Source organism: Rana temporaria, chromosome 3, assembly GCF_905171775.1.
Source record: "Rana temporaria chromosome 3, aRanTem1.1, whole genome shotgun sequence".
In the NCBI taxonomy this organism is placed as follows: Eukaryota; Metazoa; Chordata; class Amphibia; order Anura; family Ranidae; genus Rana; species Rana temporaria.
Genome location: NC_053491.1, coordinates 304,559,785 through 304,848,142, shown reverse-complemented (window position 1 = coordinate 304,848,142; position 288,358 = coordinate 304,559,785). Strand labels below are relative to the sequence as shown.

At 45.7% G+C, this 288,358-nt stretch overlaps 1 protein-coding gene across 1 annotated transcript; it reads right to left on the bottom strand.

The window, feature by feature from the left end:
* Window positions 1-55,864: 55,864 nt before the first annotated feature.
* On the bottom strand, window positions 55,865-265,906 carry LOC120932431 (ubiquitin-conjugating enzyme E2 B). Its single transcript, XM_040344783.1, has 6 exons — window positions 265,682-265,906; window positions 189,311-189,391; window positions 187,510-187,535; window positions 80,343-80,432; window positions 65,250-65,338; window positions 55,865-57,559 (listed from the first exon to the last, which is right to left on the bottom strand). The coding sequence occupies exons 1-6, from the start codon at window positions 265,723-265,725 to the stop codon at window positions 57,431-57,433; spliced, it is 459 nt and encodes a 152-aa protein (XP_040200717.1). The 5' UTR covers window positions 265,726-265,906; the 3' UTR covers window positions 55,865-57,430.
* Window positions 265,907-288,358: the final 22,452 nt, after the last annotated feature.

Sequence of the window (288,358 nt, the reverse complement as noted above, 5' to 3'; positions counted from 1 at the left end):
GACGCCAATTTTGTTTGGCAGCCACCTAGCACGACCGCATAATTGTCAGTTAAAGCGACGCAGTGCCGAATCGCAAAAAGTGCTCTGGTCTTTGACCAGCAATATGGTCCGGGGCTTAAGTGGTTAATTAGCCATACAGGCTATTTAAACTTCTGGCTGACAGAATCAACAGACTTGTGATTTCTCCCTTACATGGTAGGTTGTTTTGATCCCTTCACTGAAGCACTCAGCTTTTTTGAATTTTACTACTACATATTTACTATCACCACTCTATCTTTTTTGTCTTCCATAGACAGGAAGCCATTAGTCTGATATCTTGTCACTCCTATCAGTGGGAGTTCTCGCAGTCACACTGAGCACATCCAGCTCCTGCCATTTGTTGTTTGGTGCCTTGTTACCTCAGAGCTTACCATCTGTCCCACCATGTAACAACTACAGTGCAGGCCAATTCCATCCCTGTCAGGTCCCACTCATGGTTCATTGGTGACCGGCTCATGCAAGTGAGGATCAGCTTTCCATGCCTATTTTTTGTATTTGCATGGATGTTCTATTCTATAGGTTTATCAATGTTAAAATTGTACTATTATACTAATGTCTAAATATGTTAATTTTATAGACGTATGTATGCTTTAGATCAGTGTTTCTCAACTCCAGTCCTCAGGGCGCACCAACAGGTCATGTTTTCAGGATTTCCCTCAGATGAAACTGCTGTGGTAATTACTAAGGCAGTGAAACCTGTGCAAAATAATGGAAAGCCTGAAAACAAGACCTGTTGGTGCGCCTTGAGGACTGGAGTTGAGAAACACTGCTTTAGATGAAATTCAGCTTATGAAGAAGGACCTAGGGGTCTGAAACATGTCAGGCGTCATCTCCTACAGCTACGTGCAATAGCCCTTCATACCAGAGGGCATTTACATTTATGCCTGTATTTTTGTACTGCAATTGATCTTACTTTTTTCTACTGTATCAATTATCAAATGTTTCTAATAAACAATACTTTTTAAATACTCACCTGGTCTGTCCTAAAAATCCTGAGGGGTTATGCTGTGCCTATGAGAACTAGGTTTGTTTTTTCGCTCATTGGATTGACCAGACCAGGCCATACACACAATGTTAATCTTCTATCTTTTAGTATATACCCACCAAGTACTAAGTTATATTTTGCTCAATTTATTTCCATTTTCTTCTGGAGTTTTGGTTGATATTATGTCTCTATTATTTAAAAAACACCTATGATAAAAACTATAGACCCTTAATTTATTTGTAAGTGGGCAAACTTACAAAATCTGTAGGGGATCAAAAAATTATTTTCCCTACTGTAAATGTTAGTATCCAGTTATATTATGTAAATTTAGGAAAGAATCCAGTCCTTTTTAAAAGCAATCTACTAAGCTGGTCAGAACAAGCTCTTGAGGGAGTCTAATCCACATTTTCACAGCTCTTACTGTGAAGAAATATTTCCATATTGGGAGATTGAATCTATTTTCCTCCAGACGTAAAGAATAACTCAATACCAAGTTCACTATATGGACCACCTATGCATTTATACATGTTGATCATATTCTCCACCCCCCCCCCCCCTTTAATCTCCTCTTCTCAATAGAAAATAAATTCAGTTCCTCTAATCTTTCCTCATAGCTGACAAAAACAGTCTGGCAACAGGAAAATAGGACATATGTTGCACTGGGAACCTTGTGAATGTCCCGCAAGAGCCCAAAAGCAGCTGTATGGGTGAACACTCCAGGAGGGGTGTGAATACAAAAAAAAAAATTCAGGTGCAAACACAATTGGAAGCGCTGATCGGACAAACAATCAAAAAGCTCAATGAGATAAAATCATGTGCCGATTTAATAATGACATGCTTAGATGAACAATTATCTAAAAATCTCCTTGCATAGATGGAATGACTGCAAAGCGTGCTCCTCACTGTGACAGTACCTTGTGCAACAGTTGGTGGTGGACTGGCAATGGCAAAACCTTCATGTGTTCCTGGATGTCACTAGAAGGGAAGCCAGTGTGTGCAGAGCCAGATGGACAATATGAGGCCTCGATCGAATCCCCAATGGTATGTGGCAGGATGGTGGAACAGCCACAGAACAAGGAAGGGACTGAAAGACCTCTGGAACAACCACTGACTGGAGCTGCGCTAATCACAGGCAGGGAGACATATTCCCAATGCTCGGCTGCAGAGATCGGGAAATGTTTCCCTGCCTGTGGTTAGCGCAGCGCTGTGCAGACTTCCTGGCGGGCTCTGCACGTGCACTGTGTGAACACGCCGGAGCTCATCTCTACATCCAAGAGTGACGTCTTATGATCGGGGAACACAGGTCCAAAACAAGGCTTGAATCACAAAGGGTGGAGAGAATGCCGAGGAGAATGTAGAGGATAGCTGTTGTCAATGCGTATCGGGGCGTGGCCCTTCTTCAGGTCAACTCATTGCGGCTCCAGCCACTCACAGTGTCGGAGCCTCATGGCTGGAAGAAATACAGAGGGGAAAATGTCAGCTCCCGCTGCAGAGGGGAAAATGTCAGCTCCCGCTGCATTGACCGGGATGCAATGTGGGGGCTTTGTTCTAAGGTATTTCATAATCTGCTAGTATGCGGTGCATACTAGCTCATTATGCCTTTGCCTTTTCCCTCCGTTCGCAGGTATACAACTGCTTTAAAGTGGTTGTAAAATCCTATAATCCACTCTATTACAGTATTGTATAATGTACATTGTGTGTGTTTCTGTCTTCTGTCTTTCCCGCACACTGGGGCAGCTTCAAGGTCGCCCGACTCTGAAGCCGCCCCGCACAGAGCGACTTCATCGTGGCTTGCAAATGACTCCTTTAATAGAAGTTATTGCAAGCAACTCAGAAATCGCCACCAAGTAGTGCAGAAACTTTTTTCTAATTCAGAGCGACTTGAGACTTGGCCCCAGTCAGGAAACTGTGCAGGCCAGTCAAGTTCCTCCACCCCAAACTCACTCATCCCTGTCTTTATAGACCTTGCTTTGTGCACTGGTCCAAATCATTTGGTGGAGGGGGGATTATGCTGTGGGATTGTTTTTAACCAGTTCCCGACCCCCGCATGTACATATACGTCCACAATATGGCACGTACAGGCACATGGGCGTACATGTACGTCCCCGCCTTACCCGGGTTCGGGGGTCCGATCGGGACCCCCTCCGGTACATGCGAGGGCCGGGAACGGTGTACGGGAGGTCCGGGAGGAGGGGGCGGCTATTGGTTTCCAGCCGTCCCCTCTCGATCTCCCTCGGCGAATCAGCTTCCACCTGAGCCCTCCCTGCCTGTGTAACTGTAAACACAGGCAGGGAGGAAGTGACGTTTTCTCCCCTCTGGCGGTCTTTTCGTCCGGTTCCAGAGGAGAGAAGACGTCAGTACTGTGAGTTGCACCAACAGCACACTGACACAGCACACATAGGTACATACCCCCCCCCCCCGATCACCCCCCCCAGCACCCCCAGATCACCCCCTGTCACAGTGTCACTGATTGCAGTGATCATTTATTTTCTGATCACTGCTTTTAGTGTCAGTGTGACAGAAAAAAGTGTCAGGGCAGTTAGGTTTAGGCCCCTTTAGGTCCAGGGTAGCCCCCTACCCCCCCCCCAATAAAGGTTTAACCCCTGATTGCCCCTAGAGTTAACCCTTTCACCCCTATTGCCAGTGTCACTAAGCGATCGGTTTCTGATCGCTGTATTAGTGTCACTGTTGCCGCTAGGCAGTTAGTTTTTTTTTAGGTTCGCCGCCAGGTTTATATAGCGTTAGGTACCCCCATAAATAAAGGTTTTAACCCCTGATTGCCCCTAGAGTTAACCCTTTCACCCCTATTGCCAGTGTCACTAAGCGATCGGTTTCTGATCGCTGTATTAGTGTCACTGTTGCCGCTAGGCAGTTAGTTTTTTTTGAGGTTCGCCGCCAGGTTTATATAGCGTTAGGTACCCCCATAAATAAAGGTTTTAACCCCTGATTGCCCCTAGAGTTAACCCTTTCACCACTGATCACTGTATAAGTGTCACTGGTGACGTGGTTAGCCAGTTAGTTATTTAGTTATTTTAGGTTCGCCACCAGGTTTTTAGAAAGCGTCAGGTACCCCCATATATTACCGAATAAAGGTTTTAACCCCCTGATTGCCCCCTAGTTAACCCTTTCACCAGTGATCACCGTATAAAAGTGTTACGGTTGACGCTGGTTGGTTAGTTTGCTGTTTATAGCATCAGAGCACCCGCCGTATATAACCCAATAGGTTTAACCCCCTGATCACCCGGCGGGTGATATAAATTTAATTTTAGCGCCAGTCTGGGTCTGCGTCGCCCCAGGCAGCGTTAGGTTAGAGCCAGTACCGCTTACACCCACTCGCTAAGCATACACCCCCCTTAGTGGTATAGGATCTGAACGGATCGATACCTGATCTGATCAGATCTATACTAGCGTACCCAGCAGTTTAGGGTACCCAAAAACGCATTGTTAGCGGAATCAGCCCAGATACCCGCTAGCACCTGCGTTTTCCCCCTCTGCCCAGCCCAACCCACCCAAGTGCAGTATCGATTGATCACTGTCACTTACAAAACACAAGACACATAACTGCAGCGTTCGCAGAGACAGGCCTGATCCCTGCGATCGCTTACAGTTTTTTTTTAAGCGTTTTCTACGTTTGCTTTTCTACAGATCAGGTGCTTTTTTTACCTGTGAATCCTTACCATTGTACCACTAAATTTAGAGTCCAAAATGGCAAACCGAAGGTACAATGATAAGCAGGCCTTGGAGTTCATGTGCATGTCAGATAGTGAAGAGGAGGAGGTCACGCATCTGACAGATTCTGGCTCAGAATACGAACCCGTTTACGACAGCGGCTCCATGTCAGATAGCTCGCACGACGAAGTTGAGGTCCCTGCTAAGGCCAGGCGTACCCGATCCCATTCTGATGTTGTTGAGCAGCAAGAACCGCAGGACCCTCGTATGGAGCAGAGATCCAGTACTAGCGCGGCTATTCCTTCTGGTGGATTGGCAAGCACCAGCGGCCTAGTACACCCTGGTCGTTTATCCAGCACTGCAGTAACACTTGGTGACGTGGCGAGTCCCATAAGTGCAGTTCAAGCTGGCGATGTGGCAAGCACAAGTAGTGTCCCGCTGCCACCAAGAAGAAGACAGAGACAGGCCCGTCGTGCCCATAGTGCCCTTCCTGTAGAATTTGCCTATCCTGATTGGGTCCCCACCACTTCTACAGCACCTGTACTTCCCCCATTCACTGGCCAACCCGGTATTCAGGTGGATACAGCGAACTTTACGTCACTTGATTTTTATTCGCTGTATTTCACGGAAGATCTCTATAGATCTATTGTGGACCAGACTAATTTATATGCTGGTACCTACATCGCCGCTAACCCCCAGTCTCGCCTTGCCAAAGAATGGAAACCTCTCGAGGTTTCCGAATTTAAGACCTTTCTGGGCCTTACCCTCAACATGGGCATACACAAATTTCCGTCATTGCGGATGTATTGGTCCACACATCCCATCGACCATATGCCCGTTTTCTCTGCTCACATGGCCAGGAAACGATACGAGGCGATCCTGCGGTTCCTGCATTTCAGTGACAATGCACTTTGTCGTCCACGTGGAGACCCTGAATTTGACCGGCTCTACAAAATTCGGCCCCTCGTAAACCATTTCAACGAACGTTTTGCAGCCTTGTTTAATCCCCAGCAGGTTGTATGCGTTGATGAGTCCCTGATTAAATTTGCTGGCCGCTTGTCTTTCAAACAGTACCTTCCCAGCAAGCGTGCCAGATACGGGGTCAAGCTCTATAAGCTCTGTGACAGGGCCACAGGCTACACATGGAGCTTTAGGGTTTACGAGGGAAAAGATAGTCAGGTAGAGCCGGAAGGATGCCCAGATTACATGGGGAGCGCTGGCAAGATTGTTTGGGACTTGGTGTCACCCTTATTCGGAAAGGGGTACCATTTGTATGTGGACAATTTTTACAGCAGCGTGCCACTTTTTAGCCACTTATTTGATCAACAGATTGGAGCATGTGGCACCGTGCGACCTAATCGCCGGGGCTTCCCCCAGCGGCTTGTAGATGCCCGTATTAGGCCGGGGGCGAGAGCCTGCTGCAGATGTAAAAATTTGCTCGCTGTGAAGTGGCGGGACAATAGGAATGTTTTCGTTCTTACCACCCTTCACGCAGACACGACAGTCCAAATTCATACGGCGACTGGTGTTGTGGAGAAACCCCTCTGTGTCCACGAATATAACCTTAATATGGGAGGGGTGGACCTCAACGACCAGTTAATGGCGCCGTATCATATTGCCTGTAAGACGAGACGCTGGTACAAAAAAGTGTCTCTACATTTATTTCAATTGGCTCTACTGAATGCTCATGTCGTATACAGAGCTTCAGGACGGAATGAATCCTTCCTTCAATTCCAGAGGGATATCATCACAGAACTCCTGTATCCAGGCGGTACTGTACCTCACCAGCCCCTACCAAATGCAGTAAGCCGACTGCATGAGAGGCATTTTTCTTATGTCCTCGAGAGTACCCCTACCCAACGAGCCCCCCAAAGAAAATGTCGTGTCTGTACCAAGCGCGGATTTAGGCGTGACACCCGTTATTTTTGTCCCAAATGTCCTGCCAATCCTGGTCTTTGTATTGGTGAATGTTTTGAACGCTTCCACACACACGTTAATTATTAGTGTAGGGTGAAACATTTCACAGGCTAGGCTCACTTACACAGGGTCTCCCAAGATGCCATCGCATTTTGAGAGACCCAAACCTGGAACCGAAAAGTTGAAGTTACAGTTCACAGTTACAAAAAAAAGTGTTAAAAAAAAAATAAAAAAAAGTAAAAAATAAAAACACACAAAAAAATATAAAATAAAAAAACCAAAAATAGTTGTCGTTTTATTGTTCTCTCCCTCTCTATTCTCTCTCTATTGTTCTGCTCTTTTTTACTGTATTCTATTCTGCAAAGTTTTATTGTTGTTATGTTTTTTCATGCTTGCTTTTCAGGTATGTAATTTATTTTACTGTTTTCAGGTACGCCATTCAGCTGTTGCGCGGACTTATTTATCTTGACAGCAACAGCGTTTGCTCCCACGATATATAAAGCCGCGACTCCAGTGCTGTAGGAGGTGATTTCACCACCACAGTTAAAAAAAAGAGCATATATGCCGAAGCATGGGGGCAGCAGGGGCGGAGGAGCGATTTTGCTCCTAATGCCGCGTACATACGGTTGACATTCCTACGGAGGCTTTCCCGTGGAAAAGTCTGACCATGTGTACACGGCATAGAAAAGTCCGACCGTGTGTACGCGGCATAGAAAAGTTCGACCGTACGCGGGATAACTTTTTTGCGGGAGGATGCCCCTATGCTTCGGCATATATATATTTTAGGCACAGGTTGCGTTAAAAAATGTTTTATTTTTTACTATGTTTTTTTATAGGTATTTGCTTTGCAGGTATGGTATGATCTTACTGTTATACTGGAATGTTACTTTGTTTTAATGTTAACCATCATTTGCTTAGCAGGTACGCCATTCAGTTGCAGTGCGGATTTATTTAGCGTGACAGCAACAGCGTTTGCTCCCACGATATATAAAGCCGCGACTCCAATGCTGTAGGAGGTGATTTCACCACTACAGTTCAAAAAAGAGCATATATGCCGGAGCATGGGGGCATTAGGGGCGGAGGAGCGATTTTGCTCCTAATGCCGCGTACATACGGTTGACATTCCTACGGAGGCTTTCCTGTGGAAAAGTCTGACCATGTGTACACGGCATAGAAAAGTCCGACCGTGTGTACGCGGCATAGAAAAGTCCGACCGTACGCGGCATAACTTTTTTGCGGGAGGATGCCCCCATGCTTCGGCATATATAAATGGTGCATGTATGCCCATCATTAGAAGTGGGTGGATGAAGGGAGGTATTCTAATGGTGGGCATACCCACCGATCAATCTTTTTTTTGTTCAGCCAACAGGCTGCATGAAAAAAAAAAAGATTACAATACATGTCCAACAAGAACCATCAACGTACTGGTATGTTGCTGGACTTTGAATGGTTATACCAGAATGATGCCTGCGGGTTTAGGCATCATCTTGGTATCATTCTTTTCAGCCAGCGGTCGGCTTTCATGTAAAAGCAGTCCTAGCGGCTAATTAGCCTCTAGACTGCTTTTACATTCAGTGGGAGGGAATGTCCCCCCCCAGATATAAACGGCGCCATTGAGAATATGGGAAAGCATTTTATCACACCGATCTTGGTGTGGTCAGATGCTTTGAGGGCAGAGGAAAGATCTAGGGTCTAATAGACCCCATTTAAAAAAAAAAAGAGTACCTGTCACTAACTATTGCTATCATAAGGGATATTTACATTCCCTGAGATAACAATAAAAATGGTAAAAAAATAAATAAATGGAAGGAACAGTTAACAAATAAAATAAAAAAAGCGAAATAAATATATAAAAAAATAAAAAAAAGCATCCCTGTCCCCCCCTGCTCTTGCGCAAAGGCGAACGCAAGCGTCGGTCTGGAGTCATATGTAAACAGCAATTGCACATGCATGTGAGGTATCACCGCGAAGGGCAGATCGAGGGCAGTCATTTTAGCAGTAGACCTACTCTGTAAATCTAATGTGGTAACCTGTAAAGGCTTTTAGCAAAAAAACAAAAGAACAAAAGCTGGACAGCCGCACTCCAAAATTTTCTTTAAAAGAGATGTCTTTATTTTCAACTGTGCATACAGTCACTGCAAGCCCACAAAAATCAGTATGGCCAACGTTTCACACTGGCGTCAGTGCTTAGTCATGGCTAAGCACTGACGCCAGTGTGAAACGTTGGCCATACTGATTTTTGTGGGCTTGCAGTGACTGTATGCACAGTTGAAAATAAAGACATCTCTTTTAAAGAAAATTTTGGAGTGCGGCTGTCCAGCTTTTGTTCTTTTGTTTTTTTGCTATTACCGCATTGCCAGCACCCTGGTGGTTCAACAACCCCTGATCATCACGAGGCTCACCTGGAGCGGTGAGAATTCTGTCTGTGTGTAAAGGCTTTTAAAGGCTTTTAAAAATGTATGTAGTTTGTCGCCACTGCGCGTTTGTGCGCAATTTTAAAGTATGTCGTGTTTGGTATCCATGTACTCGGCCTAAGATCATAATTTTTATTTCATCAATAATTTGGGCAATATAGTGTGTTTTAGTGCTTTAAAATAAAAAAAAGTGTATTTTTTCCCCAAAAAATGCGTTTGAAAAAACGCTGCGCAAATACTGTGTGGAAATTTTTTTTGCAACACCCACCATTTTAATCTGTAGGGCCTTTGCTTTAAAAAATATATAATGTTTGGGGGTTCAACTTAACTTTCTTGCAAAAAAATAATATGTTTTTATGTAAACAAACAGTGTCAGAAAGGGCTTTTTCTTCAAGTGGTTAGAAGAGTGGGTGATGTGTGACATAAGCTTCTAATTGTTGTGCATAAAATGCCAGGACAATTGAAAACCCCCCCAAATGACCCCATTTTGGAAAGTAGACACCCCAAGCTATTTGCTGAGAGGCATCTTAAGTCCATGGAATATTTTAGATTTTGACCCAAGTTGCGGGAAATATAAATATATATATATATATATATTTTTGCGCAAAGTTGTCACTAAATGATATATTGCTCAAACATGCCATGGGCATATGTGGAATTACACCCCAAAATGCATTCTGCTGCTTCTCCTGAGTACGGGGATACCACATGTGTGAGACTTTTTGGGAGCCTAGCCGCGTACGGGACCCCAAAAACCAATCACGGCCTTCAGGCTTTCTAAGGGTGTAAATTTTTGATTTCACTCCTCACTACCTATCACAGTTTCGAAGGCCATAAAATGCCAAAATAGCACAAAAAAACCCCAAATGACCCCATTTTGGAAAGAAGACACCCCAAGGAAACTGCTGAGAGGCATGTTGAGTCCATTGATTTTTTTTTTTTTTTGTCCAAAGTGATTGAATAATGAGAAAAAAAAAAAAAAAAAAAAAATTTGTCACTAAATGATATATTGCTCACACATGCCATGGTTATATGTGGAGTTGCACCCTAAAATACATTCTGCTGCTTCTCCTGAGTACGGGGATACCACATGTTTGGGACTTTTTGGGAGCCTAGCCGCGTAAGGGACCCCGAAAACCAAGCACCGCCTTTAGCATTTCTAAGGGCGCAAATTTTTGATTTCACTCCTCACTACCTATCACAGTTTCGAAGGCCATAAAATGCCAAAATAGCACAAAAACCCCCCAAATGACCCCATTTTGGAAAGTAGACACCCCAGGCTATTTGCTGAGAGGCATGTTGAGTCCATGGAATATTTAATTTTTTTGCCCCAAGTGATTGAATCATGACCAAAAAAAATTAAAAAAAAAAATGTACAAAACATTGTCACTAAATGATATATTTCTCACACATGCCATGGTTATATGTGGAATTGCACCCCAAAATACATTCTGCTGCTTCTCCTGAGTACGGGGATACCACATGTGTGGGACTTTTTGGGAGCCTAGCCGCGTATGAGACCCCGAAAACCAAGCACCGCCTTCAAGATTTCTAAGGACATAAATTTTTGATTTCACTCACACAAATCTTGAAGGCAGTGCTTGGTTTTCGGGGCCCCGTACGCGGCTAGGCTCCCAAAAAGTCCCACACATGTGGTATCCCCGTACTCAGGAGAAGCAGCAGAATGTATTTTGGGGTGCAATTCCACATATAACCGTGGCATGTGTGAGAAATATATCATTTAGTGACAACGTTTTGTAATTTTTTTTTTTTGGTCATTATTCAGTGACTTGTGGCAAAAAAATTAAATATTCCATGGACTCAACATCCCTCTCAGCAAATAGCTTGGGGTGTCTACTTTCCAAAATGGGGTCATTTGGGGGGGTTTTGTGCTGTTTTGGCATTTTATTGCCTTCAAAACTGTGATAGGTAGTGAGGAGTGAAATCAAAAATGTATGCCCTTAGAAATCCTGAAGGCGGTGATTGGTTTTCGGGGTCCCGTACGCGGCTAGGCTCCCAAAAAGTCCCACACATGTGGTATCCCCGTACTCAGGAGAAGCAGCAGAATGTATTTTGGGGTGCAATTCCACATATGCCCATGGCATATGTGAGAAATATATCATTTAGTGACAACGTTTTGTAAAATTTTTTTTTTTTTGGTCATTATTCAATCACTTGGGGCCATAAAATTAAATATTCCATGGACTCAACATGCCTCTCAGCAAATAGCTTGGGGTGTCTTCTTTCCAAAATGGGGTCATTTGGGGGGGTTGTGTGACATCTTGGCATTTTATGGCCTTCAAAACTGTGATAGGTAGTGATAGGTAGTGAGGAGTGAAATCAAAAATGTATGCCCTTAGAAATCTTGAAGGTGGTGATTGGTTTTCGGGGTCCCGTACGCGGCTAGGCTCACAAAAAGTCCCACATATGTGGTATCCCCGTACTCGGGAGAAGCAGCAGAATGTATTTTGGGGTGCAATTCCACATATAACTATGGCATGTGTGAGCAATATATCATTTAGTGACAACTTTGTGCAAAAAAAAATCAGTTTGTCATATTCCCGCAACTTGTGTCAAAATATAAAATATTCCATGGACTCGACATGCCTCTCAGCAAATAGCTTAGGGTGTCTACTTTCCAAAATGGGGTCATTTGGTTTTTTTTTTTGCTATTTTGGCATTTTATGGCCTTCGAAACCTTGATAGGTAGTGAGGAGTGAAATCAAAAATTTGTGCCCTTAGAAATGCTGAAGGCGGTGCTTGGGTTTTGGGGCCCCGTATGCGGCTAGGCTCCCAAAAAGTCCCACACATGTGGTATCCCCGTACTCAGGAGAAGCAGCAGAATGTATTTTGGGGTGCAATTCCACATATAACCATGGCATGTGTGAGAAATATATCATTTAGTGACAACTTTTTGTAAAGATTTTTTTTTTCGTCATTATTCAATCACTTGGGACAAAAAAATTAAATATTCAATGGACTCAACATGCCTCTCAGCAGTTTCCTTGGGGTGTCTACTTTCCAAAATGGGGTCATTTGGGGGGGTTTTGTACTGCCCTGCCATTTTAGCACCTCAAGAAATGAGATAGGCAGTCATAAAATAAAAGCTGTGTAAATTCCAGAAAATGTACCCTAGTTTGTAGACGCTATAACTTTTGCGAAAACCAATAAATATACGCTTATTGTGATTTTTTTTACTAAAGACATGTGGCTGAATACATTTTGGCCTAAATGTTTGACTAAAATTTAGTTTATTCAATATTTTTTACTTTTTGTTATAAGAAAAATCATTTTTTTTCAAAATTTACGGTCTTTTTGCGTTTATATCGCAAAAAATAAAAATCGCAGAGGCGATCAAATACCATCAAAATAAAGCTCTATTTGTGGGAAGAAAAGGACGCAAGTTTCGTTTCGGTACAACATTGCATGACCGCGCAATTACCAGTTAAAGCAGCGCATTGCCAAATTGTAAAAACACCTTGGGTCTTTAGACAGCGTATTGGTCTGGGGCTTAAGTGGTTAAGGGGTTGGCCTTGGCCCCTTTGTTTCAGTGAAATGAACTCTTAAGGCGTCAGCATACCAAGACATTTTGGACAATTTCATGCTCCCAACTTTGTGGGAACAGTTTGGGGATGGCCCCTTCCTGTTTCAACATGACTGTGCACCATACAAGATTCACAAAGACATGGATGAGTGAGTTTGAGGTGGAGAAACTTGACTGGCCTGCACAGAGTCCTAACCTTAACCCAACAGAACACCTTTGGCATGAATAAGAGTGGAGATTGCAAGCCTACCCTTCTAGTCCACATCAGTGCCTGACCTCAAAAACGTGCTTCTGGAAGAATGGTCAAATATTCCTATAGACACACTCCTAAACATAGTGGAAAGCCTTGCTAGAAGAGTTGATACTGTTATACCTGCAAAGGGTGGGCCAACTAAATATTGAACCCTACGGACATAGGCTCGATTCACATCTATGCATGCTGCTTGTGAGCGTTTCTGCAGTGCTTTTTGTGGTGCTTGCCACGTTTTTGGACACGCATTAGTGGGAATAGAGCCTAATGCCGCGTACACACGATCATTTTTCGTCATGAAAAAAAAAAAAGACGTTTTCAGCATGTAGAAAAAACTTTGTTTTTCCAACTTCATCATTAAAACGACGTTGCCCACACACCATCATTTTTAAAAAATGCCCTAGCAAAGCGCGGTGACGTACAACACGTACAACGGCACTATAAAGGGGAAGTTCCATTCGCCTTTGGGCTGCTTTAGCTCATTCCGTGAAGGTAAAAGACAATTTGCGATTTTCTGTCTGTTACAGCGTGATGAATGTGCTTACTCCATTATGAATGGTAGTTTTACCAAATTGAGCGCTCCCGTCTCATAACTTGCTTCTGAGAATGCAGGGTTTTTAACGTCGTTTTAGCCCACACACGATCATTTTTTACAACCTGAAAAACGACATTGTTTAAAACGATGTTAAAAAATGCAGCATGTTCGAAAAAAATTTTTTTTCGTTTTTTAGAACCTGAAAAATGATGTGAAGCCCACACACGATCATTTTAAATGACATTTTTTAAAAACAAAATTTTTTTCATGCTGAAAAATGATCGTGTGTACACGGCATAAGACTGGGATGCCATTAAAGTTCATGTGCGTGTAAAGGCAGGAGCCCCTATACTTTTGGTAATGTGTGTGCATATGTATGTACAGTATGTGTGTATATATATATATATAAAAATGACAACAATCAAAAAAAGAAACACTTTTTAATCAGAGTAGAGCATCAATTAAACTCATGGGATTTTGATCTGATCGGTTAAGTAGCAGAGGGGGTTGTAAATTCATTAAACAAAAGCAGCAGAAAATGGCTAATAACAGGTGCACTAGATGGGCAACACTGAGATGACCTCCAAAACAGGAATGGTATTATAGGTGGAGGCCACTGACATTTTTTTCTCTACTCATCTTTTCTGACTGTTTTTCACTAGTTTTGCATTTGGCTAGGGTCGGTGTCACTACTGGTAGCATGAGGCAATAACTGGATCCTATAGAAGTTGCAAAGGCAATCCAACTCCTCCAGGATGGCACATCAATACGTACCATCGCCAGAAGGTTTGCTGTGTCTCCCAGCACACAGTCTCAAGAGCATGGACTGTACCTAAAATGGAAAACTATATCATATACTTACAGTATATTTTCCTTTACTGGTGCCAATCTATGGCAACATACTGTACATATGGTGGGGTAGCCCTGCCTACTTCAGTCCATGGGATCAGTGCATTGCCATAAACTGTTGACACCCAGACAACAGTTCATCCTCTCTACAACGCTAGGAATGAACTGGGTGGGCTTAGTATTCTGCCATGGATTGGCACCAGAAAGGTAAAATGATGGCTGTTTGATACAATTTTCTTTTTTAGACCCCATTTTCTTGAATGTCAATAAAAAAATACACCATTGCAGCTTACATGTGGTAGACCAATAACTTGCTAAGCCCACAACAGTAAAATCAGTAAAGCATGCTAGTTACACTCACAGTCGAATCTAAGGGGTTAATCCTCTGCATTGTGTAAAAATACTGTTTGATCCTGCCTTTCCTGTTCCTCCCATTTTTCCCCAGTCCATCTTCTGATGAAACAGAGGCTAGTGAACAAGCTGCACATGCTCCGTTTTGTGTGTATTGCTAGAGAGGTTTTATTTCTTAGGAAGGTGCATCAGCACAGGGCCAATCAGCACTGTCCAGACAGAGGGCCAGGGGTACTGCAGCCTCATAGCACAATCAGGGCTACAAGCTTTAACCAGACACTGATAGTGGCGCTTTACCATAGTATTCGGACGCTAGCGGGGCGCTTTTAACCCCTAACAGCCTAAAAAGGGTTAAAACCGCCTGCAAAGCGCCATTGCAGCAGGGCTTTGCCGGTGCTGCCCATTGATTTCAATGTGCAGGGGTGCTGTAGGAGCGGTGTATACACTGCTCCTACAGCGCCTCAAAGATGCGGTTAGCAGGATTTTTTTGAGCGTCCTATCAACGCACTGCTCCAGTGTGAAAGCCCTTGGACTTTCACACTGGAATGAGAGAAGAGGCTCTTTCAAGGTGCTTTGCAGGAGCTATTTTTAGCTCTATAGCACCTGCAAAGAGCCTCAGTGTGAAAGTAGCCTCTGACTGCTATATACTGCTGATGAGAAAAGGTATTTAGCAGTTTATATTTACTAATGAGTTTGCAGATACAGGCGTGCTGCCATGCAATCTTAACTTTACTGATTTTGCATCTTTAAGCTAACAGCCTTTGAAAAACATTTTCTCCACTCTTCTGCCTGCTCCCATCTCCTGGTAATCAGCTCACTTCACCCATTTCCAAAAAGGCTCCGTGGAGTGTTTGCCCAAACCTAAGATGGCCACTGGGGCAGTGTTGGCCCAAATTCAAGATGAACATGGTGTGAGAGTTATTCAAAATCATGCTTATTCCATGAAATGTAGACACTTCAGTTTTTCCTTACACAATGGTGACTGGAAAGTTGTATGGTTGCAGACCATCCGAGAGGAGATGTAACGCACAACTTCTGACGTCATTAACAGACAAACTTCAAACAATGGAAAACATGCAATACTTTACTTGGAAATGCAGTGCTACAACTCCATGGATCCACTCACATTTTGGGAGGCAGGCTAGGAAAATTTCAGACAAGGGGAGTACATCCGAGGAAGATGGCTCTGGTTGTACTGCTGTATGTGGGAATATTTAGCCCCAATTTTTCACACCAAAAATCCATAGAAGGGGTTCCCTATTGGAACCTTAAATATTCATGGTCAGGAGAGGCTGAACCTGATAAAACAACCCCCCAAAAGGTGGTAGGTAAGGATTTTTTCTCTTTAAACTGGTTGTGATTTTCACAAGGACAAAAAAGGGAAGGGGCAGTTGTGTGGACATCAACACAGGCTGACAGGCAGCAAGAGCGTGAGGCTAAATTCACACTGTTCGGTGCAGGTGTGAACAGGCCCACAGTTTCCTTTCAAAACACATTAAACTGCAGCACATACATGTAAAGCTGCCACATGGAAAACAATGGAATGTCTACTTGTAATGCATTTTGCGGAATAAAATTTAAATGCTCCATGAAAAGCGTTAACAAACCACAATGCTTAGCTGTTGCACTGGCAGGGCGTCAGGAAAAGTTTCTTTGGAGCGCATTGTCAACGGTGAGCTCCTAATGCGCTCCTGCCCATTGAAATCAATGGGCAGTGCTGCCGTACCGCCGGTAAAACGCCACTGTAGCGGTGGTTTGCAGGCGGTTTTAACACTTTTTCGGCGCAAATCCGACGGTAAAGCGCCGCTAAAAATAGCGGCGTTTTACCGCCGACGCTGGGGGCGGGACAGTGTGAAAGGGGCCCTTATATTGGCTTTCTATACCACATATAATACCAATTCCGCAGTGCTGTCTTATTATTAAATCAAATATCGCTCAGTGAAAATACCTTGTACAAATACACTTATACACTCACATTTAACAACTTCTAAACAGGGCACTTATACCTCTACCTGTCCAGACCAAATTTGAATGACACACTTTAAATGACAATTACTCATGCAACACTGTACCCAAACAAAATTTTTATAATTGTTTTTCACACAAACAGAGCTTTCTTTTGGTGGTAATCACCATTGGGTTTTTTATTTTTTAAGTAAAAAAAGAGCAAAACTTTTTTGTTCTTATTATAAAACTTTGCAAATAAGTAATTTTTGTTCATAAATTCGGGCAACAATTTATACTGCTACATATGTTTGGTAAAAAAATAACTCAAATTTGTGTATATTATTTGGTCTGTGTGAAAGTTAGTCTACAAGCTACAGTGCAAATCATTAAAAATTGATGACACCTGATGTACTGACGATCTATGTCATTTATTGAGGCCCTGAAATATCAGGACAGTACAAATACACCCCCCCCCAAATTGACCCCTTTTTGGAAAGTAGACAGTCCAAGGTATTTAGTAAGAGGCATGGTGAGTTTTTTGAAGTTGTAATTTTCCCCCCACAATTCTTGGGAAAATTAAGAAATATATAATAGGATTTTTTGTACTCACCGTAAAATCCTTTTCTCTGTCGTCCATGGACGGACACAGCCTTCTCAAGTCTTGACAAGTGGGTTATGTTCATAGGAGAGGAGTAGGCAGAACATGTTAGATATTTAAATACATGTTACTTTAACAGAGTTGAACAGCCCCACCCAGGTGGCGGTCCCTCCGGACATAACCCTCGTCCCTGCAGCATGCAGCCTCAGTTCGTAACAAGCAGTACAAACCTAAAAAGGAGGGGTGGGTGCTGTTTCCGTCCATGGACGACAGAAAAAAGGATTTTATGGCGAGTACAAAAAAAATCAATTTTCTCTTATCAGGCAGTGTCAAAAAACGAGGGGTGGGAACAGTATCAGTAAAAACAAACAACTTCACCCCAAACAAGCAGAGCTCCTCAACTGAGGAGGTGCAACTATAAACAGTCACCTGCAAAACCTTGCGGCCGAAGGAAGCATATTAAGATGCACTCCCATCAACCTTGTAAAATTTGGGAAAGGAACGGACGACCAGGTCGCTGCCTTACACACCTGTGAGACAGACGCTTGATGTCGGAAAGCCCAGGAAGCACCAATTTCCCTGGTCGAGTGTGCCGTGACCGAAACGAAGCCGTAGCAGACAGGTACACCCGCAGAGCACGTACCACGTCCAAGGTAGGTAGCGCAACCTCCTTAGGATGTGCCGGCCAAGGACACAAGGATGGAAGTACAATGTCCTTGTTAAGGTGAAAGGCCGAAACCACCTTCGGAAAAAAGGAAGGTTGCAGGCGCCTTATCCTTATGGAGGACCAAGTATGGCAACCTGCAAGACAAGGCCGCCAACTCAGAAACACATCTGACAGTAATGGCCACCAAAAAGGCCACCTTCTGCGATAGTGTCAGAGGAGGAATCTCTCTGATGTTTTCAAAAGGAAGGTCCTGAAGAACCGAGAGCACCAAAATTCAAATCCCATGGAGGAAGAGGTGGTTTAAGAGGAGGAAGTAGATGACGAACCCCCTGCACAAAAGGTACCCACCAGAGAATGAGCCGCCAAAGGCCGCTGACAGAACACAGCCAAGGCTGAAATCTGTCCCTTAATGGTGCTTAAGGCAAGTTTCTGATATACTCCACGCTGTAAAAACAGCAGGACCCTAGAAACCGAATACGTCCGTGGATGCCACCCCATCTCTTTACACAAAGATGTAGACCTTCCAGGTGCGATGGTAGATCTTCCTAGAAGAAGACTTCCGTGCCCTCAATACAGTTGAGATGACCGAGTCGAAAAGACCTCGGTCCCTCAAAACCTGGCTTTCAATAGCAATGCTGTTAAAGCCAGCGGCTGTAAAGCAGGATGAAGTATGGGACCTTGAGACAGAAGGTCCTCCCGCATCGGCAGCCGCCAGGGTTTATCCGCCACCAGGCGTACGAGATCGGCATACCAAGGACGCCGGGGGTAATCTGGAGTGATTAGAATAATTGGTATCCCTTCGGCCTCCACTCTGCGGAGCACACGAGGAAGCAACTTCGATGAGGGAAAGGCATAAATTAGCTGATACTGACCCCACGGAGCCACCAACGCGTCTGCCCAGGGATCTCTGAACCTGGCCACGAACCTCGACACTTTGCGGTTGAGGCGAGAGGCAAGGACATCCACCGCCGTGGCGTTGTCCGACTGGATCCTGATTGGGCGACCTTGCAATCAGGACATTGATCAGCAGACGGGATTCTTCTAGAGTCCATCGACCCTGGGCCGACTGGACCCCCCCCAGACGCCCCCCAACCCATGAGTCTGGCGTCTGTTGTAATCACCGTCCCCTGGAAGAAACGACTTCCCGGACCGAAGAGCTGGGGATCTCAGCCACCAATTCAGAGTGACCTAGTCAGGTGGGTTACCTGAATCTGAAGATCCAGAGACGATGGAGATTTGTTCCATTTGGACAGGATCTCCTCCTGCAATACTTGAGTGTGGAACTGGGCATGCGGTACAGCCTCAAAGGAGGCTACCATCAGACCCAGGACTCACATGCAAAAACGGAGAGACGACCATTTGTGGGATGCCAACAGCTTCACCACAGACTGAAGAGTCTGCAATTTTTCCAGGGGAAGAAAGACTCTTGCCTCCGAGGAGTCCAGAATCAACCCTAGGTACTCCAAACGCTAGTACCAGGACTGACTTCTGAATGTTTAACATCCACCCGAAATCTTGGAGGGTCTGGCAGGCTATAGACACATCCACCTCTAATTCTGAGCCAGAAGCTGCTCTCAGAAGAAGTAGCCCACAATGGCAATGCCTCGCTGTCTCAGCAAAGCTAGGATCGGTGCGAGCACCTTGGTGAAAACTCTTGGTGCCAACGATAGTCCAAAAGGAAGGGCCACAAAGTGACAGTTGTCTTTCCCTATCGCAAAGCGCAGAAATCACTGGTGACTTGTGCAAATTGGGACCTGCAAGTATGCGTCCTTGACGCCAGAAAGTCCCCCGGATGGAGTGCAGCTACCACCGAGCGAATGTATTCCATGCGGAACTTCCTTACTCTCACAAAAGCATTCAGGGCTTTGAGGTCCAAGATTGGATGGACCCCGTCCTACTTCGGGACCACAAACAGATTAGAATAACAATTCTGAAACCTCTCGTCCTGCGAAACAGGTAAAATTAGCCCGCAACTTAGCAAGTCTCGCACTGCCCCCAATAGGGCAGACCGATGATCCGGAAGGAGAGGGAGACTTGAGGGAAATAATCTGTTTGGTGGATAGAAAAGAAACTCGATCTTGTACCTGGAAGAGACCTCCTCGCAGACCCACTGGTCGGAAAAAAGGGAGGTCCACCGAGCTGTGAACCTACGAAGCCGCCCCCCACCTGTGAGTCGGGCGGGGGAAAAACCTCATGTAGTGGCAGGTTTGGATGCCAGTTTGTTCAGCTTACGTACCCAGGGATGTTTCTGTCCCCCTGCTGAGCCTTTGACGGCCTGGGAGGGTTTACCCGTGGACCCCGACTGATGAAAATACCTCTTCTGAGTGGGAAACGAAATACCCAGCTTACGGCGCAGCTCCTTACCCTTGGTGGACTGAGGGAGGAGAGTGCTCTTACCCCCAGTGACATCCTTAATAATGTCGTCCAGTGAGGTACCAGAAAGCCTCCCACCCTTGAAGGGTAAATCTGCCAGAGCTCTTTTGGATGCGCGGCCAGCAGACTGTAAGGGGCGTCCGCCGCTTATCGCCGTTGCGTTCCACACTGGAACGCATCCGGCAACCACGCGATGACGTAGCTGTGGGCGCCGCTGCGTTCCACGCTGGAACGCGGAAGTGCCGAGCGGAGCGTGCGGCTCCTCCCACCCGCACTTCCTCATACCTTCAAAAGCAGACTTGGGGGAGATGCACGGCGTTCACTTATTGCAGTCCGTGAGCCTGTTATCTCCAGCTCCACGCTTCCACATATCAACTACCCTTCTGTGGAGGGATCCACCCTGACAGCCTGCACCTCCCTGGAGACCCAGTGAAGCGGACCCATACCAGAGCAGCTCTGCCAGGAGATCCAGCTATCTTCCAGGAATCGGATAAGTACCCCTGAATACATATATTACTTGCATATGACTTCTTAATTCACTTCCATGAATACCCTGGATACTTAAAAGGATTACTAAAGGAAACATTTTTTTTTTAGCTAAATAGCTTCCTTTACCTTACTGCAGTCCTGGTTTCATGTCCTCATTGTTCCTTTTTGCTTTGAAGTTGCTGTAATTCTGCTGTGATCTCCACACTTCCTGCTTGTCTGGCTCCTTATGAAAAATCTCATGGCAGCTTTTCACTGTGGTGTGTCTAAAACTCCTCAGAACCAATCAGATTCATTTTAAAAACAAAACACTGCCCTGGATTTGTTTGTTTTTGTTCTGTGGGTCTCTTTACTTCACAGAAACATGAAACCAGTTTAAAAACGAAAGTGAAACTAGAGGCACATTATATGATTGAATTTAATCTATTTTTAATCATTTTTAAAAGGAATCAGTTAACTTTTATGGGCCATATTCTCAGAAGAGTTACGACGGAGTATCTCAGGATACTCTGTCGTATCTCTGTTTTTTGACCCGCGTATCTATGCGAGTGATTCCTAGAATCATTTTCGTATGGATACGCTGAAGATCCGACAGGTGTAAGTCACTTACACTGTCGGATCTTAAATGTAATTCGCCGCCGGCCGCTATGTGGCGTTTACGTTCAGGTCTCATGTGTTTATACAAATGAGCCTGATACGCCGATTCCCGAACGAATTCGCTTCGCGTAGCTGTCGCTTACGTCGTTTGCGTAAGCGTAAACTTACCCCTGCTATATGTGGGGTACGTTTACGCAAGTCCGCCGTATCCATGTTAAGTATGGCGTCGGGTCCGTGTTGTCTTTTCTCGTCGGGTACGTCGTTTTCGTAAGTCGTTCTTGAATACGACTTTACGTCAATGACGCACACGTCGGCGTCATTGACGTTTTCCGTCCAGAACTGGAGCATGCGCACTGGGCTATTTTAAGCCCGGCGCATGCGCAGTTCGAACAACACGGGGGCGCGCTTAATTTAAATACAAGCCGCCCCCTTGGAATTACACGGGGCCAATTACACTACGCCGCCGCAAACTACGGAGCAAGTGTTTGGGGAATACAGCACTTGCTCCTGTAAGTTGGGGCGGGGTAGTGTAAATAGCTTACGCGACGCCCGCCGCAAATGTAGGAGAATATGGCCCAGAGTCTCTATACCCTGTAAACAGTCATTTCAGCAAAAAAATTGTTTTCCTTTAGTGACCCTTTAAGCTTCTTGCATGTGATTTGCCTTACTTTCATACTGCACATAAGTACCCTGGATGCATACATTATCAGCTGTCTTTAACTTACTTTCATAATTGGAGATAAGTATTGTGGATTCATACTACTATCATGTGACTTTTGATTTACTTTCATGAATACCCCGGATGCATAAGCTACGTGCATGTGACTTGCTTTACTTCATACTGGACATATTACCCTGAATGCATAAATTACTTATGAATCTTTAAATTAGCCTTTTGTTGCATAAATATCACGCCTGCAGGCACAAATAGTTTGGCCCGGATTCACAAAGCACTTACGCCGACGTATCTCCAGATACGCCGCGTAAGTGTAAGTATGCGCCGGCGTATCTATGCGTCGTGCCCATAAACTGACATACGCCTGAAAATAGGCTTCATCCGACCGACGTAACTTTCCTACGCCGTCGTATCGTGGGCGCATATTTACGCTGGGCGCATTTGCTGCTCCCATTGATTTTCTATGCACATATGCAAATAAGGGATAAGGGAGATACGCCGATTCACGAACGTAGTTGCGCCCGGCGCATAATATACGTGGTTTGCGTAAGTCGTACGTCTGGCGTAAAGTTATTCCCCATATAGGAGGCGCAACTCAGGCAAAGGTATGGACCAGGGAACACAAGCCGTCGCATCTTTTGTCGTTTACGTTGTACGTGAATATGACTAGGCATAGGTTACGTTCACATCGTAGGCAGTGATTCGACGTATCTTAGGCAGTTGTTTCAATGTTATTCTGAGCATGCGCACTGGGATGCGGCCACGGGACGGCACATGCGCCGTTCATTTTAAGTACTTCTATGACGCTTGGCCCATCATTTGCATGGGGTCACGCCTCATTAGCATGGCTCATGCTTACGCCGAGGAAACCCAGCGTATCTTTAACAGCGAGTGGGAGCAAGTGCCTTGTGAATCCAGTGCTTGCCTCTGTGCGCTGCGCTGGCGTAGCATAAAAGAGATACGCTACGGCGGCATAAATATGCGCCAATGTATGTGAATCCGGGCCTTTGTGTCCCGATTTTAACCTAGTGGATGCAGGTATGCAGTAATACCTTGTGGCCTACCTTCTAAAACAATCCCTCTCTAGATTGACAGATGATGTAATGAACTCTTTGCTTAAGATTAAGAGTGACACCTGGGGGTACACTACTGAGTGTCATACTATACAGAGAAATGCACCACTTCCACTAATGCCACCTATTTCTCCGCAGTTGTGGTTCTCACATTCGTTCACTGCAGGTCGTGACATAATAAGGGAAACTAATCATGAACCCAGCGGAGCTAGCAATACATGTTGTCGCTCTCACACAAAAAGTAGATACCCTCGCTCAGAACATACAGACTCTCCAATTGGAGAACCAAACTCTGCGGGACTTAGTCGCTTAGAATGCAAATGTAAATTGTGAAGGTCCTGAACCTAAGGTCAATCCCCCTGAACCCTTCAGCGGTGACCGAAAGACCTACAGAGAATAAATCTATGCATGCAAACTAATGTTCGACTTGCGCCCACGCACGTACCCCAACGACAGAACCAAGGTACTCACCCTTATATCCTACTTAAGCGGAGAACCCTGTGCTTGGGCGAACACCTATATAGAGAAAGAGGACCCAGTCCTGGATTCTTACCCACATTTCTTGGCAGCTCTCTCTCCTTTATGAAGATTTTAGCAAACAACTGACTGCTGAAAATGCAATCAGAAATCTCAAACAAGAAAGACGACCGGTTGAGGACTTCTTCATAGCGGAATTTCAGAGATGGGCTCGCGAGACCAAGTGGAACGATGTTAGCCTCCGCAACCAATTTCGCCTCGGTCTCTCTGAACCACTGAAGGATGAGCTGGCCAGAGTAGATCTCCCTCAATGACATCATACAACGATCTATCACCATAGATCAAATATAAATAGAGGGCGCTAGGCCCATATACAATAAGTATAGTGCCGTGTTCCAGTGTCTAGTTACCAATAATATTGCAACATAAAAACACAAGAAATTTATATAAATGAGTCCCAACAATTGCAGCCAAAAGCTGCACTTGAAACCACGCGAGTGAATTCAAATATGATCAAAAAATATATAAATCAAATAAAACAGTAAACAAAGTCCAATAGTAATGATGATTCTGTGAAAGAAGAAATGCCACCACCGCTTCAATATAATTATCAATTCCACCCAAGGTGCTTTGGATAAGGTTTGCTCTTACCAGAGCTCGTTGACCCCTTTAACGAAAAAGATGGTCAACTGAGCTTATGCAGGATTGTGCCTGCAACACATGGAGATATGGACAGACCACTTTGCAAATCCAGGAACCTCACACGGGATTGTATGTAAAAGAAGAGAGGCCAGATAGCCAAATAGCGTGATACCGTTTTAATTAAAATTTTAAAATATACATAAAAATCAGCCAAATGGCTCCTTACATTGGGGGGTGCCCACCCGGCACTGAGGCTGCGGACCTGTCGCCGCTCAAAGCGGCTTTTAAGTGGGATTCGCTGGAGAATGGAAGCCGCCGCTCACATGTATATCCAAACGATCTCTCCAACAGTCCAAAGCACGGGGGGTACGTCACGTGACCAGGCTGCCTCCGACGTACGTTTCGTTATGTTAACGTCATCAGGGGGGCGTGCCTGGTCACGTGACGTACCCCCCGTGCTTTGGACTGTTGGAGAGATCGTTTGGATATACATGTGAGCGGCGGCTTCCATTCTCCAGCGAATCCCACTTAAAAGCCGCTTTGAGCGGTGACAGGTCCGCAGCCTCAGTGCCGGGTGGGCACCCCCCAATGTAAGGAGCCATTTGGCTGATTTTTATGTATATTTTAAAATTTTAATTAAAACGGTATCACGCTATTTGGCTATCTGGCCTCTCTTCTTTTACATACAATCCCGTGTGAGGTTCCTGGATTTGCAAAGTGGTCTGTCCATATCTCCATGTGTTGCAGGCACAATCCTGCATAAGCTCAGTTGACCATCTTTTTCGTTAAAGGGGTCAACGAGCTCTGGTAAGAGCAAACCTTATCCAAAGCACCTTGGGTGGAATTGATAATTATATTGAAGCGGTGGTGGCATTTCTTCTTTCACAGAATCATCATTACTATTGGACTTTGTTTACTGTTTTATTTGATTTATATATTTTTTGATCATATTTGAATTCACTCGCGTGGTTTCAAGTGCAGCTTTTGGCTGCAATTGTTGGGACTCATTTATATAAATTTCTTGTGTTTTTATGTTGCAATATTATTGGTAACTAGACACTGGAACACGGCACTATACTTATTGTATATGGGCCTAGCGCCCTCTATTTATATTTTATCATGTCCACATATTACTTGTGTTATTGAGGAGCAGCTTATTATTTATTTATATACACTTTCAATATTTGTATATATTTACAAATATTTATATATAATTTTAATTTTTCTTTATATATATTAGTCAGGCGCGGAATTTCACTTTACATATCACCATAGATCGTAGGTTAAGAGAGAGACGTGTAAAAAAGAGAAGGATGAGACAGAGGTCTCAAATAATGTCTTTGAGGGAGAATCAGCAACAGGGTCAAATGGAATGGTTACAAAAACTTTATTGATGAATACATAAGAAAGAGACGTGCTGAACGTCAATCAGGACCCTCAGGAGTCATACCTACACCCCAAAGGGTGAGTCTCCCTTCTCTTGTTGAACGTATGGAGATCGGGACCGTGTGGGGTCCACTTACCCCAACAGAGAGGGCCAGGCGGCGTTCCTTGAATCTTTGTCTTTACTGTGCCTCGCCGGACCATACATTGCTGATGTGTTCAGTAAGAAGAATGCGGAGACATTGCCTAAGAAGAATGCGGAGACATTGCCTCCTCATAGGACATATGATTGTCCCATTGAACTATTGCCAGGAAGCCCCATACCTACGGGGAGGATTTACTCACTCACTTTCACAACCCGAACTCCAACATTTGAAAAAATATTTGGAGGAGGACAATCTCAAAAAAGGGTTCATTAAACCCTCAACATCTCCAGCGAGTGCTGGAATGTTTTTTGTGAGGAAAGAGAATGCCAGTTTGAGACCCATAATAGATTATCAGGCCTAGAATAAAGTCACAGTGAAGAACCGGTACCCTTTGCCACTCATTCCTCAGCTCATTGAAAGATTACAATCCACTTGTGTCTTCACCAAGCTAGATCTTAGAGGCGCTTATAATTTGATTTGTATTAAAACCGGGGATGAATAGAAGACTGCGTTTCGCACACGTTACAGGCTATACAGAATATTCAGTGATGCCCTTCGGCTTGTGCAATGCCCCAGCAACTTTTCAAAGCTTTGTGAATTACATCTTCCGAGATTTCCTGGAAATATGCATAGTTGTATACCTAGATGATATATTTATCTGTTCAGACGATTTATCAGAACACAGGAAATATGTCAGATGGGTACTCTCAAGACTCAGAGCCCATTCGCTCTACGCCAAACTTGAAAAATATGTCTTTGAATAGACCACCATCTCCTTCCTTGGGTTTATCATCTCTTCAAAAGGCATACACATGGACCAATCCAAGATAGCATGTATCCTGTGTTGGCCTACTCCTACCTCCAGAAGGGCGGTTCAAAGTTTCTTGGGGTTCGCCAACTTTTATAGAAAATTTATAAAGAACTTCTCTTCAGTAGTGAAACCCCTCACCCAACTTACTAGCTCCACAGTATGGTTTATGTGGTCAAACGATGCCCAAAAGGCATTCGAGGAATTAAAACTCAGATTTATCTCTGCCCCTATTCTCCAGCTTCCTAATCCGGATTATGATTTCGTATTAAGGGCCAGATTCACAAAGAGATACGACGGTGTATCTACAGATACACCATCGTATCTCTGACGTAAACTGGTCCTATCTATGCGCCTGATTCATAGAATCAGTTACGCATAGATAGGGCTAGATCCGACAGTGTTACAATGTGTTACACTGTCGGATCTTTTTTTCAATTTAAAAATGGCGCCGCTGATTTACGATAAATAATATGTAAATCAGCGAGATACGCAAATTCACGAACGTACGCGGACCCGTCGCAGTGTTCTTACGTCGTTTCCGTAGCGGTTTTCCGTTGTATACTTACCCCTTCTTTTATCAGGCGCAGCCAATGTTAAGTATAGCCGACGTTCCCGCGTCGAATTAAAAAATTTTAACGTCGTTTGCGTAAGTCGTTCTCGAATACGGACGGACGTCGTTTACGTAAGCGTCGCAACCACTGACGTCCTAGCGACGTCAGTGGGAGCAATGCACGCCGGGAAATTTTGCGGACGGCGCCTGCGCATTTAAACCGGCGCGGGAACGCGCCTAATTTAAATAGTACACTCCCCTAGCCGCGGAATTTGAATTCCGCCGGGGGATTTAGGATCCGCCGTCGCAAGTTTGGAGGTAAGTTGTTTGTGAATTAGCCACTTGCCTCCTAAACTTGCGGGAGCGGATCTTAATTCACGTAGAACGAGCGGATCTATAGATCCGCTGCGCTACGTGAATCTGGCCCTAGAAGTTGACGCCTGGGCAGATAGACGTGAGGACGTAACGTCGCTCACGGAGGGAGGGGCTGGAGAGTGTCAGCTGGCCAGGCTGGGTGGGTGATGCTGGGAGGCTGCGACGGACCCGCTGTGAGTGAGGCGCGGGGGAAGCCGTGAATGACACCTCCGTCGGCGTATCAGCAGCGGAACCCGGAGCCATCCATGCTGCATCACGGTGGATCGGGAAGGACAGTACACGGCGGCTGGTAGAGGTCAAGTACCGCCCCTCCCCCCCCGTGTACCCACACATCGAGCCCTTCTATACTATTGCAATGGAGTGAACAACGCTGTGTGGATCTCTCGCGGTGCGCTACGGGGCCCCCCCCTGACCCACCGCAGCAACGAATAGAAGCTCACCCAAGCTGGAAGGGTAGCAGGTGGGGAGGTGAGTAGTAGGAGCGGCTACAGATTGATCGGTGGAATCCCCCCGGAACAAGTGAGTAAGCCTCGTAGCAGCTAAGAGTTCTATCCAACAAGAGGAGCAGAAAACAGAGGTACTAGAAGAGAACCAGAGTGGTGTGATAACAAATACTCCTGTTTCTATGCCATCTTATATGTCTCCCCGATAAATGCAAAGTGAACGATGTTGGGGGCCTATAGTAAGCAAAGAGGAAAATAATCCCTGTGATACATTTGCCTATATGTCTCAGTGTACTGCTCCCTGCTAGCCATATGGGTTAGAGGTAGAAAGGAATTTCATGTGTGATTCATTCCTCTGACAGGTTATTGACGTGCTAATGTCCCCTCACTATTCTAAAGGTTAATTGATCTATTGTGTTGTGTAAAGAAGATCTGTGTTTACCCTTAAAAGATGTGTATTGTATCATCAGGCTAAATGATTAGAGAAGTAGTATGTTAATTATTCTGATTGCTTCAGTGTATTAATTAACTCCCCTGATGTCTTTATCTAAAGAAACGTGTCTGCATGGTCGGCTCCGACTTGTCTCCTATAATCTGTATGGGAAACCCCACTGTGTGAGGGGGGCGTTCCTAACAGGCTGTAACCACATATAAGCTGAGTTTTTGTGTCAATAAAGTGTCTTGGTTCCAGCATCCAGTCTTGACTCATGTGTGGGGAATCCTGTGATGTTCTTGTATGGAGAGGAGGGAATGCTTGACGGGGATATCATACCGATACCGTCACAATTGGTTGGTAGCAGCGGGATCTTCCCTTCTATTCCCCTTTACACCCGGATTCCAAGCAGACACTGGAAGAACTACTGGAAGTTCGTGGAAGGATTGCTAGCAACAAAACCAAGCGGGTCATCATAGCAGAATTAATGGAGCTAGACCAGGAGAACGGGATTGCAGCAACGCCAGCAGTACAAGAGATGGATACACCAGTGATTCAGGAGGAGTCACCAACCAACAAGCTAATGAGAGAGAAGCTAGCGTGGTTCGGCCCGAACCCAACGCCGGATGTGGTTCTGAAAGTGATGGACCTGATAGCGGAGGAGGCCAAACAAATAAGAGACGCAGAGCTACAGTTAAAACTGGCAGCAGTCCAACAAGCAGCCGCACCTTCTACGAACAGTGAGTACAGCACAGCAGACGCAAGGAAGATTCCGTGTAGCGCTTTTAAAGCTTTTGATGAAAAGGACTGTGAGATTGATAACTACCTGGCGGATTTTGAGCGACAATGTAACCTGCACCGAATAGCTAGAAGAGAGTGGGTTGCAATATTGTCAGGCAAACTGTCAGGCAAAGCTTCTGATGCTTTCCGGACCGTGCCAGATCAGGATATCCATAGCTACGCCCGGGTTAAAGAAGCGCTCCTGGCTCGTTATGCAGTAACCCCAGAGTCCCACCGACAGAAGTTGAGGGACTCACGCAAAACCACGAAAGACTCTTACGCAGAATGGGCATGCCAGCTGTCCCTGTCGGCCTCTAACTGGGTTAACAGCAGCCAGGCCACCACCGCAGAGGACATTTTGCAACTAATGCTCCTGGAGCAATTTTACAATCACATCCAGACGGATGTCAAAGATTGGGTGAGAGATCGCAGGCCCATGACTCTACCAGAGGCCGGGAAGTTGGCGGATGAATATGCGGATACTCGCAAGACAAACCAGGTCACACCACGGGTACAACCTCCACAACCAACGGCGCCCTCACACCCACCAGCCGCTAGATACCAACCTCCTAACAGACCGATGACATATAGCCCTCGCTACCCACGCCAGGAGGACAACGAACAACGCTGCTTCCGGTGCAAACAGTTGGGTCACTTCAAGCAGAATTGCCCCATGAACGACAACACCAGGTCAAATTGGTCTCAACCGGGGTACCGCCCACCAGCAGCAGCCCATTGTGTAGACTCGGCTTGGGATCCCCAGGAGCTGGGTCAGGAAGAACCATTGGGCACCCCTTACGAAGCCCTCATGGTACAATCTGTTATTACGGACAACAGGGAACACCATTGTCAGCTGGTCATGGGCGACCGCCATGAGCCGGAGGGGCCTTGGAGGGAGCTGGGCAGAAAGAGGCACCGCCAGCTACCCTCCAAGAAGAAGAGGTCCTGGAAGTCATATAACCAGCGGACCTGGGAGGAGAAGAAGCGACTGGAGGAGATGGAATCGCAGCGGGCGCCCCAGATGCGGGCCGAGATGTTCGCCAAGGGCCCACCGGTGGCCCCTTACACCACCACCCAGTTCCTGATGATGAAGGACCACGTGGAGAGCCTGCAGGACATGAGCAAGCAGGATCTGATCCGTGAGTACATAGAGCTGGAGGAGTGCATAAGCCGCATGGAGGAGGAGAACAACCACCTGAGGTCACAGCGGGCTGACCCCCCCAGGCTCCATGAACTGGAGATGGAGCTGGAGAAGCTCAAAGAGGAGAACCGGCGGCTGCGGAGGGAGCAGGGGGTGGCTGACCTTATGGGGCTCTGAGTCCCCTCTCCCCCCCCCCCCCCGGACTCTGAGCACCAGTGCTACAGCATTTCAACAAATATAACTTTTTCTTTTTTTTATGAATCTCCTGTGATCGTCACTTCAGAGCCACAACCTGCCCCTCCCATAGCGGGACACCTAGACGGCGGCGCACAGACCCATTCGCTGTCTTCACACTGACTTCTGGTGACTTTGCAGATCGCACAAAGACTTGGGGACTAACCGGCGTGTGATCTGACGACCCGGTGACATACCTGAGTCTGAAGCAGTTGCCAAGGGAGGTCAGTCATGCCAAACGGAGTTACCCTCAGACTAAAAGCTCTGAACCCGTCAACCCTACTGGACCAGGGAAGGTCCAACCGGATTTGCCGGAGCAGGGAGCAAAAGGGGGGCCATTGTGATACATTTGCCTATATGTCTCAGTGTACTGCTCCCTGCTAGCCATATGGGTTAGAGGTAGAAAGGAATTTCATGTGTGATTCATTCCTCTGACAGGTTATTGACGTGCTAATGTCCCCTCACTATTCTAAAGGTTAATTGATCTATTGTGTTGTGTAAAGCAGATCTGTGTTTACCCTTAAAAGATGTGTATTGTATCATCAGGCTAAATGATTAGAGAAGTAGTATGTTAATTATTCTGATTGCTTCAGTGTATTAATTAACTCCCCTGATGTCTTTATCTAAAGAAACGTGTCTGCATGGTCGGCTCCGACTTGTCTCCTATAATATGTATGGGAAACCCCACTGTGTGAGGGGGGCGTTCCTAACAGGCTGTAACCACATATAAGCTGAGTTTTTGTGTCAATAAAGTGTCTTGGTTCCAGCATCCAGTCTTGACTCATGTGTGGGGAATCCTGTGATGTTCTTGTATGGAGAGGAGGGAATGCTTGACGGGGATATCATACCGATACCGTCACAATCCCCATGTGTATATATGCAGTGTGTGAATATGAACTGTGCAGCTAAAGTTCTCTCAGGGGAGATCTAATGTGCAAATCGCTATTTGAAACAAATAATAATACTGATGCAGCTATCCAATGGAATGTCTAAAAGTTCTGGTTAAAAGGACTGCCGTCGAAGTACTGTAAGGGGTGTCGAAGAAGTTCGTCAATTTAGCGGGTATATACTTACATACACGGAGAGTGGAATAAAACCACATTATCTTCTCTACGGAAGGGGACAATTACATAGCTCTTTATTCTCAGTGGAGTGTATATTAGTACCGTCATAAATCATACGCTAAAAGGTACAATAGCATCCCATTATATAACACCACATAACTAAGCCTGTTCCACAGGAATTTGTAGTCCCTGGTGTGTTTTTTTTCTTTTTTTTGTTGTTCCTGTGAGGAATACTGGAAATCCACCCCCTCGGTTTGGGACTGCTCCCCCCAGGACCCCCCTGTCAGTAACATACGTCGCACACTATACTGATGGTCTATCAGGGTGGGACGTAGAGAGAGCAGTGTGTTTTTTTTTTTTAGCCCCCCCACTTTGTGCGACAGCTAAAAACAGGGGGCTGTGAGGGTGGAGCGGCTCAGTTAGAGCAGTTAAGAACAGCTTTATACAGCTTCATAAAAAAAAACTCAAACTGGGGAAGAGAATCAGAGCAGTGAAAAACACCATGAACAGAACGACGAGTAGACCCAGAAAGGGGAACGCCCCAAAAAGTGCAGCGTCGAGTTCCATTAAACAGTATATGACACAAGAGGACAGTTTAAAAAACCCCGGTCTGGTGAAACAAGAACAGGAGAAAAAAGGATAAGAAAGTAGATAATAAAAAAAGACCGTAACCCCAAAAATAGTGGAAACACCGGACGTATTGAGGGAAGAAGTAACCACGGAAAACGAATCAGAGATAAGCAGGATGGAAGATCAGTGAATAGATGCACATATTCCAACAAAAGGGGAAATGTCCGAGATGCTAATGCGACTTGAAAAAGCGATTAAAGGTGAAATCCACACATTAAAGCGGTTGTAAACCTGCGATTAATAATTTTTTGCACCGCATATTAGCTCATTATGAAATACTTACCTCGGAACAAGGTGAGAGGATTTTACCTGGTCCACACCGAGCGAGATGTCCTCTTGACTCGGCGTGTTTTCCGGGTATCGCCGATCCAGCGCTGTGATCGGCTGCAGCGGCGATAACGTCACTCCCGCGCATGCGCGCGGGAGACTTCAATTCGGCAAGGTCCGGCGGCTGCCGGTCCTTTAGCCGAGGATCCCCGCTGCGCATTGCGGGGGGAATATCTCCTAAACCGTACAGGTTTAGGAGATATTCTTTATACCTACAGGTAAGCCTTATTATAGGCTTACCTGTAGGTAAAAGTAAAAAATGTGGGTTTACAACCACTTTAAGAACGGACCTAGGACATCTACTAACTAGAGTGGAGGTGATAGAGGAGAGGTCGGACAAACAGGACCAGGAGTCAAACAAATTAAGGGAACAAGTCGCACAGATACAACTAAACCAGAGAAATATTCTATACAGGTTGGAAGACCAGGAGAACAGAAACAGAAGACAAAACCTGAGAATCCGATCGATCCCAGAGGCAATGGGGGAAGATTTGAGAAAAACTATGAATGAAATATTTCTCCCTTTGTTGATAAGAGCTCCAGAGGAATCGCTAAAGATCGAGAGGGTTCATCGAGTAGGAAAACCCAATAACGGGGAAGCAGCCAGGCCGAGAGACGTAATAGTGAGGTTCCGTTTCTACGAGGAGAAAGCAGAGATTTGGCGTAAACTTAGGTGTCAGCCCCCCATGGAATATGAAGGGTCTGTATTACAAATATTCACAGACCTGGCTCCAGAAACACTCGCTAGACGTCGGTCCCTGAAACCACTACTGAAGTTGCTGAGACCGCAAAACAAAGTATAACTGGGGGTTCCCGGCCTGCCTAATAGGCATGAAAGAGGGGAGATCAGCAAGGTTAAGGTTCCCCGAAGATCTTATAGGTTTCTGCAATAAGCTTTATATACTGGTTCCAGAGTTGCCGGAATGAGTCTAGTGGGGGGGAGCGGGGGGGGGGGGGGTGAGGAGACGGAGATTAGGGGTGGTGGCGTTCTTTTCTGTATCTTTTTTCTCTTTTTCTTCCGTTTCTGGTCCCTTTTTGCCCCCCCCCTTTACTTTTTCTTTCCTTCCCTCCCCTCGGGGGGGGGCGGAGGAGATTGGGGAGCACAGACGGGGTGTCCAGCCTCCCAGACAGGGCCCGGCCGGCCCCTCCCTCCGAAGTTTCGGGGGGGAGGGAAGGCATGATCGGAGTCCCACCTCAGGGATAGTGAACCAGTGGACCATAGATAGTTCAGAGGCCATCAGAGGCCAAGAGGGATAAGGGGGAGGATGGGGGAAGTGGGGGGGGAGGGGGTAGGTGGGAGGGGGGAGGGAAGGGAGGGGGAGGGCGGGTGCAACCTCACTGTGTTTGTAAGAAATGAAATGAAACCTTCCTGGGCCGACGGGGGAAGAAGGCATGGAACAAAAAGAGAGGAAGGGAAAAAGAGTAAAGAGAGGCGGTGATGTCAGTAATTAAGTTTATGTCTTACAACGTCAGAGGTCTTAATACCCCCACTAAGAGGCATACGTTATTAAGAGAGCTTAGTAGGAACAGAGCGGAGGTAGTATTCCTGCAGGAAACTCATTTGACCATGGAATCCAACGTTAAAATATATTCCTCAGATTTTCCGACATGGTACTATGGGGATACCATTTCAAAACATGCAAGGGGCGTAGCAATTGGATTTGCAAAGGAGTGCGTTTTACACTGGAGGATAGGATGATGGACGTGGAGGGCAGATTTATTTTTCTGAATGGGAGGTTAGGGGAGATGGAGTGTACCATGGCGAATATTTACGCCCCCAATGCGAACCAAACCAAATATTTTGGTGAGATTCTAGGGAAGTTGAAGGATTTCAAGGCAGGAAAGGTAATTTTGATGGGCGATTTGAACTTCTGCTTAGAGCCTGAAGTGGATAGTAATTCCCAGGTACGGGGGATAAACAATGCTCAGCTAAAAAAGATAAAAAAAACAATGCATAGAAGCCAGATGGTAGACATATGGAGAATACTACACCCAAAACAGCGGGATTATACGTTCTACTCCCCCGTACATGGGATGTACTCCCGAATCGACTACATTATGGTAGAACACACCATGTTGGAAATGATAGAGGATTCAAGCATAGGAATTGCCTCACTGTCGGGCCATGCACCTGTGACCATGACTATGCGTATCCCCGGTCATCAAAGGCCAGATTATACTTGGAGATTGAATGAAAAATTTATACTAGATGAAGAAAGCCTTGCAAGGGTGAAAAGTGAGTTGAATTATTACTTTAGGACAAACGATACAGAAGGAGTCTCAAAATCAACCCTGTGGGAAGCGCATAAAGCTTTTATCAGAGGGATTTTGATCTCCGAGGGGGCCAGGAAGAAAAAAGAAAGAGGTAGCAAAATTAATAATCTGATCAAGGAAATACATAAAATTGAACAAAAGCATAAAAAACAGGTGAAGCATCAGGAGTTATACCATGATTTAGTCAGGAAAAGAGATGAATTAAAAGAACTTATGGAACAAGAGACCAGAAGGAGCTAAATGTGATCGCAAAAGAAAGGTATCTATGGGGAAATAAATCCAGTAAACATCTAGCTAGAATGGTCCAGAAAAAGAAAGCCAGAAACTACATAGATAAAATTAAAAACGAGAAGGGGGGAGGTGGTTCACTCAACAAAGGACATAACAGAAACCTTTAAAAAGTATTACGATGGGTTGTACTCTTTAGAGCAAAAGAAGTGGCGTAAGGGAGACAAAAAAAACTAAATAAAAGAGTATCTAAATGGTGCAAGCCTACCGATTATAGGATTGAGTGTAGGAGAGACCCTGGAGAGTCCAATAACAGAGAAAGCAATTAGCAGAGCTTTGGGGGACTCGCCCCCCGGCAAAAGCCCGGGCCCAGATGGGTTCACAATGCTCTACTTTAAAAAATGTAAGGATATATTGATTCCCATACTGTGTCAGTACTACAATGGTCTAGGGAGTGAATATGAAATGAGTAGGGATGCCCTAGCAGCCACAATCATTGTAATTCCGAAGGAGGGGAAAGATGACAAGCTTTGCTCCGGGTACAGGCTGATCTCGCTGCTTAACGCGGACACCAAGTTGTTTGCTAAGGTTTTAGCAGAAAGGTTGAAAGGATTGATGAACACACTGGTCCATCCGGACCAGGTGGGATTTATCCCAGGAAGAGAGGGGAGGGACAACGGGGTAAGAGCCCTGCTACTCCTTAGAAAGATGAAAGAGGAGGGGTCCCCAGGGCTACTCCTGTCGATCGACGCAGAAAGGGCGTTTGACAGGGTAGACTGGGGACTCATGACTCAAACATTGGAAGCCATGGGCTTTGGGCCCAGGCTTTTAAATTGGATTAAAACACTGTACCACCTTCCAACAGCAAGGATTAAAATCAATGGTAAACTCTCCCAAGCATTTACAATGAAAAATGGTACGAGACAGGGTTGTCCCCTGTCGCCCCTTCTATTTGTATTGTCCTTAGGGCCCCTCCTGTCCAGCATCCGTAATAGCCCAGACGTGAAAGGGATTAAAGTCGACGAAGAAGAGCATAAGTTATCCGCGTTTGCCGATGATGTCTTATTTTATATTACTAACCCCAGAACGACAATCTCGACTTTATTAAAAATACTGAAACAGTACGGCAAGATTTCGAACTTTAAAATAAATGTCACTAAGACGGTTATCCTAAATGTAAATATTAGCAAGTCAGAGGAAAGATTTCTAAGGACAGAGTTCAGGTTTCCGTGGCAGAAGGAACTCAAGTACTTGGGAATCAAACTAGCGAATTCATCCAAAAAAGTGTATGAAATTAACTATATCCCCCTTCTGGACGAAATTAAAATAGAAATAAAAAGCGTAATCAATAGACCAATCTCTTGGATAGGCCAAATTAATTTCCTGAAAATGGTTCTCCTCCCTAAAATTTTATACAAATTTCAGATGTTACCGATCGCATTGCCGAAACCCTACTTTAGAATTCTTAAAAGCTTGTTAATGAATTATATATGGTATTAAAACAACAAAAAAAACACGGGGGTCTTGCGGTCCCGGACATTAGAAAATACTATGAAGCTGTGGTGCTGTCTAGGGTTGTGGAGTGGGCCAGAGTCAACCTAGAAAAAAGATAGGTTAAGTTAGAAAATGCACTGTCGAAGGTTAAATTGGGGAGTATTATTTGGAACCCCCCTCAGTTTCGGGCACTGGAAGAGAACACACACACGAAGTAACAAGGAATGCACAAAAATTTTTGGACACATTACACAAATATATTGACAAGGATTACAATTCACCTCTTATTGAGCTAAAGGACAATGAATATTTTGCACCAGGAAAAACACAGTAGAATGGACACAGAATTGGATAAAAAAGGATAGAGCACAGTTAAGGGACATAATAAAAAAAGGGAAATTACTAACACTACAGGAGCTCAAATCCAACGAAGAGTTAATGGTAATTGATGAATGGAGATACCGTCAGCTAAACCACTTTGTCCAAAAGCTCCCACAACCATTGAGGTCAGGGGACCAGCTCTCCGTACTGGAGAGACTATGTACCTCAGAGAACCATAAGGGTACTATTTCAAGGCTCTATAAGATATTACTAGCAGTGAGGGAGCGGGAGATGCCTCCATTCATCACAAAATGGGAACAGGGGTTAGGGTCACAAAAGGATAAACTCACACTTGGGAAAATGTTGGGGCTGACTCACTCCTCAGCCGTGGACAATAGGACCGCAGAAACCAACTACAAGTGTTTAACGGGCTGGTATATAACACCAGACAAACTGAGTAAATATAAAGAGGGCCAGTCAGCTGACTGCTGGCGGGGCTGCAGGTCCCTGGGTACTATGGCCCACCTATGGTGGGAATGCCCTAAAGTTAAAAAGTACTGGGAAAAAATCTTAGGATTCATAAAAGATATCACCAGCAAGGAAATAAAGAATGACCCATGGATGGTACTTTTTCATGGAGGTGGGGAAGCGGTAAAGCCTTACAAGGGTTCTCTGGTTCCACATCTCCTAAATGCAGCCAAAAGGCTGATTCCCAAAAAATGGCAGGAGGTGGAAAGCCCATCTTTTTGGGAGTGGATAGATGCGGTGGAGGAAACGCATAATATGGAAGGCCTAAGGAACAGCTTAGAGGAAGGCAAAATAGCCCATAAAGAAAAGTGGGAACAGTTTAGGACATTTAAGAAATCGTGGAGCTATGCAGAAAATCTGAGGGTATAGATCCAACAGGAGCCAAGGCAGGAAGGTAACAAAGATGGTCGTAAGTGCAGCAACGGTGAGGAAGCAAGGGGACGAAGGGTGGGAGGGGAGCGGGGTAAAATGGATTTGTAGTCTCTCTGTGAATTCCTTCCAGTAAAAGGTAACATTCCTTGTATTGAATTTTGTGCTGTAAAATTTTCGATTGGAAGGAGAAAAAGAAGTGCAATGGCAAAAAAAATAAAAAATGTGAACTAATGTACACCACAAATGACGCGAAACCATTGTAGAGACGCTATAAGCATCCCAAACGTGAGCAAGTCTCGTGTCATCTGTTTTGGTGGAGTCTGATGTGAAAAAAATAAAGTTGACGCCTCCCAGAGTGCTTTGGGGGCAATACTCTCCCAACGCCATTCTCCAGACACGCCACTCCATCCTGTAGCATTTTTCTCAAAGACCTTAAATCCAGCACAATGTAATAACCCTATTGACGAAAAAGAATTACTTGCAATCAAATGCGCCTTAGAGAATTGGCGTCACCTATTGGAAGGGACTGCAAACCCCATAATAATTTACACTGACCATCGTAACTTGCAATACCTCCAAGTCCAATAAAACCCTCTCCTCGAGACAGGTGCGGTGGAGTCTTTTTTTTTTTTAACAGATTTGATTTCTTGATCACCTATAGACCAGGTGAAAAAAATGGCAAGGCTGATTCTCTCTCACGACTCTCAGAACCCACAGAACAACTCTCTTCTCCATCTTCTCTCATTCCGTCTCATAAGATTATGATTGCCAACCTTAATCTAAAACAACTACTCAAACAAAAGTTTAAATGCGGGAAACACCACTATTCCTCATGGCTTGACTCAAGACGAAGAGGGATTCTTCTACAGGGAGGCTCAACTCCATACCTCCTTCCATGACCATCCACATATTGAAAACTCTACATGATGCCCCTCTAGTGGGACATCCCGGAATAGAAAAGACGACCGACCTTATTCAACGCCACTTCTGGTGGCCCAAGATGGCATCTACTATAAAAAAAAAAAAAAAAACAGTACGTCACAACCTGTGAGGTCTGTGCAAGGTCTAAGCACGAGAGAAGACCCCCGTATGGGTTACTGATGTCTTTACCTATCCCTAACAAACCTTGGGAAGCAGTTTCCCTTGATTTTATCGTTGACTTACCTCCTTCCAACGGTTACAACACGATCATGGTAACAATCGATATGCTTACAAAAATGGCCCATTTTGTTCCGCTCCAAAAATTACATAAAAATCAGAAAAAACAGTGCAAGCCTTGCTTGGCCACGTCATCAAACTACATGCAGAAGGAGAAGACAACGATTACAGTACTTGATTAGATGGAAAGGTTAGGAATGCAAGATGATTTTTTTGTTTTAAAAAAAACAAAAATAAGTACAAAAAGAGCAAATAATCGCTACTGTAAGGGATTCATTTTTTTACTGTGGGACAGTGAAAGTAATATTTACAGTAGCGATTTGTCTTTTTTGTACTATAAAGGGCTAATTTTAGTTTTTTTTAACCCCATTATGTTACTGGCCGATTAATCGATTATGAAAAATAGGATTTTTGTACTCACCGTAAAATCTATTTCTCTGAGTTCATGGACGGACACAGCAGCCTTTGACCTTAGGGTTATATTCACTTCCTTCCAGGAGAGTTAGGCAGAAAAAAAGCACTTCAGTGCAGCTCCTCCCAGGGGGCGTGGTTCCCCGGGTATAACCCACACCCTGCTCTAGCAGCCTCAGTTTGTAACAAGCAGTACAAACAAAAGGAGGGGTGGGTGCTGTGTCCGTCCATGAACTCAGAGAAATGGATTTTACGGCGAGTACAAAAATCCTATTTTCTCTTCCGTTCATGGACGGACACAGCAGCCTTTGACCTTAGGGACGTCCCCCAGCAGTGTCAAAAAATTCGAGGGGTGGGAAATCAACACAGCAAACCAGGTTACACCCCAAACAAAACCGGAGTTACTCAACGGAGGAACTCCAATCTTAAACTGCCGCCTGTAACACCTTGCGGCCGAAGGAGGCATCAGAAGATGCACTCACATCCACCTTGTAAAACTTTGAAAAAGTGTGGACCGACGACCAGGTCGCTGCCTTACACACCTGTAACACAGAGGCTTGATGCCGGAAAGCCCAAGAGGCACCGATCGCCCTGATCGAATGCGCCATAACCCGAAAGGGGAGGCGCCCGCCCCTTCAGAGCATAGGCCTGAATCACAACCTGTCGGATCCACCTAGAAATGGTGGCCGACGAGACCGCCAGGCCTTTTTTAGGACCAGCCACCGGCACGAACAGTGAGTCCGACTTCCGGAACGGAGCCGTAGCAGACAAGTACACTCGTAGGGCCCGAACCACATCCAGGGAATGTAAAGTAGCCTCCTTCTGTTTTTTCGGCTGAGGACATAAGGATGGAAGAACAATGTCCTCATTAATGTGAAAAGCCGAAACGACCTTTTGGAGAAAAGACGGCTGAGGCCGCAGCACCACCTTATCCCTATGGATGACCAAGTAGGGAGCCTTGCAAGACAAGGCCGCCAGTTCAGACACCCGTCTGATCGATATAATTGCTACCAGAAAAACCACCTTTTGTGACAAGGGGATCTTCCGAATGTCCTCAAAGAGAGCATCCCGAAGCAAACAAAAGGACTAAATACAAGTCTCATGGGGTAGTGGATGGCGCACCGGAGGGGCCACATACAAACGTACGCACCAAATAGTGCGACGCCAAGGGTCGCTGAAAGCAAACAGCCAGAGCCGAAATCTGACTCTTAACCGTACTTAAGGCGAGAGCCTGATCCACTGCCCGCTGTAAAAACAGCAGAATCCTGGACACCACGTATGTACGAGGGTGCCATTTCATCTCCTCACACATAGAGATGTAGGCCTTCCACGTACGATGGTAAATCCTACGTGGAGTAGACTTCCGTGCACGCAGCATGGAAGAGACCACCGAGCCCGATAGGCCTCGGTCTTTCAGTTCCTGGCTCACAACAGCCACGCAGTCAAAGCCAGCGACTGTAAAGCAGGGTGGAAGATCGGACCCATGCGACAGAAGATCTACTCTCAGGGGTAGACGCCAGGGGGCGTCTGCCACCAGACGCACCAGGTCCGCGGACCAGGAGCGGCCAATCTGGGGCAATCAGGATCGTTGGAATCCCTCCGGCTTCCACTCTGCGCAGCAAGCAAGCGAGGAAGAAGCTTCAGAGGAGGGAAGGCGTATATTAGGCGATAGCGACCCCAAGGTGCCACCAACGCGTCTGATGCGTCCGCCCACAGGTCTCTTGACCTGGCCACGAACCGTGGCACCTTCAGATTGAGACGGGACGCTAGAAGGTTCACGGCTGGAGTGCCCCACTTTTGGCACAGACTCTGAAACACCTCCGGGTGGAGTGACCACTCTCCTTGGTCTAGTGTTTGGCGACTTAGGAAGTCGGCTTGCCAATTCTGTACACCCGGAATGTACACGGCCAACAGACCTGGAACGGACCTCTCGACCCACCGAAGGATGTGCGTGACCTCCATCGCTGCAGCTGAACTCTGTGTGTCCCCCTGATGATTGACGTACGCCACGGCCATGGCGTTGTCAGACTGGATCCTGACCGGTTGGCCCTGCAGATCCAGGGACCACCTGGCAAGGCACAGCTTGATTGCTCGGAGCTTCAGTATATTGATTGGCAGGCGGGACTCCTCCTGAGTCCAGCGCCCCTGGGCAGACTGGGTGCCCCAAACGCCCCACCCCCAACCGGAGAGGATGGCATCCGTCGTGACCACAGTCCAGTGGCATGGCAGAAACGACTTCCCGGTCTGAAGCACCGGAGACGCCAGCCACCACACCAGGGAAGACTTGACCAGTTGACTAGTCCCAGGTATTCCAGTCCCTGAGACAGAACTAACACTGACTTCCGGATATTCAGAAGCCAGCCGAACTCTTGGAGAGTCTGACACAAGATAGACACATCCTCTTCCAATTCTGAGCCTGAAGAAGCTCGCAGGAGAAGGTCGTCCAGATATCCCATGATAGCGATCCCCCGCTGTCTCAGCAGGGCCAGTTTCGGGGGGAGGACCTTGGTGAAAACCCGTGGTGCCGATGCCAAGCCAAACGGGAGGGTCACAAATTGAAAATGGTCCTCCCCGACCGCAAAGTGCAGAAACCTCTGGTGCTTTGTGCATATGGGAACACGTAGGTACGCGTCCATGATGTCCAAGGACGCCAGGAAGTCCCTCTAAAGGAGTGCTGCTATTACCGAGCGAATCGACTCCATCCTGAAATTATGCACCTTGACAAAACAATTGAGGGCCTTGAGGTCCAGGATTGGACGGACCCTTCTTGGGTACTACGAACAGATTGGAGTAAAACCCCTGAAACCGTTCCAACGAGGGAACTGGTACAATCACTCCCCTCACCAGAAGATCCTGGACAGCCCCTGACAGAGCCTGCCGGCGAACCGGAGGAAGCTGGAGGTAGGAAGGAAAAAATCTGTTTGGTGGACAAGAGAGAAACACTATCTTGTACCCCGAGGAAACTACTTCGCAAACCCAACAGTCGGAGAGAATAGACCTCCACCGAGCCGTGAACTTGTGAAGCCAGCCCCCTACCCGAGACACGGGCAGGGGGAAGATCTTCATGCGGAAGCAGGTTTGTCCGCAGGCTTGCGGTACCAGGTGCGCTTCTGCCCTGCAGCGGGGGACTTAGCACATTGAAAACTTTTTCCTGCCGCACTCGGCAGGCAAAAAAAACGATTGGGGGTAGTAAAGGAGGGCCCTTGCTTACGGCCAGGCTCCTTGCCCTTCCCAGACTGTGGGAGCAGTGTGCTCTTACCACCTGTGGCATCCTTAATGATGTCATCCAGGGACGCCCCAAAAAGCCGTTCACCCTTAAAGGGCAAATCCACCAAGGCCTTCTTGGAGGATTGGTCCGCAGACCACCATGTCAGCCACACAAGGTGGTGTAGTACCACCGCATAGGCGGAGACTCTGGAAAGCAAGGGAAGCATATCCAGGGCCGACTCACAGACAAATTTTAGACCCTGAACCAATTGTTCAGCCAGGCCCTTGCAGGTCTCGGAAGCATCCTGCTCCTCCAGCTTCTGCAGCAACAACTTTGTCCGTTCAGTCAGTGTCTGCGACACCAGAGACCCGGCCACAACCGGTCTCACAGCCGAACCCACTGCCTCCACCCTCCCATCAGTGGGGTCCGTAAAAGCGGGAGCCCCTTTCACAGGCAATGTGGTGGCTTTACTCAGTCTGGACACGGGAGTGTCCACTGATGGAGGAGAGACTCCTCAAAGGGATAAAGGACCGCAAATATTTTAGGAACAGCAAAAAAACTTTCTGTGGCGTGTCCAATCCATACATAGCAATTGCTCCAAACATGGAATACAGGGAAATACTCTAGCGGTGCTAGGCGGTTTTGCGGAACCCAAAAGGGACCGGCACATACGGTGCCCCCGCCATCCTCAAGTTTATGAGTATCACCGCAGAAATAAGACAAATCCCCTATCATGTACTGACCCTGGGGCAGAGTCATCCTCACAGTCCGTGTGGGTTAAGCCTGCATCGTCTGACATGACAGACCAGATCTGTGTCAGCGATATCCCCAGAAGCAGGCTCAGGGAGGGGGCGCTTTTGTACCCCCCTTCTGCCGACATTGCCTCAACAGATGCGGCAGGGGCAGGGGGATTAAAGTAAAATTCAAGGAATTGCTAGGGCAGAAACATGTTACCCCACCGCTGTGTACTGCAAGGCAGAACACCACACCGGTCACCTCCCGGCTGTAAAAATAGAAGGGGAAGCCTCCCAGGGACTCACCACCCCACCCGGTTGCAGAGAGAGCTGAAAACCCTAGGTGTGCTCTGATGTGCTGGCTGTGCTGCGTCTGTCACCTCCGGGAAGATTCGCGGCGTTTTGCAGCGCTAAAACTGACACAAGAGGCCAAGACATTTCCAAGATGGCCGCCGTCTGAGGTAAAAAAAAAATCACCAGCGGGCTACAGGAAAATGGCCGCCGAGCTATATAAAATCGCGACCACGGCAAAATGGCGGCTGTGGCACAGTTTAAATTCCACAGTGATGCACCAAACACCGCACACTACACAGCAGCACCTCCCAGAGTAAAAAACACAGCCCCCGCTATACACACAGGCCCCGGTGGTAATAAAGAGACCCCAGAAGGCCCCCCCTCACAGCCGCTACCCAAAATGGGGAAGGAGGGAGAGGAAATAAGCGAGAGAGGAAAGCAGAGTGAACCCTCAGTCGACCTCCCAGGGGAAAACACCAGCCATACCACCTTACCTGAGCAAGGGGCCACTACTTACCCGTCCTGCGACCACCGGCTGGAGGTATCCCAGACAGAACCAACGTCCACTAACGGCATGGCTGTCGGCCAGACACACTGTGACAAAGCCATAGAGACCGGTCATATGTGTGTCCTGGAACATGAAGTTCCCCGGCCGCCCCTAGAGCAATGGGGCCTGTCGTGGACGACCCAAAGCTGAGCTGAGGGCCGGCACACGCTCGAAGGCCGAACATGGGGGGACTACAAGAGTCAAGACCCAGCCTGTCACCCAGTCGGCTGTTGATAGAAGAATAACAGGATTCAAAAATGCAGGAACAAAACAATAAAAAGCGACAGAGTACAGGACTCTAGAGGGCCTGTCCTCTCCTGACGTTAGGCAGAGAAAAAAACTGAGGCTGCTAGAGCAGGGTGTGGGTTATACCCGGGGAACCACGCCCCCTGGGAGGAGCTGTACTGAGGAAAGTGTTGTTAACACTTAAAGTGCTTTTTTTCTGCCTAACTCTCCTGGAAGGAAGCCGATATAACCCTAAGGTCAAAGGCTGCTGTGTCCGTCCATTAACGGAAGAGAAATTGTAATCGATTAATTTCATAATCGATTAGTTGTCGATTAATCGATTAGTTGTTTCGGCCCTACGCTACACAATACTCTACTCACAGACCAATACACTATACACTACACTACATACTGACCGCTACACAATACTCTACCCACAGACCAATACACTATACACTACACACAATACACTACATACTGACCGCTACACAATACTCTACCCACAGACCAAAACACAATACACTACACACAATACACTACATACAGACCAATACACAATACACTACATACTGACCGCTACACAATACACTACATACTGACCGCTACACAATACACTACCCACAGACCAATATACAATACACTACACACACTACATATGGACCGCTACACAATACTCTACCCACAGACCAATACACTATACCAGGGATATGCAATTAGCGGACCTCCAGCTGTTGCAGAACTACAAATCCCATGAGGCATAGCAAGATTCTGACAGCCACAAGCATGACACCCAGAGGCAGAGGCATGATGGGACTTGTAGTTTTGCAACAGCTGGAGGTCCGCTAATTGCATATCACTGCACTATACACTACATACTGACCGCTACACAATACTCTACCCACAGACCAGAAAGAGAGTGGATACCCTGCACTGCCAGGTGTGCGTAAATGGTAGCTGCTGACACGGCTTATTCAAAAAAGCAAAACAACCAAAAAAATACGTATGTGTAGCGCTAAAATTAATAAATGAATATCAAAATACCAAAAAATGTGTATAGTAAAAAATAAAACACATATAACATTAATAAATGTTAGACACAAATTGTGAAACATGTGAGACTCCTCTGTAGCGAGGGGTGACAACAGTGCCAACTGGCACGTGAACTGATGCACCTAAGGTGGTATCAAACATAAAAACAAAGTCCAACAAAAACTCCTAAGTGTGATGATCCGAGGTATGTAGCAAAGTTCATCAACATCCACAAGTCATTCAAGTGAAAAGGTGAATAAATAGAAAAAGCGTGACTCCTTTAACGTGACAATCCCATCACCGGAAAAAGTGCAGGCTTACCGGAACTTGTTGACCACTGGTGGCATATGCCAAAAGAGGTCAGTCATGGCTTTATATGACGATTGTCAAACAGCAATCCTTGGCAGGAAGCGTAGGTCCAACTGGTGGGTAGGTTCTTATATGGAATAGGTCCCCAGGAGTAAGCCGGAAGCTATACTGATGTTGGTATCCCAAAACCAATTGGCTCAGTGTGTTAGTGGTGCATAGAGAAAAATAAAGAGAAGTGGCCACATAGCGCAACTCCGTATAAAAGAAAAAATACATGTTTATTCACAGCTAACAAACTTACATTTGGCTGGAAGTAAAAGAGCTCTTGCATGTAAATGGGGCGACAGTGGAGTCCTCCCGACGCGTTTCGTGGTCAAAAGCACATCGTCAGACGATGTGCTTTTGACCAATACTCCAAGGAATTTAATAGTGTTCACTCGCTGGAGTGGTAGCTGCGCCTGTAGCTCGGGGGAGGGAAAACTATCCATAGGCAATATTTGGGATTTCTCCCAATTAATTTTAAGGCCAGAGAACTGACCAAAGTGTTCGATCGTATGTAATGCCTTCCGGAGAGATGTGGTAGAGTCGGCCAGGTATAGCAGCGTGTCGCCTGCGTATAAGCTTATTTTTTCAGTCAGGGAACCAAGGCAAAGACCCTGGATCTTGGGGTCCTCGCTAATGGAGATTGCAAGGGGCTCCGCCACCAGGGCGTAGAGGAGTGGAGACAGTGGACAGCCCTGCCTAGTGCCCCAGGATAAGTTAAACGTCTGGGAGGCCCTCCCGTTGGCCACCACCCTACCCCTGGGTGCCAGATATAATAATTGAACCCACATGATAAAGTTAGGTCCAAAACCAAAGCTACGGAGGCATCCCCAAAGATACCGCCACTCCACTGAGTCAAAGGCCTTGGTGGCGTCCAAAGCCAGTCCAACGTTAGCATGTGTCGCCTGCAAGTTAATATACAATTTTCCGAGGTTGAATAAGGTGTTACGCCCCGGCATGAATCCAGCTTGGTCAGTGTGGATCAGGCTTAGAATCATTTGGTTAAGGCAGAGGGAAAGTACTTTAGCCAGGATCTTTATGTCTACCTGAAGGAGTGATATGGGTCTATAAGATTCCGGGAGGCCTGGGTCCCTGCCCGGTTTAGGTATGAGGATAATGACCGCCTCGCCCATCGATGGGGGTAGGGTGAAGTTGTCGAATAAATGATTGAAAAGGGACAATAACTTGGGGGCAAGTATCTCGCTGTATTGGGCATAAAATTCTTTGGGTAACCCATCTGAACCCGGGGCCTTGGATCTGGCAAAGCTCGCAATCGCTGTGGTTATTTCGTCAAGTGTAAGAGGTGCATCTAGCATAGCCATTTGAGTGTCATTCAGCTGTGGAAAGGTGATTTCTGCCAGTAGATCCTCCAATTGAGCTTCAGTGGTGAAATCCTGGGACATATAAAGTTGAGAAAAGAAGTCCCTAAATTTGGAAGTGACAGCCTGGGGTTCCATAATCTTTTCCCCGTTCGAACCAGTGAGGGAAATGACCGTAGGGGGTCTATCCTCACTATGTGCTAGATAGGCCAACAGTTTCCCCGCTCTCTCCCCATGTTCATACAGTTTTTGTCTGGCAAAAAAAAGTTTTTTCCTGGCCGTCTCGTGCTGTAGCTGATTGACCACCCTGGTTTGTAACCCGAGTTGGACAGCCCCAGCAGAGGTGCTCGCCATATATCCCTGTTCAGAGGAGGACAGATCCCGCATTGCCCCGTCCAGTGCAGCCGACGAATTGGCCTTCAGCCTGTTAATACAGGAGGTCAGTCAGGCGTGCGTGTAATTTAAAGGCTTCCCATACTATATCTGGGGATGCAGATCCGTCATTCTCCGAAAAGTAGGTTCTCCAACTGTTACCAAGTTCATCATCCTCCGACAGCAGGGTGAGCCAAAACGGATTCAGGCGCCACGTACGGGGTGGTCTGTCTAATGGGACGGAGAGGCTAATCCAATATGGGCTATGGTCAGAGTAATCTGGGGGCAAATTCTGCTCCCAGTAATCTTGGGGCAAGGGTATTAGAAATAAATATAAATTCTATACGGGACAAAGTGTTATGGGTAGCTGAGAAACAGGAGTAAGCTCAGGTGAGCAGAAATTTAAAACGCCAGGTGTCAGTGAGAATAACGGAAAAGCTAAGTCTGGAGAATCTAGTGTGGGCCGGAGCTGTAGTAGGTAATGGTAAGGGCAACAGTTTGTCCAATGTAGGGTTCAGCGTAGCGTTAAAATCCCCCAGCCACACCGCCTGAATCGAAGGATGACGAATCATATATAGCAAGCCCTCTGTAACTATAGTAGAGCTAAATGGTGGAGGTACATAGAATTCCATCAGTAGGAAAGGTTCACCATACAATTTAACCGAGAGAAAGACATATCGCCCCTGTGGGTCAGACTGGACATCGCATAGCTCAAAATGTACCGTCTTGGCAATCAAGACTGAGACTCCGCGAGCATTGGAGGAGTGGGATGAATGATAGGCCCACCCGATCCATGGCCGGCAAAGTGCCATCTGGAGCCGACCCTCAACGTGTGTCTCCACCAACACCACAACGTCGGCACGTTGTTTTTTGAGAAATGAGAAAACTGTGGATCTCTTTACCTTGTTCCCAAGCCCACGCACATTCCAAGTGAGCAGTTTTATCGATGCCATAATACAAACATTAAAACATATCGTGGAACAGTAGCATTACATGAACACAAGATTTGCCGTCTATGCAGTATCAATGTTAGCATGCATTTTGTTGCATTGCATTCCATCAAGTAAAAACTAACCTCCCCCCTCTGCATCTTCCCCAACTGATGCGGGTATGTGCCCAAAACCCCAAAAAAAGAAACAACCGATAGCAGGTAAAACCAAAATGTCCTGCTGTTACGTGAAAGATCTGCAGCAATCGGTGTGAAAGATACAAGGCCCGCAAATAAAGAGGAACAGGCTCTTCCTGTACTGTGAACCAGAAGCACAGAGCGGGGTCGATAATATCCAAAGTTCTGCAATCACATAATAGAGGGATGCGTGTTCCGGTTGCTGAGGGGCAAAAATTCGCTGTGTTAGGAGTGTAGGACTGATTGTGCTCCGCAATTACAGTCTCCAGGGTAGTTACATGTATCAACCAGTCAACAGGGGCCCTGAGTATGGGAGACCCCCTTTGCAGGTTACAATTGAAAGAGGAGTAAAGCATGGGAAGGCAAAGGGGGGTCCCAGGAGGTCCTCTGGGAATGACAGGTATGATAGGTGAGGAGCTGAGGAGGTGAGGAGGTAAGGATAGGAGGTGAGGATAGGTAAGGAGCAATAGGGCATGTGCCGCAGGCAGTAAGGAGGAGACAACAAAAGGGGTAACATACCAGGGTTTGGTGTATTCGCAGACTCCCGTGGCAGCGTGTAATCTGCGGGTGATGGTGACGATCAACAGTGCCGATAAACATGCTCGGTCAGGTCACTCGACCGCCCTTGCGGAGGGCTCTGGACGCTCCAACCAGGCAAGGGCTTCCCCAGGATCCTCAAAGAAGAACACACGGCCGTCCCTTTCAACTCTAAGACGAGCTGGAAATAGCATAGGAGTATTTAAGAGGTTGTATCCTCTTCGCCTCCATGAAGCCCTGGCGGCGGCACTGCACCTCGGCAGAAAAGTCAGGGAAGATAGCGATCTTGACGTTTCCAAAGGTGGATGTTACCTTTTTCCCTGGCCATTCGCATCGCTGCATCTCTGTCCTTGTATTTCAAGAATTTCGCTATAAACGTGCGGGGGGGGGGGAGCCCCCTGAGGAGGAGGTCTGGCAGGCATACGATGGGCCCTCTCCACTGCCAGAGTGGGAGAGAGGGCCTCGCGGCCATAGGTGCCAATAAGAAGTTGCTCCAAGAAGGTGGTAGGTAGGTAGGTGGTAGGGCAAAGGCCCTCAGCTTCCTCTGGGAGCCCGATGAAACAGAGATTGCACCTCCGGAGCCTATTTTCCATGTCATCTTGCTTGCTTAGAATCTGATTGATTTGAAGCTGCATTTGATCCGAGCTGACCTGGAGTGGCACAATGGCGGGTTTCGGGTGTTGTGACACGCTCACAAAGTTTTTGGAAGTCATGTCGCATGAGTGAAAGGTCCACCTTGACCACCTCTATTTGCGCTGTCAGGGACGTCCGGCAGTACGTGATTGCCTCGAGCACTTTAGCTGTGTCACCTCCCGGAGCGGCCTGCGCAATGCATGGGGCCCCACCATCTCTCCCAGCACTCTCCTCCTCCTGGCGGCGATACTGGTCCAATTTCGCCAGGGTGGCCTTTGGCGTTTTTGGCGGAGTCATGACAGGTATTCGCTGTGATCCCTCCCCACTCTGAAGCACACAGGTCTGGCTATTCTGGAGGGTAGAGAGCTGTAGGGCAGGTAGGCCGAGAAGAATCACTAGTCGGCAGGCCGGGTGAAGCAAGATGGCTGCTGACTCCCAGCACTCTCCCAAACGCTGTGGCCGTACGGTCAGAGGCTGATGGGTCCTCCTCTGCGGGTGTGCGGGGTCCTCAGGGGGTCCCAGTGGGTCCCTGCAGGGTGTTACCTGGGAGCAGGAGGGCCCGGAAGCAGTACAGGCGGCAGGCCGGGTGAAGCAAGATGGCCACCGACTTTCAGCACTAGGCCGAAGCCGCGGCCTTTCAAAAATGCTGTGGCCGGGTGGTCAGAGGCTGCGGGTGTGCGGGGTCCTCAGGGGGTCTCTGTGGGTCCTTGGAGGATAATACCTGGAAGCAGGGAGGGCCGGGAGGCAGCACAGGTGGCAGGCTGGGTGGAGCAAGATGGCCGCGGACCTCCACAACTAGGCTGAAGCAGCGGACTTTCCTGAATGGCGCACCCGCGATCGGGATCGTGGCTCCGCGGATGCCACTGTACGATCCGAAGCCGGGGGATTTGCGGCCACAGGGGTGCAGGGTCCTCAGGGGGTCCCGCCAGGCAGGTTCAGGATGGCGCTGGAGCTCAGGATGTGTAGAAAAAGGAGTATTTGGACGGAGCTCAATGCCTGCACGTCCTACTCCATGCTATGTCAGGCCACGCCCCACTATCATGTGAATTTTGATTTACTTTCATGAATACCACGGATGCATAAGCTACGTGCATGTGACTTGCTTTACTTCATACTGGACATATTACCCTGCATGCATAAATTACTTGGATGAATCTTTAAGTTAGCCTTTTGTTGCATAAATATCACGCCTGCATGCACAAATAGTTTGTGTCCTGATTTTAACCTAGTGGTTGCGGGTATGCAGTAATACCTTGTGGCCTACCTTCTAAAAAGATCCCTCTCTAGATTGACAGATGATGTAATTAACTCTAAACTCTTCGCTTAAGATTAAGAGTGACGCCTGCGGTGCACTACTGAGTGTCATACTATACAGAGAAATGCACCACTTCCACTAATGATACCCATTTCTCTGCAGGTGTGGTTCACACTCGTTCACTGCAGGTCGTGACACAGACCAGCATTTCAGCATAAAACCACCCCCGAAACAGAGTCTCTGGATATCAAGGGGGCTGCATCCAATGTAGCATCACAGACATATACAAGGCCCTGGACCAACTGGTCAGCCAGTCTAATAAATTTGTGAGTGAGCTGGTGCTCCTCCACAGTCTGGTGCAAAACCTTTGCCCATTCAGTGAGTGTCCGGGACACCAAGGTTGCAGCCACAATAGACCGCAATGCAGACCCCAGCATGGTAAACATGAAGCAGGGTCAATGCCTCGGACCTCCTATCACTATGGTCTTCGAAGGCAGGGGTCCCTTCTATAGGGAGAGTGGTCACCTTATTTAACCGGGCAACCGGGGGGTCAACCACCGGAGGAGAAGCCCATTTCTTCAAAAGGCTGTCCTCAAAAGGGTAACAGACCGCTAGGCGCTGAGGAACCACAAAAGACTTCTGCGGCTTTTCCCATTCCTTATCAATGAACTTGTCAAAAAAGGACACATAAAAAGGAAAAACCTTCACAGAGTGGTCCGACTTGTGGGACCCAAAAGATTGAACCCTCAGTGGATGCCTCAGCTGCACTATCCAGCTTAAGGGAGTCCCTTACAGCACTGATAAGCGCACTGACAAGTGCCCTGTCCTGTACTGACCCAAGTGAGGAGTCTTCCTCACAAGGAAGGTCCTGGTCCACGTCCTCTGACAACCCAGAACCAAGGTCCTGTGCCGCAGCCAGGCCTGGGTCTGAGTCAGAGCATTCCCCAGGAGATGGCGGGGGCGCTTTGTACCCCCCTTACGCCGCTTCCACCCTGGCAACAAATGTTTCCAGGACTGCCGACAAAGTGTCCATGGGAACCCCAGGTGCAGGGGCACCAGCTGCCACCTCAGGCATGTTTGGGGAAGAAGGGCCAGATACTGACTCCATAACCACAGACAGCTCTCAGGGACCTATTCAAACCTGAAAAAGCCCACCCTCCTTGCTGCTCTGACCAGGGGGGGTTACCGACGGGACTCACCAACCCAGCAAGAGACTGTTTAGCGCCACTTCCGCCTTCTGTACACAGCGTGTGCTGTGAGGAAAAAACTGTGAGGTAAAAAGTCTGAGGAGATGTGTGCTGCGCGCCGTTCAGAGCTAGCGCTAGAGGCCAAAACCCCACACTAAAATGGCCGCCGGATGCCTCAGAGATAACAGGGCACGGCCACAGTAAAATGGCCAACCACAAAAGCAAGCTGCGCCATAGCGTGACCACAACAAAATGGTCACCGATGGGAATTTCCAATGCAAAAAGCAGACTGCAAAATAAATGGCACTGGCGCCGCCAAAATGGCGGCAAAATGCCGCAATGTGGATGAGAAGGCCGCAAGTGGGCCTCCCTAAGGCAAAGCACACCCCCACAGCTATAAAAGGGCCCAGACACCCCACAGTCCCCCAGTGGGAAAAAGAAGCCCCCCACAGGTCCACCCCGGTAGCAGCGGAAGAGCAGCTGAGGGAAACATGACTTACCCATCCATGCGAGGACCCGCTGGCGCATTCCAGACAGGCATACAACCGCGTTGGAGTAGCTGTCGGCCCGGTCCACTGTGAGTGAGACAACACGACAGCCCAGTCATGTGTGGACCCTGGAGCAAAAAACCCATTGGCCACCCCAGGAGTCATGGGGTATGTCGTGGCAGACCCAGCCCTTAGCAATGGTGTGCTCACGCTTGCTGGTGGGACTGAGGAGACTACAAGGATCTATATATCCAGCCTGTCACCCAGCCGGCAGTTGATAAAAAAAATGCCCATATTTGAGATTCTTCTAAGAAAATAAAATAAAACGAAAAATGTATTCAGGGCGCTGGGCCCAAAGGGAGCCACGTCCTTCTCCTTTGCTAGGCAGAAAAAAAACTGAGGCTGCATGGAGGAGGGTTATTTCTGGAGAGACCGCCCCCTGGGCAGGGCTGTTCAACTCTGTTAAAGTAACATGTATTTAAATATCCAACATGTTCTGCCCAGTCCTCTCCTATGAACAGGAACATAACCCAATTGTCAAGACCTGAGAAGGCTGTGTCCGTCCATGGACGATAAGAGAAATATATTTTTTTTAACACAAAATTGTCATAAATAAGTTATTTCTCGCACACAGCATAAGCATACTTCCAATTACACCCCAAAATACATTATGCTACTCCTCCTGAGTATGGCAATACCACATGTTTGAAACTTTTACACAGCCTGGCCACATATAGAGGCCCAACGTGCAGGGAGCACCATCAGGCAGTCGTTCTAGGAGCATAAATTACACATCTAATTTCATTTCTACCTATCACACTTTTGAAGGTCCAGGATCACCAGTACAGTGGAATTACCCACAAAATTACCCCATTTAATCTATGAGGCATTATGAGTCTTTTGAACATGTCATTTCCTTTCCAAAAGTTTTTGGAAAGCATGGAAAGAAAACTTTTTTTTTTCTACACAAAGTTGTCAATTTAAGATTTTTCTAACACATAGCATGTACATAGCAAAAATTACACGCAAATAAGTAGAAACAAAGTATCTTTTGGTTCTTTTATCAAAAGGAAAGAACTCCAGCGTGCAGATGAAGGAAGTTTAACCATTTAAAACCAAAACTTTTCTGACATTTGTTGCCAACAAGTAAAAATCATTATTTTCTGCTAGATTTTTTTTTAGCAGAGACCCTAGAGAATAAAATGGTGGTTGTTGCAATATTTTATGTCATGCCATATTTGTGCAGCAGTTTTCAAACGCAATTAAAAAAAAAAATTACACTTTAGTGAACAAAAAAAAACGAACTAAAAACAGTAAAGTTAGCCCAATTTTTTTGTATAATGTGAAAGATGTTACACTGCGAGAATAGTGGTCTTTATTCTAAGCAAAAAAATTGTGATTCTCATTTTAGCCAGAATGGTGCAGCTCTACTGACAACCTATCAAACTGTTGAAGGTGCTGGTGCACCAGGACAATGGAATCACCCACTAAATTACCCCTTTTTGAAAAGCAAATACCCCAACGTATATTCTATGAGGCATGAGCTGGCGACAGGTACTCTGATGGGTCAACATTATTTAGGGGGCAATCGGGCACTGTAATGTGTTTATTTCCCCAGATCTCCTCCTCACACACTGAAGAGGAGAAACTGGAAACGACACTACAGCCGTTTGCTGACATTTGTGACCTGCTGTGATTGAACACAGCCAGTCACGTGGTAAAGAGCCCATTTCATGGGCTCTTTACCCCGATCATGGATGGGCTGTGCCTGAGGGACACGCCTCATCCTCGATCACTGCGGGCCCTGGGGGCCCGCAGGAGCGGTGAGGATTGAAGGACATCATATGGCATCCACCCGGAGAAAGGAGATGTTCCTGCCGGGGGTCATATTATTATGGCCCGGTATGGAAGTGGTTAAAAAGTACCAGAGGGTGCCTGATTTGCTGGGCAGAACATGTTTGGTGGGACTTCCGGTGACATCATTTCCAGCACGTGGAACGCCTAGGTCTTACAGCGATTCTGTCAATTTTTAAATGTGAGTGTAGATTTACAATTCTTTTTTAAATAAAACGATATTACACTATAGGGGTTCCCCCCTCTTTGTCCCCTGGTTTTACAACTAAGGCATACAAGTCCAAAGGAGGAGTACAAGGACCACTGGGAGAGGAGAAAACAAAAGGAGGAGAGGCTGATCTTTGCTGTCAAACACCCAGGAGGGTTTTATCCACAAGTGTACTGAAAAGCATAAGGTCAACATTACCTGGTGAGTGTGTGGAAGTATAGAGTTTTGCATGAAAAAATTAAAAAAGTTAATTGAGCACTTTATATTGGAGGAAAATAATTTGTGATGAACTAATGATGATTAAGGGATAATAGGCTTATACAGTAATCATTTTTGGGTTTTGTATTGAGATATTTATACAAGGTATTTGCACAGAGTGACATTTGTTTTAAAAATAAGACAGCGCTGTTGAAAAGGTATTACAGATTTGTATAAATGGCTGAGAGGCAGAGTTGTGCGAGAATTGGGAATTTTATTGGTTGAACTTGAAGGACTTGTATCTTTCAACCTGACTAACTAATGCAGCAGAGATAATGACAAATGGTGTAAATCCTATAGTTTGTGCTTTGCTCAGCTTGCACATTTGTCCTGGCAGTTAAAGCTGATACTGGACAATAACCCAAAAACTGTAAAAGACTTGGTCTACTGGAAGAAAGGCAATAGAAACTATTGTAAAGACGAGTACCTTGATAACTGTGAAAGGTAATTAATACCAATCATGGAAAAAAAAACTGAATTAAAAAACATTTGCCCTGAAATGTGCCACAAAACAAAATTTACATGGTCTGATAAAAGTCCAAACATTCAAATGAAGAGATCTTTCACCAAGCCAGCAGATCCTCTCAATGCATGGAAATCGTCACATGCCACCACCTTTACCAAAATGAACACTCACCAGACCATAAGCTGTAATGAATACACCAATCACAGATCTTCCCAGGATATATGTGCACCAATTCTGGAATAGCCTCCTTTTAGCAGCAGCAACATTTGGTTCCCATTAGAATGAATAAAACTCACCAAGGAGCCGACGAGGACCAGTGATAGTGTAGTATTTTTATTAAAATTGGATTTATACACAATGCCGGATAAAATTCAGTGATTTTGGGGGAAAAAAACACAAGGAATTTGCATTGAAAGCCACTGCCGACCTGGGTCGTGCTGAATTGGTAGAAGATCTCTTAATTTAAATGTCTTTGGCCTCTTAGTTATAATAGACTTTATTTGTGACACGTTTCAGAGCACATGCTTTAATTCACATATTTGTTTTTAGAGCTGCAATATTTGATTTGATTTGTAGGTTTGGGTATATCAAACTGTATGCCAGCAGCTTGTTTTCACAGTGCAGATTAATGAATGCAATAGGTTTATGGAAATAAAAAACAAAAAACGATACTTGGCCTGCTTAAATATACCTTTCAGAATTAGGTCCAGCATTTGTATGCACACTTTCACCTGCAGTCTGCAAAATTAGATAATTACCCTAATATGTAAAATAATCTAGGTGACAGTGCCTACTTTAACACATCCTAAAAGGTAAACTAAACTCACCATCTGTGTTCCCTCGCCACTGAAACAGGGCTTCCAGGTATGGGGGAGATAACAGTGTGCAAGCCTGAGTGGCCAATCGCCAGGCCTAAGCACTTTCACGTGTAGTCAAGAATGTCATGCACCCATGCAGATAAAATTTGTAAAAATAAATATATCTATATGGATGTATATATCTATATATATGAAAAAGAGGACGTTACACCTAAAGAAAGGGCATACATCATTTAAAACTTGTATGGCCTTAAAGCACAACACAGTCCACACTACATGCTTTTCCTCTGGAGATGCAACATCTGTAAGCTCCCTTGCCACTGCCAACATCTTTGTCCAGTGATCTTGTGACTTTGGCATTTTCAGAAATCTTGATGGGCCAGCCAGAGATGATGCAACTTCTGTGCATGCAGATAGACATTTATCCTGAAATAAATGCATGATTGCACACAGAGTTTAGTGTACAAACTTTCTGGCTGGATTCACACTGGTTCCATAGCACAGCAGGGGTCCGGTGCATGCCGGTTCACCGTTTCAAGTCCAATTTCAGCCCAAATTTTGGGCTAAATTCGGACCTAAACCCGACCAAAAAAGGCACCCGTTTTTTCAGCAAATCGCACCGGACCTGCTGCAGAGATATGTGAACCCACTACATAGAGAGCCAGTCACATTCTCCTGCTATGCGAATTGGATGCGAAGAAAACCGCATCCAATTCACATTCGCATAGGTGTGAACCCAGCCTCAAGAGACATGCCAACAGGAAGCTTTTATTGCATAACAAATATACAGGCTCTCAAATAAAAGCTTTCTTGCTAGCATTTTTCTTCCAACTAAAGTTCTTTAACACAAAACTATTAAGAAAGATATCCAGACACAAATTATTATATATACACATCTGAACTCTATTGTAAGTTATTAATAATAAAAAAGTGCTCTTCTGCTATTAAAAAAAAGAAAAGGAAAAAAAGGTCACAAAACTGAAGCATTAATTTTTTGGGGAGAAAAAGATAGATTTACAAAACTTGTATTTCCATGGAAACTCCATGCCAATGTTATACATCAAGAAAAAGAAAAAATACAAACCGGATATATTACAAATGTAGCAATAACTTAATTTTTAAACCATGCACAAAACATGCAGTAAAAAATACACTAGAGATACACAAGCTTTTTCAGTTTCCAAACATGAGCAACAATGGAGGAAACTTGCAGAATTCAGTGTCTGCCATCAACATATTTAAAACTTTTAATCTTGTGGCATTTGTAGTACCTCCATTTCTGTCTCTTATAAAATTATATTGTACATGAAAAAGGTGATGAACGGAATATTAGGAATCGTTCCAGCTTTGCTCAACAATAGCAGACACTCTTTTTTCATACTCGCGTTTGTTTTCCTGATAAAGTTGTGCGGCTTGACTGTTCGCAGGGCTATTAGGATTTGGTTCATCAAGAAGAGACTAAAGAAAAATAAAAATAAATTATGAGTAGACATGCAGACTATATCAACATAGGTAGAACTGAACAGGAATTGGTCATTTTAACGTAGGTAGAACTGAACAGTAATTGGTCATTTTATTCTACTGATAAAAAAAAAAACACAAATATAATTCTACCTTTTGTCCCAAGTTCCAAGCAAAAAAATAGCCATACTGGTGTGTGTCCTAGTATGCGACACCCCTGTGCATACAGCTTTATATCTACCGTGCGATAGGCACTGTTGCCTTCAACTGCTAGTCTCGCAAGATTTAGGGTGGTGGAGGGTGCGCGGGTGTCCCGCGATTTGTCCCGTTTACATTCATAGGCGAAATCGCAACGATTCTGGGCAGCAGGATGTGAGCGGAACCTAAAAAAAGGCCTGGGATCTTTCCTTAACCACTTCAGCACTGGAAAGATTTACCCCGTTAAGGACCAGGCCATTTTTTTGCGATACAGCACTGCGACGATTTAACGGACAATTGTCGTGCAACGTTGTACCAAGCCCCAAAAAAAAAAAAAGACTGACAGTTTAAAAAAAAAAAAAAGTGTATAAATATGTTTTTACTTTCTGCTATTATACATATCCTAAAAACAAAACAAAAACAAAGATACACAACACATTTATTCATCAGTTATTCATGTGTTCTGCTACATATTTTTTAGTTATATATTACATGCATACCATAAATCTTTCCCATAGTTTGTAGACATTATAACTTTTGCGCAAACCAATCAATATACGCTTATTGCAAAAAAAAGTACCAAAAATATGTAGAAGAATATATATTGGCCTAAACTGATGATTTTTTTTTTAAAAACATTTTTGGGGATATTATAGCAAAAAGGTAATACTGTTTTGATTTGTTTCAAAATTATCACTTTTTTGTTTATAACGCAAAAAAAAACTAAAAAAGTAGGAGGTGATCAAATACACCATCAAAAGCTCTACTTGTGAAAAAAAAAATGAAAAATATGAAAATTTTGTTTGGATACAGCATTGCATGATTGCGCAATTGTCAATTAAAGCGATGCAGTGCCAAATTGTAAAAAATGCTATGGTCAAAAACCTACGCTGGACATACCGGTAACGGTATTTCTACGAACCTTCCAGAACGACACACCTTAGAGATGAGGGCTCCTCCCTACAGAAAACACAATCAATTGACAGCTTGTTATAAGTCCCCACCCTTCCCCTTGATCCACAGTTTGTAATAAAGTAATCTTGAACCAGTTCACAAGAAGAATCCACATTAAGTACTCACCACATAGTGTTCAGCTAATTTTTCCCTCCACATAGGGCGGGACGTAGGCCTGCCGTCCTGGAACGTTCGTAGAAATACAGTTACCGGCAAGTCCAACGTAGGTTTTCTCCTATCACCTTCCAGGATGGCACACCTGAGAGGATAATCAAGTAAACACAGGCCTACCTTCAGGGTGGGACCACAGCTTGTAGGACCTTCTGGCCGAAGGCCAAGTCTTGCTCTGACAACACTTCCACACGGTAGTGCTTCAGGAATGTATCCTGACTGGACCAGGTGGCTGCACTGCGGATTTGTTCTCAGGAGGCCCCTGCTTTTTCAGCCCATAAAGTTGCTAGTGACCTGGTTAAATGGGCCTTAAAGTGGTTGTAAACCCTTTAAAAAAAAAAAACCAAACACACACACACACACAAACTAAAAACCTGCAAGACAAAAAGGCATAATGTGCTAGTATGCATAGCATACTAGCTCATTATGTATTACTTACCTTTGATTGGACCCCCATGCAGCTGTCATTGACCCCCCATCCGGCCGCGGACATCTCTCCCGGAGCTTACATCCGGGTTTTACGGCTCTGGCGCTGTGATTGGCAGGAGCCGCGATGACGTCACTCCGGCGCATGGGAGCTGCCGGTAATGGCACAGCTACCTGAAGCAGCGGCACGACGTGCCATTGCTTCAGTGCGCATGTGTCGATCGCTTCGGCACATGCAGACACAGGGCAGGTTTAGGAGATATCCAGGGTAGCTACAGGTAAGGCTTAATATAGGCTTAGCTGTAGCATAAAGTTAGAAATATGGGTTTACAACCACTTTAACCTTTGCTGGAACTCCAGAACTCTCATAAGCCATGAAGATAGCTCCCCTGATCCATCTGGAGACTGAGGCATTAGAAGCCTGAAGTCTCTTCCTTGGCCCAGCGTACAAAACTAGTAGGCGATTGGCTCTCCTAAACTCTTTTGATCTCCTAAACTCTTTTGTTCTATGTAAATAGGTAATTACATCCAGACAATGAAATTTATTTTCTTTGCTGTCTTTTTGTGATAAACCAAAAAATCTGAATGTTATATCTTGCATCCTATAAAATAGGGATTCCTTTGGTAGATGCAAAAGGGTCTGGCCTGAGGGTGACTATCTGACGACTATCTGGCTGTATCAATAAGAAGGGTTCCTTCATGGACAGCCCTTGCAAGTCCCCAACCCTCCTGGCCATGGTAATTGCTAACAGAAATTATATTTTTAAGGTTAGAAACTTAAAGGGAACCTCCTCTATAGGATCAAATGGGTGTCTAGATAAGGCCTCCAACACCCTTGTCAAGTCCCATGGTGGGAAACTGTCTTTGGAAAACGGGGAAACTCTTTCCCTGGCCACCAAAAAACATTTATTGAGGTCTTCCTTTGCCAGTCTTGTATCAAGATAGACCGAGAGGGCCGCTATCTGAACCCGAAGGGTGCTGACCGCTAGGCCCTTGTCTACTCCATCCTGGAGAAACTCCAGAATAACCGGAACAGTGGTGGAGGTCATCTGTTTTTCTTTTTGCACAGGAACAGAAAATCTTCCAAATTTTTGAGTACCGTAAATCATTTTAGTCACTGGACTCTGCTCAGGAGGGAACTAATTACGGTCTCTTTCTCAGGCCGTCAGCTGGAAAAATTGCGGCCTTGGGTGTAGTACTGGCCCCTGTCTGAGAAGATCCGGCCTGTTCGGGAGCTTCCATTGCTTTGCCACTGCCATGGATCTTAAGCTTGTGAACCAAGCTTTCCTTGGCCACAAGGGTGCCATCAGGAGGAGCTGGCCTGGGGACTGGCTGAATCAGTGCTAGGGGTGGGAAGGCATATGCCAACCTGCACTGTCAGATCAGGGCATCTAAATATTCTGACTCCCTCTCTTGGGAAATCGAGAAATAGCTCTTTACCTTCCTGTTTTGCCGGTTGGCGAACAGATCCATTTCCGGATTTCCGAAGCGCTGCACCAGGGTTTGAAATACCTTGGGGTTCAGTTCTCATTCCCCCTGCCTTATCGGTTAACGGCTGAGGAGGTCCGCCTCAGTGTTGCTTGTCCCCTTTATGTGGACAGCTAAAATGGAGAGAACTCTTCCCTCGGCCCAGTCCATGATCTCCTTGGATAATTCTAGAAGGGGTCTGGACCTGGTGCATCCCTGGTGACTCAAGTAGGCTTGAATCTCCTTGCGCATGATGCTTTCTTGAAAGGCTTTCAGGGCCTCCCCTTAGAAGGAAACACATACACACTATTGGTATAATGTTCAGCGCTAAACCATCTTATGAAAAAGATTAAAGGCATGCATCCAGATGCTGATACATGAAGGTGCAACCATGTGAATGGTGAGTGGATTGAAAGTTCTGGGGGGTGGGGGTGAACCCCTAAAAATTAGTCTCTAAAAAAGTCTCTAAATGGAAACTGTACAGGGAACAAGGCTGCTTCAGGCGTGGGCGGGGGAACCTGATCACTGTGAACAAAAGGAAAGCAAAAGGAGGAGAGAGAAGCACCAAGCCAATCCTTTTAAACAGCTTAGGAATATATTCAGTATACAAGTATAAAACACTAAAAACTTGCATGAAAAATGTTGGAGCACTTGCAGAGTGCTAGAGCGGGTGGGAACTTCCACATGCAGTGTCACAGGAGGGCTGCCGGAAAGTCTCTATTGAGGGAGCCAAGAGCTGTGTGTTATCCGCAGCTGGAGCCTCGATAAGCCCCATGGAGACATTGGCTGTGTGTCTCTGGGTGGGCGTGGTCCAGGGCTGCAAACTGGGGAGCTGCCCACACGCTGTCTGGCCAATCAGAATGCGTTTTGAAGGCATGGCCTCGCCTTCATCAGCCCAGGGCCTCCCTCACTGCTTTGAGCTCCCTGTAGTTGGAGGAAATCCGACCTAGAAAGCTGTTCCATTGACCTTGGTCTTTCTCCTTTCCTACATGGGCTCCCCTCCCCCAGGAACTGGCATCAGTGGTAACTTTTACCGGATCCCACTGCGCCCATGGTCTGCCTCCCTTTAGGTTTTTGTGTACTGTCCACCACTCTAGGAAGGATAGGACCTGAGGGGTGAGCAATATCCAGGGACTCCTTTTTGTCCCAGGAAGAAGTGGTGAAGGACTCTTGAGTGAAGTTGAGCCCAGACTATGACATCAAACCTAGGGTTCTTAGCATCTTCCTTAGGGTTTTTATCAAGTCCCCCACTGATGAAGCTAGTTTTTCCACCTTGTCTTTTGGCAAGAAGAGCTTCTGTAGTCTGGTGTCCACTATGTAGCCTAGAAAGGTCTTGACCTGTTCTGGTTCGAGTAGGATTTTCCGTGCCGACTGTCCAACCCAGTTTTTCCAGAACAGACATATCCTTGTTGGTATCTGACCTGACCTGGGTGGCTGATGGTTCAGTAGGTCATCCAGGTATAGAATCAGACATATACCCTGGAGATGCAGAAAGGCTACTATTGCCTCTGCTAGGATTTTTGTAAAAATCCTTGGGCTGGCTGTTAACCCGAATGGGAGGGCTCTGAACTGCCAATGAAAAATCTCCCCTCCGAAGACAACTGCGAACCTCAAGAATACCTGATGATCCACAAGAATTGGCACATGCAGGTAGGTATCCTTGAGGTCCAATGTCGTCATCAAAGCCTCCTTCATGGAGATTTTTGTGTACGAAGTAGATACTCTCCATAGTAAACTTTTTGTATTCCAGGTATTTGTTCAGGTTTCTTAAGTTTACTATCAGCCAATACTTTCCTGATGGCTTGCGAACAATGAATACATGGAAGTAGAATCCCTGGTACTGTTTTTTTGGTACTGGTACCACCACATGCTGTTCTACCAATTCCCAGACACCATGCAAAAGGGCTGATCTTTTCAGGGGATCCCTGGGGGGATGTGCAAGGGTGAATATAGAGTGTAGTTGTGCTGAAAATTCCAAGCGATAACCTTCTCGCAGGATTTGGCAGATGTAAGTGCGGTCCGATATCTTTTCCCACTGAGGGTAAAGTGGGACAGCCGACCCCCCACCCTAATCTTGGCGCCAGTTTCTTTGGTGCCGACCTTGGGGGAGGAAAACAATACATTGTTATTTTGCCTTCCCCTACCATAGCCCCACTGTCTGTTGGTCTCTTTTTGGCTCTATGCTGCGGTTGCCCTGAGGGGCCACGAAAATTGTCCTTAAATTTTTCTTTCTTGGGCTTGAGTGGGATTTTTTTTCCCTTTTCTAAAGACGTAGAAAGATTGTTGTCCAGGCCCTGGCCAAACAGCAGTGAACCCTGAAAGGGAAGGCCACATGTGGGGAAAAAACTGGCCATACCTCTTACTAAATACTTTTGACTTTCCAAAATAGGGTAATTTGGGGAGTATGTGTACTGTCCTGGCATGTTAGGCCTGGTTCACACCTATGAGTTTTTTAGTGCTTTTTGCAGAATCACACTACGTCCATTTAACATGGTTTCCTATGGGACACGTTCAGGTCTTTGCTTTTTCCAGCCACTGCATTTTTGGAAAGGGTCAGGAACTTTAAGATGCAAAACGTTTTTTTTTTTTAGTTCAATAGACTTCAATGGAGAAGCTACAGAAAAGGATGTGGTGGGTTTTGTGCGACAATTTGCGATTTCTAACCATTTCAATACTGGGCACCCCCCGCCCCCTTTCAGCGCTGTCGCACTTTGAATGACAATTGCCCAGTCATGCGACACTGTACCCATATGAAATCTTTATCTTATTTCCCCCCCCACAAATAGAACTATCTTTTAGTGACCACTGGCTTTTTTATTGTTTGCACTACAAATAAAAAAAGACCAAAAATTTGGAAATAAAAATGTTTCTCTTTGCTTCAATTATAACATTTTGTAAGTAAGTTTTCTCCTTCACTGACGGGCACTGATGAGGAGTCACCAATATGTAGCACTGATAGGCATTACCGATGGGCACTGACTGGCATCACATGTGGCTACAGGTAGGCACTGATTGGCATTACTGCACCGATAATCAATGCGCGGATTATCACAGCAGACCCCCCCCCCCCTCATCAGAAGAGCCGCTGATCGGTTCTCCTCCACCTGCACAATGTTAGCACGAATGGAGGAAAGCTGATAAACCGGTCATGGGCTCTTTACCTAGATCGGAGATGTAGTGTGTCGGAGCCTAAGGCCGCGTACACACGGTCGGTCCAAACCGATGAAAACGGACTGAAGGACCTTTTCATCGGTCCAAACCGATAGTGTGTGGGACCCAACGGTCAGTTATCCTTCGGTCAAAAATTTTAGAACTTGCTTTAAAATTGAACTTCATTTTTCTCTGCACGTCGTTGTGTTTTACATCACCGCGTCGGACTCGATCGTTTTTTTTAACTGATGGTGTTTAGGCACATCAGACCATCAGTCAGCTTCATCGGTTAACCGATGACAACGGTCCTTCGGACCGTTGTCATCGGATGGACCGACCGTGTGTACGCGGCCTAAGGGGCCTCAAGAAATGAGATAGGCCGCCAGTATATCAGGTGTAAATCAATTTTTAATGTTCGGTACCGTAGCTTGTAGGCATTATAACTCACACAGACCAAAATATATGCACTGGTTTGGGCTATTTTTACCAAAGAAATGTAGCAATATAAATTTTGATCAAAATTTATGAACAAATATTACTTATTTACACAATTTTATAATAGAAGAAAATCGCGCTTTTTTAATTTTTGGGTATTTTTTCAGTTATGTGCAAAAAATAAAGCCAGTAGTGATTAAGGTGTTACTAAACCCACAACAGTAAAATCAGTCTGTATATGCAGCATAGCATGCTTGTTATACTCACTGTGGCACTTAAGGGGTTAATCCTCTGCATTGTGTAAAAAGGCTACTTTATCCTGTATGCACAGATCCTCCCCCTCCTGCACTGTCTATCTGGTGAAGGCCAGCTAACACAGGTAGCCAACCTGTACATGCTCAGTTGTGTCTTTTATGCTGGAGAGAACAGTTTCTTATTCTCAGGGATAGCCAGGTCACATGATATTGACATCACACATGTGGGCATGTACACAGGGTGCCGTGAAAATCTCCTTCCTGAACTCTCAGCACTGAAGAAACTGTGCAGTTTATCATGTAATCGTGGTATACAGATCATCCAAAAAGGTATATAGTGGCAGTATTTTAAATGTAAAAGGAATATTTATGAGCTGTAGGCACTGTGGGGGGTGGGTGAACTATTTTCATATTACTGGGTTTAGTAACACTTTAAATACCACCAAAAGAAAGTTCTATTTGTCTCCAAAAAATAAAAATGTCATATGGGTACAGTGTTGCATGAGTAATTATGATTCAAAGTGCGACACCACTGAAAGCTGAAAATTGTCCTGGCCAGGAAGGGTGAAAGTGCCCAGTATTGGTGGTTAAATTAGGTCATTCTCCTTTAGCGCAAAAATAAATACAATTACCTGAATGGATGTCAAAATAGACGAAACATCGTAAGTTGGACTCCAGCGGTTCTGAAGGATATCTAAACATATGCTGCCATCAGCATAAACTACAAGAAAAACATTTGTTTTAATATAAGCCACACAGTTTCACAGTTTTCTTAAACATCTCCAGTTAACCAGCTGAACATGAAAACACATACAGTAAAATGACTGCTGGAAAATAAGCCACATAAAAAAAAATAAAAATAAAAGTCTAACAGGGGTTTTCCCCCCTCACCTTCCAGGACAGCTACTTGAGAGGATAAGCAAGATTCTATACCTTAGGGAGGGACAACAGCCTGAAGCACTTTCCTACCAAAAGGAAAGGTCCTGGCTGGAAAGCATCTGAACTCTACAATGTTTTACAAATGCATGAGAAGAGGACCAGATGGCAGATTTAGAAATTTCTTCCCATGATGCAGCCATGGATCTCATTGAATGGGCCCTAATTCTAGAAGGAGGGATGCGACCTTGATGCTTTGTATGCTTCACAAATACCTTCCCTAATCCACCTAGCAATAAATAAGTCTTTTAGACACTTTGGACTCCTTCTTGGGGCCACTGAAAAAAACCAACAGCTGGTAGGAACTTCCTAAAACCACTGGATTTCTCTAGGTAAAAGCAGAAGACATCTCTTTACGTCTAAAAAAACGAAATCTTTCCTCCTCCGCGTTCTTGGGAGAGGTACAGAAACTAGGTAGGACTACTTCCTGGGACCTATGAAAGTTTAAAGATACTTTGGGCAAATAAAAAGGATCAGGCCTATTCAGTACCCTGTAGAATCCTCAGGAAAGGGACTGCAGATCAGAAATCCTTCTCCCTGACGTAATAGCCAAAAGGAAGGAAATCTTCAAGGAAATTAATTTCAGGGAAGTCTCATGCAAAGGCTAAAAATGAGCCCTTGTTAGAGTATTTAACACTAATGACAGATCTGAAGGTGGCACATGTTTGATGACCTTGGGAGCATGTCTAGATCTGGCTGAAAGGAACCTCCTGACTTCTGCTAGTTTCCTGTCAGAAAACAAAGACAGGGCCATAACCTGAACCCTAAGGCCTTGTACACACGGTCGATCCATCCGATGAGAATGGTCCGACGGACCGTTTTCATCGGTTCATCGCAGAAGTGGCCTGACGGCCTGATATGCGTACACACTGTCAGTCCAAAATCTGATCGGGTCAGAACGCGGACACGTAAACCACGTACGACGTCACTATAAAGGGGTAGGCTGAAGCCTTCGTCGCCGCCCTTGAGTCCGCTTTTGCTAATTCCGTGTGACCGCGGGTTAGTGAAAGATTGGTGAGAGCCGATTTGCGCTTTTCAGTCTCCGTGCTTTTTCAGATCGTATTCTCGGGTTGTGTGTGCTTGTGGGTTCGTATTTGTCATTCAGTGCTGGCTTTCAGGTTGTTTCTGCTTTGCAGTGCCGTCCTGTCCGCTCGTATCTGTGTGCAGTGCGTTCTTACAGGTTCTGCTGGATTTGGGGGTGCTTTCTGTTTGAAGTGCGTTCTGACCAGCCGACCGGTTTGAAGCCATGATGGAGCAGCGTGATTTTTCTAAAATTCGTGCTGCGTATGGGCTGGCTTCTGCAGTTCATAAGAACTCAAGGACTTTGGCCAGGATCAGAGGGAGGAGGAGTTCCTGGGCCAAGAATTGGTTGTGCCAGCGTGACCAATTTTCTCATATGCCTCTGCTTAGGGAAATCCAGGAGAATAATCCTGATGACTTCAGGAACTTTCGCCGTATGACGGACCCCGTTTTCCACCGTCAATTGGATCTTCTGTCCCCCTATATCACGAGGCAGGACACTGATGCGCCAAGCCATCACGGCCGAGCAGAGGCTTATTGCCACGTTGCGGTACCTGGCGAGGACCTCAAGTTCTCGACAGGCATCTCTCCCCAGGCGCTTGGGATGATCATACCGGAGACGTGTTCTGCTATCGTTCAAGTCATGCAGGAGGAGTATATTAAGGTAAGCTTCCTCCTTTAAACATCACAATCTATGTTTTTTTTAATGTATGCTAATATCTTTTTTTTTTTTGCAGATTTCCCTACTTCCCATGATTGTATTATGCTGTGAATGTTCCCCTTTGTCCCCATGCCTGTTTGAAGCTTTACATGCTTTTTTCTTGTCCTACATGCATCTTTCCCTTCACTAAACCTGTCCAGCATGCTATCCTAGGGCCAAACACACCTAGGCTAGTCTTTTTTCAACCTTATTTTTGTCTGCTCCATTGTAGTTCTGCCCCCCCCCTTTTTGTTTTTGGTCTTTTTTGATTTTTGGAATATTTTTAGGCATAGTGCTACCTGTATTGAATTTTTAGGGCCTACACTCACGTTAGACCCCCCCACCCCTAAAAATGTTTAATGCCCCATCAGAGGGGTGAGGAGTCTGATTTAAGTGGGCCTATATCTTTGTAATACTCACTCCAATGCTAGTAAACGTTATAATGATGTGGCACAAGGATGTTTTTGGAATTGTGATTGCAATGTTTATTTAGCAAATTTCTAATTGTAATTTTTTGTTTCTCCCCACAGTTTCCCTCCTCGCCACAGGAATGGCAGACTGTGGCTTCCTAATTTGCCCAGCGGTGTGATTTTCCGAACTGCGGAGGGGCAATAGATGGGAAACATGTCCACATAGTGCCGCCACCCCGTTCGGGGTCATACTATTTTAACTACAAAGGTTTTTTATAGTATCGTGTTGATGGCGGTGGTGTCGGCACAGTACGAATTTTTGTATGTGGACGTGGGGAAGATCGGCCGGCTGTCTGATGGGGGAGTGTTCGCACAGACGAAGTTTGCCAAGCATCTACAATCTGGTGGTCTGGAACTGCCACAGAATAAAGACAATTTGGAGGGACTTCCGTTTGTTTTTCTCGCGGATGAAGCTTTCGGGCTTGGACCTCACCTCATGCGGCTATTTCCCCAGAGGACCCTTACCCCGGAGAGGAGGGTTTTCAATTTTCGGCTGGCCAGAGCTCGGAGGGTAGTCGAGAATGCCTTTGGGATACTCGCCAGCCGGTTCCGCCTGTTCCTGACAGCGATACACCTGGCGGAATATAAATTGAACACCGTTGTTTATGCCTGTTGCATTTTGCACAATTTTTTACGCAGGCACTCCCAGTCGTACCTAGCCAACATTGGTGCCGAGGCAGAACTACCCTCAGAAACCTTTCCTGGCATGGACACTGGTCGCGCTGGCTTGGCCCCCCAATCGGCTTGTGAGGCACGCGACAAATATGTTGAGTACTTCATGGGTCGGGGGGCCATTGCTATGCCTGAAAATATTTCTTTCTAATTAGGCCCCCAAAAGAAAGAAATATTAATTACCTAATAAATAATTTGACCATTGGAATTTATACAGTTGTTTGTCATTCTTGCTTTGGTTTCATTTTCTGTCTCCCTGGTTCTCCTTCTAGTGCACTTCTAGTGCCAAATGTAGTTCTCAGTTTTAGTAAATAAACACAATTGCACAGTAGTCACACATGTACATATTGGTATTGAGCATAGAAAGAAGAAGCCACTCCATTTTTATATTTTTCGGGGGTTTTTATTCTGTGCTCAACCTCCCTTTTTTTTTTCTGGTAACAAAATAGAGAAGTGTTTGTTTCTGCACAACGTTTTTATTTATTTTATTTTTTTTTATGTTTTTTTTTAATATATGTTTAGATGTTGTACAAAACGCATGCGTTTTTACAAAAAAACAAGATCTCCAAACAATGGAACTTACAAAGTACAAAGTGATGTCACCCCAGAACAAGCAAAATTTTCAAGATGCACTCATTTTGACTGGCCAAATGGGGAATTCTCTCCCGATACCATGCCAACTGTCAACATGTACTATCTGTCATCATGGGTGATCAATGGATGTGTTTTGGGGGGAAAACCCTTCCTCTCACCTACTTGAGTAGCGAGGAAGGGCTTGAACCCACAAAGCAAAGCCAATCGATATCCTGTGATGGCAGATAGCACATGTTGACACACTGGGGTTGATTTACTAAAGACAAATCCACTTTGCACTGCAAGTGCACTTGTAAGTGCAGTCACTGTAGATTGCTGTAAATCTGAGGGGAAGCTCTGAATTGAGGCGAAGCTCTACTGATTTTATCATACAATCATGTGCAAGCAAAATGCTGTTTTTTATTTTTCTTGCATGTCCCCCTCAGATCTACAGCGACTGCACTTCCAAGTGCACGTTCAGTGCACTTTCAAGTGCACTTGTAGTGTAAAGTGGATTTTCCTTTAGTAAATAACCCCCACTGTGTGCATCTTAAAATTTTGGCGTGTGGATTCTTCAATACAAATTGGTGTGCAAAACATAACCTTGAAACAGGTTTTGTGGGGGGGGGGGGGGGGGGGTTAATCTTGTATACGGCCCATCATGTCAGTGATGTTTTTGAAATTTTGCTCCATGACATTCATCCTATTCCTCACAATGTCCATCTCAGTACTGCATTCCATAATTTGTTGGATGACAATTTGGGCACTAGCCCTGGAAAAATGTGTACTACCAGATGCAGGGATACCACCATCTTCATCCCCTAAAAGGCTGTGGGGACACTGACATGTTGTGCTGATAATCTCCACCTCTCCATCTTCCACAACTCCTTCTTCCTCGATTTCTTCCACCACTCCTTCCACCTCTCCATCTTCCACCTCTCCATCTTCCACCTCTCCATCTTCCACCACTCCATCTTTATCACTCCATCTTTCACCACTCCATCTTTCACCACTCCATCTTTCACCACTCCATCTTTCACCACTCCATCTTCCACCACTCCATCTTCCACCACTCCATCCTTCAACATCCTCCTCCTTCAACATCCTCCTCCTTCAACATCCTCCTCCTTCAACATCCTCCTCCTTAAACATCCTCCTCCTTCAACATCCTCCTCCTCCACATGCTGTGGTTGGTGGGGTTTCTTGGGTCTGGCCCTCCTTGCCTCCTCCGAATGGTGTCATCTTCTTTCCCCTAATAACAAGAAAAAAAAGTATACTCAGCACACCGAGTTTTGAGGGCAGAAAGAACAAACATTGTTTAGAAGTGGGCTCTAATTTCGTGTTTAGGAGCATTCCTACAAACATAAACTTTGTTTGTCTGACTTCTCCCAAGCTGGGATCCTGACCCTTTTTGGCAAAGTGACACACATGGATGCACCCCCAAAAAAATATTTGTGGGTGACCCTATTAAAAGAGTTAGTTATGGGGGACACACAGGTGCTCTTGAGTCAAGATGTGAAACCAGCTGTTTATTATCTCACTGTGTGAATGAATGCTTCACGTTTGCCCTTCACATTCTAGTAAAGTTGAACAAACACATCATCTTGTCAACATTGTTTATAAACGATGTTTTACGCCAAATAGGCATGTCCACAGGTGTGCTTTTCTTGGAACAACGGAAAACATCGGATTTGTGAGGAACGATGTGGAGGAACGATGTTTACTACGAACGGGAAAATAATACACTTTGCAAAAACAATCAAATTACTTTGCCATGTTCAAAAGTACAACCAGGCCAAAGAAGCACATGGAGAAAAACATGTTCAAAAATTAGAAAGTCAATTGCAAATAAAACATTCAAATTACCTACTTTTATTAAGAATTCGCTTGATCCTCCTAAACTGCTCTGGCTCACGCAGTTTCAAGTCCAACCATCTCTTTCTCAGCTGCTCCTTGGACCTTGTGACCCCAAATATGGCATAAAATCTCCTTGCCACTTTATCCATAATTTTTGCCTTCCTCCGATTAGGGGTGTTGTATGGGCCATAATCCCCGTAGAATGTCCACCATCTCCACCATTTCTTCTAGTGACATATTTGTCGCTTTGTAGCGCCTGGGCCTGGATCGTGATGTTCCCGCCTCCTGTCTTTCCTCGTCGGCAAAGGGTAACCCACGCTCTTGTGACCCCGCCATATTTTCGTTTCATAATGTTTTAAAGGGCGTGGAAAAGAGGGAAGGGTCCGTCATGGGCGGGCGAGGAGGGCGGCGCTTCACGCATGCGCGGGTATATTACAAGAACAACTTGATTACGTGAGTTAAAGCGGAGTCTGCTCGAGCGGAAGTTTGTCACGACAGAAACTAAGGTACTTTTGAAACCAGAACCAGCAGAGGCCTATAGACTTGAGTATAATGGGATATGGGGTTTATATGTTGATTGCACCCTTGCACGATTATTTAGCTTGGGGCCCACCATGCTTTTTTGCCCTCCTTTTGCTTGGAGACTGCTTCAAATATATATGTGAGATTGAAAAACATCATTATTTTAGTGTGCATCACATCAGGCAACGATTGTGATGTTGGACAGAGGTAATTAGCCAGTGTATCACCTCATCAATGCTGAGAGGGGCATAATATCTACACTGAATAGTGCTTTGATGAATGCCATCATTACTTTGTAATGTTATTATGCCACTTCTTTAGTGAAATTAAAACACAGGGTTTGCAGGTAAAGTCAGCATTTTCACCAACAATGGGGCAGAGCTGGGCATCATTTTAGCAGCAGGAGACAGTGTGTTTGAGGCTCAAAAGATTGTGCGCAGATTCTGACAATGTCAAAGCTGAGCCAAGTGGTTCTAATTTGTGTTTTTTGGTATTCTAGAAAAGCATGGATCTACTTAATGTGCAAGAAAACCTGTCACGCCTAATTCAAAAATATTGTGAACTGCCCTGCCTTTGGGATTCAAGGAACCCAGCCTACCATAAGGCAAATGTGAGAGCGGCAACACTCAACCAAATTGCAACATACATGCAGACTTGGATACCGGAGTGCACAGGCGCCATGATTAGGGAGAAAATAAACAACATCAGGGGCACATACAGAAAGGCCTACCGGAATCTCCACAAATCACAGAGGTCAGAAGCAGCAGCACGTGCTGCAAAGGAACCCAAGCTGTGGTACTACACGGAGCTCAGCTTTTTGGAGGATCAAATGGAGGGCCGGGATTCAATTTCCAGTCTTCCTTCCACCCTTCCTTCCAGGCGTCGTTCCACCAGAACTTCCACGGTTCCCCCCACCCCTGCAGAGTGTGAGCAGGAGCTGGCTGACATCGAGGAGGCAGATCTGCCGGGCTTCAGTGAGGTATAGTAGTTTACAACATATTTCTTGGCTGCAAAATCTTGTGGGTTTATTGAGATGAATTTGTTAGCAACAAGGAAAGCTTGGAAACACAAACAAAAGTTGTGGACAGAAACAATTGTGTCAGGGATGCCAACTGCAGGGTTTCAGAATGAGAGTCTGTTCAATTTCTATTCGTAAAAAAAAACTGTCAAAAGCATGAAAATGTGTGTGATTGTGCAAAATATTAAAACATGTACCTTTTTACTACACAGGAAGAGACTAGCCAGGAGGCGGCAGATGCCGAAGATGTCAGCCAGGCGGAAGGGGTGAGTGGCAGCCAGAAGGAGGCCGTGCCCAGTGGATGTCAGCCAGTCCCCAGGCTCAGCACCATCTCCCAGGTGCTTCCCCTCCAGATACGCCGACCAGGCCAAAGGAGGCGCTTGAGGCAGATGGAGGAGGAGAGCCTGCAGGTCATGAGGGAGGCTGCAGAGATCATGAGGGCCCCCCTGAACCCCACGGAGAGCTTTAGCGCTTCTCTCTCCAATGACCTGCAGGAATTGGGAGAGGAGCAAAGAAGACTTGCAAAAGACATGCTGAATCAGGTCATGTGGTGGGCCCGAAGGGACTGGCTGACCAGGGACACTAAGCTGAGTGACCCGGCCCGGCCTGCTGCTCATCTTTTGACTCCTGCTGCCCCACCTTCACCACCTGTAAGGGGCCGTGGACGGGGCCATGGAAGTTCTGCTGCAAGGCAGCCTGGAAAGAAGGCTGTAAGGAAGACCAGAAAGTGAATCCCTGCCTTCCTGCTGATTTTTCCAAAAACTGAGCTTGGTGTAGTACCACAGCTTGGGGTCATTTATGGCATTTGCTGGTGCTTTTGAGTTCTGTGATTTGTGTAGCACATTGTGACTCCTGATGTTGTTTATTTTGTCCTTGATCATGGTGGACTGTGCCTTTGGTATCCATAAAGTCTGCATGTATGTTGTAAATTGGTTGAGTGTTGACGTTCTTTTTATTATTTGATTTTTCCAGAATAAATGGAAATTTATTTTACGTTACAACCTTGTCTATTGTGTTTTTCTGGTGAATAGCCATCAAACATTTCCAAAATACAACCTCCTTGAGGGGGGGGGGGGACATTGGTGTGATAACTTGACAAAAAATAAAATAAAAAAGGGTAAAAAAAAAAAAAAAAAAAAACTCACCCAAAAAAAAAATATATATAAAATATTGGTGTGATAACTTGACATGAAAAATTGTGGGGTACAAAGAAATATTTTGGAGATCTGGCTAGGGGAAAATGATTCAAAAAAAGGAGATCACAAGCAAAAAAGAAAAATAATTCAGTATGGGAGAACACTGGCTAAATAGCATCAGCTAAACAACGTGTTCATTCTAGCAATAGAGCGAAGAAACAAATGCTCAGCAAGAAACGGAACACTACTTTTAAAAATGTAGAATGTGCCATCTCAAAAACGAATGCAAGGTTTACAAGAACGAGCGCTCCCGTCCCCTCATTTAGTCTGAGCATGCGCGGGTTTTGAACCGATGCGTCGGTTTTTGAACCAATGCTTTTCTGTACTAACCATCGGTTTGGACCGATCGGGCAGCGGTCCATCGGTTTGGTTTTGAAGTATGTTTTAACATTTTGGACCGAAGGAAAACAGACCGATGGCCTATACACACGGTTGGTTTGGACCGATGAAACTGAACTTCGGTCCATTCTCATTGGTTTTGTCCGACCGTGTGTACGGGGCCTGAGGGTACTGACAGTCCTTTTTCTACTCCCTTGTCTAATATACAGAGAGTAGAAAAATAATCTAAACTGGATTTCCTTTGCCAGGAAATAAAAGTTTTCCAAACTTTCCCATAGATTCTACTTGTGACCAACTAGTGGCTGTCCAGGATAGTTTGAATAACCTTCTCTGAACACCCTCTCAACTGTAAGATGTGCTGCTCAGCCTCCAGGCCGTCAAATGGAAGGTCTGAGGGTTTGGATGCAACACTGGTACCTGATGGAGTACATCCTTCTGATCTGGTAGGGGCCAGGGAAGATCCACAGAGAGGGCCTTCAGAGAGGCAAACCAACTCCTCCTGGGCCATCAGGGAGCAATCAGAACCACTTCTGCCCGATCCTGAATAAATTTTCAAACTACCAGAGGTAAGAGGGGGAAAAGGAGGGAAGGCGTAGGTCAGAGCGAAATCCCACGGGAAGGAGAGAGCATCAGTTCCCAAGGACCCTGTCTCTCTCTCCAGTGAGAACGCCGGCAGTTTTCTGTTCAGACTGGAGGCAAAAAGATCCACTGCAGGAAGACCCCATCTTAGCACAATCTCCTGGAACGTGCCTTGATGCAGCTCCCAACAGCTGACGCTCACTCTGCTCAGATAGTCAGCCAGCGTATTCCCTGATCCCCTGATGTGGACTGCCCTGATCGAAGCGACATTGAATTCTGCCCAGGACAGAATCTGCTGTGTTCGCGTAAGAAGTGACTCCGAACGAGTGCTCCCTTGCTTGTTCAGGTACGCCACTATTGTGGTATTGTCTGAGAAAACTAATAGGTCTCTTGAATAGACCCTCTCTTGCAGAGCCAAGAGAGCTTTCACCACAGCTAGTAGTTCCCTGAAATTTGAGGAGCGGCCTGCCTCCTTTGGCAACCAGGCTCCCTGGGCCTGCCAGCCCTGAGAGTGCGCACCCTAGCCCCACAGACTGGCGTCTGTAGTAACTTTTACTGGAGCATGTTGCACCCAGTTCTTCCCTCCCTGCAGGTGTTCCCGCTGCTCCCATCAGGAGAGATTGAGAAAATCCTCTTGGCAGCTGCACCAGCTGATCTAGACAACCCTTCCTGCGATCCCAATGGAGTAAGAGAAACGTCTGAAAGGGTCTGGAGTGTAACTGGGCCCAGGGCTGCAGTCATTAACCCTAATAACTGCATGATACGCCGAAGAGAGGTCTGCAGGAGCAAATTGAAGGCCTGCACAGAGAGAAGAAGTTTCAAAATTTTCTCCACGGGAAGAAAAATCTTTTGGGCAACAGAGTCCATTAGATAACCAGGAAAAGTATGCTCTGGGAGGGCACCAGACAAGACTTCTGTTGGTTGACTTTCCACCCCAGTTTCTGAAAGGTCCGCAAAACCAACTGCAGATCCTGGATAAGGGACTCTTTGTCTTGGGCAAAGATCAGAAAATTGTCCAGATATGGGGTGATCAATACACTTTGCATCCGAAAAAAGGGCATGACTTCGGGGATGATTTTTGTAAAAATTCTGGGTGCTGCCGAGAGGCCGAAAGGAAGGGCATTAAACTGCCAATGACTCTGCCCGTTGTCCATGAGAATCGCAAATCTAAAGAACTGCCGGTGGCTTATTGGAACATGAAGATAAGTGTCCTGAAGATCAAGGAATAGATTCCTTACAGAATAAATGTTTTCCATTCGGAAACGTCTGTAGAGAATAAATTTGTTCAGGATGCTTAAATTGATGACCATACTGAAGCCCCCGGAGGCTTTTTGAACCAGAAAGACGTGGGAATAAAATCCCTGGATTTTTTGATTTTCCGGAACAGGAAATATAACCTCCTCTGTTTTCCACATGGAAATTAGATTCAACATGGCTTGCCATCTCTCGGCAGATGGGTAAGAAAAAAATCTCTGGGGGGGAAGACTCTTGAATTCCAACCTGTAACCCCTTTCTAATGTCTGAAGAATAAAGGAATTGTCGGAAATCTGCCCATTCTTTGACGAAATGGGACAACCTTCCCCCTACCTCTATTCTGGTGTCACTGGGGATTCTTGGAAGGGGCTGAAGGAGCAAAGAGAGTCCCCCTTTTCTTGCTTATCTTTGTTAAAAGACCACTTTGTCTTCGCCTATTGCCTGTTTGTTTTAAAATTAAACTTTATTCTGGATTCCGCAAAAAGGCTTCTTATTCTGTGGCTTATTCCTTTGAGAAGAAGGGAACCATTTACTCTTTTTAGAAGAATGAGCTAGGACCTCCATCAAGGAGTAACCGAATAAGAGCTTGCCTTTAAAGAGAATGCCGCAGAGTTTGTTTTTGGAGGCAAGGTCACTCTCCCAAGATTTAAGCCAGCTAGCCCATCTGGCTGAATTAATGAAACCAGAAGACCTGGCTGCAGCTTTCACGGAGACTGCAGCTGCATTAGCCAAGAAGGCAACTGATTTGGCAATGAGTGGGAGAGACTCCCTAATCTCCTCTTTGGGGGTGTCAGATGAAAGAAGTTCATCCAGACGCTGAACCTATACATCCAAATGCCTAGCCACGCAGGTGGATGCTACAGCTGGACCCAAGGAGAAAGCTGAAGCATCCCAGGCCTTACACAGCAAGGAGTTGGCCTTCCTGTCCATTTGATCTTTAAGGATCCCAGAGTCTTCAAAAGACAGGTCTGACCTCTTGAATACGTGTGACATAGGGCCATCCAGCCTAGGACATTTAAAGAAAGTTTCCTCAAACTCAAACTGAAAAGTAAATCTTCTTTTGTGCTCTTTAGACTGGAATAACCTCCTCTCAGGTTCCTTCCACTCTGAAAGAATCATATCCCTAAGTGACTGGTACATCGGAAAAGTTCTCGCGTTCCGCCCCTGTAGACCCCTATACATATTATCCTGTACAGATTGGATTTGCTGTGGCATCTCAATCTGTTCCGAGGTATATATTGACTTAAAAAGTTTGTCAATATCTTCCACTGGGAAAAGATACTTAAAGCTACCCGCCTCTTCCTCTGATGCGGAATCCCCATCAGATGAAGAGCTTGGGTTCTCACCTTCTTCCAGATCAGAAGAAGTATAGTGTGAATTAATGGTCTGGAGACACTAAGAGGAAGGGGTCTAGCTGAGGCTGAAGATTCTTGAGCTATGGAACTAGATGAGTAAGGTCCCAGCCCTGCTACTCTGTCATTAAAGGACTGGAAGGAGGCTACAACCTCCTTCATAGAAGACATTAACTCTTTTAAAGAGGCAGTCTCTGAACTAGCTCTGGATGGAATACAATCCTCACAAAATAGTTTTTTATAACTATCAGAAAGCCTGGCCTTACAGCTCCCACACCGGTTTAGCCTAGAAAAAAAGCATAAACAAGAACCATAAACAAAGAAGGTCCATACAAAAAGGTCCCCTGCTGTAGACCCACAGACAAAAACTTACCTTGAGCTTACCGGAGCCTGCCGCTGGTTCAATCCAAGCAGGTGCTTCATCCTCAGACCTGTCCTTAAGCTCCATAAGGTGAGTGGCGATCGGCCGGAGAGATAGGCTGCTGTCGTCCTGCTAAAATGCGCGTGTCCAGCTTTTCAGCAGACTGTTTATCCAGGCAGCATGTCCTCAGTGTATCACGCCATGTTCCTTATAAACACGGCGCCCGGAAGTGCGTCATGTGACTTCCGGTGACGCAGCCGACGCCATCTTGGTACACCTCGGTGAAGCACGAGGAGGACAAGGTTCCACACAGGTAGAGCTGGGGAAAAAAACTGAAGGAAGTTGCCACCACTTTCACCACCAAGTAAGAAAGTACCTCCTAATAGGGAACCCTTCTGGACATAAAGTACAGGGTCTAAACACCCAGGACTTGGCCACAACCAGTACTGGATGATGCCAGAGAAGGGGGGGTCCACCAACCACAGTTACCAGACCCAAGAAAAACAAAAAACGTGTCGGTGCTACTGGACTTTCTGGAAACGCAAAACAACTACGGGTCAAAGGAAAGGGATGACTAAGCACGAACTAAGTGCGAAACGCGTCGGCCATACTGTGTTTTGTGGGTTGCAGTGACTGTATGTACAGTTGAAAAATAAAAGACCACTTATTTTAAGTGATTTTGGAGTGCGGCTGTCCAGTTTTCATCCTTTCATTTGCCATCATCAGCATTGCCAGCACCTTGGTGGTTCAACAACCCTTGACTACTTACGAGGCTCACCTGGAGCGGTGAGAAATCTATCTGTTTGTCAAAGGAAAGGGGGGGGCCTTTTAAATTGTATCCGATTTGTGTTTCCTGTAGAGGCCAGAACCAATCATCTCAAGTAGCTGTCCTGGAAGGTGAGGGGAAAATAAACTTTTCAGCCATCCCAATAAAGTTATATTTCCGATTCGCAGTTTCTGAAATGCATTGCCTATGAAATGCAGGACTTTGTATTTTATATAATTTGTGATTTTCCCCTATAGACTGCCTATGCAGGGCAATCAATGTCTGCGGTTGTGTATAATAGCTTATGAGTGAGAAAACCGTTCCCCATTTCTCACCCACAGCAACAGTAGTGTTACTAAACCCACTACAGTAAAATCAGTGTATGCAGTAAAGCATGGTTGTTATACTCACTGTGGAACCTAAGGGGTTACTCCTCCACATTGTATAAAAAGGCTGTTTGATCCAGGCTTCTCTGTTCCTCCTCTCCATCCACTGTCCCCCAATTTCCTGATAACACAGTCTATGGAGTTCAGGCTGCACATGCTCATTTTGGCGTGTATTGCTAGAGTTTTTCTTCTCTTGGGGAGGATGCATTTGATCAGCACAGGGCTGATCAACACTGTTCAGACAGAGGGCCATGGGTCTTGCAGTCTTATAGAACAGTCCAAAAACTCGTCCTACAAGCTCTGACCAGTGCTTGGCAGCACACTGATAAATACTGCTGATGAGAAAATGTATTTAGCAGTTTATATTTACTAAAATAATTGCATTTCCATGTGCTCTGTACTGTGGGAGACCAGATATACTGAATACAGGGTCCTGGGTTGGGCAACGCTTTAAATTTACAAACCATGTATGCAAGTGTGCAGTGCACATTTTCTTGAACCCCTCCCCAACACCAATTCTTGTATTACCATTCTACAGTCAGACAGCTTGAACAGAAAACCAAAGAGGAGTTACATTTTTGTCTAGATGGCAACAGTTCAGAAACTCTAATGTGAGAAACAACTGAGGCTTCCACTGCTGGCCTCTATGAAAATGCTAGTTGCCCAATTGCCTCTCACAGCATTACCTTCTGTAAATACTGAGCCAGAATAAGCATTCAGTTTAGAAAAGTCAGAGTTCCTTAGTAACAGAAAAAACTGGCACAAATTGGAAACTTTGTATATGTATCTTCATTACCAGCCTCTCTGTGCCTGCATACAGGAGTGGGTTTGTTTATTCCACACCTGTGAAAGCAGTCAATGGCTGGTGGGGTCATTTTAAAATAGGATCTTTGTGTGTCCTCCCAGAGCTATGATTAAGGCATGCACAGGGCTGAAATGCGTGAGCATGGAGAAAATCATGTTGTATTTTATCCTGGTTCAATAAAGTATCCCATGGGTCTCAGAAATGGGTGCCAGTGTTCAAACGAATACTGCCTCCCGTCGAAAAATGCCTGTGATGGGTCTGCGCTTGCGCAGTAATAAACGTCACTCCAGCTTATATGTTGATCAGCTGGTGTGACGTCAACATAGCGCATGTGCAGATTGTCCGAGGCATTATCCGACGATATGCAAACAGCATACTTGGAAAACCCACCCGCAACAGCGAGGCAGAATCTAACGTGTGCTGAAGGGTGTGTTGTATACGTTGCAAGGTGGCCGGGTTTTGCCTGGGTCTAAGGGCAGGTTGCAACCCACACAAAATCCGCCCTTTAACACACTGAACTCGCCCCTGCAACACACACAAAACATGCCCCGCAACAAGTACGTTGTCCCTCAGGTATTTGCAGATGCTCGGATACTGCCTCTGACGATCTGTGCATGTGCTGTGTTGAGGTCACGGCAGCTGATCAACATATCAGCTGGAGTGATTTTGCGTATTGTGCATGAGCAGGCCCATCGGAGGCATTTTTCGATAGAACACACCGGTATTATCTGTTTGTACTGAAGATTGGCTGACAGGAGCTTTCCGGCGCATCACATCTTACACTGACAGCTAGTTGTTTCAGGCAAGCGTCAGTTTGTCATTTTCCTTGGACAGTGCACCTTTGGAATTAAAACTGTTACATACATAAAAAAAGCAGTTTAAAACCAATTTTAGTATTATTTTCCCAACAAGCACTCACCATTTGGATGAAACATTTTTGACACAAATCTAACTGTTGGAGGTTTGTTTGGATATTCTTCTGAAAACTCTATAATGAGTTTAAATGTACCTGGATGGAAGAGAGGAAAAACATTTTTTGACCTACAGGCAAAACGTGGATCTAGATTTAAATAAAAAAAATACAATTGTCATTGTCTTAGCATTAGAACATTACCAACAATCTTAGTAATACTGGTCACTAAACAGAGAGATAATTTATTCAATTAAAACGATAGGAAACTGAAATGTAATTGTTTCAGCAGAGGAAATTACAGCAGTGCACTAGGCAATCACACAATCAGGAGCTGAGAAGTACAAATTGGAAAAAAAAGGTGTTTATAATGCATCTCAGTAAAACCAAACCCACCAATTTAATCGTTTTTCAAAAAAAAGTTAGAGATGTTCAATAAATGGTTATTTAACCCTTTCAAACATGTCAATGTTGGCATCGGCAGTGTTTAAAAGGAGAAGTCCAGCCTGAGCTTATCTGGCTGGGGTTCTATGGATCACAGGAGTGCAATTCGTTTTGCATTCCTGTGACCTGTTTTCATCAGAAAGCGGGCTGAAGTCTGCTCTCTACTGGGGTCACAAAAATCAGTCCAGGCACATGGCGGATCCAGACTTTATTGTGGTGCCTGGACTGATTTTTGTGACCCCAGTAGAGAGCAGACTTCAGCCCGCTTTCTGCTGAAAACAGGTCACAGGAGTGCAAAACGAATTGCACTCCTGTGACACCCGTCTCAGTCCATCAGCAAGCCGCTGAGAGCCTGGGATGGCCGCTCCACACCCCTCCACAGCTCAGCGCTCCAGTGAGTGCAGGGGGGGCAGAGAGAACCGAGCCATCGGTCGTGTTTTTTTTTTAATCAGATAATTTTTATTGAAAACAAACACAAAAAACATACACATATATTTTCCAATGCGCTACAAAATACAATAGCCACATATTGTCGGGGACACAGAAATATCAATACAGCATAGTCATACTCTCCAGTATCGCCTTTGTTCCATCCACTACGTCTAAAAACAGTTATACAGTGGCACATAAAAGCAATGTTGTGCTGATTAACCTGGACCTTATGCAGATAAAGTGTGTCCTCCGTGTGTCATTCCTTCTCCCCCTGCCCCCGACCCAAAAAAGGGGTCAGTGAGCAGGGCAGGGTGCCAATCTCCCCTAAACAGCTGGCAAGGCCTGAAGTAGCTATAAACATTTAACTGTTGGGTAAAACATACAAGAAACGGACTAGCTCCGCAGGGACCTGTAACCATATATCGGACTCCTCCCGGGAAACTGCCCGAAAACAGTGGTAGCTCCCCTCCCCAGCCCACTAGATCCCTATCTAATACAACCACCTAGGACGATGTAGTAGCTGATGTGGATCTGCCCCCAAGAATCCTGTTTTGCACAAGCCGCAGTGGTGCCAAACCTGGGATGTCCAGCCAGGGATCCCATATATTCTCAAACTTCCCCGGACTACCCCGATGCTTGTATGCGAGTTGTTCCCCAATAAGAGAATCGTTTACGGATGTAATCCGTTCTGTGTGCGTGGGGGCCATTGCAGACAACCATTTCCTGGCAATAAGTTTCCTAGCCAAAAACAAGACCCTAAGAATGGCAAGGAACGTGTGTGGCATGTATAATTCTTCATCTAGCCACCCCAGCAAGCAGAGTTTAGGATCAATCTGAAGTTTAAGGTTCCATATGCTATTGATAGTGGCCACCACCGCAGCCCAATAGCTTTGCAGCTTCGGGCACCTCCACGGCATATGTACAAGCTTCCCATTGTCCACCAGGCAACGGAGACAGAGCGGGTCATCTCTTCTGCACCATTTACGTAGCTTTTCAGGTGTGTGTTATGTACGGTGAACAATGAAAAGCTGGGTGAGCTTCTGAGCCGAGGAGAGCGACACCTTGAGAACATTGCCCAATATTGCATCCCACTCCTCATCAGAAATATGCCCTATGTCGTCTCCCCAGCCAGCTCTGCACCCCAAAGTCATCGTCTTAGAGACGTGACCAAGAAGGGAGCTATACAAAGACGAAATGTGTCCTTTCCTGGACTACGCCATAGTTAACTGCGTGAGCACCACCGGTCTAGTGAGCTCCCATGTGGAGGTTGTGGCCTGTGCTGCAATAGCATGTCGAAGCTGTAAGTATTGGAAAAAAGACGTGTTGGGCAGGTCAAATTCCGCATGCAGGGACTGGAAATCCCTGAGTACGCCTCCACAATATAATTTTGAGATATAGTTCACTCCCTGTCTCGACCAATTGGAGAAGTTTTGTAGTTTGTTGAGTTCTGGGTAATTACTATTTTTCCATATACGTGACCAGTTTGTGTATCCCGTGTATTGCAGGTGCGGTTTAGTTTTGTTCCAAATCTTATCTATAAGAATGAGCGTGGGGTATTGGGCCACAGCACCCAGTTCACCTGCCTCTATACATTCCACTAGGTTATCCCCAGACACTTGTGTACGCACTATGTTTCGAATGGGGTCAGAGGGCTCTGGTCGTGACCAACCTGTTAAGCGTTGTAGCTGGGCCGCAACAAAATAAAATGGGTTCGGTACTGCTAGACCTCCTGAGTCTTTCATCTCCTGTAAAGTTTCAAGTTTAATTCTCGGGACCCGTTTCCTCCGTGCACGATACATGGTGTTACATCTCTTAAACATATGAATAGGGATCCAGGTGGGGGCATTGTGGATCACATAAAGTAACTGATGGGCCGTACAGACGACCGAACATGTCTGCTGAAACTGGTCCGCGGACCAGTTTCATCAGACATGTTCGGTCGTGTGTAGGCCCGAGCGTGCAGGATTCCAGCAAACATTTGCCTGCCGGGCCTTTTCCCAGCGGGCAAATATTCCTGGACTTGTTTTAAAACAGCCCGCTGGAATCCTGCCCGCTCGGACATGTTCGGTCGTCTGTACAGACCTACCGTACATGTCCGAGCGCCCGCCATCCCTCGCATGCGTCGAATGACTTTGACGCATGCGTGGAAGCATTTAACTGGCAGGGCCGCCCACGTCGCCGCGTCATCGTCGCGGACACGCCCCGCGGACCGGTTTCATCGTACATGTTTGCCCGTGTGTATGCGGCCTGAGGGTTCCAGATCATCTTGATCAAGTTACAGTGCCCGACAACGGACAACGGCAACTTGATCCAGCTATTTGTTTTTTCCTGATTTTTTTTTAGAATTGGTTCTACATTCAACTTGATATATTGATCTAGATTAGGATGGACCATAATACCTAAATTTTTGAATTTATTTATTAACTTTAATCTGATCAGCAATCTGCGGCAAAGGCCCCAGAAGCGGATCCAGGGGTAAGAGAGTGGACTTATCCCAGTTTATTTTAAAACGGAAAAAGTTCCGAAGGTATGAACCAGTTCCATGAGATTAGCTAGGGAGGCAGATGTGTCGCCCAGAAACAACAGCGCATCGTCTGCATATACAGTAGGTGACCGCGATATTGTGTCAATCTCGCTCCCTTTCTCAGCGAGATTGACCACCTACGAGCCCCATCGCCGAGCCGGCTGGCCGCGATGGGAAAAATGCCGTCATAGAAGCGACGGGGATCTGACTTGGATTCCCGCGGCGTTTGGTATGAATCATGAGGGGGAACTCTACGCCAAATTTTAAATAAAAAAACGGCATGGGTTCCCCCCCAGGGGCATACCAGGCCCTTAGGTCTGGTATGGGTTGTAAGGAGAACCCCCCTACGCCGAAAAACCGGCGTGGGGGTCCCCCCACAATCTATACTAGACCTGTATCCAAAGCACGCCGCCTGGCCGGTCAGAAAGGGAGTGGGGACGAGCGAGCGCCCCCCTCTCCTGAGCCATACCAGGCTGCATGCCCTCAACATGGGGGGGTTGGGTGCTCTGGGGCAGGGGGGCGCACTGCGGCCCCCCCACCCGAGAGCACCCTGTCCCCATGTTGATGAGGATAGGGCCTCTTCCCGACAACCCTGGCCATTGGTTGTCGGGGTCTGCGGGCGGGGGGCTTATCGGAATCTGGGAGCCCCTTTTAATAAGGGGGCCCCCAGATACTGGCCCCCCACCCTAGGTGAATGAATATGGGGTACATTGTACCCCTACCCATTCACCTGGAGGCAAAGTGTAAAAGAAAATAAACACACGACACAGGGTTTTAAAATAATTTATTAGTCTGCTCCGGGGGTCTTCTCCGCTCTCCGGGGGGTCTTCTTCCATATTCTCCGCGCTCCCCGGTTCTTCTCCCGCTCGCTCTCCGGTGCCTTCTTCTTCAGGGCTGGCCGCCGCTTTCTTCGTTTTAGCTCAATTACTAGCGGCGACGCAAGCCCGCTCTTCTTTGCCGTCTTCTGCCTTCTTCTCTTCTTCCGATGTTGACGCAACGCTTCTTCCCGCTGTAATGCCGGGTGCGCGGCTCGCACCGATTTATATAGGCCTCTTATGATGTCACAGTCCCATCATGCTCCGGTACCTACCCACATCGGAAGAAGAGAAGAAGGCAGAAGACGGCAAAGAAGAGCGGGCTTGTGCCGCCACTAGTAATTGAGCTAAAACGAAGAAAGCGGCGGCCAGCCCTGAAGAAGAAGGCACCGGAGAGCGAGCAGGAGAAGAAACGGGGAGCGCAGAGACGACAGCAGAGAGCGAAGAAGATGGAAGAAGACTCCCCGGAGAGTGGAGAAGACCCCCGGAGAGCGGAGAAGACCCCCGGAGAGCGGAGAAGACCCCCGGAGAGCGGAGAAGACCCCCGGAGCAGACTAATAAATTATTTTAAAACCCTGTGTCGTGTGTTTATTTTCTTTTACACTTTGCCTCCAGGTGAATGGGTACTGGTACGATGTACCCCATATTCATTCACTTAGGGTGGAGGGCCGGTATTCGGGGGCCCCCTTATTAAAGGGGGCTCCCAAATTCCGATAAGCCCCCCGCCCGCAAACCCCGACAACCAACGGCCAGGGTTGTCGGGAAGAGGCCCTGTCCTCATCAACATGGGTGCGCTGGGGTGGGGGGGCCGCAGTGCGCCCCCCTGCCCTAGAGCACCCAACCCCATGTTGAGGGCATGCGGCCTGGTACGGCTCAGAAGGGGGGGGGCGCTCGCTCGTCCCCACTCCCTTCCTGACCGGCCAGGCGGCGTGCTTTGGATACGGGTCTGGTATGGATTGTGGGGGGACTCCCACGCCGTTTTTCCGCGTAGGGGGGTTCTCCTTACAACCCATACCAGACCTAAGGGCCTGGTATGCCCCTGGGGGGGAACCCATGCCGTTTTTTTATTTAAAATTTGGCGTGGAGTTTCCCCTCATGATACCAAACGCTGCGGGTAGAATTGGCGGGAATCCAAGTCGGTTCCTTGTCGCTTCTATGACGCACTCGCTGGAATGTCCTTTTTTTATTCCAGCGAGTGCGAGATGTCGGCACCCTGTCGCCGAGAATCAGCGCGATGCTGTCGTGCTGGAAACACATTCTCGTGACAGGTACTGTAGTGCCAGTTCTCCCTGCCTGAATCCCTGTATGTTTGAATTCCCCCTTATGGCAGCCGGCAAGGGCTCTATGGCCAGGGCGAAAAGCAGGGGGGACAGGGGGAAGCCCTACCTCGTTCCCCTGTGTAAATCAAAGGAAGGCGAAAGAGTATTATTTATCCTAATGCAAGCTTTTGGTGCTTTGTACAGTGATTTAATCCAAGAAATGATACCCCCACCCAAATAAACTTCTCCAGGACCCTCCACAAATACTCCCACTCCACACTATCAAAAGCCTTAGCGGCGTCTAACGAAAGGATAGCTCTATGTCCCTGGTTATCAGTGGGGATCTTTATGTTAAGGAAAAGTCTTCGCAAGTTATTTGCCGTAGATCTGTTTGGTATGAAACCGGACTGGTCCGGGTGCACCAGTGCAGTCACCACTGCCGAGAGTCTCATGGCAATCACCTTAGTGAGGAGTTTCAAGTCTGTATTTAACAGTGAGATAGGTCTATATGAGTCAGGCTTGTCGGGTTCCTTCCCTGGTTTCAATATTACTACCACCACAGCTTCATACATAGATCTGGGCAGGGAGTCTGAGTCAAGTGCATCTTTAAGCGTATGAAGCAGCTCCGGTAGAAGCACTCCACCAAACTTTTTGTACAATTCAATTGGCAGTCCATCATTACCCAGGGGCTTTTGAGTTTGGGAAAGTGGCCAACGCGACCTGAAGTTCTTCAAAGGGTGAGAGGCGCATTAAGGCGCTCCCCTATCCATCTCCTGGAGTTGGGGCAGTGTAATGGACTCCAGAAAGCGTGTCAAGTCATCTACTGGGTATGTCACCTTAGAGGAGTAGAAGTCTTGGTAGAAGGAGAAAAACTCCTTCAGTATAGAGGGCGTGTCTGTGACAGTCAGTTGCGATGACGTTGTAATACTGTGTACCACTTGGGGTGGCTGCTGCGTCGTAGCTATCATAGCCAGCATGTAGCCAGTTTTTTTCCCCTCCTTTAAAGTACGTCTGGGAGGTGAAAAATCTCTTATTGTCAGCTTGCTGTAAATGAATAGTGCGGTAAAGTTTTTGTGCGTCTGTCCACTTCCTCCTATGGTCGTGAGTGGGGTGAGTGAGTGAGTAACTTGTATAGCGCAACAAATGCGAACTAAATCGCCTCAAGGCGCTTCCCGTCCAGAGTCTTTCCGGTCCTTCAGAAGAGGTGGGTCTTTAGTTTTTTCCTAAAGGCCTGATGGTTTTCCTCCAAGCGGATTGTAGAGGGTAGAGCATTCCAGAGCCGTGGTCCTTGGACCGAAAATCTACGTTCTCCCTTCGATTTGTAGCGGGATTTAGGAATTTGGAGAAGGTTTTGGTCGGTTGACCGGAGAACGCGCTTGGTGACGTAGGGTTTTATTTTCTCGCTTAAGTATTGGGGAGCGTTCCCCTGTATACATTTGTGGGTGAGGCAGAGTGTCTTGAATGTCACCCGGTCCTGTACGGGCAGCCAGTGGAGGGATCTCAAGGCCGGGGAGACTGATTCCCACGGCTTTTTACCTGTTACCAATCTGGCTGCCGTGTTCTGGACGACTTGTAGACGTGAAATCTGGTATTTTGGTAGTCCTAAATAGAGGGAATTTGCGTAGTCCAGCAAATACAACTCCTCCGCTTTCTCCACCGCCCTCTCAGCATCCCTGACCCACTTTCTGCTCCCAGTTTTAATTGAACTAATTTCTTTTATACATATGCCTCTAATAAAGGCTTTTAGCATGTCCCACACCACCCCAGGCGCAGCCGATGGTTTGTTATGGTCCAAAAAATACTTAGTTAGAACTTACCGGTGACGGTATTTCTAAGAGCCTTTCAGGACAACCTTGGAGAGAGCGCAGCTCCGCCTCTTCATTAGGAAACACATGCTAATCCTTTAAAACCCTCCTCTTCCACCATGGCTTCAGTTATTGTGGTCCGACTCTCTGGAAGACAAAGCACAGAAAACCACAACACCATGATAGATTTATACTTATTACTTTTACATACATTAAGGGAGGGAAATAGCGGTTGTCCTGAAAGGCTCTTAGAAATACCGTCACCGGTAAGTTCTAACTAAGTCTTTCTCTAATCGCCTTTCAGGACAACCTTGCAGAGGATAAACAAGTAACTTACCCTAGGGTGGGACTACTGCCTGCAGCACCTTTCTGCCAAAGGCCTGATCTGCGGCAGACAATAGGTCCAACCTGTAGTGTCTTAAGAACGTGGAGTAGTTGGACTAGGTGGCGGCCTTGCAAATTTGCTCAGGTGTAGCACCTGCTCTTTCAGCCCAAGATACTGCAGTTGATCTTGTAGAATGCGGTAGAATGCCTAAGGGAGGCGTTACTCCTTTGGCTTTGTAGGCTTCCATAATTGTGAGTTTAAGCCACCTTGCTAGCGTACTTTTGGACGCTTTTTCTCCTTTACGAGGTCCCGAAAAAACTATAAACAATGCATTTGTTTTTCTAAACTCTCTAGGTGACTGAGAGGTATTGCTCAAGACACCTTTTCACATCTAAAGAATGAAACGCTTCTTCTCCAGCGTTGGAAGGATTCGAAGAAAAAGTGGGCAAAACAATTTCCTGTGAACGATGACATTTTGATGCCACCTTTGGAAGGAAAGCAGGATCTGTCTGAAGAACTACTCGATCCGGAAAGATTCTTAAAAAAGGTTCAGTAATGGCTAGATGGAGCTCGCTAACTCGCCTTGCTGAAGTTATTGCCACCAAAAAAACTGTTTTTAGAACTAAATTTTTCAAAGAAACATTTACTAAAGGTTCAAACGGATCCCCCGTTAGACCTTGCAAGACAACTGATAAGTCCCAACTTGGAAATTTTTTAAGAGTCACTGGTCTGTTTCTTGATAGTGCCCTGAAAAATCTGGAAATTAACGGTTCTCTAGACAGCGTCTTTTCAAAATAAACAGAAAGGGCTGCTACCTGCGTTTTTAGCGTACTAGCTGCCAGACCCTTCTCCATTCCCTCATGGAGAAACTCTGGAACCGAGACTATGCTCTTGACTTGGAAATCCTTGGCGGAACACCAAGAATTAAATACTTTCCAGACCTTCCTGTAAATAGATCTGGTTACTTCCTTCCTACTTGATAATAGGGTTTTCACTACCTTGTCAGATAAACCCTTGTCCTTTAGAATGTCCTCTTCAGAAACCAGGCGCACAGATGTAGTCTGTCTGTTTCTGGGTGACACACTGAGTCCTGCGTTAGAAGGTCCTTCCTGGCTGGAAGTCTCCACGGGGGTTCTACAGCTAGATTTAACACTGTTGCAAACCAAGGCCTTTTTGGCCAGAAGGGAGCAATTAGAATCAGGCTGGTCTTCTCTTCCCTGAATTTCCTCAATACCAGCGGAATTAGAGGAAAGGGGGGAAACGCATAGCACAGATGGTAATCCCAAGAATGGGCTAGAGCATCTATGCCCAACGCCTGATCCCCTCTGTGTAGGGAAAATAATTATTGGACTTTGGTATTCTGCTGACTGGCAAAGAGGTCCACCTGAGGAAGACCCCACTTCTCTGTGATCAAGTTGAACACTTGATTTAAGTTCCATTCAAGTTGATTTAAGCTCCATTCTGCTTCTACAACTCTTCTCCTGCTCAGTAGGTCTGCTAGTAAGTTTTGAGTCCCTTTTAAGTGAACTGCCGACAAGGAAGTTAAATTTATTTCCGCCCAAGATAATAGCTGGTTGGCAAGTTCCATCAGACCTTGACTCCTGGTCCCTCCCTGTTTGGTCACATAGGCCACTGCTGTTGTATTGTCCGATAATACTTGCACATGATGACCTTTTAGTAGCTGTTTGAAGGCCAGGAGTCCCATCAAAATGGCTTTTAGTTCCCGCCAATTTGATGACCTCCTTGCCTCCCCTTTGGACCAAGACCCCTGTGCGGTCTGACCGTCCAGGTGAGCCCCCCATCCCCAAGAACTTGCGTCTGTCATCAAACGCTTGTCCAAGGGCAGGACCCACGAGAGACCCTTTGATAGATTGGCCTGATCTCTCCACCACCAAAGGGACCTTTTTACTTTTGATGTTGGCTTGAAAAGTTTTTCCAGGGACTCCTGATGGGACCAGACCTGTAGGATATTTCTCTGTAGAGGCCTGGAGTGCATCCTCACCCACTGTACCGCAGGAATTGAAGCTGTGAGCTGGCCTAAGACTGCCATGGCTGTCCTTACTGATACTGCTAGATTTGTTTGGATCTGGCATATCGAGGAATTGATTTTCTCTATTTTTTCCCGGGGAAGAAAAACTCTGAAGGACCGAGTTGATGTTGTAACCAAGGAATCTCGTCTCCTGTGAGGGGTCTAGGTTCGACTTCTCTAGATTCCATAACCAGCCGAGGCTTTTGAAATGTGATTGAGAGATCTGAAGATCTGTCACCAACTGTTCTCTTGAATCTGCAAAGAACAGGAGATCGTCCAAGTAAGGAACAACCGAGACCCCCCTCAGTTTCAGAGGCTCCAAGGCTTCCGCCATCACTTTCGTGAATATCCTGGGGGAGGACGATAGGCCGAATGGTAGAGCCCTGAATTGTAGGTGCCAAGTTGAAGTCCCTAGGTTGATTGCCAACCGAAGAAATCTCTGGGAAGCCTGGGCTATTGGGATGTGAAGATAAGCATCTCTTAAGTCTAGAGATGCCATGAAGCACCCTAGTGTTAGTAGTTTTGTTATCGTATGGATAGTGTCCATGCGAAAATGTTTGTACCTTATTACCTTGTTCAGAATTTTTAGGTTTAGGATCAAACAAAACTTTCCCGAGGGTTTTCTCACTAAAAAAATGTGGGAGTAGAACCCTTTTCCCTCCCGGTGTTTTGGGACTTGGATAATAACTTCCTGTTCTATCAAATCCTTTAACAGGGTCATCATTGCGGAAGCTTTCTCCTGATCCCTTGGTAGGGCTGTAACATAAAATCTGGAAGGTGGACAATCTGCGAATTCCAAGTTGTACCCCTGTGCAATGATGTTTTTTACAAAGGGACTTTTGACCCACAGACTCCACTGAGGTAAGAAAGCGGACAATCTCCCCCCCCACAGGGGTTAGACTGTCATTTGTCCTTTGAGGGCTGGTCCTGAGGGGACTTAAAGAGAATTCCACCTCTTCCTCTACCCCTTTGGGGAAACCAGCGTTTCTTATTTTCCTCTTTTTTGTAGGTTTGTTGAAGACCACGAAAATTTTTCCTAAAGGGTGGCTTCTTCTTGGCTGGGAAAGCCTTCTTTTTGTCCGCTGTTCTGTCCAGAACTTTTTCCAAATCTGGACCAAATAATAAATCACCTGAAAAGGGAAGACCACAAAGCTTGATTTTTGAGGCTGTGTCCCCTGTCCAAGTTTTAAGCCAGACTGCTCGTCTGGCTGAGTTCACCAAAGCGGAAGACCTAGCTGCCATTTTGATTGACTCTGCAGATGCGTCAGCCATATACCTAATTGATTTTAAAATCAAAGGAAAAGATTCTAGTAAGTCCTTCCTTGATGTGCCTGCTTGTATATGGCTCATAAGTTTTTCTACCCAACACTCCAAATTTCTTGCCACCACTGTAGAGGCCATGGCTGGCTTCAAACTGAGTGAAGTAGAGTCCCATGCTTTCTTGAGTAGAGAATCTGCTCTTTTATCCATGGAATCTTTAAGCACACCCATATCCTCAAACGCTAGATCTGTGCGGCGAGAAACTTGGGAAAAAGCTGCGTCAACACAAGGTTTTTTATTCCACACTTCTGCATCTTCTTCATTGAAGGGGAATCTCTTCTTTAAATTTTTAGAAAAGCAGGGGCCCCTTTCAGGGTCTTTCCACTCCTTCCTGATAGTATCAGATACCACCTTGTGGACTGGAAATACTTTAGATTTAGATTCATCTAACCCCTGATACATTTTGTCATGCAGAGATAGCTGAATTTTTTCCTCCTGAATTTCAAGAGTAGTATAAATTGCAGAAAGTAGATCGTCCACTTCATCTAGGGAGACTTTGTATCTAGAACTTCTACCTTCTTCTTCCTCTTCCTCTTCATCTGAATCCATGACTGAGCGAAGAGTACTAGTCCCACTCCCTTCATCCCCTGAATCCGCCCTCTCTGATCTAGAGGAGGAAGCTTTAGGGCTAGGTGGTGATTGCTGAACTTCAGTATGAACCACTGGTTTTGTCACCAGTAAATGTTTAACTGAGCCCAAAGAACTTTTAAGTTCCTGTACAGAAGAGAACAGTTCTTTGTATTGTTGAGATGTTTCTTCTTCAACCAGATCCCTGATACAGCTTCTGCACATTGGTTTCTGCCAGGAATCCCTAAGGGGGTTCTTGCAAGAAGGACACTTCCTACTAGGTGGTGGTTTTTTAAATTTTGCTTTTCCCTAAAACAAAACACACAGAAAGGAAAAGACTTAACCAGTTCCCGACCACCGCATGTACATATACGTCCACAATATGGCACGTACAGGCACATGGGCGTATAGGTACGTCCCCGCCTTACCTCGGTTCGGGGGTCCGATCGGGACCCCCTCCGGTACATGCGACGGCCGGGAACGGTGTACGGGAGGTCCGGGAGGAGGGGGCGGCTATTGGTTTCCAGCCGTCCCCTCTCGATCTCCCTCGGCGAATGAGATTGCACCTGAGCCCTCCCTGCCTGTGTAACTGTAAACACAGGCAGGGAGGAAGTGACGTTTTCTCCCCTCTGGCGGTCTTTTCGTCCGATTCCAGAGGAGAGAAGACGTCAGTACTGTGAGTTGCACCAACAGCACACTGACACAGCACACATAGGCACATAACCCCCCCGATCACCCCCCCAGCACCCCCAGATCACCCCCTGTCACAGTGTCACTGATTGCAGTGATCATTTATTTTCTGATCACTGCTTTTAGTGTCAGTGTGACAGAAAAAAGTGTCAGGGCAGTTAGGTTTAGGCCCCTTTAGGTCCAGGGTAGCCCCCTACCCCCCCCCCCAATAAAGGTTTAACCCCTGATTGCCCCTAAAGTTAACCCTTTCACCCCTATTGCCAGTGTCACTAAGCGATCGGTTTCTGATCGCTGTATTAGTGTCACTGTTGCCGCTAGGCAGTTAGTTTTTTTTGAGGTTCGCCGCCAGGTTTATATAGCGTTAGGTACCCCCATAAATAAAGGTTTTAACCCCTGATTGCCCCTAGAGTTAACCCTTTCACCCCTATTGCCAGTGTCACTAAGCGATCGGTTTCTGATCGCTGTATTAGTGTCACTGTTGCCGCTAGGCAGTTAGTTTTTTTTGAGGTTCGCCGCCAGGTTTATATAGCGTTAGGTACCCCCATAAATAAAGGTTTTAACCCCTGATTGCCCCTAGAGTTAACCCTTTCACCCCTATTGCCAGTGTCACTAAGCGATCGGTTTCTGATCGCTGTATTAGTGTCACTGTTGCCGCTAGGCAGTTAGTTTTTTTTGAGGTTCGCCGCCAGGTTTATATAGCGTTAGGTACCCCCATAAATAAAGGTTTTAACCCCTGATTGCCCCTAGAGTTAACCCTTTCACCACTGATCACTGTATAAGTGTCACTGGTGACGTGGTTAGCCAGTTAGTTATTTAGTTATTTTAGGTTCGCCACCAGGTTTTTAGAAAGCGTTAGGTACCCCCATATATTACCGAATAAAGGTTTTAACCCCCTGATTGCCCCCTAGTTAACCCTTTCACCAGTGATCACCGTATAAGTGTTACGGTTGACGCTGGTTGGTTAGTTTGCTGTTTATAGCATCAGAGCACCCGCCGTATATAACCCAATAGGTTTAACCCCCTGATCACCCGGCGGGTGATATAAATTTAATTTTAGCGCCAGTCAGGGTCTGCGTCGCCCCAGGCAGCGTTAGGTTAGAGCCAGTACCGCTTACACCCACTCGCTAAGCATACACCCCCCTTAGTGGTATAGGATCTGAACGGATCGATACCTGATCTGATCAGATCTATACTAGCGTACCCAGCAGTTTAGGGTACCCAAAAACGCATTGTTAGCGGAATCAGCCCAGATACCCGCTAGCACCTGCGTTTTCCCCCTCTGCCCAGCCCAACCCACCCAAGTGCAGTATCGATCGATCACTGTCACTTACAAAACACAAGACACATAACTGCAGCGTTCGCAGAGACAGGCCTGATCCCTGCGATCGCTTACAGTTTTTTTTGAAGCGTTTTCTACATTTGCTTTTCTATAGTCAGGTGCTTTTTTTACCTGTGAATCCTTACCATTGTACCACTAAATTTAGAGTCCAAAATGGCAAACCGAAGGTACAATGATAAGCAGGCCTTGGAGTTCATGTGCATGTCAGATAGTGAAGAGGAGGAGTTCACGCATCTGACAGATTCTGGCTCAGAATATGAACCCATTTACGACAGCGGCTCCATGTCAGATAGCTCGCACGACGAAGTTGAGGTCCCTGCTAAGGCCAGGCGTACCCGATCCCATTCTGATGTTGTTGAGCAGCAAGAACCGCAGGACCCTCGTATGGAGCAGAGATCCAGTACTAGCGCCGCTATTCCTTCTGGTGAATTGGCAAGCACCAGCGGCCTAGTACACCCTGGTCGTTTATCCAGCACTGCAGTAACACTTGGTGACGTGGCGAGTCCCATAAGTGCAGTTGAAGCTGGCGATGTGGCAAGCACAAGTAGTGTCCCGCTGCCACCAAGAAGAAGACAGAGACAGGCCCGTCGTGCCCATAGTGCCCTTCCTGTAGAATTTGCCTATCCTGATTGGGTCCCCACCACTTCTACAGCACCTGTACTTCCCCCATTCACTGGCCAACCCGGTATTCAGGTGGATACAGCGAACTTTATGTCACTTGATTTTTATTCGCTGTATTTCACGGAAGATCTCTATAGATCTATTGTGGACCAGACTAATTTATATGCTGGTACTTACATCGCCGCTAACCCCCAGTCTCGCCTTGCCAAAGAATGGAAACCTCTCGAGGTTTCCGAATTTAAGACCTTTCTGGGCCTTACCCTCAACATGGGCATACACAAATTTCCGTCATTGCGGATGTATTGGTCCACACATCCCATTGACCATATGTACATTTTCTCTGCTCACATGGCCAGGAGACGATACGAGGCGATCCTGCGGTTCCTGCATTTCAGTGACAATGCACTTTGTCGTCCACGTGGAGACCCTGAATTTGACCGGCTCTACAAAATTCGGCCCCTCGTAAACCATTTCAACGAACGTTTTGCAGCCTTGTTTAATCCCCAGCAGGTTGTATGCGTTGATGAGTCCCTGATTAAATTTGCTGGCCGCTTGTCTTTCAAACAGTTCCTTCCCAGCAAGCGTGCCAGATACGGGGTCAAGCTCTATAAGCTCTGTGACAGGGCCACAGGCTACACATGGAGCTTTAGGGTTTACGAGGGAAAAGATAGTCAGGTAGAGCCGGAAGGATGCCCAGATTACATGGGGAGCGCTGGCAAGATTGTTTGGGACTTGGTGTCACCCTTATTCGGAAAGGGGTACCATTTGTATGTGGACAATTTTTACAGCAGCGTGCCACTTTTTAGCCACTTATTTGATCAACAGATTGGAGCATGTGGCACCGTGCGACCTAATCGCCGGGGCTTCCCCCAGCGGCTTGTAGATGCCCGTGTTAGGCCGGGGGCGAGAGCCTGCTGCAGATGTAAAAATGTGCTCGCTGTGAAGTGGCGGGACAATAGGAATGTTTTCGTTCTTACCACCCTTCACGCAGACACGACAGTCCAAATTCGTACGGCGACTGGTGTTGTGGAGAAACCCCTCTGTGTCCACGAATATAACCTTAATATGGGAGGGGTGGACCTCAACGACCAGTTAATGGCGCCGTATCATATTGCCCGTAAGACGAGACGCTGGTACAAAAAAGTGTCTCTACATTTATTTCAATTGGCTCTACTGAATGCTCATGTCGTATACAGAGCTTCAGGACGGAATGAATCCTTCCTTCAATTCCAGAGGGATATCATCACAGAACTCCTGTATCCAGGCGGTATTGTACCTCACCATCTCCTACCAAATGCAGTAAGCCGACTGCATGAGAGGCATTTTTCTTATGTCCTCCCGAGTACCCCTACCCAACGAGCCCCCCAAAGAAAATGTCGTGTCTGTACCAAGCGCGGATTTAGGCGTGACACCCGTTATTTTTGTCCCAAATGTCCTGGCAATCCTGGTCTTTGTATTGGTGAATGTTTTGAACGCTTCCACACACACGTTAATTATTAGTGTAGGGTGAAACATTTCACAGGCTAGGCACACTCACACAGGGTCTCCCAAGATGCCATCGCATTTTGAGAGACCCAAACCTGGAACCGAAAAGTTGAAGTTACAGTTCACAGTTACAAAAAAAGTGTTAAAAAAAAAAAAAAAAAGTGAAAAATAAAAACACACAAAAAAATATAAAATAAAAAAACCAAAAATAGTTGTCGTTTTATTGTTCTCTCCCTCTCTATTCTCTCTCTATTGTTCTGCTCTTTTTTACTGTATTCTATTCTGCAAAGTTTTATTGTTATGTTTTTTCATGCTTGCTTTTCAGGTATGTAATTTATTTTACTGTTTTCAGGTACGCCATTCAGCTGTTGCGCGGACTTATTTATCTTGACAGCAACAGCGTTTGCTCCCACGATATATAAAGCCGCGACTCCAGTGCTGTAGGAGGTGATTTCACCACCACAGTTAAAAAAAAGAGCATATATGCCGAAGCATGCGGGCAGCAGGGGCGGAGGAGCGATTTTGCTCCTAATGCCGCGTACATACGGTTGACATTCCTACGGAGGCTTTCCTGTGGAAAAGTCTGACCATGTGTACACGGCATAGAAAAGTCCGACCGTGTGTACGCGGCATAGAAAAGTCCGACCGTACGCGGCATAACTTTTTTGCGGGAGGATGCCCCCATGCTTTGGCATATATATATTTTAGGCACAGGTTGCGTTAAAAAATGTTTTATTTTTTACTATGTTTTTTTATAGGTATTTGCTTTGCAGGTATGGTATGATCTTACTGTTATACTGGAATGTTACTTTGTTTTAATGTTAACCATCATTTGCTTAGCAGGTACGCCATTCAGTTGCAGTGCGGATTTATTTAGCGTGACAGCAACAGCGTTTGCTCCCACGATATATAAAGCCGCGACTCCAATGCTGTAGGAGGTGATTTCACCACTACAGTTCAAAAAAGAGCATATATGCCGGAGCATGGGGGCATTAGGGGCGGAGGAGCGATTTTGCTCCTAATGCCGCGTACATACGGTTGACATTCCTACGGAGGCTTTCCTGTGGAAAAGTCTGACCATGTGTACACGGCATAGAAAAGTCCGACCGTGTGTACGCGGCATAGAAAAGTCCGACCGTACGCGGCATAACTTTTTTGCGGGAGGATGCCCCCATGCTTCGGCATATATAAATGGTGCATGTATGCCCATCATTAGAAGTGGGTGGATGAAGGGAGGTATTCTAATGGTGGGCATACCCACCGATCAATCTTTTTTTTGTTCAGCCAACAGGCTGCATGAAAAAAAAAAAAGATTACAATACATGTCCAACAAGAACCATCAACGTACTGGTATGTTGCAGGACTTTGAATGGTTATACCAGAATGATGCCTGCGGGTTTAGGCATCATCTTGGTATCATTCTTTTCAGCCAGCGGTCGGCTTTCATGTAAAAGCAGTCCTAGCGGCTAATTAGCCTCTAGACTGCTTTTACATTCAGTGGGAGGGAATGTCCCCCCCCCCAGATATAAACGGCGCCATTGAGAATATGGGAAAGCATTTTATCACACCGATCTTGGTGTGGTCAGATGCTTTGAGGGCAGAGGGAAGATCTAGGGTCTAATAGACCCCATTTAAAAAAAAAAAAGAGTACCTGTCACTAACTATTGCTATCATAAGGGATATTTACATTCCCTGAGATAACAATAAAAATGGTAAAAAAATAAATAAATGGAAGGAACAGTTAACAAATAAAATAAAAAAAGCGAAATAAATATATAAAAAAATAAAAAAAATAAAAAAAGCATCCCTGTCCCCCCCTGCTCTTGCGCAAAGACGAACGCAAGCGTCGGTCTGGAGTCATATGTAAACAGCAATTGCACCATGCATGTGAGGTATCACCGCGAAGGGCAGATCGAGGGCAGTCATTTTAGCAGTAGACCTACTCTGTAAATCTAATGTGGTAACCTGTAAAGGCTTTTAAAGGCTTTTAAAAATGTATGTAGTTTGTCGCCACTGCGCGTTTGTGCGCAATTTTAAAGTAGGTCGTGTTTGGTATCCATGTACTCGGCCTAAGATCATAATTTTTATTTCATCAATAATTTGGGCAATATAGTGTGTTTTAGTGCTTTAAAATAAAAAAAAGTGTATTTTTTCCCCAAAAAATGCGTTTGAAAAAACGCTGCGCAAATACTGTGTGGAAATTTTTTTTGCAACACCCACCATTTTAATCTGTAGGGCCTTTGCTTTAAAAAAATATATAATGTTTGGGGGTTCAACTTTACTTTCTTGCAAAAAAATAATATGTTTTTATGTAAACAAACAGTGTCAGAAAGGGCTTTTTCTTCAAGTGGTTAGAAGAGTGGGTGATGTGTGACATAAGCTTCTAATTGTTGTGCATAAAATGCCAGGACAATTGAAAACCCCCCCAAATGACCCCATTTTGGAAAGTAGACACCCCAAGCTATTTGCTGAGAGGCATCTTAAGTCCATGGAATATTTTAGATTTTGACCCAAGTTGCGGGAAATATAAATATATATATATATATATATTTTTTTTTGCGCAAAGTTGTCACTAAATGATATATTGCTCAAACATGCCATGGGCATATGTGGAATTACACCCCAAAATGCATTCTGCTGCTTCTCCTGAGTACGGGGATACCACATGTGTGAGACTTTTTGGGAGCCTAGCCGCGTACGGGACCCCAAAAACCAATCACCGCCTTCAGGCTTTCTAAGGGTGTAAATTTTTGATTTCACTCCTTACTACCTATCACAGTTTCGAAGGCCATAAAATGCCAAAATAGCACAAAAAAAAACCAAATGACCCCATTTTGGAAAGAAGACACCCCAAGGAAACTGCTGAGAGGCATGTTGAGTCCATTGATTTTTTTTTTTTTTGTCCAAAGTGATTGAATAATGAGAAAAAAAAAAAAAAAAAAGAAAAATGTGTCACTAAATTATATATTGCTCACACATGCCATGGTTATATGTGGAGTTGCACCCTAAAATACATTCTGCTGCTTCTCCTGAGTACGGGGATACCACATGTTTGGGACTTTTTGGGAGCCTAGCCGCGTACGGGACCCCGAAAACCAAGCACCGCCTTCAGCATTTCTAAGGGTGCAAATTTTTGATTTCACTCCTCACTACCTATCACAGTTTCGAAGGCCATAAAATGCCAAAATAGCACAAAAAAACCCCAAATGACCCCATTTTGGAAAGTAGACACCCCAAGCTATTTGCTGAGAGGCATGTTGAGTCCATGGAATATTTAATTTTTTTGCCCCAAGTGATTGAATCATGACCAAAAAAAATTAAAATAAAAAAATGTACAAAACATTGTCACTAAATTATATATTTCTCACACATGCCATGGTTATATGTGGAATTGCACCCCAAAATACATTCTGCTACTTCTCCTGAGTACGGGGATACCACATGTGTGGGACTTTTTGGGAGCCTAGCCGCGTATGAGACCCCGAAAACCAAGCACCGCCTTCAAGATTTCTAAGGACATAAATTTTTGATTTCACTCACACAAATCTTGAAGGCAGTGCTTGGTTTTCGGGGCCCCGTACGCGGCTAGGCTCCCAAAAAGTCCCACACATGTGGTATCCCCGTACTCAGGAGAAGCAGCAGAATGTATTTTGGGGTGCAATTCCACATATAACCGTGGCATGTGTGAGAAATATATCATTTAGTGACAACGTTTTGTATTTTTATTTTTTTGGTCATTATTCAGTGACTTGGGGCAAAAAAATTAAATATTCCATGGACTCAACATGCCTCTCAGCAAATAGCTTGGGGTGTCTACTTTCCAAAATGGGGTCATTTGGGGGGGTTTTGTGCTGTTTTGGCATTTTATTGCCTTCGAAACTGTGATAGGTAGTGAGGAGTGAAATCAAAAATTTATGCCCTTAGAAATCCTGAAGGCGGTGATTGGTTTTCGGGGTCCCGTACGCGGCTAGGCTCCCAAAAAGTCCCACACATGTGGTATCCCCGTACTCAGGAGAAGCAGCAGAATGTATTTTGGGGTGCAATTCCACATATAACCGTGGCATGTGTGAGAAATATATCATTTAGTGACAACGTTTTGTATTTTTTTTTTTTTGGTCATTATTCAGTGACTTGGGGCAAAAAAATTAAATATTCCATGGACTCAACATGCCTCTCAGCAAATAGCTTGGGGTGTCTACTTTCCAAAATGGGGTCATTTGGGGGGGTTTTGTGCTGTTTTGGCATTTTATTGCCTTCAAAACTGTGATAGGTAGTGAGGAGTGAAATCAAAAATTTATGCCCTTAGAAATCCTGAAGGCGGTGATTGGTTTTCGGGGTCCCGTACGCGGCTAGGCTCCCAAAAAGTCCCACACATGTGGTATCCCCGTACTCAGGAGAAGCAGCAGAATGTATTTTGGGGTGCAATTCCACATATGCCCATGGCATATGTGAGAAATATATCATTTAGTGACAACGTTTTGTAAAAAAAAATCAGTTTGTCATATTCCCGCAACTTGTGTCAAAATATAAAATATTCCATGGACTCGACATGCCTCTCAGCAAATAGCTTAGGGTGTCTACTTTCCAAAATGGGGTCATTTGGTTTTTTTTTTTGCTATTTTGGCATTTTATGGCCTTCGAAACCTTGATAGGTAGTGAGGAGTGAAATCAAAAATTTGTGCCCTTAGAAATGCTGAAGGCGGTGCTTGGGTTTTGGGGCCCCGTATGCGGCTAGGCTCCCAAAAAGTCCCACACATGTGGTATCCCCGTACTCAGGAGAAGCAGCAGAATGTATTTTGGGGTGCAATTCCACATATAACCATGGCATGTGTGAGAAATATATCATTTAGTGACAACTTTTTGTAAACATTTTTTTTTTTTTTTTTTTTTCGTCATTATTCAATCACTTGGGACAAAAAAATTAAATATTCAATGGACTCAACATGCCTCTCAGCAGTTTCCTTGGGGTGTCTACTTTCCAAAATGGGGTCATTTGGGGGGGGGTTTGTACTGCCCTGCCATTTTAGCACCTCAAGAAATGAGATAGGCAGTCATAAAATAAAAGCTGTGTAAATTCCAGAAAATGTACCCTAGTTTGTAGACGCTATAACTTTGCGAAAACCAATAAATATACGCTTATTGCGATTTTTTTTACTAAAGACATGTGGCTGAATACATTTTGGCCTAAATGTTTGACTAAAATTTAGTTTATTCGATTTTTTTTTACTTTTTGTTATAAGAAAAATCATTTTTTTTCAAAATTTACGGTCTTTTTGCGTTTATATCGCAAAAAATAAAAATCGCAGAGGCGATCAAATACCATCAAAATAAAGCTCTATTTGTGGGAAGAAAAGGACGCAAGTTTCGTTTCGGTACAACATTGCATGACCGCGCAATTACCAGTTAAAGCAGCGCATTGCCAAATTGTAAAAACACCTTTGGTCTTTAGACAGCGTATTGGTCCGGGGCTTAAGTGGTTAATTTTTTTTTTTTTTTTTTTTTTTTAAAACCGCCACCAAACAAGGAAGGTACAGACCAAACACCACCATAAGTGAAAACTGACAGGGACCGAGAAAAGTTAACTCTGTCCCTGCAGTACAGGCTCCCAATGGAGGAACAAATATAAAAACCCATATAATGTCCATGAGGTAAAGAATAAAAGGCCCCACTGTGCCCCTCTTACCTGGACTGGAGCGGCGTCCACGGCGCCTGTATCCGCCATCGCTGCAGATCCCTCTTCCATGCTGAACAGAGAAGCAGCTGGGACTGTGTGGCTTTTTAAATTTTCTCGGGTCCGGACGTCATCACAGATGGCCGGAACCCGGAAGACGCCGCTCAACAGGCCTGACCCCTGACTTCTGTGTTCCAGGCAGCGTGGACCACGCACTGCCCCGCCTCTACAGGAAGCCGCGCTGCTGATCCGTGACGTCACCCGCGCGACAGGACCCGGGACCGACATGCGGCAAAATTCAAAAAACCTTAACCACGGTGAAACGCCGCCCGGTCACCAGAACCATACCTTGCGGATCCCGGGCACCCAGCGCAGCTTTCCTGCAGAGCCTTCACTCCACTGAGCAGGGAGAAGCTGGAGACTCCGGAGCTCCTTTCCTCACTAGGAAGGGCTGGGATGGCCTCTGCACACCAAGCAGCAAGCACAGGTACACTTACCCCTCCCTTGGAGAGAGTGCAGCTCCTCAGGTCCACATGCATGCACTTCTACCATGGCGGAGGCAACACAATAACTGAAGGCATGGTGGAAGAGGAGGGTTTTAAAGGATTAGCATGTGTTTCCTAATGAAGAGGCGGAGCTGCGCTCTCTCCAAGGTTGTCCTGAAAGGCGATTAGAGAAATATTGGATTTGCATCTGCATGCTCTCTGTGTCAGTAAACAGTTGGAGCCAAAAGGGGTTCATTTTCCAGTGCATAGGGAGGTATGTTTTATGGAAATCCAAGGAGAGCTGCACCGGGGAGTGGTCGGACAGGCACGTCACGTCACCACTGGATCAAAGGGGAATGTTAGATCATTACCCAGAGCAAAATCTATGCGAGACAGCGTAGAGTGAGACAGAGTGACAGGAGAACTTGGCCTGGAGGGGGGATTTACATCTCCACAGGTCCACTAGTCCCAGCCAGCTCAGTCACAAATCTGGCGAGCGGAGTGTACGCCCTAGGGCCCTGTGGAGAGAACTTCTTATGTACATCCAGGGAGGTGTCCATTGCACTATTAAAGTCCCCAAGGACATATACAGGGAGCTGGGGATATTTGGCCAGGAACCTAGCTAGACATTGTAATACCGTCAGTGTAAAAGGTGGAGGTACATATACATTAGCAATAACACATAGCCGAGACTCCCACATCCCCATTAGAAAAATAAATCTGCCCTCGGGGGTCTACTAGCAAATCCTATTTAGTAAAGGCAGTAGTTCTAGAAAACAATATACTGACACCCCTGGAGTATCTAGTATGCACAGAGTGGTATTGCACAGGGCACCTAGACATACGCAACAACTGGGTAGTGTCACCAGTAAGGTGGGATTCCTGCAGACATATGATAGTGGGATTCTGTTGCAAGAAAAAAGTAAATAAGGCAGTCCTTTTTATGGGGTCATGCAGACCCCTGACATTCCAGGATAAGATTTTGTCTACCTGCTTACCCATTGAGATGGGAGGGGTGTAATGTCAGGACTCCCAGTCTCTGGGGGGCTCGGCCCGGTAGGGTGCGACAACACGCTCATACCCAAAGGTTACCTGTGCAGTCATAAAGTAAAAAAGGAAGTTCCGAAAGAACAATCCCGATTACGTGTGTATTAAGGGGCGTGACCGGATGTGGTGTGGCGTGGTGGAGTGGAGGGCTGTGGTGTGAGGACAGCATGTGAGACGCCGTGAGGTGTGTCCCCCACAGCATCTGACCCGATTATGCAGCTTTGATCCTGGGATAACTTGGCTCCCTCTCCCTTCCCTCTTACCTGCCTGTGCGGCTGACGGGTGGCGGCGCCGGATCCCCCCCCCTGTCCCCCTTGTTTTCTGTCGGGTACCTGACAGCTTCCTGGAGCTCTGTGGGAGCGACGCCTGCGATTGGTGGACCGTGGTCAGCTGATGGGGCCATGTGACCGGCCCAGCGAAAAACAACGTGCTCAAGCTTGTGGACAGATCTGCCAGCTGTAGAGGCTCTGGAGGTTCTCCTGAGGCCCCCCCTCCTCCCCCCGAGTGAAACAGAGGTGGGAAAGGCTAAACGGCAGAAGGAAAGATAAGCTGCAAGGACGGAGTGAGTAATATCTATGCACTGGCTTAGTGCTGTGTATCAGCACTTCCTTAGAAGTCTATGATACTGTGATATTGTGCTGTGCTGAATACAAGGGGCAAACTGTGTGCAACAGGCAGTTCACACTAGCTGGAAGCTGTACAGGAGTTAAAAGCAGCTAAGAGGGACGCAGTTCCTTTTTTTTTCCCCATGGTAAAAGGCTATAAAAAGGAAAGCTGACGTTTTAAAAGGACAAGTTAAAATCTAGCCTGTTGCAAACTTGTGTGACAAAAGCTAAAACAAAAGCTAAAACTTGGAGGTTGAAAAGTGGATACAATCAGTTACTCCTCTAGCAGGACTGCACAGATGATTATTGCATAAACCTCTGTTTATGAATGGGCTATGGACTCAAATTAATCTAAGTTTACAAAGCCCACTAAGCTTCCTGCTAAGTGTTCTTCTAAGCCTTCTTTTTTTCCTCAGGAAAGTAATAAAAGCAGCCAAAGTGAGCTGATGTACACGGATTGTACACAGATTGAATTGACTGAATTGATTAAAAGAAAACCTTGCACGCTGCACTTTAAACTTTCTATTTTTTATATGCTTATTATATGCTTATTGTGGAACTGTGATAAATACAAAAGAATATAATGGTGTGTAACAGGGGGAGCTACAACATAGTGCTCTTCAGTAAAAGGGTATAAAAAAATGGAATGAATTAATTAAGTTAAAACCTTGCAACCCTGAACGCCGCAAAATTATTTCTTTTTTTCATCCTGCATAAGGCAGTGGGAAGGAAAGAACCGCCCTCTTCTCTGACTGGGAAAAAGCTGCCCGGCTAAAGCTAAAAGCTAAAAAAAAAAGCCTGGAAGTCGGAAGACAGTCGCGATTAACTATTCTGGTTAAGAGACTGTATTAAGGTACCAAGAGAGAAAAAAAGAAAAAAAGAAAAAGGACTGCTGCACACCCTTAAGAGTTATTACTACGTTTTATTAAATATCAGAAAATAGAGCATAAAAGGCATTAAAAACACACAGGTAACCAATAATGGTATAGTACCCTAGAGGTGACCTGAGAATACACTCACAAAAACGAGACGGCAAAAATCAGTGACAAATTGAAAACTGGAGCTTGATCATCCAATAAGGAGATCTAAGTCCATAACTCACCCATTCACCCTCCACACAACACAAAGAGACCCCCCATCCCAAGCACATATAAAACCCCCACTGCTATCAATAATCCAAAAGATTTCCACATCATGCGGTGGTTCCCTGTAGCTACAGGTGAAAGTACCACCGTCTAAGTGGGAAAAGTTGCAAAAAAGAAAAGCTCAAAAATGGGGACATGAGAAGGATCCACTATATAGTGGTATAGTAATACTGCTCAATTGGAGATAAATGGCAAGTGATAAATCAGATGAGAGAGATATAGTCCCAGGGACCGCAGACAATTCTACTAGGCTGGAGAAAAAAAGTGGTATATATATATATATATATATATATATATATATATATATATATATATGTCTCTGCTCTTCAGATGGGTCGCCGCGTCTGGCGTAAACAGTTATTCAATTTCCATCATATAGTAACTGATAAGGAGGCATTCAACAAAAATATATATTTGAGACACTGTAGTAGTGATCATTAGTGGGAATGCTTTATTAAGCATTCCCAGTATTGATATTCGTTTTTTATTACTGGGAATGCTTTCAAAAGCATTCCCAGTATTAATAATCGTTTTTTATTAGTGGGAATGCTTTAATAAGCATTCCCAGTATTGATATTCGTTTTTTATTATTAGTGGGAATGCTTTAATAAGCATTTCCAGTATTGATATTCGTTTTTTATTATTCTTCTTCTTAATTAGTGGGAATGCTTTAATAAGCATTCCCAGTATTGATATTCGTTTTTTATTATTAGTGGGAATGCTTTAATAAGCATTCCCAGTATTGATATTCGTTTTTTAGTGGGAATGCTTTAATAAGCATTCCCAGTATTGATATTCGTTTTTTATTATTCTTAATTTTAATTTTATTCCGTACGTTTTTTGGCTCTGCGTAACTTCTGCATACTTTCAGCTATTGAGACCATTTAACTTTTAAAATGTTCGTCTCATTCAGCTAACGATGGGACTTCTTCAAGTTTTTTTGTACTATTTATACTTTTTAAAATATTAAGCTTTTAGACACTTTTTTTTAACATTAAAGTCAATGAGAACATCCTTTTTCCTGCTTCAAAACACACGTTCTGCCAAAAGTTTCAGCTCCTTCATACTTTCACTTACAGACACCAAACAAACTTTAAAGTGGTCACAAAATATTCAGCTATCCAAACATGACTTTTCAGATTGATATCTTTTACGGTTTTTGTGAAAACGCAATTTACGTTTAGCGATTTTTTCAGAAAATGGAATCGGTTATAATGTAACCCTATGGAAGGGATTTAGAGTGTGTCATGTGACCTTTAGAGTGGAGATCTTTGAAAACAAAAATTATCTTTAAAAAAAGGGCGAACAAATTGCTCTCACGCCCACAAGATCTACTTGTCATACACAATTTATATATCAAAACGTAGGTATGCTTGTCTGGTTTCAGGCAATGTGATCAGTTTTGTGATACGTATTTTAGTTTTAGTTCCAGGAGCTTCTAAAGGACAAGAGCGACAAAACCACTCTCATTGACCGTCCATGTTAAAAAAATTTAAAATTTTCCTGCAAAACACACAAAGACGCTCTTTTCTAAATCGCTGGCATGGCCACAATTTTAAGTTTATCAACATAAATTTCATATCGATGCGTTCACAAGGGCCGTGTCTTTCAAACGGTGAAGTCGCTGTATCGATCGCATGTACGGTTGTGGATTTATTACGTTTTGTTTGGAGGCGTAATTAATGTATTGGTCTGTGAATTAAAAGGCGTTTGTAATGGAATTTCTTTCCATAAATAGCTTTCTACCTCAGTGCAATATTCCTCCTCACTGACCTGGGGGAGGGGAAACCTCTTGAGGGGGGAGGGGCGACCAGGAAGTCAGCATACTCTCTACTTTGCAGATAGAGAAAGGAGCTGTGTGTCCTAAAGATAGTGTAGTGGTTATGGTGAATGGCTTTGGTGCGGGCTCAGCAATTCAGCATTCCCACTCGCATTTTCCTCAGGGAATGCATTTTCTAGTTAGTGGGAATGCTTTAATAAGCATTCCCAGTATTGATATTCGTTTTTTATTATTCTTCTTCTTAATTTTATTCCGTACGTTTTTTGGCTCTGCGTAACTTCTGCATACTTTCAGCTATTGAGACCATTTAACTTTTAAAATGTTCGTCTCATTCAGCTAACGATGGGACTTCTTCAAGTTTTTTTGTACTATTTATACTTTTTAAAATATTAAGCTTTTAGACACTTTTTTTTAACATTGAAGTCAATGAGAACATCCTTTTTCCTGCTTCAAAACACACGTTCTGCCAAAAGTTTCAGCTCCTTCATACTTTCACTTACAGACACCAAACAAACTTTAAAGCGGTCACAAAATATTCAGCTATCCAAACATGACTTTTTAGATTGATATCTTATACGGTTTTTGTGAAAACGCAATTTACGTTTAGTGATTTTTTTATCGGTTATAATGTAATCCTATGGAGCAGGTTTAGAGTGTGTCATGTGACCTTTAGAGTGGAGATCTTTGAAAACAAAAATTATCTTTAAAAAAAGGGCGAACAAATTGCTCTCACGCCCACAAGATCTACTTGTCATACACAATTTATATATCAAAACGTAGGTATGCTTGTCTGGTTTCAGGCAATGTGATCAGTTTTGTGATACGTATTTTAGTTTTAGTTCCAGGAGCTTCTAAAGGACAAGAGTGACAAAACCACTCTCATTGACCGTCCATGTTAAAAATTTAAAAATTTTTCCTGCAAAACACACACAGACGCTCTTTTCTAAATCGCTGGCATGGCCACAATTTTAAGTTTATCAACATAAATTTCATATCGATGCGTTCACAAGGGCCGTGTCTTTCAAACGGTGAAGTCGCTGTATCGATCGCATGTACGGTTGTGGATTTATTACGTTTTGTTTGGAGGCGTAATTAATGTATTGGTCTGTGAATTAAAAGGCGTTTGTAATGGAATTTCTTTCCATAAATAGCTTTCTACCTCAGTGCAATATTCCTCCTCACTGACCTGGGGGGAGGGGAAACCTCTTGAGGGGGGAGGGGCGACCAGGAAGTCAGCATACTCTCTACTTTGCAGATAGAGAAAGGAGCTGTGTGTCCTAAAGATAGTGTAGTGGTTATGGTGAATGGCTTTGGTGCGGGCTCAGCAATTCAGCATTCCCACTCGCATTTTCCTCAGGGAATGCATTTTCTAGTTATTATTCTTCTTCTTAATTTTATTCCGTACGTTTTTTGGCTCTGCGTAACTTCTGCATACTTTGAGCTATTGAGACCATTCAACTTTTAAAATGTTCATCTCGTTCAGCTAACGATGGGACTTCTTCAAGTTTTTTTGTACTATTTATACTTTTTAAAATATTAAGCTTTTAGACACTTTTTTTTAACATTGAAGTCAATGAGAACATCCTTTTTCCTGCTTCAAAACACACGTTCTGCCAAAAGTTTCAGCTCCTTCATACTTTCACTTACAGACACCAAACAAACTTTAAAGCGGTCACAAAATATTCAGCTATCCAAACATGACTTTTTAGATTGATATCTTATACGGTTTTTGTGAAAACGCAATTTACGTTTAGTGATTTTTTTATCGGTTATAATGTAATCCTATGGAGCAGGTTTAGAGTGTGTCATGTGACCTTTAGAGTGGAGATCTTTGAAAACAAAAATTATCTTTAAAAAAAGGGCGAACAAATTGCTCTCACGCCCACAAGATCTACTTGTCATACACAATTTATATATCAAAACGTAGGTATGCTTGTCTGGTTTCAGGCAATGTGATCAGTTTTGTGATACGTATTTTAGTTTTAGTTCCAGGAGCTTCTAAAGGACAAGAGTGACAAAACCACTCTCATTGACCGTCCATGTTAAAAATTTTAAAAATTTTCCTGCAAAACACACAAAGACGCTCTTTTCTAAATCGCTGGCATGGCCACAATTTTAAGTTTATCAACATAAATTTCATATCGATGCGTTCACAAGGGCCGCGTCTTTCAAACGGTGAAGTCGCTGTATCGATCGCATGTACGGTTGTGGATTTATTACGTTTTGTTTGGAGGCGTAATTAATGTATTGGTCTGTGAATTAAAAGGCGTTTGTAATGGAATTTCTTTCCATAAATAGCTTTCTACCTCAGTGCAATATTCCTCCTCACTGACCTGGGGGGAGGGGAAACCTCTTGAGGGGGGAGGGGCGACCAGGAAGTCAGCATACTCTCTACTTTGCAGATAGAGAAAGGAGCTGTGTGTCCTAAAGATAGTGTAGTGGTTATGGTGAATGGCTTTGGTGGGGGCTCAGCTATTCAGCATTCCCACTCGCATTTTCCTCAGGGAATGCATTTTCTAGTTCTTCTTCTTAATTTTATTCCGTACGTTTTTTGGCTCTGCGTAACTTCTGCATACTTTCAGCTATTGAGACCATTTAACTTTTAAAATGTTCGTCTCATTCAGCTAACGATGGGACTTCTTCAAGTTTTTTTGTACTATTTATACTTTTTAAAATATTAAGCTTTTAGACACTTTTTTTTAACATTGAAGTCAATGAGAACATCCTTTTTCCTGCTTCAAAACACACGTTCTGCCAAAAGTTTCAGCTCCTTCATACTTTCACTTACAGACACCAAACAAACTTTAAAGCGGTCACAAAATATTCAGCTATCCAAACATGACTTTTTAGATTGATATCTTATACGGTTTTTGTGAAAACGCAATTTACGTTTAGTGATTTTTTTATCGGTTATAATGTAATCCTATGGAGCAGGTTTAGAGTGTGTCATGTGACCTTTAGAGTGGAGATCTTTGAAAACAAAAATTATCTTTAAAAAAAGGGCGAACAAATTGCTCTCACGCCCACAAGATCTACTTGTCATACACAATTTATATATCAAAACGTAGGTATGCTTGTCTGGTTTCAGGCAATGTGATCAGTTTTGTGATACGTATTTTAGTTTTAGTTCCAGGAGCTTCTAAAGGACAAGAGTGACAAAACCACTCTCATTGACCGTCCATGTTAAAAATTTAAAAATTTTTCCTGCAAAACACACAAAGACGCTCTTTTCTAAATCGCTGGCATGGCCACAATTTTAAGTTTATCAACATAAATTTCATATCGATGCGTTCACAAGGGCCGTGTCTTTCAAACGGTGAAGTCGCTGTATCGATCGCATGTACGGTTGTGGATTTATTACGTTTTGTTTGGAGGCGTAATTAATGTATTGGTCTGTGAATTAAAAGGCGTTTGTAATGGAATTTCTTTCCATAAATAGCTTTCTACCTCAGTGCAATATTCCTCCTCACTGACCTGGGGGGAGGGGAAACCTCTTGAGGGGGGAGGGGCGACCAGGAAGTCAGCATACTCTCTACTTTGCAGATAGAGAAAGGAGCTGTGTGTCCTAAAGATAGTGTAGTGGTTATGGTGAATGGCTTTGGTGCGGGCTCAGCAATTCAGCATTCCCACTCGCATTTTCCTCAGGGAATGCATTTTCTAGTTTTAATTTTAATTTTATTCCGTACGTTTTTTGGCTCTGCGTAACTTCTGCATACTTTCAGCTATTGAGACCATTTAACTTTTAAAATGTTCGTCTCATTCAGCTAACGATGGGACTTCTTCAAGTTTTTTTGTACTATTTATACTTTTTAAAATATTAAGCTTTTAGACACTTTTTTTTAACATTGAAGTCAATGAGAACATCCTTTTTCCTGCTTCAAAACACACGTTCTGCCAAAAGTTTCAGCTCCTTCATACTTTCACTTACAGACACCAAACAAACTTTAAAGCGGTCACAAAATATTCAGCTATCCAAACATGACTTTTTAGATTGATATCTTATACGGTTTTTGTGAAAACGCAATTTACGTTTAGTGATTTTTTTATCGGTTATAATGTAATCCTATGGAGCAGGTTTAGAGTGTGTCATGTGACCTTTAGAGTGGAGATCTTTGAAAACAAAAATTATCTTTAAAAAAAGGGCGAACAAATTGCTCTCACGCCCACAAGATCTACTTGTCATACACAATTTATATATCAAAACGTAGGTATGCTTGTCTGGTTTCAGGCAATGTGATCAGTTTTGTGATACGTATTTTAGTTTTAGTTCCAGGAGCTTCTAAAGGACAAGAGTGACAAAACCACTCTCATTGACCGTCCATGTTAAAAATTTAAAAATTTTTCCTGCAAAACACACAAAGACGCTCTTTTCTAAATCGCTGGCATGGCCACAATTTTAAGTTTATCAACATAAATTTCATATCGATGCGTTCACAAGGGCCGTGTCTTTCAAACGGTGAAGTCGCTGTATCGATCGCATGTACGGTTGTGGATTTATTACGTTTTGTTTGGAGGCGTAATTAATGTATTGGTCTGTGAATTAAAAGGCGTTTGTAATGGAATTTCTTTCCATAAATAGCTTTCTACCTCAGTGCAATATTCCTCCTCACTGACCTGGGGGGAGGGGAAACCTCTTGAGGGGGGAGGGGCGACCAGGAAGTCAGCATACTCTCTACTTTGCAGATAGAGAAAGGAGCTGTGTGTCCTAAAGATAGTGTAGTGGTTATGGTGAATGGCTTTGGTGCGGGCTCAGCAATTCAGCATTCCCACTCGCATTTTCCTCAGGGAATGCATTTTCTAGTTATTAGTGGGAATGCTTTAATAAGCATTCCCAGTATTGATATTCGTTTTTTATTATTCTTCTTAATTTTAATTTTAATTTTATTCCGTACGTTTTTTGGCTCTGCGTAACTTCTGCATACTTTGAGCTATTGAGACCATTTAACTTTTAAAATGTTCGTCTCATTCAGCTAACGATGGGACTTCTTCAAGTTTTTTTGTACTATTTATACTTTTTAAAATATTAAGCTTTTAGACACTTTTTTTTAACATTGAAGTCAATGAGAACATCCTTTTTCCTGCTTCAAAACACACGTTCTGCCAAAAGTTTCAGCTCCTTCATACTTTCACTTACAGACACCAAACAAACTTTAAAGCGGTCACAAAATATTCAGCTATCCAAACATGACTTTTCAGATTGATATCTTTTACGGTTTTTGTGAAAACGCAATTTACGTTTAGTGATTTTTTTATCGGTTATAATGTAATCCTATGGAGCAGGTTTAGAGTGTGTCATGTGACCTTTAGAGTGGAGATCTTTGAAAACAAAAATTATCTTTAAAAAAAGGGCGAACAAATTGCTCTCACGCCCACAAGATCTACTTGTCATACACAATTTATATATCAAAACGTAGGTATGCTTGTCTGGTTTCAGGCAATGTGATCAGTTTTGTGATACGTATTTTAGTTTTAGTTCCAGGAGCTTCTAAAGGACAAGAGTGACAAAACCACTCTCATTGACCGTCCATGTTAAAAATTTAAAAAATTTTCCTGCAAAACACACAAAGACGCTCTTTTCTAAATCGCTGGCATGGCCACAATTTTAAGTTTATCAACATAAATTTCATATCGATGCTTTTACAAGGGCCGTGTCTTTCAAACGGTGAAGTCGCTGTATCGATCGCATGTACGGTTGTGGATTTATTACGTTTTGTTTGGAGGCGTAATTAATGTATTGGTCTGTGAATTAAAAGGCGTTTGTAATGGAATTTCTTTCCATAAATAGCTTTCTACCTCAGTGCAATATTCCTCCTCACTGACCTGGGGGGAGGGGAAACCTCTTGAGGGGGGAGGGGCGACCAGGAAGTCAGCATACTCTCTACTTTGCAGATAGAGAAAGGAGCTGTGTGTCCTAAAGATAGTGTAGTGGTTATGGTGAATGGCTTTGGTGCGGGCTCAGCAATTCAGCATTCCCACTCGCATTTTCCTCAGGGAATGCATTTTCTAGTTCTTAATTATTCTTATCCTTTATTAGTGGGAATGCTTTAATAAGCATTCCCAGTATTGATATTCGTTTTTTATTATTCTTCTTCTTAATTTTATTCCGTACGTTTTTTGGCTCTGCGTAACTTCTGCATACTTTGAGCTATTGAGACCATTTAACTTTTAAAATGTTCGTCTCATTCAGCTAACGATGGGACTTCTTCAAGTTTTTTTGTACTATTTATACTTTTTAAAATATTAAGCTTTTAGACACTTTTTTTTAACATTGAAGTCAATGAGAACATCCTTTTTCCTGCTTCAAAACACACGTTCTGCCAAAAGTTTCAGCTCCTTCATACTTTCACTTACAGACACCAAACAAACTTTAAAGCGGTCACAAAATATTCAGCTATCCAAACATGACTTTTCAGATTGATATCTTTTACGGTTTTTGTGAAAACGCAATTTACGTTTAGTGATTTTTTTATCGGTTATAATGTAATCCTATGGAGCAGGTTTAGAGTGTGTCATGTGACCTTTAGAGTGGAGATCTTTGAAAACAAAAATTATCTTTAAAAAAAGGGCGAACAAATTGCTCTCACGCCCACAAGATCTACTTGTCATACACAATTTATATATCAAAACGTAGGTATGCTTGTCTGGTTTCAGGCAATGTGATCAGTTTTGTGATACGTATTTTAGTTTTAGTTCCAGGAGCTTCTAAAGGACAAGAGTGACAAAACCACTCTCATTGACCGTCCATGTTAAAAAATTTAAAAATTTTCCTGCAAAACACACAAAGACGCTCTTTTCTAAATCGCTGGCATGGCCACAATTTTAAGTTTATCAACATAAATTTCATATCGATGCGTTCACAAGGGCCGTGTCTTTCAAACGGTGAAGTCGCTGTATCGATCGCATGTACGGTTGTGGATTTATTACGTTTTGTTTGGAGGCGTAATTAATGTATTGGTCTGTGAATTAAAAGGCGTTTGTAATGGAATTTCTTTCCATAAATAGCTTTCTACCTCAGTGCAATATTCCTCCTCACTGACCTGGGGGGAGGGGAAACCTCTTGAGGGGGGAGGGGCGACCAGGAAGTCAGCATACTCTCTACTTTGCAGATAGAGAAAGGAGCTGTGTGTCCTAAAGATAGTGTAGTGGTTATGGTGAATGGCTTTGGTGCGGGCTCAGCAATTCAGCATTCCCACTCGCATTTTCCTCAGGGAATGCATTTTCTAGTTCTTTTTATTCTTATCCTTTATTAGTGGGAATGCTTTAATAAGCATTCCCAGTATTGATATTCGTTTTTTATTATTCTTCTTCTTAATTTTATTCCGTACGTTTTTTGGCTCTGCGTAACTTCTGCATACTTTCAGCTATTGAGACCATTTAACTTTTAAAATGTTCGTCTCATTCAGCTAACGATGGGACTTCTTCAAGTTTTTTTGTACTATTTATACTTTTTAAAATATTAAGCTTTTAGACACTTTTTTTTAACATTGAAGTCAATGAGAACATCCTTTTTCCTGCTTCAAAACACACGTTCTGCCAAAAGTTTCAGCTCCTTCATACTTTCACTTACAGACACCAAACAAACTTTAAAGCGGTCACAAAATATTCAGCTATCCAAACATGACTTTTCAGATTGATATCTTTTACGGTTTTTGTGAAAACGCAATTTACGTTTAGCGATTTTTTCAGAAAATGGAATCGGTTATAATGTAACCCTATGGAAGGGATTTAGAGTGTGTCATGTGACCTTTAGAGTGGAGATCTTTGAAAACAAAAATTATCTTTAAAAAAAGGGCGAACAAATTGCTCTCACGCCCACAAGATCTACTTGTCATACACAATTTATATATCAAAACGTAGGTATGCTTGTCTGGTTTCAGGCAATGTGATCAGTTTTGTGATACGTATTTTAGTTTTAGTTCCAGGAGCTTCTAAAGGACAAGAGTGACAAAACCACTCTCATTGACCGTCCATGTTAAAAAAATTTAAAATTTTCCTGCAAAACACACAAAGACGCTCTTTTCTAAATCGCTGGCATGGCCACAATTTTAAGTTTATCAACATAAATTTCATATCGATGCGTTCACAAGGGCCGTGTCTTTCAAACGGTGAAGTCGCTGTATCGATCACATGTACGGTTGTGGATTTATTACGTTTTGTTTGGAGGCGTAATTAATGTATTGGTCTGTGAATTAAAAGGCGTTTGTAATGGAATTTCTTTCCATAAATAGCTTTCCTTACCTCAGTGCAATATTCCTCCTCACTGACCTGGGGGGAGGGGAAACCTCTTGAGGGGGGAGGGGCGACCAGGAAGTCAGCATACTCTCTACTTTGCAGATAGAGAAAGGAGCTGTGTGTCCTAAAGATAGTGTAGTGGTTATGGTGAATGGCTTTGGTGCGGGCTCAGCAATTCAGCATTCCCACTCGCATTTTCCTCAGGGAATGCATTTTCTAGTTCTGTACGTTTTTTGGCTCTGCGTAACTTTTGCATACTTTGAGCTATTGAGACCATTCAACTATTAAAATGTTCGTCTCGTTCAGCTAACGATGGGACTTCTTCAAGTTTTTTTGTACTATTTATACTTTTTAAAATACTAAGCTTTTAGACACTTTTTTTAACATTGAAGTCAATGAGAACATGCTTTTTACCACTTCAAATCACGTGTCCTGCCAAAAGTTTCAGCTCCTTCATACTTTCACTTACAGACACCAAACAAACTTTAAAGCGGTCACAAAATATTCAGCTATCCAAACATGACTTTTCAGATTGATATCTTTTACGGTTTTTGTGAAAACGCAATTTACATTTAGCGATTTTTTCAGAAAATGTAATCGGTTATAATGTAACCCTATGGAAGGGATTTAGAGTGTGTCATGTGACCTTTAGAGTGGAGATGATTGAAAAAAAAAGTTATCTTTAAAAAAAGGGGGAACAAATTGCTCTCACGCCCACAAGATCTACTTGTCATACACAATTTATATATCAAAACGTAGGTATGTTTGTCTGGTTTCAGTTTTGTGATATGTATTTGACTTTTAGTTCCAGGAGCTTCTAAAGGACAAGAGCGACAAAACCACTCTCATTAACTCTCATGTTAAAAATTTTAAAAATGTTCCTGCAAAACACACAAAGACGCTCTTTTCTAAATCGCTGACATGGCCACATTTTTAAGTTTATCAACATAAATTTCATATCGATGCGTTCACAAGGGCCGTGTCTTTCAAACGGTGAAGTCACTGTATCGATCGCATGTACGGTTGTGGATTTATTACGTTTTGTTTGAAGGCTTCGATAACTGATTTTGTGTGTGGATGAAAGCGTTTCTAATGGTATTTTGATTCCATAAATAGCTTTCCTTACCTCAGTGCAGTCCTCCTCCCCCACCTCATGTGGAGAAAGCCTCTTGAGGGGGGAGGGGCGACCAGGCAAGTCAGGACACTCTCTATATTGCAGATAGAGAAAGGAGCTGTGTGATATTAGGCTTTATAAGTACTGAAGGAACACTGCTTGTATGTCCTAAAGATAGTGTAGTGGTTATGGTGAATGGCTTTGGTGCAGGCTCAGCAAATCAGCTATTCAGCATTCCCACTCGCATTTTCCTCAGGAAATGCATTGTCTAGTTAGTGGGAATGCTTAATAAGCATTCCCAGTATTGATATTCGTTTTTTATTAGTGGGAATGCTTTAATAAGCATTCCCAGTATTGATATTCGTTTTTTATTATTAGTGGGAATGCTTTAATAAGCATTCCCAGTATTGATATTCGTTTTTTATTATTAGTGGGAATGCTTTAATAAGCATTCCCAGTATTGATATTCGTTTTTTATTATTCTTCTTCTTAATTAGTGGGAATGCTTTAATAAGCATTCCCAGTATTGATATTCGTTTTTTATTATTCTTCTTCTTAATTTTATTCCGTACGTTTTTTGGCTCTGCGTAACTTCTGCATACTTTCAGCTATTGAGACCATTTAACTTTTAAAATGTTCGTCTCATTCAGCTAACGATGGGACTTCTTCAAGTTTTTTTGTACTATTTATACTTTTTAAAATATTAAGCTTTTAGACACTTTTTTTTAACATTGAAGTCAATGAGAACATCCTTTTTCCTGCTTCAAAACACACGTTCTGCCAAAAGTTTCAGCTCCTTCATACTTTCACTTACAGACACCAAACAAACTTTAAAGCGGTCACAAAATATTCAGCTATCCAAACATGACTTTTTAGATTGATATCTTATACGGTTTTTGTGAAAACGCAATTTACGTTTAGTGATTTTTTTATCGGTTATAATGTAATCCTATGGAGCAGGTTTAGAGTGTGTCATGTGACCTTTAGAGTGGAGATCTTTGAAAACAAAAATTATCTTTAAAAAAAGGGCGAACAAATTGCTCTCACGCCCACAAGATCTACTTGTCATACACAATTTATATATCAAAACGTAGGTATGCTTGTCTGGTTTCAGGCAATGTGATCAGTTTTGTGATACGTATTTTAGTTTTAGTTCCAGGAGCTTCTAAAGGACAAGAGTGACAAAACCACTCTCATTGACCGTCCATGTTAAAAATTTAAAAATTTTTCCTGCAAAACACACACAGACGCTCTTTTCTAAATCGCTGGCATGGCCACAATTTTAAGTTTATCAACATAAATTTCATATCGATGCGTTCACAAGGGCCGTGTCTTTCAAACGGTGAAGTCGCTGTATCGATCGCATGTACGGTTGTGGATTTATTACGTTTTGTTTGGAGGCGTAATTAATGTATTGGTCTGTGAATTAAAAGGCGTTTGTAATGGAATTTCTTTCCATAAATAGCTTTCTACCTCAGTGCAATATTCCTCCTCACTGACCTGGGGGGAGGGGAAACCTCTTGAGGGGGGAGGGGCGACCAGGAAGTCAGCATACTCTCTACTTTGCAGATAGAGAAAGGAGCTGTGTGTCCTAAAGATAGTGTAGTGGTTATGGTGAATGGCTTTGGTGCGGGCTCAGCAATTCAGCATTCCCACTCGCATTTTCCTCAGGGAATGCATTTTCTAGTTCTTTTTATTAGTGGGAATGCTTTAATAAGCATTCCCAGTATTGATATTCGTTTTTTATTATTAGTGGGAATGCTTTAATAAGCATTCCCAGTATTGATATTCGTTTTTTATTATTAGTGGGAATGCTTTAATAAGCATTCCCAGTATTGATATTCGTTTTTTATTATTCTTCTTCTTAATTTTATTCCGTACGTTTTTTGGCTCTGCGTAACTTCTGCATACTTTCAGCTATTGAGACCATTTAACTTTTAAAATGTTCGTCTCATTCAGCTAACGATGGGACTTCTTCAAGTTTTTTTGTACTATTTATACTTTTTAAAATATTAAGCTTTTAGACACTTTTTTTTAACATTGAAGTCAATGAGAACATCCTTTTTCCTGCTTCAAAACACACGTTCTGCCAAAAGTTTCAGCTCCTTCATACTTTCACTTACAGACACCAAACAAACTTTAAAGCGGTCACAAAATATTCAGCTATCCAAACATGACTTTTTAGATTGATATCTTTTACGGTTTTTGTGGAAACGCAATTTACGTTTAGCGATTTTTTCAGAAAATGGAATCGGTTATAATGTAACCCTATGGAGCAGGTTTAGAGTGTGTCATGTGACCTTTAGAGTGGAGATCTTTGAAAACAAAAATTATCTTTAAAAAAAGGGCGAACAAATTGCTCTCACGCCCACAAGATCTACTTGTCATACACAATTTATATATCAAAACGTAGGTATGCTTGTCTGGTTTCAGGCAATGTGATCAGTTTTGTGATACGTATTTTAGTTTTAGTTCCAGGAGCTTCTAAAGGACAAGAGCGACAAAACCACTCTCATTGACCGTCCATGTTAAAAATTTAAAAATTTTTCCTGCAAAACACACAAAGACGCTCTTTTCTAAATCGCTGGCATGGCCACAATTTTAAGTTTATCAACATAAATTTCATATCGATGCGTTCACAAGGGCCGTGTCTTTCAAACGGTGAAGTCGCTGTATCGATCGCATGTACGGTTGTGGATTTATTACGTTTTGTTTGGAGGCATAATTAATGTATTGGTCTGTGAATTAAAAGGCGTTTGTAATGGAATTTCTTTCCATAAATAGCTTTCTACCTCAGTGCAATATTCCTCCTCACTGACCTGGGGGAGGGGAAACCTCTTGAGGGGGGAGGGGCGACCAGGAAGTCAGGATACTCTCTACTTTGCAGATAGAGAAAGGAGCTGTGTGTCCTAAAGATAGTGTAGTGGTTATGGTGAATGGCTTTGGTGCGGGCTCAGCAATTCAGCATTCCCACTCGCATTTTCCTCAGGGAATGCATTTTCTAGTTCTTCTTCTTAATTTTATTCCGTACGTTTTTTGGCTCTGCGTAACTTCTGCATACTTTCAGCTATTGAGACCATTTAACTTTTAAAATGTTCGTCTCATTCAGCTAACGATGGGACTTCTTCAAGTTTTTTTGTACTATTTATACTTTTTAAAATATTAAGCTTTTAGACACTTTTTTTTAACATTGAAGTCAATGAGAACATCCTTTTTCCTGCTTCAAAACACACGTTCTGCCAAAAGTTTCAGCTCCTTCATACTTTCACTTACAGACACCAAACAAACTTTAAAGCGGTCACAAAATATTCAGCTATCCAAACATGACTTTTTAGATTGATATCTTATACGGTTTTTGTGAAAACGCAATTTACGTTTAGTGATTTTTTTATCGGTTATAATGTAATCCTATGGAGCAGGTTTAGAGTGTGTCATGTGACCTTTAGAGTGGAGATCTTTGAAAACAAAAATTATCTTTAAAAAAAGGGCGAACAAATTGCTCTCACGCCCACAAGATCTACTTGTCATACACAATTTATATATCAAAACGTAGGTATGCTTGTCTGGTTTCAGGCAATGTGATCAGTTTTGTGATACGTATTTTAGTTTTAGTTCCAGGAGCTTCTAAAGGACAAGAGTGACAAAACCACTCTCATTGACCGTCCATGTTAAAAATTTAAAAATTTTTCCTGCAAAACACACAAAGACGCTCTTTTCTAAATCGCTGGCATGGCCACAATTTTAAGTTTATCAACATAAATTTCATATCGATGCGTTCACAAGGGCCGTGTCTTTCAAACGGTGAAGTCGCTGTATCGATCGCATGTACGGTTGTGGATTTATTACGTTTTGTTTGGAGGCGTAATTAATGTATTGGTCTGTGAATTAAAAGGCGTTTGTAATGGAATTTCTTTCCATAAATAGCTTTCTACCTCAGTGCAATATTCCTCCTCACTGACCTGGGGGGAGGGGAAACCTCTTGAGGGGGGAGGGGCGACCAGGAAGTCAGCATACTCTCTACTTTGCAGATAGAGAAAGGAGCTGTGTGTCCTAAAGATAGTGTAGTGGTTATGGTGAATGGCTTTGGTGCGGGCTCAGCAATTCAGCATTCCCACTCGCATTTTCCTCAGGGAATGCATTTTCTAGTTCTTCTTCTTAATTTTAATTTTAATTTTATTCCGTACGTTTTTTGGCTCTGCGTAACTTCTGCATACTTTCAGCTATTGAGACCATTCAACTTTTAAAATGTTCATCTCGTTCAGCTAACGATGGGACTTCTTCAAGTTTTTTTGTACTATTTATACTTTTTAAAATATTAAGCTTTTAGACACTTTTTTTAACATTGAAGTCAATGAGAACATCCTTTTTCCTGCTTCAAAACACACGTTCTGCCAAAAGTTTCAGCTCCTTCATACTTTCACTTACAGACACCAAACAAACTTTAAAGCGGTCACAAAATATTCAGCTATCCAAACATGACTTTTCAGATTGATATCTTTTACGGTTTTTGTGAAAACGCAATTTACGTTTAGCGATTTTTTCAGAAAATGGAATCGGTTATAATGTAACCCTATGGAAGGGATTTAGAGTGTGTCATGTGACCTTTACAGTGGAGATCTTTGAAAACAAAAATTATCTTTAAAAAAAGGGCGAACAAATTGCTCTCACGCCCACAAGATCTACTTGTCATACACAATTTATATATCAAAACGTAGGTATGCTTGTCTGGTTTCAGGCAATGTGATCAGTTTTGTGATACGTATTTTAGTTTTAGTTCCAGGAGCTTCTAAAGGACAAGAGCGACAAAACCACTCTCATTGACCGTCCATGTTAAAAATTTTAAAAATTTTCCTGCAAAACACACAAAGACGCTCTTTTCTAAATCGCTGGCATGGCCACAATTTTAAGTTTATCAACATAAATTTCATATCGATGCGTTCACAAGGGCCGTGTCTTTCAAACGGTGAAGTCGCTGTATCGATCGCATGTACGGTTGTGGATTTATTACGTTTTGTTTGGAGGCGTAATTAATGTATTGGTCTGTGAATTAAAAGGCGTTTGTAATGGCATTTCTTTCCATAAATAGCTTTCCTTACCTCAGTGCAATATTCCTCCTCACTGACCTGGGGGGAGGGGAAACCTCTTGAGGGGGAGGGGCGACCAGGAAGTCAGCATACTCTCTACTTTGCAGATAGAGAAAGGAGCTGTGTGTCCTAAAGATAGTGTAGTGGTTATGGTGAATGGCTTTGGTGCGGGCTCAGCAATTCAGCATTCCCACTCGCATTTTCCTCAGGGAATGCATTTTCTAGTTCTTCTTCTTAATTTTAATTTTAATTTTATTATTCCGTACGTTTTTTGGCTCTGCGTAACTTCTGCATACTTTCAGCTATTGAGACCATTCAACTTTTAAAATGTTCGTCTCGTTCAGCTAACGATGGGACTTCTTCAAGTTTTTTTGTACTATTTATACTTTTTAAAATATTAAGCTTTTAGACACTTTTTTTTAACATTGAAGTCAATGAGAACATCCTTTTTCCTGCTTCAAAACGCACGTTCTGCCAAAAGTTTCAGCTCCTTCATACTTTCACTTACAGACACCAAACAAACTTTAAAGCGGTCACAAAATATTCAGCTATCCAAACATGACTTTTCAGATTGATATCTTTTACGGTTTTTGTGAAAACGCAATTTACATTTAGCGATTTTTTCAGAGAATGTAATCGGTTATAATGTAACCCTATGGAAGGGATTTAGAGTGTGTCATGTGACCTTTATGCCGCATACAGACGGTCGTTTTTTGTGATGAAAAAAAAATGACGTTTGGAGTGATGAAAAAAAACGACATTTTTGAAACTTCATTTTCAAAAACGATGTAGCATACACACCATCATTTTGAAAAATGATGAACAAAGTGACGGCACTCTAAAGGGGAAGTTCTATTCGCCTTGAGGCTGCTTTTAGCTGGTTACTTGTTAGTAAAAGATGATTCGTGCTTTTTTGTCTGTTACAGCGTGATGAATGTGCTTACTCCATTATGAATGGTAGTTTTACCTCCCGTCTCAAAACTTGCTTCTGGGCATGTGCGGGTTTAAAAACGTTGTTTTGCCCACACACTATCATTTTCATTGACACAAAAAATGACATTTTGAAAAACGACACAAAAAATTCGAGCATGTTCGAATTTTTTTTTGGTCGTTTTTCTGAAGACATAAAACGACATTTTCCCCACACACTATCATTTTAAATGACGTTTTCAAAAACGTCATTTTTTTTCATCACAAAAAACGATCGTCTGTATGCGGCATTAGAGTGGAGATGATTGAAAAAAAAAGTTATCTTTAAAAAAAGGGGGAACAAATTGCTCTCACGCCCACAAGATCTACTTGTCATACACAATTTATATATCAAAACGTAGGTATGTTTGTCTGGTTTCAGGCAATGTGATCAGTTTTGTGATACGTATTTTAGTTTTAGTTCCAGGAGCTTCTAAAGGACAAGAGCGACAAAACCACTCTCATTGACCGTCATGTTAAAAATTTTAAAAATTTTCCTGCAAAACACACAAAGACGCTCTTTTCTAAATCGCTGGCATGGCCACAATTTTAAGTTTAACATAAATTTCATATCGATGCGTTCACAAGGGCTGTGTCTTTCAAACGGTGAAGTCGCTGTATCGATCGCATGTACGGTTGTGGATTTATTACGTTTTGTTTGGAGGCGTAATTAATGTATTGGTCTGTGAATTAAAAGGCGTTTGTAATGAAATTTCTTTCCATAAATAGCTTTCTACCTCAGTGCAATATTCCTCCTCACTGACCTGGGGGGAGGGGAAACCTCTTGAGGGGCGACCAGGAAGTCAGCATACTCTCTACTTTGCAGATAGAGAAAGGAGCTGTGTGTCCTAAAGATAGTGTAGTGGTTATGGTGAATGGCTTTGGTGCGGGCTCAGCAATTCAGCATTCCCACTCGCATTTTCCTCAGGGAATGCATTTTCTAGTTCTTAATTTTAATCCGTACGTTTTTTGGCTCTGCGTAACTTCTGCATACTTTCAGCTATTGAGACCATTCAACTTTTAAAATGTTCGTCTCGTTCAGCGAACGATGGGACTTCTTCAAGTTTTTTTGTACTATTTATACTTTTTAAAATATTAAGCTTTTAGACACTTTTTTTAACATTGAAGTCAATGAGAACATCCTTTTTCCTGCTTCAAAACACACGTTCTGCCAAAAGTTTCAGCTCCTTCATACTTTCACTTACAGACACCAAACAAACTTTAAAGCGGTCACAAAATATTCAGCTATCCAAACATGACTTTTTAGATTGATATCTTTTACGGTTTTTGTGAAAACGCAATTTACGTTTAGTGAATTTTTCAGAAAATGTTATCGGTTATAATGTATTCCTATGGAGCAGCTTTAGAGTGTGTCATGTGACCATTACAGCACAGATCATCCACAAAAAAAAATTATCTTTAAAAAAGGGGGAACAAATTGCTCTCACGCCCACAAGATCTACTTGTCATACACAATTTATATATCAAAACGTAGGTATTTTTGTCTGGTTTCGGGCAATGTGATCAGTTTTGCGATAGGCATTTGACTTTTAGTTCCAGGAGCTTCTATCGGACAAGCGCCTCAAACTCCCTCCCATTGACCGTCATGTTAAAAAGTCTAAAAAATGTTTCTGCAAAACACACAAAGACGCTCTTTTCTAAATCGCTGACATGGCCACATTTTTAAGTTTATCAACATAAATTTCATATCGATGCCTTCACAAGGGCCGTGTCTTTCAAACGGTGAAGTCGCTGTATCGATCGCATGTACGGTTGTGGATTTATTAAGTTTTGTTTGAAGGCTTAATTCATGTATTTGGTCTGTGAATTAAAAGCGTTTGTAATGGTATTTCTTTCCATAAATAGCTTTCTACCTGGGGGGCGTGGCTTGCAGTCGATGGAGTAGGACGCTCTGAGCTCTAGCTCCGCCGGGTATCCTGCTATATATCCTGACCCATCTACTTTACACCTCCGCTAACTCTACTCCTCGGCTACCCGGGACCCAGACAGACCCGCTAACCTGCAGAGGATCGAGGGCAAGCGCGCAAACATGTCCCGAAGGGGGAAAGACTTCTCGTCAGCAGCGGACCATGCTGGACAAGATGGCGCCCGCTCCACACGCTCGGCGAAAGAGGCAGCTATACGGCTCTTCACCAAGCCGGGGACTAAAGACATACCACCTCGGTCAGATCTCCTGTTCCCGGACCGAGCGGAACACGAGGAGGTGGAAGCCTCAGGGCTGATCTGGTCGGATGAAGCCCCAGAAGGTGTCGTGTGGGACGCAGTGAGTACACAGGCCCCCCTCCCTGCAACTACTGAGGAGCCTGGCCCCTCGGCCCCTATGGCGGAACCCACTCTGAGAGATGTACTGTCAGCAGTCACCTCATGTAAAGTGGCCATTACTGCCCTGACTACTGAAATTAAAGGGGTAAAAATAGAGGTCAATCTGCTTAGGCATGACATGCAAAAACTCCGTGACCGCACTGCTGACTTGGAAGGGAGGATGAGCAATGTGGAGGATGATGTGGCGCCATTGCTCAGGGAAGTGCACCATTTACAGTCTCACTCCTCTGGCCACGATGCCCGTTTGGAGGACATGGAAAATAGACTAAGAAGGAATAATATAAGGGCAGTGGGGATCCCAGAAAAGGCAGAAGGGAAGAACCCAGTGGCTTTTATAGAAAATTGGCTGACCGACACGTTTGGGGAGCAATCCTTCTCGAAAATGTTTGCAGTAGAAAGGGCTCATAGAGTCCCAGCTAGGCCTCCTAGGCCTGGTGCACCCCCGCGCCCATTCCTTTTTAAACTCCTGAATTTCAAGGACAGAGATGCTATTTTACAATGTGCTAGAACCAAGGGAGACCTCATGAAGATTGATAATGTCAGGATATCCTTTTACCCGGACTTTTCTGCGGAGGTGCAGCGCCGGCGGGCTCAGTTTACTGATGTGAAAAAGCGCCTCAGAAAATATGAGGTGGTCTACGCTATGCTCTATCCTGCTAAGCTGCGTGTTGTTGCTAATAATGAAACCCACTTTTTTGAAAACCCTGCTACGGCATCCGCCTGGCTGGACAGAATGGAGCATTCCTTGAGAGGGGCACCCCCTCCTGTTCATTGAGCTTAATCTGATTTTCTGCGCCAGTCAAGAGTTTTTCCTGTCTGTGGTTAATAAGCTTCAGGGGGTTTTAAATTTGAATGTCATCTTATTTTATGTTCCTGTAAAGGCGGATAGATGGAACTCTGACAAGGCTGTTTAATAGCGTCCTGATGTGAGGAGTACGGATGCAAGTTCCTTCGATCACTGTTTTGAGTCGAAACGTTGGGGCCCCCCCAGTTCCCCATTTGTCCTGCGAGGACCTGTTCTTGCAGCAAAAGTGTGTTTTGTTTTTGCTGCTATTTCTTGTCTCCCCTTTTTTTGTTTTTTTGTCCCCCTTTTTTGATTTTTGTTTTTTTCCAGCCTGCTGCCGGAAACACTCTGCGACATCGAGACACGGTATGCCTGATACTGGTCATTTCTATGGACATCTGCAAGTGCTAACCGCAGGTGATATGTACTTATTTGCCCACGCTGATGCGTATGCTAGTTACTGGACTGGACATAAGCAGTTGAGATACGTGCAGAGGCTGATGCTGATTGCTAAGCCCTGTACTGTACTGCTGAGATGTATGTGTTTGACATGCCCCATACTCAATATTGTTCTTCTTTTAAAACATGGCTTCTGTATTGAATTTTGTCTCCTGGAATGTGCGGGGGCTGAGTGATGGGGTGAAGCGAGTGGCGTTATTCTCTGCCTTGAAGAAACATGCTGCGGCAGTAGTTTGCCTGCAGGAAACCCATTTGCAGCCGGATACTCTGACTGCTCTTAAAAGAGGTTCCTATCAAACCCAGTTCCACTCTACCCATACTGCATATTCCAGGGGTGTTAGCATTTTAATAGCCAATAATACACCCTTTGTGCTGCTACAATCGGTTATTGATGATCAGGGTCGCTATGTGTTTTTACTGTGTAAAATTCTGGGGGTATGTTGTATCATTGCTAATATATATATACCTCCGCCATATACGCCCGAGTGCTTAACTAAGCTAGCTCAGTTCATGGCCTTGCATTCTAATGTTCCGATATGGGTGCTGGGCGATTTTAATAATGTGCTCAACAGGTGTCTAGACCGATTCTCGCCCCAGACGGGAAGTAGGGCGGGTATAGGGGGTATGACCCCATTAGCTAAACTGATCAATGAGCTGGGTTTACGGGACATCTGGAGGGAGAGGAACCCTGAATTACGGGTGTATTCCTGCTACTCAGCCACCTACCATTGCCTGTCACGTATTGATCTCTGTCTGGGAAATGTAGGAGCACAAGATAGAACGGATTCGGTTCTCTATGCCCCTAGGAATATTTCAGACCACTCCCCCCTGGTAATAGGCGTTAAATTTGGTCACCAACCACAAACTAAACTGTGGAAGGTAAACCCATTTTGGTATGAACTATTTCCCGCCCCTGACCCTATCTCTAGGGAAATCTCGGATTTCCTTTCTGTCAATAAAGGCACGGCTGACCTCACGGTGATATGGGACACACTGAAGGCTCATATGAGGGGGCTAATCATAAGACAGATATCCAACATTAAGACGAAAACTAAAGAATGGGAAAATACAGTTATGAATATGGCTGGAGAGGCAGAAACACAATACATTCAGGACCCCTCAGATGTCACAGAAAGGAAATGGTTAGAGGCCCAAACTCTATATCAGCAAGTCACTTTGAACGCAGCAGAAAATAAACGTTTTTTCATTCAACAAACATATTTTAATGAAGGGGAAAATACGGGGCACCTACTGGCGGTGATCGCAAGAGCACAACAGGGTAAGGCACACATAGATGCCATCCAAACGCCGCTCGGGGACACAGTCCATGATCAGGCCCATGTTGCCTCTGTGTTTACAGACTTCTTCAAGGATGTATACACATCCAAGGTAGATCCTACCGAGGAGGCAGTCTCACACTTTCTGGACCAGTGTGCCCTGCCTAGGGCCACGGCCCAAGATGTGTCGATGCTGAATGCCCCACTAAAATTGGAGGAACTCTCACTGGCTGTGTCGCAGATGGCTAATAGCAAAGCACCTGGCACTGATGGGTTACCCATAGAAACTTATAAGAGATATGGAGGGACGCTTTTACCAGGACTGTTGGAGGTACTTAATGAGTCCTTTAGGTCGGGTCGTCTGCCGACATCTATGGGGGAGGCTGTGGTGGTGGTGCTTCCTAAGCCAGGCAAGGACCCCTTGCAACCTGACTCCTACAGGCCTATATCGTTACTGAATTCGGACGTTAAAATTCTGGCTCGAGTTCTAGCGACAAGACTTTCCGCGGTGATAGCTAGGCTGGTCCATGTGGATCAGTCAGGCTTTATCCCTGCTCGATCCACAGCATTAAATATTAGGAGACTCTTCCTAAATATGCAGTTGCCGGTGGAGAATCCGGGTCGTAGGGCGATTCTCTCGCTTGACGCTGCCAAAGCTTTTGACAGCGTTGAGTGGAGATATCTCTGGGCAGTGTTGGATGGATTTGGACTGGGGGAAAATTTTGTTAAATGGATAAAACTTTTATATGCAGCCCCAACAGCGAGGATTAGGATAAACGATGAGATGTCGGAGGCCTTTCCTTTGTTCCGGGGCACTAGGCAGGGGTGCCCTTTGTCACCCCTGCTTTTTGCCCTAGCGATGGAACCCTTGGCTTCTAAGATACGCGCATCACCTGACATTGTGGGATTTCGCCGCAGGCATGGAGAGACCAGACTGTCCTTGTATGCGGACGATGCACTGCTGTATTTGGGGGACATGGAGGGGTCCCTGCTTGCCGTGATGCAACTTATCGAGCACTTTGGGGAGTTGTCTGGTTTTGCCATTAACTGGCATAAATCGGTGCTCCTCCCGCTCGATGAGTCGCCATCGAGGTTGCCGGAGATAGCGTCCCGAATACAACTAGTGGAAACCTTCAAATACCTAGGAATTGTAGTGACTAAAGACCCAACAGACTATGTGTCCCTAAATCTAAAACCCTTATTGCACAAATTTAAAACTAAGTGCTCTGCCTGGGGTAAGTTGCCTCTGACAGTAACGGGGAGAGTAAACCTGATCAAGATGATCTGGGCCCCTCAGTTGCTATACATCTTGCATAATGCCCCGGTGTGGATCCCGAAGTGTTGGTTTCAGCGTATAGACTCCCAATTCCGGTCCCTTATTTGGAATAATCGAGTAGCCAGGATAAAACTTCTCACTTTACAATACCCGAAGGATCAGGGGGGAATGGCGGTTCCTCATGCTCAGACATATTTCTATGCAGCCCAATTACAACACTTTGCAGGGTGGAATCAGCCGACAGTGACAGACCCCTCTAGGGACTTGCTCATTGACCCAACCACTGCGTACTCTGCGCTATCACATATGGAGATGGGCTTCCCTGGTGCCCCTGAAACATGCCCTACGGTTTGCCTTCTTAAAAAACTATGGAGTGCTATTAGAAGGAGAATGGGGATTGCGGGCTTCCTGCCTGGTACGCCCATATGGCGGAACAGGTTCTATACCGAACTAGTTAAAATTCGGGACTGTTCTAGATGGGAGGCAGCGGGCATTCGATATTTGAGCCAAATCCTAGATGGGGCGGCCCTGAAATCTTTTGAACGGCTGAAGGTGGAATTCCCAATATTGGATAGGTCACAGTATCAATATGTCAGGCTGGCACATGCGATTAGATCCCAGGGTCATTGCTCCACTCTGCGCCTGGAGGATTCTCGTTTTCTGGGCTCAGTTTTTGACGACACAGAGAAAAAGGGTTTTATTTCCAGGTCCTACTTACAATTACTGGCACCCATACAAGCACCTGATATTCTGCCCTGCAGAGGGAAATGGGAGAGTGACATAGGGCCCATAGATGGGGAGCAATGGGAGCAAGTACTGCGGGCAGGTCCTTTGGTTTCAGTCTCGGCAGCCCAAAGATTGTCGCATCTGTTTATTCTTCATAGAGTCTACAGGACACCGGTACAACTACATCGCTGGGGTAGACGTGATACACCCATTTGTCCCAAATGTCAGGCCCACCCAGGAGACCTCATCCACATGTTGTGGAGGTGCCCCAAGTTAGTGAGGTACTGGAAAGCTGTGGTTAAGATCATTAATTCTACCTATCAGGTCCAGTTGCCTGTAAGTCCGCTGGTGTGCTTGCTGGGGGGTATAGATGAGGACCTGTACTTGCCTCCTGTTTACACTGCCTTGATTAGACTACTGTATCTGGCAAGAAAGCTTATTGCGAGATATTGGATGTCTACCCGGGTTCCACTGAGCCGACAGTGGATCCAGGAGGTTAATAGGATTCTTATAAGGGAAAGGAATACATACTCACATAGAAAGGCACCACGCAAATTTGATAATATATGGCAGGGTTGGCTGGGATCCCCGGACGTGGCCCCCCCACAACTGGTACTTGATAGGCTGTTACTCGGATGAGGCCCTGATTGAGTAGAATGGTAGGATGGGGTCATATCCCAAAAACTACCGGTCGAGAGGTTATTGGGATGGGTGCCTTGACAAAAATTGTACCTATGGCATCAGGCTGGGCTGGTTCTTCCCCCCCCCCCCCTTTTTTTTTTTTTTTTTTTCCTTTCCCCCTGTTGTATGATTTACTTTTATTATTTCTACTCCTCTCCTGTTTGATGTTTCGAGAGGTGATGTAACAGGTATACAAGATGATTACTGCAGTACTGTTATTGAACTCAGCTGTTGCTCCTTGGCTTATTGTTCAACTGAATACATATCCTGTGTGGCCCTTGTTTGTTTTGGGTCAATTATGTGTACTGTACATGTCTTGTATTTTGTACTGCCTTTTCTCTTAAAAGAATAAATACTTTTCTGATTTAAAAAAAAATAGCTTTCTACCTCAGTGCAATATTCCTCCTCACTGACCTGGGGGAGGGGGGAAACCTCTTGAGGGGGGAGGGGCGACCAGGAAGTCAGGATACTCTCTACTTTGCAGATAGAGAAAGGAGCTGTGTGTCCTAAAGATAGTGTAGTGGTTATGGTGAATGGCTTTGGCGCGGGCTCAGCAATTCAGCATTCCCACGCATCGCATTTTCCTTAGGGAATGCATTTTCTAGTTAAGTATCAGAGTTCACCTATGCTGCACTTGAGAGGACTTTGCAACAATGTAGCCACAATTAATTGACGGGTTCCCATTACTTATGGGTAGTGTCCATTCTAATATATCAAGTAGATATGTCCATCAGATATTGAAATCTTGTTGAACTGCTAGTGGCAATTAGGCTTTCATGAATATTGGATGTGTTGATATATACACTGTTGGTGAGCAGATAATTGATCAGCATTCCACAGAAAATAAACGGTTGAAGTTGTACTCACTGTTGGGCTGTTATGTGTAGCTCAGAGTTGTAGCTACCACATCAAATCTGTACTCACGTGCTGCCAGAGAGATTTGCAGCCGAGCCATCCATCCATGTGTAGCACACAGAGCCTGAAGCACTCCTCCTCAGTGCAGTAATGTTAGGTGAATAATATAGTAATGTCCAGTATAGAACTGCGATTACACAGTGTCTTCAATGATGTTGGGCAAAGTAAACTCAAGGTAACCATGTTACCGAGCTCTACATATCAATTTTAAAATTGATATGTAGAGCACCAGGTAAACCTAATGGTTAAATGAGATAATGGGTTGATTACACCTGATTGACATCTAGGTTAATTATGGATAGCTCTGAATTCCCTTTTTATAGGAGGTAAAGATCAATAGCCCCCCAGTTCTGACGAAGTTCCTAGTTCTAAAGGAACGAAACATGTAAACTCTTGGGGTACAGGGACCCCCCGATGCACATTTTGAACCTCAGTGCTTTTCTTTCTTTTGGAGCTCGGTAACATGGTTACCTTGAGCCATTAAGCAACTTAAGGAAAAGTATCACATGGAGACATGAACAGTGCAATCTGAACATAACTTGCACGCTCAAATTGGAGAGACTGACCCCATGGAGACCTAATACATTCTTTATTCTCAACTTTGGAGACTGGCATTTGCCCAACATCATTGAAGACACTGTATAATCGCAGTTCTATACTGGACATTACTATATTATTCACCTAACATTACTGCACTGAGGAGGAGTGCTTCAGGCTCTGTGTGCTACACATGGATGGATGGCTCGGCTGCAAATCTCTCTGGCAGCACGTGAGTACAGATTTGATGTGGTAGCTACAACTCTGAGCTACACATAACAGCCCAACAGTGAGTACAACTTCAACCGTTTATTTTCTGTGGAATGCTGATCAATTATCTGCTCACCAACAGTGTATATATCAACACATCCAATATTCATGTAAGCCTAATTGCCACTAGCAGTTCAACAAGATTTCAATATCTGATGGACATATCTATTTGATATATTAGTAATGGGAACCCGTCAATTAATTGTGGCTACATTGTTGCAAAGTCCTCTCAAGTGCAGCATAGGTGAACTCTGATACTTAATGATCACTACTACAGTGTCTCAAATATATATTTTTGTTGAATGCCTCCTTATCAGTTACTATATGATGGAAATTGAATAACTGTTTACGCCAGACGCGGCGACCCATCTGAAGAGCAGAGACATTATATATATATATATATATATATATATATATATATATATATATATATATACACACACACCACTTTTTTTCTCCAGCCTAGTAGAATTGTCTGCGGTCCCTGGGACTATATCTCTCTCATCTGATTTATCACTTGCCATTTATCTCCAATTGAGCAGTATTACTATACCACTATATAGTGGATCCTTCTCATGTCCCCATTTTTGAGCTTTTCTTTTTTGCAACTTTTCCCACTTAGACGGTGGTACTTTCACCTGTAGCTACAGGGAACCACCGCATGGTGTGGAAATCTTTAGGATTATTGATAGCAGTGGGGGTTTTATATGTGCTTGGGGTGGGGGGTCTCTGTGTTGTGTGGAGGGTGAATGGGTGAGTTATGGACTTAGATCTCCTTATTGGATGATCAAGCTCCAGTTTTCAATTTGTCACTGATTTTTGCCGTCTCGTTTTTGTGAGTGTATTCTCAGGTCACCTCTAGGGTACTATACCATTATTGGTTACCTGTGTGTTTTTAATGCCCTTTATGCTCTATTTTCTGATATTTAATAAAACGTAGTAATAACTCTTAAGGGTGTGCAGCAGTTTTTTTTCCCTTTTCTGTTTTTTTCTCTCTTGGCACATTATATTTTTGATTGCACCCCCCGACAATATCAGTGAGTACTACATATTTGATAAATAGGTGGGATTCCCATATCCTTCTCTCCTTTGTTTATAGACTGTATTAAGGGAGGTGCAAGGAATATAAACTTTTTTTTCTCTAAATGCGTAGTACAGCGCAGTATATTGTCACAGTTTTGCTACAGACCACAGGCTCGGTAAAGGGGATACATTATATAGCATGCAGTGACTTTTTGTACTGATATACTAGGCATGGTAGTAAGAAGCTGAGAACCACTGAAGATTCAACTGGGTCATAAGATATCTGGACATCTGTGCACATTTGTGCAGGCAGTAGAAGATAAAGTGGTCAAGCTGAGCAACTGTAACATATGCAATATTCAGAGTATTCAGAGTACTCAGCATAGTAGAACTAAGCCTAGTGCAGTAACAAGAGTGCCCCCCCTTTTTTTTTCTCCTCCTCCCCCTCCTAGACTACTTCTTGCTCGCTCGGGGGTTGATAAGCCCGAAAGCCTGAAAAGTCACGATGTCAGGGCCACAAGCTCTTCGGTCAGCTAAGGATAAAGATAAGGCTACTGCAGCAACGGCTAAACTGGAAAAATATTTTCATACAGCAGATCATACACCTGTTAAGACAGGATCGTCAGCCCAGGTAAAACCAACAGACAGGAAGAGCCAAGGACAAACAGCGACTACTATAACCAAAAACACAAGTGGTAAAAGCATAGTTGCAGCTAATAAAGAGGTGGAGATAGAAAAATGTGAAGGGACTAATCCAACAGAGTTCCTGGAAAATTGGTTTATAAAATTATTTGGAAGAGAAAGCTTCACACAACAGTTTTCAATAGAAAGAGCACACAGAGTTCTGACTAAACCCCCCCCCCCCCTTCTGGTGGACACCCACGATCAATGTTAATGAAATTCCTGAATTACAGGGATAAAGTAACATTATTGAGAAAGAGTAGAGAAGTGGGGAATATCTTTTATGAAGGATTTAGGGTCTCATTATACCCCGACTTCTCACCCTCTCTACAGAAGCAAGGGCAAGCTTTATAGATGTTAAACGTAAAATGCAGAAATTTGAACTTACGTATGCCCTGCTATATCCAGCGAGGCTACGAGTAGCAGCACTGGATAGGACTTTTTTCTTTGATACCCCAGAAGGAGCAACGGCATGGCTGGAGGACAAAAAGGATCAGCTCTCAACAAAAGGAAGGGACACTTAAGGAAGGTATACAGGAAGATTAGAGAAAGTTAATAAAATAAATAAAATGGATTATAGAGGTGTCGGGTGGAGGGGGAGAATGGTTGGGGAATGTAATGTAAAGGAAGTTGGTATGTGGAATGAATGGGGGGAGGGAAGGTAGGGGAGAGTATGGTAATGAGAGGATTGGGGATGTATGGACCGATCACAAAAAAGCCCCTGGGGATTACCTAGGAAGGTGGGGAGGAGGGAGGGAGAGTAGGAAGGTGGGTGGGAGGGGGGGGGGGGGTAAGGTATTATTGGGGGTTAATTCAGAAAATATAGAAGGGTTTGAACACAGCGAGGGTAAAACATCTATGTATATATATATATATATATATATATATATATATATATATATATATATATATATATATATATATATATATATATATATATACACACACACACACACACACACAAACAGTGTACACAGATAGGATCCCTAAAAAATAAAAAAAACACTTTTTTAAAATGAAGATAAAATACATAAGTAAACCAAGAAATGATAGTACATCTATACGGATATCTCACAATAGCATGATAAAATGTATGATTAAAATAAGTATTAAAAGTGGGAAAGCCACAGGGCTATACCCTCTGAAGATAAAACAAATTAGGAGCACACGCGCACAGATTGATTCAAGAAGGGTTTGTGTTTTTTTTTTTACTCTTCCTTTATTTCACAGGGTGTGACATGGTAGCCACAGGTGTTTTTTTTAGGAAGCCTTCGGCTTTATAGATTTCACGTTTTACTGTTTTTTTTTCCTTTATTTGGATGGTTCCTATGCAATCTAGAGTATTGAGAATTGGATCCTGGAATGTCCGCGGATTGGGCACTCCCAGTCAAGAGAGCTGCTGTATTTGATATGCTGGATGTATATGAGGTAGGACTGATCTGTCTGCAGGAGACACACTACACCAATGAAATTAAGAAACAAGTCCAGAGTAAGAAATTTCAATACCAATACCACTCAGTACACACCTCTTATTCAAGGGGAGTGTCTGTCATGGTTAAAGGGGGAGTGTCGTTTACCTGTAGACAGATCAGTATTGATGAAGAGGGGCGATATATTTTTCTTTACTGTGTAATTGAGAACAGGGAATATGTTTTAGCAAATATATATATCCCACCGCCATTTAAATTGGAAGTTATGTACAAAATAATGAATTTTATGATGGATAAGCCGGGTATCTCAGTTATAGCAGTGGGGGATTTTAATGAGGTTATAAATAAAGATGGGGATAGATTTCCAAGGGGAAACGAACCAAATATTTCTGAGAGTCGGTTGTCCCAGTTTCTACAGGAAGCAGGATTGTTTGATGTATGGAGAGAGAGAAATCCAGAGGTGTTGCAATACTCGTGTTGTTCTAGCTCCTATAATACACTTTCAAGGATAGACTTGGTACTGGGTAATGCAGAAGCATCTCAAACCATAAAGGGAATTGAATACCAGCCCAGAGGGGTATCAGATCACTCTTTAGTAACAATAACTGTGAGCTCAGAGACGAAGAGGTCTAATAGGATCAGGAAAATCAGTCCGCTGTGGTTTGAATTAATAGGGAAACCAGAGGAGACATTGGGTAGACTAAAATAATTTATAGAGTTCAATGAAGGAACTGCGACACCGGACGTGATGTGGGATGCATTGAAAGCATTCTAAAAATCAAAAATCAAAAAAGCATCAAGAGAATGGGAAAATAGGATAAGAGAGGAATTAGCGAACGCTGAAAGGGAATATATTGAAGACCCAACATTAGATAAGCAAAGAATATGGTTAAATAGGCAACAAGATTATAAAAATGTAATAAGAAAATCAGAGAATAAGAAACTATTCCAGAAGCAAGTCGCATTTGGGGAAGGGGAAAATGTTGGGAGAATGCTGGCACACTTAGTGAGAACCAACTCCTCCCCATCCACAATAACTGCGATTAAAAAACCGAGCGGAGAAATATCCACCCGAGTGCCAGAAATTACAGACACATTTAGAGAATATTATGACAAGTTATATAAATCGCAGGGTGTGGTGGGAGCGGAGGAACTGGAACTCTTTTTTAAGAACTTAGAGGTACCAACCCTTACCGAGATAGAAAAAGAGCAAATGGAGGCCCCAATAACCCTTGAAGAGATAAACAGCAGTGACAGAAATGGCAAATCAGAAATCACCCGGACCAGATGGGCTCCCTGTGGAAACCTATAAATATTATGGGAAAATACTACTCCCAGAACTCCTTAAAGTGTTAAATTGGGCATTGAAGGAGGGGAAATTGCCTACTTCGATGACCGAAGCAACAATAATAGTTTTGCTTAAGGAGGGGAAAGACCCGTTAGAGACTACATCATATAGACCCATTTCCCTTTTATGTGCAGATGCTAAAATATTGGCTAAAGTAATGGCGACCAGGTTAAATAAAATCATTGTAAGACTAGTACATCGAGATCAAACTGGGTTTATCCTGAGCAGATCAACCAGTATGAACATTAGGAGGGTATTTCTTAATATACAAACACCAACAGAGAACAAGGGCACAAGAGCAGTAATGTCCTTAGATGTAGCCAAAGCATTTGATAGTGTGTGGAATGGGAGTACATGTAGCATGCTTTAGAAGTCTTTGGGTTTGGCCCAGTGTTTATTAGGTGGATTAAAACGCTTTATAATGGCCCCAGTGCGAGAATCAGAGTCAATAATGACTATTTAGGTAAGATTCGGTTAGAGAGGGGCACGAGGCAGGGGTGCCCATTGTCACCCCTGTTGTTAGCTTTGGTAATGGAACCATTGGCCATTGCAATAAGAGCAGATGCAAAAATGGAGAGATTCGTGAGACCGACTGGGGAGGAGAGAATCGCACTCTATGCGGATGATGTTCTCCTCTTCCTCGGGAACACGAATCACTCCATTAAACAGGCAATGACTATATTTAGAGATTTTGGGAAATTATCAGGATTAGTAATAAACTGGGAGAAATCGGCATTAATGCCGATAGACCCAATAGAGAGCCAAACCCTAGCAGAAATCCCGCAGATGGAGATAGTCGAGACAATGAAATACTTAGGAATATTTTTAACAAGCGATCCCAATAAATATATAAAGAATAACTTAGCTCCTCTCCTGACTAAATTCAAAAAGAAAATCCAAATCTGGCGATACCTGCCCTTGTCAGTGGCGGGGAGATGCAACTTGATTAAAATGCTGTGGATGCCCCAATTATTATATATATTGCATAATGCACCAATATGGATACACAAGAAATGGTTCAGGAAAATAGATACCTTGTTCAGAGAACTAATATGGAAAGGGGGTCAAGCTAGAATCAAGCTACAAAACCTGCAATTACCTATACGAGAGGGGGGAATGGCAGTACCACACCCACAATGCTACTTTCTGGCAGCACAGCTGCAGCATATAGGGGTGAGAACTGAATCAGGAGGGGATATAAATGGAGGCTTGATGTGTCTAGGGGCACCCCATAAAACAGCGGTGGAGGTACTAGAGGCCAACTCCTTTATTAATAGAACTCCTACGGTTAAGATGGCCCTTAAAGTGTGGAAAGCAGTAAAGATACTAGGAGGGCAGGAAGGAATGACAGAATACACACCTCTTTGGGATAATAGAAACCTTCAGGAACTGGAGTCAGTTGGGAAAATGAATGAATGGGCAGCTAAGGGGATAGTCAGACTGGCACAGTTATATGAAGGAAGAACTATAAAAACATTTGCTACAATTAGAAAGGAATACGATGTACCCAAGCACACATTCTTTAGATACCTTCAAATCAGACATGCTCTAGACGTTCAGTTTAATAGAGTAGGGCCAATATGGGTTAAGACTCTTATCCTCCAGAAACTGAGTAACTGGAGTAAGACGAAGGGATTTATCTCCGAGGTCTACTCATACATATGTAAGGAGAGCATAGAAGGACCAGAAAAACTTAAAAGTAGAGTAAAGTGGGAGGAAGACCTAGGGATTATAACAGAAGATCAATGGAGGAAGGTATTGGAAAGAGGACACTTGGTTACAGTCTCGCCAGCACAGAGATTTTCCTTCCTGATGCTGATACATAGGACATATTATACACCTAAGAGATTATTTAATTTTGGATGGAGAGTGGATGCAGGATGCCCCAGGTGCCATGATACAGGAGATTTGATACATATGATATGGAGGTGCCCGAAACTGTTCAGGTATTGGAGGGGGATATTGGACACTATTAATAAGATATATAAAACAAAGTTGGAGATGAACCCTAGATTATGTATCCTGGGCCTAGGGGAAGAAATAAGTAGAATGACCAGTACATCAAAAGCAGTGTTGAGATGCCTTTTTCAGGCAAGAAAATTAATAGCCCAGAGATGGCAGGCAGGGAACCCCCCATCAGTAAAGGAATGGGTTAACGTAGTTACAGAGACAATATGGAAGGAGAAGGTGGTTTATACCAAGAGAGGGAACATCAGGGAGTTTGGTAAAATGTGGAACCCTTGGCTGGAAGAAATGAGATACCGTGTGTGAAAAGAAGACCCAATAAAGCAGACGGTTAGATTAGGGAGGGGGGAGGGGAGGGAGGGAAAGGGGTAAAACAAAAGGTGGAATATTGAAGATATGTATGAACTATGTAAAACAGAAATTGTAAAAAGAACACACAAAAATATATGATTGTAACCATCTGTTGTTTTTAAATGTTGAAGAAAATTAATAAAGAATATGAAATTGAAAAAAAAAAAGGAAGTTCCTCCATATTTAGAAATCGGTCAGTCCAGGAAGAAGTCATGTATAGCGGAACCACAGAGCATGGGTACCTGCAGAGACACAGCCCACCTAACCCGGGCTGAAAAACAACAAAAACACAAAAAAGAAAAACAAAAAACAGTCTGCCAAAAACAAAAATAGGCAAGATAGACATAACCTGAGATAATTCCAGCAGAAAAAATGCCGTGGGTGCCCCTCAGGGCTGTTCAAGGGGTAATAATGAGGGCAAGTACCCTGTATCTCCAAAGTCAAAGTACAAGAGATATAGGTAGAAGGTGAGGGATAGCAAAGTATGACATCAGTGTCTCTCTTAAAGCTCCTATAGTAAAAGGGGTGAGCTGTAGGGTTATCTGTATGCAGGGTGTGCATCGTGTTCAATCATGTGCCAGATCCCTGCGGCTCCACGAAGTTGTCTCTCATATCGGTCAAGCCAGTTAGCAGCCATGGTTGGGTTTTCGAAAAAATGAACTGAACCATCTGCCACCACACGCAGCTTAGCTGGGTATAGCATGGAATAGAGTAAGGGGATTGCACGCATCCGTTTCTTCACATCTATAAAATTTGGCTCTACATTAGTTCCCTGAATTGCCATATCAGCTTTCTGCCTTGCCATACGGAGTATAATGTCTCTGTCTTTGTAATGCAGTAACGTCAACAAGAATGGTCCATCGTGGCCCCCGGGTGGCGGTGGACGGGATAGCACCCTATGAGCTCTTTCCACAGAAAAGAATGGAGTGAGGTTATTTTTACCAAATGTGTCTGTCAGCCATGCTTCAATAAATTCAGCAGGATGTTTCCCCTCAGTTTTTTCAGGCATTCCTAGTATACGTATATTAGACCTTCTGAGTCCGTTCTCCATATCCTCGACTATCAGCTGTTTCATCTGCTCTGGCTGAGGTGGTGTGTAATTCTTGGACCATGGGGGGTAAATCATCCTCCATAGAGCTCACCCAACCCTCCAAAGCAGTGGCCCTCTCTCTAATTTTCTGCATGTCCTGCCTAATGTGTAGTAGGCCCTCCTTCATGCTCTTAATCTCAGTGGACAGTTCAGTGATATGAGAGCCATAGGAATGGACTGCATTCAGGACATCCTACAGCGAAGGCTCATCTCGTCCCTCAGCAGAAGGATCAGCTATGTCATGGGGAGAGAGGGGGGGGAGAGTTACTGTGCAACCCGAGGCCTTGGACACTATTTTCTCAGGCACATGTGCAGCCTGTGGAGCGGGTGGAGGGACTCAGTTTTTCGTCGGTTTCGCGGGGCAGGTAAGCTGAGTCTGTAATCCGGTCTTGGGGCTGTTTGGGTTGTGGGCGAATTGGCCGAGCTTGGCCGCCGCTGAGGCATAGGTGACCTTTCCTGCACGCTGCTGAGCGGGGAGCCGCCATGTTGGGCCGGGCCGCCTGTGTCCTGTTCCTCCTGCTTCTTCTTGGACATCCCCGCGGAGTATTTGGGGTGACCGGGTGTCGCTGTAGGGGGGTTCCACAGCGGGAGCGAAGTGTCCGGTCTATGTCGGCGGTATAACGGGCTCACAGCAGGATTATGTAGGACAGGATGCAGGAGCTAATGTGAGGCATGTCTTCTCACATGAACATCCAAGCCTCGCCCCCCATCGGTCGTGTTTGATCGCTCGGTTCTCAGTGCAGAGGCGCCGGGGGACAGATCGGACTGATACTAGGGCTGCTAAAAGTGCAGTTTTGAGAGTAAGGTTTTTGTCTAAGCCATCTTCCAATGGTTCTAACGGGGGATAGAGAAGTCCTCTTTGCACAGTGGACATATCCCATGTAGTAGTTCTGTCAATTTTTGCAGGTCTAGCTCTATCCTGACATTACCAGCAGATCCTCTGCTAGTCTGGTGTCCATAAAGGAGGAGAGTCAGAGACAGAGATTGCCGCTCCAGGCAGGTCTTGTTGGGTGCAAATCTTCTCAGGAATGGAGGGTGCTAGCAATGCACATGGCAATTAAGAACAAAAGATGATCAGGACAGCCGCACGCCAATCCAACGTAAACTTTAATGTAAAAAACTGGAAACAGGCACTACAAGTCACAGCAACGAAACCTAAGATAGCCGACGCGTTTCACACTAACTTCAGTGTTTACTCATAGCTGTAGAAATCAGCTATGCGTAAACACTGAAGTTAGTGTGAAACGAGTCAGCTGTCCTAGGTTTCGTTGCTGTGACTGTTTTTTACATTAAAGTTACGTTGGATTGGAGTGCGGCTGTCCTGATCATCCTGCCACTTGTACATGGAGTGTGCTCTGAGAGATGTTCCGGTCTGCTCCTTTCTGTAAGAAATCGCCGGGATGATCCCTCTGTTGGGAACCTGTTTTTATTCCAGGAGACAAAACTTTTTCCTTACTTTCTAGTATATTGCTCTAGTCACAGGTTTCCTGCTGTCTCGAATGGTGTTGATCACTCTGTCCGACAGCCCTTAGGTTTTGCAGTCTTACCCTTTTAGTAACCAAGCCGAAAGCTTCAAAGCCGCTGCTTTGGTCAGTGTGGGGATAGTTCTTACTAGTTCTTCCCTTGGTGTGTTACCTTCAAGTAACTCTTGTAGTTGAGTCAACCAAACTAGTTTGAGACTCTTGCTAGAGAAGCATTAACTTTGGGAGCACTTAGCCCAGGTCTTGGTATCTGCCTCTGCAAATGGACATCTGCATTTAACCAGTATAAAGAGCTTTTTCTCTGGGTCTTCCCACCCTTTTCTAAAAATATCTTTAAAAGAGTTTGATGTACTGGAAACGTTCAAGGTTTCTTAGGATGGAGCCCTTTGTACATTTTGTCATGTAGGGAGAGCTCTGCACTTTTTCCCCCCTTTTTGATGTCCAGCATGTCGGCTATGGCTTTTAGAAGACTGTCCGTATCTTCTGAGGGGAACAAGCTGCTCTCTGATGCCGGATCTTCTTCAGAATCAGAATTCCTCAGATTCAGTTTCAGATTCATCAGAATTGTCCTCTTGCTGCTCCACCTCTTCCCTGCTACCGGAAGGGACGCATGTCCCGCTGGTAGATGGGGTACTGGTTTGACTAGAGTTTGCTGGTATTTTTTGAAGGCCTTCTCCTTTGCTTTTATGTGCATTTCTTTATTGTACATCACAGGACACAGAGCAGTCATAGTAATTACTATGTGGGTTATACATCACCTATAGGTGAATGGACACGGGCACACCAAAAGACAGGAAGTTTCCCTCTCCATTATAATCCCTCCCATACAGGAAGTACCTCAGTTTTTTCATCAGTGTCTCAAGGTGTTAGTCACGGTTGATGAAGAAGCCCCGTTGCGGAAATCTTTAAGCATGATCAAGGTGCAATGCAGTCGGATCCATTCAAGGTGCCAAAAAGTAATGGCTAAAATGGATGGTACCCGAGCCTTGAGGAAGAGAAAGTGAGGTCACTTGCCTGTAATGCTCCCCTGTTAAGGGCTAGACCCTGGGATCCAGCTCCTTAGTTAAATGACTAAACCAAAGGTTGTCCTGGCAGGGTACTGTACAGGTCCAAAAGGTGTGGACCCCATTATGCAAGGGGGACCCGGTCCTTGAAGGTCTGTCATGAAATGGCCCGCGGTGATGGGTGAAGATTGGGTCTGGCTGTGTTTTCCAGCAGTATCCTGCGGCGGGAATGGCAAGTCAAAGAAGATCCTAAGGAACACATACGGTTCACTTATGGACTGCTTCTACTGAGTAAACGATGCCTTGCCTGTTTCTTTTTTTCCACTAGAGGATGTAATTGTAACATATCTGGTGTTTAAAGCGGTGGTTCACCCTAAAAACTAAATTTTTTTATTCCACTGCCCCCCCACATTACAATTCAATTAAGGCTCTTATTATTTTTTCCATGCTGTACATACCTTAGTACAGCATATTCACCCGTGCATCCGGGTTGCGAGTCCCGCGGGAGTGGGCGTTCCTCACATGTGTTTGATTGACATTTTGCCCAAAAACGAGCTCCCCCCCGTCGCGTAAGCCGCGTCACGGTTGGCGAAAGGAGCCGAACGGCGAGTCGGCGCTATACTGCGCATGCGCATCGCCGTTCGGCTCCTTTCGCCAATCGTGACGCGGCTTACGCGATGGGGGGGGGGGAGCTTGTTTTTGGGCAAAATGTCAAACACTTGTGAGGAACGCCCACTCCCGCGGGACTCGCAACCCGGATGCACGGGTGAATATGCTGTACTAAGGTATGTACAGCATGGAAAAAATAATAAGAGCCTTAATCGAATTGTAATGTGGGGGGGCAGTGGAATAAAAAAATTTAGTTTTTAGGGTGAACCACCGCTTTAACATTACCATGCTTCCCCTGCTGTGTGCTCAGTGTATGGCAGCGCTCCTGTGGAACAGCATTGCGCCTTACTCTGCTCTGTCATGGCTGCCGAAAGGGCTTGGGGATCGCCGCCTCAGAAACTCGGCAGTCAGAATTTCCCTGGTGATACAGCCCCTCCCCCCCCGAGCATCCCGTTTGCAGGACCGTTCATTCAATAGCTATTTAAAAAAGCCATCCTAGGATGCAGGGGCGTGTCTTGGTGTGGCCGGCATGCAACGAACGTTGACATAATACACGGTGCAGGAGCAAGGCTTACTGCCTATAAGTTTTTACTCTGGAAAGAGTCTGGTGGCTGACAGACACAGAGCATACAAGGGCATGTAAGCACTGTATGGGTGTTTGTTACAGGCATTTTTAAAAGGCACGTCTACTCAGCATCAGGCTGAGCAGTGATAGCGGCATATATTCAATTTCTGGACTATAGCTCAGCAGTAGATGCACATTGCAAGTACCTCTGCCATTTGTGCTTAGGACCATGTCTTCCCGAATGAGGGGTGGGAAAAATACAAAAGGGAGGAGTGCAAGGGCACCACCGTCGGGGTCTGAGGATCCTAGTCACGCTTCCACAGTTCTATCCTCCCCTGAAAGACTCTGGTCTTTCAGGGGAGGATAGAAGCAACTGGCCAGTCTGAGTCATTCAGACTCTCAGGCATAGTAGCCACTTCCAATATTTCAGCCTCTGCATATGTCACCAAGGACAATTTGGCTTTAGCATTAACTGGTTTGGAAGGAAAAATAACCGATATGTTTGAGTCTTCCTCCCAGTCTGGGAAAAACCGCGATAGGTCCCCTTCTCCTCCGCCTGATCTTCCAGTGTTGGAAAAGGAATAGGCACATGATGTTGAGATACCATTGGGTGACCGGGAAGAAGGGCAGGCAGATGACTCAGCCTTGAAAATTCAGAAGTTGCTAGTTCAATCCCTTACAGAATTGGTCCATTCTGGATACAAGTTGGCCCCAGCACAGGAAGCTGAGGCCCCCTTTTCCTCTTTGGGTTCTTTAAGGCCTCCACAGGGTCCACATGCTTTTTTTGTACACCCATATCTGGAGAGGCTGATATATGCTGACTGGGATCACCCAGATGCATTTTCTTCCTCCTAGAAGGTTTTCTCCTCTTTATCCTATGGGAGGAAAAGTTCACTAAGAAGTGGAGTTCGCCAGAAGTAGACACTGCTATCTCTTCGTTGAATAAGAGTCTAACTTGTCCAGTGGACAATGTCCAGGTTTTTAAGGATCCAGCCTATAAAAAGCTGGAATCTTTGCTCAAGGCCTTGTTTGCTGTAGCGGGTGCAGCAGCACAGCCTGCAGTAGCAGCAATAGGCATTTGTCAATCCCTAAAAGACCAGCTTAAGCAGGTTATTAAAAGGTGTCCATGCTTAAGGGGAAGCGGCCTGTGAGTTAGCTGAGCTACCTAGGGACTTATGTTTTGCGGTTGATGCTCTTAAAGATTCTATTCATCAGGTGTCACACCTTGCTCTCTTATCAGTGCACATGCGTAGAATTCTCTGGTTGAAGCATTGGTCAGCTGAACTGCCATGCAAAAAGATATTGGCAGGTTTTCCCTTTCATGGGGAATGATTGTTCAGAGATTTGGATAAATATATCCAAAAAATTTTGGTGGCAAGAGTGCCCTTTTACCAGGAGTAGACGTCCTTGATTAAAAATGTTCTTTTTTACCCGGTGCCAGCTGCGACAGCCTCCAGGCAGTCGCGACGGCCTTCTCCATCAGGTTCAAGAGGTAAGCCTCAAGGCCAAGTACAAAGCCAGAAGAAGCCCTGGGGGCAAAAGTCTGCAAAGCCCAAGGCCTCTTTATGAAGGGGCGCCCCTGCTCGCTCAAGTGGGGGGGGGGGCTTCTGCAGTTTTCAGGGGCTTGGCTGCAAGAGATCCAAGACAGATGGGTCACCGTATTTCTAGGGTACAAACTAGAGTTTCGAGAATTTCCACTTTTTCGTTTTCCAAGGTCGAACGTTCCCAAGGACCCATTCAAAAGGAGGTCTGTGTTCCTGGCGCTAGACCGACTAACGTCTCCGGGTGTAATCATAGAGATGCCCCCAGAAGAGCAGGGCATGGGGTTTTATTCAAATCTCTTCACAGCGCCAAAACTGAATGTAGATGTCAAAGATCTAAAACCAGTTCCTGACTGTCCTCTCTTTTTGCATAGAGTCAATCCAGTCAGTTGTGTCCACCCTGAGGGGAGGAGAATTTCTGGCATCAATAGACATCAAAGACGCATATCTGCATGTGCCAATTTTTCCCGCTAACCAGAAGTTTCTGCGTTTCGGGGTAGAACAGCGCTACTTTCAGTTCGTGGCCCTGCCCTTCGGGTAAGCCACCACGCCTCGATGTTTACAAAAGTTCTGGCCCCAGTACTAGCAAGACTAGGGGCCAGGGTATAGCAATGATGGCATGCCTAGACGACCTGCTGCTGATAAATTACTCGGTTGCACGGCTAGACCAGAATGTGTCCAACATGGTCAAGTACTTGAATCACCTGGGTTGAATTCTCAACCTAGAGAAGTCAGCCTTACGGCCAGCAAGGTGGCTGGAGTACTTGGGTTTGGTTATAGATACAGCCCAAAAAAGAATATATTTGCCTCAGACAAAGTCAGGGCTATAAGAGATCTGGTCCATGTGGTCAAGGCAAAAAAAAAGGATCCTTCCATTCTCCTTTGCATGAGGTTGTTAGGGTGGCTTAATTCGAAGCGGTTCCCTATGCCCACTTTCATTCAAGACTGTTGCAAAACAGTATTCTGTCTGCTTGGAACTGGCAACTACCCTGATTAATGCAAGGGAGCTGGATTCCAGGACCATTTATTATAGGGTCTGGAGGTCCTATGTTTTCCTGGTGTCAAACCAAAAGGATGGCATCCTTGTAAATATGTCATAGGAAGAATTATTGCCTTCCTACAGTTGTGGGTAAAAATGAAGCTAGCCTTGAGTACAACCAAGGGTCAGATTTCGGCCTTGTCAGTGTTTTTTCAAAGGCTGCTTGCTTCGCAGTCTTTGATCCGGGCCTTTATACAAGTAACTCGTATAACTCCGCCAGTTAGGCATCCCTTGTTCCCATGGGATTTGAATCTAGTTTTGATCTTTCGAGACCCTTGTGAAACTGTAGGACTGCGTCGTGCTGTACCCTATTCTAATACTCAACTAGTGTGTGGTAGCGACGGAAACAGTCACTAATGCAGAGACCAGGTTGGTCAGGACAGGAGGGACAATAGATACAGGTGTCACGCCTATGGGCCAGATCCACAAAGCATTTACGCCGGCGTATCTCGAGATGCGCGGTGTGTGTATCTGCTCCGGCGTAACTATGCGCCGTATCCACAGAACTAGATACGTCTGAAAATAGGCTTTTTCAGACCGACGTAACTTTCCTACGCTGGCGCAGCGTGGGCGCATATATACGCTGGATGCATCTGGCACTCCCATTGATTTCCAACTCAAATTTGCAAATGAGGGAGATATGGCGATCCACGAACGTACGTGCGCCCGACGCTGGCTACGCGTGCCCCGCGTAAGTTGTACGTCCGGCCTAAAGTTACCCCTCATAAAAGCAGGGGCAAGTCAGCAGCAGACCTGCACAGGTCAGCCGGAGAGCATCTGCAGCAGCACCGTTACGGACGAGCTGAGCATCCACACTTGCAGGACAACAATCTGTATGCCAACATGCCAGGGGCATCCATGGTCATAGCTATACTACTGGCTTCACAGGGGCGTAGGAGGAGGGCACGGGAGAGGATATACCGACCGCGCATAAACGTCTTTGGCATGGGGGATTCGGAGGTGTATCGCATCTTCAGATTCAGCTCTGATGCCATCCTGGAATTAGCCACAACCCTGCATGATAACATCACCAGCCAGACAGATCGCTCACATGCAGTGGAGCCACTGGTCAAGGTACTGGCAACACTCCATTTCCTCGCCAGTGGCTTGTTTCAGCGTACAAGTGGAGTTGTGGCTGGGATGGCACAACCCTCCATGAGCAGATGTGTGCACCAGGTTGTCCCCGCAATCCTCAGACGTATGTCCAACCACATCATCAGACCCACCCAGGAGCATCTACAGCAGAAGGCAATGCGTGATTTCTACAGTATTGCAAGATTCCCACGCACCATCGGGGCCATTGATTGCACACATGTGGCACTACAGCCCCCCCCGTGCCACAGAACACATATACCGTAATCGGAAGCAGTGGCATTCCATCAACGTACAGGTGATAGCCGATGCCCATTGCCTCATATGGCACGTCCGTGCCAAACACCCCGGGGCCAGCCATGACAGCTGCATATACCGTCAAAGCCACATCCCAACGGAATTCGAACAGAACGTGTACGGGGACAGCTGGCTGGTTGGTGAGTGACATGGGAGTCAGGCATGACTGTCCGACTCCATGATGCAGACATCACGATGGGCACATGCACGACTAACATCCTCCTGTCTTTTCCCTTCCAAGTGACGCGGCATATGCACTTGGGCCCCATCTCCTGACTCCATTCCGGAATCCCCAAACCAGAGGAGAGATAAAATACAATGATGCACACATACGTACCCGTGCAGTGGTGGAACGCACATTTGTCATCCTGAAGTCCCGTTTCCGATGCCTGGATAAGTCCTGGGGGACCCTGTTGTATTCCCCAAACTTTGTGTGCCAGATCATCGGTGCATGTTGCATGCTGCACAACTTTGCCATCAAAAAGGGCCTGGAGATTGACATACGTGATGACCTGACCCCCGAACCAGACAGTCCCCCCTGACCGGGGCTACCCATTCTGCTGATGGAACAACAGTCAGGAGATGCCTCGTGGAACATTTCTTTGCACGTTAAACACACACATTCATCATGGCACAAGGAGAATGCACGCATACACACCACTGTGGTCCCTAGCTCACACACCCCACATCCACATCACATTGGATTAGCCCAAGTCCACCATGCAGGATTTGGGAGAAGCAACGCCACGCCAAGGCCCCAATTATGTCGCTGTCCATTCATACCACATTCACACGGTCGTGGGGATAACCTCTCCCCGACGACCCAGGGTGACACCCCTATGCCGGCAGGAATGTCACCCCCACATTCACACACCAGTCACACTGTAGCCTGCACTACTGACCGTGTGCTGGGTCTACAAACCAAAAATCTCATAAACTGAGCATGTATAAAAGAGAAAAAAAAATCATAACCTAAACATCCAAAAAAAAAAAAACGCACTCATCTGCGCTGTCGTGGCCCACGCCTGGTGCCACGGCCCTGGCTCCTTAACTGCATGGTGGGAGCCTCAGGTGGGGGGGGGGAATCAGGAGAAGGAGCATCCCCTGGTCTCTCCCTGGCTGGCTGCCTGCCCTCCAACGCCAGGGCGATGCGGGTGAGGACCGCATTGGTCTCGGCCTGCAGCAGCCTTGACTGCCTCCCCTCCGCCTGGATGGCAGCAGTATTGTCCCGTACAGCCTCTGCCAGGGTCTGGACCTCTGCCACGAGGCCTGCTGTGGTGGCCTGCAGATCCACCAGGCAGGTGACCACGGCAGCACAGTTGGCGTTGACATCCTGGATACTGTCATTGTTGTTAGCAGAGGAGGCCATGTTGTCTGCCACTCGCTGCATCTGGACTGCAACCTCACCCAGATGTCGGGTCTGGCGGGCCTGTTCCCTCTTGAGATGTTCCGGGAGGAACTCAGGCACCCCCCTAGTCTTCCTGGGGCCAGGAGAGGCTTGGGGCCATCTATAAGGGGAGCCCCTTGAGGGGGTTGACCTGTTGGGGGAGGACCCTGAGGGGCTAACCCTGATGGAGGTGGAGGTCTGAGTGGTCCCGGCCAAAGGGGGAGACTCCTTCAAGTAGAGGCAAACATCAGTGTCACTGTTCACCTTCTCCTCCTCAACCACCTCCTGAGGAGAGGTGTGGCCACTCCCCTCCACCGATGATTCATGGCTTCCCAGGGGGTCAGACTCAGAATGATGTTCGGGGGATGGTGTGGAATGGCCACCGGCAGCAGATGGCCCAGCTCCCTCCTGCACATCTGTGGATGACACAAAACATTCACATGTTGGTGGAGCCACACACTTGTCACATGTTCCCTTGCACCCCCTCACATGCTACACACCAGAAAGGAGATAAAACACACACTTACCTGTCCTCAAGGCCTCCTCAATGGAGTCAAAGCCCTCCACTCCCTCCACTTGATGCCTGTGGAGACACTGGGCAACCACCTGCTCATCAGGAGTGAGCGTCATAGTAGTGGCTGGTCCCCCTCCAGTGCCACTGGCATGACTCCTTATCTTGGCCAGCTTACCTCGGACCAGGCGACGCAGGTCATTGATTTTTTTCTGGATGTCCTTGGAGGACCTGACCTCGTATCCCAGGGCATTGACCTCTGTCGCAATCTGCAACAGGTTCTGAGCCTTCCTGGCCTTAGTGGTGCTGCCACTCTCTGCACCATGGAGGTACACATCATACCTGGACATGGCCCTGATGAACATCCTTCTCCTGGTCCGTAAAATTTTTCTTCCTCTTGTCCTTCTCAGTAGCTGGAGCAGACATGGCTCTAAAACAAACAGCAAACAAAAGTACCTTGCTTCAGGGGGGAAAGAAGCGGATGTACTTTTGCACTCGACGGGCGCATTTCTGGGCGTATTTATGCACTGGGTGTATCTCAGGGGTTTACGCTGGGCGGGGTTGTGAGCATGCGCAGAGGGGAGCGGGACATACGTCCACGTCCTTCGGCCCTTCATTTGCATGGGGTCACGGTTCATTTAAATGGAACACGCCCACTTCCTTCCTACTTTGAATTACGCCAGCTTACGCCTATGAATTTACGTTGCGCCGGCGCAACGTTGGAAGAAAATGCTGAGGATACAGTGCTTGCCTCTCTGAGATGAGCCGGCGTAGCGGAAATGAGATGCGCTACGCCGGCCTATATTTGCGCCGATGTACGTGGATCTGGCCCTATATCTGCGTTTTCTACAGACACAAAGTCTTCTGTGCTACGGTGTTCTTTGAGTAGAGGTGCCACGGAAGACATACGGAAAATGCCTCGCATGCAGCTGGCTCACTGCATTTGGATTGGGAAACTGGGCCACTGCACCGTCTGGAAACAGATCTCTTCCTGGAATTTTAGGAAGGCTCCACTTCTTCCTGACGCTTTGTATAGCACATAAGCGTTCAGAGCCAATTTGAATAGGTATACAGACACTTTTTTGTACCAGCGTCTGACCTTACAAGCAATTAAGTACGGTGCCATCATCTGGTCGCTGAAGTCCACCCCTCCCATGTTAAGGTTGTATTCGTAGACACAGAGGGGCTTCTCAACACCAGTCACCGTTGTAATTTGGGCAGTTATATCTGCGTGAATGGAGGACAGAACAAAAACATTGTGGCCCGGATTCAGAAAGCACTTACGCCGACGTATCTCGATATGCGCCGCGTAAGTGTAAATTAGCGTTGTCGTATCTGTGCCCCGTACCCAGAACACAAGATACGCCTGAAAACAGGCTTCTTCTGACCGACGTAAATTTCCTACGCCGGCGTATCGTATCGGTGCATATTTACGCTGGACGCATCTGGCGCTTCCATTGATTTCCTATTCAAATATGCAAATGAGTGAGATAGGGCGATTCAGAAACGTACGTTTGGCCGGCGGTGCGCGTGAGTGCATCGTCCAGCGTAAAGTTACCCCTCATAAAGCAGGGGTAACTTTGCACCAGAGTTGCACATGTAAGCTGGAGAGCAGCTCCAGCAGCACCGTTACGGACGAGCTGAGCAACCACACTTGCATGACAACACATCTGTATGCCAACATGCCAGGGGCAGCCGTGGTCATAGCACTACTGCGTCTACGGGCACGGGAGAGGATATACCGCACGTGCATAGACGTCTTTGGCATGGGTGATTCGGAGGTGTATCGCATCTTCAGATTCAGCCCTGATGCCATCCTGGAAATAACCACAACCCTGCATGATGACATCACCAGCAAGACACAACGCGTACATGCAGTGCAGCCACTGGTCAAGGTACTGGCAACACTCCATTTCCTCGCCAGTGGCTTGTTTCAGCGTACAAGTGGAGTTGTGGCTGGGATGGCACAACCCTCCATGAGCAGATGTGTGCACCAGGTACAAGTGGAGTCATGGCTGGGATTTCACAATCCACCATGAACAGATGTGTGCACCAGGTAGTCCCCGCATTCCTCAGACGCATGTCCCACCACATCATCAGACCCACCCATGAGCATCTGCGGCAGAAGGCAATGGCGGATTTCTTCAGAATTGTCGGATTCCCACGCACCGTGGGGGCCATTGATTGCACACATGTGGCACTACGGCCCCCCCAAGCCACAGAGCACATATACCGCAATCGGAAGCATTGGCATTCCATCAACGTACAGGTGATAGCCGATGCCCAATGCCTCATATGGCACGTCCGTGCCAAACACCCAGGGGCCAGCCATGACAGCTACATATACCGTCAAAGCAACATCCCAATAGAATTTGAACAGAACGTGTACGGGAACAGCTGGCTGGTTGGTGAGTGACATGGGAGTCAGGCATGACTGTCCGACCCCATGATGCAGACATCACGAGGGGCACATGCACGACTAACATCTTCCTGTCTTTTCCCTTCCAGGTGACTCTGCATATGCACTTGGGTCCCATCTCATGACTCCATTCCGGAATCCCCAAACCAGAGGACAGAGAAAATACAATGCTGCACACATACGTACCCGTGCAGTGGTGGAACGCACATTTGGCATCCTGAAGTCCTGTTTCCGATGCCTGGATAAGTCCGGGGGGACCCTGTTGTATTCCCCAAACTTCGTGTGCCAGATCATCGGTGCATGTTGCATGCTACACAACTACGCCATGAGAAAGGGCCTGGAGATTGACATATGTGATGACCTGACCCCCGAACCCCAAAGTCCCCCCCTAACTGAGGCTACCCTGTCTGCCGAGGGAACAGTAGTCAGGAGATGCCTTGTGGTAGGCTTCTTTGCACGTTAAACACACACATTCATCATGGCACAAGGAGAATGCACGCATGCACACCACTGTGGTCCCTAGCTCACACACACACCACATCCACATCACATTGGATTAGCCCAAGTCCATGCAGGACTTGGGAGCAGCATTGCCACGCCAAGGCCCCAATTATGTCGCTGTCCATTCATACCAAATTCACACGGTCGTGGGGATCATTTTCCCCAACGACCCAGGGTGACACCCCTTTGCCGGCAGGAATGTCACCCCCACATTCACACACCAGTCACACTAGCCAGCACTACTCCCCGTGTGCAGGAGTTAGAAAAAAAAAAGACAACTCATAACCTGAGTTTAAATAAAAATAAACACTCATCACCTGAGTATACAAATAAAACCAAAAACTCATCACTAAAGCATAAAAGAAAACCAAAAAATAAATCATCTGCCCTGTCGTGGGCTGCGCCTGTTGCCTAGGCTCCTGGGCCGCAGTTGCTTGGGGGGAGCCTCGGGTGGGGGGGGGTTGTCTGGTGGAAGTACATCCCCCGGTCTCTCCCTGGATGCCTGGCTGCCCTCCAATGCCAGGGCTATGCGTTGGAGGAAAGTATTTGTCACCGCATGCATCCGCAGCTGGCGGGTGGTGGTGTTGCGCAGGTGGCGCCGTGTCAGCCTCCCCTTCTCATGTACGGCAGCTGCCAGGCTCCTCCCCTCCACCTGCATGGCAGCCGTATTGGCCTGGACTGCCTCTGCCAGGCTCCGAACCTCCGTTACAAGGCCTGATGTGGTGGCCTGCAGTTCCCCCAGACAGGTCACAATTGCTGTGCCGTTTCCGACCACATCCTGCAGGCTGTCATTGATGGCAAAATTCTAATCCTTGGCCTTCCTTGGGGCAGGAGAGCCTTGGGGCAGGCTGGATGGGGTGGCCCTTGAGGGGCTATCCCTGATGGGGGAGGAGGTTTGGGAGGGTACTGGTATGGGGGTCTCCTCCACTATGTAGAACCCTTCCTCCATAGTGACCTGCTCCTCCTCTACTTCCTCTACAGGTGAGGTGGGGGCACTCTCCTCCAAGGATGGCGTCGGTCACCCAGCAGCCGACGACGGCCCAGCTCCCTCCTGGACATCTGTGGATGACACAAAACATTCACATGGACCCACACACTTGTCACATGTTCCCTTGCACCCCCTCACATGCTACACACCGGAGAGCAGATAAAACACACTTACCTGTCCTCAAGGGCTGTTCAACCAAATCATATCCCTCCAGGCCCTCAACCTGCTCCCTCTCCAGGCATCGGGCAATCAACCGCTCCTCAGAAGTGAGGGTGATGTTGGTGGCTGGTCAACCTCCTGTGCCACTGGCATGCCTCCGGATCTTTGCCAGCTTTTCTTTAAGGCCGTGTACAAACGACCAAACATGTACGATGAAAGCGGTCCGCCGGACCGTTTTCACCGTACATGTCTGGCCGGGGATTTCTGTACGATGGCTGTACTAACCATCGTACAGAAATCCGCGCGTAAACAATACGCGGGGTGTGTCCGCGATGACGCGGCGACGTGGGCGGGCTTGCCAGTTAAATGCTTCCACGCATGCGTCTAAGTCATTCGACGCATGCGAGGGATGGGGGGCGCTCGCACATGTACGGTAGGTCTGTACAGACGACCGAACATGTCCGAGCGGGCAGGATTCCAGCGGACGGTTTTAAAACAAGTCCAGGAATATTTGTCCGCTGGGAAAAGGCCCGGCGGGCAAATGTTTGCTGGAATCCTGCACGCTCGGGCCTACACACGACCGAACATGTCTGCTGAAACTGGCCCGCGGACCAGTTTCAGCAGACATGTTTGGTCGTGTGTACGGGGCCTAACAAGACGCCACAGATCATTGATATTTTTCATTATATCCCTGGGGGTCCTAGCCTCCACGCCAAGGGCATTCACCTGTGTCGTCAACTCCAGCAGGATCTGATCTTTCTCTACCTTGCTGGTAGTGCCACTCAGTGCCCCATAGAGGCACGCGCCATACTTATTGAGGCCCTCGATAATAAGTTCCTTCTCCTCAGGGGTGAAATTGAGCTTCCTCCAACCCTTAGCAGTCACCACTGGTGCAGACATGCCTCAAAAAACAAAAGTACTAGCAGTAAAAAAAAATGATTGTGTACTTTTGCACTTGACGGGCGCATGTCTGGGCGTATTTATGCACTGGGCTTAGGCGGTGGGCCGGCGTATCTTAGGGGTTACACCGGGCGTAGTTGTGAGCATGCACAGAAGGGTGCAGTCAATTTGTCCACGTCACAGCGCATGCGCCGTTTAAGATACGCCCGACGTAAAGCACTGCGACATGGTCAGACCATCATTTGCATGGGGTGACGCCCACTTACACTTACGCTGCCCTACGCCGTCGAAAATACGTTACGCTGGCGCATCTTGGTGAGCAATAGCTTTCTAAATACAGTACATGCCTCTCCGCGCTGCTCCGGCGTAGTGTAAAAAAGATACGCTACGCCGGCATCATATGCGCCAATGTTTCTGAATCCGGGCCTCTGTGTGTCCTTCCACTTCACTGCAAGCAATTTATTAGACTTCAAACAGGCTCTTCTCCTCCGTCTAAGTCGGAAATCTACAAGCCATTGGTGTAAGCCCCAGGGATTAGATCGCACAATGCCACATGCGCCAATTCCGAAATCAAAAACGGTGACTAAAAAGTGGCACGCTTGTGTAATTGTCCTCGTACAAGTGGTACCCCTTTCCGAATAAGGGTGACAGCAAGTCCCAAACAATCTTACCGCTGCTCCCTACATAGTCTGAACAGTTGGGGGGGCTCCAAACTGCTATATTTTCCCTCGTAAATCCGGAAACGACATGCATAGCCTGTGGACCTGTCACAGAGCTTATACATCTTGGCCCCATATCTGGCACGCTTGCTGGGGAGAAACTGAGGCAAAGCGGACAGAAAATGCAATCAAGAGACTAATTAACGCAGACAACTTTTGTTGGGGCGTATACAAGGCTGCAAATTTTTGGTTGAAGTGGTTTACGAGGGCTGAATTTTGAGGACGACAGAGTTCATTGTTATTGAAGTTCATGAACCGCAAGATTTGCTTGTATCTAGTCCTGTGTCATGGAGAACACGGGCCTATGGTGAATTGGGTCAGTGGACCAATATGACCGCAAATCACTCTTTAGTACTGAGGAGGGATAGGCCGAGAAAGGTCTTAAATTCAGGAACGGTTATAGGTTTCCAGTCAAATTCTCTGGCAAGGGTCAAATTTGGATTTGCGGCGTTAAATTGACCAGCATATAAATTGCTTTGGTCCGCAAAAGATCTGTACAGATCTTCCGTGAAAAACAAACAGCTTGTAAAAGTCAAGGGAAGTAAAATCCGCGGTTTCAACCTGAATTCTGGGCTGGCCAGTGAATGGGGGAAGTATGGGCGCTGCAGAAGTGGTGGTCTGCCAATCAGGATTTGCAAACGCATCAGGAAGGGCACTATGGGCCCATCTTTGAATTCTTGGTGGCTGTGGGACACTACTTGTGCTAGCCACCACACCAGCTTGAACTGCACTTATGGGACTCGCCACGTCACCAAGTGATGCTGCAGTGCTGGTTTGTCTACGACCAGCATGTACTAGGCCGCTGGTGCTTGCCAGTTCACCAGAAGGTTGGGCAGCACTAGTACTGGCTCTCTCCTGCATGCGAGAACCACGCTGTTGTTGCACCTCAGCAACAGAGTCGGGTATGCCTGACTTTAGCAGGGACCACTATTCTGTCGTCAGAGCTATCTGTCAGGGTGCCACTGCTCTCTAGAGGTTCAAAGACTGAGCCCGAATCTGACAGTGAGGCTTCCCCTTCGCTTTCATCTGTCATGCTCAGCATCGTGTAGGCCTCTTCACTAGTGTACCTCTGAACATTTTGGCCACTAAATTTATAGGTACAGCTAGTGCGACTTACAGGTAAAAGAGCACCTGGTTGTCAGTGACTTCTTAAATGGCTACAAAAAAAATTAACTGTTAGCAGGGATCAGGCGTGACTCTGCCAACGCTGTCGTTTTGTGTGCCGTGTTTTGGAAGCGACAGTGAGCTACTGATCCTGCACTTGGGTGGGCTGGGCGAAGGAGCTAAACGCAGGTGCTGGCAGGTATCTGGGCTGATCCTGCTAACGCGTGTTTTTTGGAACACCATTATTGGGGACGCTAGTATAGATCTGATCAGATCAGATATTGATCCGTTTAAACACTATTCTAGTAAGTGAGGTGTATGGTGTGTGCGTGTGTGTTGGTGCTACTGGCAATCAAAGAGTTCAAATCGGATGCTGTCTGGGATTGAAGCTACCTAAAGCTGACAACTAAATGACGCCAACTAGCTAATCCGTGACACCAATATCGTGATCAGAAAAAAAATATCTGTACACTATACTAATGCCACAGTGACAAGGAGTGAAAAGATTTACTGGGGATGATCAAGGTGCTAAACCTTTATTAGGGACAATATGGCGGGTACCCTAAAACTATCTGGGACTACCGCCAACTGCCCAAATGCCGTTTAGTGTCACAAGTGACACTAATACAGTGATCAGAAAAGAGATCTGTATACTATACTAGTGACACAGGGAGTGAAAGGGTTAACTGGGGTCATCACAAGAAAAACCAGTACAGTGATCAGTGAAAAATCTGAAAACTGCACTTGGTGACACTGTGAAAGGGTTAACTGGGGGGGGGGGAGCAATCAGGGGGTTAAAAGTGTGCCTACGTGTCCTGGTGTCAGTGTAGTGCTTGGTATACCCACTATGAGGTCTTCTCCTTGCTTGCTGGAAACCGAAAAGGGCTTCATGAGGGGATAGGACATCACTTTTAATTCGCCAGAACCAAATAGCAGGTCCATGCCAGAAATCATTGGCCTGGACCTGTAGATCGATCGCTTCTGTAGCGAATCAGATCGCACGCCGGTGCTTCTCCCGACTCGCCCATACGATCGGCAAGAGGGAGAAGTAATCCTCCATGCCGGAAGTTTACCATAGAAAATCTGGCGGGCCAGATGGCCTCCAGACGCCTCTATGATGTTTCGGAGGCTGGGCACAATGCTATTACGTCACACCCGGCCCATGCCAAAAAATCCTGCTGCCTTGGCTGGGAAGCCAGGATTGTGTTTTTTTTACAGCTCTTGCTGTAAACAAGACCTGTCATGCACTATATTCCCATCACAAGGGATGTTTACATTCCTTGTACAGTAATAGGAATAAAAGTGATTAAAAAACATTAAATAAAATGTCAAAATAGAAAAAAAAAAAAAACATAAGTAGGTCGCGCCCACATATGTAAACGGCCGTCAAACCACACAAGGTATCGCTGTGAACATTAGAGCGAGAGCAATAATTCTAGCGCTAGACCTCCTCTGTAACTCTGAAACCCATAAAAAAAAATTAAAGTGTTGCCTTTGGGGATTTTCACAAGTGTGCACAATTTCAAAGCATGACATGTTAGGTATCTACTTATTCAACGTAACATCTTTTACATCATGCAAAAAATTGGGCTAACTACTATTTTTTTTTTAATGCATAAAACATTTCAAAAATTACTGCGCAAATACCGTGTGAGATAACAAGTTGCAACAATCACCATTTTATTCCCTAGGGCAACCCTCAAAAATTCCACTCGTCTGCTCGCATTTTGCGAGTGGAATTTAGTGCAGGATGAGTAAGGTGCAGGGACTGAGCAGGCTGACCGTTTCCTGGCTGAAGCCATCAGCCAGGAAACTGTCAGCGGGAGGAAACAGAGCGGCATGGCTGGACTGCCGTGGCGCCGCTTTGAGCTGAAGCTACAGCAGTCTCCTCTTGTGTATCACAAACACACAGCGTGTATCCAAAGGGACGGACGAGAAGAAAAGAGGGGCCGGCGGGAAGCAGCGTGCTGTGAGAGGTATTTAGCACATCGGTTGAGGCGCTGTTTTTGCTGGAGTCTGGAGGCAGTATGAGGGGGGCGGCGGTCTGCCCCCGGGTGCCACACATTAGCATTGTTAATATGAAAAGTCATTCAGTAGTTCCCGCCCTCTGTTCAGCACTGGTGTGTCTCTCCCTGTGTAGGTAGGAAGTAAGGTAGGGAGGGGCAGAGAGGTGGGGTGACTGTGCAGCATGCAGGGGGGGGGGAAGGAGACTGTGCAACATGCAGTGGGTCCAAAGCTGGGGGGGTAACTGTGTAACATGCAGGGGGGGGGAGAGGTGACTGTGTAACATGCGGGGGGAGGTGACTGTGTAACATGCAGGGGGTCTAAAGCTGGGGGGGGGGGAGGTGACTGTGCAGCATGCAGGGGGTACAAAGCTGGGGGGGAGAGGTGACTGTGTACCATGCAGGGGGTGGGAGAGGTGACTGTGCAACATGCAGGGGGGGAAGAGGTGACTGTGCAACATGCAGGGGGTCCAAAGCTGGGGGGGGGTGACTACTATGCAGGGGGAGAGGCGACTGTGCAGCATGCAGGGGGTTCAAAGCTGGGGGGGGGGGTAACTGTGTAACATGCAGGGGGGGAGAGGTGACTGTGCAACATGCAGGGGGGGGGGAGAGGTGACTGTGCAACATGCAGGGGGGGGGGGAAGAGGTCACTGTGCAACATGCAGGGGGTCCAAAGCTGGGGAGGTGACTAACATGCAGGGAGGAGGTGACTGTGCAGCATGCAGGGGGTCCAAAGCTGGGGGGGGGGTGACTGTGTAAAATGCAGGGGGGGGGAGAGGTGACTGTGCAGAATTCATGGGGTCCAAATTTGGAGGGTGGGGGTTACTGTGTAACATGCAGGGGGTCCAAAGCTGGGGAGGGGGGGAGTGGTGACTGTGTACCATGCAGGGGGGGGAGAGGTGACTGTGCAACATGCAGGGGGTCCAAAGCTGGGGGGGGGAGGTGACTACTATGCAGGGGGAGAGGTGACTGTGCAACATGCAGGGGTCCAAAGCTGGGGAGGGGGTAACTGTAACATGCAGGGGGGGAGGTGACTGTGTAACATGCAGGGGAGGGGGGAAGAGGTGACTGTGCAGCATGCAGGGGGTCCAAAGCTGGGGGGGGGGGGTGACTGTGTAACATGCAGGGGGGGGGGGGAGAGGTGACTGTGCAGCATTCATGGGGTCCAAATTTGGGGGGTGGGGGTTACTGTGTAACATGCAGGGATGCTGCATTTGATGGGGCACGGTGAAGCTGCATTTGATGGGGCACAGTGAAGCTGCATTCATAGGCACAGTGAGGCTGCATTTGATGGGGCACAGTGAGGCTGCATTTGATGAGGTACAGTGAGGCTGCATTCATGGGCACAGTGAGGCTGCATTTGATAGGGCACAGTGAGGCTGCATTTGATAGGGCACAGTGAGGCTGCATTTGATGAGGTACAGTGAGGCTGCATTTTATGGGGGCACTGTGAGGCTGCATTTTATGGGGGCACTGTGAGGCTGCATTTTATGGGGGCACTGTGAGGCTGCATTTTATGGGGCACTGTGAGGCTGCATTTTATGGGCACAGTGAGACTGCATTTTATGGGCACAGTGAGACTGCATTCATGGGCACCGTAAAGCTGCACTGATGGGTACTGATATGTTTTATGTTAATATTGTTAATGTTGTTGTTAATATTTATTTTTGGAACTTAATACTGCTTAAAACATTTAACAGTGTAATTTCATGAGATAATTTACAAGGGCGTGTTTAGGGGCGCACTTAGGGGTGGGGCAGGGGAGGGGTTGGGTGGTGCAACTAGTGGCGAGTAACTTGAAATTTTGAGCCCTGCTCTAGGGTTACTGCCAACAAAAAAAAAATATATAATGTTTGAGGGTTCCGAGAACTTTTCTAGCAACAAAATATGATTTTTACGTAGAAGCAAAGTGTCAGAAATGGCTGGTGTAGCAAGTAGTTAAAAGTAGAATTATGAGCATTTTTTTTTTTTACCATTTTGGATAGCGTAAAGGAGGGTTATTTATTTATTTATTTATAAAAATGCTTATTGGGAGCGCAGTCATTACCCAAAGGCCTCGATGCGCTCATAGAACCGACATATACAAATACAAACAGTCTCTTATTACTGTACGATATTTATATAAAACCACATACTAACCATTTAAAAACTGAAGTACTAATATCTTACCCTAATTAGGACCATACACTTGAGAAAATAAAAAAGTTTTTAAAAACGTCCTAAATTTTAATAAATCCGTCTCACATCTTATTTATAGAGGTAGAGAATTCCAGAATATTGATCCCTGCGCATCCAGTGTCCTTCCTCCACATGTAGTCTTTCTAAACCTGGGGACAGTCAAATTGACCTGATTATAACCCATCAGTCAATTTCCCATTGGGAAGATTTACCTTCACTTCCTGTCCCACAGATAAAACTTGAAGTGAGAAAAAATCCCTGCAAATAAAAAAAAGGAATCCTTTGGGGACCCCTAGGTCATCAGAACTAGTGCCCCCTTTGGAAGATTTCCCCTCTAATACTTTTCTGGGGACAACTCAAAATTCGGGATTTTTTTTTTATCTTAAAATGATGATAATGAAACAAGACAAATAGGAGAGGGTGAATCTCCTTAACAGGGACAAAAACAGCAATAACAATCTAGAGGCTGATGGAGGCGTGGCTTGCTCTCGAAAAAAAAATTCTATTAGTCACCATCATTGGGCTGACAGCTCACCTACACCGGCTGAACATCTTCTCGCATTTCAGGTATAGACTGTTCATCTCGACGACTCCGGTTTGTTCAGCTCTGGCTCCCACTGGACGGACACCTCACTCTGCAAACTTCCCCAGGATGGCTTGAACACTCTCCTCTCCTAGTCACAGACAGAGGCTCTCGTTGCACTGTCCCGGTGTCTCACACCTGTGGCCACACACTGTCACCCCAACCACGCTGTGAGTGCCATAGATGTTTATAGTATTGTTTTCAAATTGTACTACATTATGCCTGCCTGGCACCTTTCTACACCGCACCTCTTTTAGTAAAAATAGAATGGGTGCTCTAACTTCACTCTGTGCAAAAAAATGGAGTTAGACTTACCGGTAACTGTTTCCAGGAGTCTTCCAGGACAGCCCTTGAGAGATGGAGCTCCTCCCTGGACAGGAAACACATTGCCTCTAGCTCTTTAAAAGGCACCTGGTCAGTTTTATCCAAGAACCGAAGGACGGAGCTGAAATACATTTAAACCGTACATGCAATTCATTTTACAGTGGGGATTGAAAGTTTGGGCACCCCAGGTAAAAATTTGTATTAATGTGCATAACGAAGCCAAGGAAAGATGGAAAGATCTCCAAAAGGCATAAAATTACAGATTAGACATTCTTATAATATGTAAAAAAAAGTTAGATTTTATTTATACTTTCAAAATTACAGAAAACAAAAAATTGGCATCTGCAAAAGTTTGGGCACCCTGCAGAATTTATAGCATGCACTGCCCCCTTTGCAAAGCTGAGACCTGCCAGTGTCATGGATTGTTCTCAATCATCGTCTGGGAAGACCAGGTGATGTAAATCTCAAAGGTTTTAAATGCCCAGACTCATCTGACCTTGCCCCAACAATCAGCACCATGGGTTCTTCTAAGCAGTTGTCTAGAAAACTGAAACTGAAACTGAAAATAGTTGACGCTCACAAAGCTGGAGAAGGCTATAAGAAGATAGCAAAGTGTTTTCAGATGTCACTATCCTCTGTTTGGAATGTAATTAAGAAATGGCAGTCATCAGGAACAGTGGAAGTTAAAGCAAGATCTGGAAGACGAAGAAAAATATCAGACAGAACAGCTCGCAGGATTGTGAGAAAAGCAATTCAAAACCCACGTTTGACTGCACGATCCCTCCAGAAAGATCTGACAGACACTGGAGTTGTGGTACACTAATTCCACTATAAAAGAGATACTTGTACAAATATGGTCTTCATGGAATAGTCAGAAGAAAACCTCTTCTATGTCCTCACCACAAAAATCAGCATTTGAACTTTGCAAATGAACATATAGACAAGCCTGATGCATTTTGGAAACAAGTTCTGTGGACCGATGAGGTTAAAATAGAACTTTTTGGCCAGAATGAGCAAAGGTACGTTTGGATAAGAAAGGGCACAGAATTTAATGAAAAGAACCTCTGTCCAACTGTTAAGCATGGGGGTGGATCAATCATGCTTTGGGGTTGTATTGCAGCCAGTGGCACAGGGAACATTTCACGAGTAGAAGGAAAAATGGATTCAATAAAATTTCAGCAAATTTTGGATGGTAACTTGATGCCATCTGTGAAAAAGCTGAAGTTAAAGAGAGGATGGCTTCTACAAATGGACAATGATCCTAAACACACCTCAAAATCCACAGGGGAATTACATCAAGAGGCGTAAACTGAAGGTTTTGCCATGGCCTTCACAATCTCCTGACCTCAACATAATTGAAAATCTATGGATAGACCTTAAAAGAGCAGTGCGTGACAGACAGCCCAGAAATCTCAAATAACTGGAATACTTTTATAAGGAAGAATGGGCAAAGATACCTCAAACAAGAATTGAGACTCTTGGCTTGCTACAAAAAGCGTTTACAAGCTGTGATACTTGCCAAAGGGGGCAGTACAAGATATTAACTCTGCAGGGAGCCCAAACTTTTGCAGAAGCCATTTTTTTTGCTTTCTGTAATTTTGAAAGTGTAAATGATGGAAATAAAATATAACTTTTTTTTTTGTTTACAAACGATTTTACTGTAGAAAAGGTCAAGGTACAAAAAAAAAAGTAACAATGATTGTACAGGAATGTATACAAGTTTGATTGACGGTAAACATTGTACAGGAAGAAAAGGGTATGATTAGTAAAAGTTAATCTTGAACCAGAAAGGTGACATCCCAGAGGGACCATTTTTTTTTTTATACCGGGGCATAGAATCATATAACGTATGGTGAATTCTCTCAGAGAGTTTGATGCTTGTCATGCGGTTGAGAATCTGTGGCCAGGGTACCGAAGTGGATCGCCAATTAAAGGCTATGGCCCAATAAATGGAGGTGAGAAATGTGTGAATAAGCCTTGTGCTAGGTGTTGGAATATCTTGAATAGGGGAAAATAAAAGGCAGATGATTTGGGGTGTAAGTGGGATCCTTCGACCAGAGATTTTGTCAATAACGATGCTGGCCTTGTGCCAAATGTCCTTTAGATGGGGACAGTCCAAAAAAATATGTAATAGCGTACCCTGGGTGGGACATCCCCTGAAGCAGAGTGGAGAAAGTGAGGGATAAAATGTATTAAGTTTAGCCGGTGTAAGATACCACCTATAGAGCAATTTGATAGATAGCGGATTCTCTGATAGATGTTGTTTTGGTACATCTATGGAGATTTATGAAAATAGCATCCCAATGTTCTTTTGCGTAAATGAAGTACCGGTATTTAGATCCGATTCCCATTGTAACATGGGATGCGATTTCACAGGCATGTTTGTTTCATTCAAGCTTTTATATATTCTGGAGATCAAACCCCTATACCGAGGGGTGGAGATACAAATTTGTTCAAATTGTGTATAGGGGGGGTGAAGTGTAAGTGAGTAGTGTTTCTAATAAAATTGTCTAATTTTCGTATAGTTTTCTAATTCATTAGGAGAAAGATTATATTTTGTTTGTAGACTGGAGAAAGTGAGAAATGAGTTAATGTGAGTGAGTGATTTTAAATGTGTCAGGTTACGCGATTTCCAAGCCGTTAGTAAGCTTCGATTTTGAGCACTGTCCAAGGGGGAAAAACGCGGGTCGCATAGAAAACATGCCAGGGGGGGAGTGTCAGAAGATAGCTTAAATTTTGGGACCTGTCTTTTCCATAGTTGGAGGGAGTGAGTGACAATCTGGTTTAAGGATCTTACTTTTTGTGGAAGGATGGTTTTGGAGCAGAGGAGTCCTTGTAGATTGTAAGGTAGTATAGATTCTTCCTCGAAACGGAGCCAGGGGATTTGGAGTGAAGGGGCATACCACTGGGCCAGTTGGGTGAATCTGGCTGATAAGTAATAAAGCCATAGGTTTGGGATGCCAAGGCCACCTTTTAACCAAGGTCTAAACATAAGGGAATAACTAAATCTAGGTTTCCTGTTCTGCCAAATGAATCTGTTAGTCTCTCTTTGTAATGAGTCTAGTGTTTTTTTAGGCAAAACAAGAGGAAGGGCTCTAAAAAAAGAACAAAAGCTTGGGTAATATAATCTTTACAGCCACTATTCTGTCCAAGAATAAAATCTGGTATGATGACCAAAGTTTAAGTACATTTTTATTTTTGTTAAATAAGGGAGGGTAGTTTGCTTGGTATAATGTGTTATACTGGGGTATAATCTGAATCCCTAAGTATCTGAGCGAATCGACATGCCAATTAAATGGGAATTTATCCTTAAGTAAGACTATTAAGGTTGAGGGGATATTAATTGGTAGAGCTGAACATTTAGATAGATTTACACCCAGACCCGACAGGTCATGGAAGATGTCTAGGGTTTTAGTAAGATTAGGTAGGGAGATAAGAGGGTTTGTTATGAACAGAAGAACATCGTCTGCATATAGACTCAGTTTGTATTCTTTGGATCCTTTAGAATATCCTTTGATGTCTGTATTGTCTCTAATAGCACAAGCAAGGGGCTCAGTTGCAAGGGCAAAGAGTAAGGGGGAAAGGGGGCAACCCTGTCTAGTGCCTTTTGTCAGGGGGAAAAAAGTCAGAGTTATTGCCTGGAAGTTTGATGCGTGTTTGAGGGTTGAGGTAGAGAGCCTTAAAGCCATGAAGGAATTCGTTCATGATACCATATTTAGGGAGCAAAGTGTCAAGGTATGACCAGCTTACGCTGTCAAAAGCTTTGTGTATATCCAAACTGAGCAAGAGCGTGGATTTGGAGTGTATCTTCGAATCCTGAATGATATTTGCGGTCAGTTGTATGTTGTCTGTTATTTGTCTGTTAGGAATGAAGCCCGTTTGATCAGGGTCCACTAAAGGGGAAATAACCGCAGATAATCTGTCTGCCAAGATACGGCCAAATATTTTTAAGTCATTGTCAATAACTGATATTGGGTGATAGTTTTGGGGGGTGGAGTGGTCTTTATTTGGTTTGGGAAGCAGGGACATGTTAGCCAAAAGCATCTCTGGAGGGAATTGGCCGCCCTGTAAAATATTATTATATAATTTAGTAAGGTGTGGGGTAATAGTAGAGGCAATTTTTTTATAATAGGATGTGGAGTAGCCATCAGGGCCTGGGGCAGTGGATGTCTTTAATGTTCCAATGATTCTGTTAACTTCTATATCTGTACAAGAGGCATTAAGGGATTCAATTTGATCTCTAGTGAGAGTGGGTAATGTAATGCCATTAAGCCAGTCTAGCGAGGACTGTTTAGGTGGTGATTGTGGTGATGAAAGAAGATTTTTGTAGAAGTCTGTGAACACTTTCATGACTTCTTTGGGGTGGGACAAATCTAACTTTTTTTGACATATTATAAGAATGTCTAATCTGTAATTTGATGCCTTTTGGAGATTTTTCCATCTTTCCCTGGCTTCGTTATGCACATTAATAAAAATTTTTACCTGGGGTGCCCAAACTTTCGATCCCCACTGTATATATGTATATATACACACACACACAAAAAGGGTGGGAACGTGCTGTCCTGAAAGACTCCAGGAAACAGTTACCGGTAAGTCTAACTCTGGTTTTCCCAAGTCGTATTCCAGGACAGCCCTTGAGAGGATGAGCAGTTTTTAGGGGGGACCACTGCTTGGAGGACCTTCCTCCCAAAAGCTTGATCCTGATCACCTAAGATGTCCAATTGATAGTGTCGAATGAACGTGGACATGCTTGACCATGTGGCGGCCTTGCATATCTGCTCCAGGGTAGCGCTGGCGCTTTTTTTATTTTTTACCAGAAAACTCCAAGTTTATTGAGATGCAAACAAGTTACACGCATATACAATTCAGTGGACCAACATCGTCCCATTAACCACTTAAGCCCCGGACCATTTTGCAGCTAAATGCCCAGGCCAGGTTTTGCGATTCAGCACTGCGTCGCTTTAACAGACAATTGCGCGGTCGTGCGACGTGGCTCCCAAACAAATTTGGCGTCCTCTTCCCCCCCACAAATAGAGCTTTCTTTTGGTGGTATTTGATCACCTCTGCGGTTTTTATTTTTTGCGCTATAAACAAAAATAGAGCGACAATTTTGAGAAAAATTCAGTGGCCCAGATTCAGGTAGAATCGCGCAATATTTGCGTGGGCAAAGAGCAAATTTTTTTCTCTGCGCCAACGCAAATATTGCGCTTTGCCCGCGATTCACGGAGCAGTTGCTCCGTAAATTGCGCGGGCAATATGCTAAACAGCCGGGCGCAAGGCTGCCTAATGTAAATGATCCCGCCGGGGGCGGGAATCATTTAAATTAGGCGCGCTCCCGCGCCGAGCTAACAGCGCATGCTCCGTCGGGAAACTTTCCCGACGTGCATTGCGGCAAATGACGTCGCAAGGACGTCATTTGCTTCTAAGTGAACGTGAATGGCGTCCAGCGCCATTCACGGTTCACTTACGTAAACGACGTGAAATTTTAATTTCACGGGCGGGAGGCGCAGCTATACTTTAGCATTGGCTGCGCCTGCTATTAGCAGGAGCAGCCTTATGCTAAAGGCGCCGTACGGAAACTCCGTACCTTGCGTACGCAGGGCCCGCGCAACTTTTGTGAATCGGTGGTAGTATGCAATTTGCATACTACACGCCGATCACAAAGGCCGCGCCCCCTAGCGGCCAACGCAAGAATGCAGCCTGGGATGTGAAGGCATAAGGAGGCTTATGTTTGTCACATCCTAGGCTGCATTCGGTGTAACGAGGTTCCTGAATCAGGAGCACTCGTTACACCGGAGCAAGTAAGCACTTGCGCCGCGCAACTATGGTTCTTGAATCTGGGCCAATATTTTTTACTTTTTGCTATAATAAATATCCCCCAAAACCCATATATAAAATTTTATTTTTCCTCAGTTTAGGCCGATAGGTATTCTTCTACCTATTTTTGGTAAAAAAAAAAAAAAAAAAAAAATCGCAATAAGCGTTTATCGATTGGTTTGCGCAAAATTTATAGCGTTTACAAAATAGGGGATAGTTTTATTGCATTTTTATTAATTTTTTTTTACTACTATTGGCGGCGATCAGTGATTTTTTTCGTGACTGCGACATTATGGCGGACACTTCGGACAATTTTGACACATTTTTGGGACCATTGTCATTTTCACAGCAAAAAATGCATTTAAATTGCATTGTTTATTGTGAAAATGACAGTTGCAGTTTGGGAGTTAACCAAAACAGTTTACAACTGTAGGGGGGTGTGGCTGTAGGACTGACGTCATCAATCGAGTCTCCTTTATAAAAAGGATCACTCGATCGATACGCCGCCACAGTGAAGCACGGGGACGGTGGCGCGGCTATTCGTTTATAGCCGCTCCGTCGCGATCGCTCCCTGGAGCTGAAGAACGGGGAGAGCCGTATGTAAACACTACATACGGCTCTCCCCATTCTTCAGCTCCAGGGAGCGATCGCGACGGAGCGGCTATAAACGAATAGCCGCGCCACCGTCCCGGATCGCTCCCCGAGGGAATCCGCCCTCCGCACGCAGCATCTGCCTGTCCGTGCCATTTTGCGGACGTATATAGTCGTGCGGCGGACGTTAAGGGGTTAATAAAGGCCAGCACTGTAACATGTACACTTTCAAACATGCGTGAGTATATCAGAAACTTGTGACTCATACAGTGCAGGTTTCACCGTCTTCCATCCACCTGTCCCAAATACTGGAGAATTTCTGTGGTTGCCCCCTATGAATAAAAATCATCTTTCTATATGGCAGGGTGGCGTTTACCTCCCTTTTCCAGTCCCTCAGTGATGGGGCCCTCGCCTGCATCCAGGACTTTCCTAGCCAGGAATAGTGTTTTATATATGAAAATAGCCTGGTATTTATCTACCTCGATATCTGGTATTAGACCCAAAAGACACAGCTTCGGGTCCATACCCACCGGGGGACCCCATGTTGTCATGTAGAAATTGTGTCACCTGGAGCCAGTAGGCCTGTATGTCCGGGCAGTGCCATATCAAATGATAAAATGAGCCAGCAGTTAATTCACACATGGGGCACAAGGGACTTCTCACGGATTGAAACTTCGTCAGGCGTAAGATATGCACGGTGAATAATATACAGTTGCGTCAATCTGTCTGAAAGTTTGGGGGAAGCAGTCTTGACCCCCTGCAGAATTTCGCCCCAGTCTGTGTCCTCAATAGTTCCCACGCCTTGTTCCCACTTTATCTTGGCTGCCTTTGATACCCTACCTATCCTTCGTTGACGGATAATGTAATAAATATTCGATATGAGCTTGGTCGAATAAGACCCAAAGATAGTATTCAGCACCTGTGGAGTCTGTAAATCTACTGTCATAGAGGCCAACTGCATTCTGATCGCATGCCTAAACTGCAAATATCTAAACAGGAACTGCGGTGGAAGTAAAAATTCTTCCCTTAGTACTGAAAAGGACTTAACTCCTGACTCCGTCAGGACCTGAGACAGTAACAGTACCCCGTATGCCGCCCAGAGCCGTGGATCTGGCACCGTGTCCATTTCGGGCAGGCAACCATTGTTCCACAGTGGAGTGTGGGAATGAATATGGGACTGGTCCAGTTTGAGGGCAATGTCCCATACTTTTTGGTGGTGAATCAACATCTCTGCTCCAAAACGGGATGACCTACAGCCTCCATGTCCCTTCCTGAACACCGCCTGAATGGGAGTGTGAAAGCACCCTCCCGGATGGGGTTCTTAAGTATATGCCAAGCCAATTTATGTCGTCCCGAGCCCCAAAACAAAAGAATTTAGAATTGCCTCCATCTGCTTAAATACTTTTAACGGTATGTACAAGGGGGCGTGCCAAATCATATATAATAATTTTGGGTAGGAAGATCATTTTTACTAGGTTAATTCTACCCATTACCCCTAGGGGCAACCTCGACCAGGCCTGGGTTCTAGATTTGATAGTGGCGAACAAAGGTTCTACGTTAAAAGGGACATAATCTCTAAGGTTCCGTGTAACTCTCACCCCCAGGTATTTAACCTCTGCCACTCTCTGCAAGGGTAGCTCTGGGGACATTTCCGGCGGGGGGGGAACTGGTCTAGAGGGAGAATCCGAGATTTGTCCCAATTAATCCTTAGACCCGAATACCTCCCAACCTCCTCTATGATGTTCAATGCCGCCTGCAATGAGGGACCCTGATCCGCCAAATACAGAACCGTATCATCTGCATATAGGCCTATCTTTTCCCAAGCATCTCCTTTCCTAAGACCGATCACTTCCGGGCTCATTCTAATGGCAATAGCCAATGGTTCTGCCGCCAAGGCATACAATAGCGGCGACAGTGGGCACCCCTGCCTCGTGCCCCGTTCCAGGGAAATCTGTTCTGAGAGTCAACCATTAACAAAAATGCTAGCTTTAGGGCTCTGATAGAGAAGTTGTACCCATCTATATAGTTTGGGCCAAACTCATAGCTTCTCAGGTACTCCCACAGATACAGCCACTCGACTGAAACGAATGCCTTGGCCGTATCTAGGGCCACCACCACCCTAGTCCCCACATTCTCGTGCTGGGCTTGAATGTTCATAAACAACCGTCTGATATTCATCACAGTATTCTTTCCCGGCATAAACCCAGTTTGGTCCGGGTGGATCAAGGAAAGAATGACTGTGTTCAGTCTAGCTGATAATATTTTGGCCAAGATCTTAATGTCTACTGGTTGCAGAGATATAGGCCTATATGATTCTGGATACTGCGGGTCTTTACCCAGCTTGGGAAGGACTATTATCTGAGCCTCCTGCATGGACGAGGGAAGTGTTCCCAGTTCAAACATGGAATGGAATAGGGCCTTTAGTTTAGGGACAAGCGTCTCGGAAAAAGACGCATAGAACTCCAGGGGCAGGCCATCCAACCCCGGAGCCTTGGATTTAGCCAGCTGTGATATTGCTGTGGCAATGTCCCGTGTGGTAATAGGTGCCTCTAGTGCCTGTACTTGTACCACACTCAGCTTAGGGAAGTGTAATGTGTGAAAGTATGCCTGTATCTCCTGTGGCGTGTGTTTGCATTGAGGTCCCCATAGAACTGCATAATCCTTTCCGCTACCCGCGGGGGATCTGTGATAACCGAGCCGTCCGGCTCAACCAGAGATACCACCTCTGGCGGTCTATCCTCCAAATGCGCCAGGTAAGCCAGCATCTTCCCTGCCTTCTCCCCATGCTCATATACCCGCGTTTTACAAAAGAAAATGCGCTGTTTGGCCTTTTCCATTTGCAACTGTGAGACCACCCTAGACTGTAGTTTCACCCTCGTTAGATTCTCAGGGGATGGCTGCGTATTGCATGTCTCTTCTAAATTCTGTAGTGTATCCTCAGACATGCTCACCACCACCTTAGGAGGATGATTTGAGTCTATTTATTCTAGTATCTAGCACTCTACGCAAAATGAAGTTTAAAGGCATCCCACCGGGAGTTAATTAAATTAGCACCCTGCCCCTCAGAAAAGAAATACTGCAGCTCTCTCTCTCTCTATACCCTTGTGATCCGTCAAAGCAGTCAACCAGTATGGGTTAAGTCTGCACACTCTCCTGGGAGCCTCCCCCAATAGGGACATCTGCATGCAACATGGCGAGTGGTCCGACAGGGCCCTAGGCGCAAATCCAGCCCCAACCACTCTGGGCATGAGTGATGCGGAGACTATAATGTAGTCAATGCGGGACATCGTAGCGTGGCTAGTCGAGTGACAGGTGTATGCTCGGGCCGTGGGATTCCGCTGCCTCCACACATCCACCAGGACAAATTCCGTCAGTAATCGGCTCAGTCTGGTTTGTCTGGAACCCCCAGACAACACAGCCGGTACCGTCGGGTGCCTAGCCATAAATGTCAGACCCGCAGTGACGACCTTCGAGCTGTACGGGGGGGGGGGGGGGATAGCAAATTATTAGCAAAACAGGCATTCCACCAAAACAGGCATGTACAAATAAATATTCCCCTGCCGGTCCGACTCCAGAGATATCAGCTCAAACGGGGTAGCCTTTGTTACTGTGATACATTTGCCTATATGTCTCAGTTTACTGCTCCCTGCTAGCCAGGTTATTGATGTGCTAATGTCCCCTCACTATTTCTAAAGGTTAATTGATCTATTGTGTTGTGTGAAGGAGAGCTGGGTTTAAGTGGCTTGTGTTAATTATTCTGATTGCTTCATTGTGGTAATTATCTCTCTATATGCGGGGTCGAGCGGTCTGGTTGATGTATTCAGTACAGCTAGTGCTCAGCGTCATTGATGTCATTGTCTAAAGAAAATGTGTTTCAGCATCGGCCCCGTCGTGTCTACCTAGTCATCTGTATGGAAGCCCCAGTGTGAGGGGGGCGGAGATTTGTCATTGTAACAGTTTTGGAAATGACATATAAGCTGTGTGTTATAACATTAAAGTCTGTGTTGTTCAAGCAGTAAGCTGGTCTCATGTGTGGCTTTCTGGGCGATTCCAGGGATATCCCTCCTCGTGGAATATTGGGGTGATTTTCGTTATGGGAAGAAGGGAACGTTGACGGGGATATCATACCGATACCGTCACAATTGGTTGGTAGCAGTGGGATTTTTCCCTTCTATTCCCCTTTACACCCGGATTCCAAGCAGACACTGGAAGAACTACTGGAAGTTCGTGGAAGGATTGCTAGCAACAAAACCAAGCGGGTCATCATAGCAGAATCAATGGAGCTAGACCAGGAGGACGGGATTGCAGCAACGCCAGCAGTACAAGAGATGGAGACACCAGTGATTCAGAAGGAGGAATCGCCAGCCAACAAGCTAATGAGAGAGAAGCCCAATGTGGTTCGGCCCGAACCCAACGCCAGATGTGGTACTGAAAGTGATGGACCTGTTAGCGAAGGAGGCTAAAGAAATAAGGGACGCAGAACTACAGAAGGATAAAGAAATAAGGGACGCAGAGCTACAGAAGGATAAACAAATAAGGGACGCAGAACTACAGTTAAAACTGGCAGCAGTCCAACAAGCAGCCGCACATTCTCCAAACAGTGAGTACAGCACAGCAGACGCAAGGAAGATTCCGTTTAGCGCTTTTAAAGCTTTTGATGAAAAGGACTGTGAGATTGATAACTTCCTGGCGGATTTTGAGCGACAATGTAACCTGCACCGAATAGCTAGGAGGAGACTGGGTTGCAATATTGTCAGGCAAACTGTCAGGCAAAGCTTCTGATGCTTTCCGGACCGTGCCAGATCAGGATATTCATAGCTACGCCCGGGTTAAAGAAGTGCTCCTGGCTCGTTATGCAGTAACCCCAGAGTCCCACCGACAGAAGTTCAGGGACTCACGCAAAACCACGAAAGACTCTTATGCGGAATGGGCATGCCAATTGTCCCGGTCGGCCTCTAACTGGGCTAACAGCAGCCAGGCCACCACCGCAGAGGACATTTTGCAACTAATGCTCCTGGAGCAATTTTACAATCACATCCAGACGGACATCAAAGATTGGGTGAGAGATCGCAGGCCCATGACTCTACCAGAGGCCGCGAAGTTGGCGGATGAATATGCAGATACTCGCAAGACGAACCAGGTCACACCACAGGAACAACCTCCACCACAAACGGTGCCCTCACACCCACCAACCGCTAGATACCAACCTCCTAACAGACCGGTGACATCTAGCCCTCGCTATCATCGCCAGGAGGGCAACGAACAACGCTGCTTCCGGTGCAAACAGCTGGGTCACTTCAAGCAGAATTGCCCCATGAATGACAACACCAGGTCAAATTGGTCTCAACCTGGGTACCGCCCACCAGCAGCAGCCCATTGTGTAGACTCGGCTTGGGATCCAAAGGAGCTGGGTCAGGAAGAACCATTGGGCACCCCTTACGAAGCCCTCATGGTACAATCTGTTATTACGGACAACAGGGAACACCATTGTCAGCTGGTCATGGGCGACAGCCCTGAGCCGGAGGGGCCCTGGAGGGAGCTGGGCAGAAAGAGGCACCGCCGGCCACCCTTCAAGAAGAAGAGGTCCTGGAAGCCGTATAACAAGCTGACCTGGGAGGAGAAGAAGCGACTGGAGGAGAGGGAGTCGCAGCGGGCGTCCCAGATGCGTGCCGAGATGTTCGCCAAGGGCCCACCGGTGGCCCCTTACACCACCACCCAGTTCCTGATGATGAAGGACCATGTGGAGAGCCTGCAGGACATGAGCAAGCAGGAGCTGATCCGTGAGTACATAGAGCTGGAGGAGTGCATAAGCCGCATGGAGGAGGAGAACAACCACCTGAGGTCACAGCGGGCTGACCCCCCCAGGCTCCATGAACTGGAGATGGAGCTGGAGAAGCTCCAAGAGGAGAACCGGCGGCTGCGGAGGGAGCAGGGGGTGGCTGACCTTATGGGGCTCTGATTCCCCTCCCCCCCCCCGGACTCTGAGCACCAGTGCTACAGCATTTCAACAAATATAACTTTTTCTTTTTATGAATCTCCTGGGATTGTCACTTCAGAGCCATAACCTGCCCCCTCCCATAGCGGGACACCTAGACGGCGGCGCACAGACCCATTCACTGTCTTCACACTGACTTCTGGTGACTTTGCAGATCGCACAAAGACTTGGGGACTGACCGGCGTGTGATCTGACGACCCGGTGACATACCTGAGTCTGAAGCAGTTGCCAAGGGAGGTCAGTCATGCCAAACGGAGTTAACCTCTGACTAATAGCTCTGAACCCGTCAACCCTACTGGACCAGGGAAGGTCCAACCGGGTTTGCCGGAGCAGGGAGCAAAAGGGGGGCCATTGTGATACATTTGCCTATATGTCTCAGTTTACTGCTCCCTGCTAGCCAGGTTATTGATGTGCTAATGTCCCCTCACTATTTCTAAAGGTTAATTGATCTATTGTGTTGTGTGAAGGAGAGCTGGGTTTAAGTGGCTTGTGTTAATTATTCTGATTGCTTCATTGTGGTAATTATCTCTCTATATGCGGGGTCGAGCGGTCTGGTTGATGTATTCAGTACAGCTAGTGCTCAGCGTCATTGATGTCATTGTCTAAAGAAAATGTGTTTCAGCATCGGCCCCGTCGTGTCTACCTAGTCATCTGTATGGAAGCCCCAGTGTGAGGGGGGCGGAGATTTGTCATTGTAACAGTTTTGGAAATGACATATAAGCTGTGTGTTATAACATTAAAGTCTGTGTTGTTCAAGCAGTAAGCTGGTCTCATGTGTGGCTTTCTGGGCGATTCCAGGGATATCCCTCCTCGTGGAATATTGGGGTGATTTTCGTTATGGGAAGAAGGGAACGTTGACGGGGATATCATACCGATACCGTCACAGTTACCAATAATGAAACCCCCCTAGAGAAGCTGGTGTGCGTACTATAAGCCCAGCCTACCCAAGGGCGCTTTAGAGCAGACTGCAGGTGACCCGTATCGTGCGTCTCGGTCAATGCAATTATATTAGCTCTCTGCGCCTTCAAAAAAGTGAGAGCCGCTGTGCGCTTAATTTTGTTTCTCACACTCAGGATGTTCCACGTCACAAATTTAATTGAGGTCATGGTATTATCCTATGGAAATGAACTAGTCGGACCAACAGGGCAATGATAAGATGGGACAATAGCAACATTCCATGTATAGTAGGGTCTCCAAGCATTGATATCAACATACAGTATTAGCCCCATTACATCTCTATAGTAACAAACAGATTTGAATCCATTTAGGGTCACAACAGTGGCCCTGCCAACAGATGACAACCCCCCTCCCAGCCCATCACCTCCAGAACTTGGTGCAGGCATCTGACCCCAAACATAAAAATAAAAAAACATAACAAAAAACATCCAGCAGTAAATTCTGACTGGAGGCACAAATCTTAATATTTTGGCTTGTAATATGGTAATACAGAGCCAGTCATTCCCTCAGGGGCGATTGTTCACTGAACAATGCGTGTTGTCGGAGCGAGGAGTGAACACTACTCCCAGAAGGTACAGGTCTTCGCTCCTCCTGCTATCCAGTGTGAATTTCACTGTGCCCACACTGCAGTTCCAGTAGTTTCCCCAGTGTATCTCAAACATAACCACCGCGGTGGGGAGATGGAATAGTACAGATGTCTGGTGTCTCCCCCCGAGCCCAGAGGGAGCAGCTTCCATCACACATAGGGGGCCCCCGCAAAAAATAAAAAATTAGTGTATACTCATCAAAAATAGGTGAAAAAAAAACACCAAAAGGGAAGGCCCCTGAAGCATGTTCGTGGCCCCTTCATCAGACCTTAGGCATGTGGCAAAAGGGGGGGAGGGACAGACTCCCTCAACTCCCTCCAAGGAACAGTACTCACGATCAGCCGAAGTTGCTGCTACACCGGCCTCCCCTTCCGATCCAGCCAGGCTGCAGCTGCAGCAGGGGTGTCAAAAAACTGTACCCGACCATCTTCTTCCACTCTGAGCCTGGCTGGGAACAGCATTGCATATTTGAGGTTCATCACTCGAAGGCGTCGCTTTACATCCTGATATTGGGACCTCTTCTTCTGGACCTCATTAGAAAAGTCTGGGAAAACCGCCACGTGACCATTCCCCATCCGCATGTTTCCCTTCTCTCTGGAGAGACGCATGATTTTGTCCCCATCTCTGAAGTTCAGGAATTTGGCAATAAACAGGTAGGGGTTTCGCTGGTATACGATGTGCCCTCTCCACCGCAAACATGACTGAAAAGGCCTCACGCCTATACTCCTTGATAGAGATGTTTTCCAGAAATTCTGCCGGGTCTCTGCCCTCCGCCCTCTCCGGTAATCCTATGAAGCGTACGTTACAGCGGCGGAGACTGTTCTCCATTTCGTCTTGGTGGGAGTGCAGCTGGTGAATTTGGCGCTGCATGTCCTCTGAGGCATGTTGTAAGGGGTGCAAAATGTCCTCCGCTGCACTGATGCGGGTCTCCGTATCAGTCACTCTGTCCCTCACCGTGGACAAGTCCTGTCTCATGAGTGATATATCTATCTTCACCTCGTCTATTTTCGCCATCAGAGTGCCCTGGAGCGCAGCTATAGCCTCCAGCACCTTCGCCGTCTCTGCAGCATTGCGATCCTTCCCCGGAGCTTCCTCAGCGCCATCTTTGGCCTGCTCCTCGTCCCCCTCGTGCCGGTATTTTGCCAGCTTTTCCACCGCGGCGGATGATTTTTTCAGCGGCGACATGTTCTACTCCGATCCCGGAGTCACCAGACAGGTTTGCGCGTGATAATCAACCCAAATATGTGCACAGGCTGGTAGGCAGGAGTTTTAGCAATAGGAGCTCCTTCTACCCGCGTCCTACTCCATCGCTAGCCTGGCCACGCCCCCCAGCGCTGGCTCTTTCTGCGCAGCATGTGGCCAACGCCCTTGTTGAGTGTGCATTCAAGCCTTGTGGAGGGTCCAAGTGCAAAGTTTTGTACCCTTCCGTGATGGCCATATTAATCCACCTGGCTATTGTTCCTTTTGAAGCCGGTTTTCCTTTTTGGTTTCCTGAGAAGAGGATAAACAGGGCCTCTGATGTCCTGACATTTTTAGTCGCTTCCAGATAGGCTGTGAGACATCTCCTGACATCTAGTCGGTGTAGTTGTTCTTCCTTATTGTTTGCAGGTTTATTACAGAAGGAAGGTAGTATAATGTTCTGACTTTTGTGAAAGGTGGAAGCAACTTTGTGAATAAATGTTTGGTCAGTCTTTAGAATGACTCTATCCTCCAATATTTGCATATAGGGCTCTCTAATTGGCAGGGCGTGGAGTTCGCTGACTCTGCGAGCGGAAGTCATGGCAACAAGGACGACGGTTTTTAGGGTAATTAGTCTTAAGGATGCCTCTGATAATGGCTCAAAGGGGTCCCCAATGACTGCTTTTAAAATTGACAGGTCCCATGACGGAACTTTACAGCATGGAACCTGGGCGTTGTTTAGAGATTGCTTTACAAAACCTATTTATAGGAAGATCCTGTTGTAAGGAACGCTGTAAATAGACTGATAGGGCTGCAACTGTACAGATACTTTAGTCATGCTTAAAGATAAACTTTTGTCAATGCCCTCTTGCAGAAACTCAAAATATTGTTGGAGAATTGTATTCTCTTTTACCGTTAACCAGAGGTTACATTTCCTTCAGACTTTTAGGTATATGGCTCTGGTATTTGGTTTGCGACTTTGTAACAGATTTTTTATCACTCTGTCAGATAGACCCTTGGACTTCAGGATGTCTACTTCAGATACCAGGCAGCTCGTTTTAGCATAGCTGGATTGGGATGTCGTACTGGACCCTGGGATAGCAGGTCCTGAATCAAAGGCAACAGCCAAGGTGGTCAATCCACTAATGATAGCAGAAGTGAAAACCATGCCCTCTTTAGCCAAAAGGGGGCTATTAGGATAAGAGAAGTCTTCTCTGTCCTGAACTTGGAGAGGACTCATTAACAGATGTAGAGGTGGGAAGGCGTAACTTAGCTTGAAAGTCCATATATTCTGGAGGCCATCGACTGCTATTGGTTGATCCCTTGGGTTCCACGAGAAAAACTCTGGTAGTTTGGTGTTTTCTCTGTTGGCAAATAAATCGATCTCTGGAAGGCCCCACTTGGAAACTATTTCCGCAAATACTGTTGGATCTAGTGACCATTCTTCTTGTGAGATTGTCTGCTCAAAAAAAGAAAAAAAATGGCTAGATTGTTCTGTATCCCTTTGAGATGGATTGCTGAAAGTGATTTGAGCTTTTCCTCTGCCCATGCAAATATTTCCTGTGCTATGCTCATCAGGGTGGGACTCCTGGTTCCTCCCTGTTTGTTTAGGTATGCTACTGAGCTGACTTTGGAATACTGAGAGTCCTCTGGCTACGGCCTTTAGTTCTCTGTAGTTGGACAAGTGTTTTTTCTCTAGATGAGTCAAAGTGCCCTGTGCCCACTGTCCATCTAGATGGGCCCCCCCATCCCTAGTTGCTGGCATTCGTAGTTAATTCTGTGTGTAATCGGGGAGTTCCACAGCAGTCATTTTTGTAGATTTCTTTGGTTTCTCCACCACCAGAGGGCCTGCTTTGTTTTTTCTGGGAGGTACACCTTGTCCTCCAAGTCCTTTTCCATTAGGTTTTGTAGAAGAAGGGACTGGAGTGGTCTTTGGTGAAACCTGGCCCATTTGACTGTCGTCAATGCTGCCCACTTCCTCGCCGGGCTCCGGAGAGAAGAGGGAATGGGGAACTCCATGCACAATCGGAGGGAACCTGTGGCCGCACGGAGAGTTTTACAGGTGAGGAGGTGTCTTCCTTAGAGCCCTTGTTTGATTGATACTCTCCAGGACCCATCTCCCCTTTAAAAGACGGTTCTTTCTGGCAACATGTCTCCTCCGACTGAGGAAACACAAAAAACTGACCGGGTAACTGAGGGACCGCCTTTTAAAGAGCTGGAGGCAATGCGTTTCCTGTCCAAGGAGGAGCTCCATCTCTCAAGGGCTATCCTGGAAGACGACTTGGGGAAAAAAAGTTATACTTTAATGAAGGCAAGCATGAGGCGGGTCACTGAAAAACACCAGTCTTATAATATACACTTCTAAGAAATATTTTGACAGCGATGTAAGAAATAAAACAGTTGGTTTACATTTTTTCAGAAACGTCAAGTCCAGGTTTAACAAAGAAAAATTAGGAACAGCAAGCAGACAAATCAAAATTAGATTATTATATTAAAGAAGAGCTCAGGCAAACCGCTAAATACACAGTTGAATGCACATTATTTTCATACCACACAGACAGACAGGAGACAACATAATTTCTGATTTAAGCAATTTATCTTCCTGGTTCAGTAAATCTGTCCCAGGGAGAAGCAACGTTGACAAACTGGAGCAATATAAACTGTTGTCACTGATATGTATTCTCAATAAGAAAACAAAGATCTAAACTCCGTGGCTGTTTAGCATAAAAGAAACCTGTAATGAGACACACAAATTGGAGACCTTTGCTGAATTTCTGGAAATGTAAGTTGACTGGCTACAAAGATGACCCTCGACTGCAATCATTTTTTAGTCAAGCAGATCAGGACACAGTCAGAAAGCCCCGTCAGTTTACATTATCCCCCAACTCAGTGACCCAAAAGAAGTAAAAAAAGAGTCATGACAACCTGGTAACGAACATTTCAAGAGGTCAACATAAGCAACCTCTATTAAAAAAATAAAAAAAAAATAAAAATACACCCGAAGAAGTTGTCATATTTACAGATTCCCCAATGTTGACATTAAAAAAACACATACTTTACAGTACAATGTTGGCTTTCCCACCCTACTCTGAGAATACATACATCCTTTGTTGTCACATCAGATGACTTCAAAATCCTAGATGACAGTAGTGGGGGGGGGTTTCAACAGTAGGTCATGACGCTTTTCATGAGTTCCAAATATCCCACGTTCTCAGGCTCTGTGAAACACTTGGAGGGGTCTCACGAGGGATCCCTTCAAAATAAAATATACCTTTCTATTAGCCCTCTTCTATTGCCCCACAATAGATAGTGAGTGATTCTTAGGGAGGACAGAAACTAAGTAGCTGCATATCACAACAACATTTCACCATCCAATAAACCATCTTGGTTAGATAAGGAGGGGGCAGGGATGGCAAAAGAGTCAAGTAAAATGTAAGGATGCGCCAAAATTTCAGCTGACAAAACATAGCGGGCAAAAAAGGCGTTTTCGGCATATTGCCGAAAGAAAAAAACATGCCGATAATGGAGCTGAAAATGCGGCGGGGCCTTGCCCCTGGTGCCACCCATTACAGGGTTGTCATTCTGGAGCGCTGTTGTTCTGAAGCTCTGATGCGCTTTGCAGGAGGAAACTGTGTGCAGAGCGGCTTTCCCTCCGAGTTGCTCCTGCACAGTAAGATAAGTGCGGCCAGGACACAGGATACAGGTTTATCAGAGGCACAGGCGGTGGAGCTTGCTTCCCTCCTCCCATCACTCAGCACTGTGCGTGGCGATCGGGTGATAGAAGTCCCTGCATGTGGGAGGATTCTGACATCAGACCCAATTCCTGCTCCTGTCTTCTGTCACTGTGCAGTGCCGATGTAATCCTCTCCTGGATTTTCGCCGCAGCACACTATGCTTGCCACAGGTCAATCTCCCCCTAAATGTCCCTCATTCTCACCTTCAAAAGTTGGGAGGTATGCACTGGTAGGCTGCTGGGCTCTGGTGAGGCACAGGCAGGCTGCATGACGGGCAATGGTAGGCTGCTGGGCACAGGCAGGCAGCATGATGGGCAGACTGGAGGACACAGACAGACTGGTAGGGCACTGGTAGGCTGCTGGGCACCGGTGAGGCACAGGCAGGCTGCAAATGATGGGCACTGGTAGGCTGCTGGGCACTGGTGAGGCTGCATTGATCTCCTGTACCATGTCTGCAGTCTCTGACCATCTCCTGTACCATGTCCCCAGTCTCTGACCATCTCCTGTACCATGTCCCCAGTCTCTGACCAACTCCTGTACCATGTCCCCAGTCTCTGACCATCTCCTGCATCATATCTGCTAGAGGTGCACCGCATGGAAATTTTGCTAAAACTTTTAGCAATGTGTTATATAAAAATGTATACATTTTATTTAAAATATACAAAAAAAAAAAAAATGTTTAAAGCAGTCATTTTTGGTATCGGTCATTTTCGTCCTAGTGTATTTTTCATTTTCAGTATCGGTTTTGGCACCAAAAAACCCATTCGGTGCACCCCTAGTAAAATGGTCACATCAATCTGGTAACGAACATTTTAAAGACCAGCGCTCATGGGACATACACAATGATGCATGTAGGTTCTTTAGCAATAGTGAAGGAATGTGTCAGTTTATTAATCACAGTATCATGACTCCAATCCAATATGGACAAAAAAACGGGAAATAAATATGATATTTGCAATAGTCACAACTGCAGTAATAACAATATACAATATTGGTATCCACAATCCATGAAGCAAAGAGGGGTTAAAAGTTCATAGCATGGCTCAATGATCCTGTGAGTGGATTACAGTGTAAAGCACAGTACCTTAAGCATGCAGGCCGACATGTGGAGGGCCATCCAACACAAGGGATGCAAAACCAGGACTGTGGCACACCTGGGACGGGGAAACTCACAACCTCCGTCCCTCCAGATGGATGACTTCACTCCACTGCGACGCTGACTGGAGTCTGAAGATTCGAGCAGAGCTGTGGGAACGAGTGTGCTGTTAGACACGCCCCTCCACTGTGAATGTTGATACGCTGCTGCTCTCTAGTGGAGCTGTGAAGAAATGTCCATTCAGTGAAATGAATCCTTACTACACTGACCAGCTCATAAACAGGACAATTCGGCTGCTGTAAAATCTTGACCAAAAATGGATCGTGGTAAAAGATAAAAATATCTGGGGAGGGGGGTAGCCTTGACAACGCGTTTTGCGCTCTGTGCGCTTTTTCAAAGTCCTTATCTTTTACCTGCTCCTTAAATCTTGACAAGTGGGTTATGTTCCTGTTCACAGGGGAGGACTAGGCAGAAACATGTTAGATAATTAAATACATGTTACTTTAACAGAGTTGAACAGCCCCGCCCAGGGGGTGGTCCCTCCGGACATAACCCTCCTCCCTGCAGTATGCAGCCTCAGTTTCTTTCTGCCTAGCAAAGGAGAAGGACGTATGGCTCCCTTTGGGCCCAGGGCCCTGAGGAAATTTTTATTTTATATTCTTTTCTTCTGAAGAATCTAATATCAACTGTCGGCTGAGAGACAGGCTGGATATTATAGATCCTTGTAGTCTCCTCAGTCCAGCCAGCAAGCGTGAGCACACCTTTGCAAAGAGGCTGGGTCTGCCACGACATACCCCATGGCTCCTGGGGTGGGCTGGAGCTTTGGCTCCAGGGTCCACATATGACTGGGCTGTGGTGTTTCACTTACAGTGGACCAGGCCGACAGCTACTCCTATGTGGTGTAGGTCTGTCAGGAATACGTCAGTGGGTCCTAGCATGGACGGGCAAGTACAGTCTTTCCCGCTACGGCGGGTCGGTAGGGCTGGGCATTCCTGGGGTTCGGGGGTTCTTCCCTGCTCTGTCATTTTTTCCCTCTGCTGTTCATTGCTGCCGGGGTGGACCTGTGGGGTGTCTGGGCCTGTGTTTTCCCTGTGGGGGTGTATTTGCCTCAGAAAGGCCACATTAGACCTTCTCATCCTCGTTGCAGCGTTTTGCCACCATTTTTGCGGTGCCAGCACCATGTTTTTGTAGCCTGCTGCTACCATTGTAAATCTCCATTGGCAGCCATGTTGTTGTGGTCGCGCTATGGCGCAGTTTTTGGCCTCTAGTGCTGGGTTTTTACAGCGCGCAGCACGGATCTCCTCATGTTTTTTGATTTACCTCACATTTCTCCCCACACACTCACGCTGTGTTCTGAGGGTAGGCAGCGGCGTTGAATGGTCTCCTCTGGTGATTGGTAAGTCCCCTGGGTAACCCCCGGTCAGCGCAGCAAGGTTGGTGGGATTTGTTCATGTCTGAAATGCATCTCTGAGAGCTGTTTTTAATGGAGTCAGTGTTTGGTCTTCCTCCCCAAGGCATGCCAAAGGTAGCAGCTAGGGTTCCTGCAGTTAATGGACACTTTGTTAGAGCGGAGTGTTAGGGGGGGGGGGTTGAAATGTGCCCCCACCATCCCCATGGAACTGCTCTGCCTCAGACCGGGACCTGGCTGTCACGTCCCTGGTTCTGTGTAGGGTGACCACGTGTCCCGGTCTGCCTGGGATTGTCCCGTAATGTACATATTTGTCCCTCGTCCCGGACACCTGACAATACAGTGTCCCACAATGAAACTGACAGTCTGGGAACAGGGGAGGACCGAGCCGCCATAGTGCTGGCTCTAGCTCCACCTCCTCCTGATCACTGGTTGCTATAGCCGCTTGGCGTCTGGCAACCAGTGACGTCACTGCCCACGTTGAAAGCAGAGGAGGATTTCACTTCCTCCTCCTCCGCTAGTGCTGCTGGGGAGTCACTGCTGGTTGTCTCACCTCCGCTCCAGTGACTGGCTTGCTGCTTCTGTGGGGTGTTTCTGTTCCCACAGCTGCGAGGCATCTCTCCCTCTCACTTCCTCCCCCCTCCTGCCAATCTCACACCGACACAGGACTGAAGTACACAATATTAATGCTTGGCACTTGCAGATGGAGACACAGAGATGGGGGTAAGTTGGCAAAAAAAGAATACTTGCAGTGATTTTGGGGGATTAGAGCATGTTGTATGTGCTAGGTGGCACTTTAGGAGGGGAGAGAAATAGTTCATTGATAAGGAATGGGAAAGGCTGCAGAAGTCCTTGTAGTTCCTCAGCGCCTGGCAGTTTGGTACCCCTTTGAGGAGAGTTTAAAAATATATATATTAGGGGTGTTGAATATAATCGTTGCTTCGATACATCGCTATTCGGGGGCCCCCGATTCGTCATCGATGCATGTGACCACAATAATCGATGTCGGGTGACGTCATCCCGACTTGCCCCGCCCCTCCCGGGAGAGCGCTCCGAGCGCGTCTAATAAAATACCCATTTTGCAATACATGCCGCTATAATACACTATATGGCCACTGCTGCATGTACTTTTTAAAATATACAGCGTTTCATACTTATATTGCTGTCTGTATTCCTCTCATGTTAGCTGCGGCCCGCCTCTCACCTCCTACGTCTCAGCCCCGCCCGCCTCTCTTCTCAGCTATAGTACAGTCGGTGGGCGGGGCTGAGAACTCCCACTGACGTCGGGAAAGAGGAGAACGAGTGGTGAGAGGCGTGCTGGACAGGACAGAGTCACATGTGCGGAAATATAGAGAGCAGCATACACACACAGAAACGAAGGTATGAGAAGCTGACTGTATATATTTTAAAAAGCACATGCAGCCGTGGCCAGAACGGCATGTATTGCAAAAAGGGGATTCTTAGTTAGAGTTGTATTCTTTCTCCTCCTCCATGTGCTCTGTGTTGACATTTCTCTGGTGTCCTAAGTTCGCACATTCCATTGTGTTAACTCCTAGTGTGATGGAATGTGCGAACTTGGGAAGCCAGGGAAATTTCAACACAGACAGTACAGGGAACTTGCTGTGAATTATAATCCCTCCAGACCTCCCAGCAGCCACATTTGTATATTACTGTACCCTGTAGTGCACTAATCACTTTTTATAGTGGAGTTCCACCGCTTTTTAGTTTAGTAAAAGTCAGCAGCTGCCAAAAGTGTAGCTGGTGACTTTTATTAAACCGACACTTACTTGTCCCACGGTCCAGCGATGCGGCCTCACAGAGCCCCATACCTTTCCCCGCTCCTCTCAATGCCATCATATCTACTGTGGGCACCCGGCCATGATAGCTTATGGCTTCATGGCCAGGCGCGCACTGTGATCTGCCATTGGCCAGCCAAACTTCTGGGACCTGTGTCCCAGAAGATCGCTGGCATGGAGGGGCCACCTAGGGCGACAGAAGGAGTCACCTAGGCAGCCAGGACAGGAAGTCCCACTAAAAAGAGGACCCCCCCCCCCAAAAAAATGATATGCCAAATATGGCATGTCAGGGGGTGAGGAGTGCTTAAAGGAGAAGTTCCACTTTTGGGTGGAACTCCACTTTAAGGGAGCAAGGTTATTTTTATTTAAAAGCATAGTTCAGTAAAAAAAAAAAACATTAAAAGTCAGCAGCTAAAAAAAAAAAGTGTATCTTCTGACTTTTAATAAAAAGACACTCACCTGTCCCACAATTCAGCGATGTGGCCACCCGAACACTCCATTCTGTCCACGGCGCTGGCAATACTTCTGTGGGCATCCGGCTGTGACAGCTTGCAGCTTCACAGCCAGGTGTACATGTCTCACTGCGCTGTCCTGCATAGCTGGGCAATCTTCTGGAACCTGTGATGTGTCTCAGAAGATTGCGGGGAGGAAGGGCCACCTAGGCGGCCCATGCGGAAGTGAGAGCTCGTCGGTAATCTTGATGCATCGCCGAATCGAATCATTGACCAGATAATCGTAATCGAATTGAATCGTGAGACCGGTGAAGATGCGCACCCCTAATTTATATTATATATATACACACACACACACACACACACACACACACACACACACACACACACACACATATATATATATATACACACATACACACACACACACGCTTCTCCTCAGGTAGTGGCCTCCGATACCCGGTTAAAAAGGGGTGACCACTCTCCCTATAATAGGGACCCCTGTCTTCAAGGACCTTTCTGATAGGAGGTCCAAGGCGCTGACCAGCTCCATGTTTAACATGCTGGGGTCTGCATGGCGGTCTGTTGTGACCGCAACTTTGGTGTCTCAGACACTCACTGAATGGGCAAGGTTTTGCACCAGACTGTGGAGGACCACTAGCCCCCTCCCTGATTTGTTAGACTGGCCGACCAGTTGGTCCAGGGTCTTGTATATGTCTGTGATGCTACACGGGAAGCAGCATCCTTGATATCCAGAGCCTCTGTTTCGGCGGTGGTTTTGCGCCACCTGATTTGGCGGAAATACTGGTCTGCTGACCAAGCATCCAAAAAGCCCCTCGGGGGGTAGGAGGTTTTGGTACCTCATTGGATGACATTATCACGAACGTCACTGGGGGTAAGAGCACTCTCCTCCCTCAGTCCGCTAGGGGGAAGGAAACCGTGCCGTGTGCTGGGTCCTTCATTCCCCGCTCAGAAGCGGTATTTTTTGTCAGTCGGGGCCCGCGGGTAAACCTTCCCATGCCGACAAAAGCTCAGCTGGGGGATGGGTTTGTCCCTGGGTGCGTAGGCCGAACACGCCGTGACCCAAACCCGCCAATGTAGGTAGCCTTCCCCTGCCTGGCCCATTTACGGCTTTGCAGGTTCACAGCTCAGTGAACCTTCCTGCTCTCCGACCAGTGGGTCTGCGAGGTGGTCTCTTCGGAGTACTAGATAGGGTTAATCCTATCCACTGAACAGATTCTTTCCCTCGAGTCTCCCTCTCCTTCGGGCTCGTCGGTCTGCCCTGCTGAGGCAGTGTGAGACTTGCTAAGCTGCGGGGTAATTTTACCTGTCCTGCAGGACAAGAGGTTTCAGGGATTCTATTCAAATCCGTCTTCCGGACCGAGAACAGACGGGGTCCGTCCAATTTTGGGCCTCACAGCCCTAAATGCCTTTGTGAGAGTTAAGGTAGTTCCGCATGGAATCCATTCGTTCAGTGCTAGCTGCGCTCCATCCGGGGGACTTTCTGGTGTCCTTGGCCATCAAGGACGCATACTGGCATGTTCCAATTTGCGCAATTTATTAGAGATTTCTGCGCTTCGTGATAGGGGAGGACCACTATTAGTTTTGTGGCCCATCCTTGTGATCTAGCGCCAGCACCAAGAGTTTTTACCAAGGTTGAGGCTGGGGTCTGAGGGGGTCCAGTCGGCACAGGGTCGCTGGACTCTTGCTGAATCCTGTCTACCGATCGATGTCCTAGAATTCCGTGCAATCTGGCTATGCCTCTCCTCATAGTCGAGGAGGTTGCAAGGTCGCCCGATCTGGATTCAGCCGGACAGCGTCACGGCCGTGGCTTAGGTCTACCATCAGGTAAACTGGCAGGCAGACTACCTGAGTCGCCAGATGCTGGACCAGGGCGACTGGTCTTTGCACTCGGGGATGTTTCAACTCCCTTGCAGGAGGTGAGGCTTACAGGGCATGGATCTCCTGGCCGCTCGTCTCAACGGCATGGTGTCGAAGTTCATGGCCAGGGCTGGTATTCCTGTTAAGACGCGTTGGTGACCCTGTGGGGTCAGTATCGGCTACTTTTATGCCTTTCCTCCATTGTAGTTGCTTCTTCGACTACTCCACAGAGTGGAGGCCGAGGGGATCCCGATGATCCTAATCACTCTAGATTGGCCTTGGCGTCCTTGGTACGCTGATCCCGGGCGCCTGGTGCCGGATGTACCCTGGCGGTTGCCAAGGCGGGAGGTCCTTCTGTCTCAAGGTCCCATACTTTATTCTGTTGTACAGTCGCTAGCTTGCATGGCTTTTGGTAACCAGGTTTTCAGAGGAAAAGTTGCAACTCATCTGTTGAGGAGCTCTGCTTGTTTGGGGTGAAGTTACATTGGTTTTACTGATACTGTTCCCACCCCTCGTTTTTGACACTGCTTGGGGACGTCCCACTTGTCAAGATTTAAGAAACCGCGTCTGTCCGTCCGTCCGTCCATGGACGATAAGAGAAAATAGAATTTTTTTGTACTCACCGTAAAATCCTTTTCTCTGTCGTCCATGCACCCTCCCCTCCTTTTTAGGTTTGTACTGCTTGTTACGAACTGAGGCTGCATACTGCAGGGAGGAGGGTTATGTCCGGAGGGACTTCCCCCTGGGCGGGGCTGTTCAACTCTGTTAAAGTAACATAAAATTTAATTATCTAACATGTTTCTGCCTAGTCCTCTCCTGTGAACAGGAACCCACTTGCCAAGATTTAAGGAGCTGTGTCCGTCCATGGACGACAGAGAAAAGGATTTTACGGTGAGTACAAAAAATCCTATTATTTATTTCCCTTTTTTGCATCCATATTGGATTGGAGTCATTATATTGATACTGTGATTAATAAAACGGACACATTTCTTCACTATTGCTAAAGAGCCTACATGCATCATTGTGTATGTCCCATGAGCGTTGGTTTTTAGTGTTTGACTGTTGTATATTTGGTACTTCCGGGTACAAATTTTATCCTGCTGCTCTGGACTCACATCCTCTTTTGGATTTTTGCACCTCTTGATGGTCAGAGTTATTCATGTTCATCCACCAATTTTAGCGCTGGTGTTTGCTGTTTTTTTCAACATTTTAAAGAGGTAAACACAAACAACCTGTTTTTCTCCTAGCATATTTTTTAGGTAATTTTTTATTTGCACTGCAGTCATCACGCAATTGTGCAAATCCTCTGCACAACAAACAGTTATAGGAAACTTACCATCCTCGAATGGTGTCCCTTCAGGTCTAGAAAAAATGAAATGTACAGTGTAAGTTAAAATGTCTATAACGCCACCATTTATAAGGCTAAAAATCATATTGCATTCTGCTAGATTACAAGAGTACGACCACTTACCGTGCAGTTTTTTTCAAATAAAGACCATTTCATTTTACACACAAAAAACAAAAAGGATAGCAACACATATGCCATTTACTGGCAAATTTGCAATGTCTAACTAAAAATATTTTTTACTAGTTCATTAATAAGCAGAACGGTATGTATATTTTATTACAACTTTAACTGATTTATACACCCTTTTAATTTATGTATACAAGCTTTGCTTTACAAATACACATTTACTACACCTACAGTGTTAGGGTTTGTTACAGAGAACAGCAGAATCTTTGGGCTCTTATCTGAATGAAACCTCAGTCACAGCCATACAGAAAAAGGAAAGGAGAGGGAGAGGAGTCATGGTTTTTTACTTTTCATATAGCAGAATGACGGTGGCAAAGTGGTTGTGTTATCCTGATCACGTCATATGACGTCCGGTCAGGATAACACAGCCGGCGCTCGCCCCAGAGGTGCTGTGTGTAAGTCTGACACACCACAACTCTGACAGAGGCTTCTTACCACGTGATCAGCTGCGACCAATCACAGCTGATCATCGCGTGAACCAGGAAGTGGCGGTAAACGGCATTCCTCGGTTCACGCTGACAAGGAGAGCCGATTGACGGCTCTCCCTTTCAGAGGGGAAGGTCTGTGCTGATAAGTCGCACATTTATTATGAGCACAGTCCCCATCAGCTGCCAGTCAGTGCCCAACACCTACCAGCCTGACACCATAATAAATGTCAGTGCCCACAACAGTGGCAACAAAAGTGCCAGTGCCACTCAGTAATGCCTGTCAGTAGCTCCTCGTCAGTGCTGCCTATCCAGTGCTGCCTATCAGCGCCCATCAGTTTTCATTTTTTTTTTTTCTGTCTTTTTGTTTAGAGCGCAAAAATTTAAAACCGCAGAGGTGATCAAATACCACCAAAAGAAAGCTCCATTTGTGGAAAGATAACGATAAACATTTAGTTTGGGTAGTGTTGCATGACCTTCTAATTGTCATTCAAAGTGCGACAGCGATGAAAGCTAAAAATTGTTCTGGGCAAGAAGGGGGGAGTGCCCGGTATTAAAGTGGTTAAACTGTGGCTTATTGGGCAAACTGGGCAAGCTGTGCGCACAGATTTATCGCAGACATTATATTAATAAAAACACAAATTTTTGCAGAACATTGTGATATGTGATATGTGGTGCCAGTGTTAATAAGCCCTTAAGAGGGCTGTAAGGGGTGAAGATTTTTTACCTTCATGCATTCTATGCAAAACCTTCAGAGTGCTGCTCCCCTCTCGGCCCCCCTTACTTACCTGAGCCCAATCTCGATCCACCAATGTGCACAAAGGCAGCGGCTCTCCCAGGTCTCTCCCTCCTAATTGGCTGAGACACAGCAGTGACTGCCATTGGCAAGTGAGGAGGGAGGGAGACTGAGCCATACTCTGTCCCATAGACACAGAGGCATCTCAGGAGAAAGCACACGAGTGCCCCCAGAGCAAGCAGCTTGGGGCAGGAGGGAGGGGCCAGAAGCACCAGTGGGGGACCTGAAAGAGGAGAATCAGGGCTGCTCTGTGTAAAACCATTGCACAGAGCAGGCAAGTATGTGTTAATTCATTTATTTATTTTTAAATAATAAACATTTAGAACCACTTTAAAAGGTGTAGCAGCCAAGTTGTCAGTTAAAGGAGATCTATCAAACATACCCAAAAATTACTGCATTCCAGACCATAATATTATTTTCAGATGGTGCACCACTGACGCCAACAGGAGGATCTTCCTGTAATCTGTAATGGCAAACATTTAAATGGTTATGGAAATTCAATTTTACATTATTTTTATGAAGGTTTACATAACAAACTTTAATATATATATATATATATATATATATATATATATGTATATGTATATATATGCACACGCATACACACACATCACCTGCTGAAATCTAGAGAAAACAGGGGAACCTACATTTTTAAAGTAGGTAATGCTGTATACTTGGCTCATTGTCTGCGTTTGCAATTAGAAAGAGAGTCAACCAGTTGAGGAAAAGGGCATTGTAAGCAAAATGTGTAAATTGTTTAAAGCACCATCAATGCATCTATTGCACTGCATGTCGCTTCTCCCCCTCCCTCTCTTAAAAGGTCCCCCAAACTAAGTAGGGGGAAAAACACACACACACTATCTTTTTTTAAAGTTTTCAGCACAGGTGCATGATACCACATGGAGTCCTCTTCTCATGGCTATGCAGTCCTAAGGCAGAGAGCAGAACTGAGGTGCTGACATTAGCACCACTCTCAGAACCATAAGACACATTGGACTGCACTGATGATACCCCCAAGACTGAGAACATCATCTGCAGTGACTACAGTCCCGATGTCTGCTTTATTGTCATGAGGTTTGTTTGGAGGTCAACCAAAACCAGGGTCATACTTTCCTCATCAGCTGTCACTTACATTCTCAGGTGATGGGGTGGGTGCGATCACTAACATGAACTTCTCAGGGTTCAGGTGTCCCTCCTGGACCCGGACACGGTAATCAGTTTTCATTCTTTGCAACCAGGTGACTGGGTCGTTGTAAAGAAGCTTGAGGGATGAGACCACGCCAGCCACTGCAAGAAGCGGCTCAACCACACCAAAGAATTGAGTAGTATCTTTGTTTATTTATATTTTTTTGTTTAGTAAATTTTAGCAAGAGTAACGATGAAAAGCATCCCAAGTTATTATTTAAAGTGTATTCTCTGACTAAGAAAGCGAATGGGACCGATTGCGGGGTCTGTTCTGAATCTCCACCAAGTTTTAGTCCCCAGCGATGACAGTGGTACATGCCATTTATGATGTTATTATTGGTATGAGGATTTTTGACAAACTAGTGAAGACTCCAAACAGACACTTGTCAATGTAATTTAATGATACATTTCTAGAGGGTAAAATTGGTTATCGTTTTTTTATAGCTCTGCCTCTTGCCGGTTTGGGCATCAGGACAACTAGGTAGCCCACAAGTGTGTAACTTTAGTTTGGCGTTTATGCGGATCTACATCTTATAGGGCAATTCCCCCAATGCAAGAGGTCCATGCGTGCTGGTGAAGCTGTCCCAGAATCTTATGCCGCAGCCGATCGTTAGGATCTGATGGCGCAAGAGAAATGGCAGGGACAGCTAGAAGGGAATTATTCACCAACCCCGACCAGGTCTGGGCATGGTTTCCTATATATTCACAAGGGGGGGGGGGCTTGAGCTTATGATACGATTGAACAATTCTCATCCATTGAGGATGGGATGTTTCATGTAACTGTTGAAGCTACAAAGAAGTTCCCACAGTCCAAGGGGGGTTTTTGGGAATTTACAAGTAAAGATTGTTATACCTGGATCGGGGATACTGGTGACAAAGTTCCGGCCCATATGGATAAGGTTTAGATTCCTGCAAGGCAAAGCCATGGCTATAGCTAAGTGAAGGTTGGGAGTCCTTTTAAGGGTCTGGAAATCTGAGGGGGATTTAAATTTTATTTTACAGCGGATCGTGGTTAACGGAAGTAGGAATATATATATACTTGTAACATCTCTGATGTTTCCCTGTACAGAACGAGCGCAGCTGAGCCTTCTACAAGCAGCTGCGCTCCGTTCTGCAAGACATCTGCGTCACTTCCGGTGCGCGGACGTTTGCGCTCCAGCGTGGAACGCGGAAGTGCGACTCTGCCTCCTTCCTCGATTTCCCCGCGAATTCGGGGCTATTTAAACTCCTTAGAGATGGCGGTAGGGTGTTCGGTTATTTTGTCGGATCCCTGCCGCCAGTCAAGGAACACTACCTCCCAGCACCGAGCCCTGGAACCACTGCTGTACTCCTCTCCAGCCAATATCCATACCTCAGATCTCTACCTCTCTAATCCACATGCTGCATGCCTGTTTGTTACTACACCCAGCCTCAGCTTGACAGGAGAACCATTGCTTCCTGGATTCTTGGACCCTTTTACCTAGCAACTACATACATCCCCTGGTGAACAACTACTACCAGCTGAACCGCAAGTATCTTGAATTACAATAGTTCCCTGCATTATAACCAGATATCTGTTGTTCTCAAGCTGTTGGGATTATACTAATGAATGCAGATCCTTTTTGGGCTATATTCTAACCACAAACTGAGGGATTGTTTTCTATAGATAAAACTACTCCATAATATTGTGAATTAACAATATGACTGCCAGAGTTTAAATACTTGCTGCATTCAGACTTTTCTCAAATTACACTGTGTAGCAAAGTTAATACAATCTCCATACTTCAGCTGCTGCTGGGATAGCTCATATACTTTTATACTCACATGAGGTTGTGATGATTTAACCCCTAAACTTTCTGATACATAAGAGAGTGCATTGGTGGTTTACCCTGAGAAACCTCTTTCTGCTGAGTTCCAATCATACCTGTTATTAATAAATTCTCAGGAGTGTTACATAATAACCGAACCCAATAAAACCATACAAGATAGGAACCATGGATCCAGCAGACCTTGCTAACCACCTAGTTGGACTTTCACAAAGAGTGGATAACCTCACTACTACTATGAATGAATTACGTTTTGAAAATGAAGCATTACGCAACCAAAACCTTGCATTACCCCGAGAGAGACCTGAACCTAAGGTCTGCCCCCCAGAACCCTTTTCAGGGGACCGGAAAATTTTTCGCCAATTCATTAGTGCTTGCCGTCTCATGTTTGATTTACGCCCCCGCACCTACCATTCAGACAGGGTTCGTATCCTTACACTTATATCCTACCTAAGAGGAGAACCTAGAATCTGGGCTGATGCATATGTGGAAGAACATGGTGATTTATTGGGGGCTTTCAATACATTTTTGGATGAGATGTCACTTTTATATGAAGATCCAAACAAACAACTTACTGCAGAGAACTTTATCAGGAGCCTCAAACAGGGGAAAAGACCCGTAGAGGATTTTATTTCGGAATTCAAGTGTTGGAGTAGAGAAACACAATGGACAGATATTGCTCTTCGTAATCAATTCAGATTAGGACTATCCGAATCTATGAAGGATGAGATAGCTCGTGTAGAGCTTCCTCCGTCCCTTGAGGACCTCATGCATTTATCCCTTACCATTGACCGACGTCTCCGTGAAAGGAAGGCTGAACGCTTCAACACTTATCTTCCCCCACAATTCAGAAGATCTAAATCTCCCCCAAAAGAGGTTCCAATGGAACTTGGAGCTGTCAGGGCTCCTTTATCATTTGCTGAGAAACAACGCCGCAGAGCTCATAACCTCTGCCTCTACTGTTCCGCTCCAGACCACATGGTCTCCACTTGCCCACTCCTCAAGAAGAATTCCGAAGGTAACTTTTTAAACATAAGTAAGACTAATCCAACAGGAAATACTACTAATCGTTTTGTTTATGTCACTCTTACCTTACAGTGGGATCAAGAAAGACTTAGGATTGATGCAATGGTGGATACCGGCGCTTGCGGAAATTTCATTGATTTAGGAATTGTAAAGTCTAATAAAATTCCTTGCATGGTTAAACAAAATCCTCTTTCTGTCACTTTTATTGACGGTTCAAGTTCCATTTCGGGCCCTATTTCCTCTCAAACCTCACCCCTACTGGTCACTTGTGGCAATGACCATACAGAGACTCTTGTCTTTGATGTCATTCCATCTCCATTGTTTCCAATAGTCCTAGGATTACCTTGGTTAATACTCCATCAGCCAACTTTCCTTTGGACTAACCTCTCACTTAATCTAAATTCTACATATTGCCAGGAGAATTGCTACCCTATTCTTTCGGTTCTGTCCACAACAGTTGACTCAATAGATCTCCCTAACTATCTACAAGATTTCTCAGATGTTTTTAGTAAAACCAAGGCAGAGATTCTTCCGCCCCATCGTATTTACGACTGTCCTATAGATCTCATTCCTGATACACCTGTACCAACTGCACGTATTTATCCTCTATCCCAACCAGAACTTGTACACCTGAAGGATTACCTTGATGAAAACTTAAAAAGGGGTTTTATCAGACCATCCACATCTCCTGCAAGTGCAGCTATGTTTTTTGTTAAAAATAAAGATGGTTCACTACGTCCGATCATTGACTACCGTCGTCTCAATAGCATCACTATTAAGAATCGCTACCCTCTTCCTCTCATTCCAGAACTCATCGAACGTCTTCAAACTTCAAAAGTTTTCACAAAACTAGACCTTAGGGGTGCCTATAACCTAATCAGGATTCGTCCAGGTGATGAGTGGAAGACCGCTTTCAAGACTAGATACGGTCTCTTTGAATACACTGTAATGCCATTCGGTCTGTGTAACGCACCCGCCACTTTTCAGTGGTTCATAAATGACATTTTTCGAGATCTGCTTGACATCTGTGTTGTGATATACTTGGATGACATCCTGATTTACTCTGATACACTTGAGGAACACACTAAACATGTCCGTTGGGTTTTGGCCAGGCTCAGAACGCATTCTTTATATGCCAAACTAGAAAAATGCGTTTTCAGTCAGTCAAGTATTTCCTTCCTTGGATACCATATTACTCCTCAGGGCATCCAGATGGAACCCTCTAAAGTAGAATGTATCCTCTCCTGGCCAACTCCCAACTCTAGGAAGGCCCTTCAACGTTTTCTCGGTTTCTCAAACTACTATCGCAAATTCATCAAAGATTTTTCAGCAATTGTCAAACCATTGAGTGCCCTTACTAGCACGAAGATACCTTTTACGTGGTCAAAGGAAGCCCAGATTTCTTTTGACACTCTTAAACAATGCTACACTTCAGCTCCCATCTTACAATTACCCAACCCACAATACTACTTCACTGTGGAAGTAGACGCCTCTCATTATGCTCTTGGAGCTATACTTTCTCAACGTCCAAGTCTATCTGAACCTCTACACCCAGTAGCTTTTTTTTCAAGGACCTTGTCTTCAGCAGAGAAGAATTACCCCATTGGTGAAAAAGAACTTCTTGCAATTAAAGATGCACTACAAAATTGGAGGCACCTATTGGAGGGTAGTAAACACCCAATTACCATCCTTACAGACCACCGTAATTTACAGCATTTGAAAACATGTAAGACACTCTCTGCCCGTCAAGTTAGGTGGAGTTTATTCTTTGACAGGTTTAATTTTTTCATATCTTATAGGCCTGGTTCACAGAACATCAAGGCTGACTCTTTGTCCCGCATGCATGAAAACCAGAACACTGAGATTCCTCCTCTATCTATAATTCCTTCAGACCGTTTCATTGGAATCTCTTCGTCTTTTAGACAGTTAATCTCACAGTCACTCTCCAAAGATCTCTCTTGTCTACCAAAAAATCTTACCAGACTGCCAGATGGAGTGTATACTTTCAATAATAAGGTTTTCGTTCCTCCTAAATTACAAATTACACTTCTCAAACATCTTCATGATTCACCATTAGCCGGCCATCCCGGAATCAATAAAACCATCCATCTTGTTAAGAGAGACTACTGGTGGCCTAATATGACTAAAACAATCCACACTTATGTTAATTCATGTGAGATTTGTGCTCGTAACAAGCATTCTAGGAGACCCCCTTCTGGTCTACTCACTTCTATTCCAGTACCCAACAGACCGTGGGAAGTTGTGTCGATGGACTTCATTGTTGAACTCCCTAAGTCAAACGGTGCTAACACTATCATGGTTACAGTAGACCTTTTGACCAAAATGGCACACTTCACTCCTTTAAAGAAGTTACCAACTTCCCATGAAACTGCAAAAGCTTTCATTTCCAATGTTCTTAAATTACATGGACTACCCTCTCAAATCATATCTGATCGTGGAACTCAGTTTATTTCTAAATTTTGGAAGGCTTTATGTAATACTCTGAAAATTGACCACCGCATGTCCACTGCATACCACCCACAAACAAATGGACAAACTGAACGAATTAACCAAATCCTTGAACAATACTTACGATGTTACTGTACACATCTACAAGATGATTGGTTTCAATTACTACCCCTTGCTGAATTCTCTTATAACAATTCTGCCAGTTCTTCTTCTCGATTTACACCATTTTTTGTTAATTATGGTTTCCACCCCAACAGTCTCCCAACCAATCACCCCCCAAACAGTGTTCCAGCAGTTAATCAATATCTCACGACTTTAAAGAACACACTAGACATCTTACGGTCTAACTTAAAATTTGCCCAACAAAGACAAAAGCGATACTACGACTCTCACAGATCGACACCACCTGAATATAAGGTTGGCGACTTGGTTTGGCTTTCCACGCGAAATCTTCACCTTAAAGTACCTTCAAAAAAATTAGGCACTCAATTCGTTGGACCATTCCAAATATCCCATTTGATCAATCCGAACGCTGTAAAATTACTTCTACCCCCAGATTGGAAGATACATTCCTCATTTCACGTTTCCCTCATTAAACCTTTTATTTCTAACCCATTTCCTAACAGACAGCCAAACCCTCCTCCTCCTGTCGAGGTACATGGTGAGATTGAATACGAGGTTGAAAAGATCCTGGATTCGAGGAAACATGGTTCCACCCTTCAATACCTGATACATTGGAAAGGTTATGATCAACTTAATGACTCTTGGGAGAATTCTTCAAACATACATGCTCCTCGCCTGATTAGACAATTTCATCTTAGGTATCCTAATCGCCCCTCTCTTTCTAGGAGCACTGCTGGTGCCCCCTTGAGGAGGGGAGTATGTAACATCTCTGATGTTTCCCTGTACAGAACGAGCGCAGCTGAGCCTTCTACAAGCAGCTGCGCTCCGTTCTGCAAGACATCTGCGTCACTTCCGGTGCGCGGACGTTTGCGCTCCAGCGTGGAACGCGGAAGTGCGACTCTGCCTCCTTCCTCGATTTCCCCGCGAATTCGGGGCTATTTAAACTCCTTAGAGATGGCGGTAGGGTGTTCGGTTATTTTGTCGGATCCCTGCCGCCAGTCAAGGAACACTACCTCCCAGCACCGAGCCCTGGAACCACTGCTGTACTCCTCTCCAGCCAATATCCATACCTCAGATCTCTACCTCTCTAATCCACATGCTGCATGCCTGTTTGTTACTACACCCAGCCTCAGCTTGACAGGAGAACCATTGCTTCCTGGATTCTTGGACCCTTTTACCTAGCAACTACATACATCCCCTGGTGAACAACTACTACCAGCTGAACCGCAAGTATCTTGAATTACAATAGTTCCCTGCATTATAACCAGATATCTGTTGTTCTCAAGCTGTTGGGATTATACTAATGAATGCAGATCCTTTTTGGGCTATATTCTAACCACAAACTGAGGGATTGTTTTCTATAGATAAAACTACTCCATAATATTGTGAATTAACAATATGACTGCCAGAGTTTAAATACTTGCTGCATTCAGACTTTTCTCAAATTACACTGTGTAGCAAAGTTAATACAATCTCCATACTTCAGCTGCTGCTGGGATAGCTCATATACTTTTATACTCACATGAGGTTGTGATGATTTAACCCCTAAACTTTCTGATACATAAGAGAGTGCATTGGTGGTTTACCCTGAGAAACCTCTTTCTGCTGAGTTCCAATCATACCTGTTATTAATAAATTCTCAGGAGTGTTACAATACTAGGGATGTCCCGATACTGATACTAGTATCGGGACCGATACCAAGCATTTCCCCGAGTACTTGTACTTGGGGGAAATGCTCCAATGCCTCAGCCGATACCTGGGCAGGCAGGGGAGTTGCAAGTCTTCTCCCCCCGTGCTATCTTGTCTTTCCCCCCCGTGTTCCGTTCTGTGCTCTTCCCCCCCGTGTTCCGTGCTGTGCTCTCCCCCCCCCCGTGTTCCGTGCTGTGCTCTTCCCCCCCCCCCGTGTTCCGTGCTGTGCTCTTCCCCCCCGACCGTGTTCCGTGCTGTGCTCTCCCCCCCCCGTGTTGTGCTTCCCCCCCCCCCCCGTGTTCCATGCTGTGCTCTTCCCGCCCCCCCCCCGTGTTTCGTGCTGTGCTCTTTCCCCCCCCCCCACCGTGTTCCCCTCTCTTCCCCCTCAATCTGTCCGGATGGATAGCGGAGGTAGGAGCCGCTAAACCCGGCTCCTACCTTTTCAGAATGAACAGAGTCAGTGATCACTGACTCTGTCCATTCATATAACGGAGCATCGTAACCTGTGTTTACGATGCTTCAGTTTATGAATGGAGAGGAGCTTCCCTCCATTCATTTCAGCTGAGGCTGCAGAGAAAGGGACTGTCCCTTTCTCTGTCTTAAAGGGAAGATGTCAGAGTTCTGTTAAGACCCCTGATATCTCTCCAAAGACCCCCAACATTTTTTTTAAATAAAAAAATAAAAATAAAATGTAAAAAAAAAAAAAAAACAACACACACTGACAATCCACCCCCCTCCCTAAAAAACACAAAAAAAAACACAAAAAAAAAAAAAAAAAATACTGACATTTAACCACTTGCTTACTGGGCACATATACCCCCCTCCTGCCCAGGTGAAATTTCAGCTTCCGGCACTGCGTCGCTTTAACTGACAATTGCGGGGTCGTGCGACGTGGCTCCCAAACAAAATTGACGTCCTTTTTTTCCCACAAGTAGAGCTTTCTTTTGGTGGTATTTGATCACCTCTGCGGTTTTTATTTTTTGCGCTATAAACAAAAAAGAACGGCAATTTTGAAAAAAAAATACAATATGTTTTACTTGTTGCTATAATAAATATCCCAATTTAAAAAAAAATAAAACATTTCAGTCTAGGCCGATACATATTCTTCTACATATTTTTGGTATAAAAAAAAAAAAAAAAAAAATCGCAATAAGCGACTGGTTTGCGCAAAAGTTATAGCGCCTACAAAATAGTGGACAGAATTATTATTTTTTATTATTTTATTTTTTTTACTAGTAATGGCAGCGATCTGCGATTTTTATTGGGACTGCGGCATTATGGCGGACACATCGGACACTTTTTTGGCACCATTCACATTTATACTGCAATCAGTGCTATAAATATGCACTAATTACTGTATAAATGTGACTGGCATTGAAGGGGTTAACACTAGGGGGTGAGGAAGTGGTTAAATGTGTACCCTATATAGTGTTCTAACTGTGGGGGAAGGGGGGTCACTGGGGGAGGTGACCGATCTGTGTCCCCATGTACAAGAGACAGGTCTCCTCTCTCCCTGACAGGACGCTGTCATTGTGAGAGCCGGCAATGAGAAATGATCTCATATGTTTACATATGAGATCATCTCTCATTGGCCACACAGATCGCCTACCAAACGGCCACTCCGATTGGCCGTTCACGGCGATCTGTGATTGGCTGTGTCCAAGGGACACGGCCAACACAGAAGTTCCCCGCTGTGCGCTCGGGAGCGCGCGCAGGGAACGAGGAAAGGGCCGGCCGTATATAGTCGTACGGCCGTCGGGAAGTTAAAAAAAAAAAAGTATCGGTATCGGCGAGTACTTGAAAAAAAAGTATCGGTACTTGTACTCGGTCTCAAAAAAGTGGTAACGGGACAACCCTAATATATACTCATGTCGTTCTTATTTCGAATCTTTCTATGTCGTGATGAGTGCTCCTGTTGCCTGATTGGACGCGTGATCAGAGCCCGAGCACATGACCACATTTTCCTTGAGACGCCCCGAAGCCGGACCCACGTACAAGACACAAAGGACCCCAGCCCAATCTGCGATTACTACAGCTCACCATGTTGTGTTCGCCTTATAAGTCATGCTCCTGAAGAACAGAGTCTATATGTCAAGCCGTGTTTTCCTTTTTATGAACTCGTATGGACTGTAAGGACTGATTCATTTGCAGGTGTAAGAAGACTATCAAGATTCGAGGGACAAGTGTGAGCATATGACAAAAAGGGAGGAGCTGTATTGTCATAGTGTCACCCAGTGTTAGTACTTCCGCAACCCGCTCTAAAGAGCTAACTGGGGCAGTTTTGAGACTGGTTGAGATAAACTTCCTGATTTGGAGAAGGGTGTTTGCGGAGTGGGGATGTCTGCCGGGGAAAGGGCCCCTGTGTGATGCACAGAAATTCGCCTGTCGGATGCGTCCACTCTGCAAACGCATTATCGGTTTAGCGGATATGTGCTCTTGTCGCCTCTGTGTCTGATCAACATAAATATGGTGGCATGAGCATGTACCTGCAGATAAGCTCCCCTCATCAGGAACGGTTTCATTGGTTATTGTATTGTGGTGTTGTTGTATTATATTGTATTCATGTATTGTATGTATCTAAATATCCCTGTTAGAAGGGTAATCATGTATTATCACATCCCGTTAGAAGGATGCCCTTACATGGTGTTTCCTGTGTGAAGGGGACATCCTGTGATGACCATTCCCATGGGGGGGGTGATTAGCTGATGCAGCGAATCACTTCCGGTTTGTGATAGCTTTTGGGACAATAAAAACAGCCTGTGAGGGCGTCGGCAGACCAGTGATTGCTGTGATGCTGAACTGAGAAGCATGGTGGTGTTTGGTTATTAACCACTTGGGATCCGCGCGCCGTCTAGAGCGCGCGCTCCAGAGCGCGCAGCGGGGAAATTTTGTGTTGGCCGTGTCCCTTGGACACAGCCAATTAGAGATCGCCGCAAATGGCCAATCAGAGTGGCCGTTTGCGATGCGATCTGGGCGGCCAATGAGAGGAGATCTCAAATGTAAACATATGAGATCATCTCTCATTGCCGCCTCTCCCTCCTCACACAGAGACAGCGTGTGAGGAGAGAGAAGTGAGTGAATCGTTACAGTGTTACAGTTTTACAAAGTGCCTGCCATCCATCCCAGTCCCATCCACCAGTGCCATCCATCCCAGTGCCATCCACCAGTGCCATCCATCCCAGTGCCATCCATCCCAGTGCCATCCCAGTGCCGCCAATCAGTTCCCACCTGTGCTGCCAATCAGTGCCCGCCTGTGTGCCAATCAGTGCCCGCCTGTGCCGCCAATCAGTGCCTGCCTGTGCCGCCAATCAGTGCCCACCTGTGCCGCCAATCAGTGCCCACCTGTGCCGCCAATCAGTGCCCACCTGTGCTGCCAATCAGTGCCCACCTGTGCCGCCAATCAGTGCCCGCCTGTGCCGCCAATCAGTGCCCGCCTGTGCCGCCAATCAGTGCCCGCCTGTGCCGCCAATCAGTGCCCACCTGTGCCGCCAATCGGTGCCCGCCTGTGCCGCCAATCGGTACCCGCCTGAGCCGCCAATCGGTACCGCCTGAGCCGCCAATCAGTGCCTGCCTGTGCCGCCAATCAGTGCCCACCTGTGCCGCCAATCAGTGCCCGCCTGTGCCGCCAATCAGTGCCCACCTGTGCTGCCAATCAGTGCCCACCTGTGCTGCCAATCAGTGCCCATCAGTGAAGGTTTAGCACACACCAGCAAAATGTCCTATTCCCTTCAGGAGGCTTTCCAAATAATTTCTGCCCCCGACGAGAGCAACGTGGAGCTCTCTCTTTCAGAGTCCCTTTCCAACTCTGATTCGGAGTTTGACGTCGCTTATGAGCCAGCCATCAGTAGCGCAACACTGAGTGACTCAGAGGAGGAAGATAGCCGGCCGGCTAAACGAAGGCGCGAGGAGGCAGTGCCATCCACCAGCACCGCAGTGCCATCTGCCAGCACCGCAGTGCCATCTGCCAGCACCGCAGTGCCATCTGCCAGCACCGCAGTGCCTCGGCAACAAACTTCCAGGACCCATGCCAGCCTTCCCTATGCCCTTCAGAACCCCTTTGTGGCTTCCTGCTACTTCAGGAGAAGCCAACATTCCCCCTTTCACGGCCCAGCCAGGAATCCAAGTGAACACGGAGAATTTTACCCCAATCGATTATTTTAACCTCATGTTTACAGAGGACATGCTATCTGAAATTGTGGCCCAGTGAAACCTATTTGCACAGCAATTTATTGAAAACAATCCCACGTCCTACTATGCCCGTCCCTTCCAGTGGAGAGACCTTACGTTGGACGAGTTCAAATTTTTTTTAGGCCTCACATTTTGTATGGGACTCAACCCAAAAAACGCTTCACGTGCCTTTTGGTCCAAAAACCCGATCTACCACATGCCCATCTTCTCCTGCGTAATGCCCAGAGCCCGATACTTCACCATCATGAGATTCCTGCATTTTAACGACAATACCCAGTGCCATCCCCGAAATCACCCAGAACATGACAGGCTTTTCAAAATCCGGCCCTTACTCAATTATTTTTCCGAGAAATTCCCCCAATTGTACACCCCGGACCAACACATCTGTGTGGATGAGTCCCTTATCAAATTTAGTGGCAGACTCCAAATAAAACAATTCATCCCCAGCAAAAGAGCCCGCTATGGTGTGAAGGTCTACAAATTGTGTGACCGAGTCACAGGATACCTGTATGCCTACAGAGTATACGAAGGCAAGGACACCCAGATCAATCCCCCTAATTGCCCAGACTACTTGGGATCAAGTGGCAAAATTGTTTGGGAACTAATCAACCCCCTATTAGACAAAGGATACCATCTATACGTAGATAATTTCTACACCTCTCTTCCCCTGTTCCACAACCTGCACCGGAAGCAGACGCCAGCATGTGGCACCGTCAGAAACAACAGGAAAGGCTTTCCTCAAAGCCTGGTGAACAAAAAGTTGAAAAGAGGAGAATCAGCAAGTCTGCGTAACAATGCGGTTCTGGCGGTGAAGTGGAAGGACAGAAGGGATGTCTATATGCTATCTACTATCCACAATGACACCATTGTTGAAACCCGCAGAAGGCGTGGCACCACCATCCGAAAGCCCACTTGCATCCAGGACTATAATTTGTTTATGGGGGGGGTCGACTTCAATGACCAGATGCTTGAGCCCTATCTTGCCACAAGAAGAACGTACCATTGGTACAAAAAAGTTGCCATTTATTTTTTTCAATTGGCCATATACAATTCTTTTGTAATATACCGCAACTCCACCCAAAACCCCAAACGCTTCCTTCGCTACCAAGAGGACCTTATCACTGCCCTTATTTTCCCCAACGATGCACCCCAAACCATCCGATCTGATGTTTTAAGTCGTCTCGCCGAGCGTCATTTTCCCGATAAAGTCCCTCCCACAGAAACAGGCCGACGACGTCAAAAACGATGCAAGGTATGCGCCAGTGAAGGAGTCAGACGAGACACAGCTTACCATTGTGCTGATTGCCCTTCCAAACCAGGCCTCTGTATAACCGAATGTTTTCGTCGTTACCACACCAAACTAAATTATTAATCCTCCGTTCCTGCCTTCACACACCTTCACACCCCTTATGCCACCGCCTGCTCTGTAACTGATCCCGGCTTGTTTTTTGACCACGATTCTGCCTAATGATTTTGTAATACCTCTGCCCGATATGGAACTGACCCTGGCTTGTTTTTTGACCACGATTCTGCCTAACGATTTTGTAATGCCTCTGCCCGATTTGGAATTGACCCTGGACTGTTTTTTCGACCATTCTTCTGCCTAACGATTCTGTACTGCCTCTGCCTGATCTGGAACTGACCTCGGACTGTTTGACCATGTTTTTGCCTGCCTCGTGGACTGATCTTGTACCCTGCTACTGGACTAGTGGGAACACAGGGGTCTCACATATGTGAGGGGCGCCAGAAAAGTTTTTCTGGATGAAGAAAACTTTTTTGTTTTCTCATCCTAGATTAGGGTCTGGTTGCCCGGAGGCTTCAAAGAGATTTGGGTGGGAGAAGCCTCTACCCCTGTCCCCATTCTGTCCTGAACGAGGCCCTACTTCTGCCTGCTGCCTGTAGGACCTATGCCATCATGCCTCTGCCTGTTGCATGAACTGACCACCTGCACTAACCCTGACGGGACAGTATCCCTGCCTGGATGTTGCTGACCAAGTCCCTGCCTGCTGCCTGGACCAGTGCTATCCTGCTGTAGAACTGCGCTACTATTACCACAGGTAATCTTTTGTTTACGCTTTGCTCAGCATAATGTATTTTGAGGTGTAATTCTTGGTATGTGCATACTATGTGTCTCTGGAACACCTGACGGTGTTCCTTGCATGTTGGATCTCTGTATGTGGTCAGGCTATGTAGAAGTCTCACACATGTGGTATTGTTGTACTCAGGAGGAGTAGCAGAATGTTTTTTGGGGTGTAATTTTTGCTATTTAAATGCTATGTGTTGGAAATATCTTAGAAACATACAACTTTGTGTAAAAAAAATGAGTTTTCATTTTTCTTCCACATGTTCCAAAAACTTCTGGAAAAAAATTAACCATTCAAAAGACTCATTATGCCTCATAGATTATACGTTGGGGTGTTAGCTTTCCAAAATGGGGTCAGTGTGTTGGTAATTCCATTGTCCTGGTGTTCCAGGGCCTTCAAAAGTGTAATAGGTAGTCAACTAGTTAGATGTGCAATTTATGCTCCTAAAACCCCTGATGGCGCTTCCTGCATGTTGGGCCTCCGTATGTGGCCAGGCAGTGAAAAAGTCTCACACATGGGGTATCGTTTTACTCAGGAGGAGTAGCAGAATGTATTTTGGGGTGTCATTTGTGGTATGCACATGCCATGTGAGAGAAATAAGCTATTACAATGACAATTTTGAGAAATTTTTTAAATGAAAAATAAAAATCTTAATTTTGCAAAGTATTGTGGGAAAAAAACACAACTTCAAATAACTCACCATGCCTCTTAATAAATACCTTGGAATGTCTACTTTCCAAAAAGGGGTTATTTTGGGGGCATTTGTACTTTCCTGGCTTGTTAGGGTCCCAAGAAATGAGATAGGCCTTCAGTACATCAGGTGTGATCAGATGTGACAATTTTTTATGATTTGCACTATAGCTTGTAGACTCTAAAACTTTCACACAGACCAAATAATTTCCAAAAATTTTGGGTTATTTTTATTAAAGACATGTAGCAGTATAAATTGTGGCCAAAATTTATGAAGAAATATTAATAATTTTCAAAATGTTATCACAGAAACTAAGAAAAATCATTTTTTTTCCAAATTTTCGGTCTTTTTTCATTAATAGCGCAAAAAATAAAAAACCCAGAGGTGATCAAATACCACCAAAAGAAAGCTCTATTTGTGGGGAAAAAAGGACAAAAAAATCATTTGGGTACAGTGTTGCATGACTGAGTAATTGTCATTCAAAGTGTGACAGCGCTGAAAGCTGAAAATTGCTCTGGGCAGGAGGGGTGTTTAAGTGCCCAGTAAGCAAGTGGTTAAATGAATGGCAGATCGAATGAATGGATGGCAGATCGAATGAATGGTGAGTGAACCTTTTAGCTTAAAGATGGATTATTTCAATGGGACAAAATGTGTGCTTATTAGCACAGGCAGAATGGCGGTGTGCTCTGCATACAACCAATTTTTCCATGACAGGGGGTACGAGTCATGAGCAGTATATTTGGCAAGTACAGAATCACAGTATATATAAAATAATATGCAAAGTGGTTGGAGGGAAGCTTCAGAAGAATTCAGGTCGGCTCGGCTGCGCAAAATCCCGTAATATTACTTGATTTTGATTTGCGGCCACTAGGGGCACGCGCCCTTGGTGCCGATGCGAGTGCCTGGCGGTCACGATTGCCGCCGTGCACCTGCGATCGCTCGTTACAGAGCGAGAACCGGGAGCTGTGTGTGTAAACACACAGCTCCCGGTTCTTTCAGGGGGAGAAATGACTGATCGTCTGTTCATACAATGTATGAACAGCGATCTCTCATTTCCCCTAGTCAGTCCCACCCCCCTTCAGTTAGAACATTTTTAACCCCTTGATCGCCCCCTAGTGTTAACCCCTTCACTGCCAGTGACATTTTTACAGTAATCAATGCATTTTTATAGCACTAATTTCTATAAAAATGACAATGGTCCCAAAATTGTATCAAAAGTGTCCACCATAAGGTCGCAGTACCGATAAAAATCTCACATCGCCGCCATTACTAGTAAAAAAATATATATATTAATAAAAATGCCATAAAATGATCCCCTATTTTGTAGACGCTATAACTTTTGCGCAAACCAATCAAAAACCGCTTATTGCAATTTTTTTTAACAAAAAAGATGTAGAAGAATATGTATCGGCCTAAACTGAGGAAAAGTTTTTTTTTTTATATATATATTTTTGGGGGATATTTATTATAGCAAAAACTAAAAACTTTTTTCAAAATTGTCGCTCTATTTTTGTTTATAGCGCAAAAAATAAAAACCGCAGAGGTGATCAAATACCACCAAAAGAAAGCTCTATTTGTGGGGGAAAAAAACAGACACCAATTTTGTTTGGGAGCCACGTCGCACGGCCGCGCAATTGTCAGTTAAAGTGATGCAGTGCCGAATCGCAAAAAGTGGCCCGGTCATTGACCAGCAAAATGGTCTGGGGCTGAAGCTCCTTCTCCCTGGCAGAAGAGTTTATATCTTGTCATTTATCCTGAAAAATCTCTTCTCTCTCCCTAATCTGACCTCTCTCAACAGTCAGTTTCATTCCAAGACTCACAAGATGTCCTCACTATTCTAAAATGTTTTTTTTAACACTGGCTGAGTACAAAGAACTGTGGCAGGATAGGAAAATTAAAACTATTAACCAGATCCCGGCCATCATTTTGCTATAGGTTAATGGTTAATGGTTTAATTTCCTATCCTGCTCTGTGCAGCCACAGTGCTCCTCTGTTCTTTGCACTCATCCTGTGTTAAGAAACCCCTGTTTTAGAAGACTGCTGACAAGGGGCGTGTAGAGGAGAACAGATCAGCGGCTCACCTGATGGGGAGGTTCTGCAAATCGATTATCCGTGCAGACCCATCAAGGTTGCCCACACGTGCCAAACCTGTGCCCACCAGGGATTCCAATCAGTGCCCACCAAGGATACCAATCAGTGGCAATATGGGATGCCAATCAGTGCCCGTCATTGACGCCTATTAGTGCCTCATCAGTAAGGGAGAAAAACTGCTTATTTACAACATTTTATAATTTTTTTAATCTTCTATAATTTGTATTTGTTTAGCAAAAAATCTGCTCTAAACAGTAAATTGTCCAGGTATACCATGATGGAAATCACCTTTCGAGCTAGCAATCAGGCCAAAACATTTGTAAACACTCTCAAGGCGGAGGACAGGCCCAAGGACAGGGCTACAAACTGATAATGGTTCCCCCTACAACAGGGGTCTCAAACTGGCGGCCCTCCAGATGTTGCAAAACTACAAATCCCATCATGCCTTTGCCTGTGAGAGTCATGCTTGTAACTGTCAGCCTTGCAATGCCTCATGGGATTTGTAGTTTTGCAACAGCTGGAGGGCCGCCAGTTTGAGACCCCTGCCCTACAATCATATCAGGAAACGCTGTGGACTTGAGTAGATCAGGAGTTTTAGGCATTCGCCTTGTATACCTATACACAACAGGAAGTCTTCTCAATTATGGACACAGTGACTGACAGTTAGGTTCTATCCTGAACATACAAAGGTGTCCTTTTATGAAAGTGCGGTAAAATACCGCTTTTCAGTTCTCAGGCATTCTCAGGGGAGATCACTCTCCTCTGAGTGCCTGTTTATGAAACTTTGTAGATCGGTTCTCATGTTGAGATGAGGAGCGATCTACAAACGGCTGGAAACCCCTGAGAACTGCTTCTCTCACTGTAATCTCACGTGATGTAGCGGGATTACAGTATGAAAAAGTGAAAAATACAAAAGGTTGAACACGAATCAGTACACATTATACACCACATATTACTAAAATAATAAAGTTACATTCCCACCAAACAATATACATTAACCTAATTATTAAAAAAACATTTTTTATATCAATATGTAAAGCTCATACATGTGCCTATTTAAATGTGAATGGTGTATAGTAAATGAATGGAATCCACATATGTAATGCAGCTATACACCATTTATATAAATGAAAAATACATTTATAATCATTAAATATTTTTTTTTAATAAAGTATACAAATATAAACCCGTATAACTAAGGCCGGGTACTAACGAGCAAACATGTACGATGAAACCGGTCCGTCGGACCGTTTTCACCGTACATGTCTGCCAGAGGGCTTCTGTACGATGGCTGTACTAACCATCGCGGCGACGTGGGCGGGCCTGCCATTTAAAGGCTTCCACGCATGCGTCAAAGTCATTCGACGCATGCGAGGGACGGCGGGCGCTCGGACATGTACGGTAGGTCTGTACTGACGACCGTACATGTCCGAGCGGGCAGGATTCCAGCGGACGGTTTTAAAACACGTCCAGGAATATTTGTCTGCTGGGAAAAGGCCCGGCGGGCAAATGTTTGCTGGAATTCGGCCCGCTCGCGCCTACACACGACCGAACATGTATGCTGAAACTGGTCCGCGGACCAGTTTCAGCATACATGTTTGGTCGTGTGTACGGGGCCTAATAGAACAGTCCATGTGTAAAACATATTTTAGGGTTTACAATTTTGTTGTTACTAATTAGAAATGATATAAAAATCATATAAAAATTACTTTAATAATAGCATTTTAATGCAGGTAGAATTTATATAATGTGTGTATATATACGTATAAAAATAAACACACACACACACACACACACACACACACACACACATATATATAACACATATACATACACACACTATAAAATTCCTAACCTGCTAATTTTGGGGTGTGTAATAGTGGGGAAGATGTGTTCTGACTGTATGGCTGCTTGTGTGTGAAGAATGGAAGTCAAAAGACTTCCTTCTTCCTCCACAATACTCAGCCAGCTTCGCGCTTCTCTCTGATTCTCCACCTCCGAGATGGTGAATCAGAAAGTGAGAATTCTGTCACAGATCGCCAGTGAGGTGCTGAGATCGCACCTTCATAAACTGGCCATTTCTGTGACAGTCAGTTACAGATTCGCACTGTGCTGAGGTAATCAGTGGAGAACATGTTCTCAGCTGATTACCTCAACTTTATAAACTGTGTATGACCTGAGATTAGCGGTGATCGCCGCTGATCTCACTTTCATAAAAGGACACCAAACTGTCACAAATCATTCAAAATCTTTTGAGTCCAGGAATTAAATACATCCAGCTCAAAAGTCCCTTTAACAGCCATCCATATATCCATCAAATTCTGCAGATTATAAGCAAAGAATGTTCCAGGGGAACAGACTAGAATACCATTTTGTAGCCCAAATAAACTACTTCCCAAATCTAGGCATCTGAAATATGACTAAATCAGAGGCTGGTGAAAGACAGAAGCCTCCCCTTACAGGGTTTCTGAACCTATTTGTAAAAGTCTATGCCAGCCCCTCTATTAGAGGCTGGCATAGCACACTATGTAAAGCATTTTTTAAAACGAGTGTTGTAAATACAGATTTTTAGCTGTCTTCGGGATGGTCACGTGACTTGCGGCCGCTTTCCAGCTCCGACAAATGGCTTCTGCGGGAGGGGCCGCGATCTCACTCTGACGTCAGCCGGAGAGATCACATGACCGCTCGCCTCCTCCGCAGAAGCCCTGTCTCATAGCTGTAAAGCGGCCACAAGTCACGTGACAGCTTTAAAAAATAAATATAATTTTTTTAAGAGCGTACCTGTAAAATCCTTTTCTTGGAGTACATCACGGGACACAGAGCAGCATAGTAATACTATGTGGGTTATATAGCCTACCTTCAGGTGATGGACACTGGCACACCCAAGACAGGAAGTCCCCTCCCCTATATAACCCCTCCCATACAGGGAGTACCTCAGTTTTGTAGCCAAGCAATAAGTATCCCAATATCCCCAAACAAGAGGGGCAGGAGCTCTGTGTCCCGTGATGTACTCCAAGAAAAGGGTTTTACAGGTAAGCTGTTATTAAAAAATCCTAGTTTCCTTCTCGTACATCACGGGACACAGAGCAGCATAGTAATTACTAAATTACTATGCAATGCCAATGAGGGGAAAGAGACACCAAAAAATAAATCGGGCGCCATCAGACATGAGGACCTATACTGCAGCATGCTGCGCCCAAAGGCGATATCCTCATGTCTTACATCCAACTGATAAAATTTAGTGAATGTGTGGACTGATGACCAAGTCGCAGCCTTACAAACTTGAGCCATGGAGGCCTGGTGTTGCACTGCCCAAGAAGCACCAACCACTCTAGTGGAGTGTGCTTTAACTTTAAATGGAGGAACCTTCCCTTTCAAAACCCTAGGCTTGAGTAATGACTTGCTGAATCCACTTAGAAATAGTAGATTTCGATGCTGCCTGACCCTTTCTGGGCCCTTCCGGCAGAACATCAGTCTTCCGAATCTGAGCAGTAGCCTTAAGATAGACTTTAACTGCCCTCACTACATCCAAGGAATGTAATGATTTTTCCACCGCAGAACTAGGTTCTGGAAAAAAAGAAGGGAGAACCAGATCCTGGTTCAAATGAAAACTTGACCTGACCTTGGGAAGAAAAGCCGAATGAGGTCGCAAAACCACTCTCTCTTTATGAAGAACCAGATATGACTCTTTACAGGAAAGGGCCGCCAATTCCGATACCCTCCTGGCAGAGGATATGGCTACCAAGAATACCAACTTCCTGGTCAAAAGGACTAAGGGAATGTGGGACAAAGGTTCAAAGGACTGTCTTTGTAGCGCAGATAGAACCAGATTCATGTCCCATGGGCACAAGGGGGTTTTAATTGGTGGATTAATACGAATCACCCCCTTTAGAAAAGATTTAACTAGTGAATGTGTAGCTAGTGGCCTCTGAAAAAATATTGATAAGGCCGAGACCTGCCCCTTGATGGTACTCAAGGCTAATATCATGTCTACCCCTAACTGTACAAAGTCAAGAACTCTGCCTATGACATATCTACGACTTGGCTTCACACCAGGTCACGTCGGAAGGCTGGCCGCAGGCTAGCCTGGATTTGTAGGAGGAGTCTGGGAGGTATAAATCTCTCCTCCTCCTTCAGCTCCCTTGTCGGCTTGGGTTTCTGGTAATCTTCCAGTGCGCCCCTGACGTCATTTCCGGCCGGCGTTTCATTTTTTGCTAAGCAGAGGAATCGTGCAGCAGCGTCAGCAGCGTGTCGCCTCGTGGGATCCAGGTAATGTATGGCGGCGCGCGTCCCGGCGCCATGGCTAAGCCTGCGTGGGCCCCGTTCGGCAGGGGGGGGGGGTTCGCTTCACACTGCCAGTATCGCCATCGCCAGGCACCGCCATCGCCAGGCACCGCCATCGCAGGCACCGCCAGCACTAGGCCCGAACACGGACAGGGGGGTATAGTAGGAATCGCCTGCATGGCCAGGGACTATAGCAGGGTCGCCGTTCACGGCCGGGGGGAGGGGGGGGAAGCAAGTGGCAGGATAATAGGTATGCAGGAGGGGGGAGGGGGCGGTTGGTTTGTTTGAATTTACAACAGTACCCCCCACCAGTCTGCAGTGGCACACATTTTTAATAGGATGCTGTCAGTTAAGTTACCAGCCTGTGTTCAGAGAATATGAGCTAGGCAGCAATCATGGGCGCACATGTCAGAGTGGGTATTCTGGGGAGAGCAGTCTTATGGGTCAAACTGCGTTCTCCAGGATACTCATGGATGTATACCTATTACCATGGTAACCAGTCATGCATTTACCTGTGTAATCAGTCATGTGTTTGCCTTTAGTCTGTCATGCTAGTTGTCATTTCAATTTGTCATGCGATTTGTCATTGGTAGAGCCATCGTGCGTTTGCCTGTCTAAATCCGTCAAGCAATTTGTCATTTCAAACAGTCATGCGATTTGTCATTAGTAGATCCAGCATGTGATGTGTCAGGGGTAGAGCCATCGTGCGTTTGCTGTTTAAATCCGTCATGCGATTTTCATTTCAGACAGTCATGCGATTTGTCTTTGGTAGATCCGGCATGCGATATATCATGGGTAGAGCCTCATGCGTTGGCCACGGTGATCCGTCATGCAGGCTGTCATTGTAATCTATCACGCAGTTGTCGGTTGCAGTCTGTCATGCGGTTATTTCGGTTAATCCAGCATGCGATTTTCCAGATCTAGCATGCTTTGTCACGAATAGAACCGTCAGGCAGTTATTTTGGGCAGCCTGCCATGCGATTATCGTTGCTACCTATCATGCGATTCTCGTTCAGCCGGTCATGCGATCTCGTGTCAGCCATCTTACGTGGTCATGTTGCAACCTGTCATGCGTTTGTCAGTGTAGTCTGTCTTGCGTTTGTGTCATGTCAAATCTGTCATTGTTTTGTTTCAAAATCTGTCATACGTTTGTCATGATAAGTCTGTCATACGTTCGTTGTGGTAGGTCGGTCATGCGTTGGGTAAACCGTCAGGCGTTTTTTGTCATGATAGATCCGTCATGCGATTTGTCACGATTAATCCGTCAGGTGGTTGTCACTATTCAGTAGGCTGTCACGCAAGCCGGTCATTGTTGGTTAGGCATGCAATTCATCATGGCTTGCTTTCATGCGTTCAGTCATGGGAATCTGTCATGCATTTGTCGGTCAAACCTTGACAGGACAAGCGGTCATGCGTTCGCATGGCTGTCAGTCACGGTGATCTGCCATAAGTCTGGCTTGCAAAGCAGTTAGGTATGTCGTTCCATCTGCCGTTATGTCGTGGTCTTTGGGATTGTTATATGTCATTTCTCGCCAACGGCTGCGGGGATACGGGCCTTCGTGGTCACAGTTGCTGTTCGGGGTGTCAGTTCCACCCACGTTTCATTTCTGTTCGCAACCATCGTACAGTTACCTCACTGCTTGTTCTTGTAAATGTTTCAGGTGGAGTTCAGCTGTAAACACTATTAAAGCAAGGTTCGTATATGTGCCCCCTTTTTCTTCCACAGGGGCTCGGTTTAGTACATTATAGGGTCTGTCACGTCTTCAGACCCGTACAGGCTGAGGTTTGCGTTTGTTAAGTGATTGGTAGACCACAATCTTCTCGCCTGTACACCATACGTTATACTGCACGATCATTCAGTTCTTACATACTTACCCACCACGGTCTGTGGGTATTATAGCCCTGAGTCTTTCGTTTTTAATTGCCTGTCTTGGCGCGACAGGTTTCTCGGGCTCATTCATTTCTTACATTAAGGATTTGGTCACTAATCTTAGTTCACGCGCTATTTGGTCTGTCACACACGGTTGTAGTTTGGCACATAGGGAGGTACGGTTGCGTGTTATTGTCTGTATCTTTTTCTATTCCCATAGATATCGTCATGTCTCACGTCTCGAAGAGCGACGAATTCTCTCTCATCCCACCTTCCTCTCGTAGGGGGTCTGAGCATGGCAGCACACCGTCATTGAGGAGTTGGACTATCCCGAGGCTTGTGGCGGAGCTTCGGCGCAAGGGCATTCCTTTCGCAGCTTCGGCTAGGAAAGCGGAGCTGTTCAGGCTATTGTTTCCATCTCCGTCCCGATCACTGCCGTCCACCAGCGCAGAACACGCGTCTGTTCATAACTCCTTAATTCAGATCAATGCAGTGTTGAATACACTTTCCACATCCATGGTACAGTTGCAGGGCAGGATGGAGGTGATGGAAGCTCGCGCAGTTGGTGCGGTAGTACCAGCCCCTGTTCCGCCAGTACTTTTTCCACCAACCACTGGCCCGCCAGGTAATGTCTCATTGCCTTCCGCGGCTCCGTCACCTGGGGCTGCATTACCTTCTGTGTCCCCGGCCCATTTCATCCCGGCAAATATCAAAAAGGATATTTTGGAAGGGAAGGACGTTAATTTGGCCTCCCTGCTAATAGCTACCCAGGATGTCACCGAGAACAAATCGTTTGCTTGTGGTGAAGTATCGGTGGTGCTCAAAACCAAAGACCCCAGGCTTAACCGCAAGCTCAGCGTGCCGGAGTTTGTCTTGGCTTTTGGCATCTTTAGAGACGTCATCTGCTCAGTCAGCCCGGGTAGGAGGGAGGAGTTTGACCTGTACCTACACAAAGTGGTGGATCTGGCACACAAGTATGGGGGTTTTACTTTTTATGACTATCATCGGTCTTTCTCTGCTAAGGTGGCGGCTACATGGGCCCAGTTCCAGGCTGTCATATGTTGGGCCAATATCGACATGGAACTATTCTGCAGGCATTTTGCCAACCAAAAATCGCCCGTGTGTGCCAGCTGCCAGTCGTCTACTCATACCACAGCCTGGTGTCCAAATCCTGAACCTGCCAGTCACGGGGGAACCTCCAAGCAGGCAGCAGGTGGTTTTTCTGGCAGTACAGGTCAGGTAGATAAATTGGGCAGGCCTGTACGGTATCTTGGTAAAGCGCAGTTATGTAACAATTATAACTACACAAGTTGCAATTACAACCAGTGCAGACTTTTGCATGTGTGCGCCAATTGTTTTAGAGCCCATCCTAAAACTGCTTGTCTGGGTAAGCCACTTAACGCATCATGACTAGGCCAAGTACATTTTTTCTTGTTGGGGGAGCATCTGAAGGATCACCCATCCCCAGAGGTCAGGCAGTTCCTGCTTGACGGGTTTTCTGTAGGCTTTCACACTGGGCTCATAACTCTTCCCACCGAGACTTTCGAATGTAGGAATCTGAGGTCAGCAGAGAGTCATCCTGCAATCGTGGACGAATTGTTGCAGACCGAAGTGACCAAGGGTTTCCTAATTGGGCCTTTTTCTGCATCACCTTTCTGTATGTGGAGGGTCAGCCCCATTGGGGTAGTCTGTGGTAAATTTTCAAATAAATATCGGTTAATCTATGATTTGTCCGCGCCTCATTCTTCACATATCCCTAGCCTCAATGCGCTCATACCTTCGGAAGAGTTTTCTCTGAAGTACTCTTCGGTAGATTTGGCTATCCAGCAGATCATTCAGTTAGGCCGGGGCACTTGGCTGTCCAAAGCAGACATCACGGATGCGTTCAAGCTGCTTCCGATACGTCCTACTCTCTGGCAATGGCACGGCATCAAATGGCGTGGTCAATACTATTTTTCCACCAGGTTAACGTTTGGGTCAAAAAGCAGTCCTTACCTGTTTGACGTCTTTGCCCAGGCTCTTCACTGGATCTTGGGTAATTGCAGGGGGTGTCAGAAGGTGATTCATTATCTGGATGATTTTTTACTATTGGAACGCCCGGAGGTCCTGCCCAGGGATCTGCAGGTGCTCTCTGAGCTGTTTTCAGAGTTGAATGTCCCCTTAGCCGCCCATAAGGTGGAAGGGCCGACTAAGGTCATCACTTTTCTGGGAATCACGCTTGATTCCCAGCTTATGGTGGCTAGTCTACCCCTGGAGAAGCTGGATAGGATACGCCAGACAGTTCGGATGTTTGTCCGATCCCCGGTCTGTTCTAAGAAAGAACTGCAGTCGCTTCTAGGGATGCTGAACCATGCCATGAGGATCATTCCTCAGGGTAGGGCTTTTGTGTCCAGACTGCTGGCCCTTTTCCCGCAGTATCAGGATCCTGACTCAGCTGTCAGGCTTCTAGCTGATGCCCAAGCCGATCTTATCATGTGGGATCGGTTTCTGAGCAACTGGAATGGCATTTCCATGTTCATTCCACAGCCGTCTGATTGTTCACCCAGGGTGTTCTCGGATGCCGCCGCGTCGGTCGGCTTTGGGGCTATTTGTGGTCAGGAGTGGCTGGCCAGTCGCTGGCCCCCAGAGGTTTTTCAGCTGCCGAAGTTTTCTCTAACATCAGCCTTGTTCGAGATCTACCCGATTCTGGCAGCGGCAGTCACTTGGGGTCCAGGGTGGTCAGGCCACACTGTCACTTTCGTTACTGACAATTTGGCTACAGCTAATATTGTCAATAAGGGAAGGTCAGGGTCTCTGCTGATCATGTCGTTTGTGCGTAGATTAACATGGCTGGGTCTGACGTACAAATTTCATTTTCGTGGGGAGTTTATTAGTGGGGAGCTCAATGGTGCAGCGGATGCCTTATCCCGGCTAAACATGCCTCATTTTTTCTTACAGCATCCGGTGGCAGAACGGACGGGGCAGCCAGTCCCCCCTTTCGCGCTGCTGGTCATGGATTGAATGATTTCTGGACGCAGGCTGTTGAGCTGGCCAACAGGTCCTTGTCCAGGAATACCATGAGAGCGTATTCTTCGGGCTGGAAGACGTTTCTTAGGTTTATGGCGGTATATCCGTGCAGTTGCCCCAGAGACATTAAGTACATCATGTCTTTCGTGGCTTATTGCCACAGTAATTTGGGTTTGTCTGCCAGTACTATTAAGATTTATTTGTCAGGCTTTCAGCATTTTTGGTCCTTGCACTCCCCTGACAGTCCGTCTATTTTTGCTGCTCACCCGCTGAAAGCCATGCTGAAGGGGATTCAGAGGTCACAGGGGAGGTCTCAGTTGTCTCGGCAACCGGTTACGGGTCAGATTTTCCGTGACATGTCGGACATACTGTCTCTTTCCCCTTTTGGTGCAGGTCCTAGCCTGGTTCTCAAAGCAGCTATTTATCTCAGCTTCTTCGGGTTTCTCCGCCCCGGAGAAGTATCCCAGGCCAGCGGTCAGGCGCCTGTTCTGCTCAGAGGGAGCCTCACCAGATTTCCTGAACATTTTGAATTACAGCTACCCAATAATAAGACTAGGCAGACAGGACAGGGGTTTGTCGTCAAGTACTACCGTACCAATAGTACTTGGTGCCCGGTGGAAGTGCTTGACTCGCTTTTCAGTTTGTTCACAAGCGCTCCTCCAAGTAGCCCGCTGCTCCCCTTTCCTACACGGCCAATTACTTCGAAACAATTCATTTCGCATATTAGGATTTTACTGGCCAAGTTAGGGTTAGATCCGAAGCGCTTTTCTGGGCATTCGTTTAGGATCGGGGCAGCATCCGCAGCCTCCAAGCAGGGGGTCCCGTCTTATATCATCAAACACATGGGGCGCTGGAGGTCCTCCTGCTACAGTAGATACATTCCTGAACCCTGTACGGAGGTTAGCAGGGCGTTTGGCTCATTGTTAGACTAAATGGTATCCATGCAATAAAGTTCTTTACTTACCTACATTTGTGTCTTTTTGCCCTCTTTCAGGTGTACCGACCAGCTAGGCCAAGGCACACCACAGGTCTTGGTCATTAGGGTTGTCTCATACCACGAGGGAAGACGCTGACTACAAGTCGGAAGGCTGGCCGCAGGCTAGCCTGGATTTGTAGGAGGAGTCTGGGAGGTATAAATCTCTCCTCCTCCTTCAGCTCCCTTGTCGGCTTGGGTTTCTGGTACCCACCCTCCCGTCCCCCTTTTTTCATTTCATTTCATATTTTCATTTCATTCCAGACATCAGTCATTATCATTCTCTTATCTAGGGTATGCCCTCTTTCAGGTGTACCGACCAGCTAGGCCAAGGCACACCACAGGTCTTGGTCATTAGGGTTGTCTCATACCACGAGGGAAGACGCTGACTACAAATATATATTATAGGGTGTGGAAGGCATAAGTCTGGATGCTGGCTTTCTTGCGTTAATCAGGGATCAGGGTAGACACCACCGAATTTGAAAGCCCCCTCTTCCTTAGGATGTGGGATTCATTAGCCAGACCGTTAAACTTAGAGTTCGTAAAGAAGGGTGGAATATTAGCCCTTGTGAGAGCAGGTCTGGACGAAGCTGAAGGGTCCACGGATCCCCTACCGACATCTTTACAATTTCTGTGTACCAGGATCTTCGGGGCCATGTCGGAGCCACAAGAATTACCAGTTCTACCTTTAACCTGATCCTGCAAAGGAGTTGTGGTAACAGCTGCAATGGGGGAAATGCATAAATTAGTGAGAACTGGTCCCACGGAAACACCAGCACATCCGTTCTGCAAGCGAGCGGATCTCTCGTCCGGGACACAAAATTGTCTGTGTGTTGAATCTGGATGCCAAGAGATCCACATCTGGTGTTCCCCATCTCTGACATATGGCCAGGAAGATGTTAGGGTGAAGAGAGACCATTCCCCTGGAAATAGCTGTTGGCGACTTAGGAAGTCTGCCTGCCAAATCTCTATCCATGGGATAAAGATCGCTGATATGCATGGGACATGATTTTCTGTGATTTATGTAAGCCACTGCCGTGGCATTGTCGGACTGTATCCTGACAGGGGAACCCTGTAATTCGGATGTCCATGCCCTCAGGGCTAAACGTGCCGCTCGAATCTCTAGCAGGTTGGAGATCCAGTTCCCCCGGGACTGCTACCCAGCCCAGCAGGCTGGCATCTGTTGTCACCACTCTCCAAGAGATTGGAATGAAAGACTTCCCTTTTTGCAGATTTTGGTGTACCTACCACCAACAGAGACTCGGACGTACTGTTAGACAGCGACATTGGGAAGTCTAAAGCTTTGACCTTTTTGTTCCAGGCAGACAGAATGGCATTTTGTAACTTCCTTGAGTGGAATTGGGCACATGGGACGGCTTCGAATGAGGCCACCATCTTCTCCAACACCCGCATGCAAAGACGAATGGATGGTTCTCTTTTTGCACGGACCATATGAATCAGCTCTCTTAAGGAAGTGATCTTTGACTGGGGCAAGAAAATCTCTCTTTGGTCTGTATCTATGAGCAGCCCTAAATATTCCAGCCTCTTTACTGGTTGTAAGGCTGATTTGTCCAGATTTAGGACCCAACCCAGGGACTCCAGATACTTGACCATGTTGTGCACAGCTAGATTTAGGCTGGCAACCGAGTGATCCATTAGCAGCAGATCGTCCAAGTAGGCCATTATCGACACTCCTTGAGGAGCCAAGACCAAGAATACTCGAGGCGCAGTGGCCAACCCGAAGGGTAAGGCCACACACTGATAATGGCGCTGTTCCACCACGAAGCGCAAAAGTTTTTGATGGCCGGGAAAAATAGGTATATGCAGATACGCGTCCTTGATGTCGATGGGCGCGAACAGTTCTCCCTCTTGCATGGTGGAGGCTATAGAACAAATTCACTCCATCGCAAAGGATCGGAAATTTAGAAATTGGTTTAGACCTTTGAGATATAGTATCGGCCCGACGTCTCCGTTCGGCTTTGGGACTGTAAAGAAGTTTGAATAGAACCCCAAACCTTGGCTCCTCTACTGGCACCTCCATGATCACCCCTTGAGAAAACAGACGATCCAATGCCAGAAGGAGAGATCTAAGAAGATCTGCTGGATCCTTTGGAACGATTGATGTTAAAAAGCGAGGGGGAGGAAACTCTCATAACTCCAGCCTGTACCCCACGGACACTGTGGAGTAGGGGTGTCAAATTTAATCTGCATCGCGATTCGGGTGTCCCAGATGCGGCACCGATGCATGCGACCGTAATAATCAATGTTTGGCCTCGCCCCTCCCGGGAGAGCGCTCGTTACCTTGTGCCTGTATTTGTATAAGGCACGTGTCTCACATCTCTCCGACCATCAGCCCCGCCCAATGAGTGTAACCAGGGCCGATCCGCCCTATATGCCGTGTGAAGGAAGCCGCCGCCATTCCTCTGTTTACATCCACAGGAGGAGGAGGAGCCCGCGCTAGAGGTACACACCGATGTGTGCATCTTCCGCTCTGTTCTGAGGTCTGTAAGGTAAGGGGGGTTTCTGCACTAGGGGGGGTTTGCCGAGGGGGTTGTCTGCACTAGGGGGGGGTGTCTGCACTAGGGGGGGTGTGTGTAACCGAGGGGGGGAGGTTTGCCACTAGGGGGGTTATAATAATTCAGGAGGTTACAATAGAGGAAAATATGTATGAGTCCAGAGCAGAAGGATGAAATCGTACCTAGAAGTACCAATTATATGCAAAACAAACAAAAGGTTTGTCCATCTTTGCATTATGGATTGTGGATGTCAGTATTGTGAACTGCAAGTTTTGTGATCATATGGACAAACCTTTTTATATTTATTTTTATGCACGTTTGGATTGAATTGTCATTAATAAATGGACCTTCTTTTTCACTTTTTCCATTAAGTCTATATGTTTCTGAGTCTCATGAGCGCTGGTTTTAGTGTTTATATGTCATAGCGCGGTGACGTCACTCGTGTGCATGCTTCTGTACTAGGGTTTCCCCTTATGGGTCAGGTAGAGGGCCCCTTAGCAGAATTTTGCTTAGGGCCCCAGGGACGTCAGGATCGGTACTGTCTGTAACGTTCAGATCAGTAGAAAGGCTGTAGCATGACCGCAGTCTATGAACGTCTCCTGTAGCATGACCGCAGTCTCTGACCGTCTCCTGTAGCATTTCTGCAGTCTCTGATCGTCTCCTGTACCACGTCTGCAGTCTCCGATCATCTCCTTTAGTATTTTGGGGGGGGAGAGCCATGCGCACTTGTGCTGCAATCGTGATGCATCGCGGAATCGAATCGTGGACTTGATAATCGTAATCGCATCGAATCGTGAGACCGGTGAAGATGCACAGACCTACTGTGGAGAGGACCCAATTGTCCTGAATCCTCTCCCGCCAAATCCTTGAGAAACACTGAAGTCTTCCCCCACCCGACTGAGTGGGGGCGACCCTTCATAATGCTGACTTAGGGGCTGGCTTGACAAGCTTACGGTTCCAGGGTTTTTTGTGACCCTGGGTCTGCCCTTGAGCCTCCCCCCCCCCTACCTGGCCGTCCGGGAGGCCGTCGGAACAGTTTAGAGGCTGAAGTCCCCGGGACAGGAGAGGCGGGCCGCTTAAAAAAGGGGCCCCCAAATCTTTTCTTGACTGGCAAAAATAACGGAAAATTGAATACTTACCTTTCCGTAATTTTCCTTTCCTGGTGCCTACCCATGGCAGCATACCAATGGTCATGGCTCCGCCCCCGACCGACCCACAGGACCTCTTAACTCTCTAATAAAAGGAGTAATCCCCCCCCCAGTTAGGCATTCTTAGTAACTAGACCTCAAACCCAAAGAGCAAGTCAACAAGGGAGGGTGTATGCTGCCATGGGTAGGCACCAGGAAAGGAAAATTACGGAAAGGTAAGTATTCAATTTTCCGTTTTCCTGGTGCCTCCATGGCAGCATACCAATGGTCAAATAACTCGCTTACAGGGAGGGTACTGCTCAAAATATTTTTTAATGAATTACAGAACGGATCGCTCTAGCATCTTCCTCCCAAAATCGCGGGAGGTGAGAGCTGCCGGATCTAGGCTATAGTGAGCCATAAATGTGCTGAAGGAGGACCAGCTTGCCGCCTTGCAGATCGTTTCCGGTGAGACCCGAGCCAAGGCTGCCCAAGATGATGCGATTCCTCTCGTCGAGTGGGCGTTCACCGCTTTGGGAATAGGGAGACCACTAGCCCGATAGGTGTTTTGAATAAGTCTCACAATCCAGTTAGCTACTGTTTTGGAGGCCGCTTCTCCTTTCCTTGCCCCTCTGGGGATGATAAAGAGTCGTTGGTCCTTCCGGAACCCATGTGTGAGTTTTAGGTAGTGTTTTAAAGGACCTGGCCACATCTAGCTCGTGTAGGTTCAAGGAGTTTTGATCTTCAAATGCTGGAAGGACCCATTCCTGATTAAGATGAAAGGCCGAAGGGACCTTGGGAATGAATTGATGAATGGGCTGCAAAACCACCCTGTCTGGGAAGAAGGTGATATAGGGTTCCTGAGCACCAAGAGCTTGGATCTCCGATATTCTGCGTCCCGACGTGACAGCAATTAGGAAGGCCGTCTTCCAAGTGATGTCCTCCAGTGAGCATTCCTCTGTAGGAGCGAAGGGTGGACGTGCCAACGCTTCTAAGACTACAGTGAGATCCCACTTGGGATATAGCGTCTTCCTAGGGGGGCGTAATCTTAGGACCGCCTTCAGGAAACGACCGACCAGAGGGTCATGGGCCCATCTGGTATTCATTAAGGCTGAGATGGCAGACACCTGGACCTTTAGTGTGCTGTGGCCCAGGCCCAGGTCCAAACCTGATTGAAGAAATAGCAGCACATTATGGATCCCGGGAACTAGAGGGTTGAATTGGTTGGAATCTGCCAGGGCTACAAACCTCTTCCATATCCTGTAATAAGTGGCATTTGTGGATGACTTCCTTGCCTGTAGGAGAGTTTGAATCACCTCCTGAGAACATCCTAAGTTGCCCAGCCTCCTCCGTTCAATCTCCAGGCCCTCAAACTCAGGATCTCTGGGCGTGGGTGAAGGAAAGTTCCTTGTGACAGCAGGCTGCTCTTGTGAGGTAGAGGAAGCGGATTGCCCAGTGCCAGACTGACCAAGAGCGGGAACCAGGGTCTCTTCGGCCAGTATGGAATTATCGCTAAAATGGTGACATCCTCCTTCGTCAGCCATTGGAGAAAGCGTAGTATTAAGGGTGTTGGGGGAAAGGCGTACCCCAACCGGAATGACCATGGCTGTATCAAGGCGTCCACCCCTGCCGAAGTCGGACATGGACCCCTCGAGAAGAATCGCGGGGTCTTCGCGTTGAGGGGTGAGGCAAAAAGATCTATTTGGGGAGTCCCCCACTGCCGGCATACTGTATTGAAGACTTCTTGGTCTAGCGACCACTCGTTGTTGCTCACAAACGACCTCGATAGGCTAGTTGGTTTTCGGGACCTGGAATATAGGATGCTCTCAGGTCGCATAGGTTCTTCTCCACCCAGGAAATCATTGGGGTCACCTCGCTGAATAGTGATCTGCTGTGTGTGCCCCCTTGGTTCTGGACGTAGGCCACTGCTGCTCTGTTGTCCATTTGGAGAAGGATTGATTTGCCTCTGAGGAGAGGAGCTAAATGCAGGAGCGCCATCCAAGCGGCCCTGAGCTCCAGGACGTTGGAGATCACGCCCTCCGCACTGAATGGCCACTTCCCTTGAACTAATTTGCTTTGGGAGTGAGCCCCCCAACCGAGCTGACTGGCATCTGAGGTAAGAACAGTCCAGGCAATCGGCCCGAGGGACCGAGGTACTAACAGATTGGATGGCCTTGTCCACCACCAGAGGCTGGACTTCATAGAGGAGGTAACAATTATCCTCTGCCTGAGGTGTACTTTCCCCCACTGTGCCAGGAAACCCAGTTGGAAGTCCTGCAGGTGCCATCTGGGCCACTTTATCATTGGGATGCACGACGCGAGGGAGGCTCAGGCAGTCTGATGCTGACATGCTGTGGGATTCTAATGCCCTCTTCACCTTCTGGATTAATGCTGGGATTTTCTCGGGAGAAAGAGAGACTGCTCTCTCCGGGGTACTGAATAAGGCTCCCAAGTACACCATCCTTTGTGTTGGCGCTAGTTGGCTTTTTGCAAAGTTGATCAGCCAACCGAACCTGGTCAAGATGTTTAGCACTGTTTGAGTGTGTTCTTCCAAGGTACTCTTGTGTTGTGACAGAACCAGTATATCGTCTAGTATATCGTCTAGTGCAATACTCGTATCCCCCTTTCCCGGAGGGGGGCCAGGATGGCTCCCAAGACTTTTGAAAAGGTTCTGGGTGCTGACGAGATTCCAAAAGGGAGGCATTGGAATTGTAGATGTAGATTGCCCACTTTGAAACGTAAGAAATGTTGGAACTGGCTGTGGATGGGGATGTGGAGGTACGCATCCTGAAGATCTATGGAAGCCATCCAGTCCCCCGGCTGGACTGATAGAATCACTGTGTTTAGTGACTCCATCTTGAAGTGTTCTAAACGAATATACTTGTTTAGTCTCTTTAGATCTAACACGGGTCTCCACCCTCCCGTCTTCTTGGGCACTAGAAAGACTGGAGAGTAAAATCCCGAGTTTATCTCTGACTCCGGTACTGGTAGAACTGCCTTTTGCTGCAGGAGTATCTGAATGTATTGAAGTAATACTTCCCTTTTCTCCCATTAGGGGAAAGTTAGAAACTTTTTTCGTTAAATGAGGGAAGTATTTTTTTGTTTTGGACGGAGGTTCAGGATCTTCCTCCCATTGAATAGCGTCCTTGACTGCTACCACAAAGGGCTCCACCAGGCCAAAGTCAAAGGTTGAAAGCTCCTCCTCATTCGGGATTGACTCATCCTCTGAGATGCTCCCCTCGGGGTGAGGGGTGGATGTCCCTGCGACCTCCTGATCAGCGGGAGGGGAGGCGGGAGTGTTCTGTACTGAGGCCAATTCCCTGATAGACTCCTTGATTAGATCTTTAATGGAACTAGAGGAACCTTGTCTTTCTGCTGTGGCTTCCAGAAAGCACTGGCCACAGGCTAATTTTCCAGGAAGGGCTTTTCTGCCACACACCCAACAATCATCCCTCTTAGGTCTGGAGGAAGCGTGGTGGGAGGAACTCTGGTGACCACTGGAATTGTGGCCTGAGTGTCCAGAGCTTCTGTGGCTCCTTGAGCCTCTGTCTTGGGAAGATCTGCGAGATGAGTCTCGTTGCGGGCTGGGAAAGACAAAAAATACAGGATGCTAATTTCCCACCTGCTGTAGTGCTCTTTATTTTTTTTAAAAACTTACCTGCTGTTGCAGCCCTTACCTAGTGGAATGTTGAGGATTTTTTTGTAGCGGCATGACTATGTCCAGGGCAGCTAAGGGTAGATTTTTTTTCAGAAATTACTACTTTTTTTTTTTTTTCTTAAGACACATATAAAAAAAAATAAGAATGGAGCTATATACATATATACACATATACATACTTGCACGTATACATACATATATACCTCCAAGCACCGTTAACAGCTAACCCTTACCGCAAAGAAAGCCACACATATACAGTTGCGTTCAAAATTATTCAACCCCCCAATGCTGTAAATGGTTTTAGGGAATTTAGTGTACATTTGTAATTGTATTCAGAATGAAATCCTACAAGGACTTCTTAAAGAACCATATGCAACTAAAATGACATCAATTGGTTTTGTAATACAGAAGTCAATGTTTCTTTTGTGAATTCTTCATTTACACAATTATTCAACCCCTTAAAGACTACCACTCTGAAGAACAGAGGTTCATTGAAGTGTTTTCAATCAGGTATTGAAAACACCTGTGGATGTCAGGGAGCAGCAATAAAGCCTAATAAGCACCAATTAGGCAGCTTTAAAATGACTGTGATACTCGGCTCCTTCTAGACATTTACTGGTGTGGTTACAAACATGGTGAAGTCAAGAGAATGGTCCAGGAAGACAAGAGAAGAGGTGATTACTCTTCACAGGAAGGGCAATGGCCATAAGAAGATTGCAAAGATGTTAAACATACCAAGAGACACCATAGGAAGCATCATTCGCAAATTCAAGGCAAAGGGCACTGTTGAAACGCTACCTGGTCGTGGCAGAAAGAAGATGCTGACTTCGACTGCTGTGCGCTACCTGAAGCGTAGAGTGGAGAAAAGTCCCCATGTGACTGCTGAGGAACTGAGAAAAGATTTTTCAGATGTGGGTACTGAAGTTTCTGCTCAGACAATACGGCGCACACTGCGTAATGAAGGCCTCCATGCCAGAACTCCCAGGCGCACCCCCTTGCTGTCTCCAAAAGAATAAGAAGAGAGTCGACTGCAGTATGCCAAAAGTCATGTGGACAAACCACAGAAGTTTTGGGATTGTGTTCTGTGGACTGATGAAACAAAATTAGAACTGTTTGGGCCCATGGATCAACGCTATGTTTGGAGGAGGAAGAACAAGGCCTATGATGAAAAGAACACCTTGCCTACTGTGAAGCATGGCGGGGGGTCAATCATGCTTTGGGGCTGTTTTGCTTCTGCAGGTACAGGGAAGCTTCAGCGTGTGCAAGGTACCATGAATTCTCTTCAGTACCAGGAGATATTGGATAACAATGTGATGCAGTCCGTCACAAACCTGAGGCTTGGGAGACGTTGGACCTTTCAACAGGACAATGATCCCAAGCATACCTCCAAGTCCACTAGAGCATGGTTGCAGATTAAAGGCTGGAACATTTTGGAGTGGCCATCGCAGTCACCAGACTTAAATCCGATTGAGAACCTCTGGTGGGACTTAAAGAAAGCAGTTGCAATGCACAAGCCTAAGAATGTGACTGAACTGGAGGCTTTTGCCCATGACGAATGGGCGAAGATACCCGTAGATCGCTGCAAGACACTTGTGTCAAGCTATGCTTCACATTTAAAAGCTGTTAGAACTGTAAAAGGATGTTGTACGAAGTACTAAGATTGAATGTCACTTGGGGGTTGAATAAAACTGATAATGATGTGAGCACAGAAAAGACATTTGTGGTTATTTCATTATAAATGTTATGTTATATTTGTCTGACCTAAATGTGCCTCTTTGATTTAATTGTAAGCAGGATGACTGAATGATCAAAATCAATGTCAAACTGGCCAAAACAATCAATTTCAGTGGGGGTTGAATAATTTTGAATACAACTGTGTGTATATATATATATATATATATATATAAATATAAATATAAATATATAAGCACAGTGATCCACTACAATAAATAAATAAAAGATTTGTTCCCAGGCGAGTGAACCATAAAGAAACAACAATTTTTCCTGTTTCCTTTTAAAAAAAAAAAAAAAAAAAAAGTATCATTTCCTCTTTTCTTTTAAAAAACAAGCCTTACCCTGGCAGGGATCCATGGTCAGAGCAGGAGAGGTAGAGAGCAGAGATGCTTCTCTCAAGGCAGCCTGTCCTCAAATGAGGCAACAGGCTGCTTTAAGTAGATGGGAGTACCAAGATGGCCGCCCGCGATGTACTGCGCATGCGCCGCCGCGCCGACGGAGCCCAGCTCCGTGACGCGCGCAAAGCGCCGACAGCATGTGAAGCTGCGAACGGGGGAAACAGCTGAACCGCTCCCTCTCTCCCCCCCCCCCCACACCGAGCGTGTCTAGCGGAGGCTGGGGTGGTGGGGGTCAGGTAAAGCACCTCAGATGAGGCTGAGCTCCTGCACAGTGCTGTAGCCTGTACTGGGGAAAAACGGGAGATGCTTAGGACAGTCAGCCTGTGTACCTAACGAGGAGAGGGGAAGCTCCTGGAGGTACCAAGTGTGTGTATTTGCCAAAAAAAGATCCACAGAAAAAAGGGCTCCTATACTTATCTGGTGCCTTTAGCAACCCAAGCGATAGGACTCCATCCTGCAGGAGAGCATGAACCTGCAACGGTACACCATAAGACGGTGAGGTAGGGCTGACGCGTGATCCTGCGGGGATGAGGACAGAAAAAAGAATGCCTAACTGGGGGGGGGATTACTCCTTTTATTAGAGAGTTAAGAGGTCCTGTGGGTCGGTCGGGGGCGGAGCCATGACCATTGGTATGCTGCCATGGAGGCACCAGGAAAGTGCTTTTCCCCCACTAGAGATTTTCTGGATATACATGTCCAGATCCTCCCCAAACAAAATCGCTCATGAAACGGAAAGCCAGCCAGGAGCTTTTTACAAGGTGTCTCGGCTGACCAGTTCTTTAACCATAGTAGCCTACGCATGTGTACCAAAAGGAGCGCAAGGCGGGGGGCCTGATGGATTAAATCTTTAATGGCATCTGTCGCAAAGCATAATGCTCTAGGCAAAATCGCCCAAATCCCGAGCTTGCTGAGCAGGAATATCTTTCAAAACCTGCTTCATCTGATCTTTCAAAGCTTGATAGATGCCTACAGCTGCCACTGCGGGCTGGACTACCACCCCGGCCGTAGCAAAAGGAAGTCTTCAATAATGTTTCCAACCTTTTATCCGTCGGATCCTTAAACATCTGTACATTGTCCACAGGACAAGTCAGAGTTTTGTTCACACAGGAGATGGCAGCGTCCACTGTAGGAATACTCCATTTTTTGGTGAACTTTTCCTCCATAGGTTACAAAATCGAAAACTTTAGGAGGAAAAAAAAAGCTTTTCCGGATGCTCCCAATCCTGATAAATAAGTCCTTCTAAAATAGGATGAACGGGAAAGGAGCAGCTAGTTTGAGGGGATTTCAAAGACCCAAAAGAAGAAACAGCGCTAGCTGCTGGTTCCGACAGGGGAAATTTAAATGCTGAACAAACCATATCTGCTAGGGATTGTACTAACAATTTTTCAGTCTGAGGCTGAAAATGGCTCCTCCAAAGTGGACTCTTCAGAGTCAGAAACATCAGAGCGTGCCTCTGCCTGGTCCCCTGATGGTACATCAATCTCCTCTGGAGAGAATTGCTCCGCTGTCAGGGACTCTAAGGAGAGGGAGACCTGACACGCTTCTTCTCTGGTAGGGAGGATGCAATCAATGCGGCCAATCTCTGTTCCAATCCCCCCAGAGCTGAGGCAAAAACCTTTTCCGTCACATAAACAGTAGCAGGTGGGCTGAGGGCAGTCGCAGCACCCAACAACCCAGATGGCTCACCTAGGGCGACTACTTCTGTCTTATCAGGGGAGGATGAGACCGCAGAAGCATGGCCAAGGTCCTCAGAGCCCGTTGGGGAACCCCTAGGCTTTTTAGGATTTTTAGTCCCAGAGCCTTTGGAAGGCATAGTCTCAAGCACAAAGCCGAGGTACTCGTAGCCAAGTCGCATCCACTGTTGAGCTATTGACCAGCAAATATGCTGCCATTATCAGATCAGCCCGATGCCAAGCTAATGTGCCTGGGGATGCCTGTATACACCACCAGCTCGCCTAGTTCGGAACATATTTCTCTGCAATCTCGTGCACGCTGCTGGGGGAGAGAGGACTGCTCCCCAGCGGGGAGGGGAGGAGGGAAGAGTCGCCAAGGAGACCGCAAGCCGCAGCTGTCAATGCTGTTCTTTCCTGGCTGGACGCTGGCAAGGCAGGAGAAACCATGTCTAACATCAAGCAGTGCTTATGCAGGATGAATAAGGTAACCATGTTTCTGCATACAGACAGGCCAACAGACATTGAGAGGCAACTTGGCACCCTCTAGTGGTAACCCATAGGTAACGCAGCAAAACCACCTGATTCACAGGTTCACTGGTTTAAAACAGACACAATTTAGTAGCAGGCAAAGACACACTAGCTCAATGGAAGGCTCCCTGTTGAACCAAGTTCCCCAGGGACCTCCACTTACCTTCCACGCCACAGGGCTCTGCTGAAAAACAGATGGCCCAATCTTCACCCATCATGGCAGGCTATGTCATAAGACCTTCAGGGACCGGGGTCCATGGCTAGGATCACCACTCCCCTGGACCTGTATCGCATCCTGCCAAAAAAAACTTTTGGTATTTGGCCTGACCAAAGTACTGGAACCCAGGATCCAGCCTTCCTAAGAGAGGCATTACAGGCAAAACCTTGCTCTTCATAACCGAGGCCCGATACCGTCCAATTTGGCTATGAAGCACTTTGGATGGATCCGGATACATCTTGCTTAGGCCACAAGGGAACTATAAGCAAAGCTCTCTTAAAGTACATGATAATCGTCACCAACACCGAAGACACTGGCGAAAAAACTGAGGTACTCCTGGTATGGGAGGGGTTATATAGGGGAGGGGACTTCTTGTCTTGGGTGTGCCAGTGTCCATCACCTGAAGGTAGGCTCTATAACCCACATAGTAATTACTATGCTGCTCTGTGTCCCGTGATGTACGAGAAAGAAAAAAAGCAGCCACAAGTCACGTGACCGGCCTGAAGACAGCTAAACAAAAAAAAATAAAAACATGGGGCCAGATTCAGATAGAGATACGACGGCGTATCTCCTGATACGCCGTCGTATCTCTGAGTTCCGTCGGTCGTATCTATGCACCTGATTTTATAGAATTAGGTTCCGCATAGATATCCCTAAGATCCGACAGGTGTAAGTGACTTACACCGTCGGATCTTAGGCTGCAATTCCAGGCCGGCCGCTAGGTGGCGTTTCGTTTTTTTTACGCGACGAATATGCAAATGAGGATTTCCACCGATTCAGAAACGAACGACTGCCCAGCGCTTTTTTTTTACGTCGTTTGCGTTTGGCTTTTTCCGGCGTATAGTTACCCCTGCTATGTGAGGGGTATCCTATGTTAAGTATGGCCGTCGTTCCCGCGCCGAGTTTTGAAATTTGCGACGTCATTTGGAGCAATGCACGCTGGGAAAGTTTTTGGACGGCGCATGCGCAGTTCGTTCGGCGCGGGGACGCGCCTGATCTAAATTTTACACGCCCCCTAGCCGCGGAATTTGAATTCCGTTGGGGGATTTACGATACGCCGCCGCAACTTTAGAGGCAAGTGCTTTCTGAATAAAGCACTTGCCTCAAAAACTTGCAGCGGTGTAAAGTAAATCAGATAGGTCAGCGGATCTTTAGATCCAAGTAACCTATCTGAATCTGGCCCATGGTATTTACAACACGTTTAAAAAAAAAAAAAACTTTACATAGTGTGCTATGCCAGCCTCTAATAGAGGGGCTGGCATTGACAATTATAGTTTTTTTGTTTTACAATAGTGGCAGAGGGTGGGGCTGAGCGGAGACAGAGAGAGCGCTGACAGAGGGCAGTGTTTGTGGGCCGTAAAGGAGGACCTTCACTTATGTCTGATGTGCATAGACTTAACTGTGAGAATTGTAAGGTGCTCTTGTCACCTGTAAGATTCTTATTAATCTTTCTCGGCGTTACACCTAAGGATGATTACCTTTGTTGGTTCCAAAGTCTAATGCCGCGTACACACGATCATTTTTCGGCATGAAAAAAACGTCATTTAAAATGATCGTGTGTGGGCTACACATCATTTTTCAGGTTCTGAAAAACGAAAAATAAAAAAAAAAATAAATAAATAATAATTCGATCATGCTGCATTTTTTAACGTTGTTTTAAACAATGTCGTTTTTCGGGTTGTAAAAAATGATCGTGTGGGCTAAAACAACGTTAAAAACCCGCGCAAGCTCAGAAGCAAGTTATGAGACGGGAGCGCTCGTTCTGGTAAAACTACCATTCATAATGGAGTAAGCACATTCATCACGCTGTAACAGACAGAAAAGCGCGAATCGTCTTTTACTAACACATAATCAGCTAAAGCAGCCCAAAGGCTAATGGAACTTCCCCTTTATAGTGCAGTCGTACGTGTTGTACGTCACCGCGCTTTGCTAGATCATTTTTTTAAAACAATGGTGTGTAGGCAACGTCGTTTTAATGAAGTTGGGAAAACTTTGTTTTTTGGACATGCTGAAAAACAAAGTTTTTTTTCCATGCTGAAAAATTATCGTGTGTACGCAGCATAAGGCTGGGTTCACACTAGCTGTGGCCGGGGCGCACAGCAGGTGTGCGGTGCGTCCCTGTACACCGTTTCAGGTGTTAATCAGGCCTGGATCTTTGGCTCAGTTTCAGATGCGATTTCAGCCAAAGATGCACAGGACCCCTTTCCAGTGCACTCCTTGGCCACCCTGAAGCTCTGAACTGGATCCATTAAGAGCCAGTCACAGTTTCCTGTAATGCCGATTTGCATCAGTGTGAACTCAACCTAAATGTTTTTTTTCCCCTTCCTAAATGCACTCCCCGCATTAAAGTGGATTTAAACCCTTACATATACCCAGTGAAGTGAACAGTCTCAGATGATACACAGGGATGGAACAAATCTCCCTACATAAGTTTTACATGTTTATCTGCTGTCTTCAGCCCGCTATATTCTTTAGAATTCTTATATTGTGTTAGAATTTTCATAAAATTTTGCATACACTGTGTGACAGCTAATTGGAGGTAAGGCACACACCCCCCACTTCACATAGGCAGATGGACGAAGATACTTTCAGAGCTGTGCTGTGACCAGACACCAAGCTCTCTGCTAATCTAAATATATCAGACAAGCTTTCTGCTAATCTAAATAGATTAGCAGAGAGCTTGTCTGGTCACAGCACAGCTCTGATAGTATCTTTGTTCTATGAGACGGGAGATAAAAGCAGCCTGAAATGTGTGTGTCAGGGAGGGTGCCAATGTCATATATAGTGCTATAATGTGCTCTAATGTGCTATGGTGTATGATACTGCCGTGTACTGTAGTATACTGTGTACTGTAGTGTAATTTCTGCTATAATATTTTAGTGGTGCTTGGTGTTATTTACTGGGATGTACCATGCTCCCCAGTAGCAGAGAGTGTGTGGTGAATATAGTGAAAAAAAAATGGGAGGGTCCTTTATCCCATTTCAGGTCCACCCTACCCATTTCAGGTCAAGCAGGTCTTGTCAATACCCTTATTTTCCCTTAATGGTGAGTTTTCCCCTTCCCCCTTTCTTTCCCCTTATAGTGTTTAAGAAACTAAAGTTTTTAAGAGGAGAGAAAAAAAACACCTTATTTCAATTTTAAAACACTCTCTGTCTCTCTGCCCATGTTTGCCTATGCATCATATCTTATCGTATCACATTATATCCTATTTTATCATGCCATTTCCTAAGATGCAGTCCCTTGTGCTCCTCCCCATTCTCAGGGAGGTTAATTCACTTCCTGCAAGAAAAAAAAAGTCACGGTTTAGTGTAGGGGGTGCCGGGGGCTGAGGGGAAAGAAAAAAAAGAAAAAGAAAAAGAAAAAGAGGAAGAGGAAGAGAAGAGGTGGACCCCCCCCCCCCCCTTCCAGGAAAAAAAATATATAAACCCCAGCAATTTCTTCTAGCCCGGGCTGTCTCAGTATTTCTCAACAGGTCCTTTTCTTTCCTGGTATCCAACCGTTTTCAACTGTTCTCCCTCTGGGATCTCCATTTGTCTCCTGGGAGATCCCCCACCTTACTAATGTCCGTTGCTTGTAAATTTTGTGGGATCTTCCCTTGTCCTGTCTTAATTTGAGGCTTTCCTCTATTGCCCGTATATGTTATGGGTAAGAGCCAGTTTGGTATATGAATTGGTGTCGATTCGAGGAATAAGAATAACTCTGGAAGCTCTGCTGGGGTTCTAAGCATAAAAGACCCTGTAGCCTTACGGAAAGTCACTGCAAGAGGGTACCCCCATCTATATGTGACCCCCTTTTCTCTGGCAAGATCCAATATCGATCGTATGCACCCCCTGCGCTGAAGAGTAGCCCGGGACAGGTCTGGTAACATTTTTATATGAGCACCCTCACGTACTATATCCTTTAAGTCCCATGCTGTCCTGAGAATCCTTTCTTTCTGCTGAGATTGTCTCTTGGCCTTTCTAAATTAAGCGACTTAGGACCTGGGGCTCTGTGCACCCTCTCTCTCTCTATTTCCGTCTGTGATAATTTTAATACAGTCCCAAAAATTGCCTTAACTTTAAAGCCCAAATCCTCGGTGTCCGTTGCCTCCGGGACACCCCTAAGTCGCACATTATTCCTTTGACTTCTATCTTCTAAAACTTCCATCTGCAGTTGTAAGTCTATTAATGATTCTGTTGCTATGTCCGCTCTGTTATGCTTTATCTACTCAATTGCTTTCTCAGTGATCCCTACTCTATGCTCTATGGATGCCATAGAGCTCTCTATAAATATAGCACCCTCCCTAACACACATTTCAGGCTGCTTTTATTTCCGGTCTCTGAGAACTTGTCAGAAGTTATTATGCGGATAACAGAGGAACGAAACAGCAGGAAGACACAGGACTCAGGGTTTTGGAGAGGGATAAGTAAACACTACAGATATGTGCCCAGGTCAAAATTCATGAATTGGGTTTACATCCACTTTAAAGTGGATGTGAACCCTCCATACACCCAGTGAAGTGAACAGCCTCAGATGACACTGGGATGAACTAAATCTCCCTACATAGGTTTTACATGTATATCTGCTGTCTTTGCATTTATATACTGTTTAGAAAGTTCAGATCGTGTTAGGAGATGTTCTCTTCCTGTTTAACACAGAGTGTGATGTCTGGACATACAGCCAAGATAGCTAAAATTGCTGATTGGAGAAAAGGCATACACCCACTCTCCACATAGGCAGAGACTCTCTCAGAGGTGTTCTTTAACAGGGCCAGCTCCCTGCTAATATATTTTAGCAACCTCACCTGACAGAAATGTCAGGTTTCTTTTATCTGATGTTTCCGAGAATTTGTCAGGAGTTATCAGGCCGATAACAGGGGAACGGTTCAGGAGAGAGCTACGGGACACTAACAAAACGCTGCAGATATTTGTGCCCAGCTCAAATTTCATGAATCAGGTTTACATTCACTTTAAGGTAAAAAAGCACCCCACTAACCGACCCCCCCCCCCCATTCTTAAACACCCGACTCCTCCACTGATCTTTTCCAGTGGGGGCCATATGCTATGTGTCCATGGACACGGATGCACCTTAGCACAGGGCATCCTAAGGGGACACTCAAAGGAGAGAAGGAGCAGACAGTGATGATGGGGAGCTCCAGAAGAGGAGAAAAGGAACGGCTTGGTGCAATGCCATTGTCCCAGGCAGGCAAGTATACCCTCATTTGTATTTTAATCTAAAATAAAATTGCCTTTAGAATCACAAAAAAAAATGAAAAATGAAAAAGAAAAAAAGAAAGAAAGAAAAGAAAGAAGGGGGATCCTGTTCATTTAACCACTTCCCTCCCGGCCTATAGCAGAATGACGGCCGAGCAGTGGTTCGGTTATTCTGACTGGGCGTCAGATGCCCGCCCAGGACCACCAGGGATGGCCACCCACACTGGACCACCAGGTATGCCACCCTAGACCACCAAGGATATGCCAATCAATGCCCATCCACAATGCCTGCCAGTGCCACCAGGGATAGCTTATCAGTGCTGCATATCAGTGCTACATGTCATTGCCTATCAGTGCCACCCATAAGTATCCATCAGTGCAGCCTTTCAGTGCCCAGTGTTGCCTATCAGTGCCACCTCATCGGGGTCACCTTATCAGTGCCCATCAGTGAAGGAGGAAAAAAAAAAAAACTTACTTATTTACAAAATTTTATAACAGAAACAAAAGAATAACTATTATTTTTCTCAAAATTTTCAGTCTTTATTTGTTTAGCAAAAAATTTAAACCACAGGGGTGATCAAATACCACCACAATAAAGCTCTATTTGTGGGAACAAAACAATAAAAATTCTGTTTGGGTACAGAGTTGACAGTGCTGAAAGCTGAAAATTGGCTTGGGCAGGAAGGGTCAAGTGCCTGGTATTGAAGTGGCTAACCACTTGCCGACCAGCAACAGTATATATATATATATATATATATATATATATATATATATATATATACTGCGGCAGGTCGGCTCCCCTGTGCAACCCGACGTACTCGTACATCGGTCCGTGCATGTGAAACTGCGAGCGCACGCCCGCTGCACGTCGTAGGAGCATGCCCGTGGGTCCCGCATACTCCAGCCAACACCAATCGCAGTGAGGAGAGGCAGAACGGTGGATCTGCCTATGTAAACAAGGCATCAGGGGACAACTCCAAGATACGCTGTTCCTAGTGATCTGGAACAGCAATCTCTTTGTTGTTCCTGGCACCCCAGCACCCACACAATTAGAACACACCCAGGGAACACATTTAACCCCTTGACCACCCCCTAGTGTTAACCCCTTCCCTGCCAGTGTCATTTACACATTGATCAGTGCATTTTTATAGCACTGATCAATGTAATAATGTCACTGGTCACCAAAAAGCGTCACAAGGGGTTAGATTTGTCCGCAGCATTATCACAGTCCCGCAAACAAATAAAATCGCCGCCATTATCAGTAAAAACACTTCAAAAATAAAAAGTCCATAAACATATCCCCTATTTTGTAGATTTATTAACTTTTGCACAAACCAATCAATATATACGCTTATTGTGATTTTGTTTACCAAATGTAGCAGAATACATATTGGCCTAAACTGATGAATAAATTAGTTTATCCCCTTAGCGCCGAGCGTACTCATATACGTGGCCTCAGCTTTAGAGGGTTATACCGGGATGGTCCCTGCAGGCATCATCCCGGTACCGTTTTTAGAGCAGGCAGTCGGCTTTCCAGGGAGAACAACCGTTGCGGCTAAAAGTCTCTTGGTTGTTATCCCAGAGGAGCGGGAGGGAACATCCCCCCCCTCCCGCCGCTCTTACTGGCCCTCCAGTCCTACCGGGAGACCTGATCCGTGATCCGACACTTCCAGCAGCTAGAGAGACTGGAACGAAACCGGAAATGGCTTTGTTCCAGTCTCCTGTATGTAAACACAGAAGTGACATCACAACGTCATTTCCGGCTTATTTCAATTTAAAAGCACATAATACCAAACAAACAACACCCTTTACTTGACAAGGTCAACAGATACCCAATAGCGCAAAAACGTGGAGGCATGGATCCTTGCAAAGTTATAGTATATACGTACACATTAATTCCATGTAAATTATGGATCAACAAATTGGGTCCATGATCTCCTCCATGCTAGCTTGTCAAGCTAGCATGGAGGAGATCATGGACCCAATTTGTTGATACATGCACATATGCCCACAAAGTTTGCAATTTTTGAGTGTTTCTATGCTTTTCAATCTTTTGTATATTATAAAAAATGTATTACACCCAAGCACATAACCCCCCCCCCCCCCCACGACATATACACACCTACAAATGTAAACACACATGGCAGGGCACCATGCCTAAAAGCCGATTGCGATACAAGTTACATATTTTGCGGTGCACACTGGAATGAGAGCAATAACTCTAGCACCAGACTGCCTTTGCAATGCTAAACTGATGACCTAAGGGGGGCCTTTAAAGAGTGATCTATAAAAAAATATAGAGTACTGAAACGTTTAAAAAAGAAGTGTTTTTTTTCCCCTAGCCATACTTACCTCGGTGGTCTGATGCTGCATCTGTCCCCCAGCGTCTCTGCACTGAGAACCGAGCCACCGAACACCTCCGATGGCTCGGTTCTCACTCATCTCGCTGAGACTGCCATCAATCAGGGCAGCTGGTGGATCCAGACTTGGTGGATGATGTGCTGCCCCGACTGATGGCGGAGAGATTTCAGACTGCTCTCCCCTGAAAACGGGTCACAGGAGTGCAAAACGAATTGCACTCCTGTGAGACAGAGGAGAAGCCCAGCCTAAAAAGCTCAGGCTGGACTTCTCCTTCAAGGTTTGACATGTTGGGTATCTTTACTTTGTGCCATCTACGATTTTATATTTTACCAAATTTTGTGCCCCCTAAAATTTACTTTTAATGTGTTTTTTTAACTGAAAAACCATTGTGGTTATAATCATGCAAAAAAAATTGGAACTATCACAAATTTATTCTATAGGGTGTCTGCTTTCAGAAAATATATAATGTTTGGGGTTTGTCAAGCCCTGATTTAAAAAGATAAGTTAACCTTTTAAAAACAACAACAAAAAAAAAAATTGGACATCTTTTTGCAGGTAAACTTTTTATAATATATGCATTTATTTTTATTTTTTTTATTGGGAGGATGGAAAGCACCCACGATCATCAGATTGTTGGCTCTATGCAGGCTCTGTGTGTAAGTCGTTTGGCCGTACATCGTTTTTTTTTTTTTTTACATTCACTGTATATAGCCAATTTCGTAAGGAGCTTCCGTGATGACAGCTAAATGTGGAAAAATAAATAAAAAATCCGGCTTCAAAAAATAAAAATGTAGAAGAGGAGCGCCAGAATAGGCCCGGTATGGAAGTAGTTAAAAAAATGGTTTTCTTGCAAGGACCAAGGGGTAGCCTAACCACATGATCTGTCGAAGCCAACATTTATTGCTGGTTAAAGTGGAGTTCCACCCATTTTTTTATGTTTGTCTGTGCTGCATGCTCTAATCTCATAGTGTTCAGAATGGACAATTTTTATTTAAATTTGTTGCTTGTAAATACCTTTATTTTGTAGTCCTTCATTACTTCCTCCTCCTTATTTGCCTAGGCTATTTGCAAGGGTTTCTGGGATAGGCATCATGTTTCCCAGTAGTCCTTGCAAACCTGACTGAAACCTATTACATTGCTTGTGCACTGAGCATGTGCGAGATATGCAAAGCTGAAATCCAGGAAGTCATACAGTCTGGCTTCATGATGCCCACACTTAAGATGGCCACGGTCTATTTCTAGATTATAAACTAACTATCTAAATGCTGTAACAACCTAACAAAACGGACCTTAGTTTACAGACTAACTTTACTAGAATACATTAAGCTTGTGTATTACAGGGGTTTTTATATTTAAAAAGTGAAATTGTGGGTGGAACTCCCCTTAAAGCCACAAAAAATAAACACATACTAAAACAAAAAAAAAACAAAAAAACTGGTGTAGTATACCAAATCATGTGTACAGAAATAACAAAAGAAACTGCATCTTGGCCATGATTTAAATTATGGAAGTCAGCAGATCTTCACCTCATTTACTAAGCTAAAGGAACATTTCCTTGCAAAATAAAATTGTGTATTTGCCTTTACTAAATCAACCCCAAAAAATGTGTGTGTGTGTGTGTGTGTGTGTGTGTGTGTGTGTGTGTGTGTGTGTGTGTGTGTATATATGCCCTGACACTGCTTGCATTTAACCAGTGATGTGCTGCAGCTTGACTGTATGTGCATCAAGGTGCCCATTCACGATAAATATCAGTTTACACACACACCGATCAGCCATAACATTGTCACCACTCACCATAGCCCATTGAGGCATGAATTCCACTAGACCTCTGAAGGTATGCTGTGGTATATGGCACCAAGTCATCAGCAGCAGATCCTTTAAGGACTGCAAGTTGTGAGGTGGGGCCTCCAGGAATCAAACTTGTTTTTCCAGCACATCTCACAGATGTGCAAGTGGATTGAATCTGGAGAATTTGGAGGCCAAGTCAAACGCTTCTTGAATTCATTAGGCCCAGACCACCTTCTTCCATTACTTCTGTGATCCAGTTCTAAAGCTCACATGCCCATTGTAGGCACCTTTAGCTGTTGGCTGGGGTCAGCATAGACAACCTGACCGGTCTGTGGCCACACAGCCGCATACACAACAAACTGCGATGCACTATGTGTTTGGACAAAATCAGAATGAACTTTTAAGCAATTTGAGCTACAGCAGCTCTTGTGTTGGTTTGAACTACATGGGCCAGCCTTCGCTTCCCACATGCATCAATGAGCCTTGGCTGTCCAGGACCTTGTGGCCAGTTCCTTCTACCATTTTTGGTAGGTCCTGACCACTGCAGACTGTGAACATCCCACAAGAGCTGCAGTTTTGGAGATGCTCTGACCTAGTCGTCTAGCCATTACAATTTGGCCATTGTTAAACCCTCGCTTAAATCCTTACACTTCCCCATTTTATTTTTAATTTTTTGGGAAAAAGTTCAGGGTCAACATGTTCACTTGTGGCCCAATATATCCCACCCAAATCAATGTTATTCACATTACCCATCAGTGGTCATAAGGTATGGCCAATATGTACTGTAATTTGAGGTGCGTTATGGCTGTATAGTTGTGAATCCTGCTGAACATATGCAAAAAGAAATGATACAATACCAGAAAATTACATTAAAAGTAGAACCAAACTCTAACTGGATGACATTTAAAAAGGAGAATTCCAGGTTTACTTTTTACTCTAAGTGGTTTGTTTGGGCCAAGTTAGCCATAACAAAATTATTTCCATGCCAGAAAGGTCTGTCCTTTGGGGCTGCTTTAAAGTGGTTGTAAATCCATGAAAAAATATAATAAATAAAAAAAACACACACAACACACACACACACACACACCAAAATGAATAATGCACTAGTATGAATAGCATACTAGCTCATTATGAAATATTCACCTTAGATCGAAGCCCTCACAGCAGTCCTGGCACACTGCTCTGCCCGGGGACATGTCTCCTGGAGTTACTTCTGGGTATCTATATATGAAGGTTCACCTGTAGCTACCGTGGATATCTCCTAAACCTACACAGTTTAGGAGATATCCACTGTATCAGCATGTGCCAACGTCATCGGCACATGCGCATTGAAGCAATTGCTTTTTAATGGCCTTGCTCCAGCATGCGCAGGAGTGACATCATCACAGCGCCGGAGCCCGCAATACCCAGAAGTAACTCCAGGAGACATGTCCCCGGGCAGAGCAGTGTGCCAGGACTGCTGTGAGGGCTTCGATCTAAGGTGAATATTTCATAATGAGCTAGTATGCTATGCATACTAGCCCATTATTCATTTTGGTGTGTGTGTGTGTGTGTGTTTTTTTATTTATTATATTTTTTCATGGATTTACAACCACTTTAAAAGCAGCCCCAAAGGACAGACCTTTCTGGCATGGAAATAATTTTGTTATGGCTAACTTGGCCCAAACAAACCACTTAGAGTAAAACGTAAACCTGGAATTCTCCTTTTTAAATGTCATCCAGTTAGAGTTTGGTTCTACTTTTAATGTAATTTTCTGGTATTGTATCATTTCTTTTTGCATATGTTCAGCAGGATTCACAACTATACAGCCATAACGCACCTCAAATTACAGTACACATTGGCCATACCTTATGGCATACCTTACAGTACACATTGACTGCTACCACAGTCTATTAAAGTGGTTGTAAACCCTTACAAACCACTTTTCACTACAGGTAAGCCTATGCTTACCTGTAGTGAAAAGTGGTTTGTAAGGGTTTACAACCACTTTAATAGACTGTGGTAGCATTAGCTACATACAGCTAGCTGTTCCAGCAGCACTACTTGCCGTCTGCTGCTAGATATAAAGAGAAACCATCTTAGCCCATCTCCTGTAGGGCAAGCATGACAATGCAGGAGCACATACAGGTTTTTAATTTACAGTGCATTCGCAAAGTATTCACAGCGCTCCACTTTTTCCACATTATATGTTACAGCCTCATTTCAAAATGGCTTAAAATTCATTATTTTCCTTAAAATTCTACAAACAATACCCCATAATGAAAATGTGAAAGAAGTTTGTTTAAAATCTTTGCAAATTTATATAAAAAAAAAAAAAAAAAGTACATAAGTATTCACAGCCTTTTTGAAGCACCTTTGGCACCAATTACAGCCTCAAGTCTTTTTGAGTATGATGCTACAAGCTTGGCACATCTATTTTTGGGCAGTTTCTGCTATTCTTTTTTGCAGGACCTCTCAAGCTCCATCAGGTTGGATGGGGAGTGTCGGTGCACAACCATTTTCAGATCTCTCCATAGATGTTCAAGTCTGGGCCACTCAAGGACATTATATACAAAAACAAATCTCCTGCGCTCTGGTATTTTCGGGAAGTGCTATGAGGTGGTGCAGTTCAATTAAAAGTTATCCTCTAGAGTCTTGCAGCCCTCCTCAGAATCGTGGGAATTCATAGAACTATAAAAGGAGAAAAAAAAGAGAGCGGAGGGCGCACCGACCTAGTGCGATACTGATAAAATAAATGTATTCAAATATTAAAATCAATAGTTATACTCACAAAATTGGAGTTAAAATCAGGCTTTAAAATGAGTGCAGCAGATGTCCAGCAACATAAGACTATCCTCATGAAAGAGATATGTGCTCCGAGGGCTAGGAGGAGTGGCCCATGGTGAGCCCCCCCCCTCCTTATCTGGGAGGAGTAAACCTTGACCCTGACCTATCAGCACAGGTCTGTTGGTCCACATGTGTGGGTGTGTGTGTGTGTGTTTACATGTGTATATATATTCCCACAAACACCACGGCGAGGGAGCACTGCAGACCACTAAGCTCTGAAGAAAGGGGTACGCCCCTGAAACGCTTCAGCTGCAATATTGACTGTTGGTTCAAACGATTATTCGCGTTCCACTGATGTTGCTGGACATCTGCTGCACTCATTTTAAAGCCTGATTTTAACTCCAATTTTGTGAGTATAACTATTGATTTTAATATTTGAATACATTTATTTTATCAGTATCACACTAGGTCGGTGCACCCTCCGCTCTCTTTTTTTCTCCTTTTTACCACTCAAGGACATTCCCAGAGTTGTCTCATAGTCACTCCTTTGTTATCTTTGCTGTATGCTTAGGGTCGTTGTCCTGTTGGAAGATGAAACTTTGCCCAAGTCTGGAGGTCCAGAACCTTCTGGAGTAGGTTTTCATCAGGGATGTCTCTATACATTGCTGCATTCATCTTTCCCGTGACTAGTCTCCCAGTTCCTGCCACTGAAAAACATCCCCACAGCATGATGCTACCACCACCATGCTTCACTGTAGGAATGGTATTGGCCAGGTGGTGAGCAGTGCCTGGTTTCCTCCAGACAGGATGCTTGCCATTCAGGCCAAAGAGTTCAATCTTTGTTTATTCATGGAATGCTGCAGAGATGGTGGTTGTTCTGGAAGGTTCTACTCTCTCCACAGAGAAATGCTGGAGCTCTGTCAGATTGACCATCGGGTTTTTGGTCACCTTCCTGACTAAGGGCCTTTTCCCCCGATCACTTAGTTTGGCTGGGTAGCCCGCTCTAGCAAGAAACCTGGGGGTTCCAAACATCTTCCATTTACGAATGATGGAGGCCACTGTGCTCATTGGAAAAAAAAAAAAAAAAAAGAAAAGGGGCGCCTTTGAGTATGTATCATAAGAATAATTTAATAAACAACAACATCCACTCACATGGAGAACAGGTAAGTTGCATTCCAATCCAGTTGCTGGGCTGAAGAGATGAAAGTGGGACTGCAAGTTACAGCAAGTCCTGTAAAGCTGGCACCACATCAGATTCGTGCAGGATGGAGTGGGATGGCTGAGCACAGCGTGGTTTTCTTCAGTGACCCAGGCTTGGGCATATCTTAGTCTATCAGGAAAAGTCCATCTGATAAGAATATGGGTTCCAGGTAAAAGGTGTAGTGGAGAGGGGCAAGCGTCAGTGGTTATGGCAAGCCGCGCTGTGGCTTTGGTGTGCACTCTGTCTCTGTGAGTGGAAAGTAAACACAGCCGTATATTCAGAGTGAGGCTAGGAGAGCCTCACAGCACGGCACCCGGCAATGACATCACACACATGCGACATGTTTCAAAGCTAGCAAGCCTAGAGTGTCTGAGAGCTGGATGGGACATTTATAGGCTGACAGGGGGCGGGGCCAGAATGGAAATAAAAAAAAAAGTCAGCAAAGCTAGGGGGAAAAAGAACATTAAGCAGACACAATGCAAGTGGAATGAATATACCATATAATGATAAATAATGAATACAAATTCAGGGGGAAGTTAACATTTAGAAAACACAAATTAAAGGGGTTTTCCACCCATTTTTTAAGTTTATTAAAAGTCAGCAGCTACAAAAAGTGTAGCTGCTGGCTTTTAATAAACTGACACTTACCTGCTCCACCGTTCCAGCGACGCGCCGGCCGGGGGTCCGCTCCTCTCCCCCCCTCCCTGGCCGGCGTCTTCATTGTCACTGTGGGCACCCGGCCGTTACAGCTTTCGGCTTCACGGCCGGGCACCCACTGTGCATGCGCGGCGCTGTTTGATTGGACAGGCGATCGCCTGGGACCTGTCACATGTCCCAGGCGATCGCCTACAGGGAGGGGCTGCCAAAAGGCGATATGACGTATCGCCTTAGCAGCCCCTCGGCAGAAGGAGGAAGTGGGACAGGAAGTCCCCTTCTCCTGAAGCCCCCACTCCCCCCAAAAAAATTACATGCCAAATGTGGCATCTAAGGGGGAGAGGAGTGGGTTAAGAGGAAGTTCCATTTTTGGGTGGAACTCCTCTTTAAGTAAATAAATATGATGAAGAATTACTGGGTAAAAGGGTTCATCTAAAATTTATGCTGTATAAAAGAAAAATAAATGCAGGGAAACTAGATGGTGGGAATGGGATTAAATTATAAAAAAATACTATACAGGGAGTGCAGAATTATTAGGCAAATGAGTATTTTGACCACATCATCCTCTTTATGCATGTTGTCTTACTCCAAGCTGTATAGGCTCGAAAGCCTACTACCAATTAAGCATATTAGGTGATGTGCATCTCTGTAATGAGAAGGTGTGTGGTCTAATGACATCAACACCCTATATCAGGTGTGCATAATTATTAGTCAACTTCCTTTCCTTTGGCAAAATGGGTCAAAAGAAGGACTTGACAGGCTCAGAAAAGTCAAAAATAGTGAGATATCTTGCAGAGGGATGCAGCACTCTTAAAATTGCAAAGCTTCTGAAGCGTGATCATCGAACAATCAAGCGTTTCATTCAAAATAGTCAACAGGGTCGCAAGAAGCGTGTGGAAAAACCAAGGCGCAAAATAACTGCCCGTGAACTGAGAAAAGTCAAGCGTGCAGCTGCCAAGATGCCACTTGCCACCAGTTTGGCCATATTTCAGAGCTGCAACATCACTGGAGTGCCCAAAAGCACAAGGTGTGCAATACTCAGAGACATGGCCAAGGTAAGAAAGGCTGAAAGACGACCACCACTGAACAAGACACACAAGCTGAAAAGTCAAATGAAATGAGAGCGAGTCTTGATGAGCCCGTGGCTGGATTGGTAAAAGGCAGAGAGTTCCAGTCCGACTCAGACGCCAGCAAGGTGGAGGTGGAGTACTGGTTTGGCTGGTATCATCAAAGATGAGCTTGTGGGGGCTTTTCGGGTTGAGGATGGAGTCAAGCTCAACTCCCAGTCCAACTGCCAGTTTCTGGAAGACACCTTCTTCAAGCAGTGGTACAGGAAGAAGTCTGCATCAAGAAAAACATGATTTTCATGCAGGACAATGCTCCATCACACGCGTCCAAGTACTCCACAGCGTGGCTGGCAAGAAAGGGTATAAAAGAAGAAAAACTAATGACATGGCCTCCTTGTTCACCTGATCTGAACCTGTGGTCCATCATCAAATGTGAGATTTACAAGGAGGGAAAACAGTACACCTCTCTGAACAGTGTCTGGGAGGCTGTGGTTGCTGCTGCACGCAATGTTGATGGTGAACAGATCAAAACACTGACAGAATCCATGGATGGCAGGCTTTTGAGTGTCCTTGCAAAGAAAGGTGGCTATATTGGTCACTGATTTGTTTTTGTTTTGTTTTTGAATGTCAGAAATGTATATTTGTGAATGTTGAGATGTTATATTGGTTTCACTGGTAAAAATAAATAATTGAAATGGGTATATATATTTTTTTTGTCAAGTTGCCTAATAATTATGCACAGTAATAGTCACCTGCACACACAGATATCCCCCTAAAATAGCTAAAACTAAAAACAAACTAAAAACTACTTCCAAAAATATTCAGCTTTGATATTAATTAGTTTTTTGGGTTCATTGAGAACATGGTTGTTGTTCAATAATAAAATTAATCCTCAAAAATACAACTTGCCCAATAATTCTGCACTCCCTGTACATTATGAAGGATACGATATCAGTATCATTGTGAGGTAGGTTATTAATGATGATAGTGCATCTCAGGTAAACCAATGACTTATTAAATCAATTAATTAATTAACTCGATCCCCACTAATTATATATATATATATATATATATATATATATATATATATATATATATATATATATATATATATATTAGACCTGCAGTAAAAAAAATGACAAAGATGTATAAATAATGAGTGAATCGATGGATAAAAAAAGTAATAGCATATAAAATCCAATTATGAGTAGTAATGACTAGTTCATAGATTGCTATAATACAGTCACTATTTCTATTCCTTAGTTTAGGCCACCAGGCGAGAGAACGTCAAGGCAATAAATCCAAAACGTCTCACGGACACATCATTTTTTGAAGTGTTCAGCCGGTGTAATCGTATTGGGAATTTGCTCGATGACCCAGACTGAAAGTCCAGTGGTAGATTTTTGTTATGGTGATCAGCAAAATGCCGGGGGACGCTGTGCATATTCTTAACACCCTTGATAAGTGCTGGCCAAAACGTTGCCTAAGGCAAATCGTTCATCCGACATAAATCAACCCACAAGGGCAGGTAAGACCATATACAACAACGTTGGATGAACAATTGTAGATAAGTTCTGCCTTTAGAGCAAAAGGATTTTTGTTCATCCAACATTGTTGTATATGGTCTTACCTGCCCTTGTGGGTTGATTTATGTGGATTGTCTGCTTACCTGTGTTTGATCCTCAGCTGTTCCACACTTTCTACCCGACTTCTCCTGCTGGATCCCGATACCCATCGGTCCCTGCTCCAGTTCTACAGGACTTCACTGCAAGCTTTACCGTGCCTGCTGGTAGCTTAAGCCTTTGTGCCATCCACCCTCTGTACCACCTCCAGGGGGCAGACTGCGCTTAGTCGCAACAGCGAACCGCTCTCGATATCTAGGCCTTGGTGAGTACCCTATTCTGATAAAATGGGGCATGTCGTGGCAGACCCAGTGCATAGCTAGAGGCCTGCACACGCTCGTTGGCCGAAAACTGGGGTGACTACAAGGATCTAGGACATCCAGCCTGTCGCCCAGTCCGCAGTTGATAGCAGATCTCAGGATTGTAGCAGAGGAAAAAAAAAAAAAAAAAAACTGAAAAAGCATACGAAAAGCATAAACAAACTCCCAGACCAAGGGCCCATAGGGAGCCAGGTCCAACTCCTATGCTAGGCAGAATAAAAAACTGAAGCTGCTGTATGCAGGGAGAGGGGTTGTGCCCAGAGGGATCGCCTCCTGGGCGGTACTGTACAGTTTAAGGTTGTATTGACACTTTAACAATGTTTCTGCCTAGTGCTCTCCTGATAGAAGGGAAATACCCTATTGTCAACATAATCTGCTGTGTCCGTCCATGAACACAAGAGAAATATACATTTTAAATTAAAGTGAACATTTCAGTAAAATGCAAAAAAACATTTAATATAGGATGACCCCTCCTTGATCATGAACAGCTGCTGCTCGAAAAAAGAAAAACCCGAATTGCATACCTCAGATTGTGAGATCCCCATCCTTCAGGGGAGATCCCAGAAAATGCTGAGTATATAAATCTCAGAAGAAGCCCTGGTAAAGTGCAGGAGTGTCTTTTTGCAAGATATGGGATATTCAGCATTGCTCTGAATCTCACTGGAAGGATAATGAGCTCCATCTTCAGGTACCAGCAATCAGTGGCAAACATGCCATGTCTAGAGCCTGTTCATCCATTCCTGAACGGATAAAAATGTTCATATGTGGGAAGATCCATACAGCTGTTCCTGTCATTTATTATTAACAGGTTGCTGACAGCACAGAACAAGTCACTGCCGGGAGCATAAACACATGGGGCTAGATTCACAGAGATGTGCCCATCTATAGGCGGGCGTAGCGTATCTCAGATACACTACGCCGCCTTAAGTTAGAGCGGCAGGTCCTGTATTCACAAAGAAGTTGCGCTCTAACTTACGGCGGCGTAGTGTAACTCAAAATAGGCTGGTTGGGGGCGTGTTCTATGCTAAATACTCGTGACCCCACGTATTTGACGTTTCTAACGAACGGCGCAAGCGACGTCAGTAGACGTATCCCAGTGCGCATGCTCCAAATTACGCCGCAAAGACTCATTGGTTTTGACGTAAAGGTAACTTACGCCCAGCCCCATTCACGGACGACTTACGCAAACGACGTAAAACGTGAAAAATTTGACGCGGTTCCGACGTCCATACTTAACATTGGCTGCGCCATCTTTTTGGTAAGAGAAGGGATCACCGCTCCAGGTGGGTCACTATGTAGAGATGGACTGACTCAGGATACCGTGGGTGCTGGCAATGCACTGACCATGCATAAGATACGAAGAAAGAGGATGGATAGCCGCACTCCAATGACCAAACGGTTGTCTTTTATTCAAAAAAACACAGCAAGTACATCACTTCACAAGGTGCAACAAAGGAACAGGTAGATAGCCGACACGTTTCGCACTGAGCTAGTGCTTAATCATGGCCATGATTAAGCACTAGCTCAGTGCGAAACGCGTCGGCCATCTACCTGTTCCTTTGTTGCACCTTGTGAAGTGATGTACTTGCTGTGTGTTTTTGAATAAAAGACAACCGTTTGGTCATTGGAGTGCGGCTATCCATCCTCTTTCTTCGTATCTTATGCCATCTTTTTGGTGGTTTATCTTTACGCCTAAAAACGCCTTACGTAAACAGCGTATCTTTACTGCGACGGCCGGGCATACGTTCGTGAAAAGGCGTATCTAGCTGATTTACATATTCTAGGCGTAAATCACCGTACACGCCCCTAGCAGCCAGCGTAAATATGCAGCTAAGATACGACGGCATAGGAGACTTACGCCGGTCGTATCTTAGCAACATTTAGGCGTATCTCAGTTTGAGAATACGCTTAAATATATGACGGTGGGGATTCGGACTTACGACGGCGTATCTACTGATACGCCCGTCGTAAGTCTTCATGAATCTGGCCCAAGGTGTATGGACCTCTGCATCCATGTGCATGAGCCTTTGAAGTGCATCTACTGCTTGTCTAGAAAATGCAAATGTAAATGATGTGTCTGTGTAGGATCTAGGTCAGTGTTTTTCAACCTTTTTCAATGCGGGTGCCCTTGAAAAGTATTTTCAGTCTCGGGGCACCCCAGTCTCAGGCTTGGTTCACATTACTGTGATTCATTGAGTGCGTGCAAAAAAACAGACAAAACACACTGCTCTTTTCCTAGACCCACAGAGATGTCACTAATTGTATTAATGCATTGGCAGTGTGTGTGTGTGCGCAATATATATGAATTATTTTGTGGCGTTTCTGCGGGGCAGCTCACTGAAATTAATTTGCTGCCCTATCAGCACGCAGCTACAAAGATGTGAACCAAGGGCTTGTTCACATGTGGGGTCGAGGGGGCGGTAAAAAAAAAGAAAGAAAAAAAACACGCTTTGGCTTCGTTTTTACCACCCCCAACTGCTCACTCTTTAGCTGCAAAGGAAGCAGCTGGGGGTGTACATACAGTACAGACCAAAAGGTTGGACACACCTTCTCATTCAAAGAGTTTTCTTTATTTTCATGACTATGACAATTGTAGATTCACACTGAAAGCATCAAAACTAAATATAAAAATAAAATACATTTCATATTCTAGGTTCTTCAAAGTAGCCACCTTTTGCTTTGATTACTGCTTGGCACACTCTTGGCATTCTCTTGATGAGCTTCAAGAGGTAGTCACCTGGCGCAGCACCCCATCACTCTCCTTCTTGGTCAAATAGCCCTTACACAGCCTGGAGGCGTGTTTGGGGTCATTGTCCTGTTGAAAAATAAAATGATGGTCCAACTAAATGCAAACCGGATGGAATAGCATGCCGCTGCAAGATGCTGTGGTAGCCATGCTGGTTCAGTATGCCTTCAATTTGGATTAAATCCCCAACAGTGTCACCAGCAAAGCACCATCACACCTCCTCCTCCATGCTTCACGGTGGGAACCAGGCATGTTCACCTTTTCTGCGTCGCACAAAAACACGGGGGTTGGAACCAAAGATCTCAAGTTTGGACTCATCAGACCAAAGCACAGATTTCCACTGGTCTAATGTCCATTCCTTGTGTTCGTTAGCCCAAACAAGTCTCTTCTGCTTGTTGCCTTTAAGCAGTGGTTTCCTAGCAAGATATTCTACCATGAAGGCCTGATTCACACAGTCTCCTCTTAACAGTTCTAGAGATGTGTCTGCTGCAAAAGGTGGCTACTTTGAAGAACCTAGAATGTTTTAATTCATAGTTTTGATGCCTTCAGTGTGAATCTACAATTCTCATAGTCATGAAAATAAAGAAAACTCTTTGATTGAGAAGGTGTGTCCAAACTTTTGGTCTGTACTGTATGCTGTGGCTGGAGCTGGAAGTATATCCTCAAACACACACACACACACACACACACACACACACACACACACACACACACACAGTGAATATAAAAAGTCTACACACCCCTGTTAAAATGAAAGGTTTCTGTGATACAAAAACAAATTTAGACAAAGATAAATCATTTCATAACTTTTATCACCTTTAATGTGACCTATAAACTGTACAACTCAGTTGAACAAACATAAATCTTTTAGGTGGAGGGAAACAACAATAAAAAAAATATAATATGGTTGCATAAGTGTGCACACCCTTAACCAAATACTGTTGAAGCACCCTTTAAACCTATTACAGCACTTAGTCTTTTTGGGTATGAGTCTATCAGCATGGCACATCTTCACTTGGCAATATTTGCCCACTCCTTTGCATAAACACTCCAAATATGTCAGATTGCGAGGGCACCTCCTGTGCACAGCCCTCTTCAGATCACCCCACAGATTTCCAATCAATTTCAGGCCTGGGCTCTGGCTGGGCCATTCCAAAACATTAATGTTCTTTTGGTGAAGCCATTCCTTTATTGATTTGGATGTATGCTTTGGGTCGTTGTTATGCTGAAAAATGAAATTCCTCTTCATGTTCCGCTTTCTGACAGAAGCCTTGAGGTTTTGTGTCAATATTGACTGGCATTTTAAACTGTTCATAATTCCCTCTACTTTGACTAAGGCCCCTGTTCCAGCTGAAGAAATACAGCCCCAAAGCATGATGCTGCCACCACCATGCTTCACTGTAGGTATTGAGCTCTTTTGGTGATGTGAAGTGTTGTTTTTGCGCCAAATATATTTTTTGGAATTATGGCAAAAAAGTTCAACCTTTTTTTCATCTGACCATAAGTCATTTTCGCACATGCTTTTGGGAGACTTCAGATGTGTTTTTGTCAAATTTAGCTGGGCTTAGATGTTTTTCTTCGTAAGAAAAGGCTTCCATCTTGCCACTCTACCCCATAGCCCAGACATGAAAAATACTGGAGATTGTTTTCACAGGTCCCACACAGCCAGTACTTGCCAGATATTCTTGCATCTCCTTTAATGTTGTTGTAGGCCTCTTGGCAGCCTCCCTGACCAGTTTTATTCTTGTCTTTTTATCAATTTGGAGAGACGTCCAGTTCTTGGTTGTGCCATATTTTCTCCACTTGATGAGGACGGTCTCGACTGTGTTTGCATGGTATATCTAATGCCTTGGAAATTCTTTTGTACCCGTCTGACTGATATCTTTTAGCAAGGAGATCCCTCTGATGCTTTTGAAGCTCTCTGCAGACCATGGCTTTTGCTGTAGGATGCAAGAAAATGTCAGGAAAGTTGTCTGCGTTGATGAGTCCCTGATAAAATATTCTGTCCGTCTGTATTTCAAACAGTACCTTCCCAGCAAGCGTGCCAGCTACGAGGTCAAGATCCACAGGCTATATCTATAGTTTTATGGTTTATAAGGGAAAAGATAGTCACAGAGATGGAGAACTGCCCAGATTACATAGCGAGCACTGGCAAGATAGTATGGAACTTGACGCTACCCTTATTCAAAAAGGGGTTCCATTTGTATGTGGACAATTACTACATGAGCATGCCACTTTTTAGTCACTTGTTTGATCAGTAAACTGGCGCATGTGGCACCGTGCGACCTAATCGCCGGGGCTTACCCCAGTGGCTTGTAGATTCCCGTCTTAGGGTGGGGGAGAGAGCCTGCTCAAGGTGTAATAATTTGTTTGCTGTGAAGTGGAGGGATAATAAGAATGTTTTTGTTCTTTCCTCCCTTTACGCAGATACGACAGTCCAAATTTGTACGGCGACTGGTGTTGTGGAAAAACCCCTCTATGTCCACGAATATAACCACTATATGGGAGGGGTGGACCTCAACGACCAGTTGTTGGCACTGTACCTAGTTGCCCGTAAGGTCAGACGCTGGTACAAAAAAAAGTGTCTGTATATTTCAATTGGCTTTGCTACACTACCTGTCCGTGAGAATGTGTTTCCAGCACGACCGCATCGCGCTGGTTCTCGGCGACAGGGTGCCGACATCTCGCACTCGCTGCAATAGGAAAAGCACATTCCAGCGAGCGCGAGATAGAAATTACATGGATCCGACTTGGATTCCCGCCAATACCAAACACGGTTTGGTATGAATCATGAGGGGGAACTCCACTCAAAATTTCAAATAAAAAAAACGGCATGGGTTCCCCTCCAGGACCATACCAGGCCCTTGGGTCTAATATAGATTGTAAGGAGAAGCCTCCTACGCTGAAAAAAATGCAGCCCCCTGCGCCCCAAAATCCATACCAGACCCTTATGCGAGCACGCCACCTGGCCAGGAAAGGAGTGGGGACGAGCGAGCACCGTGTCTCCACGTTGATGAGGACAGAGCCTCTTCCCGTAGGGTCTGCGGGCGGGGGGGGCTTATCGGAATCCGAGAGCCCCCTTTAATAAGGGCCCCCCCCCCCCCTAAGTGAATGAGTATGGGGTGCATCGTACCCCTATTTATTCACCTGGAGAAAAAAAAGTGTTAAAAAAAAACAAACAACAACACTACACAGGTTTTTAAAGTCATTTATTAGTCAGCTCGTGGGGTCTTCTTCCAACTTCTCCGCTCTCCGGGGTCTTCCTTCGACTTCTCCTGCTCTCCGGTGTCGTCTCCGCACTCCTCGGTTCTTTCTCCCTTCTGCCGGGCACCTCCGCTGTCTTCTTCCGGCTTTTTTACCAGCGGTAGCCCGGTCTTCTGCGTCGCCTTCTTCCCTCTTCTCTGATGTTGACTCAACACTCCTTTCCCGCAGAGGTGTGCAGTGCGCGATGATTTATATAGGCCTTTAATGACATCACAGTTCCAGCATGCTCCGGGTAGTGACAACATAAGGAGGCAAGGTAATTATGTCGTCGCCACCCGGAGCATGCTGGGACTGAGACGTTATAAGAGGCCTATATAAAGCCTCAATAAAAAAAAACACACCCCTGTCCCCCCCCCCCCCCCCACGCGCAAAGGCGGACACAAGCGTCGGTCTGGCGTCATATGTAAACAGCAATTGCATCATGCATGTAAGGCATTACCGCGAAGATCAGATCGAGGGCAGTATTTTAACAGTAGACCTTCTCTGTAAATCTAAAATGATAACCTGTAAAAGCTTTTAACCACTTGAGGACCGCCTAATGCCGATATACATTGGCAGAATGGCAAGGCTCGGCACAAGCACGTACAGGTACATTGCCCTTTAAGTGCCCAGCCGTGGGGCGCGCTCGCGACCTGGTCCGAAGCTCCACGACCGTGCCTGCGGGACCCGATCGCCGCCGGTGTCCTGCGATCGGGTCACAGGAGCTGAAGAACGGGAAGCGGCGTGTGTAAACACACCTTCCCCGTTCTTCTCTGTGGCTTGTCACTGATCGTCTGTTCCCTGTCATAGGGAACGACGATCAGTGATGTCACGCGTCCAGCCACGCCCCCCTACAGTAAGAATCACTCCCTTAGGGCACACTAAACCCTTTAGCGCCCCCTAGTGGTTAACCCCTTCACTGCCATTGTCATTTTCACAGTAATCGGTGCATTTTTATAGCAATTTTTGCTGTGAAAATGACAATGGTCCCAAAAATGTGTCCACCATAATGTCGCAGTCACGGGGGGAAAAAAAAAAAAAAAAAAGCTAAATCGCCGCCATTGCTATTAAAAAAAATTATATATATATATATATATATATATTTTAATAAAAATGCCATAAAACTATCACCTATTTTGTAAACGCTATAACTTTTGTGCAAACCAAACGCTTATTGCGATTTTTTTTTTAACAAAAATATGTAGAAGAATACGTATTGGCCTAAACTGAGGAAAAATAAAGGTTTTTTTTATAGATTTTTGGGGGATATTTCTTATAGCAAAAAAGTAAAAAATATTGATTTTTTTTCAAAATTGTCGCTCTATTCTTGTTTATAGCACAAAAAATTAAAACCGCAGAGGTGATCGAATACCACCAAAAGAAAGCTCTATTTGTGAGAAAAAAAAAGGAAGCCAATTTTGTTTGGGAGCCACGTCGCAGGGCTGCGCAATTGTCAGTTAAAGCGACGCAGTGCCAAATCGCAAAAGGGGGCCAGGTCTTTTATCTGCATAATGGTCCGGGTCTTAAGTAGTTAAAAATGTATGTAGTTTGCCACCACTGCGCGTTTGTGCGCAATTTTAAAGCATATCGTTTTTGGTATCCATGTACTCGACCAAAGATCATCTTTTTTTTTTCAAACATTTGGGCAATATAGTGTGTTTTAGTGCATTAAAATAAAAAAAAAAAAGTGTGATTTTTTTTCCCCAAAATGCGTTGGTAAAAAAAATGCGCAAATACTGTGTGGGAAAAAAAAATGCAACACCCACTATTTTAATATGTAGGGCCTTTGCTTTAAAAAAAAAAAATATAATATAATGTTTAGGGGTTCAACATACTTTCCTTGCAAAAAAAAAAAACCATAAGCCTCTTGTCCATAAAATGCCAGGACAGTTCAAACCCCCCCCCCCCAAATGACCCCATTTTGAAAAGTGGACACCCCAAGCTATTTGCTGAGGCATGTCGAGTCCATGGAAGATTTTATATTTTGACACAAGTTGCAGGAAAGAGACACATATATATATTTTTTTGCACAACGTTGTCACTAAATGATATATTGCTCAAAAATCCCATGGGCATATGTGGAATTACACCCCAAAATATATTCTGTTACTGCTCCTGAGTACGGCGATACCACATGTAAGACTTTTTGGAAGACTTGCCGCGTATGGGACCCCAAAAAAACCAAGCACCTCCTTCAGGCTAAGGCTGTAAATGTTTGATTTCACTCCTCACTGCCTATCACGGTTTTGGAGGCCATGGAATGCCCAGATTGCACAACCCCCCCCCCCCCCCCAAATGACCCCATTTTAGAAAGTAGACACCCCAAGCTATTTGCTGAGTGGTATGGTGAGTATTTTGCAGATCTCGCTTTTTGTCACAAAGTTTTGAAAATTGAAAAAATATATATTTCCCCCCCCCCCCCTTCTTCATTTTCAAAAACAAATGAGAGCTGTAAAATACTCACCAGTCCTCTGAGCAAATAGCTTGGGGTGTCTCCTTTTCAAAATAGGGTCATTTGGGGGGGGGGGGGGCGGGGTTGTGCCATCTTGGCATTTTTTGGCCTTCGAAACTGTGATAGTGAGAAGTGAAATCAAAAATTTACGCCCTTAGAAATCCTGAAGGCGGTGCTTGGAATTCGGGGCCCAAATGTATTTTGGGGTGCAATTCCACATATAACCATGGCATATGTGAGCAAGGGCTAGGCTCCTAAAAAGTCCCACGCATGTGGTATCCCCATACTCAGGGGAAGCAGCAGAATGTATTTTGGGATGTAATTCCACATATGCCCATGGCATGTTTGAGCAATATATCATTTAGTGACAACTTTGTGCAAAAAAAAAAAAAAAAAAAAAAAAAGTTATATTCCCACAACTTAAAATATTTCATGGATTCAACATTGCTCTCAGCAAATAGCTTGGGTGTCTACTTTCCAAAATGGGGTCATTGGGGGGGGGGGGGGGGTGGTTAGCCTTCAAAACTGTGATAGGTAGTGAGGAGTGAAATCAAAAATTTGCGCCCCCTAGGAAATCCTGAAGGCTAGCCTCTGAAAAAGTCCCACACAGGTGGTATCCCCGTACTCAGAAGCAGCAAAATGTATTTTGGGGTGCAATTCCACATATAACCATGGCATATGTGAGCAATATATAATTTAGTGACAACTTTTTGGATTTTTTTTTTTTTTTTTTTTTTTAAATATTCAATGGGCTCAACATGCCTTTCTGCAATTTCCTTGGGGTGTCTTCTTTCTAATAGGGATGAGCTTCGAGTTCGAATAGAACTCATGTTCAACTCGAACATTGCCTGTTCGCCGAACAGCAAACAATTTGGGGTGTTCACGGCAAATTCGAAAAGCCGTGGAACACCCTGTAAAATTCTATGGGAGAAATCTAAAGTGCTCATTTTAAAGGCTTATATGCAAGTTATTATGATAAAAAGTGGGGACCTGGTTCCTGCCTCAGGGGACATGTATCAATGCAAAAAAAAGTTTTAAAAACGTCATTTTTTTGGGGAGCAGTGATTTTAATAATGCTTAAAGTTAAACAATAAAAGTGAAATATTCCTTTAAATTTCCTACCTGGGGGGGGGGGGGGTGTAAAGTATGCCTGTAAAGTAGCGCTGGTTTTCCCTGTGCTTAGAACTGTCCCTGCACAAAATGTCATTTCTGAAAAAAAAAATTTAAAACGACTCCCCCCCCCCCCCCCAAATAAGAAAATGGTGTGGAGTTCCCCCAAAAATCCATACCAGACCCTTATCCGAGCACACAACCTGTCAGGCTGCAGGAAAAGATGGGGGGGGGGGGGGACTAGAGAGCATCGCGGCAGCCTGACAGGTCTTATGTAACTGAGGACGGGGCCACCTGAAACCCGGGCTTTCCCAGTGACGTGACCCCACACCCCTCTGATGTAACGCAGGTTTCCCGTTGCATCAGAGGGCGTGGGGTCACCCTTCACTGGGAAATCCGGGGTTTCCCCTTGCGTCAGAGGGGGACGGGGTCACATGACTGGTGGCCCCGTCCTCAGTTACATAAGACCATTCAGGCTGTCGCAACGTCATTCCCAGGGTGTCTCCGGTGGAGACAAGATCGCTGCTGTTCCTTGCTGGACATCGTTGGGAGCCTGGAGATCATCCATCGCTGGATACCGACATTGCTGGAGCGGAGATCGAGAGTGGATTACCACCGCTGGAATCTTCTTTTTTTTTTAATAAAAGGACTTATCCCAACTGTGTCTGCTTTTTTTGTTTTTTTTACAATTTTTTACACTTTCTTTATGAAATGGTAGGGGTACAATGTACCCATTATCAATTCACACGGGGGGGGCAGGATCTGGGGGTACCTTTTGTTAAAGGGGTCTTCCAGATTCCGATAAACCCCCTGCCCGCAGACCCCCACAACCACCGGGCAAGGGTTGTGGGGATGAGGCCCTTGTCCCATCAACATGGGACATGGTGCTTTGGGGTCCAGACCCCAAAGCTTCCTCCCCATGTTGAGGGCATGTGGCCTGGTACGGTTCGGGGGGCGCTCTCGCCCCCCCGCCTCTATTCCTACGGCCTGCTAGGTTGCGTGCTCGGATAAGGGTCTGGTATATATTTTGGTCATTTTTTTTTGGTGTGGGGTTCCCCTTAATATCCATACCAGACCTGAAGGGCCTGGTAATTGAATTTGGGGGGACCCCCACACATTATTTATTTTTTCAATCAATGACTTTTCTCTGTATTGTCAGGAACCGATAATTCATTACAGCCGTGAGTACTTTTAAATGACTTTTCCCCCCCCCCTTCAGAAATTACATTTTGTGCAGGCACAGTTCTAAGCACGGGAAACAAGCGCTACTTTACAGGCATACGATACACACTCCCCCAGGTACGAAATTTAAAGGAATATTTCACTTTTATTGTTTCACTTTAAGCATTATTAAAATCACTGCTCCCAAAAAAAAAATAGTTTTTAAAACTTTTTTTGCATTGATACATGTCTCCTGGGGCAGGACCCGGGTCCCCAAACACTTTATGACAATAACTTGCATATAAGCTTTTAAAATTAGCACTTTAGATTTTTCAAGTTCGTGTCCCATAGACTTTAACAGCGTTCAGATGTTCGAACAAATTTATTGCCTGTTCGAATGTTCTGATGCGACCCGAACTGGGGGATGTTCGGCTCATCCCTACTTTCCTAAATGGGGTCATTTGGGGGTGTCTTGTACTGCCCTGACATTTTAGCACCTCAAGAAATGAGATAGGCAGTCATAAACTAAAAGCTGTGTAAATTCCAAAAAAAAAAAAAAAATTCTAGTTTGTAGATGCTATAACTTTTGCGCAAACCAATAAATATATACTTATTGGGGCAGATCCACATAGAAATAGATCAGCGCAGCGTATGCGAGATACGCTACGCCGCTGTAACTTACTTTTTGCTGGTTCGAATCCCCAAAGAATTTGCGCCGTAAGTTACGGCGGCGTAGTGCATCTCAAGCGGCGTAACGGCGCGGAATTCAAATTGGCGATTAGGGGGCGTTTCATTTAAATGAAGCGTGTCCCCACGCCGAACGAACTGAGCATGCGCCGTCCCTAAATTTACCGCCGTGCATTGCGCTAAATGACGTCGCAAGGAACATAGACGTGACTTACGTCCATCCCGATTCACGGATGACTTGCGCAAAAAAAAATTCAAATTAAACGCGGGAACGACGGCCATACTTAACATGGCAAATCTAACTATACGTCGCAAAACACCAGCTTTAACTATACGCCGGAAAAAGCCGACTAGAAACGACGTAAAAGAATGCGACGGCCACGCGTACGTTCGTGGATCGTCGTAAATAGCCAATTTGCATACCCGACGCGGAAAACGATGCGAACTCCACCCAGCGGACGCCGAAGTATTGCATCTAAGATCCGAAGGCGTACTCTGTCTGTGGATCTGCCCCATTGCCTTTTTTTTTTTTTTACAAGACATGTGGCTAAATACATTTTGGCCTAAATGTATGACTAAAATTTAATTTATTCGATTTTTCTTATAACAAAAAGTAGAAAATATATATATATTTTTTTCCAAAATGTACAGTCTTTTTCTGTTTAAATCGCCCAAAAAAAAAAAAAAAAAATTTATTGCAGAGGCGTTCATATACCATCAAAAGAAAGCTCTATTTGTGGGGAAAAAGGACGCAAATTTTGTTTGGGTACAACATTGCATGACCGCACAATTACCAGTTAAAGCAGCGCAGTGCCAAATTGTAAAGACTTCTGGTCTTTAAGCTGACAAATGGTCTGGGGCTGTTAGGCTTACCGGTAACTCTGTTTCTAGGAGTCTTCCAGGACAGCCTCTTGAGACCTTTGGCTCCTCCCTCCGGGACAGGAAACACGTACACCCTTTTCTTTAAAGGGCGGTCCTCCAGGTCTCCTCCTCAGTTAGCCCGAGAAATACCAGAAGATCCTGAAAGACATAATCTACTAACACATCGTTAGATCATCACCACAATACCAGTTCCTAAATAGACACCAGGTGGGAAAAACTCCAGCTGTCCTGGAAGACTCCTAGAAACAGAGTTACCGGTAAGCCTAACTCCGGTTTTTCTCTAGTCGTCTTCCAGGACAGCCTCTTGAGATGAGGAGCAAGAACTTACTCGTTTTTTAGGGTGGGACCACTGCCTGGAGGACCCTTCGTCCGAAGGCCTGATCTTTGTCTGACAGTAGGTCCAATCGGTAATGTCTTGCAAAGGTTGAGTCCAGGCTGCCGCCTTACAGATCTCTTCCGGGGAAGCTCCGGCTCTCTCTGCCCAGGAAACTGCCACTGCCCGGGTAGAATGTGCTTTAACTGTAGGTGGTTCTCTACCCCCTAACTTATATGCCTCCATAATTAAAATCCTAAGCCATCTGGCAATAGAGGACTTTGACGTTCTGTGGCCCTTGCGGGCACCTGAAAAATTAACGAAAAGGGAGTCAAAGCCTAAACTCCTTTGTGAGCCCTAAATAAAATAAAATACTTCTTTTCACGTCCAATAAGGACAGGAATTCCCCCTCATCATCGTCTGAAGAGGAAAACAAGGTTGGCAGGATAATATCCTGAGTCCTATGAAAGGTCGATGCCACTTTTGGCAAGAAACTGGGGTCCGTCCTAAGAACTATCCTGTCGTCAAACACCGTTAGGAAGGGCTCCCTAATAGAAAGGGCCTGAAGGTCGCTAACTCTTCTGGCTGAGGTTATAGCCACTAAAAAGGCTGTTTTTAGAGTAACATGTTTTAGAGAAGACTCCTCCAGTGGTTCAAAAGGCTTGTTAGTAAGAGCCTTCAATACCAGTGACAGATCCCAAGAGGGGCAGGCTCTGATCCTAGTCGGATTAGACCTCGTCAAGCTCTTGAAAAAATTTCTGACAAAACGATCTTGTTGAAGAGGAACATCCAAAAAGATACTTAAGGCAGCCGCCTGTACCTTGAGGGTGCTGACCGATAAGCCTAGGTCCACCCCCGCCTGCAGGAAATCCAGCACCACTGGAATGTCGGAATGGTTCATGCCCTGTAGTACCTTCCGGGAATTAAATTTCTTCCAAATTTTCGAGTAGATCGCCCTAGTTATAGGCTTCCGACACTCCAGGAGGGTCCCAACGACCCTATCTGAAAAGCCACGTGCCTTCAATAGTTGTTCCTCAGAAACCACGCGGTTAGTCTCAGGCTCTTTATTTGAGGATGAAGGAGTGGACCTATGGACAACAGGTCCTCTTTCTCTGGAAGCGTCCAAGGCGGATACAGGGCCAGCCGTTTCAGGCCGCGTGGGCCAGAACGGTGTGACCAAAATTAGGTCTGTCGTTTCTCTGAGGAACTTTTGAACCACCCTGGATATCAGCCGTACTGGGGGAAATGCATATGCCAGGTTGAACTGACAGGGATGGGCAAAGGCATCTATCCCTTTCGCTCTGTCTTGTGGGTGAATGGAGAAGTACGTTGTAGTCTTCCTGTTCCCCTCTGCTGCAAACAGGTCCACCTCTGGTAGTCCCCAGAGAGACACTATCTGACCGACGACCTCTTGGTCTAGAGACCACTCGTCCTGGCACACAGTTCGTCTGCTGAGGAAATCTGCCAGGGTATTTAGAGAACCCTTTAGGTGAACTGCAGAAAGGTGCACCAGATTCTTCTCTGCCCAGGTCAGAATCTGTGTAGCCGTGGCTTGAAGGGTTGGACTCCTTGTTCCTCCCTGCTTGTTTATATATGCTACCGTGGCAGCATTGTCCGTTCTGACTTGTAAATGCTGACCCACTAGGTAGGACTTGAAAACCTGAATGGCTCTCAGAACGGCTAACAGTTCCTTCTGGTTTGATGATCGAAGGATCTCTGAGGATGACCATTGCCCTTGGGTCCAAATTTCTCCCAGGTGGGCTCCCCAACCTTCCTTGCGGGCGTCGGTGGTCAGCACCAGGGCTGCTGGAGGATCCCAGAGAAGGCCCTTCTCTAGGTTCTCTCTGGATCGCCACCACCATAGATCTCTCTTGATGCTCTTTGGGATGGGCATTGAGAGGTCCAATTCCAATGTTTGAGCAGGAGCGCCTGAAGAGGGCGCAAATGGGATCTGGCCCAGGGCACCGCCGGGAAACAGGCCGACATCAGGCCCAAAACTCGCATCACCTCCCTTATGCTGATCTCCTGATTTGTCTGGAGCAGAGCAACAGCTTGATCCAACCTGAGAGCCTTTTCCCGGGGAAGGAAAACCTTTTTCTCTACCGAGGAAATCCTGTATCCCAGATATATTACCTCCTGGGACGGTACTAGCTGCGATTTGTCCTTGTTGACCAGCCATCCCAAGGAACGCAGAAAGGACAAGGCTACCTTCAGGTCGCTCTCTAGCTGAGGACCTGACGGGGCTACAAACAACAGGTCGTCTAGGTATGGAATTATTGTTACTCCCTGGAGTCTCAGGGGTGCCAATGCCTCTGCTAGGACTTTGGTAAATATCCTTGGGGAGGATGAAAGTCCAAAGGGAAGGGCCCTAAATTGGAGATGCTTGGTGACTGAACCCAGCCTCACCGCTAGTCGCAGGAATTTCTGGCATTCCGGGCGAATCGGGATGTGTAAATACGCATCTCTTAGGTCCACAGTGGCCATAAAGCAGTTTGGGAAAATCAGACTGGTCACCGAAAATATCGATTCCATTCTGAAGCGTTTGTACCTGACCCACCTGTTGAGGGGACGCAGGTTTAATATCAGCCTGCACTTCCCTGAGGGCTTTTTCACTACAAAGACGTGTGAATACACCCCCTGACCTTCCTCCTCCCGGGGAACCTCCGTTAGGACCCTCTGGTCTAAGAGGTCTCCCAGAAGAAGGCCTAAGGCCTCCGCTTTTTCCCGATCTCTTGGGAGTTGGGTGACCAAGAATACCGGAGGGGGGAGCAGAGAACTCCAGCCTGTAACCGTTTTTTTTTACGAGATCTTGCACAAACGGACTGGCAGTTGATTCTATCCACTGCGAGAGGAACTCCCCCAATCTTCCTACCACAGGAACCTGAGCGTCACTGGGATTTGTGGGGGAGCCTGAGGAGGGTTAAACAAGATACCTCCTCTTCCACGTCCCTTCTGGCCTGCCCAGTGTTTTTTAGGACGGGAATCTCCCTCTTTCTGGTTTTGCTTAAACCTTTGAAAAAAGCGCTTGTTCCCTTCCTTCTTTCGGGAAAGGCCTTTTTCTTGTCCTGCGTTCTTTCCAATGCTTCTTGGAGACCAGGACCAAACAGATGATCGCCCGAAAAAGGCAAACCACAGAGTTTTAATTTAGACGCGGCGTCCCCGGTCCAGGTCTTCAACCAGACCGACCTTCTGGCTGCTAACGCTGCTGATCTTGCTGCCAGCTTCACCGACTCAAGAAGCATCCGCTAAATAGCCAACCGCCTTCAAGAGCAAGGATTTTAAAATTTGTTGCCTGGAAGTACCGGCTGTGATATGGGCTTGGAGCTGGTTTAGCCAGCACTCCAAGTTTCTGGCTACGCAAGTAGCCGCCAGGGCTGGTTTCATCGCAATAGTAGAAGCATCCCATGCCCTTTTTAGGAGGATATCACCCTGTTTATCCATAGGATCCTTAAGTGACCCTAGGTCATCAAAGGCCAGGTCCGTTCTTTTTGAAACCCTGGCCAAGGGTGCATCCAACTTTGGAACCTTGTTCCAGGGAAGCGTTGCGTCCTCTTCAAAGGGAAATCTTCGTTTCAAATTTCCCGCAAAAAAAGGCCTCTTTTCTGGCTGCTCCCACTCCAACAAGATTGCTTCCACGAGCGACTTGTGAACAGGAAAAACATTGGTCTTTATAGCACTGCCCTGATAAAGCTGGTCGTGCTTAGACAACTGTACCGGTTCCTCTCGGATCTCTAAGGTTTCATAAATGGCTTTAAGCAAGTCTCCTACATCTTTCAGAGACAGCTTGTACCTAGTCCCCCTGGAGGAGTCTTCCTCTAGCTCAGAGCCAGACACAGAGTCTACCTGGGAAGAGGCCTGGGATCGAGTAGACCCTCCTGCTTCTTCCTCCTCTTGCTCGTCCCCTCCAACAGGAGTTGCCAGGGACGGCGCACTAGAGGTCCTATAAACAGGGGACGGCATCTGCACCCGGTCCATCATTCCCCTGAAGGACCTAAAGGTGGATGCCAACTCATCCTTCACGGATGTCAAGACCTTATGACATTCCGCCACAGAGTCATCTTTAACCAAGCTGGAGATGCACTCTGCACATAGAGGCTTTTTCCAGTTGGAACCTAATTTTTCCCCACATACAGCGCACTTTCTCTTAGGGGCCTGGACTGGTGTTTTGTCCTGAGCTTTGATCTGAAAGTAAACACAAACACCACAGCAAGTCCGTTAGAAAATAAAATACCCCCTGACTATACACCACTGTGCTTGTGTCAGTGAAAAAAAAAGAGTGCTGGGGATCCCTCCACCACAGGTTCCCCACCCAGGGAGGGAGAGAAGATCCTGAGATCTATCAGACCTGGTCCCCCAGAGGTAAGCAAGAGTCAGCCTCGCCCCCTTACCTGGGAGACGCCGAAGCCGGTGGACCCGGAGTCTGTAGCCAGCCTCGCTTCCTCCATTAGTCCTGGTGTCCTTGTGCAGCCCGGCTGCCTTGTAACACACCGCTCCGTGTGCCTTCCTTCCACTGCCGCGCCAGGATCGAATGGGACCAACTTTCGACAGCGCCCCTTGATGACGCTGTTCCGGTGACGCACTTCCGCCCTTTGGGACGCATCCGCCCCGCCCCTCAGCGCCGCTCCGGAAGGAGGAAATCTGAAGTGCAGAGCGGCATGGCCAAGCAAGCGTCTCTCGCCGCCATCGCTGCTGTACCGCGCTGGCCTCCACAGAAGCCTAGCGCACACAAGTACTGGGGAAAGTGGGGGGAAATGCCGCCATCAAGGGTTCCCGCTCTCTCTGAGCACCAGACAGCAGTGGAATCGGTGACCTTCTCTTCCCAACAGGAGCAGAGAGGTAACAGGCAGAGAGGGAAATCCAGCATTTTAAAAGTCCCTTAAAACGTGCTCCTTCCCTTCTGGCAGGAAACACAATAACTGAGGAGGAGACCTGGAGGACCGCCCTTTAAAGAAAAGGGTGTACGTGTTTCCTGTCCCGGAGGGAGGAGCCCAAGGTCTCAAGAGGCTGTCCTGGAAGACGACTAGAGAAAAAAAAATTCTGTCACTCAGCAGCCCCCCCCATTTTACTCACCTGAGCCCATTCGTTCCCCCCGCCGGAGACACGCTCTACCTCTCTGGCCAGGGTTCTCGGCTTTTGTTAGGATAGATTAATAGCAGCGCAGCCATTGGCTCCCGCTGCTGTGAATCAAATCCAATGACACGGGCAGGGCCGAGTCCGGCATTCTGTCTATGGCTGCAAATGCTGGATTCAGGAGCACGCCCGCATGGTAACCCCCTGGGAGAGCGCTTCTCCTAGGGAGTTTCCAAATGCCAGGAGGAGCCGCAAGGGCCGCTGGGGACGCCAGAAGACGAAGTTCAGGGCCACTCTGTGCAAAACAAACTGCACAGCGGAGGTAAGTATGACATGTTTGTTATTTAAAACAAAACAAAAAAAAAAAAATAGAAAGTGACAACACTGAAGAAATGTCACTCCATGACCTTAATGTGCTTCTTCCTGAGCCACTCCTTTGTTGCCTTGGTGGTAGGTTCTGGGTCATTGTCAGGCTGGAAGACACATCAACGACCCACCTTCAGTGTGCAACGCGTTTCTGAGCATGCGTAATGTATATGTTGCGCCAGACACGCCATTTTCTCAAGCGCAGGCTCGGAAATGTGTCGCACTCCGGCCACCTGCACACCAAGCCTCGTTCTGCTTTCCTCCACAGTACGGCCGATTTTCTTTTACAGCGGTGACCAGTGGGGATTCCAGTGCTCCGCAGAGACAGGAGCGGGGGAACCTTGACTTTCTACCAATGACATCCCTCAGGATCCTTTACTTACAGACGTGCCTTTTTAGATCTTTCCATTTGTACGATTCCATTAAATCGTTTTTACTCCTACACTTAAAAGCATCTCTCCCCCTTGTTCTATTTTTCAGCCTTGCTGGAATCTGCCTTCTATTCCCATGTGGTGGCAGCTCTTCGTGTATGGACTTTTATTACATTTTATGGACTCTCTATGGACTTCCTATGTATCAATTGGGTTGCAGTAGAATTCTAAGGCCCCTTTCACACGGACTGATAGACTGGTGCTTTCATCTGCGAATTTTACTGCAGCTAGAAGCACACAATGCTTCAATGCACACAATGCTAGGACACCCTTCACACGCTGCGGTTACCTGCGGGTTTTGTGCGAATAGAAAAAAATAGAATTGAATGCGTTTAGCTGCGATGTACCGCAGCTATCGGCAAATAACCATAGGTAATCGCAGTGCACTGTCACCTGCGTTTGGTATGAATGAAGAGCGGAGAAGTCGGAAGACACCCGTAGCTGACTAATAAATTACTTTAAAAACCTGTGTAGTGTGTTTTTTTTTCTTACATTTTCTCTTACTCCAGGTGAATGGGTAGGGGTACGATGTTCCCCAATAATCATTCGCCTAGGGTGGGGGGCTGGGATCTGGGGGCTCCCTTATTAAAGCTCCCCGCCCCAACAACGACCAGGGTTGTCGGGAAGAGGCTCTATCCTCATCAACATGGGGACAGGGCGCCCCCCTGCCCCAAAATGGGGACAGGGCGCCCCCCTGCCCCAAAGCACCTACCCCCCCCCATGTTGAGGGCATGCGGCCTGGTATGGTTAAGGAGGGGGGGCGCTGGCTCATCCCCACCCCCTTTTCTGACCGGCCGGGCTGCGTGCTCAGATAAGGGTCTTGGTATGGATTTTGGGGGGGGGGCACGCCGTTTTTTCGGCGTACGGGGGTTCCCCTTAAAATCCATAGCAGACCCAAGGGCCTGGTGAACTCTTGGAGGAGGAACCCATGCCAGTTTTTTATTTGAAATTTGGCGTGGAGTTCCCCCTCAAGATTCATACCATACACAGTGCTTAGTATTGGCAGGGATTCGAGTCGGATCCCCGTTCAATATCGTGCCGCAGCTAAACGCAACCGCAGCTAATCGCACTGTACAAATGCAGCTGATCGCTGTGCCTGGAGTCTTGAATTCCAGCAGAAAATAAACATGCTTTTAACTGCGGCAGAACAGCCGTTCGTGTAAAAGGGGCCTAAGTGTTTGCACCTTTCACTTGTATAAGCCTTACCTATAGGAAGTGTAAATATCTCCCAAACGTGCACCAAACGTAACATCACTGGTGCATGTGCTCTGAAGGAACGGCCACCAATGCCATTTCTGCAGAGCCCTGTGGCTCCTGTGCGCATCCTCAGCGAACCTGGAAGCAAGACGAGTGAAGAGGAAAGCAGCCTCCAGCTCTGACATCTCAGCGTGGGAGGGCTTTGTTTTATAGTAAGTTTAACATAATGTGCTAGTATGCAATGCATACTAGCACATTATAGCTTTACCTTGCAGGAAAGAAAAAAATAAAGTCCTGCAGTATACAACCGCTTTACTGAGCCCCTGACATAGGTGCTAAAACTCTTTGAAACTGGTCACAAGACTTTCATAAAGGTTGTTTAAAAAGAACTGTACTGCCAAAAGGGTCACAAATGCTGGAACTTCCCCTTGTTACGTCGTGTCCCACTGCTGAAATGGATTTTACAAGTATGAAAAAAAATCCATTATTATAGCCCAGAGACTGTATATTCAACTTCATAGTCTCATACATTGGGCCCGAACAAGCCAATAAAAAGGCAGATCCCCCTTGACAAGTCCATGTGAACAGCCCCATAAAGCAGCTGTAGGCTCCATCTATAGTTTAGTGTAGATGGTGCTGTGAACTCCGACATGAATACTAATCAACACTAGAAGTCGACAATCACCCATTATGGTGTTTACGTGCTGTGTAGCCCTTACCCCCGCTGTCACCGTTAAAGTTTCCTGATGTCTTATAGAGGTGGGGTGGGTAAGCTGGGGGTCACTCACCTCTTGAAGTCCCTCATGAGCCTTCTCCTGGCCGGAGTGGACATGGTCCTGGTTCAAGGCGGACGGAGAAAGAAACAGGGGTGACAGGCTAAGGCAGTTTTCGGGAGCCAAGGCCCGGCTGCCGCTTCTCGCTCTGAAGTCTTGGCACAAACAAGCTGAGATGACGTTTCACAGCGCCCCAAAAAGGGCAGAACAGAGCGTTCCACCGGATCCAACCATTCGTCCCCAAACAGAGGGGTGAACGCATCCGCACGCTCACATCAGAAGTTACTCAGATCATTCCCGTAACGGCAGTACAATGTTATTGAAGCAAACTATGTATTTTAGCAACATGTATTGCTATTGAAACCACGAAAAGAATCACACCCAAACTACGGCCACTCCTGTATTAGGAATGGAATATACCAAGAGTGACAACCGAAAAGTTCCTGGAGAAAGATTGCGTCAGATCATGTGATTTGTGATCTCCAGTCTGTATACAGAGCCTGTTTGGTGTGTGTTAGAGCGTAATATAGGTGTAAACCTGGCAATGCTTGCATCATACAGACAATCTCCATTATTCACAACGTCCTGTTAAAGGTCGGTGCAGCCAGGGCTCAAGTCCTGCGGGAACGTGTGGGAACGGAGTTCCTGCACTTTTTTCACAGCAGGAACGCAGTTCCCTTTGCAGGACTAAAGCAGCCGAGCCACCCGAGCCAATCCTTCACTAAGCAGCGATGCCAAGCTTGACTCACTGTCAGGGGCAGGCGAACCTTATTAATCCTTTATTTTACTGTATATGGATTAATCGGGTAGTGTGCGGGTATTCCGTCACTTCCTCGATGCCGCAATGTGTCCTGGGAGCTTTTGTCATTGTTCCCAGGAGACATTTAGAAAGAACTTGCTTAAAAAAAAACATGCGCTTTAGTAATTATGCATATGAGAGTATCATTTTTTTTTTGGTGGTGGAGTGGATCTTGGGTGGGAGTTCCCACACTTTTTTCCCCAGGACTTGACCCCTGGGTGCAGCCTCAATATAATATCAGTGTTTTACCAGATTTCTGCTACTGAGCAGTAAGTCTAGTAGTGCTCCAGAAAAGTATGGCATGTTAAAGGGGAGGTTCACCCTAAAAACGACTTTCCCTTATTACACTGGCCCCCCACATTACAATACGATTATGCCTATTAGTTTTTTTTTTATGCTGTACATACCTTCGTACAGCTATTCACCCGTGGCTTCCGGGTTGCGAGTCCCGCGGGAGTGGGCGTTCCTAACATGCTGTTGATTGACTATTGACAATAAACGAGCTCCCCCCCGTCGCGTAAGCCGCGTCACGATTGCCGAAAGGAGCCGAACGGCGATGCGCAGGCGCAGTATAGCGCCGACTCGCCGTTCGGCTCCTTTCGCCAATCGTGATGCGGCTTACGCGACGGGGGGGGAGCTCGTTTTTTGTCAAAATGATGAGAGTCAAATCTATGATGATGTGAGCATGCATGTAAAAGAAATCAAACTGCTTCAGTCTCCATCATCTCCAACAGGAAACCCTTTATTAACCACTTCCTTACTGGGCACTTAAACACCCCTCCTGCCCAGACCAATTTTCAGCTTTCAGCGCTCTCACATTTGGAATGATAATCGGTCAGTCATGCAACACTGTACCCAAATGATTTTTTTGTCCTTTTTTTTCATACAGCTTTCTTTTGGTGGTATTTGATCACCTCTGGATTTTTTTTTTTTGCGCTATTAATGAAAAAAGACCGAAAATTTTGAAAGAATATGTTTTTTTCTTAGTTTCTGTGATAACATTTTGCAAATTATAAATTTTTCTTCATAAATTTTGGCCACAATTTATACTGCTACATGTCTTTGATAAAAATAACCCCAAAATTTTGGAAATTATTTGGTCTGTGTGAAGGTTTTAGAGTCTACAAGCTATAGTGCAAATCATAAAAAATAATCACATCTGATCACACCTGATGTACTGAAGGCCTATCTCATTTCTTGAGACCCTAACAAGCCAGGAAAGTACAAATGCCCCCCAAATAACCCCTTTTTAGAAAGTATACATTCCAAGGTATTTAGTAAGAGGCATGGTGAGTTATTTGAAGTTGTAATTTTTTCCCACAATACTTTGCAAAATATTGTCATTGTAATAGCTTATTTCTCTCACATGGCATGTGCATACCACAAATGACACCCCAAAATACATTCTGCTACTCCTCCTGAGTAAAACGATACCCCATGTGTGAGACTTTTTCACTGCCTGGCCACATACGGAGGCCCAACATGCAGGGAGCGCCATCAGGGGTTTTAGGAGCATAAATTGCACATCAAACTAGTTGACTACCTATTACACTTTTGAAGGCCCTGGAACACCAGGAAAATGGAATTACCCACAAAGTGACCCTATTTTGGAAAGCTAACACCCCAACGTATAGTCTATGAGGCATAATGAGTCTTTTTAACGGTTTATTTTTTTCCAGCAGTTTTTGGAAAATGTGGAAAAAAATGAAAACGCATTTTTTTTACACAATGTTGTCCGTTTATAAGATATTTCCAACACATAGCATTTAGATAGCAAAAATGAACCCCAAAATACATTCTGCTACTCCTCCTGAGTACAACGATACCACATGTGTGAGACTTCTACACAGCCTGACCACATACAGAGATCCAACATACATAGCATGCACATACCAAGAATAACACCCCAAAATACATTATGCTGAGCAAAGCGTAAACAAAATATTACCTGTGGTAATAGTAGCGCAGTTCTACACAGCAGGATAGCACTGGTCCAGGCAGCAGGCAGGGACTTGGTCAGCAACGGCATACACAATTGTCCAGGCAGGGATACTGTCCCGTCAGGGTTAGTGCAGGCAGACATATTGTCAGCAGTGCCAAAAATATTGGTCCTGGTAGTAGGCAGGTCCATGTCGTGTGGTCAGTTCATGCAACAGGCAGAGGCATGATGGCATAGGTCCTACAGGCAGCAGGCAGAAGTAGGGCCTAGTTCAGGACAGAATGGGGACAGGGGTAGAGGCTTCTCCCACCCAAATCTCTTTGAAGCCTCCGAGTCTCCAGACCCTAATCTAGGATGAGAAAACAAAAAAAATTGTTTTCTTCATCCAGAAAAACTTTTCTGGAGCCCCTCACATATGTGAGACCCCTGTGTTGAATCCCAGTAGTCCAGTAGCAGGGTACAACATCAGTCCATGAGGCAGGCAAAAGGCATGGTCAAACAGTCCAAGGTCAGTTCCAGATCAGGCAGAGGCATTACAGAATCGTTAGGCAGAAGAGTGGTCGAAAAACAGTCCAGGGTCAGTTCCAGATCAGGCAGAGGTATTACAAAATCATTAGGCAGAAGAGTGGTCGAAAAACAGTCCAGGGTCAATTCCAGATCAGGCAGAGGTATTACAAAATTGTTAGGCAGAAGCTTGGTCGAATAACAAGCCGGGGTCAGTTACAAAGCAGGCAGTGGCATAAGGGGTGTGAAGGTGTGTGAAGGCAGGAACGAAGGATTACGTTTACCATACTTCACTAATAATTTAGTGAAGTATGGTAACGGCGAAAACAGCCAACTACACAGAGGCCTGGTTGGGAAGGACACTCGGCACAATGATAAACTGTGTCTCGTCTGACTCCTTCACTGGCACACACCTTACATTTTTTTTACCTCATCGGCCTGATGCTGTGGGAGGGACTTTATCTGGGTAGTGACGGAGAGTCGACTTAGAACATCTGATCGGATGTTTTGGGGTAGGTCATTCTGGAATATCAGGCCAGTGGTGATTTCCTCCTGGTAGCCAAGGAAGGGTAGAGGGTTTTGGGTGGACTTGCGGGAAAATAATATAGGAGTTGTATACGGCCAAATTAAAAAAATAAATTGCTACTTTTTTGTACCAATGGTACCCGGAAAGGTATGGTTCCAACATTTGGTCGTTAAAGTCGACTCCCCCCATGAACGAATTGTATTCCCAGATGCATGTGGGCTTTTGGGTGGTGGTGCCACGCCTTCTGCGGGTTTCCACAAAGGAATTGTTGTGGATGAAAGACAACATATACACATCTCTTCTGTCCTTCCACTTCACTGCCAGAACCTTCTTGTTGTGCAGACTTGCTGATTCCCCTTTTCTCAGCTTCTTATTCACAAAGCTTTGAGGAAAGCCTTTCCGGTTCTTTCTTACCGTGCCACATGCTGGGGTCTGCTTCCGGTGAAGGTTGTGGAACAGGGGAAGAGAGGTGTAAAAGTTGTCTATGTACAAGTGGTAGCCTTTATCCAGTAGGGGGTTGATGAGTTGCCAAACAACTTTTCCACTTGATCCCAAGTAGTCTGGGCAATTGGGGGGATGCAGCTGGGTGTCCTTCCCTTCGTAGACTAAGAAGGAATACAGGTACCCTGTGGCTCGTTCACATAGTTTGTAAACCTTCACCCCATAGCAGGCCCTTTTGCTGGGGATAAACTGCTTGATTTTAAGTCTGCCACAAAATTTTACAAGGGACTCGTCCACACATATGTGTTGTTCTGGGGTATATAACTGGGGGAATACTTCCGAAAAATAATTTAATAAGGGGCGAATTTTGAAAAGCCTGTCAAGATTTGGATGATTTCGGGGAAGGCACTAGGTCATTGAAGTGGAGGAACCTCATGATCATAAAATATCTGGTTCTGGGCATTGTTGCAGAGAAGATTGGCATATGGTAGATTGGGCGTTTTGACCGAAAGGATTGCATTTCATTTTTTGGGTTGAGTCCCATGCAAAATGTGAGGTCTAAAAAAAACATAAACTCTTCCACCGTTAGGTCTCTCCACTCGAAGGGACGGGCATAATAAGATGTTGGGTTATTTGCAATAAATTGTTGGGCATATAGGTTGCACTGGGCCACAATTCTATAAAGCAGTTCCTCAGTAAAAAAATAAATCCAAAAAATGTATTGGGGAAAAATTGTCCATGTCCACCTGGACTCCTGGCTGGGCAGAGAAAGGGGGAATGTTGGCTTCTCCTGAATTTGGAGGAAGCCACAAGGGGTTATGAAGGGCATAGGGAAGGCTGGCATGGGTCCTTGGCCTTTGTTGCCGAGGTACTGCGGTGTTGGTGGATGGCACGTTGGTGCTGGTGGATGGCACGTCGGTGCTGGTAAATGGCACGTCGGTGCTGGTGGATGGCACTGCGGTGCTGGTGGATGCCACTGCCTCCTCACCAGAGCGCCTACGTTTGGCGGGCTGACTATCTTCCCCCTCCGAGCCTGTCACTGTTCCACTACTGTAGACTGGCTCATAGTCTACGTCTGACTCAGAATCCGAATGGGAATCCGAAAAAGAGAGCTCCCCGTTGCTCTCGTCAGGCGTGGAAAGAATTTGATATGCCTCCTCGGCGGAAAAGCAATGCTTTGACATGGTTGCTGGCGGTGGTGATGCGACTTCACAGGTGTCTGGCACAGATGTGCACTGATTGATTGCACAGATGTGCCCTAATGAGGTGGCACAGATGGGCACTATAGTGGCACAGATGGGCAGAGATGGGTACTGAGGTGGCAGAGAGGGGTACTGAGGTGGCAGAGCAGATGTACACAGATGAGGCAGCACAGATGTGTACTGATTGCACAGATGTGCACTGATGAGGCGGCACGGGTGGCACTAATGAGGCGGCACTAATGAGGCGGCACAGATGGCACTGAGATGGGTACTGATGTGCACCGATGAGGCGGCACAGATGTGCACTGATTGACTGCGGCACAAGTGGGCACTGATGAGGTGGCACAGGTGGGCACTGATGAGGTGGCACAGGTGGGCACTAATACGCACTTATTGCAGATGTGCACTGAGGCGGCAGATGGGCACTGATCACAGGTGGGCACAGGTGGTACTGGTGGCACAGGTGGTACTGGTGGGCACCAGGTGTTTTCCGGGCACTGATTGGGCACTGATTGGGATGGTTTTCACTGTGTAATCAATTTGTAACACTTTATAACATTGTAGCAAAACTCACAGAAAGTTCTCCCTCCTCACACGCGGTGTCTGTGTGAGGAGGGAGAGACGGCAATGAGATATGATCTCATATGTTTACATTTGAGATCATCTCTCATTGGCCACGACGATCGCGCTGTAAATAGCCGCCGTGATTGGCTATTTACCGCGATCTGTGATTGGCTGTGTCCAAGGGACACGGCCAGCAGAGAAGTTCCCCGATGCGTGCTCGGGAGCACGCTCGGAGAACGAGGAAAGGGGCGGCCGTATAAAGACGGCCACCCGGAAATCTCCACCCTGCGGCCGTATATAGTCGTACGGCCGTCAGGAAGTGGTTAAGGTTACAGCTTTTATAGCCAAAGTGACATAAGAAAACGTCATCACATATGGGTGCATCTGATTGGTTCATCCACATATGGTGTTCTCTTGTTACATCTGTTTCTTGACCACAAGGCAAGCATTCCAGCACATGGGGGCCATTTTCCCTTTGCTCGATGGGAGGGGTAGAAGTTGGTTAGGAGTGGAGTAGAAAGGAGGGGGTTGCAAAGAACATATGTTTTTCATCTATATATATCATGGTCAAGAAAAATACCACTGTCTTGTCACACGAATACTGAAATACACATATACATATACATATAGGGATAGATCCACAAAAGGATTATGCCGGGGTATCTACTGATACGGCGGCGTAATTTAAAATTTCCCGCGTCGTATCTTTGTTTTGAAACCTCAAAACAAGATACGACGGCATCTCGGCTAGATCCGAGAGGCGTACGTCTTCGTACTCCTTCGAATCTTAGATGCAATTTTTCGGCGGCCGCTAGGTGGCGTTCCCGTCGTAATCCGCGTCGAGTATGCAAACTAGCTATTTCCGACGATCCACGAACGTACGAGAGGCCGTCGCATTTTTTCCCGTCGTTTGCGTTCGGCTTTTTCCGGCGTATAGTTAAAGCTGCTATACTGAGGCGTACTCAATGTTAAGTATGGCCGTCCTTCCCGCGTACAATTTTGAATTTTTTACGTTGTTTGCGTAAGTCGTCCGCGAATAGGAATTTGCGTAGAATGACGTCACCGTCGTAAGCATTGGCGGGTTCCGGTTTAATTTAGAGCATGCGCACTGGGATACCCCCTGGGACGGAGCATGCGCAGTTAAAAAAAACGTTGTTTACGTCGGGTCACGACGTATTTGCATAGAACACGCCCCCATCACTCCCATTTGAAATTGCGCGCCCTTACGCCGCAATAGATACACTACGCCGCCGTAACTTACTGCGCGGATTCTTTGAGGATTCACAAGAAGAAAAAATAAGTTACAGCGGCGTAGTGTATCTTAGATACGCTACGCCTGCCTAAAGATAGGCAGATCTTTGTGGATCTACCCCACACTGTATGGGCCAGATTCAGAGAACACTTACGCTGGCGTATCTACAAATACGCAGCGTAAGTGTCCAGATGCGCCGTCGTATCTATGAGCCTGATTCCTAACACTAGATACGCCTCAAATATGGCTTCAGCCGACCGATGTAAGTTGCCGTACGCCGTCGTATCTTGGGTGCATATTTACGCTGGCTGCAAGGGGCGCTTCCGTAGATTTACGCGTCGAATATGCAAATGACCTAGATACGCCGATTCACGAACGTACTTGCGCCCGTCGGATTTAGCTACGCCGTTTACGTAAGGCTTACGTCCGGCGTAAAGTTACCCCTGCTATATGAGGCGCAGGTAATACAAAGTATGGACGTCGGAACAAGCGTATCTTTTTACGTCGTTTACTTATGTCGTACGTGAATGGGGCTGGACGTAGGTTACGTTCACGTCGTTGTCATTGAGCCGTCGTATCTTAGTGCGTAAATTCGACATGATTCTGAGCATGCGCGCGCATGCGCCGTTCGTACGACGCTTCATTTACATGGGGTCACAATTCATTATAATACAACACGCCCTCTACCAGCCTACTTTGAATTACGCTGGCTTACGCTGGCCCATTTACGTTACGCCGCCGTAACTTAGGGAGCAAGTGCTTTGTGAATACTGTACTTGCCTCTCTAGGTTACGACAGCGTAGCGCATATGAGATGCGCTACGCCCACACAGAGATACGCAGATCTCTGTGAATCTGGCCCTTAATATATATATATATTGTGACAGGAAGTCAGGTAAATCTGTGGGTGTTGTCACAGACGGGACATACATTTCTGCCTTGTTTAGACAATACACCAATTGTTATTAGGCGTCGGCTGCAAAAGTAGCCAGACAAGGTCTAAGGGCGTTGGAAAACTTCAGCTGTTCAGAATGAGGCAATTAAGGCCTCTATAAGTAATCCAGAGGATTACCACTGATTTTCTGCATCCTGAGGCTTTGTGAGTAAGGAGAGCAGTAGCTGAAAGTCTTCTGAGGAGGTGATTGATTTTGCTGTGTGATAAAAATCAAAAAGAGACTATTGTTTTTCTGCTGTATGACCAGCAGTGTCTGCCCAGCACTAGGCTGTGCCAAACTCCCTAGATAGGTTCCTGTGTGATGAAGGTTGACGCCCCAAGTGGCCAGGGTTTATTTTATGTTTGATTTTGTTTATGCTGTTTGGATGCTTGCACTTGTTTCCAGCAAGATGGAAGAATAAACCAAAATCTTTGTTTTCTTTTTTTATTTCAATATATTTTTATTGGATTATTCAAAATTTTACAATAGTAGCAAATAAAATAACAATGTTTTACAGTATACAAGAGGTGAAATCTTCGATTGCACATATACAATGCTAGTTAGGAAGTTGAGTATATACAATACTGTTTAAATAAGGTAGAGAATTCCTAGTGATACTTAATGTTGAAACAAAAATCTAATTTCAATCGTAGAAGGGAGGATTGAACTCCCCCGAACACCCACGAGGGGACTCACAGTGCCCGGGAGGCAATCCTTCCATAAGAAATGTTAAAAAATCATTGTTTTCAACCGTCTTCGACTGCCTGTCTGTATAAATTCAGTGTGTAGTGAACCCATCCAGGGGGTGACACACCCCGCTACAGAGCTAACCCCTTACAGAAGCTACAAATGAACCATATACTTACAGAATTCTAAAGGTTTATATATTTCACCTTTCCATATCCAGACACAAATATAAATACCGTATTTTCCGGCGTATAAGACGACTTTTTGGATGCGCCGGTGACAGTCTCCGTCTGCTGCGAGCGTACATGATTTAAAAGCCGCTCCTTCTCCTCAGAGTGTCCTGTGATAGGCGGAACACACATTTTCCCAGCAGCGCCTCTGTTCTGTGTTCCTCCTATCACAGATTCCTTCTCATCCTCGGACGAGAGGACGTCCGTGATAGGCGGAACACAGAACAGAGGCGCTGCTGGGAAAATTTGTGTTCCGCCTATCACAGGACAGTCTGAGAAGGCGCGGCTTTCAAATCATGGACGCTCGCAGCAGACGGAGACTGTCACCGGCCTGGAAGTCAAAATCAGCAAAACATGAGTGATGGCACTGTTGGCACAGTGGGGGCAAGTGATGTAATGGCACAGTGAGGCATGTAATGTAATGGCACAGTGAGATTTGAAAAAAGCCTGTTTCTGTCAGCGGTTCTGGCTACCCCTCAGCTTCCAGAAAGACTAGTAGGAAGGGGGTAATCTTATATGGCGAGTATATCCCAAAACCAACATTTTTCCTGGAAAATTAGGGGGTCGTCTTATACGCCCAGTCGTCTTATACGCCGGCAAATACGGTATTTTAAATGTATTCAAGTCCATTATTCTCAAAGACCCAACTCCATTCATTCATGTGTTAATATTGTTAAAAGATGAATATTAGATATTAGATTAAAGAAAATCTTTAACACATTACGGCGCTGGAAGCGACTGAAAAGGAAAAAGGAACAGGCGCGCGGACATTTTAACATTGTAAAATATAGCTTAATGTGAATAACGTTTGGTGTGATTAACCAAATGAGCTGAAATTTTCAGAATATGTTGGCATAGATAGAGTCTTCTACTATGTGAAGTTTGGGGAAATTGGTTAACATTTAAGAACTTTTTCGTATGTTAAGCTCCCAAAAAAACTAGCTTAATGTCCCTCTTAGGCCCCATACACACGATAGAATTTATCCGCGAATACGGTCCAGCGGACCGTTTCCGCGGATAAATCCTCTCGAGGATTTCGGCAGATTTTCATGCGATGGAGTTGTGATGCAATTGCCTATATGCTTCAGTCTAATGCTCTCCCTGCTAACTTAATGCTGTTGGTTACAGGTAACAGGTGTTTTATGTGTGATTCATCTCTCTCTGTAAGGACTGTTCATATGTTAAATAAGGCTAGCTTTTGAAAGGCCTTTAATTGTGTGATAACCCTGTCTACAACCTAGTGATTCTCAGAGGTGTTAATAGGTGTCAAACTGGAAGCGGACGAAACGTCTGCTTAGGAAACTCAAGTGTGTGAAGGTAGTTTGTTGTGTAAGGAATGTGCAGTGATTAGACATGATAATTGTCGGTCGGTGCCGACCTGTCTGGAATGTTTTAGTAATTAGCCTTAGTGTGTGATTGGGTTGGGTGGAGATTTCATTGTTGCTTCAATGTCTTGGACTGTATAAAAAGCTGAGAAGAAAAACCATTAAAGTCTGTCTTGTTCAAGCAGTAAGCTTGTCTCATGTGTGGCTTTCTGGGCGACTCCAGGGATATCCCTCCTCGTGGAATATTGGGGTGATTTTCGTTATGGGAAGAAGGGAACGTTGACGGGGATATCATACCGATACCGTCACAATTGGTTGGTAGCAGTGGGATTTTCCCTTCTACTCTCCTTTACACCCGGATTCCAAGCAGACACTGGAAGAACTACTGGAAGTTCGTGGAAGGATTGCTAGCAACAAAACCAAGCGGGTCATCATAGCAGAATCAATGGAGCTAGACCAGGAGGACGGGATTGCAGCAACGCCAGCAGTACAAGAGATGGAGACACCAGGGATTCAGGAGGAGGAATCGCCAGCCAACAAGCTAATGAGAGAGAATCTAGCGTGGTTCGGCCCGAACCCAACGCCGGATGTGGTGCTGAAAGTGATGGACCTGTTAGTAAACGCAGAACTACAGAAGGATAAACAAATAAGAGATGCAGAGCTACAGTTAAAACTGGCAGCAGTCCAACAAGCAGCCGCACCTTCTCCAAACAGTGAGTACAGCACAGCAGACGCAAGGAAGATTCCGTTTAGCGCTTTTAAAGCTTTTGATGAAAAGGACTGTGAGATTGATAACTTCCTGGCGGATTTTGAGCGACAATGTAACCTGCACCGAATAGCTAGAGGAGAGTGGGTTGCAATATTGTCAGGCAAACTGTCAGGCAAAGCTTCTGATGCTTTCCGGACCGTGCCAGATCAGGATATCCATAGCTACGCCCGGGTTAAAGAAGTGCTCCTGGCTCGTTATGCAGTAACCCCAGAGTCCCACCGACAGAAGTTCAGGGACTCACGCAAAACCACGAAAGACTCTTATGCGGAATGGGCATGCCAGTTGTCCCGGTCGGCCTCTAACTGGGCTAACAGCAGCCAGGCCACCACCGCAGAGGACATTTTGCAACTAATGCTCCTGGAGCAATTTTACAATCACATCCAGACGGACGTCAAGGATTGGGTGAGAGATCGCAGGCCCATGACTCTACCAGAGGCCGCGAAGTTGGCGGATGAATATGCGGATACTCGCAAGACAAACCAGGTCACACCACGGGTACAACCCCCACAACCAATGGCGCCCTCACACCCACCAGCCGCTAGATACCAACCGCCTAACAGACCGATGACATATAGCCCTCGCTACCCACGCCAGGAGGACAACGAACAACGCTGCTTCCGGTGCAAACAGTTGGGTCACTTCAAGCAGAATTGCCCCATGAATGACAACACCAGGTCAAATTGGTCTCAACCTGGGTACCGCCCACCAGCAGCAGCCCATTGTGTAGACTCGGCTTGGGATCCCCAGGAGCTGGGTCAGGAAGAACCATTGGGCACCCCTTACGAAGCCCTCATGGTACAATCTGTTATTACGGACAACAGGGAACACCATTGTCAGCTGGTCATGGGCGACAGCCATGAGCCGGAGGGGCCTTGGAGGGAGCTGGGCAGAAAGAGGCACCGCCAGCTACCCTCCAAGAAGAAGAGGTCCTGGAAGTCATATAACCAGCGGACCTGGGAGGAGAAGAAGCGACTGGAGGAGATGGAATCGCAGCGGGCGCCCCAGATGCGGGCCGAGATGTTCGCCAAGGGCCCACCGGTGGCCCCTTACACCACCACCCAGTTCCTGATGATGAAGGACCACGTTGAAAGCCTGCAGGACATGAGCAAGCAGGATCTGATCCGTGAGTACATAGAGCTGGAGGAGTGCATAAGCCGCATGGAGGAGGAGAACAACCACCTGAGGTCACAGCGGGCTGACCCCCCCAGGCTCCATGAACTGGAGATGGAGCTGGAAAAGCTCAAAGAGGAGAACCGGCGGCTGCGGAGGGAGCAGGGGGTGGCTGACCTTATGGGGCTCTGAGTCCCCTCTCTCCCCCCCCCCCCCGGACTCTGAGCACCAGTGCTACAGCACTTCAACAAATATAACTTTTTCTTTTTATGAATCTCCTGTGATTGTCACTTCAGAGCCATAACCTGCCCCTCCCATAGCGGGACACCTAGATGGCGGCGCACAGACCCATTCGCCATCTTCACACTGACTTCTGGTGACTTTGCAGATCGCACAAAGACTTGGGGACTGACCGACGTGTGATCTGAAGACCCGGTGGCATACCTGAGTCTGAAGCAGTTGCCAAGGGAGGTCAGTCACGCCAAACGGAGTTAACCTCGGACTAAAAGCTCTGAACCCGTCAACCCTACTGGACCAGGGAAGGTCCAACCGGGTTTGCCGGAGCAGGGAGAAAAGGGGGGGCCATTGTGATGCAATTGCCTATATGCTTCAGTCTAATGCTCTCCCTGCTAACTTAATGCTGTTGGTTACAGGTAACAGGTGTTTTATGTGTGATTCATCTCTCTCTGTAAGGACTGTTCATATGTTAAATAAGGCTAGCTTTTGAAAGGCCTTTAATTGTGTGATAACCCTGTCTACAACCTAGTGATTCTCAGAGGTGTTAATAGGTGTCAAACTGGAAGCGGACGAAACGTCTGCTTAGGAAACTCAAGTGTGTGAAGGTGGTTTGTTGTGTAAGGAATGTGCAGTGATTAGACATGATAATTGTCGGTCGGTGCCGACCTGTCTGGAATGTTTTAGTAATTAGCCTTAGTGTGTGATTGGGTTGGGTGGAGATTTCATTGTTGCTTCAATGTCTTGGACTGTATAAAAAGCTGAGAAGAAAAACCATTAAAGTCTGTCTTGTTCAAGCAGTAAGCTTGTCTCATGTGTGGCTTTCTGGGCGACTCCAGGGATATCCCTCCTCGTGGAATATTGGGGTGATTTTCGTTATGGGAAGAAGGGAACGTTGACGGGGATATCATACCGATACCGTCACAGGAGTGTACACACCATCGCATTGAAATCCGCGCCAAAATCCTCTGGCGATGACGTGTCGCGCCGTCGCCGCGATTATGACGCGGCGACGTGCGCGACGCTGTCATATAAGGAATTCCACGCATGCGTCGAATCATTACGACGCATGCGGGGGATCCCTTCGGACGGATGGATCCGGTGAATCTGTACAGACCAGCGGATCCATCCGTTGGGATGGACTCCAGCAGATGGATATGTTCTGCATGTCAGCAAATATTCGATCTGCTGGAATCCATCCCAGGGGAGATATATCCGCGGAAACAGATCCGCTGGCGTGTACACACCATAGGATCTATCCGCTGAAACCCATTTGCTGGGATTTATCTGCGGATGGATTCTATCGTGTGTACGGGGCCCTAGATAGGTTTGGAATATTGAGATCTTAAGTTGTGCAAAGTTTCAGGGCAATTGATTGAGCTTTAGGCACTTTATTGCTCGTTAAGCTACATTAAGCCAATTTCACATTAAATGTTTTAGTATGTTTAGCTTAATGTGAATAACTTTTGGTGTGATTAACCAAATGAGCTGAAATTGGTTAAATTTAAGGGCCCAGATTCTCAAAGAAGCTACGCCGGCGTATCTCGAGATGCGCGGCGTAAGTGTATATATACGCCAGCGTATCTATGCGCCGTACCCACAGAACCAGATACGCCTTAAAATAGGCTTCTTCCGACCAACGTAACTTTTCTACGCCGGCGTAGCGTGGGCGCATATTTACGCTGGGCGCATCTGGCGCTCACATTGATTTTGTATTCAAATATGCAAATGAGGGAGATACGCCGATTCCCGAACGTACGTACGCCCGACGAAGGCTACGTGCGGTGCGCGTAAGCTGTACGTCCGGCCTAAAGTTACCCCTCATAAAGCAGGGGTAACTTTGCACCAGACGTGTGCAGGTCAGCTGGAGAGCAGCTTCAGCAGCACCGTTACGGACGAGCTGAGTAACCACACTTGCAGGACAACACATCCGTATGCCAACATGCCAGGGGCAGGCATGGTCATAGCACTACTAGTGTGTGCCCAGGCGCGTAGAAGGAGGAGGGCACAGGAGAGGATATACCGCACGCGCATGAACGTCTTTGGCATGGGTGATTCGGAGGTGTATCGTATCTTTAGATTCAACACTGATGCCATCCTGGAATTAGCCACAGCCCTGCATGATGACATCACCAGCCAGACACACCGCTCACTTGCAGTGCAGCCACTGGTCAAGGTCCTGGCAACACTGCATTTCCTCGCCAGTGGATCTTTTCAGCGTACAAGTGGAGTCGTGGTGGGATGTCACAAACCAGCATGAGCAGATGCGTGCTCCAGGCTGTCCCCGCAATCCTCAGACGCATGTCCAACCACTTCATCAGACCCACCCATGAGCATCTGCGGCATAAGGCAATGGCGGATTTTGTCAGAATTGCAGAATGGCACTACGGCTCCCCCGTGCCACAGAGCACATATACCGCAATCGGAAGCACTGGCATTCCATCAACGTACAGGTGATAGTCGATGGCCAAGGCCTCATATGGCACGTCCGTGCCAAACACCCAGGGGCCAGCCACGACAGCTACATATACCGTCAAAGCACCATCCCAACAGAATTCGAACAGAACGTGTACGGGGACAGCTGGCTGGTTGGTGAGTGAGATGGGAGTCAGGCATGACTGTCTGACTCCACGATGCAGACATCACGAGGGGCACATGCACGACTAACATCCTCCTGTCTGTTCCCTTCCAGGTGATTCTGCATATGCACTTGGGCCCCATCTCATGACTCCATTCCGGGATCCCAAAACCACAGGAGAGAGAAACTACAATGAAGCACACATACGTACCCGTGCAGTGGTGGAACGCACATTTGGCATCCTGAAGTCCCGTTTCCGATGCCTGGATAATTCCGGGGGGACCCTCTTGTATTCCCCAAACTTTGTGTGCCAGATCATCGGTGCATGTTGCATTCTGCACAACTTTGCTGAGAGAAAGGGCCTGGAGATTGACATACGTGATGGCCTGAGCCCCGAACCAGACATTCCCCCCCTGCCCGAGGCTACCCCATCTGCTGAGGGAACAGCACGTTAAACACACACATTCATCATGGCACAAGGAGAATGCACGCATGCACACCACTGTGGTCCCTAGCTCACACACACCACATCCACCTCACATTGGATTAGCCCAAGTCCACCATGCAGGACTTGGGAGCAGCAACGCCACGCCAAGGCTCCAATTATGTCGCTGACCATTCATACCACATTCACACGGTCGTGGGGATAACTTCTCCCCAACGACCGAGGGTGACACCCCTTTGCTGGCAGGAGTGTCACCCCCCCATTCACACACCAGTCACACTATAATCTGCACGCCTCACCGTGTGCAGTAATTGTAAAAAAAAAAACCTCATGACCTGAGGAAAAATAAACAAAAACGCTCTTCACCAGAGCAAAAAAAAGGCAAAACCAAAAAATCAGTTGCCCTGTCGTGGGCCAAGTCTGCTGCCACGGCCACGGCTCCGTAACTGCCTGGTAGAAGGCACAGGTGGGAGGGACATCAGGTGGAGGAGCATCCCCTGGTCTCTCCCAGGCTGGAGGCCTGCCCTCTAAAGCCACGGCAATGCGGGTGAGGATTGTATTAGTCTCTGCCTGCACCAGCCGCGACTGACTCCCCTCCGCCTCAATGGCAGCTGTGTTGCCCTGTATGGCCTCAGTCAGGGACCTCACCTCTGCCACGAGGGTAGCCGTTGTGGCCTGCAGCTCCCCCAGGCAGGTGATCACCGCTGCACTGTTGCCAGACAGATCCTGAAGAGCGTCATTGATGTGGCCCGTGGAGGCCAGGCTGTCTGCCACACGCCTCATCTCCACGGCCATCTCACCCATATGGCGGGTCTGAGAGTCCTGTGCCCTGGTTAAATGTTCTGGAAGGAACTCAGGAACCCCACTGGTCTTCCTGGTTGCCTTCCTGGGGCCAGGAGAGGCTTGAGGCCTGGCATAGGGGGAGGTACTTGAGGGAGTAGGTGTGATGGGGATGGATCCTGAGGGACTGGATGAGATGGGGCTTGACGTCCGCGACGGATCAGCCGAGAGGGAGGACTCCTCCAAATACAGGGACACCTCCTCACCCATATGGAGCGCATCCTCCTCAACCACCTCTTCATTGAAGGTCTGGGCACCACTCCCCTCCACCAATGCCTCTTGGCTTCCCAGGGGGTCAGGGGCATGATGCTCTGGGGATGAAGGTGTGGGACTGGCAGAGGCAGATGATGGCCCAGCTCCCTCCTGGAAATCTGCGGATGACACAAAACATTCACATGTTGGTGGACCCACACACTTGGCAACTGTTCCCTTCACATGCTACACACCAGATAGGAGAAAAAACACACTTACCTGTCCTCAAGGCTGGCTCAACTGAGTCATAGCCCTCCACTCCCTCCACTTGCTCCCTCTCAAGGCACCGAGCAACCACCTGCTCCTCAGGAGTCAGCCTAATAGTAGAGGCTGGTCCACCACCAGTGCCCCTGGCATGCCTTCTCATATTGCCCAGCTTCTCCTTGACCTTCCTGTGCAGGTCGTTCATTTTTTTGACAATGTCCTTGGGCCTCCTCACCTCATTCCCAAGGGCATTGACCTGGGTGGTTATCCGCATCAGAATCTCATCCCTCTTCCCCTTGCTGGTGTCCTTACTTTGTGCCCCATGGAGGCGAGCATCATACCTCTCCATGGCCGATATTATAATGGCCCTCTCCTCTGGGGAGAAGTTCTTCTTCCTACAACCACTACGACGAGCAGACATGGCACAAAGGAAGATAGCAAAAGCACTTACACCACTAACAAACAGACGGGTGTACTTTTGCACTCGACGGGACGCATGTCTGGGCGTATTTATGCCCTGGGCGTAAACGGTGGGTTGGCGTATCTCAGGGTTTACGCCGAGCGTAGATGTGAGCATGCGCAGAGGGGCGCGGGACATACGATCACGTCACGGCGCATGCGCCGTTCGTTCGGCCCTTCATTTGCATGGGGTCACGCTTCATTTAAATGGATCACGCCCACTTCCTTCCTACTTTGAATTACGCCAAAATTGGACGCATTTGCTATGAGAATACGGACCTTACTTCTCTAAGTTACGTCAGCGTAACGCATATGAGATGCGTTACGCCGGCATAAAGATGCGCCGATCTACGTGAATCTGGGCCAACTTATAGGATAGGTTTGGAAGGTCAAGACCTTAGGCTGTGCAACGTTTCAGGGCAATTAATTGAGGTTCAGGCACTTTTTTGCTTGTTAAAGAGGAGTTCCACCTAAAAATGGAACTTCCTCTTAACCCACTCCTCGCCCCCTTACATGCCACATTTGGCATGTAATTTTTTTGGGGGGGGAGTGGGGGCTTCAGGAGAAGGGGACTTTCTGTCCCACTTCCTCCTTCCGCCGAGGGGCTGGAAAGGCGATTAGCTTAATCGCCTTTTCACAGCCCCTCCCTGTAGGCGAGCGCCTGTCCAATCGGACGGCGCCGCGCCGCTCGCACATGCGCAGCGCCGCTCGCGCATGCACAGTGGGTGCCCGGCCGTGAAGCCGTAAGCTGTCATTGCCGGGTGCCCACACTAGAAATGAAGACAACGGCCGGCGAGGGGGGGGGGGCGAGGAGCGGAGCCCCGGCCGGCGCGTCACTGGAGCCGTGGAGCAGGTAAGTGTCAGTTTATTAAAAGCCAGCAGCTACACTTTTTGTAGCTGCTGACTTTTAATAAACTTAAAAAAATGGGTGAAAAACCCCTTTAAGCTACATTAAGCCATTTTCACATTAAATGTTTTAGTATATCCCAGGCTCAGAGCAGGCTGACAGCTATTAACAACATCAGAGCAGCAGGCATAGGCAGGTGCTGAAACTTATGTGGGGTGGCTAACAGGAAACAGCAGGAGGACTAATCCCAGGGGCAGCATACATGCCAAGTGTCCCATGTACCTCACCTCCCGATCTACAATCTTAAACCACAATTTATATATATAATTTATTTGTATAGTCCATTAGTCCGTCAGCCTTCCAATCTGCAGTGCCCGATTTTCCTTGATCCAGGCAAGCCACATCTCTGCTGAAAGCTGTCATTGATTGCTAGGACCTCCAGCAGCCTAGCAAACAATTACGTCATGTGTACCCGCCCCTGCAGAGTGCTTCTCTTTTCAGCTACTGTCTTCTGCTTGCTGACTACAGGGCCATGTAGCAACACTCCTTGTTGTTAGGCAGGTCACAGCACCTTGCCATCTTCCCTGCAGCCATCAGATTCCATCCAGCTAGCAAGACACTGTGTCAGCAGGTTAAAATCAAATCAAAATTATTGGGGGGGGGGGGGGGTGACGCCATGTTTTACCGCACCAGGTTACACCAACCCTAGTGACGCCACTGGCTGGGGATATGTTCCTCTAAAAGAGCCTCAGTATCAATTGAGTCAATAATATCACTGAGATCCTGTTCTTCAAGGAGGGTCAGGATATCATCTAGGGCCTCATCTGATTTCTGAGTATCAGTTTTGGAAAAATTTGTTTCATTAGAAAATAGACTTTTATAATGAAGCTTTCTGGCAAACAGATTCAAGTCTTTTATTGTCTCGAAAGTGTCCAAACCAGTGTCTGGGCAGAAGTTCAGACCCTTACATAGGTTTTGTTCAACTTGGGTGAGTAAGTAATTTGACAGAGTCTACTGTGGAAGTGGTATGTGGTATGGCTGTCCTCCATTTGGTGCAATAAAAAATATTTATCGACTTTAGATGAAGTTGTAAGTGTAGATGAAAGGGAGTCACCAATGTGTATAGTTAAAGAAGAGCCAACACCTGAAGGTCCTGCAGAGTAAGGTTGGTTAACATCACGTGAATTACCTTTACCAAAGGATGAAATAATAGGTGGTTGTCGAGTAAAAGTGATTCTCTTCTTGTTTAACCGCTTAAGGACCGTACAGGCACGTTGCCCTTTAAGAGCCCAGCTGTGGGTTGCGCGCATGCCGCTGGCGGCGCTCTCGTGACCCGGTCCTGAGCTCTGTGACCGCGCCTGCCGGTGTCCCGTGATCAGGTCACAGAACTGAAGAACAGGGAGAGGTAAGTGTAAACAAACCTCTCCCCTTGCTTCCTAGTGAGCCTGGCATTGATCGTCTGTTCCTATGACAATAGGGAACGACGATCAGTGACAACATACACCAAGCCCCCTACAGTAAGAAACACACAATAGGTCACACTTAACCCCTTTAGCGCCCCCTACAGGTTAACCCCTTCACTGCCAGTGTAATTTTCACAGTAACCAGTGCATTTTTATAGCACTGATCGCTGTAAAAATTACAATAGTCTCGAAAATGTGTCAAAAGTGTCTCATGTGTCCGCCATAGTGTCGCAGTCATGATAAAAATCGCTGATTGTCACCATTATTAGTAAAAAAAAAAATATTAATAAAAATGTCTATTTTGTAGATGCTATAACTTTTGCGCAAACCGATCAATAAATACTTATTGCGTTTTTTTTTTGCCAAACATATGTAGAAGAATAGGTATTGGCCTAAACTGAGGAAAAAAATGTTTTCCTTATATATTTTTGGGGGATATTTATTATAGTAAAAAGTAAAAAAAATTTTTTTTTTCAAAATTGTCGCTCTATTTTTGTTTATAGCACAAAAAATAAAAACCGCAGAGGTGATCAAATGCCACCAAAAGAAAACTCTATTTGTGTGAAAAAAAGGACGTCAATTTTGTTTGGGAGCCACGTCGCACGACCGTGCAATTGTCAGTTAAAGCAACGCAGTGCCGAATCGCAAAAAAGGCCTGGTCCTTTAGCTGCAAAATGGTCCAGGGCTTAAGTGGTTAATAAGGAATCCTTGCCAGATGGTGATCTCTTGGTTTTTTGTGGTTTATGAATTTTCTGTCTATATTGGGAGGAGGAAGAAATAGAGGAGTTAAGGGATGAATTAGACCCTTGGGGCCAAATCCACATAGAAATGGATAGGCGCAGCGTATCAGAGATACGCTACGCCGCCGTAACTTTTCCGGCTTTGGTTCGAATCCTGAAAGATTGCGCGCCGAAAGTTACGGCGGGGTAGTGTATTTCTGGCGGCGGAATTCAAATTGGCGATTAGGGGGCGTGATTCATTTAAATGAAGCGCGTCCCCGCGCCGATTGAACTGCGCATGGTCCGTTTCTAAATTTCCAGCCGTGCTTTGCGCGAAATGACGACGCAACGACGTCATGTTTTGAACTTAGACGTGAGTTACGTCCATCCCTATTCATGGACGACTTACGCAAAAAATAAAAAAAATTCAAATTTCGATGCGGGAACGACGGTCATACTTAACATGGCAAGTCTATCTATACGCCGGAAAATACCAGCTTTAACTATACGCCGGAAAAAGCCGACTAGAGACGACGTAAGAGAATGCGACGGCCGTGCGTACGTTCGTGGATCGTCGGAAAAAGCTCATTTGCATACCCGATGTGAAAAACGACGCGAACTCCACCCAGCGGACGCCAAAGTATTGCATCTACGATCCGAAGGCGTACGAAGCCGTACGCCTGTCGGATCGAACCCAGATGCCGTCGTATCTTGGTTTGAGGATTCAAACTAAAGATACGACGCGGGAAATTTGAAAGTACGCCGGCGTATCAGTAGATACGCCGGCGTACTCTCTCTCTGGATCTGGCCCGTTGTGTCTGATTAGTCTGGTGCCATTTGTAGGCTTTCCCCTCCTGGTAAGCTCTCTTGTCTCACCAGAATTTTTTGTCTTTGCTTGCTGGTTTTTCTTGAGACAACTGATTTAGATGAATTTTATTTTTTTCTTCATGTTCTTTAAAGATGGGCAGGTCCCTGAAAGGGAGCAACTTGGCATAGATAGCGTCAATGGGCCAGATCCAGAGAGAGAGTACGCCGGCGTATCTACTGATACGCCGGCGTACTTTCAAATTTCCCGCGTCGTATCTTTAGTTTGAATCCTCAAACCAAGATACGACAGCATCTGGGTTCGATCCGACAGGCGTACGGCTTCGTACGCCTTCGGATCGCAGATGCAATACTTCGGCGTCCGCTGGGTGGAGTTCGCGTCCTTTTCCGTGTCGGGTATGCAAATGAGCTTTTTTCGACGATCCACGAACGTACGCGCGGTTGTCGCATTCTCTTACGTCGTCTCTAGACGGCTTTTTCCGGCGTATAGTTAAAGCTGCTACATGTATTTTGCGGCGTATAGATAGACTTACCATGTTATTTGGATCCTTAAACCCAGAGGATTAATGTCCTCTTTGATGTATTTATCAAAGCTATCAGCGTGCCAGAAGCATGTCACCTTTTTGTCAACGATCCTGCCCAGCTGAAAGAACAAAGAAGAGATTTCAGATTGAGAAGATGATTTTTTATTGTAATCCTTAGAAAAGACAGCCATAAGAGTATCCCATTCTTTGCCCTGAAACTTTGTCGAAACTGCATGAAAAATGCTTCTATTTTTTTTTATGTAAAAGACATATAAAGAACAATAAGAAAAAAAAAAACCTATAATACAATATTGAAGCCTAATTCGATTCAATAAGTGAAAAAAATTGAGGTGGTTTGGGTGTGGGGGGATGGGTATTTGCTACCCCCTACTGTTCAGTGATCCTGACGCCTCAGTGCTGCAAAGGGATTTTTTTTTGCCTGTTGGGTCTGGTAGCAGCAGTTCCTCGAGCTGGATACATATTATGCAATTTTTATTTTTAAATTTCCTTTAGATTTACCAGATGTGTAGTATGAAGGCTTTCCTGATTGCATACAAGGTGAGACTCTATAGGTCTGGCCTTGTATTTTATAGTTTTGGTTGAGTCTGGAGAAAAGTTTTGCAGGAAGATTGTATGGGGTGCGTTGGAGAACAATCTAGTATAGTCCAAAAAGTTCCACACAGCTGGTTTTACAACGAAATGATACTTGCAATCCCATGTTTTTTTTTAAAGGCACAGAGGATTTTGGCCCCAGGCAAAGTCTACATAGCAGGGGGTCTGGCTCATGTGTGTGTGTGTGTGTGTGTGTGTGTGTAGAACAATGAGATCTACAAGCAAGCTTGAAGACTGTCCTAGAAGCTTCAAAGAGTTAGACTGTCCTGGAAGTGCAATGATTGGCACAGAAGGCACAGAGGGTTGGCAATGAGGGAGGTTTGAATGAGTGAGTTTGGTAAAAAGGGTTTGGAACACAGAGCTCAGTCTATTCTCTTCGATGCAAGCCTACCATGAGGCTGTGTCTAT

What these genes read in the sequence shown, in the direction of transcription:
- LOC120932431 (XM_040344783.1), bottom strand. Translation starts at nt 265,725, where the DNA reads ATGTCCACTCCGGCCAGGAGAAGGCTCATGAGGGACTTCAAGAG. An exon ending in AGGGACACCATTCGAGGATG is followed by an intron (nt 80,433 to 187,509) that starts GTAAGTTTCCTA and finishes TCTTCCATCCAG; the next exon opens with GTACATTTAAACTCATTATA. An exon ending in AAAAATGTTTCATCCAAATG is followed by an intron (nt 65,339 to 80,342) that starts GTGAGTGCTTGT and finishes TTTTTCTTGTAG; the next exon opens with TTTATGCTGATGGCAGCATA.